Below are 288358 nucleotides of genomic sequence, written 5' to 3'. Positions count from 1 at the left end.
AAGACAGAATTCATGTCCAAGAATATGTAAAAAAAAAAAAAAAAAATCCAGACTATTTGAGAAGATATGGTGGAACTTGGTTATAATTACTTTTTATTAGGGTGGGAAAATGCACTTACATCCTCTTCCTATTCAGTGGGACATTTTCTTTCAGTTTGTCACCTTTGGTCAGAATGAGTCCTCACTTCTTTTATGATCTCACCTCAATTCAAGTATGACAGACACATCTGGCATGCTTTAAATCAGATCAAATCTGTCTACTCAGTGCTTGTCTTTCAATAATTAGATTTTATCACATCTTTACTCAAAAGTAATCTGCTTTTCTGTTTCACATTGTTGCATCACAGAGATTTTGTTTATTTATCCTTTTTCTTCACAAAGCGATTCGCCTGAGACTGAGTTCTATTTTACAAGTGAGCTCCGTCTATGAATAAATCACTAAAAACAAGTACAAAGACACAAAAGCAAAGATTGTCCAAACAACAAAGAGAGAACAAACACACCATGCAGATGCAGTAAAGGTAGGGGGGCACAACAAAGAAGCAACTGAGGAGGAGGAATAATAGACAGCTGTAAAGGATATAAAAGATAGATGTATATTCTCACTTTCATCATATCATGTAATACTACACAACACTATAGTATAGTGTTGTGTAATACTACACAACACTATACTATACTGTTATACCATATCATGTAATACTACACAACACTATACTATACTATACTATACTATACTATACTGTTATACCATATCATGTAATACTACACAACACTATACTATACTATACTATACTATACTATACTATACTGTTATACCATATCATGTAATACTACACAACACCATACTATACTATACTATACTATACTATACTATACTATACTATACTGTTATACCATATCATGTAATACTACACAACACCATACTATACTATACTATACTATACTATACTGTTATACCATATCATGTAATACTACACAACACTATACTATACTATACTGTTATACCATATCATGTAATACTACATAACATTATACTATACTATACTATACTATACTATACTGTTAAACCATATCATGTAATATTACACAACACTATACTATACTATACTATACTATACTATTATACCATATCATGTAATACTACACAACACCATACTATACTATACTATACTATACTATACTGTTATACCATATCATGTAATACTACACAACATTATACTATACTATACTATACTATACTGTTATACCATATCATGTAATATTACACAACACTATATTATACTATACTATACTATACTGTTATACCATATCATGTAATATTACACAACACTATACTATACTATACTATACTGTTATACCATATTTTGTAATACTACATAACACTATACTATACTATACTGTTATACCATATCATGTAATACTACACAACACTATACTATACTGTTATACCATATCATGTAATACTACACAACACTATACTATACTATACTATACTATACTATACTATACTATACTGTTATACCATATCATGTAATACTACACAACACTATACTATACTATACTATACTATACTATACTATACTATACTGTTATACCATATCATGTAATACTACACAACACCATACTATACTATACTATACTATACTATACTATACTGTTATACCATATCATGTAATACTACACAACACCATACTATACTATACTATACTATACTATACTATACTGTTATACCATATCATGTAATACTACACAACACTATACTATACTATACTGTTATACCATATCATGTAATACTACATAACATTATACTATACTATACTATACTATACTGTTAAACCATATCATGTAATATTACACAACACTATACTATACTATACTATACTATTATACCATATCATGTAATACTACACAACACCATACTATACTATACTATACTGTTATACCATATCATGTAATACTACACAACATTATACTATACTATACTATACTATACTGTTATACCATATCATGTAATATTACACAACACTATATTATACTATACTATACTATACTGTTATACCATATCATGTAATATTACACAACACTATACTATACTATACTATACTATGCTATGCTATACTGTTATACCATATTTTGTAATACTACATAACACTATACTGTTATACCATATCATGTAATACTACACAACACTATACTATACTATACTATACTATACTGTTATACCATATCATGTAATACTACACAACACTTTACTATACTATACTATACTATACTATACTATACTATGTTATACTATACTTTACTATACTATACTATACTGTTATACCATATCATTATGAAGCCCTGAATTTTCCTAGCTTAAGTGAAGACTGATGACGGTGTTGTTTTGTCTTTAGCTCGTTTACAGTACTTTATGAGAAAAGCTATTACAATTTTTTTTTTTTTTTCATTTTGACTTCCACTTTGATTTTACCTGTGTTTCCTCATATGTGCTGTTTATGGGACACATTACCTCACTAATAACCACCCTCAGAAATTTACAGTGATTATCCAATTAGCTTCAGTGTGGAGTCTAGCTCCGCTCTTGAAGTCGCCATTAAGCAGTCCTTTGATTCACATTGACTCATAGAGAGAAAAAGATCATCCCTGCTCTGTGCTCATGCTCTCCTGTGGCTTTGTAGAATCTCATTTTGGGCAGGAAATTGAAAACTCAAATTGTGTTGGACCTGCAACCTGCAGGCAGCTCAGCAGGACACCTCCATCATTTTAAATTCAGCCTATATGAAGGGCAAGTAGGGGTTTTTAGAACAGCTTTGTTGACAGTTTTATTTTTTTCCCCACATTTTGAAAAAAATGTTTCTCTGTGTAGCCTACTGTTTACATCATCCCTCTTCTGCTGCTTTAAAAGAATCTCTCCTTCCTCCTGCTTTTCAGTGAAAGCCCTTTTTTTCTTTTCTGTGTGCCATATCCCCCAGAGCTCTCAGCTGTGTGCCCTATTTTTAGAGGAGCACTCGGGCAATTTAGCTGAACAATGTGCTGGAGTCGCATCTTCGCTTCCATGTGATCTGGTGGGATGTTGATTACGGGCATCACATTTGCATTGTATATGTGTGTGTAGCCTATATTTTCAGACCTCTCTCAGGTATTGATACATACACTGACATATTATTCAGTATAGAGAAAGGTGGGATCTGTAACATAATTCTGAAAAGCCACACAGAATAATGTGTGACGGCAACATGGGTTTACTGGATGAAAAAACAATTACAGAAAGGAATTACCGTGTAATGTAAGAGCAATGTTTTTCCCCACAATACTCTGCAGAGTTTAAGACTGAATAAGCCTCAAATAGGAGCACAAACAGATCCCCTAGTGTCCCGTCTAAGGTTCATCATTATTGAGCTGCATTACTACATTAGCAGCCAGGCTGGGGTAATTAAATGGAAACCCTGTCGTGTCCTATAATTCAATGGAAGCAAGCTCAATTAACCGCCTAATTAGAAGCAGAGCTTGCATGAAACGTGAATTCCCCTTGTGTCTAATTCAATTTATTGATCAATGTCCTCTGATAGAATTAAGAGTCACACAAAATGCAATAAGCCAGCAGAGACACAAAGAGAAGGATAAGCATTAATCAGAACATGATTAACAAATAATGTTGTTCCTGCTTATCTCAGCTAATTCTATTTTTATTTTCCTCATAGGTACTTTTGTTGATGAGAACCAGTATCTTAAGGGTAGTGTGCTCAGCGGTCCTTGACATCCTGAAATGATTGTGAAATTCGTGAATGAATACACACAACAGGGTCTCTTTCAGAGGACAACTTGAGTGAAGGCTGTAGGTGGATGCTATACTCCATGCAGTCTTATGTGGGAGGAAGAGAGTCTGATGAATAGGACAAGAGCCATTAAAGTGACATTGACAAAAAGGCAGGAAGTCAGATTATCATCTGTAGAGAAGGAAGTGTACTAGAGGTGATTGCCTTGGCCTGCGGCAGGTGAAATGCAGAGATCTGGAGGAGTTTATAGCAGGCTGGGTCTTTCATCATTGGGCCGAGTTCAGAGCCAATAGGACTGGAGAGGAGTCAAGAACAGGGATGGGAATCGAGAACTGGTTCCTGTTAAGAACTGGTTCAAACTGGTCCAATTCATCGACATCATTAGCCTTTATGCTTAACGATTCCCTTATCGATTCTTTTCATTACGCCAAATCTATGCTCGTCAGTCAGCAGCCCGTTCAACAACAAAGAAGACGTAATGGCAGAGAGACAGAAGCGGTCAAAGCCATAGCTTCACTTCATGCTGTTGTTAGCCTCCCTGGAGCTGCTAGCCCACTTTGGAGCTTCGGCGCATCCCCGCTCCAGGTAGACGGCGGGCGGGGCGCTGTTGTTGTTAGCCTCCCTGGAGCTGCTAGCTCACTGTGGAGCTTCGGCGCATCCCCGCTCCAGGTGGACGGCGGGCGGGGTGCTGTTGTTGTTAGCCTCCCTGGAGCTGCTAGCCCAGTTTGGAGCTTCGGCGCATCCCCGCTCCAGGTGGACGGCGGGCGGGGCGCTGTTGTTGTTAGCCTCCCTAGAGCTGCTAGCCGACTGTGGAGCTTTGGCGCATCCCCGCTCCTGTTGTTGGATTTCATGGGAACACCAAGGATGGTAAGATGAGGGCAGTTGAGTTGATTTGCACGCTATTTGTTGTTATAATATGCTGGGCTAGCTGCGTTAGCTGCCTCACTTGAGTTAGCTGCACTAGTTGCGTGGTGTTGACACACTCAGGCTGGGGATGCTTTTTTTCAAATCTTTCTCATCATTTTTCTAAACTAGACCATGGCTTTAAGGTTCATTATAAAACGTTCTGAAAGCAGATGTATTGGGTTACAAACAACAGGAGGTGATATCATTAATTCACAGAAGGAATCGATAAGGGAATCGATAAAGAACCGGATCGATAAGCAGAATCGATAATGGCATTGATATCGATAAAATCCTATCAATTCCCTAGTCATCCCTAGTCAAGAACATCTTATGTTTTTGCCTACCCTTCCTGCAGCTACATAAATGCATGCAGTATCCCTGTGTAGTGTCGTGTAGTGATGTTTTATTTATTGTCAACAAAACCCAGGAAAAGTGCAAAATCAACACGTGAATTTACAAAAAATGGATTGCTGATAGCATTATCAATTGGATCACTTGCAACTGCTAACTGCCCTGTCTCAAGATCTGATTCACAAAAGATGTGATTCTGATGCTGAAGACACCCTTTAGCATCTTTATGAGATGCACTGGGCTTTCAATCAAATGCAGTAAAGAGCAAGACAGTCCACACAGGGTGGAAGATAGGCATGGTGGATGGGTCAAACAAACACAGGACTTAAACCCAGGAGACTGCTGTTTATGTCCCTCGTGAAACCAAAAGTCAACATTATTTTAACGGAATGTTACAGAACTTACGTACTGGCAACACGTAGTCACATTTTTATGTCACACTACATTATGTTGAACCATGACCCCACGACAAACGTACTTATTTTAACCAAAAACATGATTTTTTTACAATCTCAACTAAGTAGTTTAGTTGCCTAAAGCTAACCGTGACCATTTCATAACATTAACCTAGTGTTACAATGTGTTTTACCACTGTGCATCACATACACATGCTAAAAGGTGCCCTGTGTGTTGGAATGAGATGCTGAAGGGTTGTGACAAAACATTGGTATATGAAGACAAGAAAGAAGAAAGAAAATGGGTTGGTTTAGCAGGTGCATAAGTTGTACAATCCTTTTGTGGATTCACCCTTGAATGTATCTTACTAACAAGTATTGTGTATGTACATTCAAAGCCTGATATATCTCCTTCATCTGGGTCCAGCTATTTTAGGAAATGATTTTAATTTCTTCCCCCAAAAGAACAAATTTTTTTGTGACCATTGTTGTTGTTGTTGTTATTAGCTTTTATTGCATGAACTGAGAGGTTTGAGATGATCAAACATTTAGATTGGTAAGAGCTTTTCAAACTTGATAACATAAACATACTAAATGGGTCCCTATCAGTATTGGGCAGTAACGCATTACAGTAATAATATTACTTTTTCCAGTAACGAGTAGTGTAACATATCACTATCACATCACTACTGACTTGAAATACAACAATTAACATCTGCGGACTCATTTCAGCAATTATGGCGCTGCGCATGCACGTCATAAAGCAGCAAGGCTTACCTTAGCAGCTGGGGGTCCATGTCATTGGTTCGACATCCCATTAATCCGACTGTCCGCGGTGCTGAATGGCTCGCGGCGGGCGTATGGTGCACCGCGACCGGCTTGAGGCGGAGCAGGCTCACGGCTAATGTGTTTGTCACTTTCTTTTTCATTTTAACCCACACCATGATCTTTTCCTGACCCTAACCAAGTGGTTTTTGTGCCTAAACCTAACCAGACCTTAACCACAAGGCATCATGATGATTTCGGAACGGACTTAGGAACAATGAGTTTAATATGGTCGGAACAATGGGCTGTTGAACCAATGCGCAGTTCCCGCAGCTGGAAATGTTCCCATTACTTTGATTTTGTCAGAAGAAAGATGACAAAAACACTGTTACTGCAGGTAGTCGTACTACAACTCTTTCCACTGCGAAAAACATGTCCTCAAACCTCCAGGTTGAAGCCTCAGGAAAATACGGGTACAGGCAACAGAAAACTCCCAGGTAAAACAAGCTATTTAGCCTTAGCCACACTTAATGGTGATTACCCTGACATTCACAGAGAGGCACACATCTGAATTTTGGGGAGTAACGCAATTATCAGTTTTACAGAGTGTGATGGAAAAGTAATATAACGCGTAGTGTAACGAATTACTGTTGGCAGGGAGTAATAAGTAAAGTAATATCATAACTTTTGAAAAGAGTAAGTACCATAAACACCGTGAGTAATATAACAATTTTAGAGTAACAAGCCCAACACTGGTCCCTGTGTATTTCCTGTTGTAATATTTGTTAACTGAGAAGCTGCAATGAACCAAGAAACAAAGGAAGAGTCAGTCAGTGACAGCATTAGAATATTTAATTGGTGCCAGACTTTGGTTCCTGTTCTATTGAATTAATGGGGCAGGCATAGTAAGTCCCACTATAACTCATCACATTTGTGCTCTTTCACAGTTTTGTTTCATTTGAATGTGTGCATTAGTTTTCAGTTTTAGGTCTCCAAACAGATCACGGCTCTGTCCGTCAGCTGCATACTCAACTCAAGCCCATTTTGTCCAATACATCCCAATACATGACCAAAGGGGGCAGCTACGACCTATTATTACTGACCATACTGCTACAAGCGTCCCAGCTTGCCTCAATGATTTACATTCGTGCTAGTCCATCCATCCCTCTTCTAACCGTTTCATCCTCTTGAGGGTCGCGGGGGGGCTGGAGCCTATCCCAGCTGACACTGGGCGAGAGGCGGGGTACACCCTGGACAGGTCGCCAGACTATCGCAGGGCTGACAGACATAGAGATGGACAACCATTCATGCTCACATTCACACCACACGGACAGTTTAGAGTTATTAACCTAATCCCCAACCTGCATGTCTTTGGACTGTGGGAGGAAGCCGGAGTGCCCGGAGAGAACCCACGCTGACACGGGGAGAACATGCAAACTCTGCACAGAAGGGCTCCCACACCCGGGATCGAACCGGGAACCCTCTTGCTGTAAGGTGACAGTGCTAACCACCACACCACCGTGCCACCCATTCGTGCTAGTCATCTAGCCTATATTAGCTAGCACACACATAATTAAGTCATAACAGCGATTAAGCTAGAGAGGCTGTAATATTTGCTTTTACTCATCAACATTTTAGCTTCCTTTCTGTTTCTTTTACATCTTTACGTGGATTATTTCTTACGGACGTTAATGGTTTTATCTCCAAGTTAATGTAGGAAGTCTCAACAGAGATATTGCCTGCTAACGTTAGCTAAACAAAGTGCAAAAGCTAACTTAGGCCAATGATCAAGAAAGTAACACGTATCATGGAGTCATAAAGGTCCAGATTTAAAATACCTTTGCGATTAGTGCCACCTCCTGACAATAATAGGGGACATTATGGAGAGCTGGCTAAAGTTAGCCCTCCTGAACATTACTAAATATTGTTAATAGTTTGGTTGTTTTTTAATTGATGATAAAATGCATACCTGCTGTATGTACAAGCTACACAATGATGACTGTGATCTGGTTAATTGAGGTCTGGTTAGTGATAATAAGTCAGACCTGTCCTGTTTGGTCACGTATTATGATGTATCGGACCAAACGGGCTTGGGTGAGCTAATGTTATATGCAGCCGCTGGACAGAGCCATGATCTGTTTGGAGACCGATAGCGGGAAAACTGGAGAACTAACACGCACATTTATTTAAAAAACATCAGTCAGCATGACGTAATGTGTGTTTTTTTTATTTGGTGGAAGCATTTTATAGTCAAAGGCGAAACAGCACAGATATGATGGGTTGTATTGGGACTTGGCATGCCTGCCCCATTAACTTCAATAGAAGTGGCACCAAAGTCTGGCACCAACAAAAAATTTGAATGCTCTCACTGATGTAATGACTTTTTCTTCCTTTCCAGTTTCCTTGGAAGCTGACAGGAACTAAACAGGGACTAAAGCTGTTGCCGTAGCAACAGAGTAGTAATAAAACTGTCTATTAATTTATGACTACTTTCCATAAATGACACTAAGGTAGATGGTTTAAACATTACAAGTGCAGCTGTTTATATTTATCATTGCCACCCTCCAAAAAAAAGAAATCCTAAATACTTTTTTCATGTATTAAGCAGAGTGACAGAGGGAAGGCTTTGGTTTGAAATGTTTCCAAGTGTCACATCACCTTAGCAGCAGAGAGGAGAGTGTGTGTTTGTGTGTGCATGTGTGTGTGATGTCCTGCCACGTCAGATCCAGGGACATCTGTCAGAAAAGATATAGTGCTTTTCTGATTCATCCCAGTTTAAGCCCAAAAGCATGAAATGTAATTCAACCTCTGAGCGCAGACACAAAAATATAAATAACTGTCACAACTTCCCTTTCGTAAAACTTCTTCTGTCTGTATTCATATTCCTTTCTGTCAGACTGGCACATCTGCCATGCACACTGCGACTTCTGTCAGAGAATCAGGACAAAGCAGTCAGCTGTTCCCCTGTAGGCATATACACGCTTAGCTATCTTTGAGTTTTTATATCAGTGCTGTGCACAAAGCTGTATGTGTCATTGTGAGTGTGAGAAACAGGGATAGTTTTTGCCTTAAGAGCATCTTTGATTCCCCTTGTGCTGCTGTCACAGTCCGTCCTGTGGATAGTGGACATTTCAAAATAAAAAGCTAACAGTTGTTTAAGGGATGAAGAAGGAGGAAATCGACCTGTAAAATAATAATAGAAACCCTGTAGGAATATGGGCAAAACCTCCATCACCACCTCTCTGGGGCTAAGGAGTTTAGAGCTGGGCGCTTCCAGGTGCTTCTCTTTCAGACTAATGCCAAAATCATACGTCTGGTCTTACAGTCCAGTCCCCAGAATAAAGGGTGGCACTGAATGTTTCTCTAAACCACAGATACTGTATTGTACATTTGTACATTTCATACCTATTATATCAACATTTCTAAAGTGAGGTAGTTTAGTTCAGATGTATATGAGCTGAGTTTCTCATCACGAGGAGGAGGGTTGGTGGATGGGATGACACTTTGGCGAGACGGCTAGCAAGCAGTAAACATCAGTAGATTTCAAGTCATGTTTGTTTCAACAAAATAGGCTATTTGCATACACTGTTTGTACGTATACCAACAAAAAGTAATGCACCATAAGTTTTACACTGAACAAAAATATAAACGCAACACTTTTGTTTTTGCTCCCATTTTTCGTGAGCTGGACTCAAAGATCTAAAACTTTTTCTACATACACAAAAGACCATTTCCCTCAAATATTGTTCACAAATCTGTTTAAATCTGTGTTAGTGAGCACTTCTCCTTTGCCGAGATAATCCATCCCACCTCACAGGTGTGGCATATCAAGATGCTGATTAGACAGCATGAATATTGCACAGGTGTGCCTTAGGCTGGCCACAATAAAAGGCCACTCTGAAATGTTCAGTTTTGCTTTATTGGGGGGGTCTGGGGGGGTCAGAAAACCAGTCAGTATCTGGTGTGACCACCATTGCCATTGCCTCACGCAGTGCAACACATCTCTTTCGCATAGAGTTGATCAGGTTGTTGATTGTGGCCTGTGGAATGTTGGTCCACTCCTCTTCAATGGCTGTGCGAAGTTGCTGGATATTGGCAGGAACTGGAACACGCTGTTGTATACGCCAATCCAGAGCATCCCAAACATGCTCAATGGGTGACATGTCTGGTGAGTGTGCTGGCCATGCAAGAACTGTTTTCAGCTTCCAGGAATTGTGTACAGATCCTTGCAACATGGGGCCGTGCATTATCATGCTGCAGCATGAGGTGATGGTCGTGGATGAATGGCACAACAATGGGCCTCAGGATCTCGTCACGGTATCTCTGTGCATTCAAAATGCCATCAATAAAATGCACCTGTGTTCGCTGTCCATAACATACGCCTGCCCATACCATAACCCTGAAGAAGGCTTTTGTGCCGAAACGCGTGGTCTGTAACCCACTTTCATCATGTTTTAACCTTTTCTATATGAAACAGCCATTTTTTAAATAAAGGCTTTCTATACATTTAAAGAAGAGTGCCTTGGATTTCCCTTTTTTGATATAATATATTACTTCTTGTTGGAACGTAATGTATATTACATATATAAAAGTATGCATGTGAATATGATGTATATATTCATATATTGGCCTTGCAGCAAAAATGAACATCGTGTCATCATGGTGAAGTGTTAAACTTCATTTAACTAAACCATCTCGAGCAGTTGACTGCAGGCAAATCAGATTTGTTTTTCAAATCTTACTGTCTAGTGTTATTTGCAAGTGATCAAATCAAATTCGTCTGTCGAGACATCACCAACCTATCTGCATGGGTTGCAATGGTAACAACGTGGGCATCAGAAACTATATAGCTACACTGGTGAGGCAGTATGAGGTCCATCATTTCACTTTCCAAACAATCACACTGTCAAGTTGCGATGCAGAACTCCTCTGTCGCACCAGACAAACTCCTCAGTAGGGCTCTGATGGTAGCAGCATGGATTCTGGTCAGCACTTCAGTCTCTCTGGATTTGACGTTGTTGTGTGTTGCATAGTGAGTGATGCAAAACACATTTCCAATCCAATTTGAGTGTCCTTAGCATTCAGACTGAGACATATCTGCAGAAATCCAATTGGAATTGCATTTGAAATGTGGTTTGGATCTGATTTACAAAAATCACGTCAGTTTTGCTATTCAGACATTCTGATATCAATCTAGACACAATCTGAATATGGTGAAAAACAGATTTGAACTGGCTGTCTGAACAAAGCCTAAGTGGCCCACACAGGACACCCTATTGGTAGATCCAGGCTCAGCCTACAGTGTGGACCTACCGATGAGTGTTCATCTTGTGGAAAACATTTTATATTTTTACATAAGAATCTGAGTTCCTGGAAATAGAATAAAATGAAAGGATAATCAAGTTGGCTGCAAAGATAAAAGGTAAAAAGCAATGTACTATTTCACAGCATCTTGCATTATAAATGTGATGCTCTCGTAGAGAGCGGAAATTGTCTTTCTAAAAATATTAGGGGGAATAAAGGTAAATGTGTTTGAATGTGAAGCTGGGAATAACTGCATGCTGCAGACAACCGCAATATAACTAGAGTTTTTCTTTAAGTGTGATAGATTGATTACAATTATATATTTTCTGTAACCCTATACAACAACAGGGTGTGATACAGAGATTAAGACAGTTATAATAACTCCTTAAAAAATCATACAAAATAAAGTAATATTAATTATTTATTTATGTGATACAGAATGCATTTTGTGTGTTTTACAAGTTTGGTTAAGCGATAGCAAGTGTAGGGTGCCATGCTGGGCTGCAGAAGTCACACTGTGTCTGAAACAGAGCCATCACACTCAAACTCACACCTCTCACTGTGAATTAACACTCATTCATTGTACGATTCATTCACAGAGACATCAAAAGCTGAGTAAATTATTTCACAGGTGAAATGATGATATTATGTGGCTTTGGAGTCTGTAGCTCTGATCTGGTTGATATAACAGAAGTGGACATTGTCTATACAGAAGTGGTCAGAAACAGTCTGATCTGCTTTATTTTTTGTATCATATTATTTTCTATTCCATTTTTTACTCCTACTCCTACATACCTCTATGTTTAGCTGCCAACAAAAGGACAAAATATGAAAATGAAAAGACTATTGTCATAATAGCTCACAGGGTCCTCTTGCATATGTTTTTAAAGAGAGGAGATTGTGCACACAATAAGAGGAAGTCCAGATCAAAGCAATAATGGCTATAAAAAAAGACAGCTATTGACAACTACTTCAAACCCTTGGCTCAGTAGCATGCACTTTTCAGACGGCCCCTAACTTCAGCTCTTCCACTCTTTTAGAAAATCTTGCACAGTGCCAGGCTTCAATATCTGATCATGAGGTACAAATATGGCCTGTGGAACATCAGTTAAATTTCATTCCGCGCCACACAGCTGAATATTAGTGCAAAAATTCTGATGTTTTTCATATTGATCAGAGCGTATTATCTGTGTATATCTAAATATTCAGGTCGACCCCAAATCAGAATCTTTAGAGTTAAAGCTGTATTGAATGATTTATGGACAGTAGGGGGCAGAAAAACCCAAAACAAACTGGCAGCAGGACTTTCAGTGTGACAGCAGCATTTACGTTGACTATTTCTTAGTTGTTTGTACATTGTCTAACATGTAATCTTATATTGATTTTGTTCATTTTATTTGCTGTCTTGTTTCATCTTGATTTTTTCCCTCTTTCCTCCTCTTTCTTCTCCTCCTGCTTTCCTTCCCCCCCTTTTTTTGTTTTTGTTTTTTTTGTTTTGTTTGTTTTGCTTATTTCTTATCCTTATTGTATGATTTAATTGAGGGGAGGTTCTTTGATAAGCCTCAAGTGGCTTCCAACCTCTCTGGCACGTTTCCTTTTTAATCTTGTAAATTTTATACTGTCTGTGTTTAAAATTATGTGCAAATGAAACTAACTAACGAAATGTAATGAAGTAAACAAGCTAATGGTGCTAACAATGGATTGGAAATGTGCAACATTTTTGCCGACACTAGATATCAAACAGACCAAAACATCTCCTGAAGCACAGTGGACAAATAAAAAAAAAATGACAGAGGGGTTTCTGACTGATTATTCGAATTTCTGACATTCAAGGGGCATGCCTACAAAATTTGCTAGGTTCCAACTGGCATACAGGACCTATGAGCTAGCTAACAGTTATGGAGCAGTGGCAGTCATACATCAGTTAATGCTGAAAATGTGGTCCTGATGGAGTTATTAGTCGTCAAGAAAGTGTTTTATGGCCATTTACACTACACCCACTTACCAGCCAGAAAGCCATTGGAATATATAGGAGAGTATACCCACTTCTTCCTCTGTAACCAACCAATGTACAGTACCTAGCAGTACACCGACCTAATCAACTACCACCACACCACTGCTTTTTATATTTTAAAAAAGTAATTTTTTTGTCAATGGTGTATTACAGTATGAAGGTTATTTGTGCACTGTTTTTTGACAGTGTCATTTGTCAGACAAGGCCTCTATTTATGCCTCATAATGTGAGATTAGGCTTCATTAGCAGCTCTCCTAATGTGTCCAGGAACATGCTAACATTAATAGCAGAAATAAGTAAATAAATAAATGTATGAATTCCAAATTGTATTTTGAGTGACAGCTATTCTCACAAGAGTTCCTCATTGTCAAACATAACTCATCAAACCACAACACAGGCAGCTCTCCTTCATGCTGCGATGTTGTTTTGTTCCCTCCACAAATGACTGCAGCCAAGTGTGGTGTTTCCTTTGTAATTAAGAAGCCAGTCCTAGCCGCTGTATTCTCTACATGAATCGCAGTGCTCATTAACACAGAGTGAAGCTATCTGTGGACCAGTCTGCATATTTATGCACAGTAACTGCTGCTCCACGTCTCCCCACAGACCCTGTGTGTTTACTCATTGAGGTTGTTTGACATGCTGCATAACCTCTCAGGATATAGCCGTGCATCATGTTTTTATCCCTCCTCAAACAAATGTGTTTGAGAAGGGATAAAAACATTTTGTAGTGGGGGTCTGATCCACAAGATGTGACAGCACGATAAAAAAAGATCAAGGCTCCCAGGCTTTACCCAGATACAGATGAAGAAACACACAGTCACTGAAATATCACCCAGTCACAGCTTCCATGCTCTCCATCAGAGACCCTGACCCTGTGGAGGGTAGCGGGAGGAGGAGGGGAGGGCTTGCCAAGTCTTGTCTTTAATGAGGGGAGCACCTTGTTATCCAGGACTCCTGCTGTTCATCCTTTACCCTGGGGCACTTGTCTTGGGTAAGCAGGATGAGGATGGGAGGTGGCAAAAAGTGTCAAGGCTCTATGTGTGCTTAGATTTGCATGGCTTAATCTCTGAGTCAAGCATATGTGATAAATCTTGATCAGTAATAATAATAAATGAGAAGGTATTTTAGCAGTTATGTTGAAACCTGGTGCAGTGCTTTTTTGAGCTAAAGAACATTCTCAGGTATCAGATCTGTATGCACTTTCTAAACATTCAGCCTCAAGAGATAAAACCACAGAGAGTTTAGGAATTTGACCCCAGTGTTACTTTCTTAGCCTCCTCCAATGATACACAAGCTGCTTTTGTGTTAGTTTGTGCATCACAGACTCTACTGGGGGTTAGTTGGGTTAAAACTTACATCTTTACTCAAGCTGGTTAGCCTGATGTTAGGTGCTTTAGTAAAAAGTCCAAATCGAGAAAAGCCAGGAAACTTCTTAGGAAAAGCGGCAGGACACAGAAAGTCATTTCTCTGAGCGTAAATGGTAAGACAAACCATGGTTGGATTTTCAGTGTTTTATTGCCCCTGTGGTCCAGTCTTCAGATACAGCATGTGGAAACAACAGTCCTTCTGTACGGCTACAGAGAACACTACAGAGAATCTATATGCTCGCTCGTAACTGAATAAGGTCATGAAACCCCTGGGCTCAATTAGTCTTCATTAGTGATGCACGGGTCAGCTGTGACATCACCCAGATCTTCCTGCCTACACAGCTCAGCCACCCGTGTGTGCCCGATATAATTAAGCTCAGAGACCTTCATCTGCATAATGATAGTTAATTAATAATGCACCACAAGGTGATCTCAGCAAACATGTAATTGAACTATAACAAAAGAAATCTGTGCGTCAATGTACAGCGTATGAGTATGAGTGTGTGTGTGTCCTTCGCATATCTGGAGAACCTTTTCATCTTACCTACCTCACACTTGGTGGGCGTATGGAGACACCCGACACTTTCTTTATTAATAAATAAGCGACCAGCACTCCCTTGTGCCACAGTGGAGGCGGGGCTTCAGGGTTGTGCAGTGTCGAGCACGTTTTCCACAGCAGGCCAGCCGCAGCTCATGGACAGCAGTTCAAATATTAACTACCATTACAATTGAATTCTTCTTCATTTCCCTGCGGTCAACATTTCTACGGAGTCATTCGAGCATGTCATTAAAGCGAGCCGGACGCTGCTCATTGACTACAGTTCACTTTTGCTGCTGAATGCTGGATATCCTAACCTTACAACTAAATTCTTCTTCACTCCCTTAGAGACAGTGTTTCCGACAGAGGGTAGCCACAACTTGGGTGCTCTTCTTTCCCATACTAACTTATAAAACTAATTAAGTTACCACGGTCAAAATACCACAGCTTACTAAATCCCTATTCTACTTTATAACTGCAGTGGTTATGTCAGAGCAAGCAACTAATGGGCCTATTTGGAAATCAGTACCCTAAATGTATTTCACCAGTGTTTCTGTCAGCAAGCAGTCATGACAGTTGTGTTTCAGGGGAAAATTTAGTGACTTGGGGCACACCAGGTGAAAACCATCTTGCTTTACTTTCCAATCTTTACTTTTCGATAATGGGTCTTGCATATATCAGTACGTGTAGGCTTAAATCGAAATCATGCAAATTACCAAATGTTTCACATTTGGGAAGGCTGTGTGTCGTTATAAAGGTGGTTACGCCAATGGAGGCTATCATTAGCTCCCGAAGTTTTGTGGCAGGATTAGCTTTTTTTCTGTGAATGATGTGAGCTAACTGTTAAATAACTTTATGTGCAGCTTTCTTCTGTCAAGAGTTTAGCCTAGGCATGGGTCTGTGTTTGTCCTAAGATGTTTACTATGACACAGATGTTGGTTATTTGTCATCCAAAAGATGAAAAATAAATATTTAGAGGTTAAACATCGTGCAGAGACTTTAATGGCTGTGTGAATTCATCTTATTTTAAGTGAACTTTATGTACTATGACCATAACATTTGTAACAGTTTTTCTGTCTTTTGTAGATGCATCAGTCGATGGAAACTATACTACAGCCCCCTTTGTCCTAAATACAAACCCAAGCTACCATCCAAACATCAGCTGCAAGTCAGCATAAAAAAGCCATTTAAAATGATACATAAAGGTAATTGTTGCTGCTGTAGATATGAATGCACATTAGTATAAAATGACCGCTTCCTATATACAAGTTTCCCACAAGAGCTGGAAACTCAACAGACTGCTACAACCTGCAAGATGAGACCAGCTAATTTTCGATAGCCTTGTTTTTTCAGGCTGTTCTCACAAACTTAATGCACCCACCATGTTTCTTTTCCTAAGCCTAGCTAACCTTACAGTAATTTACAGCTTCACAGTAATTATGTAACTGTACATTAAGGACATAACATTATTCGTGAAGTGCTAATTCATGGGATATCATACAAAACGTTACCCATGCATTTTTTGTAGGATATCATATCAACCATTCTATGAGAATATGTTCGTTTCTACTTTTCCTGTTAAGGACAGTGAAACACAAATAATAAACACAATAATAAACACAAACACGACTGTTTCTAAAATGATCTTTCAGCCATTATAAATGTTCCTCTCTTGTCAGTTTGTTAGGTCAGATTTTGTCTTCTTTAGGTCAGTTTAGTCTTTTAAATTTATGCCAAGTTAGCATAGCCTGAGTTAAATTCTGTTTAGTTGACCTATGAAATTAAGTGCTGATTTGGTCAATTGTTTGTTTAATTTTTCGTTAAAATAAAACCTTATTTTCTGAAAACTCACCTGTGACACCTTATGCCTGGCAGTGTGTCCCTCACACAAGCTTACTAATGTCCAAAATACGACATTATTACCATTAGGAATATTCATGCAAACATTAGATAGTTATTTACTGCGTTACCTTGACCTTGTGAAGAAAACTTTGTTTTTCTCGCATGCAGACATGGTTAACGAAGAATCCAAAAATGAACATTCTTCATGAATTCATTTGGGACCACAGCAAAACTATTTCAAAACACCTGTTTACAAACTCCCACATAACTCATGCAGTATAATCCAGGTCTCATATATCTGGTCTTCAGCTCAGTACTTCCCAAACACATGCATTTTCGCTAAAGCATTATGATATAAAACAAGGGGTATTCTCTCTGGGAAAGCTCTGCTGAGAAAGATCATGTGATGTGATTGAAAGCTCCAGAACACCTCTCACCTTGTGGTGAGATTGTTTTATTACCTGGCACTCCTCCTGCTCTGAGGAATGTGTCAGCAATGATATTTTAATAGAATATAAAACTCTATAGACATTGACTGCTCTGATGACGTACCTCCTTTTATTACTTTTGAAATGATTTGCATTTTTCTTATTCCTATTTTGTGCTCATCTGGCGCGCCAGTACTGATCTATGCATGATGCATCATTCGTTATTTACACAAACAGAGCTCAGGGACGTGAAATGTGCGGTGTTCATAGACATCCCCTCAATGAAATATCTATCAACCCATATCTTGTGGCTCTTTATCAATCATAAGACAGCTCTGATCAGTGTTGACAATGACAGTATGATTTATGAATCCTGGAATGTGGTCAGGACCGAGCCGCCATGTCAGTGGACTTAGTCAGACCCTCAAATGACCTAACCCATGTGATGAAGTATCAGGCCCAGGAGCCATTGGAGCTTCCCATGTCGCTGTGTGTTAGCATCAGAAACACAACATGGTCTCAGTAAGTCCTGTGTGGGCTGTATCCATGCTGGGTTTACTTACACAAAGGAGCAGACACCAGCGGTATGACATGTTCCACATCCTTTTGAGCATTCACTGAAAATCATGGTGTAATTTGCACAAATCAGCTCATATACAGCCTGAACTAGAGACATCAATGCACTCTTTTATGGAGGAAATAAGAAGAGGTGAGAGAGAGCTTTCAAGGTGAAGCTGAGATCAAAACAGGAATGTGAAAGTCGTAATTGCCTCTCATGCGTATTTGTCATTTAAACCTTTTTGGAGTTGGCTATTAAAAACTGCGTCATTTTTTAAGAGATCAGCCCATTGGTCCCCTCATAAAACATATGATCAGAGGACTGGCAACAAAATTACCTCTGTGTCTCCAGTGGCTCTCAAGACTTCAAAATACAGCATGCTTTCATGAGATAATGAGCATCTGTAGCATATATGTGTATCTTTAACTGGCTGTCTTCTTTAACCTAATGAGACATGTGAAGCTGCCAGGCTTGTTTACTTGTCTACATAGCTAACGATGTCTTCATCATTAGTGAACTAAATTATGAAAGATGTTTTGTTTTCAGGCTATAGAATAAAATCCAACATAACCATCAACAGATTTGTCACCTATTGGGTAAGGTGACCAAATTCCTAAAAGGTTATTAGAGTTTTTTAAAGGGACGGATCACCGCAGTACACCTGCCAACAGTATCACCACACAGAAGGAAGAGTGCATTTACTCAGTGACAAGAGACTCTTGCTTGTGACAGCACAAGCAACACATTCTCACTCCAACCTCGTCAAATATTGACATTTGGTCATGGAATTTCCATGTCCACATACATCATGCAAGGTACCCCGCGGTGCGTTGATTGTTGAGGTTCATGGACACCATGTCATGTTCTGCCTGTTACATGCATTGTCTTCTTTCAAAAAACAGTTTTCACAGGAAATTTAACGTTTACACACAGTCTCTTTCAAAATAAATGCACTATGTCGGTACAACACTGCAAATTGACATTTTTTTCCTTCAACAAACACACATGGTTGGGTTTAGGCAACAAAAACATGGTTAGGTTCAAGAAAAAAGAACAGGGTTTGGCTTTGGAATCTTACAGGATGCAAACAGTCACCCCAGTCAGACTTTCGCCGCCTTAACTTTCGTCCTTGTCCCGCCGCATTTCCCCCTGACGCCGCCGGGCACCGTTAAACTATAACGGCAACCGGCCGTGTATCATGTCGACTTTAAAGGACATCTTTTTTCGTTGGGTTGTGACTCTGCAAGTGACTGCCCAAGTGCTGGATTTCAATAACTTCGGAGTGAGACCGGGCTCACAAAGTGTAAACATTAATGACGTCCCCCTTGGCTGTAACATGAGCTAGCTTAGTGAAATTCTCTTTCCTTCCGTTGGGTGGACTTACCATTTGGCAGGTGTAGTTCAGTAGAAAGAAAATAGTTCCTCCATGACACTGCTCACAACAAGGTCTGTGGTTTATCTTGAGTAGTCGGATCATGATTTCTGGAAAGAGACATTGCTGTTGAGTTTTTCAAATGTAGTTTTTGGGACTTTGAGCACCACAAGCTGAGTGCCATCTAGTTCCATTATGCTGAAGAGAAGGCAGACATCTCTACGTCCAATATCTCCAACACTCTGCAACTCACACCAAATCAATCTAGACTGAAACATCACTATGGGTAAGAGAAAAACTATGTTTTTGATTCTGCGGTGAACTGTCCCTTTAACAATAAATATCTTGTGTATATCAAACTAGCACAGAGGTGTGTTTGTTTGGCATTTTTATGCCTTATGCTGTAGAGCCAAATCAACTAACTCACCCAGATAGCTATAAACCTCACTGGAACATGGAAGCATCATTCACTCCACTTTCCCTCTGGAAAAACAAAACAAAACAAAAAAAAAAAAACATTAATCAGACAGACAAGGAAGATAATTGCAGTCCGTACTCCCATTGAATTTTGAATAGCAGCTCCTTTGGCGCGGATGCTTTATGCACACTGAATAGCTGCAAGTCCTTCTTTGTATGCCCAACAGCAGCCCACCACTACTATAAGTAGATAATCAGATGTGTGAATAGAAAGGTGATAGGTGACCTACGTACTCCCTCAGGCTTCTGTTTATTTGTTGATATTTATCACACACAGGCCTTGTGTAAGACTGTTGACACCAAATATCCCTGAAATATTATATTATGTGTATACTGCACTAAATCATATTCATATATGGGTACAAAGCATGTACAAGAGCACACATCCACTGCAGTGATGAGTCACTGTACATCATGTATAACGTGCCTACAGTACTACATCACACCAGCATACAGCAGTCATGTGTCATGCACTATTTTTATCTGTACTTTTTTTCACATGGAACATAGCACATAGGGCTCTAGTTTCGCAGACCAGGCAAGGCGGGGGCGCAGCGCACCTGCGCTTCGCCAACTGGGTGTGGCCAGGCGGATTTTGCAAGTTTGGCACACCGTGCGCGCTGGCGCAGCTACTCCTCTTTCCCACCTCCGTCCCTCCTACCTGCGCAAGTCGGAAAGAGGGAGGAGAGAAGGCGTGGAGTGGGTTTTACACACATCACACCAATCAAATGAGCCCCTCTCCTCGCCCTTAAATGCGCCGCGCGAAGGTGTAATGAGAGTTTACTCAATTCGCCATGGCAGAAGAGAGCAGCAGCGTCAGACGGACAAACTTCTCCCAGGAGGAAACTGATGTTTTGGTCTGGGAGGTCTGCTCGCAGTGTCCGAATATACGGAACTGCAAGCAGACCTCCACGGGCTGATGATGTAAAGGTAGCCTGGGAGGAGGTCACCATAATTGTAAATCAATGTTGCGTTTCTCTTGTGCGCGCGTGCTCTCTCTTTCTCTCTCGCAGTCTCACTCTATTTCTTTTCTTTTGACTTTTCTAAGATGACAGATGCTGAATATATACTCCCTATCTGATGCTGTGGCTGTTTGTGGTTGGCTGAGAGGGATGTGAAGTCTTTAGTTTGCAGCTGTGTTAATCAAATCAGGTTGGGTTTCCATTATGCGTGCCAAACGTGCCAAACAGTGCCAATCCCCTTTGATCTGACATCACATGTGACGGGACAGTCGATACAGAGATACATTTATGTGCTGATTGCAGATAGTTGCATTGAATAGTGGTTTTTGGGTATTTATTGCATTGTTAATGTGCCTGATATTCTGGAAACCTGCCTGTGAGGTTTTGGTGACGTGTGCGCACTGTCCGCCGGTCAGCCAAACTTCGGCTTACACCAGCTGCGCTCTGCCTGCGCTGACAGTAGACCTGGTTTCAGCTGGCGAGCTTTTAGCGCACCTTCGGCGAAGCCTTTTGGCACGAAACTGTCACTGCGCCAAGCTGGATCTGTCGACACCTCCCCCTGCTGCGCCGCCATACCCATCTCAGCACACCTCGGTCTGCCAAACTACCAAACTGAGTGCGCCTCAGGTTGTGCTGATCAAAACTAGCTCTGCGCGGGGTTCGCCATCCTGCACCACCCTGCGCTGCGCCAGGAAACTAGAGCCCATAGAGTCCTGAAAACTTAAAAGAAATTAAGCGGTGAAGCCACCGACCAAGTCATGTTTCAGTCACATTGTTAAAACCTATAAGAGACTCAGTCCATATCTTTGGGCTCAGACATGAGCAATACAAATCCACACAAAAAACACCAAAGCTGAGTTTTACTGCTGGAACAGTCTCAGTGATGTGTAATTATTGTGCTGTGGACTATTTGGTGACACTTTTAGTGTAATGGGAGCTATCATGTGTCAACGACAAATGTCCATTCATGTTTAATCATGTGTGTGTTTTTTATGTGACTGCCTCACACTGAAATGGTTAGACTGTGAGATCTATCAAACAGAATCAGCACAACACGACCCAAACATTATTATCATCAGGATTATAATTAAATGTTGCATAAATGCACATCATTACACAGCAATGCCAAAGAGGAAAATACTGTGAATTGATTACGGGGAAATATTTTGCCATCACTCATACACTGGCCAAAATTAAGCTGTAATAGTTGAGTATTAATATTGATAATTGTGGTTTACTAAGTCCTGATGATTCAGCTTTTAAAAGCTTTTTCATAAGAGCTCCAGCTTGTCTCAACTTTGCTTCACACTACATCCTTGTTGGAAAGAAAAAAAGCATCGTGTGAGTGGTTGGAGAACTACATTAATTTAACTCGCACCTAAGTGGCAACCTCCAGTGCTAAAAAATGAAGCCAAATCAGAGGTGCCAGAAACTGGCCACTTGAAAGGCCACTTGAGGCTGGCGCCTGTCAATCCATGAATACACCCATGTTAATACACCCATCTTTACAGCAGAAATAAACATGTTTACAGCCTGGTACAAAAACACTTTTGGCCTCTGTAGCTAATTTCCCCCTTCGTGATATCTCTATACAGAGTGAATTTTGTTGTAACTCAACGGTTTACATAAGGCTGAAAGTTACTCATACTTAAGAGCGGGGCATTTTCATTACAAGCCCCTTTTGCACTGCCTGTTGAATGCAAAAATTTCCCATAACCGCTCTGTATAAAAGGTACAATGCTGCAATGGGGGTGACAGAGTTGTCTCGCCTCTGAGCCAGGAACAGAGGTAGTAACGGCATCAAAATGATGTCTTTATAAATGGGACAGCTGGTAGGACAGGATCATGGGTGGCATGGGTGTGACGTTTTGACAGCATGTAATGTGTGCGACCCACCGCGGGAGATTTAAAAAGCAGCTGCTAGCAGTAAGCAGCTAACTCAAAAAGAGGAACAACAAAAGAAAATGTCCGCAAATTGGGAATACAATGAGGTCCAGGAGCTCCTTACCCTCCAAGCAGAGGACGAGATCAGTCACCATGTTACGGACTAGTAAATGATTGTTATTGACATTGTAATGCAATTGTTATAATTTATAAAGCGCTGCCGACACATGTCATACGTCACACTTGAGGCCCATGCTGTTGTGCTACACATCACGCCTGTCATGCCATTTTTGATTCTGTGACGCTGACCTGCCATCAAAAATCACACACCTGAGTCATTTGGTTCTGTATAAAAGTGCAAAGGCGGCGTGAAGACAGGACTTTGTAGAGGCCCTATATTGCAATCTCTGTGTAAAAAGGACTACAGTCTATGACTCAGATCCACCCCTTAACCCTCCACGGCTCCACCCTCTTATCCAAATTGGTTATTCTGGATCAAAAAACCACATCACAGTGGCTACGTCCATGATTTTTATACAGTCTGTGGTTGCACCCCACCAACAGTTCTTATGTAGAGATTAGTTAAACTTATAACCTCCGGGTGCAGCTGTTAGCTAACTGAATTAACTGACTAATATTGTTTTTTTATATATGACTTGTTGATAGTGAAGGTAAAAGAAGTGTGACCTAGAGACCATCTTGTGATGGCATCACTCCAGCTGCAATACAGTGATCCACAATTTAAAATGAATGTGGGCAGGGGTGTAAAGTGGCAGGGGAGGGGGGCAATGGCCCCTTTCCTAACTCCTAACTCCTACCCCCTATGCTTTCCCCCATCTACTTCCAGTGTCCTTGCTCAGACCAAAGGTGACTTTAAACTCAGCCTTCATTTTGATCTCAACCACACACCTGCTAAGTGTCGTGACTGCAGCTTTGGACCACATTCTGCCATGATGACACACACACACACACACACACACACACTGACTCACAAGGTGAAAACGATACCAACACTGCCATGGATGGTAAATATGGTCAACACATCTGAGCTGACTCTCGATAAAATGCTGTTTAATAACAGTGTAAAATGGATTTGGCAGATTTTAACAATATTTCACAAAATAATTAAAACCTACTTCAAATGACAGTGTTACCCTAATAACATTAGAATAAATGACCTAATAATGTCAGCTGGTTTAGCTGAAATGGTTCATTTTATTCTCAACCACTTGAATACAGATGACTCTGAAACATTTCTTTATGTATGAATATATGAATTAAAAGAAAGTCAAACCCAGACACACAAAAGATTGGCTGTTAAGTTTTGTCTATCTCCTGCCCTACAAAAGTCTCTGTACTTAAAGCGTATGTCAAAGTGGAATTTGTAGAAGTGTGAGCTGTTCTGACAGAAAGACTTTAAATTACTATTAGACTGTCACAGAGCTGTAAGGCAGGAATAGATGATGGCCATGAGAGAAAGCCTTTGTGGAAGGAGTGCACTAAGGCAAGGACATCCCAGAGAATGGATTAGCTATGACCTTGTGTGGTGATGGAAGACAGTAGTGATTTTTTTTCTTTTCAAATATGATGGAAAGCAAATGACAGGTGTTGCACTCCATGTAAATGGAATGTGGATGTCATGAGTACATCTCATTGAGACAGACATCATGCTTACATGAGCAAGAGGTGATGAGATCCAGCAGGAAAACTTTGTCTATAATATGGTGAACAATTAAATGAAAGGAAACTTTCATTCCAAAATGCCACTTTGGTTTAGCTAAACTTCCAAGCGCACAGTGTCTTGCAAAATGGCGTCAATATTGAACTTCACAACCTCGGCTGAGTGATTCAAAAATAATTTTCCCACACACAATCTTCAGCCGTCCTTGTGTCCTTCAGTTTTTGTACATCCAGTCCTCAGCTGCTATTTCAACAGCCAAGGACAGAATTCATGCTCTGCCAGTATGCTATTGTATGAAAGACTAATAAGCGAGGAGCAAGGCGAGGTAAGGCAGGCAGCCTGTGAGTCGCTTTGAGAGAATGTTAATTTGAAGATACTGGCAAGATGATGCTACTTCTGAAAGAAAAGCAAATTATAATTCATATTTCATCACTGTGGTTTACCTTATAAGTACTTGGGGTGTTTTTTCTTTCCTTTTTGCAACTCCTTTATATATGTTCCCATACAGTAAGGGTTTATATAGTATAAAAAAGGCATAGATAATATGCCCAGCCATTCTCCTGCCTAATCTCTTCTCTGGAATTGACCCAGCAGGTGGGGGCCCCGGCATTACCCGCAGTCAGCCAATATGAGACCTTGTACAAGATGCTCATGTAATAGAGAGAGAAAAAACAGCAGATTATATGCAAGTGAGGGATGCTGGCATGTTGTGTGACACAAAATGAGGGAGGAGGCCTGCTGGGAGCATGATGCGGCAGCAGCAGCAACATTATGTCATCTGAGGGGCTGATCCTCTGATGACATGCCCTGGCAGAAAGAATGTGATGTTTGCCACAACCCCATAATCTAGTGGCATGTGTTCCTCTCACATGTTGATGGATATGGAGCAAATGAGATTGGAGATGGTAGAGAAGGATGGAATCAGAGGATGAGCACTGGCTGTACTGAAGTCTGAAATCCAACATGTCTCTACATTTCTACTGGTGATGCTTTATCCACCTGCAGTATGCTGGTAATGGTAAGCACTTGTCATGCCTCCCTTCCTTCAGTAGATCTTAACCATTAGGCAAGGATGTCAAGCCTGTCCGTCAGCCAAACACTGCCTAAAAATGACAAAACACCACAAAAGGTTGTCCTCCACTCCATGTCTCTCCTTACTTAACATGTAACCTGACATTATCAGTGTTTAGGAATGACTGCCATCATTCTGTGATTCATTGTGAAAATAAACTTGATAGCCTGGTAATAAGAGACTTTTGTAATTTTAGATGATCATATTCTGAATAAATTGGGAGTAATTAGAGAAGCATATGAAAAAGGGCATCTAGAGATATAATCAAATCGTGTCACAGAGGCAAATAATGATTAGTTCTGTCTCCTGGCAACAGTTAAAAAAAAGTTAAATAACCTTGGCTACAAAAAAAGTTTCATACTAGCAATCACTTGAGGCAATAAACCAAATGTAATTTAACTGATGTGCAGCTTCACTTCAAACCAGATGGAGCCAGGCTCTCTGTTTTAAAGGATTACTTCACCTGCTAAATGACCATCTGCATATCAATTACTCACCCAGTGTTACCTTGAATTCATAACAAATAGCTTTGGTTTTCTTGCATGCCTCTAACGTGAATGGAGAATCCAAAATAGACAAATATGGTTCATAAAATGAAGTAAATGGGGGCCACGTTTAACAACAGTAAAACTATATCAAAATATCCATTAACAAACTGGGCACATGCACAGGCACACTCAGGGCGCACTTGTTGTTGGTGGAAGTGTACCTTGGCACAGTAGGGCTACACAGATTGGTGCTTGAATATGGTTCATGTGTATTCCGGTATGGTATGCATCAGGTGTGAACACAAACTGTACCAAGTCAGGGCTCTAGTGAAAACAGAGAGCTCTGCGCCCGACAGCAGAGGCTCCTCCTCTGGCCAAACGCAGAGTAAGCCAGGATGATATAGATGCGGATGCTTCCGGTCTCCTCTCTGTCAGCTCCACTAAATTTGTGCTTGTGTATATTTTGCAAGTCTTGGTGGTGCTTTTTGTGGTTAAGTTTGGACAGCCTTGGCGTGTGGCTGGGAGTCACTCTTCAGGATGAGGAAATCAACCCACCAGTCTGTAAAATCTTCTCCCAACTTCTGCTAGCTAGCTGCTAGTTATCCAAACATCAGTAAACATTGAGTAGAGATGGAAAAGAATGGGCACCACCTGAACTAGCATCCTGCTAACCATCGTGCAGATGTTTGGCAATTTACTGGTCGACGGGATATCAGGAACTGTAATATCCTTTGATTCACCAAAATGTGGTGAAATCCTGGACAGCTCCATTTAACCAGGTGACTCTTCTTGGCGTTAAAAGCAGAGGAGGCACAACCTCTACGATGAATAAGGACCGGTGTGTCTATGGGATTGTGAGCTGCTGTCCTGGTCTAGCTGTGGATCACTGCTGCCCATGTTAGGGAAAGCAACTATACAGCCATCTTGCTGGGATCAGGATGTGTGGACAGTTAAATCATTCACTACCAGAATCCATAGATTACTAGAGCCATCTGGAAACATTGACAGTTATAAAGCAGCTGCCAACAATGTATGAAGGCGCAGAAAAGGACTAAACTGTAGTGCACTTTGCACTGCTCTGTCCCCACAAAGCTGAGTCCGTCTGCGGCATCCTTTTTTACACTGTAGCACAACAAAAATGTCACGTAGATGTTGGAGCAAGTGTACTCAGGTACTGAACAACATTACTGATGTGAAAGCTTAGGGAGTGGCAGGGTAGTGGAGAGAGGGGGGCATGGTATAAGTCAGTTGTCTAGTACCTAATATGAAAATGCCCTTAGTATTTTAACAGACTAAGATCTAGGCTTCCCAGTCCACATCAAGGCAAATACTAAATCAGCATTTCATCACCTCAAACAAACAGTAGGAGTGAGAAGTCTCATGTCCAAACAGGGTTTAAAGAAACTCATTCACGGCTTCATCTTCGGTAAACTGGGTTGTTGTATCGGTCTCCCAAAAAGATCATTAGACAACTTCAGCTTAATCAGAATGTATGGAGCTACAACAGTGGCATCAAGAAAAAAAAAAGCATCAAAAACAAGACTATGAAGTAGAAAAGAAAACATAGAAAAGGGCATTGAAACCCTTGCACTGGGAAAAATTGTACTGGCAATGAAAAAAGTTCCTCTGAAAGGCATTAAAAATTCTTTTATATATTTTGACGTGGCAGGGAGAGGTTTGAGGGTCAAAACGATGACAGAAGGTTGAAACTGAAAACCACTTTCAGTGACATAAACCTGACGCTGAAAGAACAGTGAGATGAAGGAAAAATTAGATGATGGTCATACAAAAACTACACACGGCTGGAGGCAACTTCCTGATGATCTTCAATGCACCACAATCTTGCCAAATTCAAGTCTAAATTAAAAATTCTTCTCTTCTCCTCGGTCTTTGAATGATTTAATATCTCTACTGTACTTTTATTTCCCTCGTTGAATTTGGAGCAATTTATTAGTACGCTGTTAGCAAGCCTTACTGCTCTATTTCTTTAATCATTTCCTATTTAATTTTCTTTTATTTACTTCATTTTTTTCTATTAAATCTGTTTTTTTTTCCTTTTTGTATATTAATTGAGATGAAGGGTATTTATGGGTTACTGTTGAATGCTTTATTCTTGTCGTCCTGTGTGACTCAGTCGTCAGTGTCACTCTGTGAGCTGTAATGAAGTCAGATATAACTCAGAAGTGTTGATTGGCCATGTCAGTCAGATGGATACCAAGTGCCACTGCTGTGAAACACATTGACTTCAGGCGATGGCACTACTTTTTCTTCACTACAGTAATCTGAGGTTTCTCCACAGGTTCCTAACTCATCATCATAGTCATCATCATTATCATCATCATCTGTATACGTTTGCTATGTTTTTCCATGTCGGGGTGTTAATTTGTCTTTTGCCACTAATCATCTTTAATTGTCATCATTAAATCTGACTGAAAAAGACCATTAAAATTTCGTTGTGTGAGAAGTTTCACAGAGGATCTGTGATTTCAAATTGTGATGACTGTGACTGTGACGACTTCTTCCTGGTGAATTACTTAAAAGACTGACTGATTATCAAATTGGTTGACATATAATCTTCTGTCACGTTTTAGGGGAGGGTAAGTATGTGATCAGCACTATACAATATAATGTAATGTGGCCCTGAGAGCTCAACAGATAAAAAAAAAACAAAACAAAACATCACAGCATTTAGAAAACATCTTCACCAATTACTAACATTAGCCTTTTGCTTATGATTAGCCTGTAATATCAGATGATCTGACGAAAAACAGTCAATTAATAAAACAGGTTAACCTTGTGTTAGCTGGCTAACGCTAATGCTAGCTTAGCAGCAAATATCTGCAATAATATCTGAATCCTGATTACAATGTTATAATAAACAAAAAAGATGAAAGCCATGGCAGCAACCCAACCCGAGTGTTTCACCTAATCCTGCCCTATTGTGCTGCGACTGGCTAGTATTTAACATGTTGATGCTTTGAGGTCAGATATGGTCAGGGTTAGGGCAGCACAGTAGGGTGGTAGTAGGCAGAACACTCTTGGGGAAAGGATATATATTGCATTAGTTCATCCGTGTGCATCACTTTGTCCGTTGTGAGCTTTCTCCAGTGCTTTTTCTAATGCTGCGCATGTGTCATCAAAAAGTGCTCTTGTGCGCTGTCAAATTGGTGAAGCTGTTTCTTTATTTGCTTGTGATATGTCTATTTGCATGTGTTTTCTTAATTTGCAGTGCGTTAAGACCTCAGGGCTGCCATAATAATGGACTGATGTAGTTTATCTAGGCAACGACAATAGCCCTTTTTACACAAAGAACTCGATATAGGGCCGCTATGAAGTCCCTTCATTATGCTGCCTTTGCTTTTCTTAAGCCTCCCACAGACTGTGAGGTTTTAAGTTTAGTGCAAGCTACACTGTGTGACATGGATCTAATAAACTTGGGTACAACATTGGGCCCTATTTAGATGGTCTAAAATGCGAAGCGGTAGGCATGCGGCGCATGGGGGTGTCCCAGTCACTTGCTAGTTAGACAGCGCATTTTCAGACTGTGTGCCGTGGCAGAGAGTCTAAAAGGGTTGGACTTACTCTGTGAATTAGTCATGGGTGTGTTTTGGGCGTATCATTTAATAAGCCAATCAGAGTGTCACCTCTTATTCCCTTTAAAATAGGCGCGATTGGAGCGCATGGCGGAGAGCTAGTTAGATGGTGGACCTACCAACTGGAAAGAGTGAGTGTTTTACAGCTGAGGAGGCGGATCTCCTCGTGCGGGAGGTGAAGGCCCGTCAGAACCAGATCTATGGGGACAGCAGACAGGCACCCAAGCTCCCCGAGGTAAAGCAGGCGTGGGATCACTAATACAAGAAAGATCTTACTAAATATCTGTGGAATATTATTCAAACCTGTTTTCATCATATAACAGAGCACAGCTGTCAGGACTGCCGCGGTGCTCCCCGAGGTGCTGATCCTGCAGCTAGGACCTGTTCAACGTTTTCTCCCCCACCCGCGTTTGTTAATTGTTTTCACATGTTTCCTAGAGCTCTGTTCTGCCTCTTATTTGCATGTGTGTCCTCTCTAAACTCAGATAACAATATAATAATATAATATAGCCTAGTATATAATGTAGCCTAGTATAACATGTTAAAATAAACGCAATGTGTGGGCTTTGGTTTTCAATCAAAAAAAAGTCATTGATTGGTCAGATAATTTCACAATTTCATTTGTCATTATTACAAATTATGATGATCATTATTACTGAGATTAGATCATTCTGATTAATGACTGACCATTAAGATGTGTTTCTGATAAATATTTTAATCTGCACAATAATAACCTTTCACATTGTAATCATATTTTTATTTGTTGTCTTTTGCATATGTGTGGCTGCTCCCTGTGTGTCTGAGCAGAGTGCACGCGCGTTGTGCACCCGCCTAGAGACGCATATAACTAACTTGTTTAACAGCGAAATACTGCGCCGTTGACTTTAGACCAGGTTTTTGTTGGTCACTGGCTCATTTGCTTTTTATGTCATCTAACTAGCAACGCGCCATGACTGCGCCTGACCACTCCTCATTTTTAGACCAACACACCCAGAGAAGCGCAAGTTTGTTTGCTAGTTAGACGACGAGGGCGCAGGGCATGAAAATGACAACTGCGCCTGCATCTAAATAGCAATGACACTTGCGACATTGATTATGCGCCCTCCACCATCCGCTTTAGACCATCTAAATAGGGCCCATCAAGTCTGATGTATGCAGACTGTACAGTGACAGTGTCTACTGAATTGCAGGCTACAATGGAGGGTGCAATAACTTCCCATACTGAGTGCACAAGCTGCTCCTGTTATTACTACTCCAACTTTGAGGGTCACATTATTAAACAACCTAAAGCTGCTTTGTGGGCACTATATACTATAACATGTCTGTGTGTGTGCAACTGCAACAACTGTGTGCACCATTTCCTTCCATGTTTTGTTCCTCTTTACGTGATCATGGTAAGAGGTGGAGGACACATCATACAGGCGAGGCCTCTGCTGCCACAACTCCACAAGGTTTTCTTCTTTGCTGTAATCCCACACATTTATTTTAGCGTGTTTTGCTTCCACGGTCAGCTGCTATCCATCTGTTTGTTTGGATTTGGTCTTTGGCCTCGTCATTTCATGCTGCATTTCTGTTGGTTGGTTAGTGGATGAAGGTCATAACAGCAGTCACACAGTGAGCTGGCCATCCCAAATTTCTGACACTGTCAGAATTTATTCCCAGGCTGTCTTTGACCGCAAGACATTGGCCACCCTTGAACCTCTCTCACCACCGTTTTTGAGCCACAACCGAACCATACTGCCACATTTCTATCATGTTGGTCATATTTGTGTATACTGGGCTTTACACAGAACCAAACAGCGGGGGCATCATGCCGCCCCACTGTGTGATTTTAGACAGCATGCCGGCATCCGAGAAGAAAAAGAGGCATGACAGGTGTGACATGTAACACAACAGCGTCAGCCTCTGTGTCATATAACACAGATGTCAGCAGTGCTTTATAAACAACAGCAATGGCATAATATAGCAATAACAATCATTTACCATCTTTGCTGTATGGTGGCTTATTTCGCCCTATGCTCGAAGAGTAAGGAGCTCCTCACCTCACCAATTTGCAGACATTTTCGGCCGCTGTTCTTCTTTGAGTTAGCTGCTAACTGCTGCTAGCTGCTTTTTAAATCTGCTGGCAGTGGCTGGTACAAATAACATGTCATAAATATGTCAAACTCATCCTGTCCATGTTCCCGACCTGCCCTCATTCCTTGTTGGCGCGGTTACAACCTCTACTGGCAGCTTAAAGGTGAGACAACTCTGTCCCCCAATTTTGCAATGGCACTTTTTTAAAGAACCATGAGTTGAAATTACAGCGCAACATTCCCACCCTGAACAGGCAGTGTTAAGGAGCTATGAGACTTCTCCATGCGTCTCCTAGTGTTACAGTATATTTATCAAGTAAATGACCATTGTTGTAGCTCAGAATGGAAATCAGTAATTATGGTTTGAGATAAAAAGTGGCCTGTACCATTCAGGGATTTTTATTTTCAGGAGAGCAGTGGCCTCAGAAATGCTTTCATTGTTGAGAACACTATTGAGAGTAGGTTTCGAAGGATGCATTCAAAACTGTGGCCTTGGAATCTAAAAAGGTGAGCGGGGGAAAAAGATGAATATAACTGGATGCAACACAGAATCGTCTGCACTAATCTTGAGGTTTAGCACATTTAAGTGTAAAATAAGCTTTGTCCCTTATAACAATCTGTTTTAAAGGAAAAGAGCATTTTCAGAACATGAAAGGCGAGGGCATTGTCATGTTGAAGTTTACCTTGGTCTTTGTTTTGCTTTTTTTTTTTTTTTTTGTGAAGTGATGCTGGTGTGAGTGACTCACTGAGTGTCTGAATGGCGGGCTGGGTTTATAAACCTCTGCCAGCCCTCAACACATGAGTTTGAAGGCCACTTGTCTCTTCGGTCTGTCACATATGCACATGCGGCAAGGTTCAACAGCCTCAGCATTCTTACTTTTCACCCTGGAGGGCACCGCAGCCCAGAGACAGCTCTTCGTCATGAGGTCCTTCTTTCTACTACTCTTCTTCCTGTTGCTGGTGTCCCACGGATCCTCAGCAGTCATCACAGGGGTAAGTGGGAGCAAACAGTTTGATACCTCACGGGGCTTTGGGAGGCTCTCTGTGTGGACAATGTTGCTGATGTGAACTGCTTAACATTTTTTGGGGTCTAAAAGGCAAAATAAAAAAAGAAAACTTACCATCAATTATTACCATGAAGAATGGAGACATTTTTAACACTTCAAATGGAAGATACTTAAACTCTTTAACGCAAAAGAAATTACAACATTCTAGTAAACAATTGCATTTCATTAATAAATAAATGAAGTGACACTGCAGGACTAAGAGAATGCTTTGTATGTGTGCTTGTATCATGCTTATTTATGCTTATACTTTTTATGCTTTATTGTAACATCTGTCCTTTGATGAAAATATTGGCAAATAATTATTTAAGTATTTGAGTCTTGCTGTGTTTTTTAAGGTTAACTCAGCGTTCGGGGTTTTAAAAATATCTCGTGCTAAAAATGAGACATTTTACAACATTATGTAAAAAAAAAAAATCTTTTTTGAGGAGACTAAAAATGATTTTTAAAAAAGTGAAATAAATAAGTTTCAGAGATGCCACACATACAGTCTGTGATCAGCTTTTTTGATATTATAAAAGCGTGAAGGGCTGTTGATGATAAGTGCAGTATGTCTATCAGTTTATCTAAAAATATATATGTGTCAGTTCCTAACAACCCACTCGTGAAGTTGCAGAGTTATTCTTTGAATTATTTCCTCTTTCCAAATCAGGATTTCCATAATTCCATCAGCATAAATCATGGCCATAACCTGTTAATAAAACAGCCATCCCTGCCACAACAGCCCTCTGGTCGCTGATGTGAAACGAGCGAGGAGCGTGCAGCTGTAAAACTGAAAGTGATTTCATCCATGTCTGTCACATGAAATCACTTCTGTTACTCTTCATTGTGTTCCCCTCGTCTCCTCCAAAGTGAGAACTGTCACTCAGCTTCTCATCCGCACACTCACAACAATAAATCACTGCCAATCCCGAGGTGTTTTTGTTGAGGTATGATATGACTAATGGTGTAGTAACACTATGTCATTAGCATAATATACTGTTAAGGTAACAGCAGTTTGCAGTTTGATCACACTTCAGCTGCAAATACATTTCTCACCTATCTAAAAGCTCACAACCACATCCTGCATTTTCCTGTTAAGATAATAATTAGCATATAATTGTGTTTAATTACATCACATAACATTACACACACCGGTATGTATTATATCTTTACATACATAATTACCAGTTACACCTTCCCTTTGATTAGACATAGCACCAGTTACACCAGTGACAGCTGCTCATTAAGTGTAGGACCACATTTTATTTCTAAATTTTCATACCTGAAACTGCAAAGATCTCATAACATAAAGCTGATGTTAACAGATAGTGACAGTCATTAAATTGATACATGTAATGAGGAAAGATTATTAAGGAATTATGCTAACTAGTGCACATTAATTATTAGCTGGTAATTATTATTACAGATTTAAATGTAGGTCGAAAGTGACTTAATGTAATGCACAAGTCTTAAATCACAGCATCTAAACTCTGTGTGTGTGTGTGTGTGTGTGTGTCTGTGTGTGGGTGGGTGTGTGCGTGCGTGCGCGCGTGGGTGTGTGTGTGCGTGTGTGCACCTGATCGCAGGCCTGTGAGAGGGATTCTCAGTGCGGAGGAGGGATGTGCTGTGCGGTGAGTTTGTGGATCCGCAGCCTGCGTATGTGCACGCCCATGGGACAAGAAGGAGACGACTGTCACCCCATGAGCCACAAGGTGAGACAGATGTATTGTCACCTCGTCTGTGAGGTGTCACATGTCATTGATTTGTCCCCGCGCAGTGGTATCATGGCAGCGATGCTTTTGTGTGATCACTCTCAAAGCACCTCGACCCACACTTTCCCACACAGGACAGGAGGCCGGGAAAACAACATCGAAGAAGCAGTTAATAAGAACTACACTTCCTAAGTCTTGTGTCTCTGACATTTCACCACCTTCCACTGTTCATCCATTATGCCCGATGAAATTGAAATGAATCTCACACCAAAGATGTCTCCCTTTCTGCTTCCAGGTTCCTTTCAATGGGAAAAGACTGCACCATACTTGCCCCTGCCTGCCCAACCTGTCGTGTATCACTATAGATGAAGGGAGATCCAAATGTCTCTCACCATACAAGTATCCAGATTACTACCTCTGAGGACCAGCTTACACTTTCTGCTACATACACTGCACTTTTTTGTTTTTAATTTATTTTGAATAAAGAGATATGTTTAGTAATGTGTCTTCTTTGTGGTTCAGGTTAAGATTAAACTAGGGCTGGGCAAGATATCAATATTATATCGTTATTTTGAAATGAGACATAGATATCGTCTCAGATTTTGGAGTCATAATATCAAAAGTGTTTCCTGGTTTTAAAGGCTGCATTACAGTAAAGAGATATAATTTTATGGACTCACCAGACTGTCCTAGCCGCTCTATTATTTGCCTTATATCCATATAACTGGTGATTGTTAGTGCAAATCACATTATGTATTTTGCATATTCTCCACATTGCCCAGCCCTAAATTAAACTGTATATTTAAAGGAAAATGCTCCCTTGGATTTTTAGAAGCAATAAAATATTTAACATAATGGCGGGCTGCTGCTGTTGCTCCCTGCTGTCACTGATGAGAGTTGTTTTGCGAATATTACAAGACTGCTTCATATTCTGTAGTTTCTAACTAAACACTTTGCTATTTTGAATGTTTGTTTTTTTACCTCTGTACGTCAAATGTTTATTTACATATTCTATATTTGTTAGTACATTTTAAAATACATAGATATTTTCCATTGTGTGAAATGCAGACTCTTACTAGTGATAATCCAAATTGCACAAAAACATATATATATATATATATATATATATATATATATATATATATATATATATACATAAAACAAGAAGCACAAGATTATTCATTCATGACTACATGATTGATCCTCCTCCAAATCCAGTTCAGTTTGAGTTTAAAGTGGTTCCCGTCAGGATCCAGTTTGAGTTCTGCAGGTAAAGAATTCCACGTCGATTCCCCCAAACAGAAAAAGCTGTTGGTTCTAATGAGGATTTATGTTGGGGGACTTTACAGCTCCACATGTTACTGAGCCCGAAACTCTAAGTGGAACCTCAAGGTCACTGAGCTGCTGAGAAGCCTGATTATGTAGGCATTGATTGATGAGTTTAAGATAAGGAAATTTAATAAAGTAGTCAAAACTTTCACATGGGATACACATGGAAACAAGCCCTCTTGTATAATCTTGATTTCAAATGACATGCTCTATGTTACACTGTGGTTATACTGCATGTCTCACAGTGCTCTGCAGTAGTTTTGGGTGAGCTTTCAGCTGCCCTCTAGGGAAACATGAAGAGAAACACATGTTAATTCTCTGGTATAAAATGACATGCTGAGTGACATGCAGGATAGGTGACAGTTTCATTATCCACTCATAACTAAAATGCACATGCCACACTATTGTTTCTTGCTTAATTGCTTTCCAACAGCAAAGTACAAAGAGAGAAATGGTGACAACATCTTAGCTGTGGTTGAGAGATGAAGGAGACGGGCGTTTTTTCTCACATTCACCTTGGCAGCGGGGCTTTGTAATGACAGGAAACAGTAAGACAGCTATGGAATTAATCACTGTCGGGCTGTGATTCACAGCATTTGTTTGAAGCTCATAGCTATAATTAGATTTGTCCAATGTGTAACACAATGACTCACATCAGTCTTATACTTTTGAAATGGATGTTGGTCTTCTGTGTCTCTGGACATGAGAGCACTCGAACAGCCTCACATCCTCATTGGAGTGATGTGCGATGAGGCAATGTCCCAGATAATGAGAACACGAGGGTGCATCAAGGAATACAAAGCCACCGGAAACAGATACTGGTGACATCTCGGGAACTTCAGACACCATTTGTTCTAATTTACTGTGGCAGTGACACAACATGCAAAAAATGAAATATGACTGTAGGAATGAAACAAGAACTCTCTAGAGCCTTAAGTAGTAAAGTATATTACCCAATAAGGGCTGAAACTGTAAGTCTATTAATGATAAATTAATTATTTAGCTACTCTGGTCATCACTTAAGTCATGTTTAAGCATAAATGTCAAACTTTACGTTGATACAACTTCTTAAATGTAAGCATTAGCTCTTTTCCTTTGTTTTATGTGGTAGTAAACTGGACATGTACAATTCCATAGCAACTGAGCAAACTGAATCTGTTGATGAGCCATGTGTGATCCATTTGAAACCTCCAGAACATGTGAGTATGTGGGCCTGTGATGGCCATTTTTCACAACTTTTTGACATCTCATAGAACAATCATTTAACTGAGAAAATATTCAGCACTTAAATCAATAATTAAAATGGAACCCCATGGGACGGCTAGCAGAGTGTGAGTCCACATATTTATGTGTTTCCTGTGAAAGCAGGAAGCTAGGGAGGGTTTTGGTATCCAATAGAAATGTAGCAGCAAATCTGACCTTGCAAATGAACATAAAGGTAGCTGAGCCAAAATAGGGGCGCTAATGGTGCATACATGGCAACAGTGCTGACAGAGTTAATAATGTGAACTGGGTCAGCTCAGACTCACTGGGGCGACCTTGGGAGTGGGGGGGTTTTGTTACACTTCCATGATGACGCTGTCCTAACAAAGTAGGTCAGGACAACGCTATCAGTGATGCTTACAGCACTAACAGTGCTAACAATGGCAACAGTAATGACAGACCTAATAATGGTGTGCTGTTGCTGGTCAGCAGTAACCCTGGGAGTAAGTTCAACTTAACATACAGTAATGACCTATAACTGCAAGCTAGCTCAAAGGTTTCGTATGCTCGTCTGTAACTGGAAGAATTTACAGTCATGGGGGAGGGACATAAGAACTTGAGAAAGTGTTGACACAAAATTGGTTTACACCCCTAAGTGCAGAATGAATGATCAGCGTTTTCTATTGTTTTCAGGAAGTGACAAACTCTAAAATAAGAATACCCAAATTTTTGTCACCGTTGGGCCAGATTTTGGCAAATAGGCGACTGAATCAGTGCAAGACATATACTGTATGATAACAAACGTAAACATCTATTTTAAATTCACAACGTCTTTAAAGGGAACTCATCCAATTTTACACATGAAAGTCAGTTTAAAGGTGTTGAAGAGTACTACTGCATATGTGAAAAAGTTGTATACAGTCTTTTGGGGCTCCAGAGGGAGCAATGTGAGGTCTGAGACATTGTGATGTCACTTGAATCAGCCTCAGTTGGAGCTGAAGCAGAGCTGGTTCGACGCATAATTAATGTGAAGAGGAACCCCAAACCAAATCCACTAAGGGCCCCCAAATGTCTATGGCTGGCCCTGGGCTGAAGACTACAAGTTTGAACGTGAAACAAATGGGGCGTGTGTGGAGTGGGAAAAAGTGAGCAAACTAGATCTCTGCAGCATGCTCTACTTGAGGCTACATTTACCGCTACTAGCATAACACACTCAAATCTTTACCAAACTGTTGGCAGTTAAAGTTGCATTGTGGGTAATGTAGGTGCCAAGTTTTGACAAGAGGAAGAATTCTTGGAATACAAACGATGATATCTCCATCAATTTTGATCCTTGGAGTGTAATGTTAAATGGATGACATTTCTGATAAATTCTTAGACAGTAAAGTTAGTTAGTTAAAGAAACTTTGGATACCCGACCCAGCCTCATAAAAAACGCTACATTTCCAACTGTCCAAATATTATTTTAGGAAAACCCTGTGAGGAGAACAGAGGTCAGCAAGGCTGCTTAGTGGTTAGAAAGACTGAAAAGGTCAATAAAAGAGCCAGCAGTACAAGCTGAGCAAAAATAGTCACATTTCCCCAGCATCACAACAGAGCCTGCGTGCCCCGAAGACAACATGATGTACCAAAAATACCCGACCTGCATTTGCATTGCACGAGAGCACGTGCAGGTGAGGGGCTTCCTGCAGCTGAGGAGCCACAGCAATTATACCATGAAACCTCAGCACGCTGGTAACAGAGCCCAGCCAGCTGTCAGGAACAAGCAGGCATGTTGTGATGCTAATGGTCATGGATGCACTGAGGGCAGACAGTGTGTGGAGGAGCTTGGTGTTGAACTGCAGATCAGAGAGCTCACCAACACCTCACTAAATCATAGTGATTAAAGTGTGTACTGAGAGAAGTGCTCAGCCTTTCAAAGCTGCGGTTTGGTGTAATCGAAGCCGATGTCAATGAATGCAACCGCAATTAGCTGAATCAATAGCCTGCTACTGGCTTAAGGAGGGAGGAGGAGATTGGGATTTGAGGGAGTTTGATAAGGAACCAGGTGATACACAAACAGCCCATTGAAACAAATCAAATTAAGTGTTTAATAACCGCTTTGTTGAGAAGGAAAAGTCAAACCTCTGACCTTTTAACTTAGCATCTACAAGCAGTTTACATCGTATTTCTGGTCGCATTTTGTTGTTTGGTGCTTGCCACACATTGATGATTTGACATGACACTCTTTTCCCACCAGCTATTATTAGTTTGACAGCAGAAGATTTTTCACTGGTAGTAAACATTGGTGGTAAATGTCAAGTTGAGGTTTGGTGTCAAAATCAAAGAGCAAAGGTATCCTTTTAGATTCTCCGTTTCAAACTGATGTTAAACACTCATACACTGAATCTTAGGAAGGCTGTAGCCATGGATTTTAGATATATTGAGGTCATTATTCCACCTGAGACCCCATAATGCACCCCGAGTCTCAGTCTCTTTTTAATATTTGTTATGCAGTTAACTGTTCATTTATATTTTGTTTTCCAGCATGACAGTGTAAATGCTTAAAGCCTTTATCATGCTGACAGGAATTTAAATATATTGAGTCTAAAAATACTGTAATCAGCCTAAAATATCCCGACCACATGCACATTTTTATTCACTGCTGAATCTACCATGTCTCTGGTTATTAAAGGGGCACTCTGCTAAATTTACACATGAAATTTAGTTTACTTGTCACAAGTAGCCCTGATCAGTCTTTGAAAACAGGTGTATAATGTCTTTTGTGAGTTTGGATGAGCTTTTTGTAAGACTAAAAAATAACCCTTGAGACTTTGTAAATTTCAAACACAACAGTCCAGTCGCCAGAGGAAACTGTCCTTTTTATGTTCTCTGCAAACGTCACATTGGATGTTTTATACGTATCATATTCGTGACCACTTGTTTTTCAGGTTAACGGGGGGCTGGAGCTTACCTCAGCTGACATTGGGCGAGAGGCAGGGTACCCCCTGGACAGGTCGCCAGACTATCACAGGGCTGACACATAGAGACAGACAGCCATGCTCACATTCACACCTACAGGCAATTTAGAGTCACCAGTTAACTTCACCTGTATATTTTTGGACTGTGGGAGGAACCCAGAACTCTCTTGCTGTGAGGCAATATTGCTAACCACTGTACCACTGTGCCCCCTACGTATATCAACGTTTATAAAGTGACATATCATATGAGCTGACCATGTCATCAGGAAGTAGAGGGGATGGTGGTTGGTGTGACACCTAAGCAAGATGACCACTGCAGACACTGTTCAAAACCAACAACAACAACACCAGTTGTTTTGCATTGATCCATCACCGCTTTTCCTGCAGATTTTGTGATGCCAAATGTAGGTGTTTTTAGCAACCCATCTTGACTTTTCCAGTAGCTTTTGTGTCACCGAATACAGCTGTTTTAAGTGACCGTCACTGCAATTTCCAGCAGATTTAGTGAAGCCAAACATAAATGTTTTTTATTGACCTATTCCTACTTGTCTTTTTTTTTAAAGATATTTTTTGGGGCATTATTGCCTTTAATTGATAGGACAGTCAAGCGTGAAAGGGGGGGAGAAAGAGAGGGAGTGACATGCAGCAAAGGGCCACAGGCTGGAGTCGGACCCGGGGCGCTACAGCAACAGCCTTGTACATGGGGCACCTGCTCTATCCACTAAGCCACCGACACCCCACCATTCCTACTTTTCTAGAAGCTTTTGTACCACCAAACATGGCGACCTGTCACTGCTTTTTCAGCAGCTTTTGTGACACCAAATATAGTTTTATTTTAGCAATCCATCACTGCTCTCCCAGTAACTTTTGTGCTGCCAAACAAAGATGTTTTTAGAGACAAGTCACTGCTTTTCTGGTGGCTTTTGTACTGCCGAACAGGGGCTTTTTAGCAACCCATTTGGCTTTTCCAGTAGCTTTAATGCAACCAAATTTAACTGTTTTTAGTGACCGTCACTGCTTTTCCAGCAGATTTTGTGACACCAAAAGTAAGTGTTTTTTATTGACTCATCACTATTTTTCTAGTGGCTTTTGTTCCTCCAAACATGGATGTTTTTCTAAAGACCTATCACTGCTTTTCCAACAGCTTTTGTGACACCAAATATAGGTGTTTCTTAGCTATCCATCACTGCTTTCCCAGCGACTTTTGTGCTGTCAAACATGGGTGTTTTTTAGCGACCTGTCAACGTTTTACCAGCAGCTTTTGTGACACCAAATATGTTTTTTATTGACTCATCACTACTTTTCTAGCGGCTTTTGTGCCACCAAACATGGGACATTTCTTAGAGACCTGTCACTGCTTTTCCAGCAGCTTATGTGCTGCCAAACAAAGGTGTTTTTAGCGACCTGTCACTGCTTTTCCAGGGGCTTTTGTGCATGCAAAACATGACCTTCTCCTAACCATAACCAAGTAGTTTTAGTGCCTAAACATAAACGCATTAATCACAGCATTGCTAAGTTTCAGTGTATCTGCTGAATATGTACTTACAAATGTACCATATCTGTGGTTTGAAGAAACGCAAATGCAAACATTTTTTGACACAGAGCGAACATTACCAAGTGGCGCTGTGGGGTTTGAAATAATTGGGAATTTAGATGCTATTCAGCTGCTTTATAGGCAATGTAGGATTTGAAACTTGACACATTCTAAATATCAAGTTATTTCCGTTTCCACTGCTACAATTCTGATCATTCTTCTCTTAACCTGTTTCTTGTGAGTCCCCTGCTTGATAGAAGTGCAAATCTTAATTGTTTGAGCACCTTTTTAAAATATGTAAAGCCACAGAATAAATACTAAGGGCTCAGTTATCTTAAAGGTGCTACGGTCCTGATAAGGAGAAATCCACAATAGAAACACTAAGATAACAAAGTCTGTATTGATTCAGCAGCCATTTTGTTATAATATGGGCTGCAACTCTCACTTTTACCTCAAGTGGAAAATCTATCACCCTCTCCATTTAAAACCCAACGCAACAATCTCACACCTGTTCTCAGGGAGCTGTCAGGACACATAAGAAAACACTGACCACAGTACACAAGACAGGATAAGTGTTGGTGAGCATGCTATCAAGAGCAGGACCAGATCAAGTAAAGACATCTTCTTCAAAATAGATCATAGAACCCAAGCAATTTATCATCCATGTCTTATTTATTTGCTAAGAAATACAAACAATGCAAACATCCTTCTCAAAGCACCAAATTGTTAACATTTTCATGTTCATGTCCGTAGAAAAAGAATGATAACTGTATACTCAGAAGAGAATTAACCCATTTCTCAACACAACTGATCCATGAAGAAGAATAAGAATTTGCAAAATACCTTTAAAGTGAGTTTCAACACCTTTTCAACACAAAGAATCCCAATGGGTTATGAAATATACAACATATCTGGTTAAAAAAAGCAGAAGGAACGAGGGAAAGGAGCTTTACAGTATTTACAAATGTGACGTTGTCCTCATTAAAAATATACTGAGATCTTTGTCTCATTTGTGGTATCCAAACGACTAGAAACCGAGTGTGTCACAGATGCCAGAGAAACTGACTCTAATCCGCTGATAAAAGTAGTTCTGTTTCAGTCGTCAGTTCAGCAAAAGGCAAATAACCTCAAATAGGTGTGCTGGGACATAATTTCAAAATATACAAACAAATAGTCAAAGTGACATTCATGTACAATATCGTAGCAGACCAAAAGGGCTGATATTGAAGAGGGCATAAAAAATGTCTCCAGGACATAACATGACACATAGGGGAGAGCGGGGTCAGATGGGACAGTGCCTTTTTGGCAAGTTTAAAAGCCTATGCCATTCACCATGCTCATACTTAGACAAACCCTGATCCTGACCCTTTTAACCACAAAGTGGAGACCTTCTGACTATTCCTTCCGACCCTACCCACTGTCCGGGGTGGCAGAATGTTGGGAAAATGCATGCTTGTACATTTTAAAAATTGTCTTTCATGTTTGAGGTTTGAAAATTGTAAAAATTGGAAATTGTTAGCAGACACCTGCAGCCTAACTGTCTAGGGCTCTAATTATTTCCATTGCTATTCAAGTTGTCTGTGAGTAATGGAAGGTTATTTCATGTTGATACAAAAATGCCCCAACTGACCCCGCTCTCCCCTATTGTCATAAAGGCTATACCATATATTTGGATTTAATGTCAGCTACAGTAAATTAAAAGGTGGCTTAAACATGATGCTCAGTTGGTGAAGCAGACAAAAACCTCACATTATGCTTCCATCTCATAATCTGCCTCATGTAGCTTTAAATATTCTGATTCTGATGAGTAAAATATAGAATTAATTTACATCATATTCAAGTTTTTGTCAGATTAAAACAGTGGGTAAAATCTTTTTCCACAAATAAAAATGGAGATAAATTGAACTGAAGTGGGCTCACACTCCTCAACATCCCTGTGTGCGTGTGCAAACACATTTTGGGGAGCAGTCTGCGTACATTCTGAAACAAGATGTAATGTGTCTTTGGCAGTATTTTGGGGCCTTGTAAGGTTCAGATGACACAGTATGGCTCCATGGGTGTCTGTGTTCCCAGGCAGCAGGGGAAAGAGGCTCTGAGGCGCATCCGGAGCTCCTTGTTGAACATGAAGCTGATGATGGGGTTCGCTCCCGCCTGGGCGAAGCTCATCCAAACCGCAGCGCTCAGGTAGAGCTGCGGGACCGGGGCTCCCCGCACAAATATTCTCAGGTAGCAGGCGCTTATATAGGGAGCCCACATGATGAGGAAGGTCAGTGTGATCATGTAGTACATTTTCCCGATTCGTTTCTCCATCTTAAACTCGTCCAACACCAGCAGCCTCCTGTTGCCAGGGTGCGATGCTTGCCTGATGCCCACCAGCGTCGGCGGGGTGGGTCCACGTCCGAACCCGGCGATCCAGTTGGCGGCGGCCTGCCCGGTGGCTCCGGGGCCGTGGAAGGTCCAGTTCTGGCTGATGGCAGGGACCAGCTGAGCCGGCTTCATCTTGCGGTGATCGTAGACGAAGCACAGCATCTTAATGTAAACCACATGCGTCGTCCCCACGATGACGGCCAGCATCAGCATGAAGCCCAGGGTGTCGTTCGCCTTCACGTAGCGGTGCTCGAAGATGCACTGCTCCTCCTCACGGATGAATTTGTAGGTGCCCACGTCGAAGACCGGAGGGAAAGCCATAGCCACTGAGAGAGTCCACACCATGCAGATGACCGCCACGCACGTACACAGATTCATCCGCTTGTAGTAAAACCTGTGGTGGGCGATCGCCATGTACCGGGTGACGCTGACGCAGAAGAGCAGGAAGGCGACGTGGAAGCAGAAGAGCACCGACATGAAGGCGACGATCTTGCAGCTGAGCGCGCTGTACGGCCAGGCGGAGCCGCCGCTGATCGATGCCATCACGAAGGGGAAACAGACTGCGGAGCGGACCACGTCTGCCAGGCACAGGTCCAGCAGGAAATAGTAGGGAGCCTTGTGCAGCGAGCCGTCCTTCAGCAGCAGCAGCGACAGCGACGCGTTGCCCAGTAGGCTGATGCCCATGATCAGACCCAGGGAGGCCAGCTTGACCGCAGAGGCCGCGAACGCATAGTTCTGTAAGGACGGGCTGCCCTCCCCAAACTCACTTGTGTTTGCCATCTATGCAGCCGAGGTAGCGCGTATTCCCACATCAATTCATCGACGAGCGGTAGTATCCTGCCAAACCTGAATGGAAAACAAAAACCAACACGATCCGCCGCCCCTTTAACAGAGAAACCGCTGAGGAATAAATTCCACTCACAGCATCCGTTTAACATCGGCTCGCATCCATCCCGATGTGCTATGATCCCCACCACAGAAACAAATAAAAAGCATCTAGTAATATTTCTTCTTTTTCTTCTTGTCCTTCATCTCACAAGTGTCCGGTACAAAAAGCATCCCTGTCTGTTGCTCCAGTCTCTGCTGAATAGAGGCAGCCCGGTTTAGCTTCATTCACCATCTCGGAAGGCATCCGTTCAGCAGACGAGCGGCTCAGAAAACGCATCTCCGTTTCCACCGATGGCGGAGGTCTCCCGTTCGTCTTGAGGAATAGAAAAGCAGACAGTGTTGTGCGCAATTACGCATCCACAGCCTCATCAGCTGCAGCTAAAACACGAGTTATATATAGCTAGCCTGGCAAAGCAAACATGTTGGTAAAAGCCGAGTGGAGATGGGAGGCTCGCAGAGGTGGGAGCGCCTGTATGGGTCTATAGGCGGATCTCACACAGCAGCGTCTAGCCTATGCGACGCACGTCCGCTTGCATGTAGTGAGCAGGCCTGGGATCAGTCAGGAGTCTCATCTGCCGGTCCTTGTCTATTGCAATCTATAGGGAGTGTGTCATCCAGACAAATATCTGATGTGCAGGTTATAAAAAATAACTTGAACTTTTAGTAAAAAAAACAACAACACAAATATAAGATTATTATATATCATATTACAATTATAGGGATATTTAAGGAGTCAAGCGCATTTAATTGTCTATTAATGTAAATTTCTAGTCTTAATTATTGCTAGAAAAACTTTTTGAAACACACAGGCTCACAAATATCTCATAATATTTCTTTGTGAACATCATCCATCTAATAAAATGAGTTTATTAAAAGACAAAAATAAAAGAAAAAGAGGCAGAATTCTTGGCCATAGGTCATTTTGTAACTGTCTTATGGCTTCTTACTTGAGGTCATAGAAGAATAAGATTACATACTTAAAGGGTAATGTTGGTATTTTTCAATCTGGACTCTGTTTCCCTTGTTTTTGTGTCTAAGTGGAGACAACAATATTTAAAACTGGTCCAGTACTGAGCGAGACCACGGCAGCCGGCAGCAGCAAACTGACTGCAATGTAACATTAAAGGGCAATTGTGCACCATCAGTTTAAGCCCATTAAAAGTGCTTGTTTTTGCCACTGACAGGCTCAGATTGTTATTACAAGTGTCTGACAACTTTCTGGAAATTATCCCTACACAGACAGACCTTTTTGTTGAGGAGTACAATCTTTTTTTGTTTAACCAGAAACAGCCCCAGAATCATTATCGCCGAACCTACAAGACTCCATTTGAATAAACAGCCATTTATTATCTTAGAACACGCTTATTCAAAGTTGACAGGAAGAAAAAAGTGTCCGCAAGTCAACTTGGTTGTCTTTCATCTGTGTCAACAATCACCAACTCTGGTTTGGTTGACATAAACCCTGAATTAACCTTTAATTATATGTGGAAATATGCTGGCTTTATACACACTAAAATAAAGATTTATTAAAATGGAGTCACAGGGATTTGGTGATGACAATATTGGGGTTGTTTTTGGTAAACCATAAATGACAAAACAAAAAAAATACTCTAACAAAATGGTTTATCTGTGGAGTCTTTTTGAAATGTTGTCAGACACTCATAATAACAATCTGAGCCTGTCAGTGACAAAAACAAACACTTTTAATGGACATAAATTGACAGTGCACAAATGGCCCAAACAGCTGTAGGCTGCAGCGCTCACGCTCAGTGATGGGCCACTTTCAAAAACTGTTGTCTCCATTAGTCACTTAGACACAAAAACGTGGAAAAATAGGGCCCGGGTTGAAAAATACTAAAGTAACCGTGTCTAGGATTTTGCTGCATCTAACAGTGAGGATTACAGATTGCATCCAGCTAAAATTCTTCCATTAGAAATTCTTTAGTGTTCACTATTCAGGATTTTTTTTTTTTACTTGGAACCAAATTATCTGTAGAGGTTTCTTCCTCTCCAAAACAAACAGATCAGATGATTAAACGGGTAGAAACACTGAACAAAGCAGTTTCACATTTCAAATCAGTGTTTTTCTGAGGCTGTTTGGCTTGTCACAGACGGGGCTGCTAGCCAAGCACTGATGTGTGATCACCTTTTTCTAATCCAAGCATTCAGGAGGATTTTACCAGGAACCTCCTCCTCTCCAAAACACAGGGACTCTGCCATTTAAACCATTAAAAACACTGAATGAAGTATTACCCATTGACAGCAATGATTCATGACGGCACGAGTGGTGTGGTTTAGTTTTTATATAAGCCAACCAAAAAGGCAAAATTAAATGTTTTAGTAGTGACTGATACACCACTTGGGCTATTCCAAAGTCAACACACATAGCTCCAATTGAGAATGAAAGCTATCACACAGCTGATGTGAGAGACCGATGACACAGTTAGAGCTAACAGTGTGGGTTCAAATAAGGTAAACAGTTACATAATCCAGTAGGGGTATCTCAGAAGATAAACCTGCAGAGGGAAAGTGGCTCTGACAACGAGTGTTATATTTGGTGCCTTTGAGAGAAAAGGATTTGACCTGCAGCTTGAAAACACCTGAAGAGACCATTTGCATTCTGAAAAAAGGTTATCTGTTTTCTTGAAAAGCACTGTGAAACTGCAACATGACTTTTCTGAATAAACACAACCTGGTATCAAGTAATCTAGAATATGTTATGTTAATTTGTAAAAGGTCTCTCTGTAAAAAAAACCTTGCTCTCAGAGGAACTTGTGTACTCTGAACTACAGATGCCATCATGTGACATGGCTGCATCTGCTGCTGCAGTGATTCACCAGCACCCCCTGCAGCCAGCTCCAAGGAGCATCACCAGTACAGAGGAGATCAGACATATTAACACTCAGTGCTGTTATATGGATGAATATTGGCCTTGTCCACAAGTGACCAGAACCCACATTGGCCATGCCGTGTTCAGCCCAAGTCCAATGCTTTGTAACACTTTATATTCCAAGCTTGGCCAGGTTTTCAAATGCCATCCTGTGACCACTTAATAAGTGTTAAGGCAGATTAGATACTACAGTAAATCCCAGTAACACCAGTGGATCAATCAAATGTTTCAGACAATCAAATGGGCAGGTGTGGGTTCATGTTGGCAAGGTTTGAATGAATGATGGCTTTGTATGTTTCTGCAAACCACAGGTATGTTACTTTTGTATACTTTGTATGTTATTGTGTTGCAAATATGTTGAAACTTTATGTTTCAACATTGCTGTGGATAATGTGTGGTTAGGTTTATGTACAAACATCACGTGGTTATGGTTAGGCGAAGATTGTGTTTTGGCTTAAAATACCCATTTTGGTGGCACAATCCTAGCAAGAAATGCAGAAATAGGCTACCTTGATTTTAAAAAATCACTTTTCGTGGAAAAAAAGTGACAGGTCGCTAAAAAAACACCCATGTGTGTTGGTGGCTAAAAAGCAGTTTCAGGCACAGCAAGAACTCTTAAAAAAAAGCAGTTTTGTTGTTTTTTGGTCTCAAACAGAGATCTTCGCAGCTTCGCATTAGTTTCGCATGTGTCACACACTGTCACGTCCAGCTTGAGAAATATAACATAGAATGCAAGGTATCCATGGTTTACAGAAACCTACAATATCCAAATTGTCTTCTGGTGATTAGGCTGGTTTAACAGTAGGCTTTAGTGCAGTTAAGTCCGTAATAAGGATCCAGCCATATGATTAACAGCTGAGATGTAGATTATGAAGCTTTGACTCTTCACATCTTCTTTGCTTTGGCGCTTAAATGCCAAAAGAACAACTGTCTTGTTGGAGCTTGCCAGGTACTTTCACCATAGTGGCCTACAACAGGAGTTGAGCTGGAGACTGAAGATAGTGTAATAAGATGATGCCTTACTCGCATATTAAAAAAAAAGAGGCTCGGGACCTTGACGGGCCAAGTTCTTTCCTGGTAGGGCAACGAACAAACAAACAAACGAAAAATAAACAATAAATGTACAGTAAATTTCAAATATATGCATTCCGAATTTAAACATCTTGTCTTGCCATCTCCTCCCTGGTGTCTAATGTACTGCTTCACATGTTCAGTAGCAGTAGAGCCTCCTATGAATCTTAGGAGAGACTCGCAGCTATGAGAAAGGAAGTAGTGACAATAAATTCCACAAATATATGGAAACAGTGCCAAAGATCAACTTTTCTTTCAGGAGCAGAAAGAGATGTTTTGGTTGATAGTGGGCCATAGTAACGTGTTGCAGCCTTGCTAGAATGCTGTATGATTACTGTCATTTAGAAAATATATATTTATATATATATTTAGGGCCGGATGTAATAATGAATCCTAAACATGTAGAGGACCTTATGATATTGTCCTGAGAGCTGGAGCTGGCTGTAGAAGCAGTACACCCCTGGTTAAGACACACATGACTGTAAAAGCCATTTGTAAAAGCAGTGGTGGAAGAAGTATTCAGATATTTTACTAGTAAAAGTAGCAGTTAGGGCTGGCAGGGTATCAGATTATCACCACATGATTATTGTGGCCAAAAGAATTAGCAGTAACAATATTATCACAATATCTAGGCTTATGGAAATTTAAAGAAAAAAAAGAATAATCATGCTGTCAGTCACATTCAGCTTTAACTCTGTTTGTATGCATTTTGTCTCTTTATTTGGAAATGAATTACTTTCATAATACGACTGCAGGGAGATGGAGAGAGAGTCTGTAACCATAACTGTGCAAAGTCACAAAAGAGAGCATTAAACTAAATGGGCACCCAGTGGCTCACTTAGTAGAGCTTGAGCCCCGTGTACAAAGGCTATGTCTTTGCCGCAGCAGCTGTAGGTTCAATTCAAACCTGTGGCTCTTTCGTACAACAAAAAAAAACATCAATGGGAAGTGAAAAGGAAACCAGGAGAGAGACATAACAAGAATGGACAGAAAGAGAAAAGAGTTAAGAGGTGCTGGATTATTTACATGATGTTACGTCCTGCATTCAAAGTCTTACTATAGTAAAAGTAGAGAAGTAACAGCATCAAAATATTCTCAGAGTAACAAATGTAAAAGCAGTTATTATGCAGAGTGACCCATTCCAGAAATATATATATTATATTACTGGCCTTAAAATATTGATGCATTCATGTGTTTATCACTTTAATGTTGCAGCTGGAAAAGATGGGGCTAATTTTAATCAGTTAATTCACTATGCAGCTATTAATTATTACTTTTACACTACAAACAGCTGGGTAGCTTAACCTGTAATAATAATTTATTGGTTGATTTATAATTTTGTATTGATAATCTACATCTGTAAAGTAATGAGTGAAGTGAGTGGAGTAAAAAAGCACAATATTTGCCTCCAAATTGTAGTTGAGTAGAAGTATAAAGCAGCATGAAATGGAGATACTCGAGTACAAGTACTTTCAAATTGTACCTAAGTAGGCTACATGTAAATGTGGGCCTACTTTGTTACATTCCACCACTGTGTAATGGGAAAGTTGGTTGCAGACAATGATAAAACAGCGTACCCCCTATATGACCACCTCTTTATGCTGATCTTCTCTAGAATGGAAGTTTAGTATATGAAGCCATGTTTTATAGGGCCAGTAATCCAGTGTAGTTTGATGATGAAGCCTGGTGGGACATTGTGATTTAGGTCAGCTACCCGAGAATCAGACAGAGTGAGGCCTCTCTCTGTTTTCCTGCTCTCTGGGATGGACTAAATGCTACGTTAGTGCTCAGTGACGCAGTTACGTCATCAGTCGGTAGGCGGAAAAGCGGTAGTGTGCTTCAGTATCAGAAGATAAAGCCACACCGGGTGCTTTTATTAAGGAGATTGATACAGGAGATATCAAAAGGTTAGCTTCGTGCCTGCTGAAATGGCGGTCCCTGCGGGTCACACAGATGTACAGATGGACAGAGGCGCCCTGAGCGGACAGACTGTTTCCTCTGAAAACAACATTGACATCGACGAGAAAGAGTTGGAAAATATCACAAAGAAACAGAGAGAAGACGAGACGACAGCACTGCCTTTGCACTCACCTTGGACGTTTTGGCTGGACAGGTAATGTTTGACGGCTGCTCCGCGGTGTGTGTGAGTTTTATAGCCCGGGACGAGGAGTAATGATGGAGGAAAAATAAGAGGCAAGGCCAGAGCTCTGAGCAGCAGGCCTCCAGGAGCAAATGTAGCGGGAGAGTGTTCAACATGAGCCTGTGCTGTCCACAACATCGTTAAAAAGTTAGCATGTGTACGGCTATGTTGTTATCAGAAGCAATGCCTCCTATATAACATGGTGGACATGTTTAGCTTCATATTTTTTTGGTATTCAGACATGGAGTTGTTAACTATAGCTGTGTTCCCCAGGAGCCTGACTCTGAGAGCGTCTGAGAAGTAGCACAGTTACAGCTTCACCTTCTCCAGCAGTCAAATAAAATGTGAAAACACGTCACATACACGGTCACACATCATAAACTACTGCTGTGATGGACTACGTTGTTATCCCCATGAGATTAGTTGTCTTTCATCTGTTTTATGAGACCATGGGAATGTTACGTTGTCGATTGTTTCACCTTCCGCCATGGAGCAGAGCAAAGGTTCCTACAGTGTGATGACACAGGTTTGATCAGCGTTAGTCACAGTTTATGTGTTTGCTCAGCGTGTTGAATTTAAACCAGTGACACATTAATTAAACCTGAGACCTTTCAAAGGACCCACATCTCATTAAGACTAAATCATAGTCAATCAACTTATTAGTTAAAAGTAATAAGCAACAATTTCTTTTTCTTTTTATTTCAGAAGAGTGCACAGTAATCAGCAAACATACAAATACGACAGTACACCAATATCATCATGTCAACAAAACAAAACAAATAAACAAAAAATGCAACAGTATAAGTGTGTGTGTGTGTGTGTGTGTGTGTGTGTGTGTTAGGGATGCACAATATTGGACCTTTTGCCGATATTTGATATGCCAATATGTAACAATTCATTTGACCATTAACTGATATCGATATATCCACTTTTTTCCCCACCTTATTTTAGTGATCATTAAGTCTCTCCTGTAGTGGAATTAACATCATATGATGAAACATGAGCATGAAATACAATACTTTCTTTTCAATAATATCCATTCATTGTGTAAAATAAGAAATCACATGTTAGCTGTGTCTGATGCTTCATTTAAAAGCCAATATTGCCCGATTGCAATGATGTACCGATATTATCAGTATGCTGGATGATTCCAGTATTAAATTTTAAAGCTGATATCATCCAATACCAATGAAAACCGATAACGTGCTGATATATATATATATACACATACATATATATGGGTGTGTGTGTGTGTGTGTGTGTGTGTGTGCATATATACATAGACACACATATACATATATTAACAAAAACAGCTACAAAATTGGAAGTAATAATACTGTAATATGACCTTATTTCATGGTACACCTGTATCCATAAAGGTTCATGGGCAGAAATTGTTTAAGTACATTATTGATCACAGTCATGTTTTGATATTTGGTTCTAATAACAGCTCAAGGGTTAGAGGAGACAATTTTCCAAAGTATGCATTTCTCTGCAATATGTTATAGTGAGGGTGGCACGGTGGTGTGGTGGTTAGCACTCTCGCCTCACAGCAAGAGGGTTGCCGGTTCGATCCCGGGCGTGGGAGCCCTTCTGTGCGGAGTTTGCATGTTCTCCCCCGTGTCAGCGTGGGTTCTCTCCGGGCACTCCGGCTTCCTCCCACAGTCCAAAGACATGCAGATTGGGGACTAGGTTAATTGATAACTCTAAATTGTCCGTAGGTGTGAATGTGAGCGTGAATGGTTGTTTGTCTCTATGTGTCAGCCCTGCGATAGTCTGGCGACCTGTCCAGGGTGTACCCTGCCTCTCGCCCAATGTCAGCTGGGATAGGCTCCAGCCCCCCCGCGACCCTTAAGAGGATGAAGCGGTTAGAAGATGAATGAATGAATGAATGTTATAGTGATTAATACTCTACAATTTTTCACCAAATTGTAAATCAGGCATATCATTTGATAAGTAGAGACAGGGGGTTAAGTCAGATTGAATGAATCAAATTCCATAAACTTGTCAGTAGATGGACTTACTGTTAAATATTCCTGTTGAATATGGCATTGATTTCAAGATTCTGCTTCTCACCTTTAAGGCCCTTCATAGTCAGGCCCCATCCTACCTCTCTGAACTCCTTCATATCTACACACTCTCTACTCTTAGATCCTCCTCTGCACTCCATCTCACATCGCCATCTGCTTGCTTGTCTACGATGGGTTCTAGAGCCTTCAGCCGTTCTGCCCCCGCCCCTGGGACTCTCTCCCCCATGACATTCACAATATTGACTTCCTGTCCACCTTCAAATCCTATTTGAAAACACACCTTTTTAAGTTGGCATACTCAGTCTGATTTCATGGTGACACACATATTGACAGTTGCACACATGATGATTTTATACCTAATATTTATAATTATGATATATGTTCAGTCATTTTGTTAACTTTTATTGTATGTTACTAAATTGTTTGATTTTATGATCTATGAACACATTAATGCTTTTTTTTACTGTCTTGTAAGGTGTCCCAATTTCTATTATTTTCCAAATCATTACAGTTCTAGTTTTATTAGGTCTAGTGCGTAGGATTTAGTGATAACTACCAGTGAGGTTGCAGATTGCAACCAAATAGAACTTCTCTTGAGTGCCAAGTGTGTAGGAGAACAGCTATGGCTGACACGAAAACAAGAATGGCCTTATATGTATTTTTCGGTTCTGGGCTATTGTAGAAACAACATGGTTGATCCATGAAAGAGGACCCACTCTGTATGTTGATAAAAAAAATGAAACAATTCTTAATTTCAGGCGATTATACAGTAACAAAAACATATTTATTAATATAATATTCCATTTCTGCCAATGTATCCCCCTAAATCCTACACACTGAATCTTTTAATTAAATATATTTGGGTTTTAACTGACAAAATTATTAAAGAGGTGTCACATGGGGCTCTCAGAATTTGCAGTGGGAATTTTTCTCTATTTCAGCGATTAAGCAGTTGACAGTAACATAATGGACAGTCTAATCAATAATGAAACGTATTGTTAGTTGCAGTCCTAATGAAGACGGCTTGGTGTCAAAGGGCTATTTTTATCAAAAACTAGATTAGAAATGGTATAATGACCTCATACAAATTATTTTTGGTTTCATTATCATTGTACACACCACATAATCTATGTAGGCATTGATTTTTACCAAACCTCTCTTTAAATAAAATACAAACCTAGCAAAACTCTGTTCTAAGGCTGGTCAACACTCTTGTTCCATCAGTGTATCATTACTGAGGCCTCAAACAGTTTTCCCTTGTTCTTCCAGGTCATTACCAGGCACTACGGCTGCAGAATGTGAATCCAATCTGAAGAAGATCTACACTGTGCAAAGTGTTCAGGTGAGTTTTGGTGTCAGCTTAAACAGCTTCGTCATCTTAAGAGCAAAGAGATCAAGTGCATGACTTGGCTAGGAGACAAATTTGCTTGAGAAGAGCTTCCCTGATTCAGGGCATAAGCCGCTGATTTGCACTTAAAGCTACAGTCGACACAAGGTGGTGGGAAAAAATGAGACCATTTTATCCTGAAATATGAACATGTAGCGCACGCTTTATTGACACCATATTACATCAGCTTCTTCTCCTGAAATTCAAACTGTTTCAAACTATTGTTACTGCGAATGTTCAAAGTTCCTGTTGATTAACATCTTGTTGTTTTGCAAGTGTAAGAGTAGCTTCTGATGTGTGTTTCTGCTATACATTGCATGTTGCAATGCGTACATTACTGCCCTTTGATGTGATGCTCTGATGGCTTGTTGTCAAGGGGAAGTCAGTGTATTGACTTTTAGCATTTAAACTGTAATAAACTAAACATAAGGTAACATTTAAATATAAAGATGGACATTATGCAACAGATCTAAGTTAGTATTATTTTTGTGGAGGTGTTTGAGGTTTGTTTACACCGCTAATTGTTGTAAACATAGAAGTGAAACTGGCTTGTAGTTTCAGTTTGAATAAGCGGAGACACACAAAATACAGTAAGTCAATCTCTTATCTCATATATGTGAATATGCTCGTTTTACTGATTGGGACATTAAAGCTGAAATCCAAAGCCTTTCATACGGTGTTACCTGAGAGCAATGATAGTGGAGTGTGTAGTGTGTGTAGACAAAACCTGTAAAATACAAAACAAGCAAAGTGTGACACAACCGCTGATATTGGATTTAATAAACTTTGACAAACTGGACGAAGGGGGCAAAATTTTGCTTTTGTGTCACAGAACATTAGCTCTGTCTTGGAGTTTTAAGAAACTTAACGGCAAGTCTTTTCAACATGTTTCCCTTTGTGCAGATGTTCTGGAGTGTATACAACAACATCCCTCCAGCCACAGCCCTGCCTTTGAGATGTAGCTATCACTTAATGCGAGGAGAACGGAGGCCCCTGTGGTGAGTCTGTTATTATTGCAAATATTATTATTGTATTCCTGAACACCGGCATGAACAGAGGGCAGATTCTGACTGGAGCTCATGTCGTAACTGTCATGTGATAACTTGTTAAAATGTAATGCAGAATTTCTTCCATTGGACATACAAGAAACTGATAATAGTATAAGTGCAATACGATGACCACTCAACTTAAAAGGGACGCAGAATATATTTAAGTATGTCATAAAAGCTTGAATTATTACGTTGCTATCACTATTATAAGACCATCAGTTAGACATGTCAGATGATATCTGGTAGTGCATATATATTAAAGTGTCACTGTTTATATAGATTACAGATTTTACAGTGCACTCTAATGGACATGTTTGCACTGTGATAACTTTTAACGTTATCCAAGATTTGTCTTCATGTCTTTTGAATTAATTTTAAGCATGTATTCAATGTAAACTGGTCACTTGTATAGGGTTGCGTAGTACAGTAAGTATTAATTAAAAAAAAATCTTCTACACCTACAGGGAAGAAGAAAGCAACGCAAAAGGAGGAGTATGGAAGATGAAAATACCAAAAGAAAGCACTGTAGGTGGTGTTAAGCTTCTTTTCACATAATCACATAATAATAAATACCTGACTCATGAAATCGCTCCTGTGTGTTCTTCATGCTTCAGTCTGCAGTTTGGAAAGAATTGTTACTTGCTACTATTGGAGAGCAGTTTGCAGATTACTGTGCCTCAGGTGAGCTACTTTAAGTCTATATTTGATATTTTCTGTTTTTCAGAATGAAAAGAAATATCAGGGATGCACAATATTGTTTTTTTTGCCAATAACTGTTCTGATAACTGCCAATTATTGTACATCCTTAAGAAATATGCTTTTTCTCAATGTGGCTGTTGAGTTGATAAGTATCTATTGTCTGTTTTGCCTCCCTTTATTTCCCAGACGATGAGGTAGTTGGTGTCAGTGTTAGCGTTCGGGATCGGGAAGATGTCGTACAAGTCTGGAATAGCGATGCATCTCTCGCTAACGAAGCAAATATCTTGGGAAAAGTCTATGAGCTCCTCCCCTACATATCTTTTAAAGCTGTTTTTTATAAGCGTAAGTATGCTCATTGTTTCCACGTACATGTACAGGAGATTTTGGATTCAAAAATGGAAATGAGCTGTAAGCTTGCAAAGGCAGAAATGTGGAAAGGCAAAAACAAAAAGGCAGACTCTGAAAGTACAACCTCCTCCTGTAGCTCTCTTGTCGCTGTCCTAAGCCCCTCCCACCAGACAACAACAGGCGTATGCAGGCATTTTATACAGTAACCCAGTGTTTCCCATACATTGACTTATTATTCTCATTTCATTAAGGGGGTTGCAGAAAGCGCATTCACTCAGCCCCTCCTTTTCACACTTTTCTCCTTCACCTGCCACTGTGAACTGCTTCCCCAGAAGAAAAGCAGGCAGCAGCTCGGGAGACGGACCTTAGCTTGGCCGCTGTAGCGACTTGAATTTGGCCAGTGCAAACCTCTCATATGTCTGAAATGCTTTACCAATACTGACACGTTTTTACGTCATATATTTTCGGAATCACATTTTGACTCTCTTTTTGACAAGTCCATTTTCCTTTTTTGGGTTGCTTTGCAGTGTAGGCAGTTGTCGCTAATGCTGGAATAGCAACTTTCATTTCAGAATTCTCTGCCTTTGAATCAGGCTTTCACCGAAGGGATGTGTGTGCACATCTGTTTTTGTAGAACAGCCAATAGGGACGCCATCTCTCAAAAATGACCTATGATTGGCCAAAGTTTCCCATCATGGCCTAGATTTTCTGAGGCCTCACAACAGAAGCAAAAGGAGGTACACATGTGTAGTGTTCTTAAAAACAACTTGAAACCACTTTAATTACAACATGCTCAGAGGTTAATATGGGTTAAACTGCCTACCCCATATTAAGTCATGTCAGACTGTAGTCAAAAGAATGTAGCTGTACTGCAGATTGAACTATGCACATTATAAGGGCATATTGGTTGTTCTAAGCAGAGCATGCAAGCATGCCAGAGGATTATTTAAGGAGTGTACATAGCTAATCGGGGCTTTATGTTGCAGACAAATACCCCCATATGCTGTCGTACCTGTTCCACATATTCACATAGGCTAGTCTTGCCACAACATGTTAAACACTTGTACCAAAAGTGTAATGAGCTACAGTGTAATTAGGTTAAACTGGAACATAAGCAGAATAAGTTTTGGCTGAATCATTACCAGTTTTTAAATGAAACTTTTCATGTTGAAACAAACAAAAGTCATTCTGTAGTAAAGGGCTGGTTTATACTCACCATGAATCACTTTGACTCTTTCAGCTCACATGGATCATCATGCCTTTGAAGGAGGACGCTCAAGACATTAAATGATTGTAACGCACTTTTTTTTTATTTTAACCTGAACTCTGTACCTGCCTTCACGTCGAGGCGCTGTCCACAACCTAATCGAGGATATTATTTTGCATTCAACAAAAATTGTTATCAATATATTTTTATAACTTTTAATGACTGATGCCTTTTTTTTTGATTGTGGGTCCTAGAGCTCTGAACTCTTCAGAGAATGTATATCCAGCATTAATCTCATCCCGAGTTCATTAGTTCATGTTGGTTTTGACCTGCTATACTGAACTGCACTGTCTTGGTCCTGTTGTCTGCACGGCCAATGGACCTCACAATTTATTCCTGGTATAGAGGTAGCAGCTACATAATTAGTGTGTTTTAACTGTTTGATATGTAAGATATCTCAATTCATATCACATTTTAATTAAGTCAGCTTAGTCAGTGCCAAAGCACTTTTCTGCCATTTGTATCCTTTTGGTGTTTTATTCAGCTGGAGCTTTTCCACTTCTGAGGATGGAGTGAATGTCCCATTTGGTTTCTTGAAACTTCATCAGCTGTACATCAAATTTAAATCAGGGTAACACTTGGAAATATTGCACATGACTACCTATTCCAATCACAGTGTCCCTCAGTTGTAAAGCCATCACAGGGGATCAGAACACATCCCAGCGCAGACATGGCCCTAAGATACTCAGCTTAAGTTAAAAGAGCAAAACCCATCCTGAAAGGTGCCTCTTTGAATCTCCTCAGCCACACTGCATTTGACATTCCTCTCAATACACGTGTTGAAAGTCGACCCTCTGCTGTCCTGAATGGGGTCACGCATCGTTTAGTGTATTACTCTGAAAAGATACTGCACATTTTTGTGCTCAGCTAGTGGTGCTCTGTAGTACTTGTCTGTACTTGTTTTTCCTACTGTATCTAGTTTACTTACTGAACTGTGTCCTTATAACAATAACACACACAGGAAACTGCAGCTTTCAAGCAAGTAACGTGAGGTCATGCTATTCCCATAGTTAGCATATGTAGATACAATATGTCAAATGTTAAGTAAAACATGACAGATGTGGTGAGTGTCAGTAGTCGTTGAGTCAATGTTAACTGCTGCTTCAAAGAAAAGTACACTTTAAATCAGATGTTATACTGACCTTGCCTGTTTGATCATACTGAGAAATAGCATCATTATTAATAGAGAAAATAGAAGCATATTTTTCTATCAGCTCCCTTTACAAATCTGGGACATTTTTGTGAGACTTCATCACCCAGATCGAGTTACCCTCACTAACACACTTATATTATCGCAGTGTAGGCTACAGTAAACAATGCTTCTGGTATTATTGTATGTCACACCACTTTTTATAGTTCAACTTTGGACTGGTTGATACGTTACTAATAAGGGGACAATATTTCATTTGTAAACATGACTTTTGCAGTGACTTGGAGAAAGTAAATAAATTGGAAAAGAAATGCAATTATTATCATGTGTGTTTCTTCTCTCACAGTACAGTCAACAACAAATTTCCCCCAACCTAGTCACCAGAAAAAATGTTGGCTTCCATTTCTGACAAACCACAGAAAGGTTACATTTGTACTTTCTTATGCAGTAGATAACTTGAACCTTCATGTTTCATTATGTTTTAACAATGCTGTGGTCGGCTTGTGGTTAGGTTCAGGCACGTAAAGCACTTACAGTTAGGAAAAGATTGTGTTTTGGCATTAAATACCCACTTTTGAGGGCACCCACTGGAAAAGCAGTGGTATCACTATTCGGGGCACTATCCCCAGTGGATACACAGCGATGACCTGCTAAAACACAGCCAGTTTTGTTGTTGGTATTAAACAGTGGTCTGCAGCTTGGCAGGCATCTTGCCCAGGTGTCACGCCGTCCACCAACCCCTTCACCTCCCAATGATTAAGACAGCTCATTGACTATGTCACTTTATAAATGTTCATATGATACATATGAAGCCTGCAGACGTAATGTATTCATGGTTTGAAGAAACGTACAATGCCAACATTTTCTTCTGGTGATTGGGCTGTTTCCCCCCATCCTGACACAGGGGGAGTGTGTTAATATCTCAGCGTTTCAGCATATTTCACTTTGCCAAGCTGTTAAGTACTGATTTATTACATTTAATAATACCCTTTGCACATTGTACTCCTACTGGAAAGCAGTGTGTAACAACGGCTCAGACTAAGTAAGACCATTCTTTGAGTGACACTTTCAATAGTCAGTATTACCAGTTGATAATGTTGTGCTTTCATGTATTAAACCACTTTTTAGTTTTTCTCCTTGATTTGCCTCAGTGTGTTCACAGGCCTTTACACTTTTAGCAGATATTTTAGCTTATGCCAGTATTAATGGCTCCATTCTGTTAAAGTGTCCCAGTAAGCCAGACACTGACAGTGAGCCAGCATGTACAACACCACAACTGTAAAACTGGAACAGCCAGATTCAAATTTAGTCACAATGAATTTTATCTTTTACACCTGTGTCATTGTCATGTTAAATGTTTTTAGTGTTAAAGGCCCATTAAAGCTGCATTATTAAAACTTGGCCACATGGTGGCAGCACATCAAGCTGTGAACACAACATTGACATTATCACCAGAAAGTTAATATCTCAAACAGTTGCCTATTTATCGCAAACATTTGCCACCAAAAGAATAAGTCCAATATTTACTCTTCTTTTAGCAACCCAATTGCCAGAAAAAATGTTGCCGTTTTAAGTATCTGCACCACAGAGACGTTACATTTGTATGTTATTATGCAGAAAATACACTGAAACTTTACTTTTCAACAACACTGTAGATAACGTGTCATTAAGTTTAGGCACAAAAAGCACTAGGTTATAGAACTTTCATAAAACTGTCCAAGCTGGAAATGCAGCAATGTCATGCTAAAAAACAACCCATTTTCATGGCACCATCCCGGCAGGAAACACAATGATGTCTTGGTAAAAACAACCGTTATTCTTGGTGAAAAGACAGCCACAGGTTGCTACCCAACTTTGGTAGCTAAAAAGCTGTTGGGAAAACTGCGATGACTCGCTGAAAAACAACTGGTTTTGTTGTTGTTGTTGGTCTCAGTGATTTGCAGCTTGGCAGGCACTCGCCGAGGTGTCACACCATCCACCATCCACTCCACCTCCTGATGACAAAGTCAGCTCATATACCAAACCAATACCAGCATTGATATGGTATGTACGAAATGTATAAAAGTAACATATTTGTGGTTTGCAAACGTACAAAGCCAACATTTAATACAGGTGACTGGGCTGCTTTTAGCTCTGTTTTGGTCTCTACCAGATGATGAGAAAAATATCTGGTGCTGTAGCAGCTTAGCAGCTAGCAGCTAACTTTGTTGTCTGGTGACTGGTGCTGTGTGCATCATGTACAGTGGGTTTTTTAAATGAGTAGTTAGTTAATTTGTCAGCGTAAAACACTCTGTAGAGCAGCAAACCGCACAATTACGTGCTCTGTGGTTTTGGCAAAGGCAACATTTTTCATATTACACATCATAATTTGATCTTTTGTTGCAGTTTCAAAGACATAGATGTGATCATTTGCGAAAATACACAATCTAGGGTTAGGGAATTAATGAATGGTGTGGCATATTTGTGTATTTAAGCACTGGGATTAAATGACCCCATGGAGCTCACTTTTAATCATCAATATGACAGTATGACATCCATAAGTATCTAGATTTAAACATGAGGAAATAAAAAGTATTATGTACATTGTTCAAGAGTCTCACCCTTGACTTGTCTGTGCTCAGGTTCAGACAGGGTTGATCTTGGTCTGCATCCTCTGTGGTGATAACATGCGTTCAGAAAGCTTGACAGTCATTAAGAAAACCAGTGCAGAGTACATCTACCTCCACTCTGTGCTGATCATGCCTATACTGAGCTGCACTCTCAAATGGCTACTGTGGGCCAGCACACTTAGCATCTCACAAACACGTCTGTATCCACGGTGAAACATTAGAGGGACTCACACGCCAGTGGCTTGTGGTTCAGAAACATTTCTTTAATGATTAGGGGAAAGAGGAGCAGCTGACCCTGCCAGCAGCAGCTACAAAGAAAAGCCTCTTGATCTTTAGGGAAATGCTCCTGTTCTTCCATGATTTGCACTGACACACACCCTTTGGGCTACATTTCAAAAAACAACTCCCTCAGTTAGATAAACCCTTGCATGAAAACTTGTTGAATGTTTTTAATACCTTTTTTAAAGACCATTGAAACCTAATTTTCAGCGATGCTGTTGAAACATAATATTTGTTTCTGCAACAGTCTAGTCGTAATTCATCCTCCGTGTAAGACACTAATGAATCCCAAAAGAAAGAATGTTTATCACCTGTATTGTTATAAAATGAGGTAAGTGTTATGCTTTTACACTGCGCAAACACTAAAATGAGCATGCTGATCACAGCTTGATGTTATTAGCACTTATCGTGGTAACAGTGACATCAGACCCAGAATAAAAAAAATGTGAGAGCTTACTGTTCTCTGCTCATGTTGTGTCATGTCTTTAAAGAGGCACTTCAGCCCCAAATCAAAAATACATATTTTTCCTCTGACCTGTAGTGCTATTTATTCATCCAGATTGTTTTCGTGGAAGTTGCTTAGTGTTGGAGATATTGGCCTTAGAGATGTCTGCCCTATCATGAATATAATGGAACTAGATGGCACTCAGCTTGTGGTGCTCAAAGCACCAAATAAAAATAAATTTGAAAAACTCAGCATCAATGTATTTTCCCAGAAATCATGACCTGGTTACTCAAGATAATTCACAGACCTTGTTGTGAGCAGTTTCATACAGGAACTATTTTCTGTCTACCGAATTACACTTGCCAACCGTATCACTGTGCAGAAGGAAGTGTCATGGATGAGACGCTTGTGTTGGTGAGGGGTGAGCTGTAATGTTAGCTAGCTCAGTGGTGCTAGGTGAGCTAGGGTTAGTGATACAGTTGGTGGGTCTAGTTTAGCAGAAAGAAAATAGTTTCTACATGAAACTGCTCCCAACAAGGTCTGTGGGTTATCTTGAGTAATAGCACTACAGGTAAGAAGAAAAATATGTCTTTTGGATTTTGGGGTGAACTTTCCCTTTGATGAAGAACCTGTAATAGGAGGTCAACATGGATCTTCATACTTTGAAGATGTGACAGAATGTATGAGAATACTAAGAGAAGGGTTACAAAGTGAAAACATCAACATGCAGTTAATATCAGCGACACATACCTCAATATATATATATATATATATATATATATATATATATATATATATATATATATATATATATTGTTTTTCATGTTGTCTCTGGACTTTCCATCCCCTTAAATTGTAGTGGAAAAAAATACATAACCACATGTGTAAGAATAATTAGGCATGCAAACCAAAAATGCAATTGAACAGTTGTGTAAAAAGTCTCACATGACAAGACAAGAGAAAGATACAGACTATGGAATACCTACAACTGATGGATATTGAAAAACCTACACATACAAAATACTGTAATTTACGGTATATTCAAAATATTCAGAAGCCAGTTTTCAAGATACATTATTGCAACACCTGTCCCTTGAGTCTTTCTGGATTTAGATTCAGATCACATTAAATTTATTTTTTATTCATACAGAAACACACCCAACACATCAGGGACATTCCAAACAAAGCAAGTAGATATAAATATTTTTTAAGGAAATAAGAGGAAAAATGTAATAGAGACATAAGTGTAGTTTTTGTTGCAGCTTTTCTTTACTCATTTTTTTTCTATAAATATAACCACTTAATGAAAATAATGCATTAAAAGTCCAGTGTGTAGGATTTAGGAGCATCCATTCACAGAAATGGAATATTCATAACTTTTTGATTAGTTTATAATCACCTGAAAATAATAATCATTGTCTATTTGTTACCTTAGAATGAGCCATTTATATCTACATACGGGGCGGGTCCTCTTCCATGGAGTTCACCATGTTGTTTCTACCATAGCCCAGGACAGAGAAGTTTAAAACACTGACTCTAGACAGGGCCATTCATGTTTTCCTGTTTTTCATCTTGGCCATCATAGTTCTCCTGCAGGCTTGGCACTGGAAGAAGTTTCAGTTTGCAACCTCACCACTAGATGTCACTAAATCCACCCTAAAGAGACTGGACCTATTTTCTCATTAATCTGCTGAGTAATGTTTATTTGCTTCACTATCACTTGCATCATGCGTTATTATCAGAACCATGCACAGGTCAGTGGCATTACACTGACTGAACTGTGGTTAAAGTGCAGGGTGTCCACTCAGCCTGGTCTTATAGAACAGGTTGTTCTCATGCATTGTTCATACGTTTTCCTTTGTAAAGTAATGCCCCAAAATTCATACAGATCCCACATAGTCACGAGCCAGTAATTTGTGCATTACACATGTAATCTGGAAGGCTGTGATTATGTAACCTGTGTCCACATGGCAATAAAGAATAAAAAAGGGAGGCAGTCTCATAAGGAGGTAGGTTGGGCTGGTGGCTGGGTCACAAAACATAGGACTTTCCTCAGGAGACCAGTGCTCGGAACTGGACTTTGAGTAAACTTTGAGTCATTTAAGGTACGCCATCACCATATTGCTTTTCTTAAGTTTGAGCGCAGTAACTTTACTCGCCTAAACCTAACCTCCGTAACTTTACGTTAAGTGCTTAACTTTGGGTTAAGAACATAACGTCATTCGTCGTGCGCTAATTTGTAGGATATCATACAAACTATTATATGAGGGCACGTTATATAAAAATATGTGAAATGGACACCTAACTCTTAACAACACATTGTGTGGTGGTCGGCATGAAAGGTGTCAAAATTTCGTGCTGGCAACATGAAAACAATGCCGATACAAAGTCAATGAGGCTATTTGTTATAGTGGACACATGCATTAAGTGTAGAGAGCAAGAAAGTCCACAGAGGGTGGGTTCGTCAAACAAACATAGTTTCAACCAAGAAACTGCTGTTGGTGTCCCATGTGGAACCAAAAGTTAAAGGGAAATTTCGGTTTATTTCAACCTGTCTCCTATCGTCCTAAATTTGTTTCAAGTGACTAGTGACATAAAAATAATAGTTAGCATGTTAGCCGTTAGCTTAGATACAGCTGGGGCGCATAGTAGCGTCAGACCTGTTAAAACGTAAGTAAACGGGCATACTTCAAGTGCAAAGTTAGTCCACTAAACAAGCTTTTTTTCCACAAAGACTGCCTCATATCGTTAGGATAAATGTCAGAGAACATATAGAAAACGACATGTAAACGTGTTGTCTTACCTTACCGGTGTGCTGCCATGTTAGCTCTGCTTTCCAAAGCGCAGCCAAAATATATCTCGCGATCTCTAGATAAAGCCCAGCTGGATACTAACCAGGGGCGATTCTAGGATCAGAGGTTTAGGGGTGCTGAGCACCCAGAGAGCTGCCCGGCCAGGCAAGATAAATTTCACTGTTTTGTACATTTTAACTCAATTTCATTCCCACATTTGTGAAAGTAAAGCACAACACTTTTTAGTAAAGTCTGTGACTAAACCATCAAATCTGATAAAGGTTATTTAAATGCTGAGCCACAGCAAAAGAGGAATGGATTGGAATCATAAAAGAAACATATCATAACCCTAATTTCTGGGGAAAGACAACTCATTTTGATACAGCAGCTCCTCAACATACATATAAACAGTATGTATGTTTCTGGAGTAAACCAGCCCCCTATAGTGAGTACCAAAAATACCAAAAATGGACCTTGGGCTTATTTTTTGGACTTTTATTTGAAATGTAATGCACAACATGTAACATTAACACATTAACAGTAATTGACTTTTTCAATGTTTGTCTCTGCCTTTTTCCTTCATGTCTGTATTATATAATACAAATACATAAATAAAAATACACTTCAAAAAAGAAAAGCGCTTGAAATCTACAAAATAATAATAATGATAATAATAAATACACACAATAGGAGTTATAATGTTAATGGGCATCCAGTCAGTTAGCTAGTCAGTAGCACCTTGGCTTTAATATTAACACATGACACAACAGCTAGTTTCTCTCATTCCAATTCAAACAGAGGACAGTGGTACTGACCGCCTGTAACATTTCCTAGCTAGAAAAAACATCAGCTAACTCCTACCTAACAACATAAACAGTGACCTACGATTAAATGCAGCAAAAATGAGGACTGGTAATGATAATAATGTGTTGGTATTGAGTGGTAGAAGTTAGGAAATGTGCCACATATCCTGGTTTAAGCCAGGTACTTACACCACTACTGCATATCACCCACTCTAGAAGGCAGCGCATTGCTCTGTGCAGATAGAGCGCTCAGAGCCCGGGTTGGGGAAAGGTGGGAGGGATGGGGTGGATCAAACCATTTTTGAGCTAAGGGGGGTGCTGCTGTATTTTTGTTGTTAAAATATTATGTTTCAACCAAGTACTGTATGGTTTTGACACTTTTCTAGCTTGTTAAAAAAAGGACATACAGTAAAAAAAAAAAATAAAAAAAATCTCTCAAATTTTAGGGGTGCTTCAGCACCCCCAAAAATGGGCTAGAAACGCCTATGATAACGTTACTCCAGGTGGAGGTGTCTTGTCCGCGGTCACATCCAGACCTTGAAAATAAGGCTGCAACCGGTCCCATTCCTTGCAACAGAGGCATTCCTCTTCTGTGGGCATTGGGGCACAGCATTCACAGGTACACCACCAATCGCCAGAGCTACGCAGCCTTGCAGCAGCCATTCCTCCTCTCTCGTCCTCTACCTGTTGCGCCTCTCTCTCTCTCCTCCTCCATTCTTCAATTTCACGAAGCTCTTCTGTTTACCATTTAGCTCTGCTTTCCAAAGCAAGGCTGAAATATCGCGAGAACAAGCAGCGATCTCATACCGTGCCTGAAATCTCGTGAGAACAAACAGCAACAGCTGGAAGGCAGAACCGGACAGTAGCCTGAAAAGTTCATTCATTTATTTTATGAAAGATTTATAGAATAATGGCTGACTTTTTGCCAGACCTCAACTTTGTGGAGGAGGAATTTGATTTTGTAGAGTTTGATGGCCGCCCTTATTTATTTGAGCCAGAAAACACTGACGAAGAGCTTCGTGAAATTGAAGAATGGAGGAGGAGAGAGAGAGAGAGAGGCGCAACAGGTAGAGGACGAGAGAGGAGGAATGGCTGCTGCAAGGCTGCGTAGCTCTGGCGATTGGTGGTGTACCTGTGAATGCTGTGCCCCAGTGCCCACAGATGAGGAATACCTCTGTTGCAAGAAATGGGACCGGTTGCAGCCTTATTTTCAAGGTCTGGATGTGACCGAGGATGAGACACCTCCACCTGGAGTAACGTTAGTATCCAGCTGGGCTTTATCTAGAGCTCGCGAGATATATTTCGGCCGCGCTTTGGAAAGCAGAGCTAAATGGTAAACAGCACACCGGTAAGGTAAGTCAACACGTTTACATGTCATTTTCTATATGTTCTCTGACATTTATCCTAACGATATGAGGCGGTCTTTGTGGAAAAAAAGCTTGTTTAGTGGACTAACTTTGCACTTGAAGTATGCCCGTTCACTTACGTTTTAACAGGTCTGACGATACTATGCGCCCCGGCTGTATCTAGGCTAACGGCTAACATGCTAACTATTATTTTTATGTCACTAGTCACTTGAAACAAATTTAGGACGATAGGAGACAGGTTGAAATAAACTGAAATTTCCCTTTAAGGTAGTTACGTGACTTAACAGACTTTACTTAACCACACGAAATACTTTATGTAAGTACCTCACATAACTATGCAAAGTACGTAAGTGTACGTCACAGACATTAAATCAAAAGTCAGTGTTGTTTAATGACATTACAGACTTTACGTAACTACGCAAAATACTAAAGTTTACGTCACAGATGTGTGAAGCCGAAAGTCTACGTAACGACGTTACAAAGGCTAACTATGCAAAGTACTTTACATAAGTACATGAAGCACATAAATTTACGTCACTTATTTCCCATATGCAGTTATAAGTATTGTAGAACTTAGCAAGTATTTTCCTTTTCCTAAACCTAACCAAACTGCGGCCATTTCACAATCAAACTGCAATTGTTCTTAATATCATACTTTGTTTTTGTGTTGCCAGCATGTAATTTTGACCCATTTCTTGTCCTCCACCATGTAATGCATTGTTTAGAGTCCATTTCATGTATTCCTTTGAGAGTGTGTTGGTCCACTACAATGGACACATGCAAGTTTGTGACAGATTGACAATGAAAAATGAAAACATTTAGGAATAATTTCTTGTCAAGTAAGAAGCCTAAAAAATGTATTTGTAATTTTATGATACATGCTTAAAAGGGTCACAATAAACAATGAAAAACATGTTCACACCATTATAACATTTTCATGTTTGGCCTATATATTTTGAATTAAAATAATGGTAGAACCTTTAATCTCACGCTTTATAAACAGAAAGACCTTTATTAGTTATTTTTTTAATGTTCAATGACCGGAAAAGAAAAAAATACCACACCCCATCAATGGCCTAAGTATATCTACAACTGCAGAATGGTGCACAAGGTATCATGTGCTCTAGTCTCTTCTCTCACTCATTTGATAGTTTTTTACTGGTCATTATCCGCACAGCTTCTCCCTTTCATTACGGGCTGAATGCTACAGCCCCCAGCAGCAAGTGAAAAACACCGTATGAAAGCCATCCTTCCCCCTTTGGAAATCAAGAGGAGCTCCTATTCATTTGCTAAATTACCTAATTAACAGAAAGCTAATTACTTTGTTGTGTGCACGCGTATGTATGGAGAGGCCGTTACGTAACTGATAGTGATCCTCAATTAATTTGTAACTACACTCCATCCAGTCAGGGCCTTAATCCACACAACACATCACCAGCGCGACACCGACAAAACACGATAATAAATTCAGGCCCAGACACACAGGGCTGCTGGGCTCCGCTGAGCTCATAGATCCAGTATTGACATGCAGATCAAGCCACTGAAGAATTAGACAGATCATGTGTTAGATCGTCATCATAAAACTGTACATACATTAGAATTTTTCTCATTAATTACACCAGACAATTGTGTTTACAACCTTATGAAGAAAAAAAAATGCAGTAATCCTATGAAAGACTGGCTCAGTATACAAATCATAGCAGAACTGCAAATCCTGTTAGGAATATAATGGGAATAATGTTATGCCATAAGAGATAGCATTTCATGAAGAAGAAGAATGGCATTATAAATTCACAGCTGAGTAGAACAGACACATTCAGAAGCCAGATAAGAATATTTTAAAGGTCATTTTCTCTAAAGGTGTCAAAAGGCAAAATCTTTCATGTCAAGAAATTTGTGTCTTGCTTTTGTGTTTTCATACACTCATACTAAAATCACAGCTTTTAATTATAAAGTTTCTCCAGGTCTGGCTATGGCTGTATGTGAATGTGTGTTGCTCCAATTCATGTTTGAATTCAACCCTGCAGCTTATCAGTTGAACGGCTCAGAGGACATCTGTGTGTTGCTGTGGCTTCATGTGCCCTGAGGCCATTAAACACAACACTGTGGTTGTGTTGGAGGCCATGCAGTGACTGATGCATGTCTGTGTGACTGCTATGAAATATATTGAGTCTTCACAGTGGGAGTAACAGTTTTTTTAGCTTGCCAACTTTGAGCTGTGGGACTGAGGACATGCTTTTGTAGTAAACTATAGAAATATATTTTAAAAGCTCTAGTAATATATGCATATATGTTTCATGCATATAGGCTAATGTAATTATTTATTACTATAAATATAAACTGTGTTCATACAATATAAATTAAACCTTAAATGCATTTAAAGACCTATCATATTACACCCTGTCTCAGTAGGTGACAGCGCAGGTAACAGGAAATAGGTAATGTAGTGTTTTCCTGTTTGGCCTCAGTTTTGCGTCATTGTCACTATGAATTAAAATTTGCTTATATTGTGTTTGGTGCCTGGGCAGTAACAGTAACTCCTGTAACACAGTGCAATGTGTCTAAAACATAAGATATAATAAGCTACATTCATAATTTGAAAATTATATTTTTGTTTTAAATTTAATTTATTGTTTTGTTGGGACAGTGCACAAATAAAAGTAATTGCACCAGTGTTAGCTAGTAGCTACCCCACCCCATCTCCACCCTTCTGCTCCCAGAAAAGAAATCAAAATTTAAAGTAGGCTATGTAGTGGTGTAGTGGTAGCTGATGCCATGGATGTAGTGCTAGGCAGACGGGTAGGTTACCAAGGAAGAAGTGGGTATGCTGTTTTATATATTCCAATGGCTTTTTTGCTGATAGGTGGCAGTGGTGGAATGTAGTTACCAGGGGCCCCAGTGTAAGCTATTGTGACAGGCCCTGATGCACGCTAGTAACTGGTTATAAGGCGCGCACACACACACACACACACCCTTGCCAACTGTTTATAAAGAAGCCAAAGGAATCTAATTTAGGGAGTTTGTGTCTCTCTTGTCTTTTCTTACTGCTGCTTTTATGTTTAAAAGGCATGACTGCTCAGACGTGCACAGCTTGTCAGTCATGACAGATTTTTGTGCCCAAAATAGCACTAGGATCATAGAGTTTTGACATGAGAAAATATAAACATACTTGTTATCCAACAATTATCATTGTATACCTGTATATGACGTAAAAACATCAAAAACTGACATTATTTATTTATGTAAAACAAGAATATAATTTTGTTATAGATTACTACTTACTATTTTAACCAAAAAAGAAAAGAAAAGAAAATCATGACGGAGATGGATTGGCATTTTGGGGTTCATGTAGCCGTGCCATTTTTAATTTAATGTGAGTTCTTCTTTGAACACAGGTGCAGTTCCAAGGCGATAATCTGATTCATTCACAAGGGTCCCCTCATCCCACAGGCCCCAGTGCAACCACAACCTGCCTGTACTGTCTATATTTACACCCCTGATAGGTGGGTATACTACAAACTTTATGAAAAAGAGGTCGGTGTACCTTGTATTACTGTGTATACCCTCCACTACACCACTGCAAGTACAGCCGCACAGTATACTATATAATTATGCAATAAATGAAAGCTACTACTGTCTACACAAATAACATATGTAGTGCAACATAAATGAGTGACACTTTACTCAGACTTGTTGTGGCTATCAGACAAATGTAATGTATGAAGACATTTCTGTGAGCTGAGTATGCCTGTGAGTCATGTTGTGCTGGACTACGGCAACACCACTTGGACAAGAACTGCAGTACACTGTAATACAAGAACTGGTAGTAATAATCGGTTAATGGCTATTTGTTAAGTTAATATATGATTATGACTACATTTGCTAATGAATATTTTGGACAGCAGCTGCCTGTCATAGGATAGTGCTTTTTAAAAAATATTTTAAATCAATATACTGGGGAGAGGAAAGGGGGGTGTACCCCCAGTGTGTAGCCTCATAATTGCTGCCTTGGTTTAAGCACCCTATTTTTTGGATTTGGGAGACTGTTCATGTTTACAATGTGTTGGGACTGTTTTAGACCATAGTAATTACATATATACATTTTGAAAATGGGTGTACTTCCCCTTTATGAACATTACAGTAAAATGTTGGAAAGAAATGGTATAATGATACAACAGAGGATTAAGAATATATAGTTAAATCCTTAAAATACTACAGAAGAAGTGGTTATTCTGTGGAAATATTAGTCATGTTTCCTGTGATGGTGTATGGTCAGAGGGTGGCGCTCTCTACTAAGAAACAGACTTCTCTGAGAGTGTTCATCAGCAGCTTTCTTCCCAGATGCAGCCATGATAAATGTAATGTCGTTTATAGCTAAATGAGCTGTGCCTCTCAGACCTTGATCAAGGACAAAAAAACGACTTAAAATATTTTCTCTTGAGGTTGAATTAATGTTGCTTTACAATGAGTGTTAACTGGACTGTTGAACTGGCCCGTGATGATTCTCGTCTTCAGGGGCCAAGTGACAGAGATTTTAATTACTGTCATAATGTTTTTGCTCCTCTTGTGACAGTCATGTTGAAGGAAAGGCTGTTTAGGAGTGAGCCAAACTTTTCAACCACAAAAAGAAAAAATATGCCAGGCAGAGATTCTTAATAACTTTGTTGAAATTTAGATGCAGTCATGTCCCCTTTCAAAATATTATGAAGAGCTGGCCCACATGCCAGGGAATATAACCACAGCAAAGTGAGAAAACCTGCACTCTGGTTATCTACACTGTCATTTTTAAAACCATAATACCACCCCCTTGAACAGTTAAAACTCCTCACAGTTGAGATTAAAACATCTTTGATGATTATGTCAAAGCATTTCATTTCTCTGCAGTGGAACAGTTATGATGGACCACAGATCAAAAAGAGAAAGAAAGAAAAAAAACGACAGGAGAATTTTCTGAAATAATAATAAGTTCATTCTGGCTCGCTTGTAATTAGTCAGCTTAGACATTTTAGCTTTTCTGACAGCCCCCTCTCTCCTGTCACACTTTGAGCTAAAACTAATGCATATCATTACATTTCCCCGTAGAAAGGACCTACTAAGTGCTACTGAATTGTACTTGTGACTATGATGTTTCTATGAAGGATCTGCGATGCAATGAACGTTGTTTACCAAAGCAGGTGGATATGACGTCACGGACTTGGGACATCAAAACAACAACATCCAAATCCGCGATTCTTCCTTTTTTTCCTCCTTCTTTGCTCGCCGTGTTAAAATCTAATAACAACATTAAGAGAGGAGCTCGTGCCTTTCTCCGCGAGGCAGACCGGCAGGCAGCGAGTGTGAAACTCCACATTTTGCTCCTTTCTCGACGCCCTCGGTAAGATGATCTCTTTCTCCCTGTAGTGAAGTTACTTAGTTAGTCCCCCCACCTCGCCACCAACAATCAAGGCGGGCGGAGTAAAAAATTTTGTTGGTGTTTACGGTGTGATTTGTTGTCGCAGGCGTTCTCGGTACACAAGCTCTCGCGTGCACGGGGTCGTTATCGCATACTAGCAAATCGGTACCCTCCGCGTGCGCCTGTTAGCTGCTGTAAAGCGTTTTCCATTCTGGTAAGTTTCACTATTATCATGATGTTAACATTAGCTTTGTATCTTGTCTAGATACCTGCTGATGCTGCACTCACACACACACTCACACACACACACGGAGTTTGCCTTCGCTTTTTTGCTACCGTTTTCTACAGTTGTTACAATTAGCGAAATAAAGGAATAAACAAACACCTGTGTTATTAGCATGTGGGCTGGTCGGTAGCGCAGTTTAACGTCTCTGTAACAGGAGTGAGGTTTGTAACTACGACTGTTGTATCCTCTACTTTTTTTTTTGGAAAGTTGGGCTACTAACTTAGTTGAGGCTACTCACGAGACCCCGGGGGGAAGTGCACCTTTGTAGCCACAGTTGGTTGAAAAGTGCTGCTTAGCGATAGCCGTTAACAGTTCATTACACCGCTACCTGTGACGGATACATCCGTAAAAGTTGTTAAGTTTACACGGTGAAAGGGAAGTTTGAGTGCCGTGATTTCTTTGGAGTAAGACCAGGGAGGGAGCCTTTCCCCACGTGTTAGCTGTCCTCCAAAACTCCGAAAGACCGGAGGAAGGCTTTACAACTGCACTAAACTATAGTTATTATAGCTATAATACAGCTTTAGCTAACAGGCAGCGCGACTTTTATTTAGCTGTCCGTCACTGGAGCTGTTAAAGGCTGTTGTTTCTGTGTGGCTGCACACAATACATTTAAAGCGGATATTCACCTCATAGTTCACTTCTGACACACAAAGGGTTTAGAGAATTGTTCTTTAATTATAGCTGTGGCAACTTAAACTTACACCTCGACATTAAAAGTTTTAAAGGCGTTTTATTTACCTGTATGAGGCTCAAAGTTTGAACTAAGTGGTTTTATAAGTCAGACGTGGTGCAGCTTACAGTTGGACATTTATCGTAACTGTAAATAGGCTGAAATTGAATATCACTGTATTATCACTTGTAAAAATAGAGTTTACATTTTGTTAAATTAACAGTAACCTGTTATAACTACAGTATGTACGTGTAAATTAAATGTTATCCTAATGCACTGTCCAAAGGAATGTACTGCAGCAAAAATATTTTGCCCTGCAGAAATACATTCAAAGCAAAGCAATACATATTTAAGATCTATTTCTGTTGAAATGTATATTTTACAACAGGTGTATTACACACTGGTAACCAGTATGCTCATGCATTTTACTGCATGCAGCTTTTAAATATATATATGTACACATTAAAAACATGTCTTGTGTAGTTAATCCATGTTGATTTATTTGCAATTTGGCAAGTCAAAGAGAATTAGTATTCTTGTTGAAAATGATAGCTTTATAAATATAAAAAACAGATTATGTATGACTAGTGAGAGTGAACTGCATACACACTAGAGTGAAATATTACCCTAATATTTTTTACAGTAAGTCTGCAGCTGGCAACAGCAGGACTAAAACCATCTGAAAATTTACAAAAGGGAAACTGCAGCTTTAACAACTATTGCTGGCAGTGCTCCCTCCTTCTTGGTCTTTGGATTAGTCATTGTCTGAGGGGAAAAAAACACTTTTTTGTAGGAGAAGTAAAGTAAACAGCCTCCAACAAGCGAACCTTGACAACCCAGATTAAGGAAAACATTGGAGATCAAACAGTGCTGCTGCTGGGCTGTTGTCATGAGCTGCCTGAGAGAGAGCTGCAGACTATTTGAACAGGCACTGGGGTTTGTGTGCTCACTTATGCAGAAATGGACCTTCGCAAATGCTGACCCAGGTTTTAAAACACAGGATGAACTTTCTTTGCAACTTCTTCTAGGCCTGCCGTTTGACACGGCTGTTACATACAGTCAGCCTGCTGCTGTTTCGGATGGGAACAACCTAACGCCGTCCCCCGCGTCTGCTTCTAGAAACCAGACTGACTGTACTTTCTCTGCTCCATACTAGTACTGAATAAATTGAGTTGGCAGGGGGAAAGTAAAAACGCTTGAAATTTGAGGAAGAGCAGCTGCATGCATTGTAATGACGCAAGATCCTTAACGCACCGATCTGTGATTTTGTATTATTTGGAAAGCCCTTGTTTCTAGTTTGGCCTCTTCAGGCTGGGGCTCAGGCTCTTCTTTGTAGAGAGTTGAGGTTCAACTGGTAAGAAAGTAATCAGTCACTCGTGCATTCAGCGTGAGGACTCCCATCCCTGAGTGGAGCGGCCCTCTCTTTCATCTGACGGCTCAGTATTTGTGAACACACATTGAAATACCCTGTGTTGGGTACGGAGGGGCTGTAAACTGACTGTGCACCCTTGCTTGCAGCTGAATGATAAGGAGAGTTATTTTCGGTCCAGTGTGGGAATAAGGTTCTGCATTTGCTGTATTGTTTCTTTCTGATTTATTTGCTGGCTTCACCCCTCATTTGATTTCAGATACAAGACGCCCTCAAACCAGTTGCTTGAAACACTTTCGCACAAAGCGAGACAAGTGACAGATGCATAAAGGGACTTTTCTGGTAAATGAATTTGTCATGTGATTTTTGCATGTTTGATTCACACAACACAAAAGGGGGAAGAGTACTGGCAATATGAATACGAGTGGTGCAGCGCCCTCATTAGTGCTGTATTACATGAATGGAAGTGATAACAAAGGAAAGCAGAACAATATTTCCAGGGTAAAGGTTAGTGTGTCCCGGCCCCTGTGGCGTGCCCAGGCAGACGGTTCTCAATGCCAGGGAAGGCCATTGGTCAGAGAGTGGACAGCTTCAGGTGTGCTCTGTGCAGCTCCTCAGTCTCTATGGAGACTGCAAAATGCTCTGGACGGCCATTAACTCATGCAGCCATTAATTACTGTCTTCTACTGTCATCTGTCCTTAATAAAGGGAGGGATGCTGACAAAAATGTAAATCGTCTGCATGCAACTACAATCAATTACATTGTATTACAAAATGAATTTACTGCTGGTGTTGTGTCTCAGGAATACGGGGATACAGACTGTGTCCTGTGTGAGAAAATATCTATATTGTCTTCTGTAAAGTTGGTGTATTGAATTAGTTGTTGGTGTGTTGGTTCCAGATAAAAGTAGCTGTGTTTTTTAAATAAATAATGAAGTAAAGTATTGTATATGCACTGAAGTTCGTATTAGGCTAGATGGGTTGCATATCATTTGGCATCTGCTACATCAATAAGTTATATTGCAGTAGTACCTGTAAAAAATTATTTTGCTCAGTCCCTTTCCCCATACAGTGACTTTTCACAATTATGGTATAATTTTTTAGTTTTTGCAAATACTCACTTGAGAATACTGAAGGTAAAAGCTGAGCGTGTTGTCGGTTGACACATCTCGATCAAGATAAAGAAACACTTGGGACAAATAGATGAAAAATCCAATGGAGTTGGCTTTGCACTGCGGTGTGGTTTGCATTGACATTTGACACCATGCATATCATGTTTTTATATCTTTCGCACTCAGACATAGGTGTTCATACGTTAGCCTATTTGAATAAACAAAATAAATCCAACTCGGTCAATTTAGAAAATTATTTAAGTTCAAGCGTTATTTTTTGTTTCTTCTCTAATTTTCTGTTTTTTTTTTGGTTTTTTTTTTAAAAACACTTTATATAGTACCAGATGTTTTAGTTTGGGTACGCAGCAATTCCCTGTTCTCATTTTGAGTGAGTGCAAGAGGCTCTTAGCATGTAACAACTTAAATTCTGAGTTTCTTTAATAACAGAGCACTTGTCTGTTTTGGGAATGATGCAGGTAAGCTACAAACATTTTCATCCAGACATGAGGGGCTCAGCCATATGCTACAAGCTGTGCTCAGCTGCCAGGCGAAACCTCAGCACCTGTTTCTATCAGCTGTCCAGTCTGTGTGTCAGTCTGCGTGTGCTTATGATGTGGCTTCGATGGCCTGGTGGATGACATCATTTCATTTTTAGGGAATTTTCTACCAAGTATGTGTTGACGAAGGTTTCCACTGAGAGGGTGTAGTTATTCTAACATAACCTCATGTGTTGTTTGGTTTATCATGCCAGGGAGACAAACTATAAGTGATTCCTTTCTCTGGCTGAAGCTCCACAGTATTTTCATAAGTTTATGTTTGAACAGCAGCGTATGATTTGCAGCCCGCAGCTCCAAAAGATGCCTCTTGCTTCCATTTGCTGTTCTTACTAAAACTTTACACAGCATAAAGTCATCTAGAGCCTAACAACATTTGATTTTATCTGTCATTACAGTTTTCAATAAGCAGTTTTGCTTTCCTCGCAATTTTGGAGAAGTCAGAAAAAGAGAAAAATAATGTGACTGTTGGTTTTCTGGTGCAGATGATATTGAAATTAAGCTTTCCTAAACTTACATGGTGGTATTCATGTTTGAAAGGTGGCCTCACTGATGTGGAATGTGATATTTACCTAAAATGCGAGTGAGACTTGTGATAGTTTAAGAAACAACATCACTGTAAATTTGCAATTTATAAAGGTTAAACCAATTTTTTTTTCACACAAATGAAGTTATGTGGATTGATATTTTTGTGCTGTCGTTGCCAGAAATCACTTTTCAGGCAAACACTGCGGTTAGATCTGTGATACATTTTGTCTGTTTATGACGGTTAAGGTTCTAGTGGTGGCACGCTGCTCTTTTTCTGTTCAGTTGTGGTGGCTGCTTGTGTTATCTCACAGGTTCCTCTGTTTATGCCAAACTGCTGCTGGAAATATCAAAGTTTTCACATGCACCAAAGTGTTGAGATCTCAAAGGGGAATTACGCCTGTTCAAAATTCATACGTGTTATTCCTATGGTCTAAGACACTGGTTCCCAACCTGAGGGTCCCAACCCCCATTAGGGTCTGCCAAAGCTTCAGAAGGGGTCATGATGCTTTCTTGATTTTAAAAGTTGTAAGAAAACTTTTAAAAATATATATACACTAGGCTTTTATCTCAGCATTTCATTCATTTCTGTTAACAAAACCAAATCAAATAGTTATTTTTAAACTTCAGATTATTATTCAAGATACAGATATTAAAAAAAAAAGTGAACATCTGAACACAAGTTATATTTATAGAACCTTCACTCTTTGCTAAACAGCCTCGTCCTGCGTCAGAAAAGTACACAGCTACAACAACCAAAAAGCTAATAAAAAAAAATAGTAAAGCATCAGGGAGAAGAAAGCACTGAATTTGTCAAAATACCTATTATGTATGTATGATTATTAAAAACAAACGAACAAAAACAGAAATACATAATGCAGACAGAGAATCATAAGATAAGTTGCTACAAATAACAGGAAAACTCCTCTCTGATGCGACATTCACAGGAAATAATTTTCACAAAATTCATCCAAACCTCTCGTTTTACACAAACTTCCTGCAGTTATTGCATTCACTGTTTGGGTTAACTGTGCAGTTTATCAGTTGTTCTGTACTGTTATAAATACGCATTAAGTATTGTGAAATATCCATCAGTTATGTCACTTACTCAGGGGTCACCAGTTCAATGATAGGAATGATGACCCTTAAGGAAAAAGGTTGGGAACCACTGGTTTAATAAAGTAAAAAAATGTTTGTGATGTCTTGAAGTATAAAGTCTGGAACTGCTCCATAGACGGATGGATTTGTAAAGACAGATGACACCAAGAGCACTAGGGCTGTCAAAATTGCTCAAAAATGACGTTCAAATATTCCTTCTAAAAATAACTCAAAGGTTCGAACCATTCGAATTTTTTTTTTTTCGCTCTATGTCCACGAGAGGGCAAACTAATACAAGGAAACATACTTGTATATGTATTAATACAAGGAAACATAACTACTTGTAGGTATTTTTATTTCAACATAAACGTCTTTGAAAACATTTACATACCTACACATTAAAACACATAAAACAGTTATCTATAACATTACGTTATAAACGACTGTGGACCTCTTGCTCGCCCCCCCTCTCTGACCCGTGGCCACACCGCCCGCAGAAGCCCTGCGAATAGCCTCGAAGCGCCGGACCTTGACCAGCTCGTGCCCTGCAGCGATCGTTTCGGTGTCTGGTCAATTTTCTACACGAGCTGCGAGCGAATGTGTTAAGCCGGGTGACGGAGACAACAGCTGGGAGCAGAACCGCTTGTTGACCAGCGTGGAGAAATGCACGTCTGATGCCAGCGCCCACTCGCAAAGAGGACAGCTGCGGTGGTGTTTTTTTTTCTCCACAATCGAATATCAATTTTCACATTCGAAGGTCCATTTTTTTTTTCAAATTTGAATTTAAATTCGAATTTAGAATATTCATTGACAGCCCTAAAGAGCACCCAGGGGAATATTCTCAGTGTAGACCGAATCACCGTGACACTTGCGCTTAAATCAGTTACTTCCTGATTAACAGCTGGAGATTCATTTAAACTGCGGAGAAATTGGCAAACTTGTTTATTTTGTTTGCATTTTCAGCTATAATTGTAACGTTTAAAGATAAATAGTCAGACAATGTGGTTGATCATTTGACGTCTCTGCTGTGCTTATTTTATGTCCTGTGTTGCGCCGCTAGCATCTTTGATAAACCAAATCTACCTGTACGGAAGTTAAACAATGCACTGCTGTGGATGGGGCCGCAGCAAAACATATTTTAGCTACCCAAAAAGAATCAATATCAGTGTAAGTGTACGCTACACTTGAATATTTGCTCTGCTTTAGTTTACACACTAATCAATAGATACCACGGCAGACCGGCAATTCAGTGTTCAGCAAGGTACAATTACTGTTTTTGTCAGCAGAGTCTGGTGGCTTTCATATAACGGCTTCAATTTGCCGTCAGAAAAGGCTGTCTGACGGCGAGGTAATGTTGTGAAAATATTCTAATATAGTGTACACTTAAACTGATATTGATGGTGAGCCTGTTTTAGGTGGCTAACATCTAACTTATTTAGACAATGTTTTCGCTGTGCCATGATTCGAGGATTTTCTACCCAGAAGTTATTGTAAAAAAAACATTGTGATTCGGTCTATATGTATGTATGTTTTCTGTTACTGAGAACATTACAACAGAATAATGCTCATCTGGGTATAAAAATAAAATAATAATTCTGTGGGCCCACAAAATCAGTCTCCCACTTATTGTCTATAAGGCAGCTCTGGATTTATGACATCACAAGATTGTGACTTACTTCCCTGGTTTCTGGCCTTGAGAGAGAATAGCTCATGTTCACAAATACTGATTGAATTTTCCGGTGCCATGGAAATAACATATTAGAATTCTTAATTCAGGTGGTGTTCCCCTTAAAGACCTGTCCAAAACAGGATGTGTGGGGCTGCAAATTAAAAGCTTTCCTAATCGGGCTAAATCATTATGTTAGATCAGTGTGAGAATGAGAGTAGCAGAGCCCAAATTGACTCATATGAAAATGTCACAGACTATCACTTTAACCCTGTTAACTCTAGTAGGCAGCGTAATGTAGAATAAGGTTACAGGAGCACATCTTTAAGGGCCTCATGCTTGACTTCTTGGCTGTGTTTTCCGTTGGCAGTCCCAGCCTAATAAGAAACATAACATGGCAGGGCCTGCTCTTCCATCATCATTGCCGGGTGGAAAGTTGGTGTGCTTTGATCATGTCTTTTGGGCGCATCACTCCGGCTTAGCCTGCTGCTCGCTATGTGATAAGCCATCAGAGTACTCAGATCTAAGCCGGCAGCTCCGTGGGCTTGAGGAGAGACAGGAGAGAGTAATGGAGATGAGGAGAGAGCAGCAATGCAAATTTTGTTGACAGACTGTTGCTGCAGCTGTTCTCTTTGCCTTTGAATTCAACAATGTTACTGTCCCTCTCCACTCGTCTGTGAAGAAAAGGCCATGTTTCATTTTTAAGTCCTTTTTTAGTGGAACCACACTGTTCCTGTAGTGTATGTTGCCCTCTTGGCAATTAAAACACCTTTAATTAGATGCTTGTATTAATTGCCTCAAAAACACATGTGATTCAATTATTTTACAAAGTGTTACGTTCAGATGTAACCGCGCTTGACTGATACAAGTTCACTTTGAAGTTGAATGCTCTGTTTTTACGCTGCTTTCTTCAGTCTGTACATAAAACATCATTTTTGGACCCCCCATTATGAAAGGGTGCTCCTAATTGACGGGTTGTTGCTTGTTTATTTGATATATATTTACCAGCTGGGTGGTAATTGGGAAGCAGTAATTACCCAAGATGCAGTGCAGCGCTTCAGCAGAGGTGCTACCACACTGATGAGTCTGGATCACAGATGAAAGTATGCAGGTTACTATTATCATCCTTGCAGACTGTTTAAATACTTGACAGTGGAGAGCAGAGATGGCTAATTGGGCCCCGTGTCCCTTATACAGTCTCATTGTTTACTGTTATGATGTACAGTGTGAGATCAGAAGCACTGTACTTTTATCTTTGTGCCTTTTTTTCTCATGTACAATTGTTACCAGTATACCTGAGTGGTTAATAGCACAATAAAAGGCCAGTGTATGTAAGGGCCTCGTGGATTTGGAGTCCCCCCTGATGATGTAGTTCCTTCACTGATAATGGCCTTGTTAACTGAGATTCATTACCTCTTCATTCAGAGTCCCCTGGATATTGAGGGAGAGTGTTCTCAAACTACTTGCTTTGCCACGGTGAAGTCATACTGATGTGGTTTTGCGAGCTATTCATGGAAGGTGGTGACGGTATCTTCCCCGACTCCTGATGATTCAGTTGACCTGAGTCTGGGGTGGTGGGGGTGGTATTTGACTTTGTTTGCTACTCAATTCCACTTTCACACCAACTCTCGCTTTCTCTCACAGACACTCTCTCTCTCTCTCGCTCTCCAATTCCCTCAAACATACAAAGATGCACACCTTGTTTGTGCGCAGGCTGCTGCTGTTTGATAGCCCGCTCTCCCAGTAGATCTTCAGACATTGTTGTTGTTTGCCTGTATTGGTTGGAGTGTGTGACTTGCATTTGCCCGGGCTCCTTGGAGGGAGTTTGTTTTTGTTCTCAGTGTTGTAAACAGGGTGGGGCTCCATTCCCAAACCACTCAGTTGGAGATGGTTATTTTCACAGGAGTTATTTTTTTGTTTATCATCTCGGTCAATAGATTAGCCTGAGATGGATAGTGCAGATAGTGTGGCTAACCATTTGCTGCATGTGCTGACTTGATAAACACTTTGTCATTGTTGTTTTTGTGATTAAAAGAAGCTCTTAAGTTGATAGATCTAACTCTGTTAGGGTTGGGTGATAGTTCAGTAGTATCATTCATATCTTTCCATATGATTATACTAAATGCCAAAATTCTAATTTTACTGCAGACTGGACGGAGAATCTTCCCCTTATTTTAGTTATTTTCAAAAGGAAAACTTTTTACTCATACTCCTATTAACAAAATGGTTTTAAGTTTAAAATTTATAGTAGTAAGATGTTTGTTCAACCAAAAATAACCCTTCTATTTTCATTCCTTTGAGGGTCATTCTTATACAATAATATAAATTGAGTATTACTGTAATTCCATGAAACTGCGATATTTTCTGAGACCGTAATTGTAATGTGAAAGTCTCATACAGTTGCAACCCTAAGATATATATATATATATATATATATATATATATATATATGTATATGTATGTAATAGAGATTATTATCACCATCAATGGTAACCATTGGTTCTTTCAAGTTTAAAGGCAGATTTTTTCTCCTTAGTGACAGTTGAAGAAACCACAGGGTTAATTGTGGTTAGAACTTTTTTGTTGTTGCCAGGCTGTGACAAATACTTGCCAAACAGTGAAACACCTCACAAATCTGAGGTAGATTCAAAACAATTGTAATCAGAATGATTATTAATAAATTAAACAACAAATAGACAAATAACACTCAACTTAATTCTGGTCAGTAGTATGTGAAAGTGTTTTAGCTGTCAACGTAAACAAAATAAAGAGAAAAAAAAATATTGCACAGTATGCAGTTTGTGCCTTTTTGCAATCAAAACAAAAATAAAAGACTGAATTTGATGGCATCATGAAATTTCATTCATGGTTGATGATGATGTTTATCTGACATGACTCAGGCAGAAATCATGTTAACAAACAAGGAAATATATTTAAGTTTCATTAATGTTACGTTTAGTCACATTTGTTGATGCTATGTCATATTATTCTAATAAAAAAGCCTCAAGTCAGTGACGTTAACTTGCTAACTTACAGTTAGCATTAGACAAGTAGCTAAACAGCTACTCTAGCTAACGTTATGTGGAGAATTCAATCTTGGTGCAGCCCAGTGCTGTTTTCAGTGGTCAAAACAAACATACTAAAGAAAACTTCATGAGTGTGTTGATTGTTGCAACCTCATGATGTTAGCTACTGTACAAATTAGCGCAGAGCAGAGACAGGCTTTGAGGCCAATTTTACATAGTGGCTAAACTGTGGAATTACAACTTCTGGTACCTTCACATGATGCTATTGGACCCAGAAAGTCTTTTTCCATAGACTTACATTGAGAAAGAGATGTCTGTACATTTTTATGAGCCTCACAGCACCTGTGCAATGACTGGTTTCACTATCAGAATTTGATCCATTCGGTATGATAACACTTTGAAAGTCTAGAAGAGCTGCAAGATTAAATCATTTTATCCCCATTCAAGTTAGCGCAGCGTAAAACTGTAAGTTAGCCGCTTCGCAGGCAAAGTTTTTAGTGTGCTTGCTCTGTGGGCCCAACAATGTGGAAGGTCCGGATGATTTTATACCCAGGAAGTCGACCCTTTTTGGCTCCATGCACCACCTAGCAACTTAGATAGAAATGAATGGAGCCCAGCCTCCAACACTGTGGTGCTCCAGTTCTCTTTATACATCCATGACTGGCTTTGTGACTGGTGTCGTCTTATTCTTCTACTACTTCCTTTTCTTCTTTAACTTCTTCTTCTGTTTAATAGTGGGTACTAATTTAAGGTACATTAGCGCCCCCCTCTACAGGCGTGTGGTTAGTTTGATTATATCAAACATTTATCAAATATTTGGTACGTTTCTAACAAGGAAAACTGTATAGAGAAAATTATCATTATCATTTTATTTATATGCCCAATGTAAGGGTTCTCATTTTTAAACAAATAACAAGTAATGTGTCATCCTGCAAAGATACATTTTTCAATTACAGAATGTTGTTTCTAATAAAACTCTTCCGCAGTCACAACGTTAACTTTTTTGTTGTTTGAGATTTTAGATTTAGATTTTTTTAATACTTCTTCAAATATTGTAACATATAAAAAATAAAGTAGTGATGATCACAATATTTATTTTGTCCATTATCAACACCCCAGTGTTTATACAATACAATACAACAATACAATGTAATTTTTTAACTTTGCTTTTAGGTGGGGCATCGGTGGCTTAGTGGTAGAGCAGGTGCCCCATGTACAAGGCTGTTGACACAGCGGCCCAGGTTCAACTCCAGTTTGTGGCCCTTTGCTGCATGTCATTCCCTCTCTCTCTCCCCCTTTCATGCTCGTCCTGTCCTATCAAATAAAAAGGCTAAAAATGCCCCAAAAAATAACTTTAAAAAAAAACAACAACAACTTTGCTTTTAGACATTGTGAGATGATAGTGCCCCTTGCTCCCATGTATAACTCTAATCACAGTAAAAACATTTGGTACTCTCAGTAAACTCACTCAGCTCATAGCATTATTTTCTGACTTTGTTAAAAAGTGTTTTTGCCAGATGAAAAGAATGAGGTTGTCCTCAGATGTGGAAATATCAGAAGCAAATTCAATATTGAGATTTCAGTTAAAGGCCAAAAGGTCATAATGAATTAGAGTCCCAACCCAGTTTCCAAAACAACATTTTTGTTTATTATAGCCAGTTGGCTGAACACACCCCTGGCTAGGAATGACTATGGCTAGGGATTGTCCTTTTCTAGCCCACTAGTTCTGGCCAATATCTGGATTTATGCAGACGTGCAGCATGTTCAGTATTTGAGGCTCCTGTTTATCAAGTGAGTGTAAAGGTGAGATCCACACAGAGATCCTTGTCATGTGATACATCTGTGGCTTTCACTGAGCGGCTCTGCATTAGATGCTGCGGCTGTGTGTAAAGTACCTTTTAGATGATGGAAGGCTGCAGTGGCTGATCTTGCAAAGGTCTCACCAAAATCACGCAGCAGCAAGCACAGCAGTCCGTTGTGTGACGTGCAGCAGGCGGCAAGTTTGAAATGGACAGCGGCTGGAATTTGGAAAATCTGTTCTTTGTGAGTGGGAAACTCATCCTGCTGTGCTGCTGCTGCAAAGACTGTCAGGGTCTCATTGCACTAAATGCAGAGGCGAGACGCAGCTGTATAAGGTTCATACAACCATTTAAATCCAGTTCTCACTCCTTATATGAGTTCTAAATATGCTTATGTCTTTCTGTACATTACAAGACTGTCACTACAACATGCAGTTGTCAATCTCAGACAAGAGCAGTATGGGTGATGCAGTTTACTCAACCATATATTTTATAGGGGAAAAAACACCAAACTTCAGTGAAATGAAAGGTTATGAATCCATCATAACTGCACCATTTATCAAATCAAAATCATGTCGTCGATTAATCTCAAATGCAGTTTGAATGATTATAGGAGATGCTTCAGCAGCAGTTTGTGTAATAGCCTGGTGCTGGTAGTATTCCCCTGTTTCCTAAGACAAATGTGCTTTACCTCTGTACAGTAGCATGCACACGCACACTGGTAGCCAAGTGACACAACAGGGCACGTACGTAGCTCTCGTGTAAAGACGTTATCTGTGAAAAACAAACTGAGTGTTCTCAGTGTTGAGAAAAACTGTAGACAACAGCAAAAAGTTGGTGTTGTACAGGATGGACCTTTTGGAGTTCAGAGTTTTGTATAAGAGCACAAACACATAACAGGGTGTCTGCAGGTCCTTAAAAAGTCTTAAAATGTCTCAAATTCAACTGTATAAATATTAGGCCTTAAGAATTTGTGTTGTCTTAATTGCCACAAATATTTGAGCTAATGTCATTTAACCATTTTTTAAATTTCTTTTTGCCGAATGAGTCAAGCTCTCCTGTACAAAAAGTACACATTTCTGATGTTACAAATTTTTAAACTCACCACTGAACCTAATACTTAACCTTATTTTTGCACTTACCTGTTGGCTAACTCACTGTAATTACCATAGTCCTACATAAAACCTACCTCTGCATGAAACAACATACTACTTACCTTTATACTTATCTGCAATGTTTGGATAAGAAAAAGGTTGTTTGTCCAAAAAGTCTTAATATTGGTTAAAAATTATTTTAAAAAGCAGTAAATGTAAGTGTCTGATACCTGCAGACACCCTAACATAAGCTCCTGAATAACTATTTCATAAACCAGCGTTTGCAGAGGACCTGAATGGGTCAATGCCAACTTAGCCCCATGACCCTGACGTTCGAGTGAATGCACATTTATATTAGGAATGCAATTTTTGTTAAATGTTTTCGTGGCTTGCAAGACATTTATCTAAGTGACTACCTGTCTAGTCTGAGAAGAGACAAAGAGAAAGACTGAGAGAGAACCAGAGAAAGAGTGTATGAGTGGGTGAGTGAGAGAGAGAATCTGAACTGGAACTGAAACTTTATTTGTTACTTAATTTGTTCCAGGCACTATAGTGAAAAGCATGAGAAAAGATCTAATCCTGTACATTAGCAGTGATGTGAATAGACCTTCAGTTGCAGATCTGAGTCTTGTAAACGGTGATGACGAACGGTTGTACCAGAGATTCATTTGTGACAGGAGTAGTTTACGAATTGGTCAAACGTGTTAAACCACATCAGATATGTTGGGTTGTGTACAAAAGGGACATAGATTTGTTTCACATTATTGTTTTATTTATATTTAGTATGTATTTCCGTTTTCAATGAGTGAAACTGACAAGTGACATCAAAGTGCCTTCATGCAGTCGTGCTTCAGAGTTACTTTCCTCTCAGCTCGCTGCTGTTAACCATTTACTATTTACTGTTTACAGCCTTTTGCTGGGAATGCACTGCACCTGTTGTAAACACTGTGAATATGGTGCGGCTTAAGCAATCAGCTGTTCCCAGGTATTGGCTATTTTTCTAAAAGCCTTTTTATGTTGTGTATGTGGAGTGCATGATGTACGAGCTTTTAATGTGTTGACCAATCAATTCCCCGTGCTGAAAACAACTCACAGTTGTGAAATGAGTAAATCAATCTTTTCATATCCTGCTACAGAGAGGATTTGGGCCAGGATTTTGAGTGCATTTCTGTGTACTTCATACACAATTGTATGCAGTGATTGAAGGGCTAATTCAAAGAATTTTAATCACTCCGACCAACCCTCTTGCAGTGTCATCTTTTTTGCAAATTCCCCATAAAATGAATAGATGAGCAGTCTCTTTATAGAGCATAATGGCTACATTAGAATATGAGATGGATAGCAGATGAAAACTCTGTATCCTTCATGTACTCTTTCTCTTTCACTCAGTCACTCTGATCTCTTCTATCAATAGCGGCCCTGTGTAAAAGACCTTGCAGGCCACAGTGAAGTGTTCAGTTGAACCTCACATAGACAGAGGGATGGAAAAAGCAGAGGTGAGAACAATTTGAGCAGTAAATTGTAGAGTAACTGGCGCGGGATCGACTGTTTCAGAACCGGGCTTAGCTAATGTATGATTTCATGCCGTGGAACCAATAATAGATTTGTTTTGTCTCCACCTTCATTGATTGCAATGCCACACCCTCCTACCAGATTCACAGTGACAGCTCTTTTTCCACCAAGTGAGATCATGCCATTGGAGGCTGTGTGTTGTTTTCATCAGGGCCAACCACATAGTGCCAGTCAATATGTAAACAATGGTGGAGACAGTTTCTCATTGCCTAACTGACATTTCTCATTGCTTGGCTGATGATTCATCTGAGAGATGTCATCTCGTGAAGTGTTTTCAGGGTGCACTGTACTTACGGTGGTTTCAGTAATTCACTCTGTGATCTTTGTCCACCACATCCACTGCTGTATACTGTATATGCTAATACTGGAAGCCTTTCGGGGCCACTCACTTCATGTTTGGACTCTGATCCATAAATAAGCAACGATTTTCCAGATCATGTGACCAGACTTGGAAAAACAAGTTCTTGCAGACAGTACTGTTGCCCCGTGTGTTGTCATCAGCACAAAGGTCTACAAGTTAGTATGTATGGAGGTGATTACTGTAAATCATAGAGGATAATAATGCATGTTATATGTTGATTTACTTTGTGCATTGCATGCAAATCCTTGAATTCACTGAGTTTGTTGAACATTAGAAGTAGCTTTGTTCATGTCCAAAATAACTTTGCATCAATAGATAAAACAGCTTTTTGTCATGTGCTCAGGTGCTTTGAAAGGACTGAGCCTGGTCATATAAAATGCCTTTCCTTTTTTTATTGAAGGCAGAATGTGCAATGTATTAGTGCTGACTGATATGGGGTTTTTGAGACTGATACATATTTTAGAGGCGGGGAAAAAAATCACTGATAACCGATAAAGTGATTTTCTTTTTAGGTGGAATGAAAATAGACCTTTTCTGTGTGGATTGGTTATCGATTTTGCATTGATTTGACTAAACAAAGGTACTCGGGAGGCTTCTTAAATTTTTTTTTTGATAATATTTAACATTATTACACACTGTCAACCAATTCTATAAACTCAACACCCAAGATTAAAGAATACTTTATTTGTCCCACAGCACTTTGTCTTGGACATTAAGGCTGCCATATAAAGATACATATTGCAGAAACAGATGTTGATTGTATTTGCTAGATCCCTGCTGAATTGGATCAAACTGTGTAATGGCACCAATTCTAAAACACTCCAAGCACAGTTTCCTGTATTATGTGTTCTGTAAGGTAAAGTTTACATCTTTAAGTTTTTATATTAGCATGTATCAGAAAAAATATACAGTGATACCGATGTCTGCATTAGCCCATATCGGCCATAGAATCGACTGACATATAAAACGGTCGAGCTCTACTATGCATGCTTCAAATTTGAGATGAAATTGTATATATACATAGTCTTTGCATACAGTTTATGATAAAATTGAGATAATATTGCTGACTAATATTTCCACAGCACTAGGGCTGGGTGATATAGCAAAAAAAAAAAAGTAGTAGTAAAAGAAAAAGGAGTACTCCACTGAAAAGCTGTCATTTTAACACAAGGACAGAGGATGGTTAGATTTTCTCACTATGTTTGTGTGTATTTTTTCAAAAAGGCAATTTATAAGACAACACACTGTAATATAACACAAATAACATATTTCATCTCCTTAAAATGTAAGCCAAACTAGTCTTTTGAAAGTCAACAGGTTGAAAATACACAATGTCCATCCGGTTTTCTGCGGACCATTTAAAACTCTTAAAGCATTTAATTCATTAATTTAAAAATAAGGCCTTAATTGATTGTTGTTTAAATGTCTGAAATCAATCTTTCAGAAGTCTTAAAAATGCTAAAACATGGGAAGTAGGATAGTATGAGTTGTTTTTTTCTGACGTTGCATTGTATAATCTCACCATATTTGTTAACAATTATTTATTTATTTATTTTTTAAATTCTGTGCCTTTCACATCATGTGATGCATTACTGCTAGCTAGCTGTCACTGTACTCTGGACGATATGGGGAAGTGCAAATAAAAAAAAATAAAAAAAAGCTGTTTAAGTATGATTTCACAGCATGGCGTATTTTATGCAAAAAGTTTTTTCAACTTGGCACGATGGAATTAAAAAAAAAACCTGGAATCCCACGTGCAGAGCGAGAAATACAAAATCGCCAAAAACTAGCCATCAAACTGCTAGTATTTCCCAGTTCTGTTCTACCCTCGCCTTCGCCACGAGACAAAAAGGTCATGTTGTATGTTAGGCAAAATTTTCCTAAACCCTAAGTAACTGATGTCGGGTTTTTTCTTCCGTTTTGAAAAGGTTTGTTAAGTTTTTATAAATTCAATTCCGCGTGGCATTAAAAAAGTCTTAAATCTAACTTGCTTTAGGCTGTTGGAACCTTGATCCATACCAAACAGTGAAGTTGGATCAACTGTTTATATAGACAACCAACTATAGGGGCATTGTGTTTTAACATTCTGCATAAGTCTGCTGTTTACTGACGTTATAATAGGATTAAACTGTGTTATCCACATTCTGCATGTTTTTTGTCCTGTAATTTAATGGTCTCCACTGTAGAAAATAAGAGAGAACTGCCATATAATAGTAATGACAAACTCAAGTGAAATATTTCTCTCCCTCTGACTCCTGGTAAATAATAGCTGTAGGTGCCTTTTTTGTTTTACGCCTCTTCAGATGCTGTGAGATTTGGTCAGTGACACCTGACTGACAGTGGAACAGACGTGAACTCCTCCTTGTATAAAGTCACCTGGCAGTGAGGTTATAGGAGGCAAAGATTTTCCTCGCTTTCATGTTCTGGGAGTGAAACCATAGATATTTCTCTCCACTCGTGCTAATGTAAATGATTTGCATGGAGTTTGTCCCTGCTGATTAAGGCTGTTTGGGCTGTTCTTCTTTGGAACCGTGCCAATTGAATTTTCTGCCTTCTAACACGCTCGGAGAGTGGGGAATATGGTTCTCATTGGGGCCTGAGGCTTGATCTCCTCCTTGCCTCCCCCAATCCTTTCACATCACTCTGACAATTAGTGAGCTCGACCATCCCCAGATGACACACGTAATTAAAGAGTTGGCATTATAATTACAATGTGTTTATTGTCTGTTTATGGGTTTTGTGCGGTGCAAAACGCACTGGGAGATTTCTTTGGTGTAAACGGATTGAGGGCTGTTAATATACTTGGTGGTAAATGCGATTTCATGTGGTTAACATCTCGATATCTCCTTTATCAGCCCTTTGACAGTTGCTCTGTTTGTAACGCAATTTGGCTGACAGCAGAAACTGGCACCCGAAAAAAACAAATTATTTAGTCATGGGCTTTTAACGGGCACAACGGTAAATGCATGTTAAGTAAATGATGCAATTTATTCCCTTCTCCTCATTGCCAGGCTGGCTGCCACGGGACTTCTGCCAGCTTTAAATAAGTGGTACCCAGATGGTATTCGCATGATGCCCACTTGGTTACAAAATGGTCCTGGGGAATAAAGCTGACTGCCACAACATCCAGTGGGTCAGCCGGTGAGCCTGTTGCTTTTGCACTCTGCGTGTGCAAATGGGTTAATGTTGTGTCACTTTGCTGAATTCTTGGGGAAGGTTGTATCTCAGGGGGTCCTAAATGAATTGGAAAAGAGCCCCGTTAATGAGGAGGGCGGGATAGAGTGATAGGGGAGAGAGATTCTCTGCAGGAGTTCGTCTTTTTTTTCCTCTACTAATGTCGAGCTTCTTGATTCCTCAGAAAAGAGCGAGGGAGGCAAGTGATGAGCTTTGTCTCTGGAGTAATATAAGTCTGTCAACAATGTGATTTCTTTACCGTCTTATCTTAAAAATGTCAAAGTCTCGTCTCTGCATGCATTTTGCAGTCTTCCTCCTGCTATGCAGCTGTGCCGGTCTCTGTGCTGGCTGCCTCCTGGAGAAGTGGTGAACTGTGTCATCTCTAGCCACTAACAACCAACAGCTGCAGCACCAGCCACCGCTGCAGATCGAGGGACAATGTGAAACTGATTTCCTAACGCAGAGAAATAAATAAACAAAGCCCCTGGAAAAAAAAGAAACAACACCACAAACAACACACAGCTTATGCAAATGCTGTGGAAATGTGTTCGCGGATCGATAAGCCCTATTTGTGTACGAAGAGACTCTAGGACAAGAGTGACCATTTTACACAGAGATACACATTGCTAAGTTTGCTTTTTTATCTGCAGTAGCTACCCCTGAACATCTGTTTAGTTTTTATCTTCGACAGTACATGTTAAACCCACACATTATGATGAAACACAAACTATTTGTTGTTGAGTTGTGACATGAAACGACTCAGAACCGGGCAGGGTGCTCGCTGCTGTCTGCGCATAAAGACACCAGATGTTCGAGGCAAAGTTTTTAGTCATTGTGGTGGGAGAGGGGTCAAACTGTCAGTGGGTTAAAGGTCGAACGGCATAAAAAACTGCAGCACCCACACAGTTAATTAGAGATGAGAGATTTATTGCGGAATGGTATATTTATGTTAAGTTCCACTTTTGCTGCTGTTGTTTTGAACCTGATTGTAAAATATGAGTGTTCTGTCAAAGTCTGTTGCAAGACACAACAATTTCTTATGTGAGATATCAGTTTTTTCCATGAATGAAAAATGAAATCTTAACAGCTCGTCCCATTGTTTAGCTTTTTCTCTCAGTCACCTTGTAATTGTTTCTGTGTCATAAGCAGCTATTAGTATTGCTAGAAAATGGTAATGCTTTGAGAGACTCATCTCTTTGAGAGAATGGCTCTCTATCACACTCTCACATTCTTTTAAAAGGGAAAAGGAAGATGAATTTTGCCCATAAAGGCTGTATCACAAGGGCTTTTTATCCTAAATGGCTCTGGGGATTGTTATCTGTGGGAAGTGTGTCCTGCCTCCGTCGTGTTCAATCAAGTGTCCACTTAGCTGTGACTGGGAGTAATTGTTCCCAAGTGGGCCACACACTGACCTGTTAATGTCTGCGTTGACCCTCTAACCTTGTCAGCACGTCTTGGGGAGGAGTTTAAATCATGTGGATCTCCTCCGTGTCTTTACGCTACCGGGTCAAGTGGGCGTCGGCTCTGAAAGACCACTCTCTTGTAATTGTCCCCAGCAGCATGGGTCAGCCATGGGTGTTCCCAAAGACTGGTTCTTATTAGATGAGGTACTGGGAGTGGTGTAACTTAATGGGTCAAGCCATTGATCCGATACAGCACCAATGTCCCCCAGTGCAGTCACAGTCTCTGCACTACCTGATCACTAACTTGAGTCTGGTCGAGGGACTCTAAGTTATGCCGCAGTTCTGCTGCATGGTACTGCATGGCTCTATTCAGCTTGACTCGTTTTTTTTTTGTTTTTTTTTTTGTTTTTCCACGAGCAAAAGTTGCGGCTAATACCTGGTGCTTATTTTTGGTACTACAGAAAACTGATTGGACAGAGAGAACCATTACTAGCGTGACACAGATGGAACAAACCCACTATTTCTAAGTAGCCAAACTAACGGCAGTAGCAACCAAATTTTTTCTTTTCATTCAACTTAGATTTTAAAAAATGGCAGCCTACAAAACTTTGCTGTACACTATACCATACAGTTGACAAGGTGCAGACATTCCTGTTTAGTTGCCAATTAAAGGCACAAATTATATATATAATAAAAGATAAAATTTTATTAAATGTTTTCATGTTTTAATCCTCTGACGCTGACTTTGTATCGGCTCTTTCTTCTACACCACATGGAATATGAGAGCCGCCTCAGTCAGCTGCATTACTAAAAGACAGGCAAGCTGTGGAGATGTGCTACTAAAAAGTATTGATTTAAATTTCATTTCCTGAAATGAAAAATATATTTGAAAATATGTTATCTTACTTTTACATGTATGAAATGGACTAAAATGATCACTTGCAATGTGCTACCCAACCAAATTATTCAAACAGGGCATGGTTATGAAAGGATTTGCGGTCAGGCCACTGACCTTGTCTTGACGGGTTGTTTTGCAGATCTAATTGGTCATATGTGCAGGTGACGGGGCGGGTGTGGTGTTGCATGTCATAGTTCCGGGGCATGTCTTCAAAGTCATACCTGTGATTCAGTGAGTATTGCATTGAACTATGGCTGGGCGATATGTAGAAAACTAAATATCAAAATATTTTGAACAAATGCCTTGATATCGATTTTGTTGTGATATTTTAGGGATGCCTATTGGTGCTTTCACAAAGTATGTACATAATGGCGGTAATGTGGATGTAACGACTGAGTGGGTAAAGGCAAATAATAGAACAGCTAGAACAGTCTGGGAAGTTACTGTACTGCAGCCTTTAAAACCAGAAAAAGAGAATAATTACGATACTATGACATTCAAAATCTATATTGCCCAGCCGTGTGGTGAAGATGATGACCCGGCAGTGACTTGTGCTATAGCTATGGCGATCAGCTGAGAATCCCGCCTACACTATTGGCAGTCGAAATTGAGATAGAGAAAAGGACCTGGTACCAAAAGTGAGCTGAGACGAGTCAAGCCGTACCATGCTGAGTATCTATCTCACTGACTGTATGGATGCCGAATGCATTATTTTTAAATATCATCTCTCATGTCTGGCTTATTGTGCCCTTCTCCTTTTTCCTTCTCAGATATGCTACTTTTGCCCAATTTGAATAGACAAAGTTCCCCATTGTAATTCATGGTGTAATATGAGAACAGCAACAAATATTTTCGTATGTGGTGTTTTTTTTAGACCTGCAGCTAGTGGGCTGTACTGATTTTAACAGCAAAAATTTGGTTCACCTTTTGGATGCTAGTTTCTGACCCTTCTCATAGCCCTCAACAAGGTTGGACAGCTTCAAATGCCTGTCTAGTTTGCCTGGAAACTCAGAAATGAGTGGCAATTAACACACATGCTGCAAAGTGTCTGTATGCAGAGTTTCCTCAGAAACTGACAAAGTTTGTAATTTGAGTGAAAAGAGGGGATTACAACCACATGTTTCAGGAGTAGGAAAGAGTGGAGTGTTGAGCAGCTGGCATGCAAAAGGCCACAAAGTGAGAATGCTTTGCATTCGGAGGTTGAAATATTAACTTTATGTCGGCGTCTTAGCCCGTAGTATATCTCAAAGTGTTTGGTTGTTTAGTCTTTTTTATGGACACATTGCTCAATAAAACGTAACCACTTTTTAAAATCCAGTGCTTGTTAATTTGCAATAAAGACTCAGAATCAGAGCAGCGTCTTTAGTGTACATGCGCTCCCATGCTATTTTAACTTCGCTTTGGTGAGAATCCACATAAATCCCATCTCTTCTGAGCATCAGTTAAAGCTTGAGTAAGCTGTATGTGGGATATATGGCGGTTAGCTCAGCTGAAGTCACAGAGTGCCCTCCGTTGTTGTTCTCAAGTGAAGGGATATTGAGGGACATTGAAATTCAATAGCTCAGCCATAAATCCATAGGTGTCTGGTGTTGTCTCTGTTGTTGTTGGGATCACCATACATTTTGGTATGTAATGACAGGGATGCAACAGAGTAATCAGAGGGGTCTTATCTGGAGCCAATGGCAGGCTCAGGAATGTGGACAGGCTGTAGAAACAACGGCTGCACTAATGGGGTTAGTTGAATTCCACACTGGTGAATTATGAGGAGTTGGGACGTCGGGGCTGCGGTTTGTTGTGTCTGGTTGGAGAGCCACACTGCTACACACAGAAACAGAGTTATAGATTTAGTTTTTGACACGCTTTCTCATACAGCGGGCCAATTAACTGGGAGCTGAATTGCTTTGCTGTGCTTCTAGAGACAGCCACATTAAACAGCAAAGTGGTACACACATATATCACAGGGCAACAAGCCACACATGCAGCCATGACTCCTGTGACAGGGACAAAACCAGAAGCCATCCATTCTGCTGCCTCATTTGCATGATCTGAGCCGTATCTGGAAGTCATTAGCATCTTTCCACTTGTTTATCTGGCTACAGATGAATGCTTTTGAGCCTAACACCAGGTTTTTGAATAAACAAAATGTTGTTTCAGATGTTTTTTTGTAGCGGTACAAGTCATGCATCATATATATATATATATATATATATATATATATATATATATATATATGTATGTTGGGTTTTTTTTTTTTGTTTTTTTTTTACAAAGTTGGAGACCACTGCAGGGTTTTTAGGTAACTGTATTACTGAGAAGAGTCTCCAGAGCATATATGTAGATTTGTTTTGTTGTGTGTTGCAGTGGTGAAAGGGGACCTTTATGCTTTTCTGTATTTTGTGTCTTATATTTAGTGTTACAATAAAGGATATTCACATTTAACGTGAACAAAGTGTCAGATAATTAGGGAAACATACAGTACAGGCCAAAAGTTTGGACACACCTTCTCATTCAATGCGTTTTCTTTATTTTCATGACTATTTACATTGTAGATTCTCACTGAAGGCATCAAAACTATGAATGAACACATGTGGAGTTATGTACTTCACAAAAAAAGGTGAAATAACTGAAAACATGTTTTATATTCTAGTTTCTTCAAAATAGCCACCCTTTGCTCTGATTACTGCTTTGCACACTCTTGGCATTCTCTCCATGAGCTTCAAGAGGTAGTCACCTGAAATAGTTTTCCAACAGTCTTGAAGGAGTTCCCAGAGGTGTTTAGCACTTGTTGGCCCCTTTGCCTTCACTTTGCGGTCCAGCTCACCCCAAACCATCTCGATTGGGTTCAGGTCCGGTGACTGTGGAGGCCAGGTCATCTGCCGCAGCACTCCATCACTCTCCTTCTTGGTCAAATAGCCCTTACACAGCCTGGAGGTGTGTTTGGGGTCATTGTCCTGTTGAAAGATAAATGATCGTCCAACTAAACGCAAACCCGATGGGATGGCATGTTGCTGCAGGATGCTGTGGTAGCCATGCTGGTTCAGTGTGCCTTCAATTTTGAATAAATCCCCAACAGTGTCACCAGCAAAACACCCCCACACCATCACACCTCCTCCTCCATGCTTCACAGTGGGAACCAGGCATGTGGAATCCATCCGTTCACCTTTTCTGCGTCTCACAAAGACACGGCGGTTGGAACCAAAGATCTCAAATTTGGACTCATCAGACCAAAGCACAGATTTCCACTGGTCTAATGTCCATTCCTTGTGTTTCTTGGCCCAAACAAATCTCTTCTGCTTGTTGCCTCTCCTTAGCAGTGGTTTCCTAGCAGCTATTTGACCATGAAGGCCTGATTGGCGCAGTCTCCTCTTAACAGTTGTTCTAGAGATGGGTCTGCTGCTAGAACTCTGTGTGGCATTCATCTGGTCTCTGATCTGAGCTGCTGTTAACTTGCCATTTCTGAGGCTGGTGACTCGGATGAACTTATCCTCAGAAGCAGAGGTGACTCTTGGTCTTCCTTTCCTGGGTCGGTCCTCATGTGTGCCAGTTTCGTTGTAGCGCTTGATGGTTTTTGCGACTCCACTTGGGGACACATTTCAAGTTTTTGCAATTTTCCGGACTGACTGACCTTCATTTCTTAAAGTAATGATGGCCACTCGTTTTTCTTTAGTTAGCTGATTGGTTCTTGCCATAATATGAATTTTAACAGTTGTCCAATAGGGCTGTCGGCTGTGTATTAACCTGACTTCTGCACAACACAACTGATGGTCCCAACCCCATTGATAAAGCAAGAAATTCCACTAATTAACCCTGATAAGGCACACCTGTGAAGTGGAAACCATTTCAGGTGACTACCTCTTGAAGCTCATGGAGAGAATGCCAAGAGTGTGCAAAGCAGTAATCAGAGCAAAGGGTGGCTATTTTGAAGAAACTAGAATATAAAACATGTTTTCAGTTATTTCACCTTTTTTTGTGAAGTACATAACTCCACATGTGTTCATTCATAGTTTTGATGCCTTCAGTGAGAATCTACAATGTAAATAGTCATGAAAATAAAGAAAACGCATTGAATGAGAAGGTGTGTCCAAACTTTTGGCCTGTACTGTATATAGAAGTAATCCCTGTGAGCAGAAACCTTCCGATTTCCTACTGTTCTGAACACTCCACTTACTGTTTTTTCATATTCTGTGGGACGTTTTTATATGGTCATCTGCTCCAGTTACTATGGCACTATATAGGCAAGAAATAATCATGTTTATTCTAAATACAAGCAGTGATAATGACATCTTACTTCGAAAGACAATTCTCACCTTTACTTAAGAAGACAAAAATATACATTGTATTGTTGCTTTAGTAAAATGTAGCTTGTTTCATAATGAAAACACCCCTCTTTTGAAAATGGTTTGATTCTTTTTATCTTTTTGGACGCAGCTGTTGTAAGAAAAAAAGAATGCACAAAATTTGAGAAAACTAAATAAGGAGAGCGAACATGCACATGTGTTGGAATGACTAAAGCAGATTTGAGGAGGGCCCATTCACCATACCTTTTCAGTGGCCCAGCCATTTCTGTGGGTGGGCCTGCGTCAGGGAAACGTAATTTTGGTTGCTGATATTGTTAATATCTCCCCAATGTCGGATAATATTCCTGCTGGAACATGTCTGATTAAGGTTTAGAAGCTTTTATTGGTGATTTTTCATGGTAGAAAGTGCTGCTATTTTCCTTTAGTGCTACATGTTTGGGCTGAGTTGGTGCATAAGGGGTCAGAGACAGAAGACCCACAAAAGTTGTCCAGTCAGAGCAGACTGGGCTTTTTTGGGAGCAGTGCTTAAAGCTGGGCATTTCAGACAGATGATGAATACGAGTGTTCCAGCAGAGACAGTATGAGGAAAATAAAGTGTCTGACTATTAGGGCATGTAAACATGTTCTGGTTGAAACCTTAAATACAAGTAGGAACCTGAACAAGAGCATAATGACCTGTTTGTTGTAACTTGTTTATGTTATTAACTTGTAATGTAATTTTTGTAATGTTGAATCGGTAATGTTTAAGATGTCATTGCTTTTTTTCCTCACATAATTCATTTTTACTTATTTGGAAACCTTAAACAGAAGATAGAGTATGTATTGTTGTGGTATCTGCCACAGTTGACATCACATACAGCTACATGAAATACATGCAGCACGTGTTGTATGTGGGCATATCAAAGTACTCTAAGACATTAACAAAGGTCAACCATGTGACATGTTTACTGTTTTAAGGTGAGAAATCAACCACAGAAACTATGATACACACACGCTTGCTTGTATTTTACATCATGTGTCCGTCACAGCCGCTTATCAGCATGTCAAGATATGAAAGATGACTTGATATGCATATAGGCCAGGAGATGACAACAGGAATCAGTGTGTCATAACATATCAAATACTTGTGGCTGACGATGATCACTTTTACTTTTGCCTGCTCTTATGTCATTTCTGTACATGTGGGCTCATTAGACCATGGTAGGGGCTTTCCCCACCTTTTCACTTCCTGTTTGTAATAGTTGTCTCTTTCCCCTTCCTTCCTTCTCTCTCTTTCTCTCTCTCTCTGTGTTTGTGTCCTCTGTGAAACCCCAGTGGTCCTGCCCTCAAGACTGTGAGCTGAATTCTGATTGGGGGGAATGGAGTGCCAATCTGTCCTGCACCAGTGATCAGGGTATGTGGCAATCCTCCCACTAACTCGTCTCTTATTTCATACAGTAATGTGTGTGCCGTTTGTCTGTGAAGTGACTCCAAAGCACTGTTAGGTCTGACTATTAGGCTTATTTGTATCAGGCCATAATAAGCTGGAAGCAGATCCTAACAGATGTATTCTGAGCTTTTCATCACTTTTATTGCTCAGCTGTTAGGCCAGTGAGCATGGATATGAATGATAAACACATATAGTACAGAATAGGGCTGAATATTTCCAGGAAAATATCTTATTATGATTTTACTGACCCCCAATATTGCAATTATTTTGTATAAATTAAACTGCAGGACTGTATTTGTGGAGACTGGTTCCAGGGCTCTGAATTGCTGCTCACGAATCTGATTTTCCAGCAATTTAAAAAGTTCTGGGACTTCACTAAGTTCAGGATCAGCAAAGCCAATGATGGCTACTTCACAACTCCTAATCGAGGAGGTCCCGATTCCCGAGATGAATATGCTTAAAACATTGACATGATATTCTTATATGTAACTATAAGATCCTAACAGGGATTCACTATCTGTCCACTTGCGTCATTTTAGCCACCTAGCTAGCTGCACATTACCTCTCTGAAAATGATGTAAAGATCATTTAGTGTATTTGGAGATCACTCTTATGGGAATACTTTACCCATAGAATGATCATTTGTATATCCATTGCTCACCCTGTCTTACGTTGAATTCATGAAGAAAACTTTTTTTTTCACTGAAGTAAAGGTGGGCCATGTTTAACAAAAGCATAACTATACTAAACATCAGTTAACAAACTATCACAGAACTGGTGCAGTATAATCCAAGTCTCATTTATCCAGTTGTTTGCTCAGTACTTCCCAAACACATGCAATTTCACTAAGCCCTTGCTACTTAAAACGAAGCAAACATGGCACAAATTCACTGGTCCAGCTTCTCAAATGTCAGTTTTGCTGTTTGTCTTCTGTGAGAGTAAACTAAATGTTCTTAGGTTTGTGCTGTTGGTTGGACATGTTAAGACATCACCTTGGCTCTGGGAACTTGATGGACCTTTTTTGCTGTTTTACTCTTTGTAGACCAAACAATTAGAAGATAAACTGGAAGTGACTGAATTAATTGATAATGAAAATAACCTTTAAAAGGAGCTAGGGGTGGTGAAAAAATCCTTTCATGCAATAATCTCATTTCTTTTCTTCTATGATTCTGAATCAATTCACAACTTCCAAAATACATTTTTAAAGACGTTACTTTGCCTCCATCTGGCAGTTTTGAATTGCCATGCACCCTTTGCAGCTTCCACAGTAGATTATGTAGTCGTAGTTTAAGCCGGAAATGCAGCCTTTGCAGCAAGCAGGATGGCTACTGGCTAGTCACTCGCTGCTAACGTTAGCTCTTGGAGTCGGTAGCCTGTCTGTGTGTATGTGTTGGTAAACACAACTGTTGATTATATCGGAGAGTGTGTGTTCTGTTGCAAGTGTCTGTTATATGTGGGGCACATGCCAATGTGAAACTGTACTTGGGCAAATTAAATGGGGCAAGCCACCACAGTTAAATACATTAATGGTAAACCCTGTGTTTGTCATGTCAGTTTCATACACTCATACACTCTCTCCTGTCATACAAACACTGAAAATCCAGATGCAGTGCCTCCAACCTCCTCACCCTCTCATCCAGTCCAAGTGTCATATCTGGGGGGACAGGGTCTTCTCTATTTTGCACCCCCCTTCTAGAACTCTCTCCCCAACACCTCAGACATTCTCCCTCACTCTCCTCTTTCAAAACCCATCTATTTAAATCTGCTTTTAATCTGTGATCTATTATTCTCCCCACCTGGCTTCCTTTTTTATTGTTTTACTTGTTTTTATGCCATTATTGCTTTTTACTGTTTCTGTTACTGTTTTTATTATCACGTAAAGTGCCTTTGAGTACCTTTTAAAGCGCTATATGAATAAAATGTATTATTAATAATATTGAAAAAGCCATCCATAATTGGCTAAGTATTCAGGTGAATGACATAATAACTCCATCATCTTACACAAACTTTACTCTGTTGTTATGACATTATTTGCCAACTGCCTTTCATAGTGCACTGCGGACTGGAGTAGAACCTGAAATTAACACCCCCATGTATGGAATTGAGAATCGATTTTTGAATTAGGAACTGAGAAATTGAGAATCCATTCTAAATCAAATCGTAATCCCAAGAATTGACGTCAAATTTGATTGTGAGAAAGATTAGTGATTACCGAAAATATTACTTACTACCGAAAGATTCACCGTCCTATTAGGCTGTAATTACAATAATGGGCTCAAGTTTCGCAGACCGGGTGAGGCGGGGGCGCAGCGCACCTGCGCTTCGCCAACTGGGTGTGGCCAGGCGGATTTTGCAAGTTTGGCGCACCGTGCGCCTGGCGCAGCTACTCCTCTTTCCCACTTCCGTCCCTCCTACCTGCGCAAGTCAGAAAGAGGGAGGAGAGAAGGCATGGAGTGGGTTTTACACACATCACACCAATCAAATGAGCCCCTCTCCTCGCCCTTAAATGCGCCGCGCGAAGGTGTAATGAGAGTTTACTCAATTCGCCATGGCAGAAGAGAGCAGCAGCGTCAGACGGCCAAACTTCTCCCAGGAGGAAACTGATGTTTTGGTCCGGGAGGTCTGCTCGCAGTGTCCGAATATACGGAACTGCGAGCAGACCTCCACGGGGTGATGATGCAAAGGTAGCCTGGGAGGAGGTCACCACAATTGTAAATCAATGTTGTGTTTCTCTCGTGCGTGTGCTCTCTCTTTCTCTCTCGCTGTCTCACTCTGTTTCTTTTCTTTTGACTTTTCTAAGATGACAGATGCTGAATATATACTCCCTATCTGATGCTGTGGATGTTTGTGGTTGCCTGAGAGAGATGTGAACTCATTAGTTTGCAGCTGTGTTACGCGTGCCAAACGGTGCCAATCCCCTTTGATCTGACATCAGATGTGACGGGACAGTTGATATAGAGATACATTTATGTGCTGATTGCAGATAGTTGCATTGAATAGTGTTTTTTTGGTATTTATTGCATCGTTAATGTGCCTGATATTCTGGAAACCTGCCTGTGAGATTTTGGTGACGTGTGCGCACTGTCCGCCAGTCAGCCGAATTTCGGCTTACACCGGCTGCGCTCTGCCTGCGCTGACAGTAGACGTGGTTTCAGTTGGCGAGCTTTTAGCGCACCTTCGGCGAAGCCTTTTGGCACGAACCTGTCACTGCGCCAAGCTGGATCTATTGACACCTCCCCCTGCTGCGCCGCCATACCCATCTCAGCACACCTCGGTCTGCCAAACTACCAAACTGAGCGTGCCTCGGGTTGCGCTGCTCGAAACTAGCTCTGCGCGGGGTTCGCCACCCTGCGCCGCCCTGCGCCGCGCCGGGAAACTAGAGCCCAATGTTTTAATATAATCATAATTGTCAAGAATTCTCAAAGATCTTCATCCTCAGAGTGCATGATAAGCTCAGATGTTTAAATCAAAATTCATAGCAATTTTTCCCTTTAGTGTGATTGTAGTAAAAACACAGATTTTTTTATTATCTTTTTTTTTTTTTGCTTGAGGGTACTTGTTTATCTATGCATCTTTTTAGTTAAGTATAAATACAGTATGGTAAGTAAGGTTATAAATTAATTTTTTTTTAATATTATATATAAGATCTTGTCATTATAGTGTTTTTTTGTAAATATATTAATATGAAAACCTGTGCTCCTATATTTGCCAACCTCTGCTAATTGAAAATCTATGATAATAATAGTAAGAATAATGGTAATAACAATACTGTTAATTGCACATGTAAAATCAATCAAATTAAAACAGCATATTGCCCTCTACCTGAATGTTGCACCGTCAGCTGCTTTGTGTTCATGACTCTCCTTTGTTTTGCAATATCTTTGGCGTACTCTAGTCTTTCTGTCCCTCTGCTCACCTCTGTCTGCCCCAGGAGCCCTGATTGGCTGAACACTTTCTGCACTATAGTCTGGCTGCTTGCCAGCCATGCTGCCAGTGGCTGCCGTGCCCCCTGATCAGAAGAGAATGTGACATTTGTGCAGAGGTAATGGAATCTGCGTGCAATTAAATCTCTGACTGTGAAGAGGAGTCTATCTCCTCCCCGCTCTCCCCCCGTCTCCTGCCATTGCCAGCAGCAGGGGGGGTCAGGCACAATGATGAAACCTTCCCAGCAGGCCCCTCGCCGCCCTCTCTTTCCCAATCTCCATGTCAGGTTGTGTTTTTTAACTTTGCTGCACTAGCCCTGCCTCTATCTGGCAATTAATTACAGAAAACGTCCATTAGGAATCTCTCCAAATATTGCGTAAGAATTAATATTCAATTATAAAAATTACATTACAGGGCTGCGACGTTACCAATGCTTTAATGAATTCTGCTGCAGGTGACAGTTGTTATTTTGCGGCGACTGTTGTTGGGCAGTTAAGCGTGTTTTGATATATATTTTTTTCGTAGGGGGAGTGGTAGAGCGCAAGATGGAGAGAAAGGGAAGGAGGCAGAGGGCAGATTCATGCATGGGCGAGCAGAGGGTCATATCTCTCTGCTCCTCTTTCTCCGCTGCCCTGCCACTACACTTAACGCCTCATTTGTGGGCTTTGTGGCCAATGGCTTGAGTCTGTGATCTGCTGCCATAAAAGGCAGCTTTTTCCTCTCTGCTGATGGGGCACTTGCTTGTGGGTTAATACCAGACCCTCTCTATAGGCGGACTCATATCTAATGGATATGTGTATCCCCATCAGGAGGATAGCTCATAAACATAAAACTCGCTGCTGCCATTGTGCTTGGTGGGGCTGGTTGGGAAGGACAGAGCCACGCCATGCAAGCATTTCCCTTGAACTTGTGTAGGAGTAGTTCCTATCTGTGTTTCTTGTCCACACTGGGTGGACAGAGATGCAGGATATCCAGGTCAAGGTTTGGCTCCCTGTGTCGCTCACACCCTGTGTGGGTCTGTCTAAATGGCACAAGCTTCTCTTCACTGGACACACTATTCAACAGCATGTTCCAGCTCATTTAAACAATGAAATATTACATTTCATTTTTCCAGTGCTGTTGCCGTGTCTGAACCCAGCTTTAATGTGACTGTTTATCCGTCACGTTCAACTCTTTTTTTCACATCCAGCTTCCCTGGTAATGTGTTTTGTCATGATGAATTATTAATGTCAGCATTGGTTGAAGGGAGTGTTGTCTCAGAAAATAAGAAGGTCACTCTGTTTCTTCTTCTCTCTTCACCCAAGGGTTAATTTGAACCAACAATCAAACGAACCTCCCCATTTCCTTGCTGCTCCGTGGGTCGTGATGAAAACTGCCGGGTCTCAACTTTATTCACCAACATCCTGCTAAACAAACACAACACTATTCCTCTCAGCTCTCTCTGTTTTCCTCTGCTGCAGATGGCTTTGCTGCGTTGTGTGATACAGAGGAAAAGGCTTCGCTCGGGGAAGGAGAGAGAAAGAGGCTTACTCCATTAGTGTCATTCGAATGGTGAATTAGATCAGTCTGACAGATAGATGCGGAAAATTGTTTTAATTGTATAATTATCTGCGGCTAGCCACTTGTGCGGAAAAGTGCTGTGATGTGGGTGAAGGCCGGGGAAGAGCACATTTTGGCCTTTATGTGCTTATTTTGTCTTTGTACAGGAAATGAACAACAATCGGGGGTCCTGAGGATAAAACATAAACACACCAAAACTCGCAGACACTCACACTCCCCCCTGGGCAGGTTGTGACATGCTCAGTGAGATGCTGCTCTTTGCAGTAATGTGTCTGGCCAGTGAGCCTTCTCCTCAGGCAACGAGGAGGCCGCCTGTAACCGCCTGATCAAGATGGCACAACTTAACACAAATGTTACAGCGATGCAGAATGGCTCGCTTAACACTGCTGGAGCTCTGAAATGAGAGAACTCGCTTAATCACATTCGGCTCATTTCTGATAAGATGTAAATGCAAGGCTACGGACAGATGGCACTAAATCTTTGGCTTTATTATCACTCACTCTTTTTCTACCGTTTCTTTCCCCCTCCTGCAAAACATTCCCATGAATGAGTTTGCATGAAGTGCCTATCTTAACTGCCAATTTGGTTGGAAAATAATAATAGTTATCATCTCTTCTTGCTTCAAACGCTGAGGCTGAGGCTATTTTAGTGAAACAACTCATGTTTTGTTGTATACAGAATGTTTAACTGTGAGACTAATTTAGCTTAGTCTTCCTTCCTTCAAATATTTTCCCTCACATCGTTGTTTTAATGGTTTTGAACAAAAGTAGTCTCACATTGCGTCTTTTGCAAGTAGAGTGTCATCACTGTTAAAGCAGTGAACTGTACAGAATGAAATATTGCTGCTGTTTTAACAAAGGCTTTGTGTATTTTGCTAAATCAGGATGCACCGATTTATTGGCTGAACGTTGATATCGGCCAATATTCGCCTTGTTGACTTTAGCCTAACAAATACAATGCCATTCACCAATGGCAGTGGCAGGTGTTTTTCTGTTGTCTCACATCCATTTTGCCCAGGCTAAAAAGCAGGACTCAAGACCAATGGCGTCTTTTCATCTCGGATACAATAGAAAACATGACTGGGAGCAACAGAGATCTTCAGGGCGAAAAGATGTAATAAACTTGCTATTGATAAATCGGGAACGCACTTGATTTTTTTCTGATGATGCTTCATCATGTTAACAACAGATCTGTGTTGAATTCAGCAGGAGTAGAGCTAGCTAACGTTAGCTGTTAGCAGCCGGTGGCTGGAACTAACAGCTAACAGAGGTTGCGCTGAGTTACATTATGATGCATTTAAGCTCTGTTTGGAAAAATGAGTATTAAGTTAAGGTAAATTATAACGTAATAATATGCAGTCTTGTCAATTGTAGTTTTTGGTGAGAAACTTGGATTAATTCAGTTTAATGAAGAAATTTGTTGATATTTTCACAGGAATATAAAATAGATATCAGAGAAGGAATTATGATATATAGTAAAAAGGCTTTTAAAGTAGTTACTGTTTTTTTAAAAGATGTTTTCCATGTAAAGTTAAGTACAGTTGTACAGTTAAATGTTTTTTTTATAATGAAGATTTCTTTGTTTCCTTGGAAAAAAAGGGGGAATAAATAATAGACAAAACAAAATAAACAACAACAGAACAAGAAAACATTGGTGTCTGCTTTTGGTCAAATTGTTATTTTAAACATTGGTATCCGTATTTGGGCATCCCTACAGTGAAAGAAGTTGTTAATCTAATTGGCAATTTATTTCATGACATAGGTGTTGCCCCATATAAATTTTGCAAATGCTTATATGTGACAGTTTTGATTCCAGAAACCATGGCATTTTTATCTGACGTACAAGCACCCATACAGAAAGCATGTAGATGTGGCTCACAGTCTTGACAGATCACTTACTGAACGGTTTTTCAAGCCTGGTGGGCAAAGCTAAGCCCAGGCCAAACACTGATGCGCTGCAGTCGGCAGCTGCATGCAATTTTCAGCTCAACTCATTCAAGTGTAATAAAACAATGCAAGAAGTGCTGGAGGACTGTGGGCCTGGATGCTCTCACTCTCCAAGGAAAAGTTGAAATAGTACACAGGACAGCAGCATAAACATGAAGTGGAGCTGATACCATGTAAATCCCCTTCATTGAGTCGCTGCCTCTGTTCCTGGGTTTGCCTTTAATCCCAAACATTTTGTCATCACAACAAGCAGGCCTTTGATACTTAATCAAATGATAGATATTCACACACTGAGCCAGTCTGGTGAGAGTCTTGCAACACAAAGCAATTCACAGACTGAGAGCTTGTCATGTCTCCGTTGTTGCCTTCGTCATGCTCCGTTGCTCTGTTGCATCTCCTGTGATAATGCACAGGGGATTAGCAGGTAACAAGGCAGCAGCGCTCCTCTGAGGATGTCGCGCGTGGCTTTGAATGTCTCGTACAGTACTACATAAACGGAGGGGGGAGTACCACCAAATGGTGATTTCCCGGCTACACGGGGAGCCTCCTCCTGGATAATGTAGTAATGAAAGGTGACAGGAAGGACTCAGGGTCTGGAACGAAGCCGGGGCAGCTGGTCAGAGCAGGAGAATAGGAAGCAGCGTGCACCCGGGCTAAAGTGCAGTGAGAAGCAAATTAAAGCTCATATCTGCCATCTCCCTCGCCTCCCTGCACTTTCCTGTTTGGACTTGAAGGTGATTGGGAGCCAAGGCGGTGACAGTTGACGGAAGCTGCGTGGAGGAGAGAGTATTTATTTACAGTGAGATGCAGCGATGCTTGTTCAGGATGCGGTTTCACGCAGGATGTGCCGTCCCCCCCTCCACCCCCACACACACACACCTCCTCCCATCTTTCTCATCTCCACCCTCACACTACAATCCCCAGGTCTGATCAAGAATGGGAAGTGGGTTATTGGAGGAGGGGTTGGCCTGCTGCAGGGCCAGGCAGGCTGCATTGTGTAAGAGGCAGGGTCTGGATACAGCCAGCAGAGAGCTCACTCAGCATGCCTTCCTGCCTGGCCCAGGAGGTGGTACCAAAGTCAACACAGGTCACTGAGAAAAAGGAGTGTGAAGCATTAAGACTGCATTGTGTGACAGAGATTGTCTTTAGCAGAAGGGAAACCTGTTTGAAGTAGAGAAAATGAACAAAATTGAGCATATGAGAAAAGTGTAAGTGTTTAAGAGAGGGTGTGTTTAAAGACAGTCCAAAGGAGAGTGTGTGTCTGTGTACTCTGCCAGGAATTCCACCTTGTAAAGCCGGGTTGGGGGGGGAGTTGAAGGTGTGTAAATCCCAGTAATTACACTGTACACTGTGGTTGCAGTACAATTACCTTTGTCGTCACCCTACGATATTCACATTACGGTAAACCGCTCATTTTTAAAGACGTGTGCAACATTACTTCATACCACCCAAGAGTAGATATACAGGATATTGTGCTTAATTAGTTAGATAGAATTGAACATGTAGCAGGTTTGTATCTGTTGGGATGTCAAGCAGGAAGCGTGCCAGTGTGCTGAAAAGGTGAGCTGCACAGATCCCGGCCCACTAGCTGTCATGTCGGCATTAATCCTCCCAAAGTTTCAAAGGCAGGTTTTATGACCTGCCTTACGGCCTCATCTATGTGGACAGCGGCATCTAAACTCTGGAGAACCTGCCACATAAAACGCACATCTGTTAAAGCCTAAATTGTAAAACAGCCCCCACGTGTCCAGGCAGCTTTGAGTTAATAATACACTCAAAGTACAGCTTTTAACGCTCCCTGCAGCAACAACAGCAGTGATTGTCTTCTATTCACTTCTTTTGATCAGCTCTTGTGTATTCTTTTCTGCCCTTTGCTGTTTTATGTCTTTTTGAAAGTTTTTGACCTTTTTTAAGAGCATGTTGGTGTCTGTGTAGTCAAATGATTGTGTCTTCATTAGATTTTGTTCAGGTATAGTGGGGGGAAAGGAACATTTTTTGCCATCTTTGGTTTAATTTTACAGTCATGGTGAAGCAGGTACTGGCATCCAATCTCAAATGCACCTTTGACAGTAATTAAAAAGAAGCGTGAACACCTGCTTAAAATCTTGTTTTGCAAAGTTTCAGACTGAATTCCTGACAGGAAGTCTCTCTCTTTGTGGACACACTCAATCGAGTCAACTATTAGTAACACTAGCTAACCTTGCTTGCATCACTTCCAGAGTTTTTTTTTTTCCAGTAAAGGTCGTCCACTCCCTTTACATTAAACAGAAAGAGCTTGAGTGACAGGATGACCCACAAATAGTGATAAATACTACAGTAAAAGAGGTTTGCTGTAGCTCTAAAAAGTAAGGAGTAGCAGGTTCATAGCATTGCCAAATTATGCTCAGTCTTGAGGTTTAACACCACAGCCCAAATACTATTAAAAGATCTGTGAGTGATGCAACTTAAGCAGCAGTTGTCATTACAGGGACACAGTTATTACGCACTTTTTAAAGTTTGGCCTCTTAAAGAGGAAGTGTGGATTCTCCCCCTAAGGTACTCAGTCATTGCTCTAATCGATATGCTCTATGTTAATCTGTGCCCCCCCGCACTGCTCCCTCTATGTTCCTGTGGGTTAGCTGTGTGCCAGTGAGCTCTTTCAGGGAACAGACACTTAGCTTTGGGCCTGACAGAAACAACCCAACATAAACAACATAAATCTCAGGGCTGATTTGAGGGTTGTTCAAAGGCAAATAACCTGAAGGAGAACTGCACTGTTTCTGTGTGGAATAGCCATGGCATGCAGGCATTGTTGGTGGATGGGGGTGCAGGGTAGCAACAGAACTAATAATAATAACAGTTTTTTTTAACCTGTTGCAGTTACAGTATATTTTGTAAATGTTATATAGCGATATGACAGATCTTTAGCTGGGACTTTCCTTGGGTTTTTTGTGATACAGTCAAAATGCTCGTGAAATGCAAGGTTTCCACCAGAAAAGTCATTGGGCCTAGTGGCACATATCCTTCAAGAGGGGCTGGTTGGACATATATATGACAGTGATGGTTCTCTCAGACCATTCGGTGGTCTACATTGTTTTAACTCCACTGTCTAGTACTGGCTCAGCTTGCTTGGAACTTGAACCAATGTGGTACCATAAAAAGTACCAGGTAATACCTACAACTTTTGCAAATGGAAAACCAAATGCAAATGTTTAAATCGGGTTGAGCCGTGCCATACCATGCAATGGAAATGAAGCTTTTGCGTACAATACACACATATTGATTTGATTAAAAACATTTTTCAGCCTGGCATAAAATGCTTACTCTCTGTATACAAGGACTGGCATCAGTGGACAGCCAATATGAACTCTGTTTGCATTCTGAGCTGGTAAAAGTTTTGAGTGAATCTGTAATATTTGTATTTATTGGAGTAAATAAGCCAAAACTAAAGCTGTTCAAAAACAAGAGAATTTATCCAACACTGAGAAGGTCGAATCAGTTCCAGATTGTATTGTTAAATGTTTTTTTACCAGGTCAGAGGGTCCAGCGGCAACACCTGTTACTTCTAAAGGCAGAGGGAACAGTCTTAGAGAATTTACAATGTTTTTATCCATTCTTTTCTGATTTGTGATGCAGTCTGTAATTGATAATGACAACACGGTCACATCTCGCATGAATCAGAATGGAATTGCTATTTACTCTGATAGCAAAGGCTCTGTTTGAGTGTAAGAAGGCTCCTAGCCTAATTGATGTTTGGAAGATGAGCTAAATTGGATGAGTTAGAAGGTTTCATTAAATGCCCCAAACCCAAAAGAAAAAAAATCTGTTGTGGAATATTTCCCTTCTGGGATAACAGGAGGCTGGATTGGTAAAAGGCAAATAATATATGTGTGAGATTGATCAGTGAGTAGCGACCCCATTATCTCCTGAGATGTTAATTACACTGTGCTCAGCTTGCATGTCAAAAGGCAGATAATTGAAGAAGGTAAAAGATGTACCACACTTTATTTATGCTGTCACTTGGAGCTGGTCTCTCTCTTATGCTCTTTTTATTCCTCTTCTTTCTTCTCTCCATTTTTTTTTGGTCCATGATGTATTTATTGTTGAGTAATATTACATTGTCAGAGCTGATCATTGTGCGAGGATATTATTCACAATCATTGCCCTGCCCTGTGTGTGTGTACATGGACACACACAAGAATCTTATGCCATGTGACTGTTTTCATTATCACAGCTAGGGTTTGGCCAGTGAAACAATTTTCACACTGGTTTGATATAAGCCAAACGCCGGACCAGACTGCTATACCAAATTTTACCACTACTCAGCAGCTGCTCCAGAGTGGAAGATGGTGCGACTTGCGTAACATCAGAGCGCTGTCCACACTAAATCCATTAAATATCCACTGTAGTTACGTCATTTTAATAAACCACATAGTGATCAGCTGTGTGCTTGAGATTAGTTTGAAAACGTACATAACCACGTAAAAGTGAGTAGCCTCCTAGCTATCTTCCTACCTTTGTACTGTTTACAAAGAAAACGGTTGTTTCATGTTGTGATACTGACTGGAAATTACATACATTTGAGCCAAAAGCAAGTACGCTGTTATTAGCGACAGTCTTTTAGCTCACCAGAAAACTTTCAGCCCCCTGTGATCTCATTCCAGCCAACTGCCACTTAGGTTTTCATAGTGAAAAAAGTAGGTTTCATAAAGGCAGTTCCTCATGTCAGCTTCACGAAATTGCCATTCCTTGTCCATTGCAGTGCTTTCAAAGTGAGCAACAAAAATAAATAGCAACAGGACTAACAAAAGCCATGGCCCATGACCAGTTCACAAACCTCTTTGCTGGCAAATGACCCAACTCTAGTCACAGTTTAAATGATTAAGACAAAATTATCTGTCCTTAAAATTTGTTGTTCTCAGATGTTCTGGTGCACAAATACCTTTTCAGATGACTTAAAGATCTATCTGTTGCATTTGTCTGGCTTGAGTTTACTTTAAAAGCTTTTTTTAATCAGTCACACTGATATTCGGCCGCTGTTGCTGAAAACTTCAGGTCTGAAAATGGACAGGGCTGCAGTCAGGCTCCATTTAGACCCATAACTGACAGAAGCCGTAACTCCTCAAATTTCATTTTATTTTAAGAAAAGAACTCTCATTCACTATATTAACATAGAGCTGGTGTAAGCACAATCTTGCCTGGTCATTGTTAATCAATAATGTGTTACAGTGACTACAGCTGCTGGAAGATGACAGCGAGGGTGGTAAAGCATAGCACAAATAAAAAAAAAAAAAAAAAGAGAGGAACAAAGTGGTTGGAGTCATTTTTGGGAGAGTCTTAGTACGTTGCAGTATCTGCCAGAGTGGTCCTCTGAAATACACACTGAGGTGAGAGGGTGCAAAAAGCACCAGAACCCTCTTAAAAGCTCTGACGCTGTTGTTTCTGTTTTGAGTGCAGTTCCCCCACCTGAGCAGCTTGGTGTCTGTAAACTTCCTATTGACAGTGTATAAGCCATAGGGGACACGCCGTACTTTAAGAAAAAAGAAAAAAAATCTTGTTTGTTATTTCGTGTGCTTGTAGAGATAGCGTCAAAACTCTGTTTCCTGTGGTTTCCTGTGGAGAACTGTGGTGTCTCTGTGTGCTGCAATATACATATGCACGTGAACACTGTCTGCACTCCCAAAAGCGAACGTGCACATACGCAAACACACACACACACACACACACACACACACACTCTCTCTGAGTCCTCTTCTCCTTTCTGTGTTGTCATCATAACTCGGGGCGGAGCCTTGCGGGAGTGGCCAGACTGTGGTCATCACACCTCAGGGGCTGGTGGACAGTTGCTGCACAGATGATTTAGTGCATCACCTGGTGGACACTGCTAAGAATGAGCACAGCATGGTGGAAAACCACATTCACACAACACAGGGGTTATACAGTCTGATGGCTTCAGACAGCGTCTTTTTATTTCCAGTTCTGTAGTTTACTTTTATGTCCTTGCTCTTTTTGTTTCTGTCAAAAAGCCTCAGAATCAGCAAGTGTTTATAATGACATCATCAGATTATGATAATGATCTGGGCACAAATAATAAATAAATGGAAAATTTCAACTCTTATGTAACAGTGGAAGAGGCGAAGATGAAGGTCCACATGGTTTTTGTTAGAAGTGTTGAAAGAAGAAACTGGTTAAAGCCCTCCTCTTCCTAACAGGAAACTCAGTACAGAGACAGAGGTTAGGGCCGTAGCTCACCTTTGCTTTAACATCAGGAGTGGTGAACCCCCCCCTCCTGCCCAATCTTTATTTTCTCTGTTTTACTGACCAGTATCTAAAAGCCATTAGCATCTTTCCACTTGTTTATCTGTCTTGCCAGCAGACCAGAAGGCTCCATAAGGCAGACAATGAACTTCATTGGATTTAAAGTCTTTATGGTATTAAGTTTGCAGTGTTTTTCTCATTTTGGCCACTTTTTTGTTTGCCAGAGAAAGACCTCTGCTCTCTCAGATGCCAGCGAGCAGTATTTCGCTGTGGCAGTGCAGCCTTATCTGCGCTTGAGGTCTGTACTTTAATGGGCTTTATTGATCTAAACAACATCAGGGGTTGCGGTGATGTTATTAAGGCAGAGATAACTTATGTGTAATTCCACTCCAACAATATATTAGCCTTTTATTGGTCTAAATAACTTTGCCTTTTAGACAGTAATGCACCAGTAAGTCACAGCAGCTCTTCATGTCGGCAGGATCTTAATAAAGCATTTCCTCTGGACATCCTGCTGCGGAGAGAGTGAAAAACGACAGGTTAAAAGGCATGCTGGGAAGTTTCCATGCCTTCACTGTAAATTATCTCTTTTGAATACATAAATAACGCTAGAAGAGAGCTGTGAACAGGAAGGGGGGGGGGGGGGTGATCAGTGGAAGTCTGTACAAACGTGTTCCAGCGCTTTCTCTGTTTCACACATGGAGGTCCTGTGAGGCTGCAGGTTCTGAAAGATAAATGTGTGCAACATCATGTAGACAGTACCAGACCAGTACTGTTACCACTTACTGCTCGCATATTTAGATGTTAATCAAGATTAATCAAGTTTTATAAATAATAATTTGTATTATTGGTCATGTCAAGATACCACTATGGGATCTTATCATTTGTGAAGGGCATTAACTGTCCATTATTTGTGGCACTTTATAGCATAAACAATCCAGAAACACAGTAAAACACAAAGATAAAAAAAGACAAAAAGGGAAGTGAAAGCATGTATAGCATATTTGTAATGTGTGTTTGCATGAGCTTGTATAGTAACCACCAGTAGACATGTCAGTGGACATAGTGACAGCATTGATAGATATTATACATAGCTAATAATTTAATACAGAAGCAAATTCCTATGACTGTAACCTAAATAATATCACATTATGATGCCAGTATAAGTCAATCGTTCAGTTTTAGAAGTTCTTCAAAGGTTTGTATGACAAACAAAATACCATAAATGATGCAGCCACAATTGTAAGATTAGGACTGTTACGGTAATGACGTTAATCGACTCATCATACAATATATGGACATGGCCTTGATTTGTTTGCTGACCTTGATATTGCCCGTTGCGTTTACATGCGTGTTTGTCTACAGAAGAATTTTACCACCAGTTTGCACGAGTCCAACGAAAAATAAAACAATACTTAAAAGACGACACAGTGTAGCTTACCGGTAGCCTGCAGCTGCACTTTTGAAGTGGGAAAGGCACAGTCCTGATATTGTTAGCTTGCCAAGCCCTGGCAATGAGCAAAAAAGTCTGTCATTTGGAGTTTTATCCTCCAACAGCTTTATCCTCCACTCCGTAAATCCACCAGCAAACTGCCAGAATCTTAGGATGTCCATTTTTGGGAGCCGACTGCAGCATACCGGCTGGATTACTGAGGAAACTGGAGATTGTTCTCCTCCAAAATATGACTACATTTGGCGTTCTTGCAAGCAGAAATTACAAACTATATTTGCATTATTTTAACAACAAAACATAGTATGTTGATATATGTCAAAATTTCATGTGATGCACATTAACTTAGTAACAAAAAATGTATTTAAAGCCAAACCATGATGTTTTTTCTAACTTAGCCAAGGAGTTCTATTGCCTAAACCTCGCAGTTTCCTGACGTTACCCACGTGCTTAAAACTGCAGCTGCTAATGGTCATACAAGCTATTCTGTCACCCAGTGGTAGATGCGCAAATTTAAAAGGCTCCTCTGGGTTGTAATCAGAGGTATGAACATACAACTTGTGTAGTCGCATGGGTTGGAGGAAGTGTTGTTTTGTTTTTGTTGGCCAAACTTTGTATTTAGTCTCAAACTGAGTAATTTTGGGCTACTCCCATGTAGATACCATAATTGGATATACTTCCTTGTATATGTTATCAGGTGTTTATTACTTTTTTAACAATATATTCCAATGCCACTGTCTGCATATTCTTAAGAATTATAAGTTCATTGCTCTTCAAAAGGGTGTACTTCAGTATTGTGATATAATATTATCCTTATATCAGTGGCATAAAATGGTCTCAAAATGACAATGATATTCTGTATCGCAATTATTTCTGGGACAATATATCGTCCAACAAAACTAGTTATCCTGACAGCCCTATTTATGAGTTATAAGTAGAATAATGTAATGATATAGAGTCAAATTAATTATAGTTTAAGTTGTTTATTATTAGATTTTCCTTCTGTATTGATTCAGTGTACGTGGTGCTTTGTGTGGCTGCAAACTTCATAATGGACAGTTGCAATATTTCTTCCCTTTCAAGGGCAGCATATATCTAATATTTATATGAAATAACGAACCCATTTATCTGGAAGTGTATTTTCAAGGGGAGGGGGGTAGGGCTTCATAATTTGCAGCTATTTAAAGCCTTGGTTTTGGTAATGAATTATTTTGTCATCTCGACTGTGATGAGTTTCATCTTTAATAACTGTAACAATTATTTTATTAAAAAGAGAAGCCATGCATTATGGCTATCTCGCCAAGGTCTCAAGCTGGAAGGAATTCTCATTAAGAGCATTATATTACCCCGGTGCGCTTTCAGTTGGATGTCCCGCTGAAATTACATTAGGTGTCAACAATGTTTGTGTTAGAAGTAAGCAGTCATATTTACAGAGGCTAGCATTTTCATTTGCCGGCTGACACTGGGAGATGTATTAAAAAAGATACTAATGCTCTGTATCTGATTAAGTCACTTAGAGAGAAACTCCTCTAAAGTGTTGACTTTTAATATAAGGCAAGCAATGCTCTGTCATCACAAAGACATAAATCTTTATTTGGAGATGAGGAACTTTTGATTGCTTGAGATTATTCTGTGATTTATGTAGTTGGCACAAAGGACGGTTATCACCCCCTCCCATTCCCAATATTTAGATCCTTCCCAAACTGTACGCATCAGGTTGTTTGTGTCATGATTGATTTATCAGTGTCTTTTCATCTACATCCTGTGTTTCTTCTGATGGTTAGCGTGGTGTGCAACATTGTGTTTTGTTAATGGTTTCAGGCCCAGGGTTGCTGCTAATGACATGGTTGTAATTGTTTGTCAGTGTGATAATGTGTGATTTCCTATTTCCATGTGAAGTTGGACATTTGATGAAGGAGGGATCTTGTCAGGAAGACAAAGTGCTGTCATTTGTCACCGGCTAAATGAGCTTCTCTCCAGACATCCTCTTGGTTTTCAAAGGCAATATTATATTCACAGATCCTTTTTGTTGGACTACTGCCATGATTCCCACATCATGTAGTGCATTGTATAAAAGAGCAAGAAACCTAAGATGTCTGATGTTGTGTTTTTTTGCTCTTAGGTTTTCTCGAGGTAAAAGTTTCCCTCAGGTTGTGTTGTGTGCTGACATATAGAAATCTGTTAACTGTATTTCACAGAAAGACAGAAGTGAAATTACTGAGTGTGGTAATCTTTTATTCTTAGTGTGTGCTAGGAGTAATCACTTCCCTAAACTTAACATTTTTAAACCGAGAAACTATTTCATCATCTTCAGAGGGAAGACTTTGCTTCACTGTATACACGGACTTTCTGATTTTTATCTTACAGTCAAACTGCTTTTACATTTTGTCCTTTTGGTCTCTGCAGTAGCATCGCAAAGTTATGAGGCACATAATTGCAGCAATTGAAGGACAGGATTGTGGGACTGCCTTCGTACTTTCCAGAGTCTTTGATGTAGTCGCCCCCTGAACAGACAGCTTCTGTTTCTGATTAGACTGATTCCATATTGTGAGGTTGGGGGCAGATCCTTCCTAGTTAACAATCTAATGAGCTAAACAAGCCAAACAAAGGAGAGGTATAGTGAATAGGTCTCCTGAGGGAGCTACTTATTGTCACAATTGCCCCTCTGTCTTCTCTTTCCACTCCATATCGATTCATGTCTTCATTGGTTATGCTCCGTCCTCTGTAGCACACGCGGGTGGTGTAATCAGCTAAATGTAGCCTCTGCTTTCCTATTATTACCTGGGTGCTTAACACTGATATTTTTTTTTTCCTTCAAGGACAAATGGTGTAGGAGAAGGCAGATCCCGTGTGAAGTCCCCGAGCTCTCGCCGAGCGGCAGATCCCTTTTCAGTGCCAGCTGTTCTCTCAGATACACCAGGCCGCGCTGAAATTCTCTTAATATAATTCTGGGGGGCTCAGGAGAATAGTGCAAAACAAGCGTGCCAGCCAGGAGAACGTTGAATTTTTCATCAGTGGGCCTCAACTCGCTGAGTTAGTGGGCAGCGCTCTCATTCATGAGCAGATGTTCAGCGCAGTTACACTCTGCAGTTAATGTGAACTTACTGGCCTCTCTGCCATTGGCTGCAAGGACGTTGGCAGCGACCTGGCATCTGAGAATTACTCCCAGTAAAAGGCGCAGGCCTGGAAAGCGTAGCCCCGGCCTTTTTTAGCCACTTCCCGGCCCAGGAGCTGGATCCTGGACAGGGGAAGGCACTGACAGCCCATCCGTCTTGAGTCGGACAGTGATGAAACACTTGCCACTGTTTGCTCAGGGAATAGCAGTGAAATTCCTGAAGATAATTTCTGCAAGTTTTATGTTAGTTTCTAATGGCCTGCTAAACATGAACCACTCAGCAGGTTAAATATGCTGTATGAAATGTAAGTAGCTGAAGGTAGCAGCGGCTGCTGTTATTATGAGATAGTTTTACATGCAGAAGAATTATTCCAGTACCCTTGAAAGAGGAAATTCATAGAAACAAGGCACCTGTGAGGGGGTAACGGTTTGGCCCTGGTAGGTCTATAGATGAAACCAGCTGTTGCTGTGGTCAGCCTGGTGGGCTGTATCCTTTCCCCAGCCTGGTGCTTCAGACATCTGCATGCCCAAGCTGCTCAGCCCGGGTTTGATGTGGCCATACAGATCTGTAATGGTTTCCTTCTAACTAAGCAAAATGCTTTTTGATGTAAAGTGCCATTAACTGGTCAGAGTGTGTACGTGACATCAGCTTCCGTAGGCGGCATGCCAATCATCCAGCATGTGTGTGTGAAAGTCATCACAGTAAAGTTGTGCATATGGGACTTAAACAGTGAAAATGACAAGCTCTTGTTTCCTCTGCACGTCTCATTTTCACTTTCTAATTGGTCGTTTTCAGGTTGGCTTTATGAGAGCAAAACTAATTAGTGTTTCTAAATTCAGCAGAAAAAAAGTCAGTCGGCTTGATTGTTCTGGTTTCCTCTCCTGTGTCAGGCGCTCAACAATAAAATAAGACTCTAATCATTTTCAAATTGCTCGTATTTTTAAACCCCAGAGCTGAATGTCACTCCCGGTCTCTTGGCATTTTGTTTGGCAAGATCAGGGAACAGTGGTTGCCCTCTTGCCTGTGTGCTCTCTTTGTAATTGTGGGAAGTTTGGACTTGGGGCCGGTTGGAAAGAAAAAAAAGTGTTGTGTTTGAGGTGGGGTTGTTTCTGCTTTGATTGGGAATGTCCTGCTGACAGGAGCAGCCTCACAAGTTTACAGTAGCTGTGACATTGCTGTTACCTTTATTCAAAATGCTCCAGCTGCAGCGAGCCCTCAGGAAGCCCAGCGCAGGCCCACATGGGCGGCTGGCGGCCCACAGAGAGGAGAATGAGCCCTGTTTGAGTTGGCAGACACTCCCCTCTCGGGGAACTTTTGCTGCCTCTGCAGAAAGGCCAGTGGCAGCGGCTCTGGCGGGGCGGCGGTGATTCTCGGGGCAGGATGGGCTTTTTCCACCTCTCCTCCCTTTCAGGAAACACATTTTGCTGTTTCTTCCCTCTGTGTTTGCAAACGGAGGGAAGGAGTTAAGGTGAAGGGGCATGGGGCAGTGGGCCTGAATGACAGAGCTCAACTGTGAGAGGCTGAGTGCTAATGTGTGGTGATTTGAAAAGGGGCGGTTTAATACCCTGAACAAGCTATCTCAGAAAGCTTGGGTGTTCTCTTCATTTATATAGAATAAAAACACACAGTGTGCCGTAAAACCCGCACTGTTTTTATTTTTCCATCAACACTGCAGGGATTCAGCCTTCAGAAGCCAGTAATTAAAAAGTGCTTGGTCTAAGGTCAGGGAGGAGCAGTGTTTAAATGCAAATTAGTGCAATGCTTAAATTAATTTTTCAGGTTTTGGAATGTGTCATTATTTGTTTAATCAAGGGAGTTCTCGCCGAGGATGCTAAATATGTATCCACATATATTTAAAGAGGGGGGCACTGTAAAACCTGTTTAATTCTGCTGTAATGAGTATTCATTTCAAAGTGACCTGTTTTGTGTCCCTCCACCATTGCTCTCATACTCAGAGGTGTGTGTGTGTATCTGTGTGTACACTCACACATGGAATCAACTAAAGAGCATCTGAATTGACTTCACTGTTCATATTTGATAAGGTGGTTGTGGAAAGAACATGTTTGCTTTTTGTTAGTCACCTTCATGTTTCAAATAATTTCCACTGTTTCTCCCCCTCTTTCTCCCACCCCCACCTTCCTACCTTCTCTTCACTCCTTCTTTCCTCCCCTCCTATCTGCTGCTTGTCGGTCCAGCCAGGAGACTCCAGTGGTGACATCCTGTGGAGCCAGAGATCAAAGTAAGTGCTTCTCATGCACGTCTGCAGACAGTGGGTTAACTCGGAAACACCACTTGTCTATCAGCTTTGCATCATTATTTTCTAACTTTTGGACGAACTGGTGTTTAGTGTCTTTTCAAAGAAGCGCATCATATGGAAATTGTTGTGAATTTGAGTGCAACTAAATGATAAGACAGGTTTTGCATAGTAACTGATTTCCTCATTTCCTGATGCAGTTAAATATTTACATCGCTTTGAATGATGCTGAACACGATGACGAGGCCCCAGATAGCGTCAGAGTCCTCTCAGTGTTGAAAGTTTACTGGGAGCCTGAAAAGTAAAGAAAATTGCTGATAGTGTGCTGGATCATGTCTGCATCCCCCCTGACTATCCTAGAAGTCATTACTCCTTGTGTGGTGTATAAACACGTCAAAAACAAACAATGACCCTGGGCAGATTCCACACTGCAAAACAATTTCAAAGCCCGCAGTGTAGTGTAAACACAAAACATGGCCAACCTTCACGGAGGGAAGACTTCACCTTAAACCCGGTGTTTGTTTTATAGTCCCTGTCGACCTTGGTCAGATACAGTTTACGTCTCTTTGGTTCTTTTCAGGTCGATGTAGCTCAGGTTCTGCGCTGACATTTAGGCTGAGGCTTTCAGTGGACCTCTGTAAAAGGTTATAATGTCGTGTTTTGATTGAGGCTTGGAATTTTTATTATTTCAATATATGTCATATTACTTATTAAAGTACAAAATGTCATATAGGTTTTTTTATGAACATATTCTCTGGCCTTTCCATCCCATATTTTACCATAACTATTAGAAGTATTTTACTTAATTATCATGCTCTCTGAACTGGAGTTTTGGGGTTAGCCCTGTGAACTGTAAAAATGATGGACGTAGCTGCTGTGATGTCACCCTTTAGTTTGTGGACTCCAATTTTGAAGCCTCGAGTCAGCATTTCAGCCGTCACTATCTTTGTTTTTTGGAGCCAGAAGTGACCATATTTGGGTGTAGAGGAACAAGGGGTGGATCTGACTGAGAAGCCAAGGACACTATAGGCACACAGCCTGTCACTCAAAGCTGTCACTCAAGCCTTGAGGTTGGACAAAAAAAACTTGATACTTTCCCCCGCAGAACAAAGATTAAAAAGTATGCAATGGTGGGCGATGTCATATATGGCTCTATTTACTATTTAACATCATTTCCATTTTCATTATGCAACAAGACAGGACATAAAATCATTCAGATTCATTCGGTCGTGGTGCTGGTTAATAGTGATATATGCTATGAAAGTGTAATCTCAGCACTGCTGATTTTAAAAGGCACTTATTTTTAAAAAATGTAATTTATTATTACTCTGATATTAAAAAATGGCATTACATTTGGTGAAGAGCACATTATGACTTGTTTAGGACTTGTCAGATATGACTCAGGACTTGACTTGGGACCAGAGTGCAAAGACTCAAGACTTGGTCCCACCGGTGGTTATTAGCCTGCTTTCAATTTTTAAAAACATACCTCTGAAAAAATGGTCTAGTTCCCATTAAATTAATTTTGTGGGAAAGGGTTGCATTTCTTTTGGCAACTACACTGTCACATGACAGAGATCATAGGGCATTGCTTTGTGTCAGGTTTCGTCACGCCTTTTTTTTTTTTTTTTTAACTTTAATAAATATAGGCTTCTTTTTAGCCAAAGAGGGCAACTAGGCCGGGCCTTGAGCACCTTAAGCACGTGCCTGTCCAAAATAGCATTTGGACCATAATGGGACATTTAAACTCTCTGTGGAAGCCATACTAATATATGAAGTAGACTTCTTACTGGACTTGTTTCTCAGGACAGCTTTTCAAGTGAAAATGTTGGGAAAAAAATGCATTGGCATTCTTCATATCAGAGGTGGATGACACTGAGAAGATGTTCAAATGTTGTTCTAAACTGAGTGTAAACACTTTGCTTTGGCGCAGACTTCCCGTCCAGGGACCTTATGTATCAGGTAATGAATATGCATATTCTTGTTTCATAGACTCTTCTGCCTCTGTGAGCTCTTTCACACTGAGCCGGGGGTGACTGTAGGGCGATGTGAACCCGTATTTTTAATAAAGCCCAGCTGCTGAATGATCAAATAGTGTCTCTAATTAAGGCCTGAGTGTACACCCATGTAAAATTCTCTCTGGAATGCTAACAACCTGTGATATTTCCAGAGGAATTTGCCGTGCAGGTCTCAGAGAAAGGAGGGGGAGTTGAGCGTTTGGGGGTTTGGCGGGAGGAGGGGCACTGTTCATGTGGCAAGCCAACATGTTGTTCACATCCGTGTCAGATTGAGGCTAATGAAGGCCAGACTGATCCTTGGATGCAAGCCTTAAGTAAATGATCCCTCTTTGAATATATTAGAGCCACATAGCAGCGTCGTGCCTCCCTGCCGTGTCAGCGCCTCTACGTGTTGTCTTTTGGTCTGACGAAGCTGGTCAAAATGGCAGTCACGGTGTTCGATCACGTTGTATTCCACCCAACCCCATTTCAACAGTATTGTTACATCGACTTGGTGGCAAGGAACTACACACACGCACTGATCGTTTCCAGGTTAGCGTTTCTGCAAAACAGCTTGATAGTAAATGGAAAGTATGAGTGTTGTGTCATTTGACAATGTAAATGAGCCGTCTCAAATTTTTCCCCACCCTCTTAAGAGGGATTGAATTTACATAACAGGCTGGGGTTTGGTACTCATGCAAATTGTTCATGTAGACAAACTGTAGTTTTCTCATTTTGCTTTTATTTTTGAGTTTTATTTAGAATGAAATAAGTATGTTTATCAAAATATAAAAAAAATAATACAAATTAAAATAGATAAAAAATATCAGAGTAAGAAAAAAGCTTAAAAAATGTCACTGACAGAACTTTTTCACTGCAATTTATGTCCACACTAGCACTTTGCATGTAAATGAATCCTAAACGTGTAATTACGAGGCACTTTTGAATATTGATTGGAAAGACAAGGACATAGAAATGAAGCACTTGTGAATGCGCCCCTCCTAAGCTACTGTAACATCCCATTAATAAATACCTTTCTGGCTCTTTAGTGCTGGGCTTGCCTTACACTGAGTGAAACAATGTCATTTGATTTTCGCTGATATAGCATGTGTACTTCATAGATGGATGGATGGGATGGATCCAATTAGCCATGGTCATTGCTCATGTGTTTAAGCTGACAGCGGGAGTCTTGCATAGTATATTCTTGATTTTGGTAGTTGTGTGAAATGCTCTCGCGAGGTGCTTTAAAAGCCCATAAAGAGCACATTGTGAGGAATGCACCCTAGATGGAGATTTGATTTACAGCTGTAGCAAACTTTCTCAATTAGACATGGGAGGGAAATAATTGATTTTCAGTAGACAGTGTACAATGATGGGGGACTACTTAAAAGATAATAAAATGGCCAAGATCCATACCTTTTTCTTTTTCCTATTATACACAATCAACACTGCAGATCCGTCTGATTTTCACTTAAGATTTCAGGCAGGTTTCATTAGCAGATAATGCATCTTTTAATACAGAGCACTCTCATTCTTCAGCCTGCACACTGCGCATTTGCAGTGGGATTGATGGCTTGTGACACCAGCCGCACAGGTGCACGTAGTGTCTCGTATGGCTTCCTGACCTTCCACATGATGTGTACCATGCTGGCCTGTTTGTAAGCGCGAGCCCTGTTTGTAAACACAGACAGAAGGACGAGGAGCATACTTGCCCCGGTCGCGCTCAGCTCACAGACAGGCGCAACACAACGTGACAAGCAACAGATGTGTCACACAGGCTGAAATCAAAACAGCCGTCCAGCATGGAGTTGTGCGCACCATCAGAAGCGGTCGCTGTGATGAGGCGGCGAGGCAGCGAGCGCTGCTGGCAGATGAGACAAGGCAGCGCCTCTGCTGCTCCCAGCTTCCTCTGTGGAAGAGGACAGGCCTGTTTGTAGGCTGCTTTGACACTCCTAGTCACTTTGTCATCTGGGTGCTCGCTGCCGCTCTGATCACATGTACACACTGCATTCAAAGAGTGTCATATCAGGCGTGTGACAGGTAGGCTCTCAATGAGACAACAGCCAAAGGGGATGTCCTTTTCAATACACTGCGTGAGTACAAATGCACAGCGCGCCAAGACAAAATAACATCATGTGGCATCATTCTGAATGCTCTTATGTTGTCTTTTTTCAGTTTGGAAAGAAGTTTGTAATACTGTGTCGTTTACAGAGCTGCCCTGCATCAGAACAGAGAGGCCTGTACACAGAGACAGGAACTAAAGTCACACCCCATAATGTCCACTTCATGCAGACTGATTGTTGTGTTTGACAGCAGCAGTAAAAGTGCAGCAGGCGTTAGCTTTACGCAGGGAACATGTTAATGATATTCTCAGCAGCTTAATCTGCCTATTGCCACTGCCCCGTAAGCAAATAGTGTGGCCGCATGTTGAGCTGTGGGGGGAGAAATTGGAATCCATCATCAGAACAAGTGAATGAATGAAGGTGCAGCAACAGCTGCTTGACTGATCATGTACTACAGACTGTCACCCCACATCTGTTTACCACTCCGACAGCCACATGAGTGTTTATATCCATGGCTGTAATTGAGCTATTTTCCCGAGGGCAGCTGTGACCCACACTAAGTTATATCCCAACTTTCCATTAAAGCGTGGGGGGAAGTTTTACTGATAGTAATCACGCCCAGCAACACTGCTATGTAAATATGGCTTATCAGCTTTGCCAATTTGGTTAAGTGACATGTACGTGGGTGATTCACACACTCAGCTTTGTGGCTCTGACACAGGCCACATGCAGTAGTCATTTATTAAACATAGGTAACTTGCATTGTTAACAAGTATGTATGAAGCAAAAACATGATCATGAAAATGATGGCCTGTCAAACCAATATTGTGTAAAAAACATGCAAATATGCTCACAGAGTCTTCAACTTGGCAAGTGGGCAAACTTAACTGTCAGCATTCAGCATGCACAGTATATGGAAATTGAAATGGGAGTATCTAGATCTAAAACGCACCATTTAAATATTCAAATGTTAACACCAAACAATATAATGCGTTATGGCTTTCAGTATTTGCGTACAACTCTGTTTGCTGCTGTGAGCTGGGGATGATACAAGGAAGAGAGAGAACACACTGAACACTGAGTGGAGGATGTGGAGCGCACAAACAAAGCCTTTGTCTGCCAGTTATAGGAAGGTAACATCTGATAACTGTACCAACTTTTTATATTAGTTCTTAAAAGAACAAACCTGCCATGTTACTTTGTCATTATTGTTCATAATACATCAGTGTTAGCTTCATCTGATTTACATGCCTCTGTGGTGGCGACAGCCATTGCCAGAGGCAGTATGTTTTTGGGACGTCTGGCCATCCATGCATAAGTTTGTGCATACGTACGTCCCATTTTCTTGATCACTATCTCAAGATCCTCTTAAGGGAATTTCTTTAAATTTGGCACAAATGTCCACTTAGACTCAAGAAAGAATTGATTAGGTTTTGGTGGTCAAAGGTCAAAGGGCAAGGCAACTGTGACCTTGTGTCTGTCTCATTCTCTTGAATGCAATATTTCTGGCATGCCTTGAAGGAACTTCCCCAAATTTGGCACAAACATCCACTTGGACACAACGATGAACTCATTAGATTTTGGTGGACAAAGGTCACTGTGATCTCACAAAATATGTTTTTGGCGGGGCGTCGGTGGCTTAGTGGTAGAGCAGGCGCCCCATGTACAAGGCTGTTGCCGCAGCGGCCCGGGTTCGACTCCAGTCTGTGGCCCTTTGCTGCATGTCTCTCCCTCTCTCTCTCTCCCCCTTTCACACTTCACTATCCTATCAATTAAAGGCAAAAAATGTCCATAAAAATATCTTAAATATATATATGTATGTTTTTGGCCATAACTCATGAATCCATCCAGTTTGACAAAATTTCCCATAGATGTCTCATAAAATAAGATGATGAAATGATGACATTTTATATCCAACTGGTCAAAGGTCAACTTCACTATGCCATCATAATATTCTGTAAAGACACCTTGGGTGTCTACCCTGAAACTGTAGTGATTGTATAGATGTGTGTGAAGCATCTATGTTTGAGAATATGCAACTTCTTAGCAGCAACATTTGAAGCATTGTCAGCTGTCATGGCTACATATGAGTGTGGACAGACAGACATGGATGTAAACTGTAACTGCAACTTGACTGGTACGCAGAGGCACACAACCGCGAGGCTGTAATTCTAGCTATTTACATAAATTAATAAAACAGCTACCTTTCCACTGATTAAAAAAAGAGAAAGTAGGAGTGGGAAATATTAACATTATTTTGTATATCCTTGTTTCATTGCAGTTACAGGGGGAAAACAACAGAACAAAATTACTGAGATAGCCGACTTGCAGAGATAATGAGCCACCTGACAGAGCTTCTGCTTATGGTGCGCACACAGCTGAATCTTTACCAATTTGTAGACACTTGTTCTTGGCAAAGTACACCCAAAGCACTCATTTTACTTTAAACTACCAGTGTTTTTGACATTGACAACACAATCATTTTCATTCATTTTCATCCCCAATTTTCTTTTACTTAAGGCAAGAATTTCAAATGTTCATGGGTGTTTTTACATGCTTTTTTTCTCCTAGGTACAGACAACTATTTTACACAACAACCAAAGTGAAGGTTACATTAGGTAATCAGAATGTGGTCCCTTTTGAAAAGATACTGCACCTTGAGATTTTCTGGAGGAGAGCTTCCAAAAATCAGACAGCACTGAGTAAGAAGAAAGAGAGAAAGAGGGACACTGTGTGACAGGGTTAAACATAGTAAAGGAGTGCCAGTCCAAGCTGTGACATCTGTAGCCACCATCAGCACGCACTGTAATTAGGAGGAATCTGCAGTTTTAATTCTATATGCTATACAATAACAGCCCCCAGCAATGAATAATTTAAGGAATAAGGGAGGTTGTAACTTGACGCCTTTTCACTTGGTGTTTAAATTTAGCCGGTGTCATTGTCCAGCGATGTGATTAATAGTTTATCAGTCTCGACTATACATCTCCATGAAATATCTCTTTCCATCTGTCATTAAACTGCAGATGGAAATTGGTTGGATTTTCAATCAGGCATAGCTAAGTCCAAAAAAAAAAAAAAGGAAAATTACAAAAGGAAATAGCCATCAAGATGTACTCACATGCAGGTAAGGCTGTGACCCAATATAGGACATCATTTATGGAAGAAGTCTTCCTAGAGCGATGCATCTGCACACTTCTCTATTGAAAAATTACACTTTTTTGTATGAAAATTGGTTTGAGACCTCATACAAGGCACTGTATGCATCCTAAATGTGGTTTTAAATAAGCCAGAGATGTGTAGCAGTGAGAGTGAGGTTGTGAGAGAGGGGCCTACCGCAAGGGGTTGACCAGTGAGACAGAGATTGGCTTCCCTGTCAAATAAAGATTAGGCCTTTATTTCACCATCTAATCCCTGTAAATCTCTTATGGAGGAACTTATGGAGGCAGTTCAGGGCTTTTAATGGCGCAGAGGCTTCACAGTCTACATGTCTGTCTTATCTCTGAATGTACATGAGTAGATACAGCAACCTGTGGCCCCTAGTTAGTCAGCACATTTAAATCTGGATTAGACGCCAGTTATTTAAAGGCACACTTCACCCCAAAATCAAAAATAGATTTTGCTACTGCTAGCTCACCATGTACCACTGAGCTAACTTATGTTACAGCTCAGCTGAGGAGGACATTGATGTTTATATCTAGCAGCCCAGTCGCCACAATAAAATGTTGGCGCATTATATATGTTGCAATTTCAAGTTTCATATGTATAATATCAGCGGTCCTGAAACGACATAGTATATTCGCAGACTCTGGAGGTGGAGGGACTTGTGGATGAAATGACACAGCGAGATGCCTGTAAAGCTGCAGACCACTGTTAGAGACCAACAAACAACAAAAACGGTTGTGATTTAGGGAGTCATAGCTGTGTTTTCAATGTGTCAATGTGTTTTCAGCAGCTTTATAGCCACTAAAGCAGTTGTCTTTCACAGAGACATTGCTGCCTTGCCTGCCTGGATTGTGCCCCCCCCAAACCGTGTATTTTAAGCCAGTCTAGACTGATAAATAGCACTCGGGTAATTTAGAGAGTGTCCAGAGTGAGTGATTGGTTTGTCCATTCTGGGCTACTGTAGAAACAACCTGGCGGACTCTGTAAAAGAGGACCATAGATACATATGGCTCATCCTAAAGTTACAAAAACACAACATTTCTCAGTTTCAGGTGATTATAAACTAATAGTTATGAATATTATATACCATTTCTGCGAGTGGATGCCCCTAGATCTTACACACTTAAAGGTGGAACAAGAAGGTTGCTTGTGTTTGTTAGCTTTCCTTGCTAACAAGCTGCTTTCCAGGTGAAATTGTTCACAGAGCTCTGACAGATGTAGCTGTTGTTGTTTTTAGCTAACTTGGTGCTGAAATGTGACTTTGGCTTCATTTTCTCACATTCAGTTATTGAATGTCTCCAGTTTCCCCCTCAAATATGCTGAACATTCTTTTTATTGAATAATTAATGTGTGTATTGAATTATTGAAGGAAGATAATTTCTGATCGGATTAATATTAACTCCCCATGAAATATTAATGACTAATGTTAAAAACGATGAACTTACGGAACTATTAATATAATCATAAACAGACGCAGTAGAAAAGTGGCATGGAGTCAAATGTGCTAGAACTGCTCCAATCCCTTTTAATGCAGTTTCCCTTGAGGTCGGTGAATATGAAATATTACACTAGTCGACTTTGTACTCAGACGCTCGGCTAATGTCATTGGCCAGTCCTGCCCTGGGGCTGACGGCGGTGTCATGGGGGGAAGTTCACCAGAATTTGTCTGCAGGTTACCTTCGTCACCTTGTCCACAGTTGACCTGAACTATGGCCAGGGGAAAAGTTACAAAGATGTTTTGGTGTTAATATTGGGGCTGGTCGCTCTATCACCCCTGCTGATTGGCAGAGCTCCACTGTCAGCTCTAGTATTCAGCTCCTCCTCCCTCCTCTCGCTCTGAGGGCTGCTGGTTGAACTCAAATGAGACTGGTGTCAGCTTTTTTTTTTCTTTTTTTTTTCACTAAAGGTGGCACAAAGTAAATCGAGCAAGCCTGGAATAAATCCAGCCTTTTGTCAGTTTTGATTAAAACTCTCTTTAGATTAATGATATTCAGCAAAGATTTTATATATCGTTTGCCATTCTTTGGTTTGTTATCACGAACTTCTGATTGTATTCATAAAATATGGAAATCAGAAAAAAATAAACCATTATAGTAACATAATGGCAAGCACCTAGAAAATATGGTTACATTGATTATGTTTTAAATGCTAATGCCAGTGAAGAACATAATAACGACGACATGAAAGACTCTCTATTCAAAATCTGATAGCCAGGGAGAAGCAAATTATTTCAAATATTTGATATTTAAATTATTTTCAAATGAACAGAGACATGAGTAGAGCAGAGGCGAGTAGTTTCCCCTGGTGATCCTCCAGGCTTCTTTGTTTCCTCGGTGTGTCTCCAGCTCATTAATGTTCCAAGCATGTGAGAGAACCAGACCATACTCCATAACCCATAGCTGGGTGACACCTCGGGCCCCGACACACGCATATACAGTACACACAGAAAAATCCCTCAGCCGTTTAAAGTCCACTGGCTCTTTCAGGAAGTGATGGCCGCCGAGCTGTCCTGATTAAAATGACAATAGTCTAATTAACTCGACCTCAGTCTCAGTGCACTAAAACGGCTGATGGCTCGCCAGTTCCTGTTAGAAAGCCCTTTGTCTCCTCACCGTCCAAAAAATATGACTCTCTCCCCCCCGCACCCTCCCACAGCAAAACGCCTCAACCCCATTTGACGAGATTCGCTAATGGCAATTATTTCTCATAAGCTAATTAAATCTAGGCAAAGTTTTCCAGTCTTTTTTTTTTCTCCTGTAAAAATCCTTACGTGCAATCCTCCAGAGATTTATCATTGGGGTTCGGTATCACAAGCACCTTCAAGCAATGTTAGTCATTTAGATTATATACAAAGTGGTGTTGCGGTGTTTTATTTCAAGCATTTTCAATTATATTCATTTAGCACTTCAGTCATCTGTATGTCCGCTGGTTGTGTTGCCCTCTCCTCTTAGTGGCCATCCGTCAGGTCAAACAGGCAGATAGAGAAAGGGCATAGATGGCACACTCAAGCAAACGAGTCTGTTTTATGGATGAAATCTGTGTTTAACAGGCAATATTTGAAAGTGAGACTCTGCTTGTGCCCCCACGATTCTTTTGCATCATTTGATGGACTCATCTAAAGTGCAGAGGAGAGAAAAAAGAACAACAACATTAAAAAAAACCTTTAATGACCGAAGAAGAAACTGCTTTTTGTTCTGTTATCCTTCTGTTGGTGATTAAGGTCTATAGGGAGATAATTACGCTTTAGTGTGGAGTTAATGAAACGAAAACTTCTCTTTTCTTGTGAAAAGGAAGGGCAGATCTTTTGTACTGCTATCTGCAGACATCTCCCACCCTTGACAAGTCACAGAGAGAATTGGTTTTGTTTTAAGGGGTTGCAGCCCCCTCCGCTGCCTGTCAGTCTGCGACTGATATGAGGGATCTGTGAATGAAGCCAGAGTCAATGAGGTCTGTCTTCCACTGCACTGTTGCATCTGCCTTGTCTGTGAACGTTAGGCACGCTGGAAAACATCAAATGAAAACATCACAACAGGTCATCTGGGATATGTGCTGATCTGAATAAAAGAAAAATCCGGGGGCCAAAAAAAAAAAAAAAGGAAAAATCTTCGTACTTCCTACTTCACGCTGTTGTGTTGTTACTCCACTTAACGGCAACAAGCATGTGTTCGCCATCAGATGACCTCGCTTTGTCGGACATAAAAGGAATGCGCAGATTTGAGTTTGTCACACGGCAACACGGGAGCCATGTGTATCATCTGACTTCACACAGCCCCTTCTGAACAAACAGAGGTGTTGACCAAGCCATTGTCTGGTATGTCCAAGCCGTGCGGCACAAGTGGTGGCCAGAGAGCACATATTAAACTGCCCTTGTGGAAGTTCACATCTGGTGTGTGGAGCTGTGTGTGTGACCCGCACACACACACACACACACACACACACACACACACACACAACAACCCCTCCAACAGCACTCTCACATTTCATCATCTGTTCTCCAGCGCCAGGGTGCTCCGGCACAAGTTGGCCGCTCTGGATCCATCTGTTGTTATTATTTTCCACTGATAATTGGCTTGAACAATGGAATGCCTGTGTCCCCCTTGCCTTTGAAACCCAACACCCTGTTTATTTTCCAGAGGTCTCATTTCTGCTCTCCCTTCTCTCTCTCTCTCTGACTCCCTCTCACCCCTCAATTTCTCCCTTTACAGCCTCCCTTCACCTAGTGTCACCTCACCCCACAGCTCCCCGCTCCTCTCCCCCTGATCCATTTGAGCAGGTTTCACATGAAAATGACATTTTTGACTGGCCACATCAGTATGTGTCACTCAGCATCTGATGCTCTAGATTTTGTGGAGAGGCTCAGCTCCCATTCTCCTCTTTTTTTTCTTTTTTTTTTACTCTGATGGCAGGCTGGCACTTTTCTCTCGGAGTTTCCTCCAACACCACACGCTTCTGCATTCCTGTCCTAAATGAGGAAAAACAGGGAGGAACAGATAGATGAGGAGAATAAGAGGGAGGGAGGAAAGTGGGGACGTATTCAAGACACTTTAAAAAGGAAGAAATGGACAATGGACCTTGGTATAAATCAAATTTTCTGCGTACTATTTTTATTTCTGTTTCCACAGGAGGTGTGTGGAGGAGAAGCATATGTAAAGACAAATTAAAGGAGCACAAGGTGCATTCTTTTTAATCCAGGACACTCTTTTAATGAAAACCCTCACCAAAAAATGACCTACTTAAATTAATTAAATTTGATATTTTAAAATTTAATTAGTGTTTTAGGTTGTAATTAAGCAGTTTCATGTTGAAGTCTTCATGCTCTGGTCACATTCTTGTGTTTTTTTTTTACATTAGACAATTAGAGTTTTATCACCAGCCTGACAAAGTGGTATTGGCAAAGTAATTAGCAAAGTTTGTTTAAATGTAGAACTCATGTTCAAGGTGCAAACAAGACATCATACCAGAAAAAAAAATCAAATATCTTCTTTGTGATTTTTTTTACGGCTTCTCTATAAACTTCTGTTCTTCTCATTAAGGACATTTTTGAGGATTGAGGGAGCATTTCCTTTTTTTTCCTCTCCCTTTTGTTCTGCCTTGTGTGACCGTGTTGATGTTCATTTGTTCTGCCTGCTCTTGTCTAATTAAAAGAGGCCAGGACAGGTAGGGCTCTCAGCAGGCGTCTGCTCTGTGCCAGTTCTTCATTTGCTGAGTGTTTGTGTTTATGCAAAGGGGGCCTCTTCCTGCATATTTAATCTAGAGCAAGGCACCAGCTTTTGTTGTGTTTAGACCACATACCTCCAGTCCCTCTCAACGCTGCAGCCTGGGCTCGCTCTCCTTTCTCTCTCATGCACACACACACACACACATTCACATACACACACACACACACACTAAACTGCCACACACACCACTCCAACTACTTCATACCTGCTTCTTTCACTGGCAGCTTTTTCCTCTCCTTCAGAAGTGGATTTCAAAACACTGAGTGCTTGGAGGGAATCTGCATCAATATACAGTTTCATGAACATGATGAAAGTCTGTTTAACTGTTCATGGGTAAGTCTGTAAAGATTTCATTATCTTTCCCTGCTTTTTCTTTTTTTTTCTCCTCCTCCTCTTTCGTCTTTTATGGGACGCTGGTGGATGTATGCGTGTGCATGTCCAGTGTGTTTGTAGGTGTGTTCTCTAAGTGATTGACAGAGCTGGTATTTCGGGTGTAGATAGCAACGGGTTTGACTGTAGTTCCAGAGTCAGAGTTACTACTACATGCCCAGTATTTAGAGTAAATACAATATAGTGTAGTATTGCAAATTGGTGAAGGACGTCAATTAAGTATCTAATCAAGATATATGTTGAGTTAAAATTATTAATCCACTCATAATTTGACTGATGTTTTGATCAAAAAAGCTAAATATTTGCATCGTAAAATCAAAGAGTTTGTATTTCTGCCTTTCATGGAAAACTTGGAAAAGTCATTTCTTTTTCCAAACCTGGAAAATGGAATTTTGTTGTGTGTGATGAAAAGATAGCCTTCCACGCCCACTACCAAGGCTTACAAAGTGTATGCCTACATTCTTATGTGATATTATTTTTCATATTTGCATCCAGATATAAGTTTATAATGAAATGCATTAAGAATACAATGATAGTATAATCAGTTCTGTTTTCCCTGATGCTTGAAAGGCAGATTCAAACTCATATACAGTAAGTGCTTGTATGACTACCCATAGTTTGATGTATTTGGATATGACCATAATCAACTGTTAGAGATTGAAACAGGTCGCTGACTCATGTTCATACAATATTTAACAGGGAGTGACAGCGAGTAAGGTATACTAAACAGTTCTGTTCATTTTATAGATTGAGATTGGTCTAACAAATTTTTATTGATCCAAGAAAAGTAATGGAAAAGTTTTGAAATTTTGTGCTTGCAAATATGTGGGAACCCCGTAATAAACTAAATACATTTAGGTGTTGGACTTCTGGTTGAAAAAACCCCCAAGCCATTTGAAGACATTGTCTTGGGTTTGTGGAAATGATGTATATCTTTTCACAATTTTCTGACAATCTTTGGACTAATGTTATCAAATACATCGATTTATCGAAACATATCAATTCTGATTATTTGAAAAGTGTCAGTATTCATTTTCTGTCGCTGCGCTTTCTTGCTGTCTTTTACTGTTAATGTATATTACAGTGATTCTGCTGTTCTCTGCTGCTAGCCAAGAAAAGGAAAGTCGTTGTTTGGTAAATAATGTAATTAAATTACAGATAACAATCAAAATGTTGCTGATTACAAAGGGATTACATCTGAATATTCTTTTTGGTAAAAAGTTTAGATGTAGAATATAACATTCATTCTGTTGCTTTGCAGCTTTTCTCTGTGTAGGAATGTTGTCTTTTGGCATAGCCCATGGGGACCTCAACATTATTCTGGCCTAGGAACCCTCAGCTGAAAGAGAAATGAAGCAGGGACCCCCTGCTGCATGTTAAACTGGGCCTACGTTAACATGTAGGGTGGTCTAAAGTGCCATATTACATATTTTCATCAGAGAGAGAAACAAAACTTAAAAAAACCCTCAAAAAGTGCTTTGGCGGCCCCTCTGCAATAACTGAGGAGCCCCGGGGGTCATGGACCTCCTGTTGAAAACCCATGGCGTAGCCTATTGCAGGACATTTTTCAGCTCTATTGCCAAGTTTAAAAGATTTCTTAGAAAAGTAATCAAACAGTAATCTAATGTAAAAAGTTGCATTACTTTTTTATCAGGGTAACTCGTAATCTGTAACCTATTACATTTCAGAAGTAACCCTCCACACATCGGTCATCTTTTAATAAAATAAATAAGTTGTATGCCCTCAATGTTGACTTTACTCTGCGGTATTGAAAATTGTATCGAATATTGATATTATAACAGGTATTGTATCAAACTTAGGATTCCCAGGTTTATAACAACACTATTTTGCACAAGACAATTAATTAATTATTTGAGAAAATATTCAGATTAATTGATAATGAAAATAAGTGTTTGTTGCTACCCTGGTTGTGTGTGCAGGGCTGTAATTTCAAATCTAAAGTGCCTGAATTCTAAAATTAACTCATATATGAACTACAAAATTCTTAATCAAAACTCCTGCCAGCAGTATCTCTGTTTCATTAAACTATATATTTTAATAGATATGAATTGTGATGAGAATGAAGATGGAGATGAGACCAAAAACAAAGTGTTGTATAGTTTGACCTGATCAATGGAGGAATGTGTTGTGTGAGTTATAAATTCACAAATGATTGGAAAATATCACCCAGCAGTTGGCCTGTATTTGCATTACCCTGCTGTGGGTGTGCATGTGGTAGCCTACTGTATGTGTGAAGCAGTGTGAGCAAAGCGTTGCCTTTTTCTCAGTGCAGCAGGGTTGGAGGTGATAGTGAGTGGTAACCCCACGGTGATGCGTGAGGGTATTAGTTCCTCCCTTCACTCATCACCTCTTGTTCTCCCTTTGTCTTTGTCTGGGGAAATGGAATCTGCAGCTTATTGATATTAATAGCGCACAGGATCCGTGGTCGGAGAGGAGCAGGGACCTGGGCGAGAGTGGAAACCTGATATGGCTGGGTAGAATTGACAGTCCTCCTACTTGACAGTGTGGAAAGGGATTGGTTATAAAAATAGGATTGCATAATGTTCACTGTGTGTTAGCCCTTTGTGTTCTGTCCTGTAAACGTGCGTGATCAGGGTTGAACTTTTTGACTGATCTAATTTCATGTGCAAAGTTTGAGACTTATTTTTTCATATGTGTAGATCTCAAACTGCCTTATAACCTCTCAGCAGACAAAATAATTTACACAGTGCAGTTTTTCGCTGGTTTTTCTCACGGATCAATAGATTAGAACTCCCGAAGGCACAGAGTAGTACGCACTGGATATTCACTTGATAGGACTTTTTGCAACAAGCTCATTTAAATAGTGTAAAGAAATGTGTGGCCTTGTTTGTTTTGGGTTAGGAGTGAAATTCCACTTCCTTGGTACTAAGGCAGCAAAGCTCTCTGTTTGCACTCTGTGTACTTTGTTCTTAGCTCAGCAAAACGTGAGGGCAGGTCCAAAGAATCGGGGGGATCAGACAGGCCTGACATTCACCAGACTGCACTGTTGCCTTTTAAGCTGAGGAGAAAAAAAAGAATGTGAAAAAAAGGACCCAGAATAAGGGCTGGCGGGATTGAAGTTGGGTTTAATTGGTGGGTTTTGAGTCTGTTTGCGTGTCAGAAAGTGCTGTTGTTTACAGTCTATGTGGGTGTTACAATATAATGCCAGGATCCTGCCAATCACATCAAAAAGAAAAAAAACCAACAATGCTTGTTTTTTTCCCACTTTTTCAAATGCGGACTTTTTTTTTCTGTCTTTACGAGACTCGGCCATGTTTTTAATTTAATCAGTCCTTCTTAATAAAAGCGTAGAAGAAAAGAGGGAGAAAATAGTGTGCAGTCAGCCCTTTTAGCAGATCGGATCATACAGTAAGCAGCTGCGTTTGTTGAGAAGTGAGTCATGCTTTTCATTTTCCTGTGTTACAGAGCACAGACAGTGACTTGGAAAATCTCTTGCACACACCCTAAAAACAAACACCAATGACCCTGTATATACAGTAGATATCGCTGGCTCTACACAACTCTCCTACGCCCTCCTCTTTACACAATGCTCTCTTGATACAGATTCACCAGCCCTGAGGAGTGTTAACCAGTGTTTCTGCATTTTTTTTGTTTTATTCAGACACCCCGGCATGATAAATAGATACTGTCGATTTATTCAGGTGCTGATACTAAGTGATCGAAACATCCCGGACGGGGCTGTAAAGAACCGAGAGACAACTCTGGCAGCCTCCTATTGACAACCACTGAGTTGAGCATTAATTAATATGGTAATGATGTGTGAAGGTTCATTAACGAGCCGCCACAGAAGTAGCCACAGATACAGTATTAAGCGTGCTTAGAGTAATTAATGGAATAACTTTACTTAGTGGTAAATATTCATGGGGCCCTCAGCTTTTTGTCTGCACGGTGTGAAGAGAGAGGAGAGCCTGTCCATTAGAGGAGTTGAAGAGCTGTCCACAGTGAATGCGGGCCTTTTGTTGGGATTGGGTGCGTTTCAGTGGAGGGGTATTAATTCATATTTTGAACATGCAATCTTACAACAAAGCCAAAGGCACTGATAACATACCTGGGACTAGAGAGCACATTGTGAAGCCGCGACCCCCCCCCACTAATAGGGAAGTCCACTTCACAGGTTTGTGGACAGAATAAAATGAGTCTTTGTTCGTGCTCACATGTAACCACAGTAGTTCATTACCATAGCAAAAAACCCTTCTGATTGTCCATTTCCTCTGAAAACAGGGTGTTTGCATGTTTTTTCTCCCCCCACAATTACAATGGAGCCTGTGGTATTTGCATAGAGAACGGAAACATTTATTTGGATCATCTGATCCTCTAAAGGTATCAGGCTCATGCTATCTACTGCACACAAGAGTCTTGTTGCAAACAGTGAGATTTTTCTTTGTCAAAACTCTTTGTTGTGCTATTTTCCACTTTGTTTAACACAGAGCACCTACAACATCCTCCCAAGACTTTGCAAGAGAACCTTGCAAAATGCTCCTTAGTTCCCTTTGTGTTTTGAAATTGTTGCATTTTGATTCATATTCTTAGCTGAAGCCTCTTACTGAGCATGCACATAACCCACCTAGGTGGGTAATTATCTCAACCAGGAGTTGTTCTATTCCCTAAAATCTCAATGTGGGAGTGTGTGATGGGCTCGGTTTTCCCAACCGGGTGAAGCAGCGTGTGCTTGTTTATCCTCACCCTACGTTCTCCGCACCCCCACTGTTCTAAATGGCAATATTACAGCTTTGTGCTGTTTGAAATGGAGACAATTATCTGTTTAGGCATTACAAGATGGGCATTATGTTACAAGGAGAAAAAGGCGTACAGCTGCTATCAGGATCCCGTTGTTGCCTTTTCTCTCCAATACAAATTTTCCGTCATTAAAATGATGGAACATTTATCTAAATGGATGTTATGCGTTGGGTAAACTCATTTAGCTCCCGGGGCTCTTTCAGGTGATGGGAATTAATGATGTTTAGTAGTTTGAAACTGAAAATATCTGTCATTTGTCACCACTCGCCATTGATTTACGATTCCATTGATGATATGTTAATTGAAGTGTAATGAATCACAATAATAGGGTAGTTTGTGTGGGAATGGTCCATTTTCGATGATTGTTCAACCCTCGGTAGAGTTCAGAGCGAGCCGCGTGTTGACTCGCGTTTTCAACAAGGGCATTTAACACGTAATTAATGCTGAAACTGGACGAGTTGGACCGGTGTGTTTTTTATCTTTGCTCAGTCTGCTTTAGATAAACACTTGCACAAATGCCCGGCCACAGTTTTGACTGCCAAATGTAAACGGCAAAAAAGAACAGTGGGAGAGGGAGTGGGAGCTTTTTTTTTTCTCCTTTCATATTTGGATATGCTTTAATGCTTTTATTCAAATGCACCTGAGATATTGCCCCACAGTCACTTCTCAGTTTACCATAAAAATAAGATTTTGTTTCCTCCTTCTTTTTCATCTTTCCTTGCCTGGGTTGAGTGCTCAGTTAGGAAAGCTGTGTGCATGCAGATCAGGGGCCGCCCAGGGGGAGTTGAGTCAGGGCAGAGCAGGTACAGGTACACTGTGTTCACCACTGGGGGGCAAGACGGCCTCTACTGTCAGCATCGTGAACAAGTTTTTGTCTTGCAAATAAACCACTCACTCACATCAGACAGCCTCCATTGTTCATGTGTTATCATCAGTGGGTGTAGTTGTAGTTAACAGACCAGGATGTGTCTGACGGTGACAACAGAAGGCTACGGGACGGTAAAGCTCCTTCTGCCCCCGAGCTGAAGTGGTGGCTGTGTGTCGGTAGCAGCACAGAGAGGTACACTCCAAACACAGGGAAGCACAGGAATGCAGAGAATTGATTTCTTTCTGATGATTTCTCAGAACCCGTATGAGACTCGTTTGTTATCAATTCTAATCAAGAGCAACTGGTGGGCAATGCTATTAGTAGCATTTAGTTCACACCCATGTGTTTCTTGCTATAAATTGGCTCTTGGGTGCTGTTGACAAGCATTATGGTCTGCAGTAGTAATCATTTCATAATTATAAATAATTCTCCATCTTGTGTCCGCAGGGCAAGGAGGCTGTTTCACCACCGCTGGAACTGAAGATTGCTTTAAATAAGCAAGCCCTTGTAGAAGGTAAACACCCCATCATTCACCAGACTCTAGTCCCTGCATGTGTGTGTGAATGCTGTATTGAATTGGCTTAATAATTAACTGAATGCAGCAGGGTTGTCTTGTTTGTGTACTGTAATTTGAGTGTGTTTGTGTGGGGTGAGAGGTGGTGGGAGGGTTCAACAGGTGCACTCTGTCAGTGGTTTGAGAAGCCGCTGATGTCAGACGAGCATGGTGAGTAATAAAGGGACAGTTACCCCTGTTAGGCAAATTAGTTAATAAGAAGTTTCATAACTATTTTTTAAAAATGCTGCACTGTTGAAGAACTTGTCTGAAATGAGGAGAGGAGGAAATGAGGTTGCTCAGTGCGGAGGTATTTGTTTGTACGTGTAAAGCTGAAATATGGTAATACCATGTTTACCAAACAAGAGGGGGGGTGGTTTACCGCTCTCTGTCTTGTTATCGTTGGCATCTCAGCCATTCTAGTGGATATCTTGTGCTTGCTCCTCACACCGTCTCCCTATCTGAGAAGGTTTGAGGCCCCCAGGATGTGAACTTTTGGCTGGAGTGCAACGGTGAGGCAGAAGAGTTGGACTGTGTGTGTGTGTGTGTGTGTGTGTGTGTCGGGGGGTATTAACACTTCAGGGACTGAGGGCTTCAGAGGAGGAGTGTGTCTGTTTTCTGTCTAATGCAGCTTCATCCTCACCATCATCTCTTTCTCTCATTCTATTTTTTGTTTTATCTTTATCACGTCTTACCCGTCTCTCGCTCTCACTCTCCCTCCGTCACATGTTGGGACTTGTAAGTAGAAAGGGAGGACATGTAATGCGCCAAATAATGACTGAACATTTGAGCATTGTGTTTTTTTGTTTGAGGCTATTACAGAACATCAAGGTTGTTCTCAGCAACAAAATATGTGAGATGTAACTCTGTATTAATCTGTGGGAGTGTAACCGGTGATTGAGCTCATTATATGATTATTAAAATATACAACAACAAGCCCTGCCCACAGTGGTGCCTGCAGAATTTTTTCATAGGGGTGGCCAGATGGGGCCACTTAATAATAGAATAGAATAGAATTTCAGGAATTTGCTCGTTGAAGTACATAGGCTAGAAGAAAACTGGGTTACACTTTACTTGAAGGTATCTACATAAGAGTTACATGACACTGTCATAACTATGACATTACACGGTCATGAACATTATGCACATGTTATAACCGTTTATGACTGCTGTCATTAAGTGTCATTTGGTTTTTGTAATGACAGCTTGACATTGTTTGGGTTGTCTTGATTATGACAACATTAATCAAAGTGACATTACCAGAAGTTGTCTTTGTCATGACAACTTGAAATTAACAAGAAATGCACCTCTTTTTGTGTTAATGACAAGCTGACATAATGATTATTATTGTTATGACAAAGACATCTTCTGGTAATGTCATCCTGGTTAATGTCAAGTTGTCATAATAAGGACACCCAAAACACATTTAATGTCAACAAAAACCGAATGACACTTAATGACAGCAGTCATAAATGTTTATGACATGTACATAATGTTTATGACAAGTTCATGACAGTGTCATGTCATAGTTATGACAGTGTCATGTCACCCTTATGTCGATTCCTTCAAGTAAAGTGTTACCGAAAACTCAATATGGAGAGTTAAGGAATCGCATCTTTATATACTTTGATTTCTTATTTTACAGCTTACTAATTTGCTGATGTGTATAGAATAATAGACCGAATCATAATGTGTGTTTACAATAACTTCTTAGTAGAAAACCCCCATGTCATATACATGAGCAAATGCTGCATCTGTTGGTTAGTTTTTAGTTACATTTAAAAAGACCCAACAAATGTTTTTACCACTTTACCTTTCTGTCAGACAGCCTTTACTAATGGGGGGCTGAAGCCCTTTTCTCAAAGCCACTAAACTGCACTGGCAATAACTCGTAATTTTACTTTGCAGAACACAGGAGTTGCTGGTCTACCGCTACCTCTATTGGTTAGTGGGTAAGATAAAATGGAGAAAATATTACAAATGTGTGCACTTACACTGATGTTGATTTTATATTAATATGGTCATTTTAAGGTGGCTAAAACAAGTTTAGCTGTGGCCCCCATCAGCACCCAGTCTGCCTACAGCAATACATTCAGTACGTTTACATGCACAGCTTAATCGAGCTATGCTCAAAATTCGATTTTGGCGTCTAATCGCTGTCCTTGTCCCAGTTTACATGCAACTGAGAAAATCGAATTGCTGACGGGAACGCGTACTCCTCCTCAACACTAGGTGGCGGTATGCGTCGTTTCAGCGGGTTAATACGGCCCCCTTTCCGGTTGACCTATTACGTCACTTAATAATAAACAACTGGAGTCAGGCGGTAGACCAGCATTTTCGAACAACAGCAAGATGGATAATCGTACAGCTTTGTTCATCTCGTACTTAATGTACGTGTTACTGATTGTGCAGATAAGGTGCACGCTATCCCTCGTGGTCATGGTGATTTCGAGAGGCAGACAAGAACGCTGTATGCTGTTGGAGGGCTACAACAATAGCATGTCTTGTCTGTTCCAGGATCATACGCCAGCGCGGGGGGTGTGGAGCATGCGCACATGCATTGTCTAGTTTAACTACGATTAAGGCATATACATGCTGGAGAAAATCGAATTCCAATCGCATTATCTGGGTGTCTTAATCGGAGTTGGAGAACTCCAATATTAGTCGGAGTAACACGTTTACATGCACTTCAGTTGTCCAGTTATAGTCAGATTAAGGCAATAATTCATTTTTTTTTCAAGTGTCATGTAAACGTACTGAGTGTTTAGCTTTTGGTTTATCAAATCAATTGCCAGTTGTTTACCGGAAAGTGATTGTTGTTGTTAGTGCGACATCACATTGATTTGGTCTGTACTGGTGCAGTTAACATTTTGAGTTCTACAACAATGTTTTATGCGCTATGTATGTAGGCTATACATGTTACGTGATACATTGTTATTCAAATAGGCTGGTTGCCCTTTCCCTTAAAAAGACAAATATACAGCTTTAATTTGAAGGAGTACATTGATTGTAAGGAGCAAAACATTTACAAGGAATAAGTTTAGGGGAGATTTGTGGGTATCTTGAGGTGAGAGTTCAAGGGACCCCTTTGAAAGTTGTTCCCTTGCCAAAATTAAACCTAAATTTGGAACTTTATTTAGCCCCTATCTTGACTACCTACGCCAACATGGTTGGTACTGGTAGATGCCTTAGAATGTCTAGTTTCACAAGATTCCACGATCTTCCAGCTAGCTTTAAAAAAGCATGAGCATGCCTCAGCCTCCTAAAGACAGTAATTTAGGCCTCTGATTATTTTTACAAGGGGTGCCACTGGGGAGGCCAGCAATTGTATCAGGGGGGCCACGACCCCCCTGGCCCCCCTTGGGAGTGCCACTGCCTGCTAATGGAGAGATATACTAACATAGAACAGGATAACACAGCTTATTCTCCTTGTTTTTCTCGTGGGAAATAATAGTATTTTCATAGGAACATTTTCAAATCCTTTTTTTCATAAACTCCTGCTAATAGCTGATATTTAGTTTGCATAAGTTTAAACAAAATGCTAAATTTAAACATTTCCATGCCAGACAAAAAGTAAGAATGTACAAATGGTAAATTGTTCCACCTAGAATATATTTCTTCCAACAGCATTTAGTTAAAGCATTGAGCAGCACTACAGTAAAAATGTAATAAATACAATTACGTCCTAGATAGACGAGATGATGACACTTCAAGGCCACTGTCAGATTTTCAACGAAGCCATCACTGATTAGTTATTCTCATCTTAGATATTATCTGCTGCAGTACCTCCATAGAATCTGGAAAAAGCAAAAGCAGCTGTAACTGTCATCATTACAGTTAGCAATGGCTGCAGGATTTCAGCCAGACTAGTTTTGTCTTCATTGTAAGAGGAGGCCCTCATCACCACAATACGTCGCACAGCCTCTGCTCCTCTTTTATTTGGTTCAGACAATTACCCCCACATTTGGAAAACAGACTTGGAGCAAATTGAAGTGGAGGATTCCTGCTGCTGCTGCTGTTTATCTGGACTGCATTCTCCGCATAGTCAGGTCTGCTCCAGCAGGCCCCTCAGCTGCCTGCTCCAGATGTAAGATCAGCCTCGAAATCCTCCAAATGGTTGTGTAATTAATGTTAATGTGGCAAAAATCAGCCTAATGATTGACACAACTTTCCAATGTGATTTTGATTGCATCGCTAATGCAGAAATCCCTGCAGCAGCTTATGGGATTACTACGTCTTGGTGTTTAAAGCTCTTTAATACAGTGTATGTGTTTGTGAACGAGAGCATGGTGTTCATTTTTGTCTACATTTGAAGCAACTATGCTTTGTGGAATATTTATCATTAATTGAAACATTAGAACAGTCGTAAAGCAGCCTGACAAAAGTTTAGATTTGGAATACTTCTCATCTTATGGACACATCTGAGCGATAGAGGGCTGCTTCTGATGTGTGCTGTGTGTACGCCTGCTTTCTTTTTTTTGGCCAATTTATTCAGACCTGATGACATCCAACTTCCCAGAAAAGTGCCTCTGCTTAGAAGAATCCTCAGATGCCCAAAACATGTTTTCTCTGTTTTGAGGGCTTCAAAATGTTATCGTCTCATGCCGGACTTCATTTGAATTTCATGAATCCATGTAAGGGAGAGAAGAACACATCATGCAAACACTCTTGTAATTCGTCCTGTGCTGTAAATGCTTTGGTTTATATTGCCTTAGTTTTAGCCGTTGAGGTTGCTTTATTTAATCCACTTTTTTTATGGAAGTGTTAAGAATAAACAAGTGGATTCATGAGTTAGACCCGCAGAAAGGTCGTGTGCAGATTTATGCTGGGATGAAAATAGGGCCTCTGTAATAGTTCCCTTGACTGCATTTATTGCTTACTTTAAAAAAGTAATTTCTTTATATCAGCATCAAGCTGAAAATTGCCATGTATTAGTATTAGGCTTGGTAAGCTTCTAATTCTGTGGCATTTACAGCTGGCTGTGTTTCCATGCATTTATAACACTTTGATTCTTAAGAGCTCCTTTAATCGCTTATGCCTAGCTCGGAACATAATAAACAACTCGCTGTAGCAAAAGTGCCACATGGGGGAGATTTCTAGCAAGAAAGTTAAACGCTTCTGTCACTGGCAGTTTTGTTGCTGTGTTTTTCATGCACCGCAAGTACCGTAATCTACTCTCTGAGCTTGGCTGCTGTAGTTAAAAACAGTGACAGGCAGAATAGATGCAAGGCAGCGTGAAAATGAAAAATTACAATCCCTACAAAGACGTCACAATGGAGAGCGAGGCGGGGACGGCGTGCTTCTGCCTTTTCCTGTTGATCGAGATCACAGGACGTGTCAAAGCCTTCTAAACACCCTCACCTGACCGCCGTCTGCTTTCCCTATCTGATGCTCTGCTCCCATGGCTGCATCAGCTGCTATCAGAACACACACACACGCTGGCAGATCGCCCACCTCTGTATTGTCTGGCTAAACAGGTTACGCAGTTAAATGCATGCCTCATGCCCAACACAATATGTCACACAATGGAGCAACATTCTTATTTTCTCTTGCATCTCCTGCAACTTTTATGTGAATTATCTTCTGCTGTGAGGTAGAAAGAACTGCACTGATAATGTTATCACAGATGTGTTATCTCGAAGCTACTTAAAATATCTTTTTGGGGAAAAACGCGTTGGCAAGTTTCAATCTATTTTTCTATCAGCATCAAACAGACGTGTCTTCTTTTGGTCTGAAACACACTGTATAAACTCTGGTCTGCTAGGTGGAGTGAGAAGCTTTGATAAATGTCTCCCTGCTACCAGGTGCAGACAGCTAACGTGACGCAGTCTTTGTGCGAGATTGAGTGAGGCGACAGCAGTAAGCAAATTCCGTCAGCAGATGAGTTGTCTTACAGCAAGATGAAAAGAAAATCACAAAAGTGAGGAACGGTGTCAAAGCCCTCTTTTGTTTTTTAGCTTTGGCCTTGTGCCTCTGCTTCAGAAAAGATGAAATAGAACTAATAACTTGGATTGATTTGTTGTCTTCTGAGCAAAATGACTATACAGTTTTTTTTTTCTGCGGTAACCTGGGCCGGCATCTGTCAGACTGCCTTTACTGCAAAACAATATACTGTAGCAGAACTGGAGGGATATCAAATATAACTCAATATATGTACATACTGTCCCTGCTCCCCAAAACAATAGTATACAGTTATATATTATGACACATTAGAAAGGACACTTGTTTATGGTTTCCAGTCTGTCCGGAGAAGGTCTCTGACTATGTAAGGGAATTCAAAAAAGTTCCTACAAGGCGCAGTCATTCTTATTTGGATAGTTTTGACTTTGTTGCAATCACTTCATGTCATGGTAAATATCACTTTGGCAGTCCTTTGCTTTCTCCGTTTATTTTAGAAAACAAATCCCTTTTAGGGATAAAGCACCTGGTGGGGCTACTTAATGGAATGGCTTCAGCCCTACGCAAATAAACAGCTTGCATTTTTGGTGTGAGATTAGGAATGAGGCTGAGAGAGAGAGAGAGTCAGAGAGAGAGAGAGAGAGAGAGAGAGAGAGAGAGAGAGAGAGAGAGAGAGAGCTGGAGTGAGGTGGGTAAAAACCAAACAAAGAAAGTCAACATGTGGAGAGGACAGAAGTGGAGAAGTTGCACGTCTCTTTCCACCTAAAGTTGACTGTATGTACTGTATGGCTGTAGAAATGCATGTGAACATTTGCACGTTGTGAGCTTTGAACCTGGACAAGATTAGCTTTTTTTCAGCATCATGCTGAGGTAAATCAATTTTTTTTGAATAGTTGACCAGTGAGTCAGCAGGAGGATATTATTCAGAAAGGCTGGGAAATATCTCAGTCTTTGTTTTCCACACTACAAAAACATGCATTTATGCCTTTTTTTTAACCTGGGAAAGATAATGTGGTAAGCAGAGCCAAAGAAAAGGGAATGAATAAGTAGAAGAACAACCAGTGACCAGTGTAACATAACATTTTTCTTAAATAGCTCAACATGCTGTAGAAATTAGTGAGAAATGGAGCCTTGAAACGAGTCATATCTATCAAATAACAATAATATCAAACAGTTTATCATGTTGTAGAGTGCTGCGGGGATGACGTGTTTGTAGGCCTACCTGGAAGTTAACATCGCTATGGTTACCTTGACAAAAAGCCAATAGGACTATTCCATTGGATTTTGTATTATTGCCAAAAAAAATGTCTGTGGCAACCAAATGTTTATGATACTTGTACGTTTTGTTCAGCAAGATAATCTTCACAAATGAACAACACATTTATCATTGTGGACGCGTAAATGCAAACACCAGAAGTAAAAAGCTAACATTAGGCTATAAACAAACTACACAAGGGTCGCATGTTTTCACCATTTCCACCACAACGAGGCTGTGAAGCCCTGTTCATCGTGATGACATTCTGTAGTCTCATTTAGCCACTTTAAGACACATAAAAGCTTCAGAATTATCTTTGTGGGGTAGAACAAAACGTGAAAGTCTCTTAAGCTTGTGTTAACCGCAGACCTTAATTCAGGCATCTAACCAAGCACCCATTCGAAAAAACCCACTGACTTTTAGATGAGGGAACTGTGAGTGCTACATTGCTAACTCTTTTGGGGCGGTTTAGGACTCATTCCTGCACCATTCTGTGTCATTCAATCAGTTTTTGGAGGGACCAATTATAGGGTAACAACAGCTGGTAAACTTCACACACACTAGCCAGCCAGGCTAGCGCTTGTCAGTCACAATAGTTCTCTGAATTTCTTTCTATATTTTCTCTGTACCAGGGCCTTTTACTCTACTCTGCCATTCTGTTCTGTGATTATGCATCATTTTATTCAATAAAGAGCCACTGATGGAGGATAAAAGCTCTCCAAGCTAACTAGCTTACTAACTGTCTGTTAGCAAGCTAGTTAGAACTGTTGCTAACGGTAGAATAAAAGTGAATAGTGCAACAAAATTAACAAACGAAGATAGCTTAGGCTCTCTGGCTCAATGTCAAAACAGTTGTCAAAATTCTGATGCTGATTTACTTTGCCCATTTGTAATGAGTTGGTTTTGCAGAGAAAGTTTGTGGTTTTTAAAATGCATTTGTGAGTGCACCATAAGTCATAACGTGTGTTTTGGCCGTTTTTGTATTTCAAGCGTTAGTACTTTGAAAGTATTTCTCATGTCACGAAACCGCTGACAGTGAATCTCGTAAATGTTATTATTATACTGTTGGTGATCTGTTGGTGTTTTGTTAGGGTGACTTGCGTGGATCTGACTCCTACCTGACTGCCTGCTCTCATCTCCAGCTCTCTAAACTCTGTCAGCATAACAGAGGTCCCCAGGGACACCAGTAGTCAGTAACCTTATATTTTTAGGTTCGTAAATTGTACCAAAATTCACTAATACGTAGAACATTACTACAGATTGTCCTATGAGCTTTCGCTGCGTTACTACCAGCTGGTCTGACTAGCTCGTAGCCAGCTGTCACATCTCTGGTGGTTGACCATCTTGGTCAGGTACCCTTCTAGTATCTGTAGTGTTGCCATGTTGATATAAAGACATCATTATTAGCTAGAAAAGTGTCTGAATATTGAAAAAAATACGAAAAACATCTGCACTATTACAAACCGGGCCAAATTTTTGGCAACCCCTCCAAGTAAATATTTTTCCCAACATAATCAATCCTAAAACCGCCCCAAGTGGGTAGAAAATTGCTCAGTATGGCATTTTATTGGCTGTAAAAAGTTTCCCACCCAGATTCAGTTATTGTCAGTGTGTGGTGTTAGCCAATCAGGAGCCACCGGGAAAATCCAAACATATTTAACCACACCGCTGTCGGATAGAGAGAAGTACGCCCTTCGGCACACAGACTGTAGGCAGTGCTTTGTTAGTCATTACATGTATCTGTAATAATGTGAGAGTAACAAGTAAAATTTATATACACACACAACACAACAATAACGACAACCATTTGTCATTAAAATATGTATTTAACAATAGGAATTGCAGGTGGGGTGGCACCACATCGCCCTTAATGGACCGCACGCCACTGAGTTTCAATTCTGTTTCACTCGGGTAAAGTTCCTGTTCAGGTACTTCACATTTAGGAGCACATTGAGTCTTTGGCACACTTTATCAGTTGAAAAACTAGGAATTTGTATAAAAACAAGTTTAAATTCCTCAAAGTAAGGTATTGGGGAAAGAAGTGCAGTTTAGAGGCATCATATCAGGGCTGGCATCGACAAATGAAATGATGCTGAGTTTGATATTCTGCACTCTCTTACTTCCATGATCACTTGCACTGTCTTTCAGTGTAGCCAAAAACAATATTTACATACTTTTCTAGTATAAAATAGTGATTTTATTAATGCAAGACCATTGTTTTTACAGTTGTCTATGAGAGGGTTGCTAAACAGTACAGTGAGTCAAAGATGGTGAGCTAGTGTGGAAGTATGGACAAACTGTAGAGGAAAATATGCGTTTTCAAATGTAGCTGTCTTAGTGTGGACACAGCCTGAGGGGGACACGGAATGCGAGCGGCTATTTCTACCCAAATGTGGGTTTATTTATGTAATCAAATGAAAAAAGGTGGAGGCATTTTTTAAACTGATATTTATTTACAGTTTTTCTCTTTTGCTCTGGTTTTAGCCTTGGCTCCTGCGTTGTTTTCATAAACAAAGTCTCTCTGGCTGGCTAGAAAAAACACAGGGCCGCTCAGTGCACTGAAAACAGGAATGACAAACACCATTAGCTGAAAAATTTCCATCTCATTGCAACTATGTTATTGTTTACTTTACCATACACGTCCTAATATGGTTACCTCCCTGTCAAAGCGGTCCAGAGCAGAGCCGAGGGGCCCTCGCAGGGAGACGCTTTCAGCTGCCACTTAGACAATAAGAAACAAATGTCACAGCTCGGCAAAATAGCCTGGCTTTCACGGCCTTACAGTACTTGGCCTTCCACGCTGCTGCTTGGCGCAGGCTCCCGTGTGATATTTATCTACTCTCCACTGTTAGATGCCCTCACAATGTACCCCCACCCCTCTCCTTCTCTGTCCCCTCTCCTCTGGTCTTTCTTCCCTTCCTTCTGTCTTTCTTTGTCTGTATCTCTCCATCGATCTCTGTCCCTGTCCTGGTGTTAGCTATGTGTAGGTTGACTGATGGGCCTCTGTTTGCTGTGTTAAGTTATTTATCAGGGGGTGGGGTGATGTGTTTGGAGTGGCTGCCGCCCTCCTCCCTGTGGCCGAGCAGAGGCCAGTTCAGCTGCAGGTCACGCCCCGGCCCGAAGCCGACGCTGTGTTTGAACTGGAGACATCTTGGCGATGCTCGGGACCCTTTATGATACTTGGATGAAATAGCAACCACACAAGCTCAGAAAAGCTTGGGTTACTGCAGAGGAAGTGTAACTTTCTGGAGACAGTGGCTGTTTTATTTGAATTGTTCAGAAGTTTGCTGAATTATCATTTGTAGCAGTAAATATGTGCCAGTGTGTTATTTCTCATTGCAGATTGAATAAAGTAGTGATCTAGTAATCAGCAGTGCTATCAGTTCAGTATCCAGATAAAATGTCATTATGATAATAAACCTGGACGTTACTCAGATTGCCAATCGTCTGGGAGTATTCTCTGTGGATTGTCAGTGTACAGGCCATTAGGCATTAGGGTCAGGCAACCTCACCACAGGTTAGTCTGGCAGGAGGTGGAAATGGGGCTCTTTCAGATGCATGGGCTTTCTTTTCCCCAGTTGGTGGAGGATGATGGCAGCCTCACCTCAATCCTAAAATCCTCACGTTTATGATATTTGCCCAGTATTATCTGTGCCTGCAGATGAATGGGAGGACGGAGCATGAGGAATGTAGAAGGTCAGACTGCGTGATTTACACAGTACAGAGCCAGAGAATCCTTGGGAAAATACTTGGGCCAGGATCAAACACAACGTCATGTGATATGTTCTTAACACTGACCTTTAAATTCATGCGTTTCACTGTTACCCTTTGGCAAATGATGCACCGAATGTAAATAAATTTGTATTTCAACATTTTAAAAATAACTGCAAGTTCAAGAAAAGCATTGTTGTGTGTTCATTTGTGTAGTTTGAAGTGGTGTTGGGCATGTATCTGCAAAATGATGCAGTCATGTGAGATAGAGCTTGGTGTGGGCTGATGATATTTTTTGTAAATCTTTTATAAAATGCTGAAATGCATATCTGAAATGCCAGTATTTTGAATATGCGTAGACATTCATAGTAAAACCAGCCACTTGATCTAAATTCCTGGAAAAGATTTGTGTGGTAACTGTGAGTCACAGTGACTTTGATATTTGCGAAGCGTACACTCAGAGCGAGCTCGAAGGAAGTGGTTAAATGATTAGTTATAAGCTGACATTTTTAACTACTGATGATTACAGTGATAGAATTCAGTTATGTCATATGTTTATTCATAGTTCAAGTGACTAGGACACCTTGTTCTGGGCAAAAAAACCCCACAAAAAACAGTGCAGTCTAAATTTCAACACAGTATATTTGCACTTTTAAAAGAAAACATTTGTAAAATGATAATTTTTCATAAATTCCCCTATGCAGCTCAAGGGTATTTGAAGGGGGCAAAAAATGTTTCTTACTGGCTTGCAGTTGAATAAACATTCACTCAGTGAATTCACAGTAGATATTTTATAAGGAAAAGCCTTTGTCTTTTTTTCCCACCTACTTGTTTGTTGATTTGTAAAAAGTTATGAACAGTACCGTCCCAAACACCCCCGAGTTATTGTCCCAACTGTTCCAGGGAGAGCAGACGCTTTGGACTCTTGTGCTAGCTACCGACAAAAATTCAGACAGCTAACACTAGCATCAACTGAAATTTTTTGTATGTGGAATAACTAAAAACAGTATGTTAGGAGAAAAAATATCAAAAGAGCCAACAATTTACTTACACACTTACGTAAATCAGCTGCACGGATTTCAAAACTGAATTAAAAGTGAGATATAGTCTGAAGGTCTCCACTTTGAGATTGAAGGTAGAGGGTGTGGCTGAGTATGAGCATGGTGAGTGGTATACACATAGTTGCTTTTTAACTTGCTAAAAAGATACTATCCCAACTGTACCACTGTCCCAACCGACCCCACTCTCCCCTATTTGTTCAGGCCTAACTGTAATTTCCACTTCACTGCAGTTATATTTTGTTGATAAGCTAATGGCGCTGACCTTTTTTTTTCTGAGGGAAAAAACTATACCCTCTTTGACGGTAATGAACTTTGTGAAAGCGTTGTTTACCGGCTTCAAGGTCAGTTTCTGAGAAGGGCAGCAGATTTCCTTGTAAACATATTTACAGCCAAAGATGTGTAAACACTGTAAATGTATACAGGTGGAGCAGGGGCCACACTGGCACATTTTCCTGTTTCTCTTTGTTTTTTCCTGACCTTTCCCCTGTGACACATGCATATAGGTTGCTGTAATATGCACACCAACAAAAAGCAAAAAAAAGAAAAGAAAAAGAAAAAGACTTTTGGAAAGTGTAATGATGTGCCTACACACAGTATAAAGCTGAGAGGGGAGAGAAGGAGAGGAGAGGCAGATAGCAAGGCAAATGCAGGACTAGTGGGGGTATTAAATATGAATTAATGGAATGTTGCTCAGGCACATCTCTGGGTGTAGTGTAGTGTTGAAAAATAAAATTTATGTTGCCAGCTACTAGCCGTGAAGGTGCATTTGGACTTAGTATCCTTTAATTAGAAGTGAGATATTAGCATTTCATAGGGCTTTATGCTGGGTGAGGGGATCGGCCGGCCACCGCGCCTTCATTAGCCAGCTTCTCTGTGTAATGAGTGCCATCATTAGCTGATGGAGTGGATTTGCCCTAGCTCTACCTTGAAAGGCACATCTCTTACATACTTGCAAGGAATAAGGCCTTTTAATGGATTTCTTAATGAATAAAATAACATACCACTTGTTTAAAATTTGACGAGTGCATTTCTGATGATGTACAGTGCTGCTGCCTTTTACGTTTTTGTTAAATTAATAGCAAAATACTGGGAGTGATAATAGTGGAAAGCAGAAAACAAAGGTATCCTTTGCACTTGGTGGTAGTATAGCTGGAAAAAAAAGTTGTGCGATCCATCATAAATTCTGAATTTTACCAATAATATGTGCACAATAAAAGTGCTACATCAAAAGGGTCGGCTTTCATTCATATGCACATGAACTAAGGTGTGTGTGATTTCTGTCAGAGGTCTGAGGAAGTACTCTCTGAGCTACGGCGCTTAAAACTCACCATGTTTATCAGGGGGAAAAAAGGCAGGACAGCTATTGGATAAACCTGCCTGCAAATTTATATATGTCTCTGTGCAGGATGTGTGTGCACATTCAACAACAGTCAAGACAGTCAGAGCTGAGGTGTGTTTTTTTTTCTTTTTGGTGATATGGAAGTCTCCGTAAGCCTTCGGCTGCGGCTCCATTCTCAGAATCAGCCGTGAAGTGATTAGTATTTTATTGATGAGCTCCTGAAGTGGCAAGTGTGGGAAATTGGATCTTTGATCTCCTGGAGTTTGGGAAATATATCCTGAGAGTGTGGAGCTCTCCAGGTAAAACACCCCCCCCATCCTACCAACGCACACACACACACAGACACACACGCACACACAGACACAGACAGACATGCCATTTGGGAGGGATATTCCTCCCCTTCTCCAAAACACATATTTGTTTTGGATGTTTTCACTGAGAGTCTACACGGTGATTACAGATGTTCATTAACAAAATTGCGTATTTGTTTTAAACTTTAACCAATCACTTTGATATGCTAATTACAGTGTAATTTAATTTGAGCCCTGTAATGATGATGCTGTTATTATGGACATAAATGATGCAGTTAAGCTGAGAGTAATCTCATTTGCATACTGTACATGCCAGTAAATTAAGCCCTTTCCTGCGTTGCTTCAGCTTTAATTTTCCACCCCTTTTCACACAGCATCCCTCAGCCCCTGTGCCTAATAGCAGGCCGGCTTGTTTGATGTGGAGAGCCGCTTCCTCACACTAAATCTCGTCACAATATGTAATACATAAAGGCTCTCATTATAACTCTAAGTGCTCTTTTAAGAACTTGGTATTAATAAGCAGGCGAGCTTCTTCATGCCTTGTATTGATACACAAAAACAGTTTTGTCCCTCGCCATAATCATCTTCAGCATTCCCTAATCTGCATGTAAGAAATAAATATCATCATGGCTGTGATAACGATGTGCCCGGGAATAGTTAAAGAGCCCCTAATCATATTGTATATATCCTCTTCTATGTGTTGATCAGAGATATCTTCAAAGAGGTGATTGTATTTTGATATTCCGCCTTTGAAAAAAAGATGAAGGGCATTTGGATGGTGTTTTTTTAACTAACACGTTTTCCCCCTCACAAAAAAACTAATTGAAAAATATTGCCTTATTGTATGTTTAGAGCAAATAATTTGGCTTCTTTTCTTTGTACAAATGCCTTTTTGATGTCTGTATAAAAGAGGCATATTTTCTGAAAGAGGGACACGGCTGGCCTTGATAAAAAGCTCCCGTGTCTTCATTAGAGAAGCAGCACCTCATGGTGTCTGATTGTCTGATGTTTGCAGTGAGAAGGTAAACATGTTTGTCATACAGGGGTGTATTTATGCTGATCAAACACATGGGATAGGCCGTGGTGAATGTTAAGGACTTTGGCTCACCACAGGGCTCAGCAGACAGCCTTACAAAGGTCCAAACCTACCCTACATCCCCTGCTTGCAAGCAGAGTCCGACTCCCCTTTTGAAGGTGGGTTAAGAGGGTGGTTTATGGACTTTAACACAGACAATACAATTGCCCTTCACTGAGAATGCTCCTCCATTTTGGACCATAAAGAATATTATTTTTCTGCCAGCCAATTTTCTCTGTTAGTCTCTAATTGGCTACATAAATCTTGGCCGTTGAGGGTGAGAAATGTTGCAGTGTCACACAGTGTAATCTTCACCCTTATTTACCAATTCATTAAGATTCATTGATGCAGGATCGGTGAGAGGAAATGACAACATAAATCAGGCCTCCAACATAATGACCCTAATCAGTTGGGAATTGCAGAAAATGTCATGATGAACTATGTCCTTGTATTAGTGCCACTGTACATTGTCATTGTGCTGCTTTATGAGTGGGACGCATCCTCCTGACATGGGCTGTATTTAACCAGAAAAAAAAAAGAAAGAGTTGTTAAAACCTGATTCCATTAAAACGCTGAAATTCATGTAAGGTCTTTTGGTATTTAGCCCTTCGCCCTTTATCTTAAGTTTAACTGCTTAATGGAAGGCACAAACTCCCTTCCTTTTTAACCCTCTCTGTCCTCTGTCTGCCAAGCTGGGCTTTTAAAATAATAACATGCTTCTGAGGCTGAAAAGACCCCACCGTACCACATCGAGGAAGAAATGCTCCTTCAGGAGGAAGCAGCAGGAGGGGTCAATGGACGAGACCACTCCCATACCAATGACGGGGAAGCAGATGACTAATAGCAAACTGGCTAATGTGTAAAAGCTCACACACACCAAACCAACATTAAAAAACTAGTGGAGACGTAGGCTGACTGTGCGTTGCCTCACATCGCCTATGTCTGGACCAAAAAGGTGCACATGAACACACCACAGAGATCACAACCAATGGCTTACTTGCACCTACGTTCTGTGCTTGCGTAAGAGGAAATAACTCCATACGAGCAGGTGGCAGTAATCTGTATTCGTCATTCAAAAAGGGAAACTGTAAGACCATGAAGAAGCACATAAACAACACAATCCATTGTCAAAAGAACAAATGATATTTACCATATGCAAGCAAACAATAACACTATCAGTCATGAACTGTCTTCTAAAAAAGCAGTGTCACTGTCACAGACATATTTCCAATGATGGAATCAAATCACAAGAGTTTTACTTGAGTTGGTGTGTGTGATCTTGATCGTTTGATGCAAGGTGGTCACATAATTCAGTCCAGGCTGTCTAAAATCAGTCGCCTTCTCGTCTTCATGTTCCAACAGCACCAAACAGGAAGCAATAAACAGGGTAGACAGTAAACATGGGGGAGACTCGGGGGAGGCGATAGAACATGAACAAATCTCGGTGCTCTTGCATTATGGAAAAGGAGGAGTAACTGGTGGAGTGAACAAGAGTCACTGTTAAATCCTTTGTGTATCCGAGCCACCAACCAGCAATTAACTATTATAACAACTATTACTACTGAGAAATCTTTATTTTCGAGGCATTGAGACATTTTTTGCCTCTCATTCAACAGCACAGCTAACTAACGGAGGCTGGTGGCGAATCAAGGTGACAAAATCCAAAATATTAAGTTGGTACGCAAATACAGTTTATCTTTATAGGTTATATTGATACAGATTTAACAACAATACTGTTGTTGTATGACACCTTCTATCTTGTGCTTGTAGAGTTTCTTAAAGGGACCTATGTGTAAAATTTTCCACCAGGAGCAGGATGGGAAATTATCTCAAAAAGAATTTAGTTGTAGTCCTGTGAACAGTGATCCTGCAAGATCCCCAGTCCTTGCAAAATGTTATAGTGTGTGACTCAAAACTCACTTTGTTTTAAGAAGGGTGTCAGACTTCAAAAAAAAAAAAAAATTCTCAAAGTCTTCTAGTGTATGATAGGCATACGTTTGAAGCTGCATACTGACAGTTATAGGTGATACTACTAAAATGAAATGCCCACTGCACCTCCATGCCATTATTTGTGTGTAGGTTAATGATTGCATCTGGAAAATCAATTGCTTGACTTAATCTCTGTGATCTCAGGTCGTGACACAAACACGTCACAGGTGGATGTGGGAAACCTCCATCTGTGATGTGTTTGTGTGTGCATAGAATCATTTAAGTGGCAGGGTTTGATCAGACCCCAGCGTTTCATCCAGTTATCATGCATAGTACTGTGAGAGGAATCATAATAAATGCATCTAGCACACTTGATGACTTACTCAACAGTAATTAGCGGCTTACTTTGTGTGTAGAGTGGTGGTTTACCACAAGTCTGTCTTGATGATTTAACAGAAGTGCAAATCTTTTCCCCCAAAATGATTAGGCTACATGTTGCCAGCTCACAGAGGAAGTGTGCACTCCAGTGAGTTGACAGCAGCTCTAATAATATTGTCCCTTCTTTGCGTAGGTGCGCAGTATTAATTAGACAAGTTCGTTAAGGCTAACCTTGGTTTTCCCAGGAAAAAGCATCTGACATATTTCCCCTCCGCAAGTTCGCATCCCCATACCCCCGGGAACAGCCCTTACATGAATTCCAGTAAAAATGATTAAAAATATATGACACACTTTAAGTAATGTTAAAACAATAAGTGCTTTTGCAGATCCCACAGGATGCCGATAGATTGGAGTTGTGTTTTTCTTTGGGTATGCATGTTTGACAGGTCTAATTGGTAAGATGAGCTTGAGGGAAGCAATGCCTGCTTCTTCCCGCGCATTGAGCCCGTGGTCAGAATAAAAGAGGCCCCACGTCTCCTGGTGTCTGTCCTCTTGCTGCAGTGTTAATGGGCATGAGCCACATGTGAGCGAGATTATCAAAGTCGAATGAAGGAGAGACGCTGAGAAAATGTGTGGCGAACCACTCCTAAAAGAGGCTCCACATCCCAGAATTACTATTCCATTCATGTACAACCAGATTTAAACTCATTAGACTTCTCTATTTACTTAGTCTCTATCGGCCCTAGTTGTACTAAAAATACCATGGCCTGCCTTACTTTGGCACATTCCGTCATTGTCTGTGCACAGCAGGCCTTTACACCGAGGTGTTCCTCGCTTGGCTCTGTGCAAAAGAGACAAACTGGTTTGTGTATTTTCTGAAATTATGGATCTACTCAGCTTCACCACCGGAGTTTCTACTACCCCTCTTACTGTTAATTTGTCTGAGCTTGTAGCGTGATAACAGGTTGATATTCACATTGGATGTCGAGCCTCTTTTTGCTGCTTGGAGTGCAGTAATAGGTTTGGATCTAGATTTCATGCTTGAGAATCCTATCACAGTCGTCCCAATGTGTTATAAATATGTGTTTCGCACCCTTGCTCATATTTTATGCCTCCCTCATGTGCAGTGGCGGATCATCCTTTAAGTGACATAGGCAGCCACCAAGGGTGCCACCCAGAAGGGGGGGTGCCAAAACTGACAAAAAATGTGACACTCAAAAAATCAAACATAAAGGAAATTAAGTGGAATGTATGTGAAGAGCATTAGAGTAAGAGAAAATGAAAAGGCAAAATCTATGCGGGGCGCAATACAAAAAAAAAAGAAGAAGAAATTTGTAAATTTGCACACTGTACGTTCTGTTTGTTAGCTAAGTTGTTTGTGTTGATTTCTTATTAGTCTGACTCACCAAATTTAGACGGCATCATTCTCGCTTCCCTCCGCTATCTGTCATTGTTTTCAAATCCCCTTTGCTATGGGGAACAACATCAACAACGTCTGAGGTAACAATGTGCAGGCTGAAAAGGCACGTCTGTTTTGTTCTTGTGGTGAATTGTTGTAAAGATCTACAACGGAGAAAACAACTTGTGAACGCACCTTGGTAAAACCTTGACTCTGCCCCGCAGGCCTCTCAAACCCGATGTTGATCCATTTTCTGGCACAGCCAGTTGGAGTTGGTTTTCCACTTTTATTTTAACTCTGACAGGGGCATGCACCAGTGACAGTGACTTCACTATAATGCACCAATCTTTCCCATTTTACACAAGCTTCTTTAATATGGGCGTAGTAATGGTCTGCTGCTCTCAGACACTGATTATCAAATTATGTTTGTCTTTTTTTATCACTAAAAGTCAAATCACTCAGTGACATACGACTGTTAATGTTTTTTGAAGGCTTTTTGATAACAGTGCTCGCCTTCCTACGTGCAAATGTTCCACCAACAAAAATTCACCTCCAGCACTGTTTTGCTAGAACACTGTCGCTGCATCCTGCATCCTGGGCTAATTGCCGCACAAGACAGTTGTATTGGGTGAAAAAATAAAATATCAATAAATACAGTAATAATATGGTGTTGGTGGTGGTGGGGGATGCCTAAGGCACTGGATGCGCTATGTCCGGCACTGTGTACATGTTTTTTTTTGGGGGGGGGACTAAATAAAATCAGTAGGGGAAGTGGAGACAGAAAACTTGGGATTCTTGGTAAGGAAGCCTCATTGGATGTCTTCAGCTCAGCAGATGGCAAGTTGTTGTATTCATGAAAAATTCATGGTCAAGGTGACGTGCAGCTCGAAAGTCCCTACACCTTCCTTGGCTTTTGTAATTGCTACTTATTTTTGGACAACAATGTGTTTGACTTAGCACATGGATTAACTCATGATCTGTTGAAGTCACACATTAATTAAGTAATCAAAGCCATGCAATATGATATTTATGATACATCACGTCTTTGTCCATTTAATTTCACCCAATCCCCTTTTGTTGTTGTTTTTCCACTCTGTACCCTGATGTTGTGAGTGCCAGCTCTCACAGCCCTCAGACATCCTTTGTTATTTCCACAAACCCAGTTACTGAATAATTGAACAAGGTAAATGTTTAACATGTTTTTACAAGTTCCTCACTGCGCTGTTGTGAGGAGCCACTGTTTGTTGGGTCTGGGAGAAACACTTGGTTGCTTCACTCGACAATGTCCTGTTTCCATAGGAGACCACCTCGCCGGGCTGCCCACCCCATCTTGTTCTCATTCACGGTGGCTCACCAGCAGCTGCGACGCACCAGCTTAATGCGTCTTCAAATGTCAGAAGAATGACTTTTTGTTTATCTTGACTTCTGCCTCGCTGTTTATTCTAGCCCAAGCCGCCTTTTGCATCGACCTTGATTCCCTAAAGCCTGGCCCCCTCTCCTCCCCTCCCACAACCTGTTTACACTACGCCTGCCCCGAGTGTCACCTAGGAAATCGGCTGATCATTCCACCTGGTTAATATTAAATGGCTCCTGCAAGGAGATGTGTTTGTTCATAAACACAAACCCCCCGCTCCTCCTGTTTACTGTAGCCATGGCAGCAATCACTTATTAAACAAACAGCTGCTTTGTTTGCCAGCATGAGTGGTCTGCTTATACCCCACACAAGGTCTGGGAAGAAGTTGGAAAAACGCTTCTGTGACTCGTGCGGTGCAAGGATGTGGGGTTTATAATGGAGGTATTACTAACAGGGGGTGGGGTGTGTGTTCGTACTATATTGTCACAGTAGTCTGGAGATATGCTTTGCTTATCTGTGACTTGGTTGAAGTGGCTGACAAGATTACACGGTTGTTTGGTCTGACTGTGAAGTCTCCTTTGGCAGAATGTCATCCCTGCCGCTTGCTCCTCTCAGCAGAGAGCGGACTGACAATTGCAGTCAGAGCGGTGAGTGAGTCCAGATTGAGTCTTTGTGATCGAGATGGTTCTGGTTTGTAGAAGGCCCCGGTTTGCAGGTAAAGTGTGGAAGAATGTGGGACTCCAGTTTGGAAAGGTTATTGGGATTTAGCCCAATTTCTATATCTGTTAGAGTAGGTTGTTGTCAGTGATGATGGATTATTTAACGTACAGCTCGTGTTGTTCTTTTCAAGAGCCAAAATACAACACAAGCCTCTTAAGAAACCTTGAAAAGCATTCTGTTGGCATACCTTTGGTACACGCCGATGTGTTGTCTAGTCTAGCAACCAGGCCGAACCTAAACAGCTCTAAATTGCACCTCTCCCCATTGTCTCCTCCTCGGTGCATCTTTATCTCCCACCCAAGAAATGTTGTGCTTTTGTTGTGTGCTTGTGTAAACAGGGGCCGTGTGAGAACTATGAGAATCGAAGCAGGTGGCCACCGAGGCTTTACTGTCATGAGCATTAAAGAAAAACAGAACATGGCGAAGGGTCAGAGCACAGCTGCGCGGGCCGACCCTACCTTGAATCGACTGCTGACTTGTTTGAGCTGTTGAATTCCAGGCAAGCATGACAGGGGGACAGGCATTAGATTTTCAGCGAGGAGGGGAGGGGGGGTGGGGGGTGGGAGGAGAGGCAGGGCTGATGAGCTCTGGCCGCCGGCTGTTCTTAACCTTCAACCTGTCTGGTCAGGTGGGAGACACATGTGACTCTTGTTTGTACTGTACTCCCCATATTTGAGGCAGGGAAAACAAAACAGACTGTAAACAAACAGAAACTCTGACCTTTTTTATTATCCAGTGTTTGTTCCAAACACTTGTTTTGTTTTGCAAGCAACTACTCCTCCCGAAGAACAGACAGACATCTAATAATCAACAGCACAGCCAGTTCTCTTTGTACGAACTGTTGTTGACTTGTTTTCGTCTCCTGGAATTTCCATTATTTCAGTTCTTTTTCTAAACTATTTTTACAAGATGGAAAAAAACCCTGACGTGCTCCATTAATAATAAGACTGCTTTTTTCTTGTGTCTCCACTTGTGTATTGTTTTGTGTTGAAATGTTTGTGTTTGGAGCATGAATGCATACGGCTTTAACCCCAGTAACTACGCCCCTTTTAGCAGGACACTTGACCCATAATTACAGCTGAATGTGTATGTGTTGTATAAATGGAACGGATGGAAAAACTTGGAGCTTTTTGAGTCATCACAGACGAGGCTATCCCCTGAGCAAAGTGAAAATAAATAGATAGATAAACATACGCGGGGCCAAGTCACATGGCCGAGTTGCCCGGGCCCCAGCTGATGATGGTGTCCCTGCCTCAGTGCTTCACAGATTAACATTGTTATCAGCACAACTCTCTAATAAGGCTCTTTCCTATCTTCTTGATATTTATGATGGATAATGCCCATTTTCCATTTTCTTTTTTCCCTCCAATTTTTTTTTTCTCGCTCATGATATTGCAGCTTTGAATTATTCTGTGGTGAAATTAATGAGAAAGTAGATTTATGGGTTTCATTTGTTTGTCAATTCGAAAATTAATTGGGTGTTAATTTTAGCCATCCCCTCATCAGTGCCGGTTCCAAGCATGCGCGCATTACTTTGCATTCATTGTAGCCTTTCTCTCCTTTATTGTGGGTCACTAGTTTTGCATACATTAAAATAGCCCCGCGGCTCATTCTCTTGATTACTTTTGGAGATGCCATGCATTTGGAAATTTACGCCTTTCCGTTATAATTATGAAAATTTTGCATGGAATGACAGTGCATGTATAATAGCCATTACTTTCCCCCCTTTTATTTAGCTTTGGAAAAAAAAAAAAAAAAAGAAAGCAGCCCTTCTTTTTTTTTTTTTTCCCGCATGTGGAAAAATGTCTTTTATTTGAAAAATAAGTGGGGGTGAATAACGTCAGCCCATGGTTTATTTCAAATGGCATTTAATTTCGCCCGAGAATGTGTGTTTCTAATTGGTGTCTCAGAAGGGGAGTTGGTGCGAGCAAGGGCCTGTAGATGGAGTTGTGGCTGGCTGCGTCCCATCCCACAGTATTCCTCTTGCTCACTCCTTGTTTAGAAAATCCCATTATGGAGGGAGGCCGTGCCAGACTGGAGGGGTGAGCCGGGTCAACATCTGTCTGGAGGGAGAGGGGGGCCGGCTCTAGCCCCGGCCCAGAGAACAGGGCCTGTAGGCTGGGCCCAAGCTGCTCAGACAGGCCCCTGAGTGTGGGGGCGTTGTGACACACAACTGAACCGGCACAGGCCACAGTGTCAGATGACTCACTCGGATATGCTTCTTGCATGGAGGGCTTCTACAGCGGAGGAGATGTAAACCATAGTGAACTTTGGGTTTGATTTTTGTTCTGGTACTGTTTTAGCTCAGCGGAGCCCAAAACTGCTACTGATGATCCTGAGCTGGGAGACTGTTCCAGAATTTGAAAGAGCAGTGCTGCTTAGAGAGCTGTTTATTTTTTAATAATCCCATGTCTAGATTATTATCTCACCTATGCTCTGTAAATATTCCTGTGTGACAAGTTGTCAACCTCAATTTCCTATCTGTCAGCATGAGTGTGTGTCCCCACGGTGTCTGGGTGTGTGTCTGCATCTTGTTTAGATCTGGACCTCTAGAGACACTGTGCCGTGTAGTTGAGCACATATTAACTGGCATCGGCCCCCCTATTACACGCCTTAAATGCAACACCATAAATCTGCATTTAGTCCCATTTTCACCTTCTTTCATGATGAGGCCCAGTGTTTTAAAGGCATTTATTCTGCTTCATATAAATAATTAATCAGCCAAGTTAATTTGCTTCTGCCTGACTTGGTCAGCTTCATTAACCGCCCTGGAATTGGGGGGCTAGACGCGTTGTGCCACTGAGGCCCGCGACCAGCGCACAATAGCTGTAAATCATTCCACTGATTTGAGGAATATGGGCACAGAAATGCACCAGCGTCACTGGCACTCATCCCCAGGGAGATGGAGGGGGGTGGTGGGGGGGGCATCATGTCTGTCTGGCTTTTGTGTATCCAAAAGCAGAACAGAGGTTGTAAAATGTAAGTAAATAGCTGTGTGTTCACACATATTACTGCTGTCATATTTGAACATCAAGCAAAAAAGCATGCAGCAACACATAAAACTACACTGCGTTTGTTTGAGTTAAATGAAGTTGTGAAAGACAACATTTTTCCGTGCTGGTTTATTTATATTCAGACCTGTATTTTGGTGTTAATTGAGCACCCCTGAAGGATTTGACTGTTTTTGCTCAGCCTCAGATTGGATGTTTCTCATGGAGATCCTTTGGCAGGCCTCACACAGTTGCCCTGTTTCCCATTAAAAAGCTATTCTGCCGTGGTTCTTCTGGGAGCCATGCAAGTAAATATATCCATTTCCATAGAAAGTGTTTTGTTTTGGAGGCTCAGTGTTTTCTTGGGCTCCTCTGTTCTCGCTCAACTCAGGTTGGGTTCCTCTCCGATGCGTGCTGGACCCCAACCCCTCCACCGCACCCCTGCATATACCCCATAATGGAGAACACAAACAAAAACCTGAGTCCCACTCCCTTTTCTCCAGCCCAGTATGGACTTGTCATCTGCAAAGGATCTGCTCCGGAAAAGACAAAACAAAGGAGCAGTTCATTATACTGCGGAGAAGCGGTCTGTGGGAGCGCGTGCGTGTGTGTTTGCCTCATTGCATATGCTACAAGCAAACAAACAAGACACAGGGAAGCACAAACCAACAGGGAAACCTGCAATAAAAGTGAAATTGTGTGGGAAGGATATGACAGATGTTTATAGTTTGGCCCAGAGTTGAAATGCGACCTCATTGCTGTGTGTTTTAACAGCTGTTCCTCTCCGTCTCTGTCCCTGTTTTCCGTCTTTCTGTGTCTTCTCTCAGGTTTTTAAGTCATGATGCAAGAATCTGGGACGGAAGCGACGAGCAACGGACCAGCCAATCAGAATGGAGGAGCAAGCGTGGAGGGCGGGCCCAGGGAGGGACGACCCAAGAGCGCCACGCCGTCCGTGGAGGTGACTGCAGCTGACCTCCTGCATCTCCAGCAGCACCAGGTAGCCCAGTCCTCCTTTCGCACCTGTCTTCACTTCATTAAGCCATGTCAACAGCAGGCCCGATCCCCTCTTAAAGTGCCACTTAATATTTAATTCCTCCTCAAAGTACATCTAGTACATAAACACATTATTATTATTATTTATGTATATTGAGGCCCTTTTTGAATATTTAAAGAAGGGGAAGTGCTCTCTCTGTGTGATTGTGTTTGGTTGTGAACGTGTTTATCGTAGCATGCAGCATCTGCATTTTGGTGAAATATTTATTGCGATGTTCTGACGTATTTTAAGTATGTAGGTGCCGCAGGATTTTGTAGACAGTAAAGAAACTGTGATGTCCAATAGGATGACAGCATTTTCCCCTGGCTCATTGTAAACACACCTCACACTCACAGCTAATGCCACACTCTGCCACGTTAACCAATGAGATGCGCAGAGGCACGCTGGTGTTACCGTCGATGAAGCCCAAAACATTTTGGCCATCTCACACTTGAGGCAAACAGACAAGCTCTTTCTGTTGGTGTCAGCGTTATGCGTGGCACACAACAGCGTGTTTAAGGAAACAACATTGAAAAGATCAGTGTGTCTTCTGCTATCTTGGTCTATCCGACAGGACGACTAGGGTTGTTGTCAGGAGCTGTTTGGTGATGATGCACAGGCTCTGTGCCGCTGTCTGTTGTCACAGCACATCCATCAGTATTTGCACTGGGAGGGCAACAATGCTGCAGTGTGGAGCATGGGAGACATGGCGCTGTAACATATAGAGCTGAGCAATAATTCACTATTATCATTTATCATCTTTCAGCAGAATCATCCTGACATCAGGATGATATGATATTATGACACTGTGATACACAGTTCTGTTGTCAGAACTGATGATAACCAGTAAATTCATTCATATCTCATTTTGACAACACAAAGTATGAAACATTTTTCATAAATAGCACAGCAGTTTGACATCTCACTTGATGTACTGTGCAGGTCAATGCAGTGATAATCAGTTGTACACATACATTTTATCAAGGTAAGAAAAATTATTGATTTCAAGTGTATTGCTCAGCCCTACTTATGAATCACTTGAATACTAAGTCATATGACCTCATAAGTGATTATTTTACATTGCTATTAGTCATATTTATGTCCCCCTCTTACCTATGCTTTATTTAACTGTAGAGTTGAGAGATGTATTAGAGCTGGATGGTATGGCCTCTTAATGATATCACAATATTTTTAATCTCTGTCACAATACACAATATATATCTTTATATTTTGAAACCTCCTCTAAATTACTGTAGACTACCAAATAACTAAACTACTAAATAAACTACTGTTAAAATAATAAATAAAGTACTGTTATATTGAAGTTAAATGAAGTGCTGTTTTAATCATGGTTCCTGAAACGGTTTAGAAACCAGAAAAACTGATTTCTAGGCCTGGAATTGGTTTTGGAAAAGTTTTGAACATACCTTGTTTGGCACAAAAATATGTTAATAAATATACCAAAACATGTATGATGTTCAAAATACTTTCCCTATATTACTGATTTAAAATCAAGTAATGGGTTAAACAACTGAAGGGACATGATGGAGATCCACCTGAATTTATTCAGTTATTATGTGTGATCAGGTTCAGGCAGGGTTGCAAAACAATCAGTAGATATGTCCATAAAACAAATGTTGGCTTAACAAGGAAAAATGCATTCAAACATGTCAGAGTTCTAATCTCACCACGAATCAAATAACAATGACATGTACAGGATGTCCTATTTTCTATCCCCTATAAAAGGGGCGTGGCTTTGACATTTTTGTTTCTGGTCTATTGGCATATGCAACAAGTTGTCTAACAAGCAAGTACAGTTACCATGAGCTCTATCAGTTTGCTTGTCTGGAAATGCCTGGGAAGTGCCTGTTTACTAACTTATGGCTGTATTGCTACATAGCCCTATCTATTTTAAACTACTTAAATAAAGTAATGAAAAAAGGCAACAAAAAAAAATTGAAAAGTTTTGAAATTTAAATGGTTAAAATGTGTGGGAAACCTGTAATATAAATATAAATAATGTTGAATAAAATACTGTTATAATAAAGATGAATGAAGTACTGCTATAATAAAGCATCCAACTTATCCCGTGTACTTGATGTTGCTGTGACGTTAAAGCTACTGGTCAACAGTTAGATATTAGCAGTTAGCGGAAAGTTGAACTGTTTCAGCAGCTGCTTTAAATGTAAGGATTTATTCACTATGAGCATTTAACAAACTGTCAGATCTCCAGTTCATATATTAGTAATATTGCAGGTCACACTGGTGCTCCATGGTCGCAAAATGCAACTAAATTGTTGCATTCCAGTGCCCTGCAGATACAAAAACACAGGCTTAGCCATTATCGCCCAGAATAGAGTTGTCTGAATGGGCAGGCGAGTTTGCATGAGGTATCATATTTTGAGTCTTTTTTTTTTTCTCTTTTTGTGTCAGTGAGAGAGAGAGAGACAAAACGCCGAAGCGTGTGCCTGTGACTTAAAAAAATGACGTGACAAATTACACTCGATGTTTGCTATGTAGTCATTTTAAACATCCCACGTGGGACAAGCCGCGATACATCAAGTATAATCAATACATCACCCACCTCTAAAAGAATAATTAGAGGGCCAAACATACAATACAGACCAAATGTTTCAGATGCTGTCATCTTAAAAGTACATGGTGTGTGCCTTGGAACAGGAATCCTGTGTTGATCACATTTTCAGGGTGGGACAATGTTGGAATAAATGCCAGAGACGAAGGCGATCAGTAAGTAGAAAGAGTGTGTCAGTGTGCGTCCTGCTCTTCAGTCTCAGTGTTTAGTTCTTCAGGCCTTACCAGATCTGCTCTTCATCCCCACTCCCCCAGTCTCCAGACCCCAGTCACCAGACCCCACCTCCCACCCGTCTTTTTTTCCAGCTTAAAACGAGCATGTCGTCAGTGAGAAAATCACGGCCATACTGAATTCATTACTGCAGTAGTCACACAAAACCATGGATAAAATTTCAATAACTGCAGGCCACAGTTGAGTAAACAGTTGCACTGAAACTTAATTCCTGTTGACTTTTCCTTCATTCTTTGCCAGGGGCACATTCTGATTCGCTCTGCAAAGACAACAGCGTTACAACTTTGATGAATTGACACAGGGGAGAGAGTGGGTGAGAGAGGGGAGAGGAAAGTGTCATGGATGTGCACTTGACACCAAAAAGGGATGGAAATAAAGCCTGCCCTGTTAGAATAGAGCCAGTCGTCCAAGCATGGTCCCTGTTCTCTAGTCATCCAGAAAGAACTATTACTCTCCAGGATCTGCCCTGGCATTTAAAGGAGGGAAAAACGAGCAGACTCTCTCCTTCCCAATTCAATGTATTACAGTCGCATTTTCTGCCCTCTGCTTTCTACTGTGGTAAATAGCAAGCGCTTTTTGCTTCATGCCTTTTGAACAAATCCAGTGGTTAATTTCTGTGGCCTGCGGTTGGAGTTGAAACAGAGGGAGGCGTATTAATTGTTGTGTGTGATAAATGGCGCATGGATGGGGATGGAGTACGAGATGTCTCACTCTCAGCTCCTGACACTGGGCTTTGATAGGCTACTTACCAGGGTAGTGTTACTGGGAAGGCAGGCAGGCAGGCTTTTCTTTTTATTCTCCCATTAGACTAACCCAGGATTTTCACTCATGCACCATGAACCATGTTAATTGTCCCCAGGGCATTACGATCTTCGCTCAATTACTTGATAACTTTTTACTTTTGTGGCATTTCACAGTCTTTCTTTTAAGTTTTATTTGCAGCTCCCGCTAATACGCCCCTGACACACTGAAGGTTTTTTTTGTATTCTTTGTTCTCCACAACATCCAAGATGCTATTACCCCTTTAGGTGATGCAAAAATCAATCTCTGACTCAAAGTGCAAATGTCTGAGAGTCCCCTGAGTGAGCGGGAACAACAAACCTGGCAGTGGCATATCATTTATTCTTATTAGGGAACATAACTATGAAAGACAGTCCTCATTAATAAAGATGGGGGATGAAATAATTGTAATCTGTTTGATCATCTTGATTCTGACAGGGGAATTCATCTTGTGGACTAGTCAGATTTGGGGGAAGTGGACCATAAGCTTGATTTAAGCATCTCTATTAGTAAGTCAAATACTGTTTGTGAAGGAGTGAGGATGAAAAGAAGGCACTGTCTCTTTTCTTTTTTCTTCACTAAGATGCTGTGGAAATGTCGCCGATTTCACTTTTTGAGGAACTCAGAGTGATATCAGTTGTGTTGTAACGGTTAGACGTTTGGGTGTGCCTGTAAATGTTTGTTGTGCTGGTGTATAATACATGAGTACCTCCTTTGTTTCAGAACATGAATATAACATCTTTTTCATAAGTTGCCTCAGAACCCGAGCATGTTTATTTTTTCTGTGGTTTTGTTTGTGTTGCAGAAGTTGTGGTTTTAACGTTATCCTCATGAGGAAGTGAAGATACTGTAGGAGAGTGAAAACAAAAACAATAGTATGAAAGAGGAGTGTTTGTGCAATAACCTGTTTTGTGATTTAAATGATTTGTGCAACAGGAAGTTGTGTAGCCGTAGCAGTCAAATCATCACACGGTGACAATAACGACGTTAGGGACTTTGTATTTGCTTTGAAGCTGCTGTCTTCAGGACATTCAACTCCCTACACATATTTCCTTGTGATATATGGTCAAATTCAGCAAAGCCTTTATAACATCCCACATGTTTAACCATGCAATAGATTCCTTCACTTGAAATTTAGTTTAACTGATACAACCATGGAGCATTAAATATTAATATCCTGTCTTTTAGAAGAGCCCTTTTAATCAAGTCAGAGAGATTTCTAAACTATCAGTCTGTCTCTTCCTCTCAGTGATACTGTACAAATCCCCAACAATATCTCAAAAGAAAAAAAATAAAACAGGGATGAATAATTGCTTTCCTTTTATTGCACGCACATCCATCCAGTCTGCTTTGTCAAACAAGTGCCTTTAAAGCTTTGTTACATATCGCAAGATAAGGCCAGCCAATTATGTTTTTTTTTCCTTCTTCCTCTCTCCCTGCGTGGTTGAGGTGTCCAGCACGTTGCGTGTGCAGAGAGACGAGAGTGACACGCATAACGGTGGCCACAGAAAGAGCTGAGCGGGCACAGGTCTCCTGTTTGCATAATGCAGGGCTTACATGGTCCCTCGCGGAGGCTCAAGAAGGTGGAAATGCGCGTCTTTGCCACTGCCATCGAGCTCTGCTTCAGGGGGGAGGCTCTAGATGATAAGCCTCGCTATCACAGGCACTCACACATATATACAATACACATGTAAACACATACATGCTAGGACAGAATAGAGGCCCAAAGGCCAGGCCTGCCAGTGCAGGTCCTGCTGGTTTCTGTCCAGTACCACATTATGGGCTAATGGTCAGACTGAGAAAGTTAACAGCGGCGGGTCAGAGAGGAGGCCAGAGAGCATTTGCTGCCTCAGATCTCTGCTAATCGCGTGTACTCTGCCGCAGAGCTGAGGGCAGGGGGGAGAGAGCGCTATGCTTGGATTGAAATATGGTGTTTCACAAGAAGAACGCAGCCTTATCACTGCACTTTTGAATTGAATTCCTGCCAGTATCTCTGTATTTGCTCTACTGCAGAATTACATATCTGTGCAGTGCAGTGCTGAGTATTTGACATGTGTAATAAAGGCTTCTTTGCTCTGGGTGCTTTCTGACCAATAGCTGCGGCGCATTATCCCATTGAACGTGTGCTTCCTTCCTGAGCCGTGCCATCTAACTCGTGTACAAGTTGGTGCAAGCGTGCACCCTCAGAGCGGATCACACTGGAAGCATCCGAGTCCCCACGGTCCTGCCGTGCATCCTCCTCCATCTCTCGGAGCTCTCAGGTATCTTCATGTATACTGTTCATATTATTACAGGAGGCCAAGCAGAGGCTCCAACTTATTGGAAAATCTGGCAGAGAGGATAACATCAGTGTTATGACACTGTATATTGCCCTAAATTGCTTTATTGGTAAAATGATAGTGCTCGTCCAATTTGAATAATTTTATGGAATCCCTCACTGAACAGTTTAATTATGTTATCACACAACTGGCAACATCTGTCTTTATACCACAGCACATGACAGTTTTATTACAGGCTGAATTTCTTTGCTGGTTCTGGCAATTGATGTGTGATCTGATTAATAATCACACAGATGGAGGTGAAAATTGAACAGTGATGCGCTGCTATGTCGAAAAAAGGAGGAAATAATTATTAAAGGAAAAAAAAACACAGCTTGTGTCAATGAAAATATCACAACTGTTTTTACTCTTTTAGCTACTCTTGAATCATATTGCTTTTTTAAACACAGCTCTGCATTTTTTTCTAATCAGAAAAAAAATCTGTTTAGTCTAGGAACAACTTTTCAAATCCTTTGTCACCCAGGTTTTGTTAGTGAGGTTTTGGGAGGTAAACCACCCAGCACCTCTCCTTTGTCTTATGGATGCCTTCCAAGACAGCCAGCCCATGAACTCATCCATTTTGTTGAGTCTACCTCCAGCCGCCACTCTCCGACTGGGAGGAGATGAAGCACAGGTTGCATGTGTGCCGAAGCCATAGTTTAACATAGTTGACTGTTTCCCGGGCCGACATCCTGTTTACACACCCTGCTTATGTGGGCAGCAGGAGGGGGATCACAGGAGTTGTTTGACATTGCGGTAATCAGAATGGACGCACACACACACACACACCCGCACACACCCACACACACACACACACACACACACACACACACACAGGTCTTACTTTTCATTTCATCCCAGCACAAACGAAATGAAACAGAAAGTCTGTCAACATATATTTTAAAAATGTGATTATTATACTTTCCACAGTAACGTGATCGTCTCTACCTGGTATTAAAGAGCTCCTATTAGGGATTCAGCGTCTCCCTTATCATTTGATGAAGACATTGCGGGTTCGATTCCGGCCTGTAGCCCTTTGCTGCGTGTCACCCCCCACTCTCTCTCTTTCTCTCTCTCTCTCTCTCTCTCTCTCCCTCTCTCTCTCTCTCTCTCTCTCTCTCCCCCCGTTTCACACACTGTCCTGTCCATTAAAGGCAAAAAGCCCGTAAAAATAATCTTAAAAAAACAAACAAACAAAAAAAAAAACTACTGTCTCTACTGTTGATGCACGGAGCAGCCATATTGGATTTTTAGGTCAGAGTGTTTCCAATGGAATGCCCCATAAGTCCCTATAGCTTCACTATAGCTACATCATGGCAAATACATCTGAAAAAGCCAAAAATGTGTTGGTAGCATTGTATAGGTTGCTCATGAAGCTCTCCATTTAGTCTGAAAAACCAAAATGTTAAGAATCTAATCTTTGTTTTTGGTTGGACAGCCTGGTTGATCACCAGAGTTTAGCTGGTTAAACTTCACACTGGGCTTCAGTGCAGCCAAACACATGGTTCCCTTAATTTCAGTGCCAAAGTTTTCTGTTCTTGTTGTCAGTACAACTGTACAAATATTTAATCATGATCCACAAATGCAACCTTTTAACCAAGGCTAACAGTACTTCATGTGCTGCTGAACTGAGGTCATTTATTGAGCCACATCTAATATAGTAGGTAAATGAGCGAGATCATTTCATCGACTACATTGTCTTTCAGAATCAGCCAGAGGACACTTTTTTTTTTATTCTCACTGCAAAAGTATCTGGCTGTTTGAGTTATTTCACTGTTACAGAAAACTTTTCCTTCATCGACCATGAACAAACAAACAAAACAAAATAAGCAATTTAGATTCAACCACTCTGAAGAATGTTTGTGAAAAGCTCTGATACTGTGTAAAAAAAAAAGGCCAACATAGAGACAGAATGACGTCTTTTCAGATTTAGTAGGCAAGAGATTTATTCCTAATCATTGATTGTTAATCAGGTTTTAGTACGCATATTTGCATGACAATGATGGACAGTTAGGACAGCTAAGCAATAGGCAAAAATGTGTAAAAAGATCACACATAGGCACACAATGAGGAAAGAACTGCTCACAGTCTACAGTCCACTCACTGCACCATCAACCCCAATGCTCCAGCTAAACAAACAAAGCTCTTACTGTAATGCACTGGCATCACATAACGAAGCAGAGTCCTTTCATAACAATGTAGCTAAAAAAAACATTGGAAATGTCTCAGTGCTGGTTCAGAAACATGGTTGGTGGAAGGGGACAAATCTAAACACTGACCAGCTGTGTGTGAACTGGGGTTTAGAATAATCAGACGGTTGTAAATGTATGTAAATGCATCATCTGATACTTGGATGATTTCTTAATATTAATCTGGTTTCTTGCATGTGTAAACATAGTCAGAGAAAAACAGATTCTGCCTCCTCCATCTTTAAGGCTTGATTTACTGTGTCCCTGTGGAGAACGTGTGGATGAGGAAAGCTCTCAAGGACGTGTGCACCTACAGACGCCTCCCATGTAAATGATGCAAGTGTATGCTGGTATCATTAGGAAGAGTGAAGTGGCTCTCATTGTGTGGCGCCCGGATGGTCTTTGATGGCCACGGTCTGTGTTTGTGCTGAAGTGCGCAACTCTAAACTTTGAGCAGGTGTCTGAAGCAGCTGGCTGGAGGCAGACAGGGAAACACGTCTGCGTCAGTTCAGTATTAAATGGCTTAGAGAGAGAGGCCTCGCCTAGCCAGAGGACTAATGCATCCTCAATGTTTTATTTAAAGTAGTGCCAACAACTGCTTCTGAATGCGCCACATCAAGACACACACACAAGTCCTCACACACGCACACACAGGCACACAGAGTAATTTTGCGCTGTTTAGCTGAACAACTTGTGTGTTTAGTGTTGTAAATAAGTAACCGTTTTAACAGGGCCTCAGGAGACTGTGGTTGGGAAAGTACACGCTCAGACATGACTGGCTTTAATAGCCATTGTCAAAACACTGTTTCAACAAAAGCCTTTCTTCACGCGATTGGAATGTTTACATTTAGCTGAATAATAATGCCATTTTAAGGAGAAGCTATTCTTTAAGGATAGCCAATCTGACCTAATTTATTAGGGATAGACTTAAGGATGCACAATTCCTCTTGGGAAAACATTCAAGCGCATGGCCTATTCATTTTTAATGAGAGCACTACTTTAAAAACTTCATAGAATTAATATGTATCAGTGAAGTCTTTCCTGTGCAGAAAACTTCAGGGTAATTAATATTCATAGGCTGTGCTTGTTAACACCCCCAATGCTAGTGCAATGTAGATCCAATTAACATAGAATGGACCCCAAGGATTTGGGCAGATAAGGGTTAAATGAGCTATTGAAAATGAAACCGGGACTGTCTCCTCTTAAAACACTTATTTGTTTCAATAAGCCCTAATCCTTGTTGCAGATTAAGGCATCTTTTGGGTGCACGTGTGAATGGCTACAAAGGTAGAGTTGCCTGAGAGACTTCACAGAGACTCTGCATGCAAAATGTTAATGTTTGTGTACGTGCACATGCGTACATGTTTAGGTAAATGTGTGTGCATGTGCATGAGACATGCAAGCATGTGCACTTGCTTGTATACATGTATGCATAGAGGGCATCACCTACACAGCCAGGCTAATGTGAAAACCCTGTAGTGAGCTCAGCTTTTATATCTTATTCATAATCTCTTGACACAATGTGGGTAATAGACATCAGAGTTTGTTCTTGGCGTCAGCCTGCAAGCCATGGCCAGGCTGGGTGACAGAGGGGGAAGTGCTGGGATTCTAAAGGGAGCTAGGTGATGATAGCAAAATGCCTGTTTCCCACCTGCTGCCGTTTGTTAGCTCGCACACACACACTGTATATATTTCTCTCCAGAGCATCTTGAGACAACTGTGCTCCCCCTATCTCAGCTCCAAGAGTTAAAGAATGGATTTTAACCAAATGGCAACCTCAGAGGCTGAACAATTAAGCCAACGCACAAGTGCCAGAAACAGCAGTTCCTCAAATGGCCACTTGAGGCTGGCTCCAAAAGTGAGTCAATCCCCATAGACCCTCATGTGAAAATGTCAGCCTTAGAAATAAACATGTGAAGAGCATGGTACAAAAATGTGGGTGCCGTCTGTTGACAAGATGCTACTACAGACACAACACTGGCCATTTCACACAGTTTCACAGAGTACAGGCATAGCTGTAACCATAGCTGTTTCAGTATGTTTTCAGGTAATGAAAGCTAATTGTAACCCTTTGGTCACCTAAAAGTCTTGTTCAGTGTTTGGTTGTACTAAAGGCCCTCTAAGGAGTCAGGAGTTCAGTTTTTCCACTAAGTGCATTTTCTTTTAGTGGTTTTAAATCAATTTTTGCTAGCAAAAGTTAGCATTAGCATTATCAGTAAATATAATATTAGCATTAGGATTATCTCCACCCTCTCTTCCAAGTATGGTCACTTATGGCTCCAAAAATCCAATATGGCGATGCCCAAAATGCCAAGCTCGAGGCTTCAAAATGGGAGTCCACAAACCAATAGCTAGTCTATTATTTTATGATTTAAACAGGCAGCCTGACTGAGGAGACAGGGTCAAGGTGGCTTACCTTACCTTTAAATTTGTAGTCACATAGGATAGTTCAGCAAACTAAAATCAAATCAGGAAAAATGACTAGTTTACGCTGAGAAAAATAAACTATAATTAGGCTGGGACTAAATGAAACTGAACTTTGACATTTGGAATATAAATGAATTTAATGAACTGTCAGATGGGACAGGTTTCCAGCTTGGTAGGCAATAGAGTCAAAAGAAATCTGAATTAAAGTGATCTACATCTTTTTAAGAAAGTGGGAGAAATTGCACAACATTTACCATTATAAACTTATGATGATGTATATAGTGTCTAGCATGCATAATAGATATAGATAGATTTAGATATTTGTAGCCTCAGACTGATAATTTGATTAATGAATTAATAATTTGATAAGTTCAACATGTAGAATTTATCATGTGGCTAACATAGTACAAACATATTTTTTATGTCTGTAAATGATTTACAGTGTGTTTGTATGCCACATATTATAGAACCCCCTGCATCATGATACTATCCATCACCACCATTTGAAGATATACACAGACGTAATGTATTCATACTTTGCTTGTTTCCTTTGGCCCTTTTGAAGTGTATTGGAAAGCCTCACCTATTGCAAACTATGGGATATGTAGCTCTGCAGTGAAGTAACTGGTCAGGGCAATGTCGCTATAGGACTACAGTTGACTATAACATACTAATAACATGGTTATTTAATATAGAATTCAATCTTATTGAAGTGTGTGATTTATTTATCATTACAGCACTAGTACACAGTGCATATCCCTTTTTTCTGTAATGCAGAGAAACACTGACAGCTCTGTTTTTGGCTGGCAGGGTGGAATATGATAAATGAGTGATGCTGATGATCAAATGAGCCTTCATTGAAGTAAATATGCATGGACAGCCACACCATGTATAGGTCTCTTAGAGTAAATTTGATTGTTTGACATGTATTCACCCATCAAAGTATGTATCAGTGATTAATAACAACCCCCCTGCGCGTTCAGCAGTGACATGGCCTCTATTTGAGAGAAAAATGGCACAGGTCGGTATTCACTGGTGAATAGCTGTATACCATTTAGAGAATGATATGCCGTGATGGGATGTCTCGTCATAAATAATAGTGATGGCACCTCCGCATCCTGTGAATGGCATGTGCCATAAATACTTAGCCAGGCCAGAGACAATGGTTCATATAAATCCTAGCGCAACCTTTTTCTCTGTACAAAAAAGGATATATATTATTTAAATGGACAGTAAAAACAAATGTTTTTTCCTCCTCAGTTGGCGGCAGAGAGACCTCCAGAGCAGGACAGTGTGTGCTGCTCCCTCACTGTGGTCTCTGATGCACTGTTGTTATTTGCTTGTTTACAATCTTTGACATGATGTAATGGGATGGCTGTGAAAGTACTAGCCAGTAAATGGCACAGAAAATAAGACGGTCCTTTATGTCTCCCCCCTCCTCTTCTCCCCCTCTTTTTTTTCTTGTTTTTTCCCTGCAAACGGGGAATATGTTCTGCATTTGACTGAAGGAACATGAGCCTTGAATATAAGTAACTGTTTTTTGCATTAGGTACTCCCCGGAGGTAGGGGGAAAATATCATGTCGCTGCGTGAAATGTGAATGTGAAATCTAGCAGAAAGAAATATTTATGACCATTTCTTGCTTGATTAGAGCTGGATGACATGCCTTAGGAGACAGTGAGTGGACAAAAGGCAGCGTTGCTGCTCCTGGGCAGATGTTAAAGAAAGAGTTGTTTAGGGAGGAGGGCATTCTGTCCGGGGGCTCTGCATGCATGTCTTTGTGTGTGTGTGTGTGTGTGTGTGTGTGTGTGTGTGTGTGTGTGTGTGTGGGCATGTGTGTGTATGTAGGCGTGTGTGTGTGTGGGATAAGGTGGGCTGGGGGGTCGGGTTTGAAGCATGGTAGAGGAAATTGAGTAAGTCCTATGGAAGTGTACTGGGAGGCAGACGGAGAGCACACAAGATCCATCACTGGTCTTGTTCTCAGGCACACAAAACACAAGTAATGTCCCTCACATGCTATATTTAATGTCTAGAATGCTAATATAACTGTGATACTGGTAACAATTTATCAGCCAGTTTAGGGGAACTGGGATTTGGCAGAACTGTTTAACCCTGATGTTACTGCTAATGTACAAAGTCAAAAACACAGACTGTGTTGTTTGTGGTGCAGGATACAAACTTATTACATACATTACACTAACCGCTACTCAGTAATCAGTCGGTAATCAGTGCATGCTGTACACTGAAGTATTGATTCTGCACACTGCCTATAACAGGTAAAGTGTATTCATTTAGTGTTTCAGATGGCTTGCCGGTGCTTTAAAATGAACACAGATGAAAGTTAAGTTCACTTTTATCTAATGATGCTGAATGTTGTCAATCATCTACAGTTCAATAGGCCTTAGTTAATTTGTCCAGATTCGCTTACATCATGCAACAGTGTTAGCACTTGATATGTTTGACAAGGCATTGCTATCTGTATTTTTCCTAATTTGCAAAATTCAGACTTAATTATCCCTGCCCCTGTCAAAACAAATCATCTGTCATTTATGAAGATGCGTTAAATCTATGTTGCTTTTTGCAAGGACCAATCCTCACATATATGAAGGTTACAGCTGCAATTATGCATTGCCTTTTTGACTTTTGTCTTGTCAGTAAATAATGATTATGACTGATAGCTAAAAACAACTACCAGAGGACCGGCCGACTGAAGTGGCCGAATTGTAAGGAGAGCCTTGTTATCTCTTGTTTTGGAAAGGTCTCTGGCAGGGGTAGGCAAACTACGGCTCTTGAGCTCTTGAGCCAGCTTGAGCCTGCTCTCACCGAAAAATGACCACATTGGTCAATTTTGCAAGCAGGTTATCACGGCCCATACTTGTGTTTATTGTAAGTGGGCACTCTCTAGTGGCTGTAGTAATTATTACAAGAGCAAAGGAGGAAATGACACTACGTGGCATAAAATGTGACTAAGATTGTGTAATGTTGTACAATTATCAAAGGAGCCCTTGTAGAGCTGGAGGGAGGAGTGGTCAATGGATCAAACAAGCACAGGACTTTCACCCGGGAGAGCAGTTGTTGTGTCCTGAAGTCAGCTTGACTTCTTTTAATAACAATATAGTCTAGTATGCTAGTATGTGTAGCATGCAACTCTAGTGATATTTGTGACATGTTGTATGTGACGTATGTCATGTGACATGTGCCTAAACCTAAGCAAGTAGTTTTGGAGATTATATTATTTTACATTTTAATTTTCATTTATCATTGCAGGAGGCCTATAGTGCTTCCTACATTCTCCTGGCGCCTCTTCCTCTAAATTTTTCCAAGCCTCAGTAGTGTTGGCGAGTCTTGAGTCTAGCAAGGTTAGCTATGGATTCCAAATCCAAAACAGTCTTGGGAGATAAGAGAGAGTTTTGCAGCATGTGGACAGATTAGTTTGCTTTCATGGCTAATTCTGCAAAGTTAAAATACCAAATAATCATAAATAGGCCACTGCAGAGGAGCCATCTTGTGGTAAAACATATTCATGATTGCTCGTTTTGACCTGTTACTGATGTTGATAGGCTAATTTAGACTTATTGTTACCTTCACTTTAAGGCTCAAATCAGGCTATTGTCATGCATGTTCATATGTTTTCCTACAAAAAGTAATGCACGAAATTTTATACACGTCCCATATTATGATGAGCCAGTGTTTACCTTTTGTTTGGCAGGCTGCGATCAAATGACTAATGCGCTGACAGGAGTAAAGAACAAAGCAGTCCCTGTAATGATGCAGGTTTGTGTGGTGTATGGGTCACAAAACATAGGACTTTTCACCACCACTTTTCACTCTCTCTCCCTCTTTCACGCTTGTCTGTCCTGTCCATTAAAAGCTAAAAATGCCCCCAAAAATATCTTTAAAAAAAAAAAATGTAACGTCATTTGTGGGGCGCTAGTTCGTAGGATATCATAAAAACTGTTGTATGAGGATTTGTAGTACAAATATGTTTTGCGGCTCCAATTTTTTTTTTGTGGACCACAAATGCCTCTTTTGCAAGTAAAGGTTGCTGACTCCTGGTCACTGGGAAAACAGTCTGTCACTCTGCTGTTTGAGGCAATCAGTGGCAGTGTTTTTGTATATCAGAATAATTAACAAAAGTTACAGTTTTTGTACTTATATTGTAAATATGTTGATATGTACATGCTCTAGAGCACAATGATCACCGGATAAAACGCCTTTAGTGAAAGTAGATGATGTGAAATTTACACAGCAGTATTTAAGCAGTGCTGACATTTTAGTTATCATTCTGCATAATACCTTATTATATACGTGCCTTTCAAAAGCTAAAATTGCCACTTACAGACTTGACAGCGTGTGGAGCAAATCCCTCTGTCAACTATAACTTAATGCTGTTTTGTCTGCACATTAGCATATTTTATACATTATATCAGCATAGATTGCATACAGTAATGGCGAGGGCCAAAACAAGGATTATTGAAAACCTACAGGGGCCCACGCATGGATAATTGAGTTGTATGGATGGAAAACTTCACCTGGTCCAAGCAATTTTGTATTTGCAACCACTGTCAGTGAATATGCATGCTATTATGGCACTATATGCAATCTAGGGAGCGTGTTAGCGTGCGAATGTATCGTCTAACAGTATGTGCTCAAGGCCAGTAGAGAGATATTTCCCTACTGTCTGCACCTATTGACACAGCGTCCTGTCAGACAAATCCCTACTGTGCTGCTTGGTATAAAACTTTGGATAATTAAACACTCACTGTTCCTGTGTCAGGCCTGGGAGAAGCATCTCTGTAATCATCACTGCTTGCAACAGGCTTATCACTGTTGTGGTGCATCAGGACAAGTGCCAACATATAAATAATCAGTTAATTACTATATTGATGCAGTTGTCTTTGTTTCACAAGCAAGCCGTCTCTGGCAGTGGGTTGATTGTGTTTAGATGGAGCCTGTGACAGGGGGGGAAGCCACAGCTCTTAGAGCCATTTCCAATGGATCAGAGAAGTACAAAATTGAGAGTATGATTAATTTTTCAATTTCTCTCTGCGGATATCTAATAATTGTGCCCATAGATAGCCAAGGGCTCTTATTAAACATTAACATGCAAAAGAAAAGTTAGAATCAGAAAGATGGTATTTTGGATTGAATAATGTAAAATATCTTTAGGGCAACAGGGAAAGAAGCAAACTAGTCCAGGTTTATTCTTCAAATGTTTTCCACCACCGCAATGCCTACTCCTAATTACTTAGCTCTTATCTGCACACTCAACACTATATTTATTTTTCACTCATTGCTAAATGCAAATTTCTCTTAACCTTTTAATAACATATACATGTCAGTAATTTTTAAAAAGGAATCATTAGAAATGTCAGTTGGACTCTGCCAGGATTGTGTTTTTAATTGGTATGTAACTCCACTGGACAGACAAGTTTTTATTTTTTAATTCAAGTTTTTGATAATTAATGTGAGACTGTCTCCAGAATATAAATGCTCAGCTCTTTGATCTGGTAAAGGGAGTGTTGCGAGGCACATGGTTCTTATTAAAATATACCAGCGTGTTATCTCCTCGCTTTCCAGTGGAGAGGGACTTTGCCTTTAAGAAGCTGCGCCTTAGAGGAGGTTCCACCTTCAGGTCTCACTCTGTCTCCCTTTTCTCCCTCTTTCTGTCGTTCTCCGCTCCCCCCCGCGCTGTCTCCATCACTTTGCTCACTTCCACATAATATCATCTTCATCTCAGATAGCTGTGGCACAGGGGAACTGCATTTGTTGATCAGATTTGGCTTGGCTGACGCCTCCTCCCTAGAAGTACGAGGATGTGCGTGTAATGCTTGCCTGAGCCTCAGCCATCGCCGGCTGATTGAGTGGTCCTGCCTGTCACAGGACAAGATAACCACATCAGTGAATACTCTCCTCTCCTCAGCCCCTCACCACCACACTGTCACTACCAGGGGCTGCTTTCTGCACACACTGATGCATCTTGTGATTTTCAGGTTTTTATTTTTTCATGAATGTCTAAATTGTGATACATATTTAGTCCATTCTCTTATAATCACATTTCTATCACAGCCATGGAAGATGCAAATCAAAGCACATCCCATATTTAATACATAGCCATATTGTACCAGCTCTCTGCCTCTCCAAAGGGAATTCTGACTCAAGTTACAGTTAGCTTTTCTTCTCAATTTGATGAGGTCTCTAGCCGGCATTGCGCCACCAGACTCCGGTTTCACACTGCGATCTTTTGATATCCCCCTCTCTTCAAAACATCACCGGCATCGAAGACGGATTGAATTAGCGATTTGTGGTGTATTTATCTCGATCTGAGAGTAATTTTGCGCTCTCTGTCTTAGCACTCAAGCTCAATGAAAACAATAAAATGGTGTCCTTATCTTCTGGAGTGAAATCAAGATAGGCGCAGGAGGCTGCAAGTTATTTGTGGTTGATTTGGGGAGGGGAGAGGAGGGACAGGAAATGGACACCCCTCTCACATTACCTCTCTCGCCATACAGCAGGAGAAAAGAGAGAGAAGCAGAGGGAAGGTTTTTAATCAGCAGAAAGCTGTGCTTCTAATGTAAAAGTGTCAAAGATGTGCCTTAGCCCTGCAATGAGTGAAATCTGGTCAAGTCCTGTGTTAAATTGAAAACGGGGCCCGCTGGGATTTGGAGGTGAGGGGACGGGGACTCAGTGGTAGCAGCATCTTGGTCAATTATCACAGTCGTCACCTGTGCTCTGTTCTACTCTTGAGGCCTCTCCTTGTACGTCTGGCTCACTGCACAACCAAGAACACAAGGAAATGCAGCAAAACAAGATCTGTAGATTTTAAATTTGAGAAAATGTTTGAGTTAAGTGACGATTCTTCCCAAAATCTACCATTTTGCCCAAAGTCATGTTTGCGTTGGATGAGGTCGGCAGGCGATTCCAAGTCTTTGCTTGCTTTATAACTCATGAATGAAAAAGTGCCGCATGTGCTTGTGTACCTCCACATGCCCTGCCTGTAGGCTCAATGCTTACGCCACAGCTGCATGTCCCGACATATCCCAGCACCCCCTCTGGCTGGAGAGAAAAGGATCACTTCCTGGCAGGTGCGATGTGGGGAGCCACAGCTCCTGCCTTTTCGCTGACTCGCCACCAAGTGAAAAAAATAAATTCTAAACTAGAAGGGGGGAAAAAATGAAAGTTACCCACCACTCTATTAATACGTGTATGTGAGCAGTCTATTTTAACCACCTGAGCGGGAGCCAGGAAGCCAGCACTTGCCCCATATTTTAACCAGATGTTTAGGAGGAGAAGAAAAGCCTTACAAGAGTCCTGCAATCAAAATAATTATCTTTACGGGTGGATGTTTACAAAGTGTTAATTTGATATTCTCCAGGTGGACTAACTGAGTCTCCTTTTATGTGTTAAACATGAAAAACGATGTGTCTTCTGTTAAAAGACCGACACCTATTACTTTACACAGGAGCAATGCAGTTAAAAATGTCTTTACAGCTTTGTCCAAAGAAAAAAGGAACATCATATAGTGATGTCAACAATATTTACTTATTCATACATATCGACTATGAGTATGTAAAAAGGTTTCAATACTAATTTTCCACAGTATCGTATGAGGTTCTTATCCATGGTCAGTATATTGAATAGTAAATGTCAGCAGGCACACCCCCAGTTTCATGTGGAATATTGTCACTGCTTTACCTTGCTGTCAGACAGCGATTTCCAACTGGGAACTGAAGCTGTTACATTGTACTCTTCAAAGCCAGACTTCATCGAGAAGAACAATGATTTAACATCACTGGACACAGAAGCTGCTGGTCTACTGTTACCTCAATCAGTTATTTTGTATGTGTTACAGTGTGACTTTGGCATTTTAAAAGGGTTAGTTCGGATTCACCAAAGTCACACAATAACACAAACAAACCAATTGATCAAGGCAGTAATAGACTAGCAGCTCCTGTGTTCAACAAGCCAAAATTACTGTTTTGGTCAATGGAGTCTGTTTTTTGGCAAGAGCATAGATTAAGAATTGAAGCCGTTCATGGCAGGCTGACTGATGGAAAGGTCATAAAAACACTCTCAATATACATTGATTTTCCATAACCGCTTACCCCTTAAGGGTCACGAGAGGACTGGAGCCTATCCCAGCTGACATTGGGCGAGAGGCAGGTGAAAACCCTGGACAGGTCGCCAGACTATCGCAGGGTTGGCACATAGAGACAAACAACCATTCACGCTCGAATTCACACCTGCATGTCTCTGGACTCTGGGAGGAAGCCGGACAACCCAGAGACAGACCAAGCTGACACAGAGAACATGCAGACTCCACACAGAACGGCCCCAGCCAACCGGTTGGTTCGAGCCTGGAACCCTCTTGCTGTGAGGCGACAGTGCTTACCACTGCACCATTGTGCCACCCTACTCTCAGTATGGCATACACTTAAACTGTTTAGATTTTTTTCTGGTGGCTAAAATATGTTTTGCTGCCGCTCCACAGCAGTACATTGCTTAGCGTCGATGTTGGCATTCCTGCTTACTTCTACAAACTGGGGACATGCCGACTGACATCTACTGTTTGTAATACAGTGACAATGGATAAATACCCCATTCCCAAAAATCTGAACTATTCCTGTAATGTTTACGATAGTCATTCTGCTCTTCTCTCTTCTTCTCTGCTATTATCCAAGAAAAGTGTCAAGTTATACCCTTGTTATATTTACCAAGTGATAAAAATTTCAACTTGTATTCCATCAGTATGACATTTTCCCCGTGGTATTGAATATGGCATTGAATATCAATATTTTTCAAGGTATTGTATCAAAGTTAGAAATCCCAGTATTGCAACACTAATCCATAGTCAGACATGATCCTACTCTTCTCTTTCTACCCATCATGAGCCAGCAGACAGGAGTGGATGCGGCCTCTTTGATAGACAGTCAAAGAAGCACCAGCAGTGATATGTAGCCACAGGGCAACAGTACTGCTGTAACCTGTCCTCTTGCCAAGAATTCATATCAGATGGAAGCACAGGTACAGGCGGTTCAGCAAATTTTCATCATAGCTCGTATTCCATTAGATCAAATTATGATTTCTGTTTTGATTCTGTATTTATTTATTCATCTATTTAATACCTGATTTGAAGAGCCAAAAACAAATTTACAGTATGTAGGCTGACATCTAATAGAATTCCCTCATTTTGCTTCGGGGGAGTTTGTTTTTTGGAGCACATTAGCTTCAGCGCATTGTAGTCTGTCGACGTTCTCTCTCAGGAATCGATGTTTAATTTGAATAATCACAAAAAAGTGTGTTCTTTTTGGTTTGCGGGGACATCGGTGTCCCAGATGAATAAAGAAGTAAATGAGGGGAAGAAAAACAGGTAATTATGCTGAACCAGTAAATGAATGACCCACTGACCCTCGTTCCTAATTGATTCTGTAGAGGCAAATCGTTTTTATCACCCATTTTGATGTGTTTTTGTTAACTGTCTTTTAGCTGTTTTTTTTTTTTTCTCGATGTAATTAATTGGTTGTGTGAAGGAAGAATCAAATACTAGAAACAGGGTTGGAGGACATCTGTGTCTCTTCCATTTACCAGCAGGGCAATTATGGTTGGCAGCTTGTGCACTGTGGAATGATGTCACATCCTGGAAGAAGAGCAAAGACTTTACCTCCCACCAGAGTCATTATGCCCACACTGTTATTATTTAGCTTTATTTACTGTCTAGAAACCATACATGCATGACGTTACCATCCAGTTGGCCGTTTGGTGGAATAGTTACGCTTGTATGTACACAAATTATGCAAATGAAAAAGAAAAGTCTGCCGCAGCTGTCTGTAATTCAGAAATAGCATTGTTCAGAGCAGCTGCCCTGGGTCAGACCGTCAACCTCACAAACCGCCGCAAATATGTGGCGGTCAGTGAGCGCATGCCAAGTTACAATGCAACGCTACATGTGCAAGCACACTGTCTGGGTGATGACATGTGCTACTTTGCATGTAAATTCTTTAGCGATTCACCTCCGAGTGAACCCACTGAGAGCGATTCTGGTGCTGGCTTAAAGACAGAGGTGTGTTTTTATGACTAGGTGAGGCACGTCCTCTCCAAGGCCCTCAAGCACTGTGTCCCTCTACCCTCCCCTTTAATCACTGTATCAACCGCTCTCATAAACTCCATGAGGTGTGTATTAGTGTGTGTATTAGTGTGTGTGTGTGTGTGTGTGTGTGTGTGTGTGTGAGAAAGCCATGCACATGCGTCCGTGAGCATGTGCCCTTCCTTGTTTCCCCATTTTTAAACTTAATCAGCAAAAATAAAAGCCGTTGTACGCTAGCTCATATTAAAGAGGTGATTATTGGTAATAAATACTTTTTATACATACTTATTACAGAGGCAGTTTTCTTCTTGCGCTTAATGAGAGTAATTTGATTTGCTTGAGAGATTACAGTTTCCTAGAATTAATGCGGCAATCCCCATTCCAAGATAGAGTGAGATCTAAGATTCTTCACAGGTCGTGTGCTGCTAGATGCACCCCTCTCACATAGCAGCTAATGGAGTTGAACAGCAGTCTGTCATCCCCCCGCCCACCACCCTAGCAGCTCTATAGCCCACATGCCCTTGGTTCCTGCAGTGCTTGTTGTTTGGGCTACTTCTGCCACCTGCATTTTACTTTTACCTCTTATTCACACCAACCGCTACTAAGTGCCTCTCTCTAAAAAACAGGGGGAGGGGGGTGATTTATTGTATATATGCGATGTTCAGTCATCAATGAAAATTCAACATCTGGACAAATTATTCACCCAGTTGCACTAATTCAAATGGTTTTCAAGTTGCATCAGGACAATTTTTTTTTTTTTTGCCACAGTTTTTCTCCCCCGTCTATTCCCTCAGTTTGTCGTTGTTTAATATTTCCATCACATGTTTATGTAAGCCCTTCAAGCTTAGTGCATAGCTTAATTTGAGTTGTGATCATCTTCTCCTGCGACATTTATTGAAGCCTGCAGCCTGCAGGTCTCAGCGCCTAAAGCTGAAGGTGGCTCAGGCAGATTGAGGGCGGCCAATTCTGTCACCGCACTGCACTCCGCATGTTAATTAAGCTTGAGGTGGTTTGTAAAAGTGCTTACACTCATAGGACTTTTTTTCATGACTTGTTAGTCCATAAACACTCAGAACTGTGAGCTGTAAATGCGGTTGGCCAATCTAATCTCAAGTCCCAGACGACTATAAGTACTCTTGATGGCTTCTGATTTTGTCTTTAGTGGGAGATAGATTGTGGTTAGAAAACTGGAGATCAGTTGTTGCCTTAAAGCTACAGAAAACTCAAGACCATTAATTTGTCCTTAAATGGATGCTAATTGTGTTGGTGGCCTTCCCATCAGTTCTAAAAACCAGGGCTGTGGTCACCCTAAGAAGATCTTGATTGACTGAAATTCTTCCTACTCTTCAACCAATTGATTCTTAGATGGGGAAAACTGTCTGGCAGACATGTGTCCACCAAAGTGTTGAACAAGAAAAAACAACCTCACTTCTTGAACAAGCAGCTGATGCTGAAAAATGAAACCAATGTGGAAGTGCAGTTCCTTGAATGGCCACTTGAGGCTGGCTCCGAACAGGAGTTTTTCTCCATAGACCTCCATATAAAACTGCCCCTACAGCAGGAATAAACATGTTCACAGCCTGGTAGAGATGGTTTTGGTCTCTCTAGTTAATTTCCCCATTCATGACAACTTTATCGGGGGTGAATTTTTCTTTTACTTGCACATTTAAGATTTATTAAGGCTTAAATTATGCGTAATTAAAGGCGTGGCCACTCCGAGTGACAGGCTGTCTGGAAGGCATCACCAGAGACCGTATAACCCTTACGCCTCCAAGGTTTTACCCTCCCATTCAGATATTGTCAACTCGTGTCACTTCTGGCTCAAAAAATCCAAGATGGCGACCCCAAATGCCAAACTTGAGGCTTTAAAATCCACAAAACAACTGTGGCTACTTTCATTATTTTTATACAGTCTATCTTTCCAAACTACTGAAAAAGTGAGGCCCACCATGTGTCACATCATCTGCCTGCGAGACTGTAATACATTACTGTCCAGTGTGACGGGTGATGTGTCTGACCCTGCTGGAGATTACTCCTCTTTATAGCCGGAGCAATCACATTTTTTCCCCTCCTTTTCTCTTCCCTTTCTTTATTCCTGGCGGCATAGGATCATATTACCCATCTTGGAATGACTTCAACAGAGACACTGCTATTCCCAGGGAGCTGTCTCTCCCCGCTGCAACTCAATCCATAGCCAATTGGACTGGCCTGTGATTTATAGAAAATCCTCTCCTTCGGAGGAACTCTGGCTACACACAAACACACACACACACACACACACACACACACACACACACACACACACACTGGGAATTCTCCCTCAGCAGCTCATGATGTGTTAGGTCTCAGGTCAGGACAGTTCAAGGCAGTGGGAAAAGATGTACAGTGGAAAACCACAGAAAGCCTTACCATAAAAGCTATGGTGCATTTGTGTAATGCAAGGTACATAAAGCAAAAACTTTTCTGCTTTATGGAGAGAGATTTTAATTTTATTGTCATAAAATCAACAAGATACTTCAAGAGGATACTCGTCTGTTCTTTGGGCAGATGTCATCTCTAATCCATCTTCAAGGGAACAGTCAAACTAAGCTTTGGGCAGTGTCACGCTTGTTGTCTGTTGTACTGATTAGTGGGATTATTCATCTAGATGAGTTACTTTTGCATCCACACTGAGTTAATCAACACGCCCTGTGGTGCAGAGGCTGGAGAGTGGTCAGCTGACAATGCAGGCCATCAGTCCAGGCCCTCAAGCACTGTGACACTCCATGACTTTGGCATCTGTCTGATTGCTCTTCCCCTCCTCAAGCACTATTCTATAGTTGTGTGTCGACTACATTCATCTATATTCACCACAACTAAATTGGAAGATTTAGGGGTTTTACTGGTCGTATCCCGGAAGTCTCGAGTGTATCAATGATGTTGAGTCCTCCGTCTATGAGACCTGGGCAGATAGAGCTTCCCATTCTAAACAATATCATTCACGCATGATAAAATCTGCTCACAGTATTCTAGGTCTCACGCTGGGTTTTTGGAAGCGCCCATTTTCCCAAGCACAACACTCCCCGCTACAAAGTGATGCAACACTTCCAACAAAGAGGCAATCGGGAGGAGCGCGTGTTTTCTAACAGTCCATCTAAGTACCCCAGCACAGTTGGCACGCCTCTGCTCTTTTCCTCCCACTTTATCAACTTGACGGATATTATCGCTGTATTCAGTGGTGGGCATCCTGAGGCATCATATGCTCAGAACAAAAAGCTAAGGTCAGGGGGAGAGGGGCTGCTGAGATCTGCCCGCTGCATTGTTCCCAGATCGTTTGTGCTTTTTTTTATTATTCTTTTTAGCTCATTTTATCCTCCTCTCACTCTCATACTTCTTTTTTTTCTCTTTCTCTCCATCTGCCTCTAAATGACACCTAAGCACTCAGTGCTCCTCCGACTGATTTGCCTGTGTGTGACCTCCCTCCTTTAGTGGAGCCATTCACAGGCAATGCTAAAGCAGAATGCCTGGCTCTTGGCGGGTAGACAGTGACACGCGGCTGTGCGCTGATAGACTTTCCACTGGAGTGGATTAAATCAGCATCAGGCTAGTGGAGCTGATTACCCCAATATGAAAATGCAGTATCTTAATGGTACATATTTTCATGAGGCAGCCCAGTTGCCTTTCATTTTGCGGCTAATATGTCTATTCTTATGAGTCATTTACTTCTTTAATTACCTTTAGCAGCAGATGCACAATGGTGTATTAATGTGAATGATTTTTACTGCCACTTTATCATACTGAGCCTGTGAAGTTGAAAGGCGTAATTGAGGTGGAAGAGCGACTCATGAGAGAAACAATATTTAGTTGACAGCTCCTCTTGTACTCTGGGAGGGTGTTTATGAGTTTACACCGCACTAAAGCTGTAATAAACACAGTATTCGTTTAATAATGGCGGGGGACGGAAATGCTTTCACTCAGATCCGCTCAGTTATTTAATCGTCCCCGGGAAGTTGTTTGGTATAATCAGACAACACGTCACATGTGTGTGCTCACTTGCATGTTGTTGCGTGTGTCTCGTCGCTGTGTGTTCTGCATGCGTTTTTGCAGGCAAATGAAATAACTGTTTGCGGCAAGCAAAACCTTATTTGCGGTTCTCCCTTTTGCAGCATGTGCAACTCTGACAATCTATGTCATTTGCATGTGTGTGTGCCTGTGTGTGTGTTTTGTCTGCAGCTTGTGTACTTTCCTTGGTGTGATTCTCTGATCCAGACCACTCTGAATAGAGGCCTTCTTTAGCCATCTGTTGTTAAGCTGCTGGCTAAGCAAGGCTGGGGAATCCAAACAAATGCCGAGCACACAGCAAACGGAAGCTGTCAGGCCTGCATAGCTGAGCTGACCTCGCCGGGTTGGTTGGGGGGTGGGGGGTGGGGGGTGGGGGGGGGGGTGACCCCTCTGTACCAGGCTCCGAGCGCCCGAACCGCCTGGTCGGGGCACTGTTTACCCTCCCCTCTGCACCTCCTGCAACCTCCGCCTCCCCTCTCTGCTACAGTCTCCTCTTTTCTCCTCTCTTTCCATCTCCCTTTTACCTCTCTCTTCTCAGTTTCACACTCTTATTCTCTTCCTCCATCTGTCTGTGCACTTCCCCCCTCCCTCTTTTCACTCCACTCCCTCCATCATCAGTCGTGCTTTGCTTCACAGCCCCCTCTCTTCTATCTCCACTCACAGTTAATAACTTTGCTTTCGTCTTGTTTTTCTTACAGTCATTTTTTTCTCCAAAAACATTTGTCAGGGCGCTGCATTACCTGTTATGGGGGGGGGGGGGGGGGGGGGGTTAGACAGGGAGGTGTGTTGGACAAACAAAATGGGGTTTTTATTGAAGTCAGATTCTACCTTATGTAAGTGCACGCACTGCCTTATTGTTTAAACGTGGACATTTGAAATGTTTAGTGTTGTCATAAATATTAATAGATTAGTTGAAAAGTGCAGTGAAGGAAGGGAATCTAATGGTTTGAAGTGGGTATAAAACGTTGATTTATTTATGTATTCTACATGAATTAGTTTGGAAATCTAAACACAGACTGGAGAGTGTTGTTGCGAGGGCCCCGTAATGCGCAAGGTTTGAGCATCAGGGCCTGTTTTCCATGTGGAGTGGCTTTTTGGAAATGGCATTAATTATATACTTACTGGGAAACCAGACTTTCCCTGCTTTGCATTGCAGATAAACTGTCTGTATTACTGAGGAAAAGAGAAAGGAAAAAAATGCAATTAATAGAAACAGACATGATCCTCACTGCTTATCCGCTTACATGTTTAAAAATCACCCCCTGCTAAAATAAAAAAAAAAAAAAAATTATATGCATTTCAATGAAAGAGACAAGTATTCCAAGTGAATTCCATTTCTATATGTTTGCATAGTCAACACCACTGTAACACCGTATCTGCTGTCTGTCATATTGTGAATGTAGAAGCAGCTTTTCTGATTTCTTGCAACTGGCTACAACAGCCCATACAGTTTATCAAATGATTGGATAACTTTGCTTTCTTGGGCAGCCAGTGGAAGGATGTTACATTAGTTTAAAGGGGACCTGTTATGCTTTTCGGTATTTTGAGTCATATATATATAGTGTTACAAATAAGGATGCCCATATTAAATGTTGCAAAAGTTTCCAATTATGAGGTAAATGTATGTAGAAGTAACCCCTGTGAGCAAAACCCACTCTATGTCCAAGTTGTTTGTACTCTGGCTACAATGATGTCATAGTGTGCTGGATTTCTTTATATGGTCATGAGCTTCAGACATGCTACTACAAGGGTTTACATTATGTAGCCTACACTTCTCAGTGAAGCTAGTCTCTATATGCAAACTCTACATTCAGTGAATGTAGAGTCTGTAGGCAAACCCTGGAAATCTTGCCTCCGGAAGAAGAGCGGAAGAGCCCTGGTTTCCGGTTGTAGGCTGTTTGTAGTCCGTGTGATATTGACCAATCACGTCTGAGCCGGCTGCAGTTGTTGCCAGGTTAAACGATCCGTGCGGTGAATATACGAGGCGGAACATAATTGGCGTCACTGCAAACTCTGAATCCATCGCAATGGTTCAGCATATTTACTTATATATAAACGGAAGCGGAAACGGAAATTCACTTCCTCCGCCCAAATCAAACTGGAATGCCAAAAAATCGGGGGTCTGCCCCCAGAGGCTGTATTGCCGTCTGCCGGAAGTCAGATGCCAAATACAGCCGATGGGTTCCAAGAATGCAGTGAAGCTAACATCAGGTAAATGTGATAACTTGGTTGCTGATGTTGTTAATTTGTCCGCGATTCCATATTCATGCTGGAATATGTCCAGTTGTCTTTAGAGGCTTTTACTGGTGATTTTTCACTTTAGAAAGTGCCGCTGTTCCCTGTTACAGTCGTAGTGACAATGCAGAGATGCCGAAATAAAAAAGACCTGAAAACACTGACCAATCAGAGCAGAGTGGGCATTTCTGAAAGCAGGGCTTAAGCCTCATTTCCACCAAGCAGTCCGATTCAGTTTAGTTCGTTACACATTAGAACGGTTATTTTCCCATTTCCATTGTGAAAAGTTGTGGACCGTTCCAATAGAATGTAACCTTGATGACCCCATTTTTCATCACCCTTGTGTTGGCGTAACCAGCACTCTGATCCGATACTAAACGGTGGAGCTAGAAACACTACAATCAGTTATTAGTCACTAGAGAACCGTCACTCTTGTTCAGAGCTGAGTTGTAGCTATTGAAGCTTTGTAACCACTGTTCATACCGTGGCAAATTTTCCATACATCAGTAAATTCCAACTATGCAATAAAAGGATGTTTTGCTGCCTCTAGCAGCAGCTGTAGACTGAGAACAAATTATTTATTTCACCATGATATTCAAAGGCTACTGCCTGCAGCTACCAGCAACTTTTAAGTTGACCACTCTGTTTGTTTTTATTGTCTCTCTTGAATGACTTACACTTTTAGCATAAGTGGATCTTCAAGCGTTTAAAAGATGTTTAAAAATTTCTATTTCCTCACTTGGAGAAAAAACATGGTGGAGTGTTGTTCTGGTGCGCTCCGGCAGCACTAAACCCCTGCTCTCACCTGACAAGGACTCATTGCACACACCCACTATTTTAAAGATCTCATCAAGAGAGACTTGATGAGAGTCCTTTTTTGGGAGGGGGTTCTGAAACCCTGTTTTATCAACCCCGCCTACATTTAAGAGTACTGTCTGTGGTGGAAACACTTAACGGATCTAGCGTATAGGTTCATGTTCGTAGGGGTTAGTTTTGGTTATAAAGGTACTATACCGAAAGTTTTCGATGGAAAAGTGGCTTTAAAGAGACAGGCGCTAGACAGAGCATTTTAGGGAGGGGGTGAAAACAGTTGTTCCGGCAGAGACCTTATGAGGAAAATAAGGTGTTTTTTTAACTTTAAAGTACATAAACATCTTCTAGTAGAAACCTTAAATCCAAGTATGAACCTTAAAATGAGCATAATAGGTCCTCTTTAACATGTTAGCAACTTATGTGGAGGAGCTGCTGAGAGAAGAGCCCGGCCTCTTGGCCTGGTTACCACTGAGGAGCAGAGAGCCTTGTCTTTGAAAAGAAAACAGCAGAAGTGATAAATGTCAGGTGAGTTGAGACGTGTGATCAGTTGGAAAGTCAAGCAGATAACCTTGACATTTAGGCCGCTGGCGTGGAAGCTCCTCAGAGGCTGCAGGGTTAGACCGGAGGGCCCGGTGTCTTCTGAGCCGGACTACATTAAGAGCTAACCTATTAGTCGTGTTGTTTCTGGCTGTCTCTGAGCCACACTCTCCTGACTAATAAAGCCTGGCAAAACGTGGCCGCTGAGTAAATACACTGAAGCACACACACGCGCACGCGCACGCGCACACACACACACACAGCAGTGCAGAAACACACAAACAGATGCACATCTCGTTCCGTCTCCCTTTATCTGAGTGGCCGCAGGGATCCGGTTACACCTGCTTGCACATCTTCTAGCAATTAGGAGCAATCTGCTTGAAACCATTTCACGTTCAAGGTCTTCCCCAGCTGTGGCAAGAGGAGCCGGACGTTTATAGAACTAAAGAGTTCTCTCTGTTGATGGGCCTGAACAAACAATGCTGGCCCGTTTCTCACTGTCTGACTCCCATTGGAGACACCCCGAATGACCCCCCACCCCCAAAGCATTTCCCCCTCCACACCACATCATCTCTATTTCTCTAGACCTCTTATCACATTCCCTTTCTACTTGTCATTTATAAGATGCAATGTGAGTGCCGTGTGTCTGTCACTCTTTAGGCAAATTTTCTTGGATCCCTCTCCTTTATGCACAGTTGGATTTGGTGCTGTTCTTGATTGTAACTGTGGGTCAGTAAAGTTGCATAAAATGAGATTAAGGAGAGACATGTCTGAAATATGTCTGTTTCATGTCGTAGTGGGAGAAGGTGCAGTGAGGGATTCGGCAGAGAGCAGACTTGACTGTGTGGCAATGCTCTGAGCTGGGATTTGTAAGACACCCAGAGCTGGCTTTAGCAGCAGGAAACCCCAAAGCCTGTAAATAATCCACATGTGCAGACTGCACATAAAGACATCCAGTACTTAGCAGTTCCCTTATCACAGCGTGATAGCCCAGGGACATAAGAGACGCCTCCTGCCTCTATTCACTAATATGGTGTGAAAGTAGATGCAGATAAAACGCCTGTTGTTTATTGAGGAAGTTGCGTTAACACGGGGAAGAGGGTGTGAACTTTGAACACATTTGAAATGGGGAATATAAAAGAGGACTGCAAATGACAAGGATACCAAATTGCACCGGCTTTGTTGCTGATAAAACCTTTGTCATGTGCTGGAGGGTGTTTTCTAATCAAAAGCACCTGGAGGGTTCACTCCCTCCATGGTGCGTGCGTGTGTGTGTGTGTGTGTGTGTGTGTGTGTGTGGAGACCCACAAAACAGTGAATATGGTGTCTGGATAAAGGCGTCTATCTCTGCTGTTGTGTTCTTATTCCAGTAACAAGCTCGCCTCCCAAACAACCTCAGTTTGTGATTATAATAGGGCTGCTGTAGTCTTTCTGTTTACACACAAGATGATGTGTCCTACACAAAGCCAGTGCATGTATCAGCACACAGCACATCACAAATCCCACTTTTTTAATTGTTAGTTTCAAGTAAATCGCTTACTCTTTATACATCAAAAAGTATACAATAAAATGCATATATTAGGACAAATTTCTTTGTAATTTATAATAGTAAATGAAGAGGTATTTGGGGTTTGGACTGGTGGTTGAACAAAAGAAGCAACTTGAAGATGCCATTGTGGCGTGCGGGAACTTAGTCTTATAGACTAAGCGATCAATCAATTCATTTAAAAAATATTTGGCAGATTAAATTAAATTAAATTAACAGTTTCAGCCCTAGATGCATTGTTATTTTCTCTTAAAGAATATGTCTCGATGCAGAAATGTCAATAACTGGTCATTTAAAACCCAATTCTCGACATTATGATCGCCTGTAACAGTTTTTTTTAAAGATATGTTTTTGGGCATTTTTGCCTTTAATGGATAGGACAGCTAAGTGTGAAAGCGGGAGAGAGAGGGATGACATGCAGCAAAGGGCCACAGGCTGGACTCGAACCCGGGCCGCTGCGGCAACAGCCTTGTATATGGGGTGCCTGCTCTACCACTAAGCCACCGACGCCCCGCCTATAACAGTTTTGTAAGATCAGGCTATACATCCCTTTCAGCCAAACCTAGTGGATGGTGAAATGTTAGTAGACGTGAACATGTGAGTTGTGGTTGCATTCTACCACTATTGTATTAATAAAAGATAATGGCAGTATAGTCATCAGTTTGTTTTAATTATGAAGTCACACCATGAGAAAAAATAAATTATTTCTAAATCATAGAAATCTCATTTGGTGGCTGAAGTACATATTTGATGGCCCATTGTAAACTTATGTAAAAATAACAGAAAATGTGATTTAAAGCAAGTCAACACAGCCTTCCTTATCTGTGACGCTTCAATATGAAAAGACATCGATAGAATGAGAATATCTCTGTAAACATATTGTTTATATTCTCTTGCAAGATAAAGGTTTGATTTTAAAATCTGTAAAAATGATTTTAACTCCAAACCCAAGTACTTTTAATGCTACCTCCAAACTGTATGTAGCTGAAGTACTTCAGTAAAGTTAGCATACATTTATCAACTGCAAACTTGTGTTGTCACATTAAACTACAGTTCACTGATTAATGCTTTCTATTCCTCTGAACAGAAACTCGGTAAGTTCTGTTAGCGGTTAGATTTAAGTAGCTCAGTTGGCTCTGTTAGCTGTTAGCTCTAACTAGCTTAGTTAGCTCCGTTAGCTGTCAGTTCAGTTAGTGAAACACACAACAGAACTCTGCTGCCCACCTGCTAACAGCTAACTAGCTCCTCTCTCAGTGATAACATAAAGCATAAAGATGCGTTTGTTGCAGTGGCTTCATTTATTTGCTTAGCGTTAGTTATACATACACAAGAAAAGATCTCTGTTCATTCTAGACACATTTTCTGTCATCCTTGGGATAATGGGATACCACAAGTACTGTTCAAGAACTGTAACGCTGTGTTGCAAAGTCTCACAGAATGAGGATTTAAAATGCTGTATTTAATCTTTATTCAGACAGGTTATCTCATTTAGACATGCAGTGCCATTCTTGAGAGACTTGATAAAACTTAGTAGCCACAAGGGGCCACCTCCAGGGATATTTGGTGGCCACAGAGTAACTTTTTGTGCCTGTGGGCCATGGATAATGTCCAACCCTTAATTCCCTAATGTAGGCCTATATACAGTATAAAAGAATTATTCTGTCCAGTTGGCCATTTTCAATACAGTAGCCTATAGTTCTTGGGGTAGCCTACCAGAGTTTTCATTATCTACTTTGGCCTAAATATTTTTTACTTATCGGTTTTACCTCATCTGTCATTTGGTCTGGAATATTATAGCACCTAGGCAACATGCTCTCTCCCTCCTTCCTCTGTGCATCAGATGCCTGGTGCTTGTCATCAGTTTCCTGTGAATCATATTTGTCTGGAGCAGCTCTTACCCTTGCATGTCTATCAAGCGTCCAGTACCTTTGAATGGAAGATCAAAAGAAGATAAATTCCAGAGGAGGAGAAGGAGGAGGGGGGCAAGCTCTGAAATAGAGGAGTGGGTGCTGTGTAAACATGGCAGTGACAGTTCACAATAGGTTATTTTAGCCCAGCATTAGGCCTCTCAAAGGCATGCCAGCTCCAGTGGCCTTTTGAAAATACAAACATGACAGCAACATTCCTAAACGTGGAGCCCACCTCACAACACAACACAGGTCCTCAGCCCCGCTTGTCTTTTTGTCTCATTGCTCCACTTGTATCTTTGGCTTTGTTGTTAAGTTATTAAGACAGCATATTTAGGCATGCGCTGGCAGGCAGCAGTGTGATTTCAGTTAATTTGCCTTTGTCAAGAAGATCATTGAATATATATTTAAGTGCATGATCACATAATTATTGCCCTTACTTTGATTGGAAGGGTAATTTAATGAAGCTGTTGACATGATGGTGGGAGGCTATGTGTCATCTTATGTTGCAAAATGCCATCATTATTTAAATTGTTACTCCTCCACTTAAAGTTGAGACTTTACCATAATGTAGTCATAGTTACCCCATGTTCATATACGTTTCTTGTTGTTACCAAGGAATGTATACAACAAGTCACACTCAGGTGCTACATGTGTTTTATTGCATGATTGAGTAACATTTTAGAACATTATATTTATATCACAACATAGTCTTAAAAGCATCAATATGAGAATAATAATGTTCTTGCTGACAGCCCATTGTTTTAACAATGCACATTTTTGCGGTCACAGTTTCTTTATCTAACTGATCATTGAGCAAGTTCACTCTTTTTTTCTTCTTTGCTTTAAATGGAGATGACAGTGAAGGAAGACTTCCCAGAAATGTATCTCTTCATCCATTACTGTCTGAATTTCCTATCATATCCTGTTGACTCAACTCTCTTTGTTCCAACACCCTCGGTTGTAAACGCAGACACACACACACACACACACACACACACACACACACACACACACACACACACACTCGCATAGACGCTGCACACACATTTCACTGCATGTGTCATCAGTTACAGGGGAAAAGAAAACAGACAACTTTGTTTACTCTTCAGCGTGCCCGTAATACCACGCCTTGGGCGTCGAGAATGCTTTTTTTTTTTTTTTTTGAATTTCCTCATGAATTATCAGTGTCTCACTGTCTTAGTCATCTAAGTTAACTCTTAAGTTTAGGTTGCTGTGGTGGCTCACACCTAAAAGATCAGCACGTTATAGGTCATTGTAGATTATCTGAGCTGCTAATGTACATATTCACATTATCCCCCACCAAGTTATATTAATATTATGAATATTGTTTTAAAGGTTGGTGACTTTGCTAACTTTGCGTGTGATTTGATAATAGAATACCCTCTTTTTAGTTGTTGTTTCTTTTTACTTTAAGTGGAAATCAAGCTGAATTTTTTGTCCAATAAAATGTTAGAATTTGAAAATATCTAATATCCTTTTATTAACTGAGAAACAAAATGGCTTTGTTAAGGACAAAATGGAATGTTAAGGACTTTCAAAAACAATTTGTATCACTTTAGAATATCTGTCTGATTTTGATGATTAAACAGTTTCATAATGTGATGAAAAAATATCAGCATGCTCTGCATGACTGCAAGAGACAATGCATTAGCAGTTTTCCGATCCACTCCCTATGTCAGTCCGTGTGTTTTTTTCCGATTTTACGACCAGATTGTAGGTTGCTCCGGAGGACAAGCTAAAGGCCTAAAATGTAAGATGTAAATATTGCCTTCATGTGTGGGAGTGAATCTTGCTCACATCTTTCTTAGTTTCAGTTTATACAATTTGTGCACTTTCTTTATGAGTATACTCTCTTGCGGGGGGCTTCCCCCTCCACAAATTTCAAAGCAGAGGACAATTAGGCATGCAGAATGAGATATGTTGCTCTGGTGTCGTTTATCTTTACATGAGAGCACAGAGAAAGACAGAGACAGACAGAGAGAGGGATAATTTATGCACTTTAAAGTTAAGCATGGTGAAATGCCAGGAGCGTGGCCTCTTTGTAGCCTGTGGTCATATTTATGCCTCATGATGTCATCGGACAGCCATGTGTTAGGGAGGGTCAACACATACACCCACACACAGACCATCATACAGCTGTTCACTCCAACCCCGGACTGTCTCTCGCCTTTCTGTCTTAAAGTATTGTCAGACTTTACTGGCACTAAGACCAATTCTCAAAGTGATCTCGATCTTTTCATCCATCCACACTGAGCTTTTTATTTGCCCTTTCCCTGTAGATATCATACTTTCACACAGTCTTTCACAGGTTTCACTCACTTGTTCACACGTCGCTCTAACTTTTTCCTTCTTTGTGCTCTCTCTCTCTTACTATCTTCTTGTAAAACATTCCGTCATTTACTTTTAACATTTCTGAACTCCTCAAACAATTGACTGGAGAACTTTAAGATTGTCTGTCTGCGAGATGAGCTCGGATGTGCCCCGACTGTTTGTTTAATTGTGGGAGCAATCGTCTGAGGAACATGGAAAGAATGAGGCCAGTTATTTACCCAGATGGTTTACTGGTGGAGGTGTGAGGCTGGCCAGCTCACTGTGGGAACACAACGCTTGCTTTTCTTGGTATCGCCGAGCGTTTTCAAGACCACTGTGTTTTTCCCCCCCCCAGCTCTCTCCAGCTTTGTTTGCTCTGGATGGCATGTTTGATTATTTATCGTAAGGGAAAAGGGAGTAGCTGGAGCAATAAACATGTGACTGCACTGTATTTTGTTTTCCACTGAGAAGGCCGTGTCCTTTAACAGATATTTGAAGCAGCCATAAAGCCTTTTTATTTGGGGAGTTTGACTGAGCTAAAGGAGGATCAAAAGTACTGATAGTGTCTTTGACCATTTGTGTTTGCTGTAAGTGCAACTTATCAACAGATAAATATTTCTTCTGGAAGGCTGCGGTTAATTTTTTTTTTTTTTTGTCTTCTTTCCGTCTGCGAATTTGTTTTGACATCTGATCATTGTTCCTGGTGTGTTTTTGTGGAGGGATTGTTTATGCCAGCCTCAGATTTATGACTCTGAATGTGAGAGTATGAAAGGATGGTCTGTAATATTTGTTTGTTATCTATCAGAAGGCCAAGGGAATATTGTTGTAAGGGGATACATCTGCTCTGATAACAGGCATCAAAGTGTCCCCAAGGGACTTTTAGCATATCTGCTTCTAGCAATCATATTGGATTGTTTAAAAAAAATCATTTTTATGTATTTCTCTTTATTAGGCTCTCCAAGTGGCTCGACAGATACTCCTCCAGCAGCAGCAGCAGCAGCAGCAGCAGCAGCAGCAACAGCAGCAGCAGCAGCATCCCCCATCACAGCAACTGCAGTCTCAACCAAACACTGGCCGCAAATCCCCCAAAGCCAACGACAAGCAGCACAGCCTACAGGTACTGTAAATGTGTTGTCACTGTCAGACACTCCTATTTATTTGCTCATTGTTATCAGATGGCTCGTTTATTTGACTTTGTGGTTGATCAAATATAAAAAAAAAAAAAGAAAGAAAGAAGTGAACTTATGCAACTCTCTGTAGAACACAGTGTGCAAGAAAAGCACAGCACTAGGCTAAGTTCACAAACAGGAAATTAATATTGGCAGTGCAACATTTGCAGTTATGTGTGCTCACGCATCATGTGTGATTTAGTAGCACACACACTCTCACACACACGCATGCACACACACACATAATCAGCCATGTGTCATCTAAATCTTGACACTGAACATTAGAAGCAGCGGTATGTAGAAACGGGTGCTGTTGTGAAATATATAGGCCAGAATGTTAGAGAAAGCATCTGTGTGGCCACTTTAGGTGACATGAGCTCATCCAGGGTCATTCCAGTACAGTAACACACATCAGCATGTGTTGCTAATTCTGACTTCTGCAGTCAAAAGACCTTTCCTTTTCTGACTGAGCCAAGTCTAGGAGGTGTGCAGCTCGGGTTAAAGCAGGAGAAAGTGTGGAAATGAGTGAGAAGTGGAGGAAGACATGAGAGAGGAGTTTCATTCCTCCCACTGAGAAGTGAGTCCGGTCAAACAGAGGAAACTCCATGCTTTCTGTGTTTGCCTTTCATCACTGCCCAGCACACACACACATGGCAGAAATAAAAGAGGAGGTAGGTCCCTACCACCAGCAGCAGGAGGTGCTACAGAGCAGCCCAGGAGTGGGGTGGGTAATCCAGGTGGAGGGCTTGGAGGTGAAGTGGAGAGAGGAAAGCAAGGGATGGGAGAGTGTGAGGCCGGTGAGAGGTACAGAGGCAGTAGGACAGTTATTTGGAATGCCTTTGTGATGCAAAGAAAAAACTGCAAGGAAAAAGAAAATATTTTTCATCTTGTTCTGCTTGTAATATAGATGGCGCTGCATATCTGATGCAATATTTACGTTAATTTTCAGATCAGCTGCCTCAGAGATGTATATCTTTGTTTCAACAAGGAGCGGTTGTTTGTGTCAGTGTGAAATTGCAAACGACTTCAGGGCATATTTGGTAATTAATACGGAGGCCCTGTTCTCTGTGTGTATATATATAATATTTAATACCCTTACTATCCCATTGGGGGCCCTTTTAATGAGCTATTGTAGCAGCTAGGTCTAATGTCAGGTTGTGAAAAAGCCTCTTTGTTGTGCAGATGTCTTCGGAATAGCTCCAGAGGATGAAATATGACTGTGATGACCTTTCAGTTGTGTGCATATTTGTCAGGATTCAAATAAGTTGAAAGGATCAAACTAAACTGTTTCCCCAGCCTGGCAGGGAATTGTGCTGCAGAGGTCAACAGAGGGGACCGCAACGGCAGATTCCAGCGTACAGCCAGTTGTTGGTACATAGTGAAGTACTAGACCATCTCCTGCAGACAAAGACAAAATTAAAATTCTAATTTATTAATGTATACAGAGAGCTTGGCCAAGCTGTCACTCAGCTATTGAAAAGAGAGTCGGGCCCTTTCCCCCGCTTCCTCTCCCCTCCCCTCTCCTGCCCGGTTCTTGTGAAGAGAGCCCAGGCTCGCTGTAGTATCTAACACTGTAAATTGCCTGCTCTCTAATGTTATATGTTACATTTTTTTCCCTGGGTTGAAACTGCCATTATGAAAAAGCCACAGGTCCAGACAAGTGTTTGTTTATCTCTGAATTACATATTCTGCTAATTAAACAAACCCCAGCCACGTACACACACACAGTTTAAAGCCAAGCATTCATACATAAACATCAGCGTGAGGATGTATTACATTTGTTTTTGTTGGGGGTTTTTTCTTCGCTCATGATTTTCTGGTGGTGAGATTTCTCTTGTTTTCTCCATTTCCTTGCACCGTCTCTCTCTCACACACACAAACACATTTCGTGAAACACCGGAGGTTAACGGTTAGAGTCTCATCTCACTTCCTCTTTCAAGAACAAACCCGTGCCTGGAGGAGCCCCCTTCACACAGAACATTCACTATCTCCATCACACAGCCTGGATAATGATTCTCTGTTGAGCTGGACTGGGTCATCAAAAGACATGATCCAACAATTATGAGGCTGTGTAGTAAGCTGACACCCCATAAAAGCACCTGATCTGCGGACGAGGCTCCATTCATCTCAGCAGTCTTCCCATTAGGCACGAGGAGATGTGCAGAGAGACTTTTACTCATTTGGAGATGTGACTCACTTTCCAATTCATTCTTATTCAAGTCAAAAATAATGAAGCACGGTATATACAGAACATCTGAAAAAAAAAAAGACCTGCATAGAGTAGGAAAGGGGGGAAAAATATGAGTCAAACAAGCCTCAGAATCCTTGATCAGCATTAAATGGCTCTTTGGTTTTATATCTCCAACAGGGGTGCCCCCCCACACCCCCTCACCCCTACACCGCCCTCCCCTGCCTCTGGATGAAGATGCCTCCGCTGTATACTCAGCAGCCTAGAGGCGCTTTAATCAGGCTCGATATACAAACAGCTGCTACGCAGGCTGGAAAGCAGCTAAACATACTTGACTGGTCAAAAAGCCAGTAAATTACATTGACTGAATGACACGTGTGATTAAAAGAATCCATGCCGCTTTTACCTTTTGCGCTTCACACCTACAGTGGCACGACGACGAGAGCCGGCAACTCCCACCCCGCTAATTACCATTATCAGTGAAATGGTAGGGTTTGACTCATTAGTTCCATGTGCATTTAATTAGAGGCAGGCTGAAATTGGATTTAACTTATTACTTTTTCATGGATCACTTTCTTGTCATCACTTCAAATTGGATTGCAGCCCCAGGTAACTAATTATGCCAGCCGCAGGATCAGGAGTGGAGAAATAGGTAATTAGGAACAACACTGTCGGACCCTCGCTGATAGTCCACCAGCGCCGAGGTGGGAGGAGGGGGGAAATTGAGGCACGTTTGTGGTGTTGCACGCAAGCCTGGCTGGTTAACTACACCTCATTGCAAGAGATCCTAGGTAGGCATCCACCTCCTACAGGGGATTATGTGGCATTCAGCTGGGCTGAAGATGTTGTGTCAACATGGCGTCTTTGCTATCAGTGTAATGCCTAGATTATGCTTGTTTCCCATCCAGGATGGTGCCTGAGATTGGCCTTCATTATTCATGTCACTGGTGCAGTGTGAGGTATGGCCAGCAGCCAGCTGAAGTTCCCTGTGTGAACGCTGCTTAAATGACATTGACTGGTTGCTGTCTGCGGTATGTCTGCACTGATTGTAATGAGACTACATGAATGACTAGATTCAGAGCAGATAGTCTGCTTATTGAGAAGGGTTTCGGAAAAAGATAACGTCACTTTACTTACTATTGAGAGCTCCCATGGTTCATCTTAAAGTGATTCTCTGTAAAGAATGTGAAGCTGAAGGAACATCTCTGTCCTTTGGGTTTCATTGTTTTTAATATTTATTATAATTATGTGACTCCCTTTTGTTTTTCAATGAGAAACACTATTCACTATCCTCTGATAAATGTTGCATTGAACATTTTCAGGATGTCAAATGTACATCACTTGTTATTCTTTAGACACAGAGAAACTACTGATAATGTTTCAAAAAACCATGCCAGCAGACAATTTTCTTATCTGTACTATAACCAGTTAAAGCCACAATCCACACTTCTTTCTTCTCCTTTCTCTCTCTGTGTTTTCACACCATAGTGTACAGCCTCACAGAGGGCATCTCCAGGTCAAAAGATAATGTCTTTTCAGTTTACGGGATGAAAGCCTTTTAAGTTGTAGTGCGCCCCTCCAATGCCCCTCCTCCCTACGTTTGCTCTTCACATCCTTCATTTGTGGTCTGTTGGGGGGAAGCGTGATGTGACACAATCCAGGGGCCAAGCCTCTGTCTGACAGGACAGGGAGAAGCCGCTGGCTCTCTTTCTCTCCCTCTCCTACTGTTTTTGCAGTAAGCCCATGGCATTGTCCTGACACATGTATACCACAGCGCTCCAATCTGTAAGTCATTAGAGCAGTAGGCCGAAGCCTGTCAGCTGGAGCTCAGCCAGTGCTGCAGGGCAATCTGAGGCAGCATTTCGAGGTGTTCCCGCAGCCCAGTCGGCCAGTGGCCCAAAGTGGCACGGCAGTGGTGGCCCATTGGCGAGGTGACAGTGAACACAAGACTGGATTAATGTTCTGGGATGAGATAAAAATTCCCTTTAAACAGGGGACACCTGGCCAAGACAAAGGGAGTGTTTTAATATTCGGTTAATATACATTTTGAGGGGGAAAAAAGTTCAGTACAAAAAAGTGCTAAGAGACAGAAGAAGTATGGCACTCTCTCAAAACACAAATCAAAGCATTGCCAATTTCTAATTAATTCACCTAACGACTGCTTTAAGCTTGCCAAGATTAACCAACTTATTAAAGTTCAAATTTCTGCAGGTTGTTTTTCAGACAGAACAAGAGATAATTTACAGATTAATTGGTTGTTGTTGTACCTTCTTTCAAAGTGTTCGGGCTTAAATGTATCCATTCAGGAACAGTGTGCAAGATTTAGGGGGGTTTAGCAACATCTAGTGTTGTGGATTGTAGATTGCATCCAGCTAAAACTTTTCCCAGTTAGAATTCCTTGAGTGCTCATTGTTCAGGAGGTTTTTACAGGGAGCCAGATTATCCGCAGAGGTCTCTTCTTCTCCACAAGAAATGGATCAGGTGATTTAAAAACGAAGAATGAAGCAGCTTCACCTTACAAATCAGTGTTTTTCCAACACGCTCTGCAACATGGCAATCTCCATGGATGAGGACCAGCTCCTCAGCCCCCTCCATCTTAGCGGATGGGGCGGGGTTCTTATCACGCTGCTGTGTGTAGTTTGGTATTGTTATTTGTTGCTATAAAAAGTGACATCATGATTGACAGTTGTGTGTGCCAACCGGTGTGCTAGTGATCAGTGGCGTTCCTGGTCGGACAGGTGTATGGGCAGAAACTTGATACCGTGGAGATCGTTACTGCGCAGACTCAGGAGCCAAATGACATCACCAGTGCAAGGTGGCAGCGGACATATCCAGTATGTTTTGTCTCATTTTTTCACAATTTGAGTAAGGGGAGACTTCTATCTTCCTCATCATGTCCATGGTACAGAGTGGTATCAGTCTTCGCATCTAACATATAAGGAACACAAATGTCAAACTATTCCTCTAAGAGCTTTGTTACTCTTTGCTGAAATTGCCTTTGCTTCTTTACCTTGAGAATGTGCCACTGCCATCAGTATTTTAGGCTCTGTCGTTCAGAATCGCTCCCCTTTCCATCTGCAAAGTGTCTCCAACGGTAAAATCCCACAATTCATCAGTTGTATGCGTGATCCTCGGAAGGAGTTCATCTCTTTGTGTTTGTAAAAAGTCTCAAGGTGATGCTGTAATGAAATCTCATTTTGACGCACGCATTGCTCTGAGGTGATATAATCTGTCAGGAATGATCAGCACAACACGGCGGCCGGTGCTTGCGTGGAACCCCAGGATCAGGCCGTCTCCTTTACTGCTTGTTTTCCTTGTCATATTGTAAAAATGTATTATGTGTACTGTATAGATTAGAACCAGGTTTGGGATAATCCTGTCAGAATGAAGTCATCTGTCCCAATTCCACGCAGCCAAGCAGAAACTGTCAGAGGGGGGGCTGCTGTGTTGGGAGCTCTCTCCCAGCCAAGACGATGACTGTCGAATTGACTCCAGTCACAGCGCTGGGAGCCACTTACCATTTTCAGGACCCTCTTTTCATTTGAGGCCTGATGTTTCCCTTCAAGCAGTGAACCCTCTCACCCCTCCACCCCACTCAGTCATCCGCCCAGATACACACACACACACACACACACAAACACACTTCCCCTTAAAATTTGTTGTATCTTTGTGTCATCCTCTGGCACTTTGTCTTGATGTCAAGCGTGTGTTGTTTGGAGTGATTCACACGCCCTTTGCGGAGGGGTGGAAGGATGGATGGATGCACAGTCAACCATAGCATTAATAAACACTAACAGCCATGCAAGGTGCAGTCAAGTCAGCATCGACTCACAATGCAGTTTCTCTTTGGGTGTCATCGCACACTTTTGACAGCTTTGCGATTCTCTGATTCCATTTTCAGTTTTTGTTAGGAGTGGGAAAGAGAAACAGAGTCTCGCACAGACAGCAGAGACAGAAGGGCCCTTTAGCTACATGAGGACATCATTGGAGTTGTGTTTTATGTTTGTGTTGGACATTGTACAGTAAAACATCTCAGTGCACAGCCCAGGCATCCATGTAGTTACACCCAATGTGCAGAAAGCACAAACTAACATTATAATTTTGCTTATTGGTTAAAAGAAATTCATATGTAGAGTGCTCATCTGTTACCTCCAGGAATGTTCCGGAGTAATTTTATTGGTTGGTGTTGGAAACAGGACAGGCTAACAAATACTGTTTAATAACACCACAGAGAAGGTTAGCTAAACAGTAAATCATGGTGGTTAGCGGTGCTGTAAGTGTAGCCTGCGTCCTACATTAAGAGTGTTCCTTAAAAAGTGATGACAAGAACCACCCACGTGGCAAAGTTGCTCGTACTCTGCTTAAACCAGTGTAATTATTGTAGTAAATCTCATATATTTGTGATTGCAGAACAAAGGCTATACATTACACTTCACTATAATTACAATAACTGCTGCTTTCTTATTTGTTACCTCAGATTTAGTGATCATATTATTTTTATATTGCCACAGCCCCCACAGAGCCATTGTTATTGAGTTCTAATTTTCTGTGTATTAATATAGTTTCTGATTTAAATCAAAGATGAATCAATCGCCAAACAAGACGAGGCAGAAATTCCCCCACCTCCTTAAATTGATGTTGCTCAAACCCCAAAAAGTGTTCTTGTTTTGACTAGGTGAAAAACCGCACGCTACACGCTGAAACACAAGCTCCGTTATACACCGGCTGGCATATCACCTCAGGAAATATTTTTGCAAATACAGAGTTCACATGTGCTGACTAAACAATGTGTTCCTGAATGCTGAAATTAAAAGTAAATAACCAAGCCCATATATAATAGACCAGAGGGAACTAAGTGACTCAGGCGTGACTTACTGTAACTCCAGTCTGCTTCGGGTGATAACCTCATTCACTTTAAATATGACTTATTCCAAGTATCAGAGGGAGGATCGGTGGGTTGCAGATGTTGAAAGGTGAGTTCACTGTCATGTCGCAACAATGGAAATACACTTTATTTTAACAAAATGAGAAAAAGAATCAACAGTATTAAAAAAATTAAACTTGAGTCAGGAACAAGCGAATGGAAAAATAAACTAAATATAAAATAAATGCAGTTTGAATAACATTAAATTCAAGTCAAGTGAAACAAAAGCCAGCGTGTTAAAAAAAAATGAGCCCCGAATGGAAAAGACCAGATCACTTTTAGTTTTGTTATGACTTTAGAGTAGACAGATTCCACCTCTTCAAAAAGTTCTTTGTGCTGTTGTTTTGCTGTAGCAGAAATGACATAGCAGTCTCCTGTATGATGTCAGTGCGAGCGAGTAGGTCACCGAAAACAAATGTAGGTTCTTTGTGAACTGTGCCAAGTCAAAGTTTTACTGTAGCTCGGAAGAAAAGGGTTGATTGAATGCTTTGTGTCTCTTTTGACATTAATGGGGGGCAAAGATGAAATAATATAAAGATAAAGAAATAAAAGAACACATTATAGCACTGTACTAAAAGGTATTTTTGTTGCCTTGGCGATATTATATAGAGCAGCTGTTATTTATATAGGTCCCACACCTGCCCTGCTGACTCCCACTATCAGTAAACAATGATTTACTTTACACACACACAGGGAAACAGGCTGTGTTTGTTTTCTCATGACAATGGTCCAGGTCACCAGAGCCTCTCAAGGAAAAGGAATGACTCTAGTTTTGTATTTTCCTCCACTTCCTCTCCACTTCTTTCCTTCTCTTTGTGTAGTAGCAGTAAGACATGGGTTGGCATGCCGGTGCGGCTTTATTCACTGGCTGTGTTAGTGTTTTGGGAAGGCTTTGTAATTGGAGGCGAGTCGTTATCTTTAGCCAGAGCCGAGCGGAGTAGAGCTCAGGCCAGACCCAGACATTAACTCATACTTTCACTCTAACTCGAGCAGGAAATATAATGTCATCCACTCTGTCATGAGCACAATCGCTCAGCACTCTCTGTAAACTATCACGGGGGAACGCCGGTTCAAGGCTCAAGGATATTGATGTTTCTCTGTGCGCGGAAAGAAAAAAAAATCTATATAGCGTGTGTATCACATCGACACATATGTGTAATTATTTTACATGGCGCAGGCACAGAGGCAATGGATTAGAAAGACAGTGTGTGAGAGGAGAAGCTTGAACTGTGTGTCTGCTAAATTTATCATGAGGCCTTTGGGAGCATTGAAATGAGAACAGTGGCCTATTACTGCTAAGAAGGTGTTTTATTGAGAATACGCCGACATGCCACCCCAGGGAGAGTGCCGGGGGAGAAGAGTGTGGCTGTAGCCTAAACCACTTTGTGCATGTGTGTGTGTGTGTGTGTGTGTGTGTGTGTGTGTGTGTGTATGCGTGCGCCGAGTACGTGCGTGCAGTTGTAAGCACATGCCTGCATGTCACTGTCTTTTTTGCGCGGGCCGTCTTGAGGGTGTCAGATAGAAAATAAAAGCGCCTTTTCTTCCACTTAATTATTCACTATGATATGTATTGGAATTGTCACTTTTGACACTTGAGGTGTCCCAGTCAATAATTTATATAGGTCAGGCCAGCTTAGCAGAGCTCATTGTTAGTTATTAGCAGATGAGAGCAGTGGCTTGTTATGCAGCCGCTCTGTTTATTTTACCAGTGTGTTTGCGGACTGGAATGCATCCCATGAACATTCCTTCATCCTTGGCCAAGGGTTTATAGCTGTTGATATGAGCTGTGTTTTAGAGCTCTGTTATTCAGCTCTGTGTTTATTGTCATGATAATTAACAAAGTGAGGTGTTAATCTTGCCTCATGCCTTTCCTCTAATTCTTTGTTAAGTGGGTTGCACAAGTTAGTGATTTTATTGTCATTACAATAAGTAGGTCTTATTCCATGCCTTTAAGTTTTTATGTACTATAGAGTGAAATGTACTCACAGTTAAATTGAGATAAAGGTAGAGTTGGTTCAGTGAGACGGTTAACATACAGTGTATATGTTGACAGGAGCCAGGCTGCTGTCTCTCCTGGTGAGTTCAGTAGGATCTCCAGTAGGTGGCAGGGTCCTGTTTCCCTCTCCCGTCTTTTCCCCTCACTGAGTGCACATGGGTGTTAAAGAGTGTGATGATATTATGACAGCTAATTGCTCTCATTGGGATGGAGTTGGATGGATTGCCTGGTTCCGTAGCCGGTGTAATGTTAGCTATTAATGTAAGTGGTTTGAGCTCGTCTGAGGCCAAATTGTAGGATAAGTGTTTAAAAACTGTGAAAAAAAGTTTGTGCTGCTGTGGTTGATTTTATGACCAAAATACACACTAACTTGTCTCAGTGTATTGCAACTAGTTGCGTGCTACAATGCGAGTGTACACATTAACATTAGAGCAGGAAGGCAAAACAAACTGTTCTCATAAATACATTATTTTGCTCTCAAATATAATACATGTGTTATTGTCTCAGCTTGGAGAAAATGTAAAAGGAAGAAAAAGTCCAAATAAGTACAAAGCGTCTGGATTGTTTGTGCGTTTGTTGTTTTCAGCATGTGAAATGAGTTGTGTCTTTGTTCCGGCACTGTAAACAATTCCATTTAGCAGAACAATAAAGGGGCTGATAGCGGGGCCAGTTTTCTTTCTTTCCGCTGGATAGCTGTGTTTACTTATCTGTTGTTTAATTAAAGGGCCTCTTTTCTTTAGGCTCCCATTGTTTCAATAGCACGGCCGGAGTCCCGGCAGAGGTCAAAGGGTTAACAGCCGTCAACTGTGTCTTTTTTTTTTTTTTTTTTTTTGAAAGGGGCCCCCACACAAAGGCACGAGTTCACCTGCAGCCCAGCCCGCGGCTCCCTATTGTGTGGCCCCATTTGAATTGATTATGTTTAGAGGGCTGGTTGTGATTGGTGGAGAAGGGCGTGGTTGATTGGATAGTTTTGTATCTTGTCAGCCAGGGAGCAACCTTGCGCGTGCAATCTGTCTGTATCCCGAGGAAGGTTGGAGACTCCACAGCACAGCAGCGCTTGTTCTCAGCCTCCCTGCCTGCCAGCCCTGTGTGCCTCTACCTCGCTCTCTCTCTCACTCACTCACTCTCTCTCTTACTGTCTCTCTCTCTCTCTCTCTCCTTCCCTCGCCGCTCTGCTCTCCGCTCTGCTTCACTCCACACCGCGTGGCCCAGCACTCTGTTTACCCTGCCAGCTAAATGGAGTTTGTCAGGTTTGTCAATATGATTGATTTCTATGATTTTGCCTGCTTTCTTGTGTAAAAAACTTGACAATTTAATTTGACCGGGGAAAAAGAGAGAAGGAGGCTTTATTGTCTGTCTGTCGTTGAGGTTGTGTCATTGTAATTGGTTAATTTTGTCATGCAGTTTGTGTGAGAGGAGCAGTTATCCAGGGTTTACTTTGCTGTTGAGGCAGTGACAGTTTACAGGTTGGTGCTGGTAGGAGAAGCACAGAAAGCAGGTGTCATGTACATTAGATTAACTGTACCAGAATGTATTGCATTTCAAAACAACCCTGTATGGATTAGCTGCTTGTGTTTATCTGTGTGCTGCTGGGATGTTGATGGATTTGAGCATTTCACTTTAAGTCTTAGCAACAGTTTGTTCAGCTTTGCTTGTTTGTCAGTTGCAGTATTAGAAACCCAACCATTTACAGCAAGTTTCTGTCTGCCATTTTATGCTGTTTGTTTAGTATTGTTTACTTAACTGATAGTGAGCTAACCAGTTAAGCAGGATCCGGTACTGTACTCTGTGCTGTTTGAATTATGGAAAGTTGTAGGAAAAACATAAGACAGGTTTGCCTCCTCTTTTGCATTGTTGTTTTCCTCATATTTTCTCATAACACTGCTTTATTGTTTAGAATATTTCCAGGGTAAGGCATGACACATAGGAAAGAAGTCTTCCACTTTTTGTTTCATGTTGAGTTTTTCTGGTTGTGTGTTTTGCGATGATTTGCTTTTATGAGTTAATGAGTGCTGGTCAGACTTTGTGTGCTCTCAGGCTATGGCCTGGACTAATCCTCACTCTCCTCATGGTGTCACAGTGAATTAAGACAGGCTGGCACAGCTCTATATTTGACACCGTCACCACAAAACCACGTTGGAGACACGCTGTCACTCCAAATGTCATCGCTTATATCTTCCTGAAAAGTGTGTAAATGTTTGTACGTGCCTGTGTTTGTGTTTGTGGCAAAGGGATTGCGGTGTGCATTTAGGAGGGAAAGTTGTGGTCGTTTTCTTTCTTCTTCTTTTTTCTGCTGTCAAGTTTAAGTCCGATTTGACAGCTTTGAGGTTTTACACAGAGGACAGTTATTGATTTTATGTTGTTTAATGACCTCAAGTATTTTTACTACAACAATTGTAAGTAATACACTCGTGCACATATAGTAAGGACTTACATGTCATTCACTTTTCTGAGTGCTGTTTTTGGTTTTGTTTGCACTCACCACTGAGCTGAAACTTTTTAGGGTGCAATGTTTCAGCACCTTGCATCAGTGCAAAAAAAAAAAGTGGGTGCCTGAAAGAAAAGAGAGATGGAGAAGAATAGTGGAGGAGAATATCAGATGGTGGTGGAGGAGGAGAGCGAAGCCTAAACAGGGCAGTGTGCACCGTAATGCCGTGCAGCTGTGCCGAGACTCGCAGTTTGGGAGAGCTGGAGTGCGAGCTGATTGGGTTGACAGTTTGTAATCAAAGTTGATTTATTGTTCATTAGTAGTGCATTAGCCCTTTCAGGCAGGGGCGTTATTTGTGCAGTGGCCTGTCAAGGCGAGGGGCTGCGAGCACCTGTCATTTCTAAACCATGACATAGGCAACCAGATATTAGCTGTGTACCCGGAGAGGGGGGCACAGGGGGTAGCCACCAGAGCCTCACGGCTTGCTGGGATATCCTTTACAGGGACGGTGTCTGCTTTGTACTGGAGCAGGCAGGCAAGACAGAGAGGAGAGACGGGGGAATAGTTTAGCAGTGATATAGTGAGCCACCAGCTGCTCTCTGCTGTTATTCCCCGGCTTTCCCGACTAAAACATGTTTTTACTTGAAAAAGGCTTTCATTCATTTTTTTAAAGGGTCATTTGTGCGTCTCTGTTTCAGATAGGAAGATTAACTCTACACTTGAGATGCCATGTGTTTCAAAGGGTTGAGATGGCAGGATAATAATGAGATTACATGGTGTGGAGTGTTTTATGGCAGAAGGTCTTTTCCACCACTCATCTCTGTCATGACCTATATATTTTTAAAACAATAAGGTATGTGATGGTATTGACATGTTGCACCCAGAAAATCAGGGTGGATTATTTGAGTTGTGTGTGGACATAAACAAGTTGGACATAGCTTGTATTTTGCTATGAAGCTGCTGCTGACCCTGAGCATCTTTTTCTATATAATTTTATTAATAGGCTGTACACTCTAAATGAGTCACATAACACAACAACATTTAGAGTGTCAGGAGGCAACAGAATTTGTGGCCCTCTCGTCTGCCGTCATGGAAACAAGGATTAGCTTTGCATTGCTGGCGTGCAGAGAATAGAAACAATCTGTACGAGGATGTGTCAGCCATTGTCTTTTAACTACAGTTTCATTTAAAAGGGATTTTAGAGGGTGTGATCTTAATTAAATCTCAACCGAGTCAAATAGTGCATCTGAAGACGTGCACCGTTGCGTAACCGTGCAGAGCTGATGAACCATAGATCACGGGCTACGCACTCCACCCCAACACTGATCGTAAGACGTTTCCGAGAAAGGTGAGAACAGAGAAAGGTGGTGTGTGTGAGATATTAGCAGTCACCCCTTGTAAGGCAGGTTTCAGAACTCAGAGGTCTTGTGGATACGCACTTGGAGGTGTGGCTTGAAAGGTCAAAAAGAGTGACAGGACATTGAGTCACACTCTGAAATCTAACGAAGCACTCGGGATTTTTTTTTTTTCTTTTTTTAAATTTTGTGACCAAATTTCTTTTTTTTTTGTAATGTTTGTAAATGCAGCTTCATAAATGTTACTTTGATATTACCTCTATTATTTTTACAAAAAAATACTTGGTCATTGATTTTTTATTGTTGAATAAAATACATTTTTTCTGAAATACAAATAGCATGAAACATGATGCAAAGGATGGTCCCTCTTGTAGTGTGTGTGCGTGTGTATGTGTGTATTTGTGTGTGTCAGGATGGGGTGGGGGGTTGGGGGGTGGGGGTGCCCTCTGTGCTCTCCCCTCAGCAGTGGTCACCTGCAGTGGTGGCTGCCTCCAGTGTGGGAAACAGCGTTCAGCTCGCAGCTCAGCTGTTATTGTTGGGTGTGAGAGCTCGCTTCACTTCGCCGTGCAGTTTGTTTGTTTAAACCCGACGTTGGGACCGGCTCTGGCGGAAAAAAAAAAAAAAAAAAAACCTGTTTGTTTGTAGTCAAAAAGTTAATTAAAATGCAATCTTAACTTTTGTTTTTACAGTTGCTCAAATAATTTGAGCCCTCGCCCCCTCACACCCTACACCCAGTTCAGAAAATGTATATTGTGTGGTAAACTGAGACAAAATGTGATTATCCTGTTTATGTGAGGTGTAAACATTTTTGAAACAGCTTGATTGTGGATGAGGAAGAGGGAGTAATGGAGGTCTCAACACACGTAATGATGGGTAGGTCTGTCCTGCTTTTTTAAATTCATCAGGCGTACTTTAAATGTAGGATCCAAAATATGTTTTGTGTACACAAATTATGTTCAGTAACAATTTATATACAAGCTATCATTATTATTAGTAATAGTATCATTATTATTATTTATTTATTTTTTATTATTATTGTTATTAGGGGAAAAGTTTATTGGTGTGAATATACTACGTCTCTCTCTCTTTTTTTTTCTTAAGAGGGAAATAAATGCTCTCCACCTCAGAGATTTCAATCAACTTGAATGGTTAATATGGAATTAGTCTTTCCAGTCTTGTCGACGACTAATTATGTTCACACATCACTTAAGTACAATAGCTCCCGTGAAATCCTCATTTCGGCTACATTTTCATGCAGGAGATCACAGTCAGGATGGGAAGTCGTTTCCTTGCGCCACTGCAGGCCAAGGTAAAACAACAGCATCAAACGGACTCGACTCAGTGATTTCTCCAGGGCCTGTTATTTCTTTTTTACTTCTCCATTCCATTTGATGCCCCTCCAAAACAAGATGACCCCAGGGAGCACAAATGAAAATTTGATAATTCTTTTTTTTTTTTTTTTTTTTTAACCTTTTTTTTTTTTTTCTTCTTCTTCTTTTTTTTTTCTTTCGGGGAAGCTGCACCTTTGCGGCCAGTGAAAACGTCTGTGCTGGTCTCACTGACATTCACCTCCTTGTCCCTCATTTCTGTTCCTCTTAATTGCCTCGGTGTTGGGGAAAGGGGCTATCTCACAGTCTTGTTCACCCCTTCTCCTTCTCACCGGGCTTTGACCTCTGACTTGTGATAGGAGGGGGTGCTCGGGGAGCGTCTTCATTAACTCTGAATCAGTGACTCTCTAACGTTTTCAGATGTGCGGTTTGTGTTGCCTCATTAGATTATCATATTTTCCTCTTGAAGTTGGCTAACTGTAGGTGTCCTTCAATGCCAAATGCTTTCTATACTGACTGTGTGTGTGTGTGTGTGTGTGTATGCATGGTTAGTGGTGGTGTAGAGAATTATGACATGAAGGAAATGAATGATCTATAGCTTTGACAAAAGGATTTTAATATAGTTTTTTTTAAAACATTTTAAATGCTTTATATTAATAATTTTATTTTCTGTTTCCATTATTCCATAAACACATTTATACTGAATATACAGTGCAAATACTGTCTCACTCTATATGGAAAATGTGCTCCTTATATAGAGTATGTTATGGGCTGCACATGTGCTTGTATGTGCTTGTGACAGTTAACATGCCACAGTTTAGATTTGTGTGTGTGTGTGTGTGTGTGTGTGTGTGTGTGTTTGGCCGGCAGCAGGCCTGTGCTGGTACAGTATATCGCCTCCAGTCACTCTGCAGCTGTGTGAGAATGTTCCAGGTTTGAATGTTTATGCATGGGAGGCACCTGGAGAGCGCCACACCTTTCGTGAAATTCATAAACGTCAGCTATTTCTGGCATCCTCAGAATGTCCTCTTTTTCACACCCTCATATCGGTAGAGTAGATTAGAGCTGGGCTCAGTGGATCCCTCCAGTTATTAGCCCAGTACAAGTCCCCCTTTTAGACTATCTTTAGATGGTGATATATTTTTGTGGATCATCTGGAGTCATGATGTTATCCAAGAGATAAGGGAGTGCACCATATGGGAGTGCTCTAAATGGCGACTGGCGTCCCGTGTTTGCGTTAAATGGGCATGATACCGCGGCCAGGGCAATATTTTTCAGTTAAAGTGCTCCCTCCCGCCCTCCCTCTCAATAGGATCCAGTCTTAGGCAGATTTTCACTCCTTCAGCACAGGATTAAATGGTAGTAGTTACATTGATCAATAGGTTAAGAAGCATACAATCCCTCTTGCTGCTAATGACCTCAGTAGTAATGGGTAATAAAATGGGGGTCTGTAATAGCCTCTTGCTGGGGCTGTGCACAGAGGAAGCTGCTCCAGCTGTAGTTACTGTGAGCCAGACGCTCCTGACAAGACGAAGTGTGAAACCATGATGAGATATACACCCAAGGTGTAAAGAATTAAGACAGTTAAATTGAAGGGAACCTCAGTGTAATTTGTAATGAAATTGGCAGCTATTGAGAGCTGGAGTGTGTAAAAATCTCTGTGTTAACGTGGAGTTTGCTCTCCCTTTTTTTCCTCCACATCACACTCTATATAATATGGCATGACAAAATGATTATACATTTGAAAATAAGACTAAATTTACAGCTTTAACATGGTTGTAAAAATAGAGCATGACAAGTATGGAGTAGATTTTTAATGCGTGCAGTTAAAGAAAAGCTTCAGAAAAAAAGGGGGCATTATTATTTATCCTCGGTGTGCGTGGGGGGTAAATGTCATTAGATGGGAACTATATATCACATCATGTATGGCGCTTGCATGTCAGCAAGACAGGGCTGCTTGGTTGACCTTCAAAATAGTTCATCAAAATTAGCGATGCCCAGAAAAAAGGACTTCAGTGGATAATGACTGTGAAATTAGGAAATGGGAGGCCGGGGCTATGCAAATGACAGGACAAGTCATGTGCAAAAGTCAAGATGAACTGCATATTAAGACATAATACAGGGGGGAATTAATATTGCATTTTCCTCCTCGCGCTCCCTACGCCTGGTGCTGGAGATGAGAAATGTGAAGTGTGTGTTAGTCCTGGGTGGGGCTGAGCCTCCTTCGCTCTCCTGGGGGCTGGAGGAACACAGCACAGTGTAGTCTGGCACCGCTCTATAAAGTTAACGGAGAGCATCAAAGCTGCTCTGTCCTATTTGACATCACTGCCCTTTCCTCTGCATTTGCAGTACAAGCTGTTCATTATGGCAGTGCTTTGTTTTTGTTTTATGCTACAGTGGGGAGAATGAATAAGGTGATATGCATGCAGGGTGTGTGTCAAGAAAAGCCCCTTCGTTACCGGAGATTTTAAACAGCGACATTACATTCAGAAATGCATGAAAAATTCAAAGGGGTGTCATTAGCTATAAGGCGGCCACACAATTTGGGTAACCTTGGTGAAGACAGACTGTCACTGACAGACTCTCCGCTCTATCAGCTGCTGACATCAGCCTGAGAGAGAGACAAAGCACATTTTATATGCACATATGTATACGTGCACATACACAAAAGAACGCTCGCCACAACATATTAACAAGTGCAAAGACGCAGCACTATCAAGCACATCTTAGTCGCTGTTTGTCATCCGAATGTCAAGGAAAGGAGCTTTTAATGGTATTGCACATCATAGCAGTGAGTGGCAGCATCCAGACACACTGCGAGTCCCCTACGCCGCCGGAGCAATTAAGGCACCCTGACAACTGTGGGGGCTCTTTGAGTGTCACAACAAATCACTTGTTTTGAGGAGTCATGCACTCACACCTTTTCTGCTGGGAGTTAGTTAGAGGCCTGCGTGTTCCTCACCGTGGCTCCTCCTCCAGGCACTCTGTATCGTCACAATAATAGATCGCTGTTGACAGCGTCTCTAATGAAATGTTCTCACATGACATGTCGCGCGCATGCGACGAGCCAACCGCAGCATTTTTGAGGCAATCTTTCACGTCCTCAGGTATGGCATATTTGCCATGTTGTATAAACGGCGAGCTCTGAGAAGACACTGATCAAAATCCGATGGCACTGAAGGGCTGTGTGTGTGTGTGTGTGTGTGTGTGTGTGTGTGTGTGTGTGACGGGAAGGTCGGTTGGAGGATGGAGGTTGGGGTGGATGCACTGGCCCTTTACTCCACAGGCATGATCCACGCCTGGCTGTCTTGTGTCCTTTCGCCTGCCTCAGTCTTGTGTGGTGTCATAACAGTTAGAGGGGTTGAAATGTGTGTTTTTGTTGGAGGGTATCCGCAGCTTGTAACACATTGAGATGGCACTTGAGATAAATTCTTAGAATCAAGTCAAAAGCAAGGGGCTAGTTTATACATATTAAATATTGTATATATTGTTTGTTGAGCATCATTTATCCCTGGAAAGTCATTTTCCATATCTAATCAGTATGTCAGTGATCTCTAGCCTCTCACATTTTGCATGCTGGGTTTAGAGGATGGTTTGCTTTTTGTTTCCTGCATTAATTCTCGCTATATTACTGGACACATGATTTACATTTGTCTGCTTGTTTGGTGTGTGTGTGCAGGTTCCAGTTTCAGTGGCTATGATGACACCTCAAGTGATAACTCCACAGCAGATGCAGCAAATCCTTCAGCAGCAAGTCCTGAGCCCTCAGCAGCTCCAGGTTCTCCTCCAGCAGCAACAGGCCCTCATGTTACAGCAGGTAATGTGCATCTGACATTCACGTCAGGAATCATTTTGTCTGAAAATTTTCTCATGTATAGACAGCGTTTTCACAAAGATAAATTCACTTTGAGCTGCTATTCTGTTCTCGTTTTTTTTTTTTTTTTTCCCGGGAGCCTCAAAGACAACATTCCTCAAAGTATTGAAAATTCTCACAAAAACCCACTGCTGACTTTATACGACTGTCAGACTTTCACTCACGTGTCGCCTTCCCATCTTTTTTGCAGCAGCAACTCCAAGAGTTCTACAAAAAGCAGCAGGAACAGCTCCACCTCCAGCTTTTACAGCAGCAGCAGCAGCAGCAGCAGCATGCAGGCAGCAAGCAGAGTAAAGAGGTAGGCTGACATCACTCCAACCGCCTGCCATTACCAAACCCGTTGGCCAGACAGAGCATGGAAGGCATGTGTGCTCCCTCCCTCAACCCCATCTGCTTCCAGACTGTGGTTAAAGTAGAGAGGAGAGGGGGAGAATCAAGTGCACTCATGCTTCTGATTAGCATGTCAGACTTGCCGGATAAATGGTAACAACTGACTGATGCTGCGCTAAGAATACAGTGTCCCTTTTTCTGGAAAAGTCTTCACATTAAATGTAAAATATTTTATAGAGCCTGAGCCTCGGCCCATTGTTCTAGATTTTTTTTCAAGTAAACAAGTGTCCTGTGCAACAAAGAGATGACCGTTTCTGTGAGCCTCATGTAGGACATAATGAAAGGCAGAAGGGAGAAAGGCAGGAACAGGGAGCATATAAATCTGAGAGGCTTTTCTCGGTAATTAACATGGAAATGGCAGAGGAAGAGAAGGCATGTAATTGTGAGATATCAGTGCAGAGAGCGCTCCCAGCTTTGTTGCCTGTGTTGAGTTTTTTTTTTCTCCTCTCCATCTTCCTCGCTCTCTCCTTCGCTCCCTCCAGTACGGCAGGGCTCGCTCATAGGCAGCAGCTTAATGCGTGTTAATGACTGGAGGATACAGGCATCGCTGTGGACAAAGCAAATTATTATTGTGCGGTCAGAAGAAGTTCAAAGACAATCTGGGGATTTTTTTTTTCTCGCTCTTGTCCCCATTGAGTTCCATGTTTGGAGAGTAGAGGAAGCACTGAAAATTAAGGCCGATGTTAAAAGCGAGATGCACACACACATCTGCACTCGCTCGCGCACGTCCGCGTCCTGTCGAAGCTCCCAACTTCAAAGTCGTAGCTCCCTAATTAATGAACTGCGGGCTTCAGTTTGGACAAGTTGTGGCGTGATGCTCCCATAAATCAACATGACAGCGGAGCTCCTCGGCCTCAGATAGGGCCTGTCACCAAGTCGCATCTGATGTAAACACTAGAGGAGCAAGGGAGAAAAGAGGGGGGGTGAGGATGGAGAGGTGGAGGGGGGGTGCAAGGAGGTGCAATTGATCAGTTGAATGGAGCATGAGAATAAAAGAAAAAACAACTTTTGAAGCATATTATGTATGATCACAGGAAATGGATGCAGCCTCGAGAGGCTCTCCCCCTCCGCCGATGTTTTCTTTCTCTCCCCATCGCTCTCGCCTTTTTTCAGTCGCGTTTCTCGCAGCCATCAAAAGACAGAATAAGAATTATGCAGTGACTCCCCTGTGGCTGCCAGACAATAACCCCCTGTTGTTGCTTTGTGCCTCTTTTATTTTAAAGACATCAAAATTTAGTTTTTCAAAGATCTTTAACTTTATATTTGAAGCTTGACAATAAAGGCCTGCCAGTGTCACTCTTTATCATTTGTCAGGGACTGTATTTTTCTCTCCCTCGTGCCACTTCTTGTTAACCTCTTATTTGGTCTATTGGGTCTGGGCTTTTTAATGTGTCTGCATGCTGGGAGCGCACAGGAGCTCCTGTCAGCTGATGGGACCAGAAGAAAAAAAAATGTGAAGGGGAGAGAGTTAAATTCATTTGCAATACTCGATTTTTCTTTCTTCCCCTTTTTTTTTTCCTTCAGAAAAGCCACCCTCTATTTATTTAGCGTTTTGATGAAAGACATTGTTCCTTGTGAACTCCCACCCCCGTAGCACTATTATCTTTGTCTCTGGCTGTCAGGGAGGAGCTGGAGAACAGAAAACCACTGAAGACATGAGAAACTTTTCTCACACTGATGGAAGGGAAAAGAGAATCAACCACCTTGTCATAAATAGGAGAGATCAGAGAGGATCACAGACCACCTGTATCCCGAATTTCACTGAACTCTCTCTCTCTATCTCTTCTCTTTTGGGTTTGATTGCACGTGAATGAATGTGGTTACTCCTCAATTATGACCCTGCTCCGCCACTGTAAATTCGCCTTCCTCCCCTGATTGATCCAATGAGACGACCCTGCTCACTGTAACAGACCAGCGCTGCCCAGAGCTTTATTTTTAGTGAGCCAGTGCAGGAGCGGCAGGCAGGGTGTGGGGCAGCAGGGAGGGAGGGAGAGGAAGGGAAAGGAAGGCCGCTAGACCCCTTTTGACAAGCCGAACGGCGGTGGGCGGAGGGGACGCGTTTTATCTGGCTGTTTCAGTGGTTTCAGAGCCGCCAGCAAGTGACCTGACAGCCGCGTTGCACCGAGACCTTTTTTGTACGCACTCAATTGTGAGAAGTAAACAAAGTGGTGTATCCTGTGTTTGGTAACAGGGTGCGGTGCACAGCTTGGCAGCCCCTGCACTGCTTTTAGTGCCCCCTCCTCTCCTCCCACCCGCATGACAACTGGCCTTGTATACTCATAAACAAGCCTGGTATCCTGTTGAGTCTCAGCCATGCTTATTTTATCCCTATCTGTTAGAAAATACAAAAAGTGTCCTGATAGATGTTGTTGTTCAATTTGTATTAATTATAATATGAATAGTTAACTGGAGATTTGTGTGAGAGCAGGGATTGGTGAAAGGGTTAAACGTCATCTCTCTCCTCTGTGCCCCTGTTATCTAAATAACTTCTCTCATTTGTTTTGACTCATAGGAGATTGGGGATATTAGATAATTTCCTTCTATTTATTATTCTGACTTTCTTTTGATTTTCTTTTCCACTTTTTCTTCCTATCAGAGTTCACACATTTCACTTAACCACAGCCAGCACCCCCCCCCCCCCTCCCCCCCCCCCAACCCTTAAAATCAGTAAAGACACACCAGCATTTCATTAAAAATTCCTTGATGAAACAGCACAGTTAGATCAACAAAACAGCCATGTCTCAGTCAGTCCGCAGTATGTGACTGAACACAGCTTGCTGTGCTGGCTGGGGGAACGAGTGTGTATCCCTGAGCTCAGCGCCATGCCTGGGAGAGTTGTGAGAGTTGCTCGGGTGGTTATTAAGCACTTTGATTTAGTCACACGTTGTTTGCTGAATTATGAATGGCTGTAATTAAATTCCTGTGGCTCTTATTATGAATGATTAACTATGTTGTTTCATTGTTTGTCATTTGCCTCCCGACTCCTCGTTAATTAAGAGAGAGAGAGATGTATACTCTACCTGTCTTAAGTGGGCCCAGACAAACCCCCACTAACGGCAAAATTTATGAAAATTACGGTGCGCCATTGTGTGTTAGATTCACACATGCAAAATCCATTAACTTTGTTTTTTATGAATGAACGTGTTGTTCTAAAGTGTTACAGTTTACAACCTATGAACTCCATGGCCTGGAACTTTAAATGTTTTTCTTCAACAGCATACGTGATTCCAGTCATGTACAAACCTGAAATTCAGCTTTACATGTTTGCACTGGCTGTTGTGCCTCTATGAAGATGCAGTATATGTGTTTGCTGACAGTGTGCCCCTCTGTCTTTGTGTGTGTGTGTGTCTGTGTGTTTGTGTGTGCCACCAGCAGCAGGTGTCAGCACAGCAGTTGGCCTTCCAGCAGCAGCTCCTGCAGGTCCAGCAGGTCCAGCAGCAGCATCTGCTCAACCTCCAGAGGCAGGGGCTGCTCACAATCCAGCCTGGACAGACCGGCCTGCCACTGCACTCCCTCACTCAGGGTCAGTACCTAATATCGCAGCAATGCACTCAACTGTTAGCCCACTGAACTTTGTCAAATCCTCTGTCTATCAGTCCTCAACTGCTCGACAGGAGCACAAGTGGTAACAAACACAGCAGAATACCTGTATTTACCCTCAGTATTGTTGGAAGTGCTGAAATGTTTTTGCCGGTATAAACTAAAGGTTTGGTTTGGGTTATAAGACAAAAACGATGGAGATTAGGGTCATGCTAAAACGTCTGTTTATTGATACACTGGATGACCCTTGTCTACTCGAAATTCCCATTTCATCAGTTTTTTTTTTGGGAGTTGTCAGAGGCGGGACAAAGTCCTTGTTTTCTACGTTTTTGCACTTGAGTCCTAAGTCAAGACTGACAAATGCTAAACTTAGAGCTTCAGTCCTAAACAAGTCATAATACTCCCTTCACTAAATCTAGCCATTTTACAGCAGAGTAATCATGTAATTTTTGAACCACGTTTTGCATATTGCAATTTGTTTTTTGTTGACCCCGCATTGTTTTTGTACTTGAATGACATTATCTTTAGTATCTGTATCTGTATCTAGTATCTGTTTAGTATCTGTTGTTTCCAACTGGTGCTCAATATCGTAACGTTAGCTCTTCATGGTTCTCTCCTGCAACTTGATTGGTTGTTTCAGGTGGGTTCAAACAAAGTGGATCGTGGGAATTGAGTGTTGACCTGCGTGGAATGAATAGCATTAGCTGATTCAGGAAATGAACTGATTCGTGGCACACTTTTTAGAGAACACTTGGTGTTTGGCTTTGTTCAGAGGTACCAAGTATTTTCAAGTCAGAAGGTTCAAGTCTATGTTAAGTCACGAGTCACAGGTGTTCAAGTCCAAGGAAAGAGGAGTCTTTTGATTTTGTCAAGTCAAGTCAGAAGTCATCAAATGTTTGACTCATGTGTGACTTGAGTCCACACCTCTGGGAGTTGTTCCCTGAACACAACTCATGACTGTGTTTTTATAAAAAGAAAATCCCACTGTCAAATGTGTTAAAATATGTAACCAGAGAATGTATTTATTTGTATTGGAGGAGGATTTTAATCAGCTGTCTGTACACATCACAGCATTGTCATGCTGAGCAATTGGAGCTGACAGAAATCTGGGGACAACAATCTGCAGCATTTTAACATGGCAGCTCATGTAGGTGTATATCTCTATATAATCAGAGCTGTTTCATCTGCTACTGTTATTACTCTGCTTTGATACCTGTACAAATATGCTTACTCAAAGGGAACAAAGCACTATTAAAGTATGTAACCACATAGTATATGTGGTTTCACAGACTCAGGACACACCTACTGCAATGCTTCACTCAATGCCAACTTACTAAATGGCATCTTATGCCTCTTGTCTGGGTTCACTGTTTACTGCAGTTTGATTATGCTGTGCCACACCTTTTTTTATGATCATCTTAGACTTTAAAAGTGAAGTATCCCACTGTTCAGAGTAAGATGTCCATGCTTTGTCCTTGAACTCTGTGTCCTGTGCCAGTGATTGGCAGCCTGGTGGCAGTCTCCTTCAGCCTGAAGGAAGACTGGATCTATTGTTCGCAAACTGCCAGTGAACTTGTCATTGTGTAACCGCCTGTTACTCGATAGGGAGTCAATACTTGTTGTTTGGCCAGGAAGTTTATTTCTTTATTTATTCTTTAATATTTTGTTAAGGAGTGGTCCCCTTGTGACAAAGACGCCGTCATACGGGTTTTAGAACATGACATTGACTATTCATTCCCAGCTAAGACAAACAGTTTTGAAATAACAAGATAAGGGCGATAAAAATGGGGGGGGTGCTTAGGTAATAGGCAAACACAAACACGGTTTGTACAGTGGTGTTATTGTTTGGGCTGGGTATGGAATCACTCATCCACTCGCAGTCGATCGCCATGGGCACAGGCGTAGAGCGCTGTTGTGTTGTGAGTGTGCTTTGCTGAATTGCTCTGTGTCAGATGTCTGGCAAACACACACACACCCCTTGAGTAAAGCATTATGTGGTGATATGGAGAGGCGCTGCACTGTTGATGGATTTCACAACAGTCCCAGAACATCCTGTTTATACTGTGTCATCATCAAATAACTCCGAGGCATCTCACCTTATCAAGAGTAGGTGTATTAAAGTTATATCACTTTTACCTTTTCAGTTTTTAGTTAAGCTTTTAGGCTTTGTCTGGACTGCACAGTTACTTATCTTAAAAACAGTGATTTAGATCATTGTTTACATTAATAGCATCAGACTACATGCTACATTTTCCTGTAATGTCTACCACACACTAGAGGGCTGATAGATCGAAAGTCTGACACCCTCTCATATCTAAAGACGATTTGAGTTTTGAGTCACACACTTTAAGATTTTGCAGAGGGTGAAGGTTACTCTTTGCAAGACTGCAAGTAGATTCCTTTGGCGATTATCTCCCGTCCCCCATCTGGTGGAAAATATTACGCCAAACCCTCTTTAACAATTATGACATATTATTAAATCCTTATCTGTCTGCATAAACCCATAACTCTAGTAACACAGGATAAAAGGCGTCACATGTTGACAGTATTCTTGTCAATTCGGCATCAGTAATATCCATAAAGATAAACTGTATTTGTGTACAAACTTTACATTTTGGATTTTGTTGCCTCAACTTGCCACCAGCCTCCACTGGTTAGCACTATTTTAGCAGGACGAGACCGTGGGAATGAGAGGTGAACCTTTTAAAAAATTAAGATTTCTCACTAAAATAAGTGCTGGTTGGTGGATCAGATACACACCAAATTCAACATAGACTCTTACTCGCTTTACAACTCCAACAGTTTCTCCTTTTCCACAGTACATGGGAACAGAGACTTGTTCACCTGAGTTCACTCCATGTTTGCTGCCCTGTTTACTGCTCCCTGTTTAGTGCTGCAGAGAGCACAGCTTTTGGTTGGTGACAATGTTAATGTCATTGAACTTCACCATTTGCGTGAGCCAAAACTAAAAACTTAAGATTATATTATCCATGTTTGATTTTGTCGGAATGTCAAGAAGTGCAAAAGGCTGACTTAAGACAGCTCAGAGTTTTTATAACCACTGTACACCTAATGATTGAGCTCATGGGAGCACGCACAAACTGAGGTAAAACTGTTATGATTTTATTCTGACATAGGGAATTTGTCTGCAACAGTGAAGTTGCTTGAAAAGTAATTTATGTAAAGCCAGCACAAGTTGTATGAACACACGACAAAGGATAAATAATTGAAGCCTCCCACCGTGCATCACCACACGATACCATAAGGTGTCACAGACATAATGAAATTACAGAGGAAATATCTTCAGTCGAAGAATCATGAGAGACAATCTTACGTCTAACTCTAGGACTTTAACTTATAAGGGATTTTCCACATGAATGTACTCAAAACTGAGAGGGTTATTTCTTGAAGGTGTGGAAGATGAGGAACTGAATCTCCTCCAATATAAAATTAGTGTTTTGCTGCCTTGTGTCACAACCAGTCGAACCTGGTTAGTTTGTCCCCGCAATCCGCCAATGGTAAACTCTGTGCCTCCGACAGCTGTTCCAACACTTAGGCTAGTGCTTCAGGCCCCTGGTTTGTCTTCCTGTTCTACACATTTTCTGCTTGACTGTTTGAAGTTATTGATGACCTTTCTGTTTTCCACATCACTAAACTCTTTCATGCATCAGCGGGCCAGGCCCATGGTGCTCAGATCTAATCTGCAACACTCAGCTAGCAGTTAGCACTGTGTCGGAAGTGATGAGTTGATCTGCTCTGTTTGGGGTCCCAGTGATTATGGATTTAAACTTGGGGGTGGGGGGGCCTATCAGTAGATAACAATAGAATTATTTAAGAAAAAATAAAAATAAAAAAAACTTTCACATGCAATCCACTGTATTCCTTTTTTGTGTTGAGACAATGAAAGGAACAAAAGGTTTATAATAATAGGTCACGGTAACAGAGTAATTAAAGAAAAGCAGGTGTGCAGCTATGATGCTGTTTGTGGCTCATTTTTGCATCAGTCTCCTGCTTAGTTACATCGTTGGCTGAGACAGATTAGAGTCATTTTTTTGCTGCCAAAACGATGGACTGAAGGAATGCATTTGAATTAGCCTTTCAAACATTTGATAGCACTAATTAAGTATGAACTTGTAGATAGCAGTTTTGAGTGAAAAACAATTGCTCACATCATCCAGAGGATAATTTGTTTCTGTTGTCGTAAATTCTTTTGACATTAATGTTCAAAGTCTTGGAAGCGGCCAGACGGTATCTGTTATAAATTACAACAGTGTGTTTGGGGAGGATATAACTCTCATAAATATAAATTTGATCCACCTCCCCCCCTCCCCTCTTCACAAAAAGCCTGTCCTCTTGACCTGATAAGTGAGTCAGTGGTTGCTCAGACTCATGTTGCTCAGGTGTTGCCTGTGTGTGCGTGTGTGTGTGTGTGTGTGTGTGTGTGTGTGTTTATGCTCACCCTCGGAGGTGGCCCTGCAAGAGAGTGAGTTCTTGTAGCTGCACAACATCATTTAAGCTGTCTGGGAGAGGCCAGTGGGACAGTGACAAGACAAATTTGCCGGTAATATGAAAGCAAAGAATGTGGCGAGCCATGAAGTGCTCACAGAACAGCAGCACATCAGGGACAGCGGCGGGTAATGCGGCTGACCTGTCAGTGATTGATACGTCCAGCAGCGGGCTACTGGTAATAGTTCCTGCAGCATTAGGACAGGACATATTTCAGGCCTAAGGGGTGCATATCAGCAGGCCAGTGATTACGGCAACATAAACAGGGGTGCAGTAAAGGTCCCAGCCCTGACGGAACAATAAACTAATAGCGATGTCACTGTCCCCCCACGGCACCGGCACTGTGTGTGAGAAGTAACAGCTCGGTTTAAAGAGCCCGGAGCACTGGGGGCCATTTTTTATTTGGGGGATGATGGCCTGCAACTGATGTCATTATGAACCTTAAATCAACTTTCTGCTTGCTTGAACATGGTCACCTGGGTACAGGGGGACAAGGACAGGAAAAGGTTGAAGAGCTCGGCCTGTCTCGATGCCAGAGCTACCTGCGGAGGTAAAATTGAGTTGGGAGGCCGGTGATCAATCAAGTGTCCCAACAACATACATTTTTTAAAGTGCTTGTCCGTATTTCCCAGTCGTAATGAGCGGAATAGTTGTGTTGAAAAATGGAAAGAAGAAAGATAAACCAATCCGGCATTTAAAGGATGGACAAACCGGGGGACCCAAGAAAGAGGATTTACAGATCAATGTCATTATGTGTCCCTCAGTAATCAGATGGAGAGCAACCCAATGCGTTTTATCCAAACAGAAAATATAATCCCCCCTGAGACATTTGTGTAATGATATTTTATTGTCATTTATGTGGAATCATGAGCCATAGCTGTTGTTGGGATTGAAGAGGTTAGGGTTAGATAGGAACACCGAGAGGGGGAGAGCAATAAAACTGGGGACTAGATCCAGAAAGAGACAGCTTGGTCCCACTCCGTTACCTCTCTCATCAGACTGGTCTATCCGCTGCGGTTTCATCTGAGTAAACAGTGGTGTCGGGGTCACCAGGACTGCTGGGTAATTGAGCCAGTGTGGGCCGCCCTGTCAAGCACATCGGCTAAAAATACATCGCCCACTGTCACCGGGCACCAAGTGGGGGGAAAATGATTGTTCCCGCTGTCGGAGCGCAGGACACTCGCATCACCAGTGACCTTCTGCTTCCAAACCAGCCATCACGGAAAAAAAAGAGAAACTTTTTGCTCCTCATAGCATCAAAACAACAATGGATCCTTTGAAAAATGCAACTGGAAATGAGCAAGCTGTGAATTAGCATGCTATAACACAGACTGCAATATTAAGCATGTTTAGCCTGTCACGGACGTGCACTTCGATTAGGGCACATCAAGGCATTGAAGAGAATAAGGGAGAATACAGGCAGGCAGAATAGAGCGAGCGTGTTGAAATATTCGAATGAGGAAAGACGCTCCTTGGAACGTGGAAAGGTTATTGATTTGTCCTGTAATCATTTCCTGCTCTTTGATATGCAAATGATCTAGTGTGAATTTACAGCAATCCTATCAGACTCATTTCACAGTTCTTAGCCCCTGCGTCTCTCTGGAGTCCTCCGCCTCATTAGGCCAATGTTCTCCATTACCAGCATAATTAAAATCTTTAGTAGCTTATCAAATTAAAAATATTTTTGCTGATCGTATTGAGATCTTCACCTCACAGTTATTTTCCACAACAGGAATAAATTAAGACTAAGCATTTTGCACACAATGTATTACAATCTGGTGCTTGAAAGGAGCACTTCTGGTATCTATAGAGCCGGTGATGAGAAACGGGGAGGAGGGGGGGATCCGGAGAATATAAACCCAAGAAGATAAGCATTTGCAAATCATCTTTCATTTGCCAGTGCTCATTTTGAGAATGGATTTAATTAATTGTAATGTTAAACGAGCGGTCTTGCCCATTTGCTCTGTGGTTAAATTCACCACATATCCATGGGCTCTTTCAGCATGCTTAAAACATGTGGCTTACTTAAGCACAGATTTGAATACTCCATTACAAATCCACACATATTCCCCTGTTAGATCTTTCAGTATGCTATTAAAATTACCCAGATGCAGTGTGTTTTGAATGAAAACACAAATAGCCACAGATTCTGCACCCATGAGGCTTAATCTTATTTTACATATCAGCTTTATCCTCATTTGTGTCAAATGAAAGCAGACTTCTCCGGCACAGTAACAGACACAGCAAGAATGGACACATATATATTGTGCACCCAACAAAGGCTCTCTTCTGTCAGACATGGAAAGTGGGGTGCACAAACACAGCATTATCCTTCTTCATCCCGACTCTGGCCCTGGGTGTCGGGATCGCTGTCACTCACAGGCAGAAAAAACACTCTGTAGATGTGTTTCCAGCACACAGAAAAATGTCTTGTGTCTTCAAGGGATTTTTTTTTCAAAGGGCTGTGTGAGCTGCAGTGTGCTTGACTTGTTAAATGAGGTTTAAGTCTTCTGTGTCAATTGGAGGCGGTGCAGAGCTTTAAGTATTTTGCACATTAATGCGCTTTTGAGAATATTACCCCAGGGTCCTGTTTCTCAAGGAGGCAGGGGTGGGATGTTTTCTAGTGTTGCTATTGTAAACTTTTTGTTGTGTATGTTGTGCACATCTCTGTTGTTGAGAGAAAATGATGGTGATTATTCAGATTTCATGCCTTGTCTGGATGTTAATTATTTACTCTGGGCATGAAATCTGCGTGAATGCCAGGGATTTGTGTATACAAACACGCTTCAGATCACAGGAAAAATGGGAGGGAGAGAAGGAGGTAGCAGAGAGAGAGAGGGGGGAGGCAAGAGCTCTCAGTGCATTACCCTGTAGTGGAATATTTTCTAATTAATACTCGGCTTTGTTTACAGACACTTTGATTTAATTAAGTGATGAAGAAGAGAGTTGGATTAGCCGTTAATTGATTTAATTATCCAATTTGTTTGTCTCAGGCATGATTCCAGCCGAGCTGCAGCAACTGTGGAAGGAGGTGACAAATGCTCACGTGAAGGAGGAGCACAACAACAGCAGCAGCAACAACGGCCACCGGGGCCTTGACCTGTCCTCCCCGGCACCGCCAAAGAACCCACTCCTCAACCAGCATGCCTCCACCAACGGGCAGTACATGAGTCACAAGAGAGAAGGGTGAGTCCCAAGGTCTTTTATATAGTTCTTGTTTTCTTTTCTTTTTCCTCTGCATGTGTCTTACATCTTATGCATGCTCTCACAATGAGAACATGGGTCAGCGAGGACACACAAGCTTCAAATCATCACTTTTATACAACAATAGTCTCTTAAAGCATTCTTCCTCACCTTGTGTCTATCGTACACTAGAGCACTTTGAAAAGAATTGAAAAAGATTGAAGTCCGACAGCCTCTCACATCTCAAGACAATATGAGTTTTGAGTCACAACACTAAAAGATTTTGAAAAGACTGGGGATCTTGCAGGGTCACTATTTGCAAGACTCCAAGTAGATTCCTTTTGAGATTATTTCCCATCCTGCTCCTGGTGGACAATATTACAATATTATATTGCCAAACTACCTTTGAGAAATATAACATATTAACATTTCCTTACGTGTCCGCAAAAAAACGTAACTCTAGAAACACATGTAAAAGGCATCATATGACAGTAATACTCTTGTCGATTCAGCGGCCTCAGCTTGCTGCCAGCCTCCATTGATCAGCTGCAGAGGTGATCCTAGGGCTTCAGGCAACACAGCCTACTGAGGCCCCCTGCATTTCACAAATTCTCCACCATCATCTTGTCAGTCAAGTCTTCTTCGTGCTAATAAAATTGGACTTCTGCTACTCTGTACGCAGCAGAGACTTTCAGTTTATAATTGTAGCGACCGTCATCAAACTAAATATTGATTAAAAAAGTAAAACAACAGTGGGGGCAGTGGGCAAGTAATGTAATCGGCGTGTGCCCGAACGCCTTGTAACACTCGTAACACAATCAACCGCAGCAAGCCTGGTGTATCGTCATTGCAAAATGTGCCACTGGGGGCCCCTTTTCCCAGTTTTTTTGGAGGGGCCCCAAACATTTGTCTGGTTTGCGCTCATGATGCGCCCTTGGTTATCTGTGCTGTTCTGGTAGGAGGAGACTGTGGGAATGAGTGGTGAACCATTTCAAAAACTTCTCACTAATATAAGTGCTGGTGAGTGGATCAGATGCACACCGAATTACACACAGACTCTTGTACACTCTAAAACTTCACCAGAAACTTGCTCGCTTTATATCGGCTCCCTAGAGACCCCTCCATGTTTACTGTGTACCGGGTTTGCTGCTTCCTCTGCAGCTATTGGTTGGTGACAGTGTTCATATAATTGAACTTGAGTGTTTGCATCAGGTTTAAAACTTTTGATAATAATAAACATGTTTGATTTTGTTGAAACATCAAGACAAGATAAAGACTGACTTAAGATGGCTCGGATCGAGTTTTATGACCACCTTACATCAAATGATTTAGATCACGGGAGCATGCACCAACTGAGGAAAAACTCTTTTCCAACATCAGAAATTTGTCCACGACAGTGAAATCACTTGGAAAGGCCAGCAGTATTTGTACCCTACAACAACAAACAAACATAGGTGGTAAACAAAGTTGTGAAACAGTCTTGACTGTCATCTTTGTATGAAGCAAGCACAAGGCCCATGTGCCATATATTCCCATTTAAGATAGGAATTTCTCACAGGGCCTCAGTTGATAGACATGCCCCCATAGGGTTTGCATAGAGATTACTCTTAATTTATAGTGTGTAAGTATTATTTCTATTAAGGCCAGTACAGTCACTTTCCTGTGTGCCTGGATGCAGCTGGGGATTTCACAGAACACCTGGAAGGAAGACAGGGATTTGGAGAAATGTGCATGCAGTCGAAATGGGATCACCATGCTATTAATGAGGGGGGGTCAGGGTATTGACCCCCTCCTGTTATTGTTTCAGTTGCACATTGGGAAGTGCAGCTGCGACTTCAGCTGCATTACCTCGAAAACATTTCGATTAGCAGTGTCTTTTTCAGAAAGGGAACCAGTTCCTTGTGTACTGGGAACTTGTTGACATGTACAATCAAACTTGTCACATCAGGAATAACTAAAGCATTACAAGAACAACAAGCTATACTAGAAAAAACAAACCCTGGGTGTATCATATTTTCTAAACCCGGATGAATCATCTGTGAAAGGCGTTTGCTCTCCGAGCTGTGTGTCTGCGTCTTTAAGGAAGGAATTAATTTGGCATCTTACACATTTGCTTGTTTTCTTGCACCAAAGTCTGATCTTTGAACTGCTAGTGAGGAGCCTCCAGGCACCGTGAGCTCACTGCATAACATCTGACTTGTGTTTCAGTGATCAAAACCCTACGTGTCGTTATGAAAGCAATGCCGATGAAAACATGTTTAGCACAGTAAACCAGCAGGCCTTTGGAGGTGAAGAGGGGCTGCCGGCGGGGGGGGGGACACGGGGGGTTGTAGAGAGGATCTGAGTGACTTCGAGAGGAGGTGCTATGATTCACTGATGGAGAGATAGAAACGGAAAGCAGCTATTTCTTTTCAAGCAGTGGTATCGGTTTTAAACAGATTCATAATACCTGTACAGACTTATCCTCTTTACTGTTTCAAAGTGATCTTCCAGCACAGACACAAAATAAAATTTAAAAAAAGGCTGGCGTTAGTTGCTCCCACAGTTGACAGTATCCACAGGCTCCCAGTCCTTCATCCAGAGACTGGCTGAATGTCTGGTTTCTGTGTAGTTAAAGACAAATCGCAGGGGGAGGATATTGATTCGCTCACTCCATCACACATTGTCGCGAGCGAGCAAACAAGGTGAGCATCGGTGGCAGGAAAAAGGCAAGAACCAGCCTCAGCTGAGGGCTCCATGAAACATCGGAGAAGACATAACGCAAGAGCTGGCAGCCCCTCTGCCTCGCGCTGACTGTCAGAGATTAAAGAAGATGTCAACAGCAGTTTAACACAAGCTTAAGTGAAGACGGCAGTCTCAGTCTGAATATTCTAGCAGTATCTTAGATCTGTCAGAAAACCGAGCAGGTGATTCTCATCCAGCCCATCTGCTTGAGGAAGTCGTGGATTACCTACGCAGACTTTCAAATGTGCAATTACAAAGAATAGGCGACTGATACAAAGTGAACACAAAACACTGCTTATTAAATGCTGAGTTTAGATTCACACGAGCAATAATCCCTTTTTGCGTTAATTTTGGAACACTTAAATCACACAACTATCAAGAGCATTGTTCCTCTCGTTTCCTTTTGATGATGCAGACTCAATTCTAATCAGACTCCATGGGAAGAAAAAAATGAAATATTATTAAGTATGGTTATTCTAAGCAAGGCTCTGAGAAAACGTCTGTGTTATAATCCAGGGATTTGAATAATCAGGTTGAAGATAATGGGCTGGGCCGGCCCGGGCGTAAATAGAGAGCATCCACTCATCCTCCCAGCGCTGAACTTAATGAACTTTTAATTGATGCGGTTTTGCGAGTCCTTTTGTCATGCAACAGAAACAAGCCTCTCTGCTGATGGGCCTGTTTTCCCGACTGGCTTCAGATTGGTTTACAGCAGGCCCTAAGTACCATGTAGTTAGTTTCATGTGTCATATAAAATCTGCCCAGGCACAACGACGCCTGCAACTAAAACCTTAAGTGCATCCACAGGAATCACTCACCGGCTTTGCACTTCCGTCTTAAGGAAGGAGGAGAAATTCAATCACTGCCGGGCTTGACACACCGAAGACGAGGCACGTGTTCCTGCTTTTACTTGTCTCAGAGAACACTCCAGCAAAGGCAGGCTGGGATTTCTGTTTGTCTGAACAACATCCCCGATACGACCAGGGCCTGAGTCACTCAATCTGTCAGCCCTGTGTTGTTCCCCAGCCCACGAACTGTGATGCATAGATAGAGATATACCCCTGTGAGCCAGGTCATCTTTATTCAATGATTTGCTTATTTAAATGAAATGTGGCTGATCTGTATCTGACACAAATTCCCCATACAGTGCTGCATCAGCTTTGTAAAGGGGGAGCGTCCTCACAAAGCGCTTGGCCCACTTTACTTCCCAACAACCATCAGTAACCACAGCTCGGGGACTGTAACACAGCAATCTGTTAAGGAGATAAATAATCAGATTTGGCACAGCACTCCCATCTCTCTTGCCTTTCATTTGTCTTACACCAGAAAAAAAAACTGATAATTAAATCATTTAGGGTGAACCATGCAGTTGCACGGAGAAGACGGAAGGAAAGGATCGAGTATAGGGAGTTAAAAAGGGGGAGGGTGGAGGATTGAGGGGGAGGACGCGAGGGAATAGGCTAACATTAGTACCAACAGCGAGGGAGAGTGTTGTGACTGGCTTCACACACATTGTGGCCAGACTCTGACCTAGCAAGGTGGACATCAATCTTCTCTTTTTCTGCTGATAGATTGAGTCCATCAGCGCACAATGCCATAGATCATGACTTGTTTATGGCCCAGAGCATCTCATCAAAAGAAGCGAACTAGAAAACAACTGGCCAGCAGCTGTCGGAGTCGCCTCTGCATCTGTCTACATATAAACACAGTGCAACACCTTTCTGTCTGCGTCTATAGGCGCTTTAATGTTCCTTCTCCTCTAAAGGAAGCTGATGACACGGTTTCCCCTCATCGCTGTTACAAGATCATTAGAGTGTTCTTTCCCCCGGGCTGCCTGACAATAATAACATCCTGACAGACCTGTCGTGGGTGCGAGTCAAATTTAACGCAACGCAGGGAACTACAGAGCGTCTTCTTTTTCTCTCTCTCTCTCTCTCTCTCTCTCTCCTTCAACACATTCTCAAATGGGAGAAAACCCCACGAATCCCACACTCTTCTCCTATTACACTAATGTAGCTCATTTGGTGTAAATTCTGTCATTTACTACTGTTTAGCCATCCACCGTTTAAAAGGGCTCTTCTGCCGCCAGCCCCTCGCAGCGCTTTGTGCTCACTGATTCCCAGCGCACTCCACATTTCAATTTCTTATTAATACAGAATTAACCAACAAGCCTGCTCGCAAAGAATTAAAAAAGGATCTCTTTAAATTAAAAACCGGCGTTACCTTCGCCAGTCCACACATTTCCTTGTTAAAAACTCATTATAATAGGTCTTCCGCCGTCTATTTATTAGCTGTATCAAAACAGAGGTCTTAATGTGAATGCATAATTCATAATTGAATTAAAAAAAAATCTGACTTTTGAAAAGAGGGAGAGAAAAAAAAGCTGCTAACCACATTCATGAATGCTTGACTGCTTCCTAATTGCAATGCAATTATCACATGTTATGAACAATGTGAACTCTTAAGCAAGTAATTATAACACAAGGAAACCTGTGACGACCTTTAAAATTTCCTACTTGAGGTACATCTATACTAACATTGATACAAATGAGATTTTAATCTGAACATCGGCTTGTTTAATCCTGCAAATTTGGCACACTGCGGTTACATTACTTTCTTTTTTACTAATTCATTTTTACATCAATTTTTAAATCATAGCAGATGGATGATTGGTGAAGCGACACAAGATGTTCCTCTCAGTATTTATTTTCCATCTCTCTCCTTAAAGACATCCCCTGAAGTAGTAATATTAGACATTATCTCTTATTGAATATATGTATATGAATGAGATTTTAGTGGTTGGAGTTGTTCCCACATGGCGATACAAGCGTTTGTGGTGTAATGAATCTCCCTGTTTGGCCCGTTGTCTCAGAGAGCAGGGCTCAGACTGGAGGAGAGGCAGCAGCGTTGTGCTCACGAGCCACCAGAAGCACAGGTGGTAGCGATATAGGCCAGTCCCCCAGGCTCTTGTAGCTGAAAGTTGTGTGTCTTGTATAGTGCCTGTGTCCATATGGCTGCCTGTCTCGCTCTCTTAGCAGACACTGCCTCCGCACAGGCCGCTCTCTCTCAGCGCCGATTGCGGTTAGCTGTGGTTCCACGCCTCTCGCCATATGGAAGATGTTGTAAAGTTTGTTTTTCCAGGGACGTTCCCCGCTATTTAGACTGATTGTACGAAGCCATACGCTCCCCCGTAGATGCTTGTCAGCCCCCTGGTGACATGGATTGGTCAGTAGATAAATTGATACCAGGCGGTGGGGATGTTTACAGTTTGTGCACGGTGCAAAAGTGCCTGATGCTTTCAGGGGTTTCATGTTGTGGTGCAGGCTCCTCCAGGTGGGCTCTGGGACATGATGCAGCAGGCAGCACAGGCTGAGGGAGCCCCCTAGCAGTCCTGATCAAAGTGAACTGCAACATGGCTCAGTGATACTAAATAATTACATATTGATTCAGTTGCACTTTCACAACAAGAGTCCCCTCTTTTAAGAGAAGAGCAAGCAGAGATCACACAGGTACACTGATTCCACACAGACCCAGGTTCACAGATCAAGCTGAAGTCAAGGTTTTCATGTGGAAACCATATACAGTACACACGGTGGGGTGCTAACCAGGCATCAGCTGAACACGAGAACCCTTCCTCTGTGACCCCTCGTCATGTTATGTGACCACGGGCCTGTAACTGTGTTTGTACTCTAGAAAACTTTAAAAAACTGTTTTATTGATAACTGTCGCTTTCTGTGAATTTCTCTTAGATCTACGCTAGAAGAGCATTCCCCCCACAGTCACCCTCTGTACGGTCACGGTGTTTGCAAGTGGCCTGGATGTGAGGCGGTCTTCGATGATTTCCATTCATTCCTCAAGTAAGTAAAAGTCATGGTCGGGGGTGCGTTTCCATCACAGTTTGTTTGTCCTCGTGTTGGGTCGATTACACGTTTTGTGACCCCCGGTGACTCAGAGGCACTACAGGTGCAGCTGGTTGTTATTCCTGAGTGCGGGCGCCTGGGTTGGCCCTCTCTCGACAAGGGTACTGTGGCGGGGTCTCCTTCTGAGAACGGCATGGGCCTCTAATTCCTGTGATAAGTGCAGTTCCCATGGTGACGGGGGCCGTTTTTCCCAAACAAACAACGGTAGGATGTTTATCTGTGGCAGCCCACACTTAGGGCGCTCTGCATGTTTGCCCTTGTCACTGGACAGGGGGATTGGTGTGTGTGTGTGTGTGTGTGTGTCTTTGCCTTGCTCAGCTCTTTTTGTCTTCTTCTCAGTTGTTTATTTGTCTTTCCTTCTACTTTCTCAGGCTTTACTTGTTGATGTGTGCTTTGGTTTGCAGTGTTGTTTATTTCATCGAAGGCCCACACCTCAGCACTATGTTTAAAACAACCATATATACTGTACTTAAAAGTTCAGTGTTAAAGATACAGGGAGATGTATTGGCAGAAATAAAATAATAGTAATTATTATGTTTTCTGTGGTGTATAATCACCTTAAAGTAAGAACGGTTGTGTTTTCATTACGTTAGAATGAGCTGTTTAAATCTACATACAGAGTGGATCCTCTTCCTCAGACTTTGCCTAGCTGTTTCTACAGTAGCCCAGAACAGACAAACCAAACACTAGCTCAAGGTAGGGCCATTCATGTTTCGGTGAAGGCCACATGGGAGAAGTTTCAATCGGTTATAATCTGCAACCTCACCGCTAGATGCAACTAAATCCTGCCCACTAGACCTTTAAAGAGTTCCAGCTAAGTCGGCATCAGCTCCTTTGTAATGTCTTTGTATACATCTGTTTACATCCAGTGTAAACAGTGTGACAGGTTTGACTAGGGCTGGGTGGTGTGACAGTATGTAATGTGTGACAGTAGAAGTGTGTCCACCGGTAGATATCCGGCAATACCATATCTAACATGGGAACTATTCAGGGTAGGCTATGTAGCAAATTTGGGCTTGATTCTCACGTGATCTCCTAATGCTGACGTTATTATCTTGCAAACTCATGTAATGTCATAATTCTCGTAATGTTTTCTTGTTATCTCACAATCTTGTGAATCCAGCTGCCCCACAGGGTTTTATGATTTGGGGCAGACATTTGGGGCAAAGAGTGAAGTTGTAAATACAGAAATCTGTAACACTTAAAATGATCAGGAACCTTAAAGCGTCAATTTTACAGATAATATTAGTCTACTTTTTTTTTTTTTTTTTGAAGGTATACTATGCAACTTCAGATTCATTCTCATCTGGTGTTTCACCTCACTGTATTTGCATTTTTGGCACTGTGTCTCTTGGATGCATGCTGCTTACTGACTGGCACCTGGTCGCTACCTTCTTATAAAACCCCAACCCCACCTGAGCGCTGTGGGGGTACAGACTTGTAAACATCCCAAACACAGAAAATAAGAATGAAAGAAGAAAATACAGGCAGAAGGCATTACTTCTGTTTGACTCTATAGATTGTTTTTTAGGAAAATCTTGCATAGTCTACCTTAAAATCAAGCGTTGTCTGGTGTGAGGCAGTCGTTTTTTGTGTGTGTCGAAGTTGCAAATAAATGGTATGGTTACTATATTAAAACCTTTTCGTAACTGACCTTACAGAAGAGTTACTGTATCATAATATATACCGTTACCATGATATAAATTTACGGACATCAGATAAAAGATTTGGCCATATCACCCACCCCTACATCTGACCCTGTGTAGCCTGACATAGGCCCTTGTTTTGCACCATGTTCCCCCGTCTGAGTCAGACCGCTGTTTTACTAATCAACCCTGTGTGCAGCGCGCTTTAGGTAATCCAACACATAACAGCGCCATGGTTACGGAGAGGATGAAAACATCTGCATTGTGGCAGCAGATCAATGGCTCACTGTCACCCCGGATTAGTCGCACTTTAAACAAGATATGACACAATTCCATTATCCTAAAACAAGCACTCAGCGAACACACAGTTTCCTCACAGACGGAGAGAAAGGTGCTGCACAGGGACGCCTCACAGTCAACATTTTGAATCCTCTTTTCGTTTTCTGAACATTTACTTAAATCCACTTTGAGCGCAGTTTGCTTTGGAAAAGCTTATCACGCCAGATTTTATGGTAGTACAGTTAAGTTTTGTACAAGATGAAAAAAAAGAGGCAGTAATGTATTTTGATTTTAATTTAATAAACACCCTGTGACACATGCATGCATTACACACATGGACACATCTTTCAGCTTTGGGAGTGCCCTCTTAAATCCATCACTATTTATTGTATTCTGACATTGCCTCACCCTTTGTTTATAGAAGAGAGGGGAATTAAATTCAGTGAGCCCGGTAGAGCTGTGCCTTAAAAAGTCTCTAAGTGCACTCTGCTATGTTTTTACAAGTGTTTTTATCATGGCAACATCTTGTTTACTTTAGTTGCCTGCTCAAACTGCTTGGAACATGTTAAGAAAACATTTGGGGAGAGTCTCCACAAAGCCGCCTTTGTTTAACAGCAGGCGAGAGTGCGAGCAGCTCACCAAGGTGTTAACTCTCAAACCCTTAAGCACTTCCACATGAAACCCAGCAACTGATACTGCAGGCCTCCAAAAACAAAACAATCAAAAATAAAAAACAGGCTTTATAATGCTCCTTACTTAAGCCTCCAAAGGTTGGGAGAAATGTTGAAAATATATGTGAGGATAGGTGTGTGTGTTCGTGTGTATGTGGGTGTGTGTGTGTGTGGGTGTGGGTGTGAGTGTGTAGTCAGCAGAACACAGTGTACTGTGTACCAGAGAGAAAGAAAGGTGAGGAGGACTCTAACGTCAACCAGATTTCAGCTCCACATGCCAACAGCAACAACTAACACAGGACTGAAATGTTGTTTTAAACTGCGTGTGTATTTATTCTATCTTTTAAAGAAAACATTACATACCTACACGCACTATCTCGATAAATACAAAAGCACCAAATCCCTGTTCCTGTTTTTCGGGGTTCAGCACACAGGAGGGCGGGGTCGGGTTCGCAGCAGAGCCGAGTGTTTTTATGAGGGTCAAGACCCGTCTCTTCAGTGTCCAGTCAGAGGTCAGAGCCAGTGAAACACTGCAGTGCCCTCTAGTGCTGCACTGTCTGTCTGCTGAAGGCACAAACACTCATCTCTCACACCTCAACACAATGAAGAAATGATTGTGTAAGTTATGCAGCCTTGTACCACTGCAAACACAAATAAGCCAAATATAAAATCATGAAAAAAAGTTTAATAATCTTAAATCCTGTAGTGTCAACATAAATTAATGATTATCTTAATTAGAAATAATTTGTAATGCATTTTAAATATAATAATCCTGTAAAGATTTATGCATTTAATTTAAAATTCCAGCCAACAGTAAAAAGATAACCCTTCCTCAGAGACAGCCTTAAGCTCTGGGTCCAGTCTATATAATTAGAAATTGTAAAGAAAGAAAGAAAAAAATAGGCAAACTAACTGATATGTAAAAAGCCCACTGCTACAGGAATGTCTATTTAACTTGTTTTATTGTGGCAATTTACATTAGGGACTGTCATCCTGCCAGAGAGCTTTTAAAAGTGGCTTCATTTGAAGTCCAGAAAGTGACACATGCCAACGTTCATAGCCTCTCCCGACGTCAATTCCCCCGTATCCCCTGCTCCCATGTCCAGACACTCCTCTCAAGGCTGCATTAGGGCCATTTGAATATTTCATTTCCTATTAATTATGCACTGTGACTCTCCATGTCATTAGAAGAAATAAAGTGGAATGTAACAAAGGATGAAAAGAAGCAGGGCACATGTCTCCTATGAGCAGAGAAATTCCAAAGCTGCTCACGTAGGCCACCCTTCATTGAAAATTCAGTCTGTGCCAGTTAAATTGAAGCTGAAACATCTTTACCTATTATTTTCTTCTTTGAAATTTAGTAAGATGTCCTGAAATGTTTACCAGTTTCATTTTCCGACCTACTTAATTAAATGGGCATTTATTTGACTCAAACAAATGGAAAGCCCAGAAGAAGTCTGAATTGATTTCAGCAGAGGGGGTTATTACCCATGCTTGCTTTAAATATGCCTTTTTAATTTTCTTTTTTTGCCACAATAATTAACTTCAAGTGCTGAATGTATATCACAGTCATTTTGAAAAATGTATGATCAAAACACAATAGGAGGACCTGAAGGGGGGAAAGAGACCACATTTCCCATAAAGATTTAAATCATTCACTTCAAGGTTGAAAATACCGCAGCTGAACAGAAACCTTCACATTTCAAGCAGAGCACTATCAATTCTCCTTTCCCCCTCACATGTGTCTGTTTTCTGAGTGTCTGCACGGTGTTTAATGCACAAATGTGTTGTCTGTACATAAAGCAATGGCCTCAAATTTATTGGGCCATCATAACGCCGGCGCTGCCACTGCTGCCTTCACAGGTTGACTCTGGCTATTTTTGATTTGCAGTAAATGACAGGAAAAAAGTGCATTTTGAAAAGGCGGGGCGCATCACACACCTCTTCTCTCCCATTTGCTGGCGCCACCGCACACACACAGACATGCCTGGTGACAGTGACCTACATGGTCACCGAAGATGTGATATAATTTATGATATATATAATATATTGGATCCATTAGCGAGCATAATGAAGTAGTGAAATGAAAGGGTATTTGTGAAATCAGTTCAAACATCCTGCTCGGATTATGATTAAATGATTAATGAAATGCCCCTGCATAAGCATTTTCAAACAGTAATTCATGCGGCGGCTGATAAAATTCCTCCAATCATATTTCCTTCACTCGTGAACCTTATCTCCACCATTTTATATAAATCACAGGAAAAAAAACCCTGTCTGCTACCCAGCGAGCTACTTATTTAGATTAGTTATAAACGTGCAGGAAAAGAGAACATCTTCCCTGTATAAAATAATCACGCATAATTATATCCATAATTCAAGTTTGTGACAGATCCCATCTCCTCGTCCTGTTGTCCTCTGCATTCGGTCCAGCTTTATTTGAATTTTCTTAATTACAAAGACACAATTAACAGAAAACACACCAAATAAGGGCGACAAGGAAAGCTGGAGAGAGGAAGAAATGGCGTCAGGGAGCTGGTGCATAATGAAGCTATGGAGTCCAACCTGAAATTCTTCAATCATTCCTCTTATCTGTGAGCTGTAGTTGGAGCAGACATGACTGTCATGAAATATTCAGTGTAATTCTTGTATGTTAAAACAGTATTTCTTCTGGTTCTGCAGATATGTTGAAGCTCTGTGTAATTTACCTACAACATTTTCTCTGTGCATTGTACTTTCAATGACCACACGTGTTTTGTTTCCTACATCTAACAGTCTGCAGAAAAGTCAAACTGACATCATTTTTTTTTTCTGTTTTTTGTTTTGCAGGCATCTTAACAATGAGCACGCCCTGGATGACAGGAGCACGGCCCAGTGTCGGGTGCAAATGCAGGTCGTACAACAGCTGGAGCTGCAGGTATTGTCTCTCGGTTTGTTTTGGCCCAAATATTTATGTGTCTTCTTCTCCTGACACTTCCTCAGTGTCTGCCGAAACCCCTCCGCGTCCGTCTGATATCAGCCACGGGGTCACTGTGTGGAAGGGAGGCAGCAGAGTGAAATAATTTTTGTACATTTTGCAAGTAACCAGTCATTAAAAATGTGTTATGTATGCATGACAGCCAGCAAAAGATATATGAAGGGCCCGGGGCTAAGTAGAGAAGATAATTACATTTTGAATTTTACTGGGTTTTAAAGTTATTTATGACTTTTAACTGTTTGGCACCAACAATAAAACACTCGGTGAAGTGACTGGGCAGCAGAGTGTGGATAGGCACTCAGTGTTGAGTGACTTAAAGGGGCAGAAAGGTTATTGTAACCCACCGCAGACATTTGATAATCAGTGTTTTAATACAGTTTCCAGTGTGTCAGATCTTCTGTTGTCTTTTTCTGCATGTGCACATGAAGAATGACTTGGTTCACGGTCATTCTGTTTAGGGAGGGCCAATGTGTCATATGTAATGGTGGGTTATGTGGTACATATGATCACCATGCTCATGTAAGCTTGCACTTATTTATATGTATTACAGGGAAAATAAAACCAAGCATCCCATTAAAGTGTATTTTTTATTAATTAGCAGATGCTACAAAGCAAATCCAGATCCACTTTAATGTATTCCAGACTTTATGCTGTGCTCACTTGTGGTTCACATCTTAACCACATAACACCCCCCTGAAAACTGTCTGATAATGAGTATAAAGCAGTTGTGGTGTGCTGGATGTTAACCCTAAACAATGAGAGTTGAGTCGTTCCAACATTACACCACACCAACGTCCTGTTATTTCCGCTCCAGTGGTGTATTATCCAGAGGGATGGAGCGAAGGTTTATCAGACACAGACTTCCTCTGCATGCAGCCTATCACCATAATTTAAGCTGGCAGCTAAGACAGCGCTGAGTTTCAGACAGGTAGAAAGGGCCCGGGCCTGTTATTGGCAATGAGACGTAGTATATTTTAACCTTGAATTGGAGACAGTAGTTAGATTGTCTGAAGTGCAGGGTTGTTGACAGCTTCCAAAAGCATTTTGAAAACAAATAATTAGACAATCCCGAGAGAGAGAGAGAGAGAGAAAAAAAAAGGATCAATTTGTTCAAACGAAAAGATGTTTTCACTGCAAAGGGATGTATGGAATTAATAAAAGTAGAGTTTTTTTCTCTTCCTTTTGTTCATAAAAAATTTAATGTGTTCTCTTTCCTCATCACAGCTAGCAAAAGACAAAGAGCGTCTGCAAGCTATGATGACGCACCTTCATGTCAAGTCCACGGAGCCCAAAGCCACCCCACAGCCGGTGAGCAGCAACCCTGTCATACGCTTCTCTCTCTGTCTCTCCCTCTTTCTCTTTCTCTTGTCCCTCCCCCCATCCTTTTGTTTGTCTTAATTGGCACACATGTATTCATTAATCCCTTCCTCCATCTTCTTATTTATCTGCTAAATAAAAACAGCTGTTCTCTTGAGGGAGGCAGTAAATATTGTTTGGACCACATCTGCTGACATCCGAGATTCAATTTGGTGTCTGGTGATGAACTGGATGCACACACTGTAACAGCCCCCATCTCAGCCTCAGAGAAGCAGTGCATGTTTGGGCAGACAGGAAAGATGAGAAAGCACAGGAAAATAGAAATAAAGTGATAATACCAGACACCATATTTATTAAAAAAAATATAAAATAAAACATTTATTTTTAGCGCTTTCCAGCCAGATAACATAAAATATAAGAATGAAAATAGCAACAACAAATGCATGTAGAAAAATGGAAAAAGAGGGAAACAGATAGTTAAAAACTCCACTGCATAGTCATAGCAATACATTAACATGGCAATATATCAGTTAGGGGCTGATAATAAGATATTATTAATTGATTGATGTGTAGGTTTAAGTTATGGCTTACTGATCCTGAAAGAAATATTTGAGGCTCGCTAGCTGGCGTCACGGAGTGTCACTCCCAAATACAGCAGCACCTGCTGATTTTGATTTTAATATTGATTTTCTGTGAGAACAGATGCTTACCTGAGGACATTTGAATCCTCACTCAGGGTTAAAAATTTCAGGAATTACCCTCATCCATCTTTAAAAGTAATTAGCAAAATTAGACCAAGGCTATTCTTGGGCCAACTTTATTTTAGTCTAACATTCAGAAAAAAAAAACTTAATGCAGGAGGTTTTTTGCATATTCATCTCTACAGCATTTTTCACAGTGGATAAAGTTATAGTTTTATATTAAGTGTTGTTGAAGTTGTGTTTGGCATCAAAGTCAACACAAGAATGCAGAGTGAACAAAGTGTAAAAAATTTAAATCTTGCTGAATGAGGGAAGAAAACAAAAATGTCTCATGTTCTGCATGTCTGAAATTTTGAATAAATGTACAGGCAGATCAATTTATTATCTTCTTGACACATTCCAGACATCATGCTTATCACTCTTAATATATGCCATGCCATAAAGCCTACTGCTTAATCCCTATCCTATAGGGGCAAGGGCTTAACATATGGCATTTAAGTGTCTGCACTATTTTGTCATGTTTAAGAAGGGGCCTCACAGCACCATATTTCAGTCTGTATGACAGTTCATTCAGAGATCATTTTACTGCAGGGCGTGAATCTGAAATCACACACACACATACACACACACACACACACACATGCACAGTATATACATACAGGAGTCTTGTCTTTCAGCAGCTTGAAACATTTATTTACAGTCATGGAGGTGGCTGCTATTGACGTACCAGCATAAACCGCCTGGAGATGTCAGGTGACAAAAGGCTGTCTGTTAAAGCTGTGTGTGTCACACACACTGATCGTGTAGATTGGAGTGCAAAACGAGGGCTCTGACACAGGGACATTTGTATATGAAAAGTGGTAGAAGCGGCAGATAGCATCTTGAGTTCACTACCTCTTCTCTCTCCCCGGGGCCTGTGAGAATGGCTGTGTCAGAGCTCAGCGTTAACACTCAAGGGGGCAAGCTGGGATTTTTATTCAAATAAATAGACTCCCATTCACCAGCGCCACTTTGCCTGCTGCGAGCTGCTGCGAAATGCTATGATAAATACGTCTGGCTTTGGTTGGGTGAGTGGTGGACTTACACAGGTCAGGGCCTGTGGCCTCACTGAGGCTTTAGTGAGATTGCAGCATCAGAGGTGGCCACCAAAAAAAAGAACAAAAAAACCTCCTTTGAGCAGATGCAGAATCAAAGTATTCTCAGAGCTGACACCGTGAGGAAACAGTTGTGTTCTTCCAGTAATTGCCAGTTCTGCTTTTCTGCTGTTCTGTGCTGTTGTATTTAATAAAGGCGTGTATAAGTAGCCAACTGTCATAGCAAAGTAGCTGGTTTACATTTAGTTATAATTAAAGACAAACAAACTGATACTGTGCATGCAAGACGTCAAATGAATAGGATTCATTTTATTCTTCTGAGGTGGATGGGAGCGGGGGAAGATCAAAACAAAATGTGCCACATTAGCGATGCGTGTTTCTGTGTGTGTATGCCTGTGTATGCGTGTGTTTGTATTTGCCTTCGTGTGTGTGTGTGTGTGTGTGGGTGGGTGGGTGTCTGCACTCGGTGTCACTAAGCATTCTTGTCAGAAATCTGACCTTTTACGCCATACATAATTAAGGAGGGACTTTTTGTTTATTTTCTTTAGCAGCTTGCCGAGTCAAAGCCAGTATAATTAGATCACCAATTACCATTTAATTAATTTCAGTCTGAAGTCTCATTTTGTCTAGGCACTGGAGTGAGCCCAAATGGTGAGGCAAACAAAGGCAAGGCTATTACCAGCCTGTCTGGCCTATTGTTGAAGCCTCTCTGTGTTTATGGCCAGGGAATATGGATGAAACATGAAACAAAGCCTGCTAATCCACAGGAAGAGAAGTCAACACCGCAGCCCCGTTCTATTGATAGCATTGTGTCAGAAACACGCGAACCAGAGTGTGATTTATTTTGTTCATGATTTAGAATAACACGTCTTGTGCTACTGTTGGTGAGGATGCAGTCTACATTTGTGCATCCCAGCAGTAATCCAAATTATTTGGGCAGACTCTGCCAGAAAGCCATAGTTCAGCCTCCAAAACATAAATAGACATTGTGAGGACTTGGACACATGTCTGTTAAAGTGGAAGAAAACACAAATGTCACTCAGTTTAGTGAGAGCAGTTTGCAACTTTATAATTTAATAAGGTCTTTTTTTTAAAAAAAAAAAAAAAAAAAAAAGATAAATAAAAAAATAAATAATAATAATAAGTTTATTTGTATGGCATATTTCATGCAAATATGCAACTTAAAGTGCTTAGCAAAACAAGATCAGGTGACAATAAAAGAAGAAAAAAAAAGCTATAGCAATAAGTGAGAGAAAAACAAACTGTCACCATACAACATTAACAAGATAGGTATTTAATATATTGTTAAAAATTCCAAGGGACTTTGCAGTTGTAAGTTGTAAGGTAAGGGAGTATTCCAGTTCAGTGCAATAAAAACAGAAAGCAGCCTCACCTGATTTCATGTGTGATACTTCATGAGCTTATAAAAGAACGGCAGTAGAAGATCAGAGATTTCTTGTTGGGACATAAAATGAAAGGCAGTCACAAATACATGTAGGTGCTAGATTATGGAAGGCTTTGCAGATAAGTAAAAGGCCTTTAGAATCAATTCTGCAAGATATGGAAGTGCAATGATGTGAGCAGAGGTGTTGTGTGATCTCTCTTTTTGCACTGGTCAAAATTCTGGCTGCAGCATTTTGACATAACTGTAATTTCCTTGGGAGATCAGTAAAAATAAAGTGGAAGTTATCTCAGCAGCTTGTAACAAAAACATTTATCAGCATCTCAGCACCACTCTGAGTTAAAATGGTTTAATTTTGGCATATTTCTCAGATGAAATAATGATATTTATGCAACCTCATTAAACAGCCGATAAAATTAAAATCAGAGTCTAAAATCACTCCCAGATCTGTAATGTGCTGTAATTTGTTTGGACAGGCTAGCAAGCTCTGACTAAAGTCTCTGCCTCATTTGTTTTAAAAACACCTTTACTCATCCAAATGCTGACATCTGGTGAAACAAGGGAAAGAGCTTTTAAAGAATTGGGGTTTGAAAACAGATATATATAGTTGTGTATCATCAGCATAAGATATATTTTACATTATGGTGACTAATTATGTTAGAATTTATAATAAATTAAAAATACTGTTATGACATTGACAGTGTCGTGTCAACACTGAGATCTGGGGATACCAGTCGTAGATTTCTGATGTCTTTATTATATCTATTTGTAATGAGTGTTAATAGAACGTAAAATAATCAGTGGCTTATCAGGATCTGTGTTGCTATGAACAGACAGACGAATGTTCACTCTCACCTGTCTGCTGTCAGTCCCTCCATCACCTCCACGAGGCGTCAGCAGAAATCAGACTTCTCATCCCTCGCAATCAACAAATGATGTCACAGATGAGATGTGTCCTACCAACACTGTCTCCAATTCTCCAGCTCTCCATTCTCTCTCACACTCGGCTTTCTTTTTCTCACAGTCTGAAGTCATGTTTAATTTGGATACCGGCCTCCTTCGGCAAATTAGCAATTAGAACAATTTTGTGGGAATATGTATATGTGTCATTAGTTTTCCTGCCAATTAATAGCTGGAGCAGGGGGTCAGGCTAGAATTTTCCACTTGACTGCTGCTGCAGTACGGAGGCTTGGCGCTTGGCTTGGAGCCGCCGCAGCTGCTGGAAGCCATGCTATACCTTTGGAGCACTTGCCATAATTAGTTTACCTTGTAGCCATTATTACTTAAATCCCTCCTACTCCTCAGCCCGCCCAACCCATCCACACTCACAGTGGTAAAACCAAATATTCTCTGCATAAGGCTGTGCATGCAAATACTGCGAGGCCGTTTTTACCATGGCCATCGTGGCCCTGATGATGGAGGTCAGTCAGATACAGTAGTTAATCATCAGATCACCTCCATAAGCAGCTCCTAATTAGAGTCCTCACAATACAATTTCAGCTTGTAATTAGCCCAGATTGGCTTCTTCCTCTGGCTGCCTTATTAGCAGGGCTGCTCAGCGGTAGGTGAGAATCACACTGTCATTTTTCAGAGCTGCTCAGGCCGCCCATCTTCCTTTCTCTACTCACCCTCACTGGTTACCATGCTGCGGACCCACGGTGGGTGAATGAGGTGGAGGGGGAGTGTTGTCCAAACAGGACAAGAGGGACAAAAGATTAAACAAAGGCGGTGAAACAGAAAGCTGGGAACAGGCCTGACACGGCAGCAAGAGCGAGGGAGGGAGGAGAGAGTGGAGCGTGAAGAATAGAGGAGGTGGGGAGCAGAGGAGTGGGGCTCCGGGGTTGTTTTCCAAACATTTAGCGAACGTTCATGGATCATCTCAGGGCCCGCCTGCAATTAGAGAGGGAGATATGCATAGTCAATGAGGCGTCTAAGACACTGGGGTAATTAGAGGACTAACCATGCTCCTGTCTGTCTTTCTGTCTGTCTGTGTTTTTCTGTTTGGTCTTGATCTGGTTTCCAGCTCAACTTGGTGTCCAACGTCACGTTGTCCAAATCGGCCCCTGAGGCATCTCCTCCTTTGAGCCTTCCCCAAACCCCCACCACGCCCACAGCACCCCTCACACCCCTGTCCCAGACCCACTCCGTCATCACAGCCAACAGCCTCCACAGCGTGGGCCCCATGCGACGGCGCTACTCAGAAAAATACAACATGCCCATCTCTCCAGGTACTGCAGGACGAACACTCACACTCAAGTGTATCAGAAAATACATAGAATCTGGCCTGTTTAACAACTTACCCTATATAGTGTATCTGTACTATACTGAGCCGGGCAATGTGGAGATAGTGGGTAAAGGCAAATAATAGAGCAACAGTCTGGTAATGTAATGCAGCCTTTAAAACCATGAAGAGACAACACCAAGGATATCACAATATCCAAAATCTAAGACAATATCTAGTCTCATATCACAATAACAATATGATATTGATATATTGCCGTGCCCAACTCTGTATACTTTATACACAGCTATGTAATCATGCTAATATTTGTGTTATTAGCCACTAATAGCACATCACTGTTGACACCTGATCATTTTATTCTATGTTGACACGGTTTGTGTTTGTTCCCTGTGTGCAGATCTCAGTCAGAACAAAGAGTTTTACATGAATGCAGATGTTAGACCGCCATTCACGTACGCCTCACTAATAAGACAGGTAAGGACTCCACTTGTGCCTTTTAATCTGTCAAATTTTAAACATCCTCCACCCTGTCTAGTCACAGCAAGACACACAGCAGATGAGCTATTTAGAAAGCCACAAGCTCCATTTGTTCAACTTATTCCTCTGTTTCCCTCCTTGTTAAATTTTGAATGCAATTTAGAGAGAGGGGCAGATTAACCATCTTCAAATGAGTGCAAGAATGCGTACGGGATTCAAAAAACAGCCACATATGACAATTGCATTTGATTAAGCATTTCAGTGGCTGTGATTATTACCAAATTCATTTCACACAACAGTAGGGATGAACCTGTTTTAAGATGGCCAGTCAATTATCGCCGGGCCGCAGTAATCTGGGATCTCAGGAATTAATCTGCGCCGGCCATAATTGCCGCCCTGTAATCTGCCTAAGAAATGTTTTCGCTTGCCCTTCATTTACACACACAAAAGAAAATATATTCAAATCTGCCCGTTTTTGTATGAGAAGTGCAGAAGACTTCTAAAAAACAGAGTAAGCTGTACACTTTACATAGTCACTCTCTGTGCTGTTTGTGTGTTTTCCCTCCAGAGAACACACACAAACTTGCACGCCTCTTGTGAATTATTGATCACTTTGTGAAGGGAGCAAAATTGTAAATGTTTGTTTCTGTCACTGTTCCTCATCCAGGCAATCCTCGAATCTCCAGAAAAGCAGCTAACACTAAACGAAATCTACAACTGGTTCACACGAATGTTTGCATATTTTAGGCGCAACGCAGCGACGTGGAAGGTAATTCTGCTGTTCTGCCTTTATACCAGCATCAGAGGAAAAGGAGACGTTGTGTTGATGTTGGGGAGAATCAAATGATAGCCAGGCATAAATGAACCTTTACCCAAACACATAACAATACTCCACTTATTCTGTCCAAATGAACCACCCTTTAAACAAACAATAGGAACCACATAGAAAAACCAAGGAGAGGGATATGTGCATGCTTGTAAAACAAAAAGAGAAAGAGAGAAGAAAAATGAAAGAAACGATTTCTCTGTAATATGCGGGGATGTTCTGGTGGTGGGCGGCATTAGTTTAACATAGTGGTGCTCTGCCAGTGACTCCTGGCTGAGCCCCTCACACACACTTCAGAAGGGAACACTCTGTTTTCCAGCAGGCCACAAACACAACAAAAACACAAGTCAGACAAAGTCAGCTTTGAATGAAGAAAACAGTAATGAAGCACTGAAAGCCTCCTCTAAGCTTTAGCTGATTTGTCATACACACACATAAACACACTGCCACCACCCTGCTCCACCCCCGTCCTCCATCTCACACTTACTGACAGCCCTTCCATAGGGGCACATTGGTGTTATAACCACTGGATTCCACAACTCTCTCTGTCTCTACACACACACTTAGTATACACACGCACTCAGCAGAGCTCCTGCAATAACAAAGGGATGATATATGCAGGTCTGCTTCATGCCTAAATGATTTGGATTGGGCTGGCTTTAAGTTTTAATAGCTCTTTTTTTCCTCACATTGTAACGGGGAAATGACCTGAACCTTTTCTACTCAGTGAAAATATTCTGAATATCTCACTGATCAGAAAAAGGAAGCTTTGTGAATGATAAGGACAAAAGAGAACGTCAGTAACTCTATTGCCATGGAAACCAAGAAATATTTATATATTGTTTAGGTCATTTGAAACTTCAGGGCCATTTACTGCCAATAACACTCTGCTTTATTTATTGTTTTCATTCAGGTTTCATCCAGTGCTTGTCAAAATATTTCTTCTTTGATATGATTTTTGTTTCTTTACTCCCCATGCAGACATGTTTAACTGTACTGATAGCAACCTTTTTCTTTCTCTCTTTGTGTTTTTACACCAACTGCAGAATGCAGTCCGGCATAATCTTAGTCTTCACAAGTGTTTTGTGCGAGTAGAAAACGTAAAAGGGGCTGTGTGGACAGTCGACGAAATAGAGTTCCAAAAGAGACGGCCTCAAAAGATCAGTGGGTAGGTTTGGCCTTTTTGAGCGTCTGTCTCACTGATGGGAAGAGGCTGCTGCTGCTGCTGCTCCATCTCATTGTCTGTGTGCCATAACGTCCAAAGACCCCGCTTGCTTTGGTGTGCTCCCCTTCATGCTTTAAGAAGCCTTTTGGTGATGCCTCATAACCCACAGTGGCTTATTTTCATTTTGATCCTCACCCTGTACCCCACCTCCCTGTGTGTGTGTGTGTGTGTGTGTGTGTGTGTCTGTCTGTCTGTCTGTCTGTCTGTCTGTGTGTGCCCGGCTTCTGTCTGTCCTGTCCATCACTGCATCTGCATCTGGCTGTCCCCCCTCCCTCCCCTCTGCTGCTGGTTTGCTTTCCCAGGGTGCCATTCGCACCAACCTTTCCCTGCATAAGTGCTTTGTGAGAGTAGAGGATGAGTTTGGGTCCTTTTGGACTGTTGATGATGAGGAGTTTAAGCGCGGCCGCCACATACAGCGAGGCCGTCCTCGGAAATACGCCGCTGATGAGAACTTTGACGAGCTGCTCGTACAGTAAGCACTTCCGCCTGCCCTGCAACCTCCAGAGGCCCCTGGCCCCACCTGCATGCGCCCCCCGCCCTCCCTCCATCAGTGTTGTCATCATGCTTTTTGTGTTTAGCTTCATGCATCATGCTTTCACGAGCCTCCATCAACCTGTTCTTCCTTCTCAAAGTGTTGAAGATGTGGTATTGTCAAGTGATTGAACATCTTAGAACTATAGCCACATTACTACGCCTGTAAATGTATTTAGTGCTTATACAAAGTGCATTGATTTCTTTTTATGAAATAAGATACCGTAGCTGAGGATTGCACGCTAGGTGAGACATGAGTCTGTGGTTGTAATTACATTTTTCCTCTTGCAGAAGTCCAGCCTTAGTGAAGAACATTCAGACCAGCTTGGGCTATGGTCCGACCCTCTCTGCTGCCTTCCAGGTAAAAATAAAGTGACCTCATCCTTCGCTGCCTCACTTTTAAACTTCAAACTTTTAAAGGCAGTAAATAATAAAAGTTTCTCTCCATCTTGTATGCCCACTCACCTCCTCTTTGTTTTTAAGGGGTTGTACCGGTGTGAAAAGAGTGATGGGCATCTAAGAAAGTGCTGACAACTCTCTTCCGTTTCACATTTAATGCTCCGGGCTTTTCTTTTCAGGCTTCAATGGCAGAAAACAACATACCTCTATACACTACTGCTTCCATTGGAAGTCCCACCCTCAACTCCCTGGCTAACGCCATCCGCGAGGAGATGAATGGAGCGATGGACCATGGAAACAGCAACGGCAGTGACAGCAGCCCGGGACGCTCGCCCCTGCCAGCTATGTGAGTGGCACGCACGCTTTCTGTCTCCACCACAGTCTGTGTAAGGAAAGAAAAGCAACGCAGAGCATTTAAGATGCTACTGAGACACTCTAAATAGATTCAAATGATTTCAGTGCCCACCCAAAATGTTCTGTAGTGATCTAATACATGGCATTAGATGAAAGAGAAACAATGAGGACAATAAATAAAGTGAAGAGGGGTGATATTGGAGTGGTGTGTGGGGGTCATGGCCAGAGCTGTGGCTGGCCTCCCTGCCGAAAAGGAAACTCCACCTTTTTCGAAGGGAAGAAAAAGACCGGAGCCCCTCTGTTATTTCAACAGCGAGTTTATGAACTCTCCTTTATGTGTCCTGCTGTCTGTCTGAGTCTCACCATAATCAGCATTCCAATTTGTTAAAATATTTACAAAATGCCAGAACGCAGAGTGACAGAGCTGCTGGCTCGGACGCGGCGAAACGCGAGCCTGCAACACATTCAGAAAGCGCCTCTGAGCCTGCTGAAAGAAAAACAACACAAAAGCATAATTAGTCTGGAGGACATCATCCAAGATTCTCATGTAGGAAAGTTGCGGTTGGCCTGGAAACCGCAGCTCCCCGTTCACTTGTTGTATAGGAGTGTCTGCTAAGTTGTTTGAAGCCTAAAATAATACAGCACACGCTGCATCGTTTCCAGATGTGGGGGCAGACCACCGATGCGCGGCGCGGGTAGACTCGGGGATGGCCTCCTGAAATGTCTGAGCTTGGGGGAAATTCAGCCTGAAAACAAAAAAAAAAAGGTGCAGTAATGAGCTCCTGGCCAAATGGAGGAAAGTGCCATCCCTAATCACTGTGAACATAGCTCTGAGCATGGCTGTGGAACAGGAAAGGCAGAGACAGGATGGGTGTGCTGGCCTAAAGGCAGCCTGCTTCTCCCTCTGCCCCTCTGCTTCTATCTTTAGGCTGATGGAGCTCACAAACCCGCTCTCCATAATTATGTCTATAAGCTTTATGCAAGCACAAAATGAGTTAAATCTGTTTTCCTTAGCTTTTAAAGAACTTTATTCTCTTATTAACAAAACATACCTGCTGTTTCGTGCCTACAGATCGAGCGTTAAATGCAACATACAGTAGCTCCATCTCTGGAAGTCTCCTCTTGCTCATATGTTTTACCATGATGCTTTGGCTCACACCGCTCCAAATACAAGTTCATCACCAGTGTTAACTGTGTAACAACATGTGTTTCCCACATGCGCCAGTGTGCCGCTGGTCGACAGGACACAGCGAAGAAACCAGAGCACTTCTCTTCTGTTAAACAGCCAGACGAGAATCAGGTATCCAGAGAAGGCTAATTATGAGCAAAGTGTGGAATCAGCATGCAGTTCAATAGCATAATAATAACAATTTCATGTCTGCCCCGCAGCCACAGAGTCAGACCTGAGGCAACGGCACTTGTGGAGTTACTTTGATGTGAAAATGATAGAAAAGCTGACTTTACTTTTTCCCCTTTTTATAATTCACACAAAAAATATGTCAGCTCATTAGCATACGAGTGTCTCCATCACATTAGCCGCAAATCACACAAGACATCCCGGTGTGAATAAATCAAATGCGGGCTTTGGTGATGAAGAATGTGCCAGTTGTCCCTTGTTGTTGTAGTAAATGAGCCCGGTGCCTCATCCTGACACCGCTCTACCTCCACTACAGCAGCCTGGCACCGCGGGTTAGAGCAGTGAGTCCCCTGCAGCTGCTCATAATGTTTTTCTTTTTTTTTTTTTCTCCTCCTTTCTGCCACAGCCAGGCCCTCCTCTCCCCCTCTGCTTTATTCCTGCTCTGTTTCTGTAATGAGAAATTTGGCAGATCTCATCTCTTTAGTGGCTCTTTTGCCCAGGCTGTGAGCTGGGGGGGCTCATGTTTTTGCCTTGTTTACAAGTGACAGCGTTATTATTCTCATAAGGGCTCTGTTTCTTATCACAGTGTTGTGCCGAACGCGCCGCTGCTGCTCTCCGCGCGCGCCTTTCCTGCCAGCGCTTTTCTTCCCTTATTGACACTTGGTTGAAAATATGCATTAATTCTGGAGTTTAAAGCATGTACGGCGGTGTCTGGTCGCTGTGTTTGCTTGAAGTTGATTAATGATAGAAGCCGGCTCGGGGTCGTCCTCTGGAGACCCGCCTCGCAGGTTGTGCATGTTAACGAGCAGGAAGGGGAACACACAGCGCGCCGCTGATCCTCCGCCACCAGGAGGCTGACAACGGCAGCCCACTCGCTCTGCAGAGTCCATTCTCTCCTCTCCTCGTCTCACGTTGTTAATCTTCCTCATTTATCAATTCTAAGTGAATACCCTGTTGTCGGTTGCCATGAAAATAAAAAGCCTGCAGCTTTGCCGGGATTGGAATACCTCAAAAGAAAGCTGAAATTATCATCAGCACCAGTGAGGCCCCCACTCACAGTCTCATTGAAGCCAGACATTTGTTTTTGTTCCCCTGTTTCTTTCTTTATAAACAGAATCAGCTCAGGTCTGTATCGTTTTGTGCCTGCGTGTGTGAAAGGTTATTAAAAAAAGAAAGTTAGTAGAACTGGAGCCATATTTTTTCTCTCTGCTCCTCCTCCAGGCATCACATCAGCGTTAAGGAGGAACCACTGGACCCCGAAGACCACGAAGGGCCCCTCTCCCTGGTAACAACCGCCAATCACAGTCCGGATTTCGATCACCACAGAGATTATGACGACGACCAGGGCCACGACGACATGCTGTAAGGCTAGCGCCGCCCCCTCTCCCCAGCCTCAGAGGCAGAGGCAGTCTGGGTCATCTGGGAGACGGAAATGCTCCGCAGATAACTAACACTGAACTGCAGTCTCAGCCACTGATGATGACAGCTCTCAAATGTCTCCGAGTTAACTTTTTAGTGCCATTACAACACATAGCAAGAACACACACATGAGAAAAACACACACACCCCACATGAGGGATTTTTTTTCTGATTACTTTCTACTTTTGATTTAAGTAAAACTTTATTTCTACTCATGTGCGGGACGGACTTGTTTGGTACGGGGGGCGTTCGCGGTCAGAGACCCTTGCCGTGCAGCCAGGATGGACTGCACCCAGCGGACTGCAAGAGGGGTTGTGTCTCTACCCCCTCCCACCCCTCTGCTCTCTCTCTCTCCCTCCCTCTCTCTCAGACACACACATCTGACCACAAACTCAAGAGAGAGAGAGACTGAATGACGTTTAATTTACACCGCGTGAGTGAGAACGGAGCGAGTGCGGACTTCTGTTCATTGTCACTGCCTTCAACACTTCTCATTGGTTTGATTCCATCTATAGTGGGAGGGATGTTTTTATTTGGGTGTATTTTTTGTGTTGGGGGGTGAGAGGTTTAAATATCAACATAATGTGTCCTTTTCCATTCAATGCTGTTATTGATGTTGCGTCTTTTTTGTTTTTATGATTTCTTTAAACTGATCAGACCTCATGCCCATGCTGTGGAGATTCTGTGTGGTCAGCACTTGATGATGAATGTTTATGATTTCCTTTCATGTTGTTCTTTTAAGACACACACACATGAAGCCGAATGTCACATACCAAGTAGTGTTTTTCTGTCATTTATTCCACAATCTTCTAAAGAAAAAAAAAAAGTCACCACTCTGACGTGTAGCCGCCCCCTCACCCCCTCCTTCATCCCCCTCCCCCTCCTCCACCCCCTCCTCCTGCTCATGAAGTCCATTGGCAATGCACTACTCGTAATGAAGGCTCTCTCCACGCATCAATGAAGTTTAATTTAAGATGCGAATGAATGACAGAGAAATCATGCAGGTTATGATTTATCCTTATGAAATTATACTTTAAAACAGCCCCTCACGGCAGAGCATGTCGAGCCGCAACAGAATTTCTGATCACCCACAAGCTCTGGGTTTTTTTTTTTTTAAAAAAGCAAAATGAAAATGTCAGGTGTGCACCGGAGAGATAATGATTTAGACCAACTAATTGTGATTCCTGAACACAACCGTCATTGTTAATCAAACGTGTCTGCTTTTCCACGCTGTAATTTCATTCAGCGCTCCGAGATAAACGTGCATTCCCTGTAGTTTTATTTGTATCGCGCGCATGACCAGTTTTAAGTTTCAGTCGAGTGTTGAAAATTGCACGCCGGATGAAACGCTCGTTTTCTTTCATAAAGGGTATAAAAAAAAAAAAAAATCGCCAAGACTTGCAATAAGACCTGAACATTGCACATTCCAGCATTTGACAGCCATCGTAAAGGGCCCAAACATACAGTACATTTAGGGAGTGTGGATACCTCGACGTTCAATGTCACCCAAAAAGCCAATAGTTGTAGTCCACAGCATTGAACTGAGTGGAATCCACATGTGGTTTTTATGATGCAGCAACAACAAATTCCAGCGTTGGTAGGGAGTTAAATTTTACAGAGACCACGAATTTCAAGACTGCAATCAACCACTTTTAATTTTTATTTATTATTATTATTATTTTATGTTTTATTTGGCTTTTTTATGTGTTTGAATATCTTGTTCTGTGACTACCAAAGATAAACTACAAAGTCAATGTTGTGTGTTCCATGCAATAGCAGATAAGGCCAAATATCTCCCCTCCATTCTCTCCCATCGGACGATCCAAGCAGCTGCGATGGAGCCGGTGGCAGACAGAATCGAGGGAAACGCTCCTCAAACTGGTGTTTTCATTCATTTTTTTTTTTCTTTATAAAAACCAAAGGGGGTGTCTCGACCAGGACAGCTGCAGTCATGTTTGCAGTGACCAAAACTGAATGGGAGGCGCTGACAGTCTGACTACACGATGACCAAATTAGGGAAACTTTTTTTTGTCTTTGGGCCAGTGAGTGGAAAAGGGAGCTTTTTCTTTTTTCTTTCTTGGGTCAGGAGCAGATTTGTGTGCAACATAAAGGGTATGTAGATAAAGTGGAAAAAAAATATACTGGTAAATGGGAAAAGCTTTGCAGAGAACAATGTGAAACGGATTCTATACTTCAACTGGACCACACAATGATTCAATGTTTCTTTTATTCCTTATTCATTTGTATCCTTTGAAATGATTGTATGCCACTTTTTAGGGGTCTTTTTGGCAAGACTTTATGATTGTGTTTTAGTTTCTGTCAACTTATTACTTTTTATATTAAAAAAACACTCCTGTCAACTAATAAGCTGGGTACAAGGTACTTTATGGCAGTTATTGTTATTTTATTTTGTTAAGTTCACCGCTCATTAACTAAGAAAAAAAAGGAAAAGGGCAATCTGTGGTTTCCAGAAGTTGTATTTAATATCCAGGCAGCTGTGGGATGGGTCAGTTACAGCCAGGCTAGGATCGTGAGAACAGGGCCGAGCTCATCCACAAACCCCCAGTCATCTGGCTGGTTTGTTTGGTATTCGAAAAGGAGGAAAAGCGCTGGTAGATTAGAACATTCTCAGCATGTGTAGCTTGACATTACTAAAGATAACAGCATGAGAAAACCGTTTGTACGCATACCTCAGTTCAAACCTATAGGGAATGATTCAATTAAACGAGAAAGTAAATAAACATTTCACTCAGTTGCACTTAGTTGTACGTCTTGCATGTGTAGTCTGATATTGTAGAGAGAAAACTACAAAAAAAGAAAAAAGAAAATGAAATTAGAGCTTGTTTATCTTAAGGGTTTCATCCTTTTTTTTTTTTTTGCCAAACCAATCCAAACCTCAGGCCTTTTGTTCACGGAAACATCACCCAGCTGTGTGTGGCACCATTCATCCTGTCAAAGTCTGTTCTCTGATGGGTTGTTTTAAGGGCGTTCCAATATTAGGTTGTACATACATGTCGGTATAGCCTTTGTCTTTTTCCTGTCTTTTCCTCTCTCTCTCTCTCTCTCTCTTTCTCTTTTTATTTTAAGATCAAAAAATACATTTGTGTTATGATGTTTGCTTTATCGCAACTGCTTTGTATTAACTATGAAATAGCTATGAGAAAAACTGCTGTATGTATTGGAATAGCAAACTGTGCTGCAAATGTATTTTACTTAGTAATCCTTGCTTTAAAAAAAAAAAAAAAGAAAAGAAAAAAAAAATCACATCATCCACGCAGACATCTGGGTGAGCTGGGCAGGGGCAGGCTGGGGGGGATCGGGATTATCCCCGATTTTGGATTTTAAACTGTAATATAGAAAACAGACTTTTCTCTGTTATCATTGACCTAAGCATTTTGTACAGATTTTTTTTCCCTCTTTGTGTTAAGCTGTTTTTTGATACTTCCTTTTGATGGTCCAACCACTGCCTTCTGTGGCTGTATGTTAAAGATTACTGCTCTGAGAAAAGGGCAGACAGGTATATTTCCTCTACAAGACGGAGATATCTTGCATGACTAATCCCAGGGTCACAGAGATGGGGGGGATGGGGGATATGTTTTAAGTGGTCAGTAATAATATAAGGGTGTATCAATCTAATGATATTTTATATGAAATTAATAGGAAAAAGAAAAAAATATGCAGTGCCAAGATGTAAAGAATATTGTTAAATGCTGTTTTCTCTTTTTGTTTGAAAAGTTCATTTCACTCGCACATCAAAGATGTGTCCTTCTCATCCGTGTCATAAAGGTAAAATCACACACTTTGTTTTGGCATCAAGATATTTATATTTTTATCTCAAGGGTCATTGTAAATGAGTCAAACCAAGCACAGCAGGCAGGTCAAAGGTCAGACGCAGCTGGAGACTTAACGTCCTGCAAACTGCGGCCGCGTGGCATCGGATCCCCCCAACATCACACACTGGCACCCGAGCTAAAGACGCCATTGTTTCATCCATCACCAACCATCCAGCCCGCTGTCATTCCGTCCCCCTCTCTCACTCCTCTCTCGCACCACGCTTTGGTTTTCTCCAGATGGAGGGGGAAGGAGGGAGAGAGGAGGGGAAAGGAGGGAGGGGGGAGGGGGGGCAGCCCAGGAGCTGTCACGGTGCTCTCATCCTGCAGCAGCTTTTCTTTTTTTTCCCTTTCTTTTTTCTTTGAAGATGTACTCTGTAGTTTCTTTTGCCTGTTTTTTTTTTTTTATAGAGAAATATTATTGCTCATCACTTCCATCAGTCTGTAACCTCCTCATCATTCCTCGTCTGTCTGATGCAGACCACTCTGTTGTAGTCAGTGGCGATGACTGACGTGAGCATTCTAAACATGCAATAAAATGCTGGTTGTTCAGATCGTTTGCTCCAAGTCTCTCATTCTATCTGTTCTGTACAGTGTTGCAATATGGACCTGCAACTTCTAACCGTGTCACTTGCAGTTGAACTCTAGTGCAGAGTGCAGAATTAAATATTAAGTTTAAATACAGTTACTTTTTATTTTGACTCGCACATGCAACTGTACTTTTTGCATCATTAGTAAGTCCTCATAATGTAAAACACCAGCTTTGTGTTGAGCTGCAATCTACTGTGAAGTCAAGCAATGCATCAAAAGTTAAGGGAAGATAGTTTTGACTGACACAAACTCATATTATTGTGTTAACAATAACAGAGTATGAATATAACCCTTCTCAGTGCTGTTTCCTCATCATTTTGGCCTGCAGAACAGTTTCACACAGACCTGTGTTTGTCATCCGCAGCAGGACTCTCGTCGCAGCCTCAGCATTAAATTATATCGTAATTAAAAAGAGACAGTTAAACTGTCTTTTCCTAACAGCAATTTAGGTAACTGCATTTGATAAGCTATAAATTGTAACAGCATTAAAATTCCAGAAATAATAGCGATATGGATTTGGTGACGGGAGCTAATGCTGATGACCAGGACTTGGGTTTTTACGACGGAGGCACAGGTCATGTTGGCCACTAAACAGGAGACAGAGATCAAGTCTAAGCACTTTTAATCTTGTGAAACAAGCAATTACAAATAGTTGCATTGATTTGTTAAAAAGCTTTAGGTGACATAAATCGTTTCTTGCTTAGCTTATTGCTGGAAAACATAAATGTCAAGTGTATTATTAATTAAGGCCTTTGAAAGACAAGATTTAATGGAAACGATATAAAATCACAAGCAATCTTTCCGTAGGCAGTATTTCACCCGACGCTCAGGATTCATGTGTATCAGTGTTGTTGTCATGACACTGATCACAAACTGGATCAGATAACATAAAATCAGAGGGAACACAGAGTAAAAGAAACCAGTGTTTGTGTTTAAAAATCATCCAGAGCTGAAACATTCACATAAATTAATTGCGCAGTAACTTAGAGAGGGGCATTAACATATGATATTATTATAGACCATTAAGGTGGATGAAATATTATGGGAACAGTGGGTCTCTGTGGATATACGTGTACAGTGACATGATCAGCCAATACTGGCCCTCCACGCATAAATCTCAATCTCCCTGCACACAGCTGACAACACCTCAGTGGAACTTCATACATGACAAAACAAAACTTCATATTTTGGTGTTATTCCTTATCAGTCATTTTTCTACGGTGGCCCTGATAGCTCAACACACTGCAGATTAATTTTTTTTTTTTAAAAACAAGAGAAAATGCAACCAAATACAGAATCAGGCTCCAAGTAGCACCACATGACAAAAACTGTATCCAGACGACGCACACAGCCAGGACCAGCTTGTTGGATTTTGGCTTATAAAGTTATTGAAGTCGGCTACCAATCAGTGGTGTCGGAAAAATGAGCTAAAATGTAGTTTCATTTAATTTTACATCAGAATGGCATGATTCAGATATAGTGCTGTTAACCTAGCGTTGGGCTCTTGCTTATCATTAGCCTGCCGATTTAGATAATCTGACGAAAACTAGCTTAGTTAGTTGGTTATTGTTACTTTCAGAATTGTCACCAAGTAAAGGATAAAAATAAACGCAAATTGTTTAATTAATGGTTTTAGTTTATGGTTTAGATGGCATGAATAATATTATAAAATGCACGCCGACATTTTTTGTGATGAACCAACGGGCAGCAGTTACATGATTGTTGGCTAATGAACAAATTAAGCGAAGTGATGGGTTTCATTTTATCATGTAAGAAAAACCTGTTTAACCCGCTTGTCTCATATAATGGACTCTGAAATGAACTATCAATGTTAAAGCCAGTTAACGTTAGCTTGTTTCACAATTCATTGTATGTATTTTGTCAGATTGTTTGAATCAGCAGGCTAATACCAAGCAAAAGACTAACGCTATCTGGTGTTTTTTCTCTGTTTGCAGCCATGTTTTGTAAAACTGGTGACAAAGTTGTACAAATTTGATTGACTTTTTCTCTAATTTTCGCACTTTCCGTGGCAAAGAAGCTTTGAATGAAACAAACCAGTGTTTAAGTACAGTTCTCGTTTTTCTAATTTCTGCGAAGGTCAGTTGACAAAAACACTTTCTCATGTACCTGTATTTATATCCCTAAGCAGATAGTTTAGGTTCATATCCGCCCAAGTTTCAAAATGTCCACCTCAGAGATTTCTGCCTCAAGTGGTGGCGGGCGATAACACAAGATCTGGTGTTGAGCTGAAGTAATGAAAACCAAATGAAATCATAAACATGTCTTCATACCAGGTCTATACTAAAAAAAAAAAAGAGTGTCTCTGAGCTGCACATTCAAAACATGCAATCTGTTATTTTAAGATCTGAAGATAGACTTTTTTTGAGTCAGGCATTGCCTGACCAAATCACAAACATGAATTTGTGTGGAACCTCTTAGTTTCCAAGGAGCATTATCAATGGCTGTAGCCCAAAATGCCTCTGTAAGCAATTGCAGAGACCTACAACCAGTTAGAGTAACGAAACATGATGTAGTACTCAGGGGGAAAAAAAATATAAACTGACTACAGCTTGCAGAGATGAGTCATGATGGTGCAGCAGACATACTGATGTCTGTGTACTATAGCGTTTCAGCATAAAGTTCTATCAGCTGCAGCCATCTTGGTTGTTTCTTAAAATGTCTCAATAGAGTTTCTTTTTGCTAGACTAGGTTTATGCTCGCTGTTGCGTCCCCAGCACAGGAGCCAAAAAAAGATGTCATCACGTATTTTGCGTTAAATGCGAGTTGCAGTCATAATTGCAAACCAGCCCAATGTTAGATAAACGGTTGTGATTGGCCCAGCCAGGGCGAGGTGGGCTAGAAATCTGTCCGAAAGGGGAGCAGAGCAGATCCATCTGCTGGAGCAAATAAAACATGAGCTTCCAGATACATCTGGTTCCCAGACTGTAGACTTTCAGCACACTGCCCTCACTAGCTATGTAGGATATACAGTCCCTGTTCTTAACCGACCACAAAGCTGTGATTGGTTGATTTTTAATCAGTGAGCACAACAACAGATATATCTATGTCACTCAACAACTCAGGGCCCATTTTCATTAGGAATAGAAAACACAGATACATGAAAGTATTCACAGTCATTTAAAGTTTGTCTTTATTGTTAACGTGCATAACTTTTCATCTATGTTTTTTCCATTCCTGGCAGAAATGGTCTCCCATACAATCCAGGTTGTGAGTAGTATCTTGAAACCTGGGCAAATACAATCAAAGTTATTTACAAACCTAGATACCACTTGAGGAAGTAAGTGTGAACTGACCCTGTAACACTGATAATTGCCTTCATTAATCACACATATTGCTATTTAACCTATCCAAGAGATGCTCCCTTCTCTTCTTGTCCGTCATGCTCTGCAGACATCAGACAGATCACCAGTTATATTATTTAGCTCCGTTATATTTGCAAAAACAAACACGGATGGCCGCTGTTCACTTTGCTCTAATTGAAGTGTGGCACAGCCTCATCCATTCACACAAGAGCTTCAGTCAAATAGTCAGAGCTGGCAAACTCCCAACATTGCAGTGAGGCAATTAGCAGTCCTGCAGTGTTTGTTATTCATGGTTTGATGTAAAAATGTGTTTATTAAGATGGGCTGCAGGCCCTGGTGTGCAATAGACCTGCTTGTAATTAGATTCCAATTATTTGTCTGTTTCTGATATTGTAAACTGGCACTTACCACATCAGTTAAATTGACACACTGCACTGCTTGGTTTACTCGGTAATTAAAATGTGTTCTGTTAATTAGATGATGACCACTTTATTCCAGGGCTCTTGTGTTTGGGCTCCTCGGCGGCTCGCTGTTTGGATCATGAGTTGCCAGACGCTTCCCTAATCAGCCCTTGTTTTGTTTCAATTACCACCTGCTGTTCAAAAGGCATGCCTCGCTGCCCCTACCCTTACACACACACACACACACACACACACACACACACACACACGCATACACACACATACACAACAATAACATGAAGCCTGCTTTACTACCAGCTCTAGCTCCAACACAACAATCAGTAATTCACAGCTGGGCCCGCTTTCTTCTTTATTAGACGGCACAGCTAGGTTTCTAAGAGAGTCCAAGCTATTAAAAAGGGAACTAAAGCAAGATGAAAGTATAAAGGTACTTATCACATCAGTTAGCGGGCCTCGTGTGAGTAGCCAATGGTTAATTAGACTCATTGAGTAAACAGCTGAGATGCTCAGATGTCTCCTTCTCTTGGTAACAGAGGGTTAAGGGTGGGGGAGCTGTTGAATCCACTGATGAGTTTGCTAACTGAAGATGACTAACAATGTAATGCAGGTACTGTGATGGGAAACTGAATGTGGGTGTAGTGCTGGACTCGCTCATGTTGTTATAGCAACAAAAATCCCCAAATTTCTTCTCTTCCTTTCTGAGATCAGTTCAATGTTTGGCTGTCGGGACTTCACTGAAGTTTTATATGAAGCAATAAAGTTTATTCTTGACTTTGGAAATAATAGTTTGGCAAACAATCCCGACTTAGGATCCATTTCCTGGCTATTTCCAGAGTTTTTTACCATATCATACAGTCGTCATCGGCAGGTGGAGTCAGCTCAGTTAGTATGGAGTCATATCTGTGAGCTCATTAGCTGTTTCAGGACGTAAAGTCTGTGCTGAGACTAAGTGAACACTAATATCACAGGAAATACACGTCCAGACTTGTTTAGACAAGAAATGATGAAATCTGGGGACATGGGTGTATAACTGAATAGGCTTACCAGGCCCAGACTCAGGGGTCCAAGGGCTCAGGCCCATAAGCCAGAGTCGCTCTTTGCATTTTTTGTTAAAAGGCTTGGTCATCATGTCAGTACCAGAGCCCCAAATGTCCTAAAATACAGAGAAACTAGAGGAATAGCCTAAACGTTCCCCTCACTATCCCCTCTCACTGCAGCTACAGGACTTTAGATGGACTGAGTCCTCTTTGCAATTTGGGCCCCTCAATTCTACAGCATGTTGTATCTGTACAAGGTGGGTTGGGGGGCCTTTCACACATCTGGACCTAGGGGTCCATTGTATCATAATCCACCAATGTCTGGGGATGTGTCATGTTTTTCTAACTGCCAACAGATCCCCAAAGCCAAGGTAAGGTGTGGCAACAGAAGCATTATCAACAAACGGCATACTGTTAATTAAAGCTTAGTTTATAGTTATTTTTGGTGAACACACACTGGAATTATGATTATTACTATAATTATTGACTAATTATTAGTAATGTAGTGTACTTTATGTATGTTATTTCAACAGTTCTTGGTTTTACACATTATAACATTTAATATACTCTTTAAAGTATTTGTTAATGATGAATAAATGATTTGTAAACCTTTGAGAAATAGTCTGTAGTCATCTATAAACATTACATAGATCGATGAAGCAGATATTACTTTGTAAACTGTCTGTAAACATTATTTGGATGGCTGTTATAATGTTGCAATTGATAACTACAATGCTTTGTTAAATGGTTAATAAATACTGTTTAGTGAAACTATAAACATTATTTGAGCCGCCATTAAAAAGTTGCAATGCATCAATAGACTGCTAAAATAAATGGTGGTGTAGTGGTTAGCACTGTCGCCTCACAGCAAGAGGGTTCCTGGTTCCTGTGCAGCGTTTGCATGTTCTCCCCCATGTCAGTGTTTTCTCCAGATACTCCGCCCACCCCCCCACGACCCTCAAGATGATAAGCAGCTGTGGAAATGGATGGATGAATGAATAAAAAATTGTAAACATTATTAATTGTTATTTCAATGTTTTGTTGTTAACTAACGTTTATTTAATATAAATTTACTATGTTTTAATGATATTTTTTTATAAAGTGTTATTGATTTGACTAAGAAGCCTTGTGCATCAAAGATTTATCTTATTCCTAAAATGAAAAACAGATCAGTGAGCCACACTGTTGCACTGGATGACATATTCTTTGGTTACCATGAACGCACACACTGTAGTTTATTTTTAACTCAATCCCACATACACCGTCCTGCTGCCCCAAATACTCGAGCACTAAATGTGGTTTAATGCTAAAAATAGTTCCCTACAGGTGCACTTTAAACTCTTTAAGTAACCTTTGTTTTGTTTTTTTAAGACATCTTTAGTAGGAACCATGGAGCTTAGGGTTAAACGCCAAAGACAGTACTGAGAGCTGGGATATGTTGACAGTAACAAATTATAGAATATTGCCAGCTTTATCCTTTAAGGAGATTTGTTAAGTGATGTAGATGAGGGGTTCTGTGCCCTCGAGCATTCAAACAGCTGACATACTACCTGACTTCCTACAGATAACACCCCTTAGTTCTGAGCACAAGAGAACCCTCAGGTCAATACTGTTGCCTGTTGTTTATATTATAAGTGAAAAAGTAGTCAGCAAGGTGTGAGACTTAGACTGCAGCCATGTCACCATCAGTATATGATGTACTGCACCTTCACTAATAATCTAAGCATGTGGAGCAGGTGTAGAGAGCAGAGCCTCAGGTTGATCCTGGTCTGCTGTAAACAAAGTGACTCCCATGGTGAGCGGCACTCACTGTCCAACCTGCATCAGGCATTACTGTAAGAAATGTTTTGTTTGAATAATTGAAGAGATGCAAAACAACATGAATAATTACGTGCCGCTCTCGCACTTTGTGTCATAGTGAATTAACAGAAAAGTGGCTGCTGCTGGGAGTGTTTTTAAAAGAGATGATAGACTTCTGATCAGGTGAGGAGAGTGTGTTAGCAGATTCAAGAGACTGATTATGTGTCTGGTTTCACACAGCCTGAGCTGGTGTTTCAAGACTGAAACATGTTTTCAGGAAGAAAACCACTTTAAACATACCACACTGCAGTATGATATGTTTAAAGGAATGGCTTGACATTTTGGGATATATGGTAATCTGATTTGTTGCTGAGAGTTACATCCTTTTTCTTCCAAAATTAGTGTGTGATGTCATAAACACACCAGAAAACAGGTAAGTAAACAGCAGAAATGAGCCTGGAGGCCTGTGAACATTTTATATTTTTTACTCCTTTTTTATATCTGTTACTTATTCAGTCTCTCTTTCAAACTCTTGGATGAGTAATTTGGAATGATGTTTAAGCACTACTTGGACAGAGACAGACATAATTGATGACATCGTCGTCATGGAATTGCGCCTGAAAAAAAGGGGCAAAGATGAGTATGCCCACCCCGGTGTCATGTTACCATCACTAGAACTGGATTGGAACCGATTGGAGCTGGAGCTGATTAATACCTGTTACAGTATGCAGAGTCATTTGTCTCGGGAATGAATGCCAATTGTAACCTTTCCCACTAAAGACAAAAGCCAGATGTTAGTGGGTGTTGGTGGGAAATGGGCTGTAGATGAGACGATCAACACCACTCTCATGTCTGTGTGCCAAACATGAAGCTCCAGCCAGCAGTCATTTAGTTTAACTTAGCATAAAAAAGGGGGAAACAGCTAGTCTGCTGCTATACAAAGGTAACAAAATATAAAAATATTACAACAAATCAAAAAAATATTATACCATGTCTATTGCAGCTTCCAAACAAGTTCAAAAATTTCCACCAAGAGGCACCATAATGGGAGATGATAAACTCACTGTCTTTGGTTTAGATTTACTAACTGTTTGATGATCCAGGGAGCTTGGGTTGGTTTAAGAGTTGATTAATTAGCAGGATGTATGGAGAGATGCAGGATGACGCTATAAACTGATTGTCTTGACTGTCAGGTAAAAAACAAAATAAAAACAAAAATCCACAAAAACATTCTCCAAATAAACAGGCCTTTGCAAAAACAAACGTTTAAATCAATGGGGTACTAATAACTACATCAAACAATAAAAAACTAACGACATAGGCAGCGGTTAAAGACAATAATCCCATGGCATCTTCCACACTTACTTTAGCACACCTGCCTTAAACTAAAGGTTCCCAAGATGCCAGATCAGGTGGTGCCTTAAAGTGACTCAAAATAATAGGAAACTAGGACTTACTAGAAATGGCTCCAACAATGTCAGATGGTAAGCTTAAGAGGTGCTGTTCCCCCTTGTTTTCTTTGTGCTAAGCTAAGCTAACTGGTTGCTGGCTGTAGCTTTATCGATCTTCTCATTTAGCTACTTCTAAGAAAGTGAATAAGTGTATTACCCAAAGTGCAACACATTCTCACTCAGACTTTGCCACATATTGACGTTTTGGTCATGGAATTTCCACGTCCACATATGACGTGCAAAGTACCCTGGGTGTCTTGGTTGTTGATGTTCTGGGACACCACATTAAGTTCTGCCTGTTTCATGCATTGTGTTCTTTCAACATAGACTTCCATTTTCACAGGAAATTTAAAGAGCCCCCGAACACTGCTCTCTCGCATAAATGTCAGTGTTTGTTGGACCTATCCACCACCTGCCCCACTAGGACTTTCGCCACCTTAACTTTCATCCTTGTCCCACTGCGTTTCCCCGCCAGGCAGCGTTTAACTATGTCGGCAACTGGCCACGTGTCATGCTGACATTAAAGGACGCCTTTTTTTGTTGGTTTCTGACGCCACAAGTCACCGCCCAAGCGCCAGATTTCAACAACTTTGGAGTGAGACTGGGCTCCAAAGTGTCAATATGATTAATTCTACTACTATTCTACTACTATTTCATGGAACAATACAGCACTATTCACCAGAAAAAATGTTGGCATGGTACATTTCTGCGAAAAGTGCATCACATTAATATGTAGCTGAAACTTAGATTTAAACGCTGTGGTTAACGTGTTGTAGGTGCTCAGTTATTGTTGGGAAAAGATCATGTTTTGGATTAAAATAGTTGCACAATCCCTACCAAAAAAGCAGGCATGTCTTAAAAACAACAGCTTAACGTATCACTATCACAGCTGGAAATGCAGCCATGTCTCAGTAAAAAGCAACTGATGTTGTGGCGCTGTCCCTAGTGGCAAAACAGCAACATGTCACCACAAAACATCCACGTTAGGTGCCTAAAAAGCTGTTGGAAACAGCAATGACTTGTTAAATCACAATCAGTTTTGTTGTTCATTGGTCTTTAACGTGGTCTGCAGCTTTGGTGTCGCACCATTCACCATCCCCTCCACCTACCGATGACAAAGCTCATGTATTAGGTCAAAGCGGTGTCGCAGGCTGTCACTTACAACTATATATTTAAAGCATGTAATGGTCATGCATTATCTACGACGACAAAATCCATATTTTCTCAAATGAAACTGCTCACAATACACAAGCTTTCATTTTATTTTTGATTTAGAAACATCACTCATGCAGAAATTTAAATGGTAGTTTTGTGGTTCTCTGACAGATTGAGTTAAAAGGACGTGCATCATTGTAAACTGCAGATAGCCTTTACTGCCAACAGTCTGAATTTCTATTCACTTCTCTCCTGCTCTGATTCCTATATGAGCTTTCTCTCCTTCCCTTGTGAATGCCTCTCCCCCTCCTTCCTTTCAAAAAAAGCTATCATTTAAACATGTCATGGGTAGTGTTTACCTGCAGTGAACCTTGATTGAGGAAGCCTGTGACTTTACACTGATGCCCTCCTAATCTGTATGACTGGCATGCTAATTTCTCTGACGCTGCCATTCAAAACACAAACATGAAATGTTGGTTTTAGAACCGGGAGACCTGGTAGAGTGAATTTCAAGTGCTTATTCAAATATTTCATTAAAATGTAAATTTTTACAACGCCGTACGTCTAGCTGTGCACAAGGCATGACTTAAGAAGTTATGAAGTTATAACAGCATTTCTCTCTCTGATGCCAATTAACTGGTGGGGGGACTATAATGTCCTTACCTTGTTTTATCGCTGCATAACAGCGCACCAACAAATGCATCACATGCAACAGGAGTTTCAGGTATTGACAGCTAAGATTGGTGGACTGGAAGAGAAAAAGAGAGCAAGTCAAACATGAAGCCTCCTAGAGAGTGGTGGCTAATCAATTCTCTTATCTTCACAATGTGCAAATGAAGTGATTAAAATTAAGGTTATGCAAAAGAAAGGAGAGTGAGTGAGAATTGTAAATGAGTCATGGCCACACAGCAGGTTTATCTCAAACATTTGTCAGGGATAGAAAAACAACCTGCTTAAGGTGCACTTTACTCAAGGTTGATACAGAAGCAAAGACCGACTGTAATCATTTGGCTTTTTATACCTGATTGTGAATTTAACCATGGTAGATTATGTCATGTTTAACAGTTTACACTGAAAACCATATATCTGAACTAAGGCTGGGCAATGTATCGATATTATATTGATATTGTGATATTAGACTAGATGGCGTCTTAGATTTTGTGTATCATAATATCTTAGGTGCAGTCTTTTCCTGGTTTTAAAGGCTGCATTACTGTAAAGTGATGTCATTTCCTTTCCTTTACCCACTTAATCATTATATAACTGACGACTATCTATTAAAAAAATCTCATTGTGAAAATATTTTGTAAAAGCACCAATAGTCAAATCTTCAGTATTGTTGCAATGTCAATTTTGAGGTATTTGGTCAAAAATATTGTGATATTTAATTTTCTTCATATCACTCAGCCCTTATGTGAAACTTTTGTTTCAGGTTCACAAATTCAGTTATTAAAGATGTTTAATCAGTTCAATTTCAATTCGATTTTTTGTTTTTACTTGACCTGAATTATTAGATGTGGAAGTTTGAGTAACTTTTTTTTTTTTAAATTGTAGTGTTTGAAATTCATTCATTCATTCATTCATTTCCGTAACCGGTTATCCAGTAAGGGGTCGCATTGGGCTGGAGCCTATCCTAGCTGACACTGGGCAATATGCAGGGTACACCCTGGACAGGTCACCAGACTATCACAGGACTGACACATAGAGACAGACAACCATTTACTGTCACATTCGCTCCAATGGGCAATTTAGAGTCACCAGTTAACCTGCATGTTTTTGGACTGTGGGAGGAAACCGGAACACCCAGAGAAAACCCTTGCTAACATGGGGAGAACATGCAAACTCCATACAGAAGGGCTCTCCCGCCCTGGGGTTCGAACCTCCCACCCTCAAATGACCAAATTTCAAAGAGGGGAATTCAAAGATGGTTTTCAAATTCAATTATTTCAGTAGCTTAGATTTGGTTCAATGACCCAACTAGTTTTTTGTTTTTTGTTTTTTTTTCATTTCTGTACCATAACTATTTCAGCATGTCACATTTTAGGTATTCCTCCAATTCTTTGACATTTATGATTCTCATTTACCTGTGTTACTATTTTATTTATTCATTTTAGGTAGAGTATCAGCCATTGCAATCATATAAGCCTACTTTATAGCCAATAGACTTTTTTCACAGCAGACATTTTGACTTGTCAGAAGAAGAAAAAGCACGGGTGAACATGATAACATTAATGATGAGTCAGTTCCGTTTAGTGTCCCAATAAGCTGTGCCAGGGAGCCAGCACGCACAAGGTCAGCGCCGCTCCTAAGTGGAATGCAGCCATTATTGTTATAAAATACACCTGTGCTTTTCCAGTGTCTGCCATGAAAAAGGTCTTGTTGTAGGATGTACTGACATAACTAAGTAACTTTGTAGCTAAGTAAACTATTTTAGAGAGACTACTTTAATAATTTGAATAAAGGTATACCCTAAATAATCCTATTTATTTAAAAACTGACTTATTGACAGATGATATACTGGCCATAATTCTATGTGTGCACATGTATGTGCCATTATCTATATTTATCTATACCCAGTGTTGACATTGCCGATAGATATCCAACTGACATTGTCCCAGAAACTCTGGCTGCAGAGTAAGTGATGGGGTTAGACATAGAATCTGATATCTTAGATAGAGACGACAGCGACTTTTGCAGATTTTATCTGGAAAAAACACTGCTTAAGCAAATATTTGGTACATATATATATGTATATATATATATATATGTCATGTGTCTGAAGGGTATTGTATGACATATGCTACAGTTTGAAAGAACAACATTTGATAAAGTCATAAAACACATGGATATCCCTGCAAGGCTTTTTCCTTGTCAATCAGATATTCATCATCTTAAAGTGTGTGCTTTCCAGAAGATGTATCAACGAATAAACAGTGGCATGTTGACTTTTAGGGTGTCTGTCTAGCTTATATTTGCAGTTTCCCCGCCTTGATCAGACACTGAAACTTCAGCAAAAAGAACCTCCGGGTTCGTATCGCTCGAGGTTCTTTTATTTCTTTATTTATTCTCTCATTTTTAACTTGCAGGGGGAAGAAGACAAAATGGTTGCAGGTGGTGATGAAAATAAGAGCCATCCATCATTATTTATTAGGCATGAAAAAGATACACAATAATGTAATTTAATCTCTCAGCAGACAATTATTTCCACATATTGATAACGCAATGCGAAAAGTGCCATGAATCCTAATATGATGTTTGCTTTTATTGGTGTATGATACAACCATAACAAATAATGTAATTGTATCAGGGAGAAAATGCGATTATTTGCACATGCTAACATTATAATATCAATCTGCTGCAGACAATGGTATTATATTATTTTGCTGTGCTTAACTAGTTACAATTTGCATTAACTTATTATGTCTGGCTGCCAATGAAGACGGCTCTCCCCCTCTGGTCTGTGCTTTTCTTAGTTTCTCATTACAGCTCGGTGAAATTTTGGAAAGTTTAAACTCCAGCAGCTTGCATGATTTCTGACTCAAAGAGCAGAACTTTTACATGGAGTTTTAATACGATTCCCTTTTCTGCCCGTGTGCTATAGCCTTTATTCAGCCTATTCATCTGCAGCCTCTATCTGAGCATAGATGACTATATCCAGTGCTCATCCAGGCCGGTCTGAGGTTAAAGAAGCACGACACAATAGACATGATTACTATGCAAATGATAGTGCTGGAAACAAAAACACCTTTTCCATTAAAAAGTAAAATGCTTTAAATATTTGCATATAGGTGCACTGATTTGGTTATTCACAATATCAAGATGATTAACATTAATGAAGGAGCGGCTTGATGCACTGACTGTCAGGCCACATCAGGCCACCTCTGTAACCTCCTCTGTGTTTTGCATGGCGAAGCATTCACGCCGTAGTGAACTAATGACCAAGTCAGCCCGTGTAAAATTAGACCGTGCATCTACACAAGTGACATTATGAGAATGTTTTATTGATGACTCATTATTAGCAGTCCAGCAGTGAGGTGAGTTTGATCCACCCAGAAGATGTAAAGTGTAATAATAATAATGCCTGCTTAATTATTAATACCAAAACCTAATCCATCTCTGCAGAGAATATGTACATATTTTAGTGTCTCATTTGAATTTTTGCAACAAACACACACCTTAAAACCATTAGACGGCTGCGGTAATGACAGGTTTAAATGGGCTGATTTTTAAGAATTAATGTGTTATTGCCACTGTACAGGCCGTGCTGAAAGAGAGAGGTCCCCCTGTTTATTCTGTTTGATTCTGAAAGCGTGCAGCGTCCCACTGCACGTCCCCGTAGAGAGGCGAGCAGAGCACACACTGTGAGAAGGCGTCATTCTGCACCGGAGGCTAGAGGAGTGTTTGCAAGTCATTAGTGGTTTGTAAATGATATTTGTTCCCATGTGACATATCATTTGAAATGGTTTTCTAATAATAACACCCACTGATAATAAAATAAGAGGGCCCTCATGTTGTGATTATGCTTTTCATAAATTTGGTTTTGAAAAAAGAAGCAGGGAGACATTTCAATATGAATAAGTGCTCAATATGTTGATATGAATTTTCCTCTCAGATGGCGAACGCTGATGCTCCAAACAATAGCTCTGCTTTCAGCTCAGGTTCGGTTTGACCAGTGAGAGTGTCTCACGCTGAGCGGAATAAAACTTTGGATGTAACCTGATTTGGCTTTGTTGTAAAGAAAAGGCATCTTTCTTCTGAAGCTCAGTGCACTATAGCACAAGCAAAAAAGCTTGAACTGTCACCTCCTTCCTTAATGACTCCTGACAAATACCCTGTCTTCCTGCGGTGCCTTTCCTGTTCGCCACAGCACAGAGCTGAGACATCTTGGCACAGGATGCAGTGTGTCTGGTGAATGGGGAGCCATACTGCCGCTCTAACACCATTTGCCTTGTATTTTATGAAATGAACCAGCGGCTCGGAGATCAATAGGCCCCCGTGGTGAATGCGAACAACGCTGCTGGGTCCTTATCAGGAGCCTGCTGCCAATCTGTGGCAAGCGAAGCCTGCACCTTCCCTGGATACACCATTGGTCTTTGAAATTAAAGTTGACGCCTGTAATCCAGGGAAATGGTCCCTCTACTCTCGCTTAACACCGGTTTAGTTTCACCCCAGCTGATGATAAAGCATGACAGAAATACAGAGCACTATCTTCTTGCCGGGGTTGATAGGTTCTGCCAGCTTATCAGGAAACAGGCAGCTAACCTTCTTGTGCCTGGCCCATGGACAAAACTGAGGAGTCAATTTACAAAAGAAGGCATGCCGGGTGGCTTGTAAATAAAACCATTCTTTCTTTACTGAAGACAAAAAAGTATATATAAAAAAAAGGAAAATAACCAATTTTAGAATCCACCCAAAAGTGAGTAAATGTATAACACAGGAGGCTAAGCGCTAGTGATAGAGTGTATTCATGTAAATCCGCCCAAGCACAGCTGCAGGAAATTGACAGGGATCTACTGGAGCGCTTTGCCTGTAAAGGGTGGGATTTACATGCCTAACTAGGGCTTAACCACCCTCCCCCGAGTTTACCTGTTACTCTCTGGCCCCTGAGCACGCGTCTGGATGGGCTAAGGTTGCACTGCTTATTCTTAATGCCTTTTCATCCCCCCTCATATCTGTCAGTCTCAGAAATGAACTCATAAACTCCACCGGGGCTACTCACTATTGCAAAATTGGTTTGGCGTAACAGCACATCAGGAGTTTTGTTTGTTTCCTGCTCAGGAGGCCTCAGAACTTTCCACAGCAGCCATCAGATGAGCTTAAGTTACAGCGCATGTGTACGGCAGGATGTGACTGACGCTGAATGAGGCTGTGAGGTGTGAACGCTGCTGCAGGACTGTTTTATGGGTAATTGAGATCACATTAATGCATGTGTTCCTCCTGAGGAGAAAGTGCAAGTCTTTTCCTTTTGGACAGGATGTGGCTTTGGGCAGTTAGGGATGGTGGGCGTCGCTCCTGGGCTCCACAGCCCTCAGCTGAATTGCAGCCCCTGCAGGCTGATTCTGTAGACCGCTTGTGGCAGTTTAGACTAAGCAGAAAACTGTGTTTGGCTTTTTTTTTTTCTTCGTGAAACTCACACACACGTAGAGCACGCAGCAGTGAGCTCATGCCAAAGCAGTCTCAACAAAAACATCCAAATGTTTCCTCATTTGTTTTTTTCCTCTGAACCTACTGTAAGATCCCTCCAGATGATTAAAACACACAAATAGCTAGCACCAGTTCTATTAGGGCTGCCGTCCTATCACACAGGAACCAAGTGCTGATGCATAGCGTTCCTTTTTGCCCTGTGTGTTTTGTATTTTTCCCCCTCTAAACAATGATTTTCAGAACTGGAGCCACCGCCAATAAAATTAATGGGAGACTTGCTGAGTCCATACAGGAAGTGGGCTTTTTAAATAAACACATTGTTTCCAAACTAATCCACACCCCTATTGTTTACAGACGGGGAACTGGGCTGGGTGCAGACCAGGCCAGTCCACCCCGATTAAACACCCCCCCACCCTCCTCCCGTCAAGGCTACTCCATTTCTAAACAAGAGGATAAAGATAAAACTGTCAAGCAGGACTACACTTTGATGTTGTTTCAGGTCGGCATTAGATCAGTCAGTGATGTACAGTGGCTTTTGATTTTAAGTCCAACTGAAAATTTAATTCTCCTCACTTTTTGTGTAAGAAAACACACAATAATTGTGCATAGTTCTGAATTTTTCATGACAGGATAAACCAACTTCTGAACATGTGGAAACAGCATCTAAGCCTCGAGCCTCCACTTCTGTAAAACGCCAAACTTTATGGCCTTTGAACATTCATACATGGTGTTTTTCTCACCTTCATGTCCACATGGTGTTAGCTACGAATAAGTAGAGACTAAGGCTGTCTCTCTCTTTACATCATTCAACATTTGTGATGACCAGTCATGATGTATTTTAGTGGAAAGTGGAAGCTAGTTAGCCTACCTCGCTATCATTAGCATTGACTCTGACGAGACAACATCTTCTTTTCGTGCATGTTATTGCAACACCCCCTGACATCGGCAGCTCCTGTACAGTCTATGCTGTTTGTCTCACATTATAGGAAGGAGAGGAGCTAGCTAGCTTTAGCTGTCTTCCTTTCATGGGTCAGGGCAGAGCTGCCAAGCGTCACGCTTTGAGTGTGACAGTCATGCAATTTGACCCATTCTCACACCACACGCAACACTTGACATTTCTCATGCTTATATTTCCCCATTCAATACTCTATATTTATTTTTTTCATGATAATAAACTTTGGTCCTTGCGGCTTGCCGTAGTTCGAGTGACTCTGATTGACTGACCGAGATAACCAATCCCAGACCAATCCATCAGTCCTTTGTGCCTAAATCTAACCAACCACGGAAGGCACCACGCAATATAAACCAATCAGAAGCAACGTAAGGCGGGTCTTGGCGTCTCTAACTATCTTTCACACACAACAGCGCCGACATTTAAAACCCACTCGACGTTCTCCTGCTTGCTAGAAGACGGACGGTAGGTAACTACCCAGTTTTGTTCACTGTTGATTCGCTGTTTCTCCTTGAGTTTCCTAGTTAATATGTACTGTTTTAAGGCTGCTATAAGTCTATCATTGTCCTGTATTTGTTGCAGAGCTGTGTAACATTTATTTGCCTCTTCTCTTGGCCAGTTCACACTTGAAAAAGAGACTCTAACGTTAGTCTCAATGTGTGTGTGTGTGTGTGTGTGTGAGAGTTACAGACTTGTAAATATCAATTTAGACCCTCCTAAAGCAGTGTTTCTCAAAATTCTAAATTTCAAGGTCTGTCCTTAACTCTGACAGTGTACAAATGGAATGGAACCATTGAGGTCCATTTGGTTCCATTTGTACACTGTCAGAGTTACATACCTTTTAAGGGTCAATTTAGACCCCCCTAAAGGAACCCACAGAGTCCCTGGAATCCACTTTGAGAACCACTGTAAAACTAGCATTAGGAGGCCACAGTGCAGGGAGAGCCGCTGGAGGTGAGGACATCAGTCTTAAGGTATAAATCGACATTAAAACAGGCCAAATCGATGTTAGAAAAGGCCAAATTTTTTCCGAACGCATCATGACACTAAAGTCTCACTCTTGTCATTTTCTGAAACTTGGCAGCCCTGGGTCAGGGTGATGGCAAATGTCAGACCCCTAGTTGGTTAACTTCCTGTGTGGCCATTGGTACTTAACAAATATTGCACCAATCAAATCACAGTTTAGCCTGCTATGGTCCAGGCCAGTATGTAACATTTTTCCGACTTACTTTAGATTAAAACCAGGGGTGCCGGCAGCCGCAATCTTGTACACACTGTGCGTAAATGTTGTTAATGATTTATCGTCCTATCTTGAAAATAAAATTGTGACAAAAACAGCAGGTCATGTCTTTGGGTTCTTTTTTACTGATGATACTGTCCACTCACTATGACGCAAATACATATGGATGCAGATGATTGGCGCATGTCATGGGCCAGAGAGCAGTGTACGATAAACATTTCTGGCGCTCAATTGTGATGCTAGCAATACTGTGTATCTTGTGTGTTCGTGAGTTGTTGCTTGCTGTGGCAATTTAGCAAAGTTATAAAAAGTTATTTCTTTCCGGGATCAAAAAAGTGCCTATTACACACTACACCCCCAGTCTCCGTCGATGCAGCTGCTGCTCTGCACTGACTGGTGAGTCTTACTCTTCTCATTACTGCTGCCAGCCTAACGTTTTAAGTTTGTTTATCTGGAAACTAAATCTGTTAAAACAACAGAGGTGTGTGTATATGTTTATGTGGCTTGACTCCTGGCTACATTAGCCGTTAGCCTGGAGAAAATGGTCCCCATGAAAGTGTATCCCTGAGAGGCAGTCCCTCTCTCCCTGCAGCCTGGCTGTCTCCGCCTCGCGAGTGATTCATCAGTCACATGGACTGAATCTGCAGTTCCAGTCCCGGCCTGTACGCTCGCTGCTGAGAGCTCGACTGAACTGAGAAAGGAATGAATCAGTTCTGGAAGTGATTCAGTTCAGTACGTTCACTTAAAAGATTTGCTCTTTTGAACGACATGTTCGCGACCGACACAACATTACTTCCGGAGGCTGTTCTGCAGGAGTTTGATGCAACAGGGAGACGCAGAATGAACTTCAAATAGGTAGGAATACTACTTAATTTTCTCATCTGGCCTTTTTATTGTTATTGTAGCAGCTTGATTTGGGCTTCATATTGTCGCAGTATTTTAAGAATTACCTAGCTAACATGCTGTTTCCTAACAGTATGTTCAGGCTGTCTGGTGTTAGCCTCATTGATGGGAAATGTTAATTTTAGAAAGTCTATGAGTTAAAAGTTTGGGCCAAGCATAGAAGCTGGAGTCTATTATGTATTAGTTTATCATACAGAAAGTTATGACCCGCAGGTGAGACATTTATTCATGTTATTAAAACTTTACCATAGCTGTTAGCTACCTGTTAGGCTAGCTATATGGCTGGGAAGTCTCAGCTTATTGGAATGAAGTCAGTTGGAAGGCCTTAAGGAATGTTAACTTATTGGCATGACAATAAGTAAGTCAGGCAACTAAAGGAATGTCACCCAGTATGTTTGTCAATCATACCACTCATGAAGTACAGGTTTTCCAAAGCTTTCAATTTTTTTTTCTTTTGTAGAGGCGTGGTGGGGGTTTTAAACTAGGCTATTCACATAAAGTATGCATCTGTAATAATGTTTGGCTATTAGACATTGTTTGCTAGTCAGTTCTTTTAACCGTGTGATCATCAGTCATTTTTGAGAGGCCCAATTTTTTAAGCTCTACATGAGTGTGGTTCACCACGGAAAACACGGCCATCAAGGCCTTTGACATATGAAGGCGGGTCTAAAATAGGGTGGACAAACGACAGATACTCTAGGGCTTATGTGGTGTTCAGAAAAAACAAAAATATTCAGTAAACAACAATATTAGATCAATAATTAAAAAAGCTATTCTTGTCCAACCTGGTCACAACTCATTGAATAGCAACGGAGTTAGTCTCCAGATACCAAAACACTAGGTAGCCTTTAGAGGCAGTATGAGATGCCCTGGGCAGTGGCATTTTCTGAAAGTTCAGAAAGGTCAGGCAGGTGTGAGGTGGACTGGTCAAACAAACCCCGGACTTTTAACCGGGAGATTGCTGTTTGTGTCCTGTGTGAAACCAAAAGTCAATTAAATCATTTTAACATTTAACATGAGTGCTACTACGTGTAACATACTACACTAGTGACATATGTCATGTGACGTTCCATTACGCTTGTAACAAGCATACTTATTTGAGGCTAAACCATTTTCAAACCTTTTTTTTTTCTTTCCCTCAAACCATCACGTACTTTTGTTGCCTAATCCCAAGGAAGTAAAACAAAAAATGAGGTTTTTTACATATGTTCTAAGTTTATTTTGAAAAGAGACTATGTGCATTTAATGAGGGGGGCACTGTGCTTTCCCTGTGAAAACAGAAGCTTATTTTGAAAAAACAGAATGCATATAACAAGGGTACATTCACAAGAGGTCACTTAGCATCCGAAACTGATAGCGTCGACATGTAGGGCCACTGACCATTTAATGAATTAATGAGAATGTGTTGCCTTATTTGGACATATGGAGGGACCCACCAACATGCTGTTGAGTAATGACTTTAAGTCAAATGCAGTATTAAAAAGGTCTATGATTTTGAATGAGGTTTTCTTCTGGCTCGCTTTACAGGATACTGTTCCAGCAGGAAAAAAAAAGTTCTTTATGGGAATTAACAATTTTAGCCAATCAGAGCATGAGTCAAAACAAACACCTAGGGTATATACACTATTGATTTCTTATCAACATATTTCATTTCATTTCAACTTTAAAAATCCTACATTAGAAGAAATCCAATGATTAGAACATCTAGTTTTAAATGATCAACGAGAGTCAACATTAACTTCATAGAACATCTTCTATTAGCATGTAGGGGCCCTTATGTAATGAATATACTTTGCATGATCAAATTATCATCCCTGAATTTGAAATATCTGTGGATATTCAAAACCACTCTGTCAACCACTCTCACTTATCGCCTCCTGCATCGATTTTTGTTTCAAATACTACCAGTCACTTATACTTCGATTTACATAATGTCCGATGAGAAAATTTTGTCGGACAGATTGTAATTCATATCTCCACTCTGTGCTCGCTGGCCCTAATACTTCAGTTAGCTACCTCACATTTACATTTCAATCAGTGATTATAGCCTCTCCTCCTCTCACCCCGCTGAAAGTAAATACAGGACTCCACTATCTCGCACTAAAATGCATTTGGTGGGACCGGAGGGAAAGGCATGAATATTCTGTCTGGTACATATTTACCATGTGCTGCTAAGTGTCACATGCTGCAAGTGCATCCTTTAATAGCTCACTGCTCTGTATACAGCACAGCGTGGCACTAACACTGCCAGGAGCCTCAGACGTGCTAAAAATGTCTCATTTTGGCTTAAAGTGTCCACCAAATGGCATGTGACATGTTCTCTGAGGCGGCTGTTTAGCGTCCAGTACACTCACTCTATCTATACTGATGATTTTGTTTTGTTTGTTTGAACCTACGGCCTAACGCTCTGGCTTTATCTTGTGGTGTGTTTCTAGAATATTAGTGGGCAGAAAATGAAACTTCTAACACATGCGCTGCTTCCTGCAAGTTTTCACACAGCTGCAGACATTAAACACATCATCATGGAAAGGTCAAGCAAGTGGAAACTGTGTCTATTGTTAGTTTACCGTCGACCGCAAGTGTGAAATGAACATTTGACATGTTTGTTCGTTGGTGTTTGTGCATAGATGGCTCTGAGCATAATAAAGGAACAAAATGCTGTATGTTTTATAAAGCTGACACCCACACAGGCAGCTGCTGATGACAAATGTCGGGCTCCCTGCAGTCGGAGTGAAGCCTCACGCATGAAGCAGGTTATATCTCCACTGTGCTGGAAGCCACCGTAGGAAAGTCTGCTGCGTTTGGAAAAGCTCACTTCCATGTCCTCCACCACTGGACGCCTGCTGTCTGTTGACTTCTCTGTCGGTGGTAACCCAATATCCAACTTCATAGGGAAAAGTCTGTCAGCTGATGAGTCATCGTGAAGCTTACAATCATTACTTTTTAATTGCTCTTTGAGTGGAATGTTCTTTGTGTCGGGCCCTGGCACAGTAAGGTGAGTCAGGAACTGTAAGGCTCAGAGGGGAATTGTTTGCATGTTTTCTTGTTTGCTTGTTTTGGAATGACTTGACAACCCATCTATCATGCAGCAAAGAGGGAAAAAAGGACAAATCATAATAATCACACTTTGCCACAAACTGCTCTCCCCGGCCTTCTGTTTTCCAAGTCTGGTTACACACATGTTGGCTCCGCAGAATATTCAATAGACATTTATAGGAAATAAATTAAGAGATGAATGCAAACCATATGGCATTCGGAGGTTTATTTGTAAAGCCCCTGCATCAAAGCTTTTTCCAGATCACACCATATTAGCTATGTTTTTCCAGTCCAGCAAAATCAGAAAGGTAACCACAGACTTTCCTGATGGGAAACACATGAGCGGCGGTCCGCAGAGACAGGGAGCCTCATACATGGACAAGGCATCGTCAGGGAGCATCAGTGAAAACAATTATTCCCTGCATGTCTGGATGTCATATGTCACCCTGGGTTGACTTTAATAGGCGATGGAGCTGCGTCACCGCTCGGAGAAACCTTTTTAGCCTCGGAGTGAACCCCCCACTACATTCTCACTTCTTTGCATGTGAGGCAGCCTGGATGCCTGAGCGGGGTGTGGGCTTGAAGACAGACCGGGAAGGGAGCCAAGAGGAAACGACAGTGCCCAGGGTATACACTTCCACCCCTGCAAGAACACAAGACCCCTCTTCCCCCCCCCCCCCCCAAGCATTTCATATAGGCTAGACAAGTTTACGGTTTCGTGCATTTGAGTGTGACAGCAGCAGCCCTCCTGCGTGTGACGGGCCCAACAGCAGCGGTCTGCCGACACTCAGGGTGGTTTCTCCTTCTTCGCTGTTGATCTTGGGCTCGCGCTGCACACACGAAGAGGGCCTGCCAATGTCAGACATAGAGCGCCACACCACTGAGAGTCCACAAATTTAACCAGGAAGGTATTATTTTTGCTGTGGAGACAGACACACATTTTCTACAAGAGGCTGAGAGCAAGCCTGAGTTGTGGTTGCTTCTACAGAGCTTCAAAGTGTTGAATCTGCTGTGGAAGGGTTAGTTCTTGTGCCATTTTACAATAAAGACAACATGGTATGGGGTCATCTCTCTCGTTTCTTTTTTTCTCATAGATGCTCATAAACACACACAGATAAATGTGCTATATGCTCAGAGTGATCAGATCCTGCTGTGCGCCATCGGGCAGTTTACCTCAGGACCAACTGAAAAGCACTTCCAGGAAAAGAAAAGCCAGGGATTCCTGCTGAGGGAAAATGCATCAAAGCGCCTGACTTAAGGCTATAATTAGCCACTGTGGTGTTTGAAATGTGGAAGAATGGAGTCTTTGGAGGAACTGAATTGTTTATTTATTTACGTTTGTTGTTTTAATTTTCCCTCCAAATGAGCACATTCTTCACAAGGATTGAGTTCGCTGTGGCGCACTTAATTTGCTGTTTGTCGGTGGTATTGTGTGCAAAAAACAAGCACAAGAGGTGCCATGTTACAATAAGTGATTTTTATGTTTATCGGAAAGAAACTCTGTTCTGTGTTTCAGGTCATGTAACAGAGGGGGCGTCCTCTTGGCAGAGCCGAGCAGAGCAGCGGCTGTGGATAAATACAGTCAGTCCATTCTCTAATGATGTATGAAATCCTAAACTAATACAAATGTACGACCTGTCTCCTGTCTCGTGAACCAGCCAAACCGGTGCCCCAGCCGCTGGCGTACAGCACACCACGGATGAAAACCACTGCCTTCAGAAGAACTTCACTATTGTCTTCCCTTGAGAGAAGAGGAAAAACTCTTTTGCCATCGACACATCTGCTGACAGCTCACCAGCTTTTCTTGAGTAAAACGATTTATAGATGTTTAAAATTTACTGATGTTTTCATGCACTGTGTGTGGGGAGTTTTATATAAGGCATACTCCACAACCTGTTCGAAAAAAAAAGTCCCGGTTGTAAAATAACCTTCGGTGCCACAGATTCCATAAAAAGGAAAACATTACTAACAGCATGATCATTTTTTATGTATGAATGATATTTGCACAAGTCAAACTGTTTCACAGCTCCGGTTTAATGTGGAACTATGCTTTAACTTGAACGTTGCCGTCAGAGCACAGGGGGAACGGTTGATCAGCTCACATGGAAGCATTTCAACTCCCAGCAATCACGGCTCAGTTTACTCTGGCTACTCCACACATTGCACCTTTGCAGCACCTCATCAACACAATGAAAAACAGAGAAAGTCATTTGTGTGTGTTGGCAGCGGAGGAGCTGTCTCTCAATCAGAGTGGAAGCATGACTGTCAGAGACGGTCTGGGAAACATGCAACGTCCCTGATGAATTGGTATCTGTAGCTTTATCAAATCTTCACACCGACATGTTTCTCAGCAAAGGATCAAATAACCTTCAGCTGCAATATTTCCACCATATGAAGTCAGTCATGAAAAGCTAAAGAAAACCACCTCACCACATCAGAAAAACTAAAGATAACCATAGCTCGCATAGAGTTGATTTAAAACAGGTATGCACACGTTGTCCAACAGGAAGAAGTGTTTATAAATGGTCTCGCTCAGTAATTCCAAGTGACTGGATCCATAAGGAGTGTAAATTTGTTTCTGTCTTTTTCATCTACAAAGGCAGAAGGCAGTAGCAACTGGTTGCCTAGAGAGGCCTGCCAAGTCAAATGATATTCTTGGGTTTCCATCAACTTTCCCTAAATATGGACAACATATTCTTGGTTTAAAAAAAAACACATTCATATTGTACCACAGTGGAGGGGAAGATACGTGAAGAATGGTGACGATAAGAAGTTACATTTATTAACACTAACAATCCACAGAAAATACTCCAAATAACCACAATCCACCATTGTTGTGTCCTGACTGTATGTATCTCACCAGACTTTGAGATTTCCATAAAAATCACAACCAGTTTAACAAAAAGACACGCCAGCAATTTAGCACTCATTTATTTAGCGTTTGTAATACCTTAACAAGAGCTCCATGTCAGCTACATGACAAATTCATGAATACTGATTCAATCCCTGCGTCAGCTTTCATTAGCTGCTCAAGTGATCCTGGTCTCACTCCTGATACAGCAAAGGGACAGTGTATCATACCAAATGTTTGAAGCTTAAAGGTCTTATAGCCACCTTAAATGCAAAACCTAGATCCTGTGGTGGATGACAGTTTGTGTTGTGAGTGATTTTGTACTGCAGCATACATTTTGGTTGCAACTACAACTTACTGGCTATCATAAGCCACTTCTGAGACCGTTAGTTAAGCTGTGATGAAGTTTTTTGCTTGAAGATTTTAGGGCCTGTAGACATACCATGTTTGTTGGGCCCTTTAAACCCAGTGTTTTCATGTAGATGCATGGAAGCAGTGCTCAAAGGCAAGAGGGATGCTGTTATGGCGTGCAAGCATTCCTAAAAAAAGCATTCCTTGATGGCTGCGCCCTGAGATAAACAAAGTTCAACCTTTGGAACACAGCAATGCGCAGGGGGCCCTAGGCAAGAGGCACCTTGGAGCCCCCCCAGTGAAAGTACGATACCAGTGAAAGTATCACGGTTCTGAGTAGTATCATGATACCACAGCAAAAATGAGGCAGATGTGCCTTTTGTCATTTATAAAAAGATAAATCACTTTTCTATAATACATCAATGATATTTCAATGGAATAAATTACTTATTGACTTATTCATACTTCAAAAACAGCATCAATAAGTGATTAATATAGGGGGGATCAAAATAAAATAAAAAAATAAAATAAAAATCAACCAGCCACCCTCCTCCCCTGACAAGTAAAGAACAGTCCCTTAATAAGTAAAGAACAGTCCCTAAAGTGCGGTGAGGTTTGTGGACCTTTACTGTACCTGCCACAAAGAGAGAAATGTGAACGGCTCGTTTCTCCTCTGACACGTCACATACCTGTGTGCCGCCACGGCTCGGCTGTTCAGGTATTTCTGGGCAGTCATGAAATCAACAAAGAGGAAAATATTGGACCTGGAGCCGGTCTTCCCCGTTGCCGGTAAGCCTTATCTTGCGGCGTATTTGACAGGAATACGGCGTCTGTAACCCTGTTCAACCCACAACTGGCAGGATTCGCCTTTCGTTTCTGCTGCTGGTTGAAATCTGTACTTGCATAGCGTGCTGAATGATTTGTTTTGCTTGCACAAGAGGGTGAGTGTCCAACGGTGCATGGACACTCACCCTCTTGTGATTGGACTTTGAACTTATCCCACAGTAGTGGTACCGTGAGGTACAGTAGTACTACGGTACTCTAACAATGCTAGCGTGGGTGGCAACCAATCATGTGGGACATGGTCTCAATTTGCGTGACACGTGAAAAGAGACAGAAATGCTGTGCAGTCCCGCACAGTGCGGCGTCTGGTCACCCTACTTCCACTGCCACTCGCAAGCAGCAGCTAGCAGGGGGCCCCATTAGGGGGGATTCCAACGTGTTGTTGTTGTTGCAGTGTCTATAGGGGTTCCATTATATTGTCATTGATTATGGACCAATGTCAGCCATCTCTGGGGGCCCCCTTCCAGCTTGGGGCCCTAGGCAGTTGCCTAGTTTGCCTGATCGGTTGTGACGGCCCTGCCTGTCACATTTCATTTGGTGAAGAACAACCAATCACAGCCGTCAAATATCTTTCCTTCTGTAAATATCCATCTGTGGTAAATATGGAGGAGAAGTTGATTTTAGTAAAGGGCAACCTAGAGCTTTAGATCTGGCCCATGGATAATATTTTAATACTTTAAGCTCAGATCAGCTCAGAATTTGAGACTTCTAGTAAGTAGGCTATGATATGGTAGCCTGGTGAGATCATCCTGATGTTGCGATCTCAACATTGTGTTTCACTCTCTGTATCAGTGTGGCCCCACTGCTGCCCCAAACACTTTCTAGAAATTAAAATCCATTTGGCACTGTAGTTGACAACATAATCAGCCAATCAGGGACTGTGTTGTAGCTGATGAGGTAAAATGTGGGCTGCAGCTTGCAGAACAACTTGGTGGCTCTCAAAGCAACAAGTGCCAACTCTAAAGTTAGCTGAGTAAACACCGTAATAAGTGAAGTTATTGCAGAAATAGAGTCAGTAACAACAATTAAACAAGAAGAATAGTTTAATTTGTTGCTGTTCCTCCAACTCAATTTCGCAAAAGCTGGATTTTTTTTAACTGGCTCTGTTGGTGATAAAGAAGGTGTTCCCTTTTGTTTTGTTACACTGATTGGCTGAAGGAGTTTGTCTGTCAAGGTGAGTACTGCAGCCCACTGACAGTGTTTGGGGTGGCAGTGAGGCCAGACTGATACAGGGGGCGAAAAAAAATGCCAGGCTCACATCATCAGGATGGTCTTACCAGGCTGATGATATGGTGCTGGTTATGGTTGCTTAGCAATATAAGGCGCATTCTGCCTCTGTGTCTTTGAAAGTTGGCACAAGAGTAGGACCCAGCACCTGACCTTGTGTTTTCAAGGTGGTAAAAGATGCAGCATGTGTCCCAGCCCTTATGAATTCCAATGTGGAAAAACTGCACCGTTACTTTTAGCTATTGCAGACCTTGCCTCGTCAGTTCATTAATACTGTCTATTGTTCTTTTGGTTAACGCAATAAGAATAAACTAGCATGTCATGCTCAACAGATAAAAATGCGAACTCTCTGAGAGCTAATGTGTGGAAGAATTTTGGGTTCTACAAGCCTGATCATCCACCTGAACTAGCCATTTCTTCACAACTGTTCTGTTAGCCTATTCCTGTAACAGACGTGGGGACTTACTTCACTTTAATTTTGCTCCAACCAGCCAGCAGCAAGTTGTAACATCATTTTCAGTCAGCACAGTAGCAGTGGTGGAGGTTGCCAAGAATTAGTGAACCTTTTCCATGATGATAGGTAGCTAGCAAGCTATGTTGTAGGATGACATGCTCATTCGTAATCTGAAATTTTATTGTAATTTCTGATTTGATACATTGTTATGGTAAATTATCAATTGCAACTGAATTAAAGACACTGGCTATTTAAAAAACAACAGACGCGAATTCGCACCGGGCAGCGCGATGGACGCTAGACCGACCGACGTCACTGGCGTCATGACGTCAGTGATGTCTTGACGCCGTGACGTCCAGTTGTTGATGCCAAGATGGAGGAGAAACTCATCGTTGCGGTGTGTTATGATGTGTGTTATTACATTATTATACTTTTGATCCGTTTATTGAAATTGAATCACAGCAAAATGTGGGTTCATACCACTATAGTGTCAGATAAGCCAACATGTGACTTGCTAGATACAGTGAATATAAACTGATTTTGACACAACAATAAACTGCTACTCACCGGAGACAGATGGGCAGGCGCCCCGCAGCTGAAATGGAGCGCCTGTAGTTGGTGTCCTGCCGGGAGATCCTGGTGCCAGCCCTCGCCAACAGGTCCTCAAACTGGGCCCCAATCAGCCTGAAGTACCACCGGAACTAACCGTCGTCCAGGTGGAGCTCCTGTAGGAGACGGTGGAACTTGCCGAGCTCAGTGCGCCTCCGCAGGGTATCATGCACCCAGAACCGACGGCGGCATTTGGCCCTCAGACGAACCTGGGACCTCCAGAGCAGGTACAGCGCAGCGATCGTGGTGATCTCAGCCATGGTCGATGAGAGAAAGAAATGGCGGAAGTAATGTTGTTGTTATCTAGTGAAAATGGGCAGGCTCGTACTGGCATCTGACGCGATAACACGAATTTTACATAAATGGCCCAGCGTCCAAACTCGAGCGAGTAGCGCGATGAATTTTCATTTACTTGCACGAGTAAATCGCGTTCATCGCGTTTGGTGGGAACACATGGTAACCCTTACCAATTTCACTCCTCTTGTCTTAACCTAACCAACCCAGCCCAGAAGGCAATCACTAATAGCCCCCCGGTTAATACCATTAGCTCTGTCAGCACTGTTGGCATTGTTTAGTGCTCTTTATGGAGTTAGCGCTGTTAGCTATTAGCCACCTTGATGTTAAGAATTATTCCCTGAATTTTACATAGAGCTTCTTTACGGATTTTAGTTAGAACATCTCACGGTGTATGATAACTGCCCTTTACCTCTCTGTCCTCATGCAGTTACTGTCCAGCAAATGTTGCCACAATTTATCCACTTATCTCTTTAATTTCCCTCATTTGAATGTGCTGACGTTTGAACTGGAAATTTTTTTTTTCAGTGAATAATATGACACTGAGTGTCCCCTGAGTTTTACTTGATAATGTCTTTCCTATTTGTTCTTTCATTTGACTCCACTTGAATGTCATTTAAACGTCATAAAAACAAGCACAGAGAGAGTTGATTCTTATCCTTGCTTAAAACCCTCTCACACTAATCAGCAATTCATCAGATCCCTTGTCTTTGTGTTCACCCGCTTCAATAACTCTTACAACAGATGAGAGTCACCTCCAAATAATGTCTTCATCACACAAGTGCCAAGCACAGAAATTCCCTGTTTCTTTATCCAATGTCAACAGCCGACAGTCTTATAAAGTCAAATGCAGTGTCAGTTTCAATAATTAAAGCTGTTTGTATTTCAAATAGAATATTTCATTTACAAAAAAAGTCATATGTAGAGCAATAGCATTGGATGGACAGCTTTGCATCAATGATAGAAAAGAATACCCACACAAAGCCCACCAACCCCCCACCCGTGAAAGTGATTACATTTTATGATTAAAAGGAAAAATAATTGAATGCCCCTGAAAAACTCCAGTTAATATTGACATTTTTACCAGAGTGGATCTGGGTTGCAAACAACACAGAGGATTCTGTTATTGTTGTAATCTTTAGATCAAAAGGGGCTTTAATAAGGCCATTATAAATACATCTGAAAATTCACTCTGATATTCAGCAAACAAATCAATACAGGATGTGCACCGTTCATTGGTCTTTTATTGCGGCACTATAGGCCGTCGCTGAGGTACCACAGCATAATGAACAAAAACTGTGCAGGGCTTCAGCGCCCCTGCTGTGTTCAAAGTCAGTCATATGCAGTGCACTTCATAATTGAAACAAAGGTAATCTCTCCATTCCTTTGAGCTGCAGCTTACATTCGTCTGCTGTTGTGTACAAAAAACATACAGTGACCAGGTGGTGGCAGGAGTCCATTAAGGAATAAAGGGGAAGCTATGGTCACCACAACAGGCAAGTGAGAGGCTCATGTGTCATGCTTTGCCACTGACCCTTCAGATAAAATTGACCAAGACTCACAAAGAGCGTCTGTATTCTTCACTGACTGACAGACATCTCAGGCTTAAAGACCAACACGACACATTATCAGATGTATTTATCTTCTGTACCATTGGTAAACTTCTTTAGGATGTGCAATAAGCCATATATTTCCTCATTATTTATTAACAGCTATGGCAAAGTGTATCCCTAAATCAATATCCCTGTTACTCTTCTCGTTTGGAGCACGGTGATGGTTGATTAGGCTTCAGTACCCCTGTCCGTCTCCACTAGCCTACTTTATTCCTCTGCAAAATTGATGAGTTACAGGCCCCTCAGTGTAGGAGCGCAGCCTAAAAGCCCTCTGCTGGACCCCAGGCCTGCAGAGTGTGGAGGGAGACTCCAGTGGAGCCACCCCAAGCGCCAGAATAAATATTGGCATTCCACAGATATGTTACATTTGTACATTATTATGTACAATTATTATGTTGCGGATGCGTTCTACTTCATGCTGTGGTTAACGTGTGGCTCTGTTTAGGCACAAAAAACCACCTAGTTATGGTCAGGAAAAAATTATGTTTTGGCTTAAAATACCAGTTTGGTGGCACAATCCTGGCTGGAAATGCAACAATGACTCAGTAAAAAAACAACTGCTTTTCATGGCACTCTTCCAGCTTTGGAAACATAGCGACGGGTTGCTTATAAACACTCATGTTTGGTGGCTAAAAAGCCGGAAGCACAGCGATAACTGACTAAAAAACGGTTTTGCTGTTCGTTGATCTCGAACAGTGGTCTGCTGGGGTCAGTAGCTTGGGAGGCATAAAAAAGCCAGCTCATATACTACATCACATCAGAAACATTGATATGAAACATACAAATGTAACATATCCATGGTTTGCAGAAACGTAAAATGCCACCATTTTCCTTTGGCA

At 41.2% G+C, this 288358-nt stretch overlaps 4 protein-coding genes across 15 annotated transcripts; 3 read left to right on the top strand and 1 right to left on the bottom strand.

The window, feature by feature from the left end:
- Positions 1-32586: 32586 nt before the first annotated feature.
- On the top strand, positions 32587-35110 carry prok2 (prokineticin 2). The gene is made up of 3 exons (XM_033627825.2): positions 32587-32848; positions 34488-34613; positions 34909-35110. The coding sequence occupies exons 1-3, from the start codon at positions 32654-32656 to the stop codon at positions 35032-35034; spliced, it is 447 nt and encodes a 148-aa protein (XP_033483716.2). The 5' UTR covers positions 32587-32653; the 3' UTR covers positions 35035-35110.
- A 7182-nt stretch (positions 35111-42292) lies between these two features.
- On the bottom strand, positions 42293-45561 carry gpr27 (G protein-coupled receptor 27). The gene has a single exon (XM_033625944.2). The coding sequence runs from the start codon at positions 44784-44786 to the stop codon at positions 43671-43673; it is 1116 nt and encodes a 371-aa protein (XP_033481835.1). The 5' UTR covers positions 44787-45561; the 3' UTR covers positions 42293-43670.
- A 5089-nt stretch (positions 45562-50650) lies between these two features.
- On the top strand, positions 50651-57934 carry LOC117256320 (eukaryotic translation initiation factor 4E type 3-like). The gene is made up of 7 exons (XM_033625664.2): positions 50651-50968; positions 54295-54367; positions 55316-55410; positions 55926-55986; positions 56076-56142; positions 56347-56502; positions 57749-57934. The coding sequence occupies exons 1-7, from the start codon at positions 50784-50786 to the stop codon at positions 57793-57795; spliced, it is 684 nt and encodes a 227-aa protein (XP_033481555.1). The 5' UTR covers positions 50651-50783; the 3' UTR covers positions 57796-57934.
- Positions 57935-72317: 14383 nt separating this feature from the next.
- Positions 72318-257777, top strand: foxp1b (forkhead box P1b). 12 transcript variants are annotated; one of them, XM_078173541.1, is made up of 21 exons: positions 72318-72594; positions 72719-72826; positions 98832-98910; positions 119375-119418; positions 138359-138425; positions 162712-162881; positions 197904-198068; positions 216019-216156; positions 216404-216511; positions 219976-220126; positions 227643-227835; positions 234306-234413; positions 239902-239989; positions 241274-241357; positions 246587-246791; positions 247203-247279; positions 247950-248051; positions 249155-249276; positions 250156-250225; positions 250443-250609; positions 253196-257777. In XM_078173541.1, exons 6-21 carry the CDS (start codon positions 162723-162725, stop codon positions 253338-253340), a joined length of 2082 nt encoding a protein of 693 aa, XP_078029667.1. In that variant the 5' UTR covers positions 72318-72594; positions 72719-72826; positions 98832-98910; positions 119375-119418; positions 138359-138425; positions 162712-162722; the 3' UTR covers positions 253341-257777. The 12 variants fall into 12 exon arrangements, with proteins under 12 accessions (XP_078029667.1, XP_078029696.1, XP_078029780.1 ...); XM_078173570.1 differs by lacking the exon at positions 72719-72826; XM_033627320.2 differs by lacking the exon at positions 72318-72594 and having other exon boundaries at positions 72630-72826; positions 216407-216511; positions 219979-220126.
- The last annotated feature ends 30581 nt before the right edge of the window (positions 257778-288358 follow it).

The sequence above is a fragment of the Epinephelus lanceolatus genome, chromosome 1 (genome assembly GCF_041903045.1).
Source record: "Epinephelus lanceolatus isolate andai-2023 chromosome 1, ASM4190304v1, whole genome shotgun sequence".
NCBI lineage: Eukaryota > Metazoa > Chordata > Actinopteri > Perciformes > Serranidae > Epinephelus > Epinephelus lanceolatus.
This window is presented reverse-complemented; position numbering and strand designations above follow the sequence as displayed.

What these genes read in the sequence shown, in the direction of transcription:
- prok2 (XM_033627825.2), top strand. Translation starts at nt 32,654, where the DNA reads ATGAGTTTGAAGGCCACTTGTCTCTTCGGTCTGTCACATATGCACATG. An exon ending in CCTCAGCAGTCATCACAGGG is followed by an intron (nt 32,849 to 34,487) that starts GTAAGTGGGAGC and finishes ACCTGATCGCAG; the next exon opens with GCCTGTGAGAGGGATTCTCA. An exon ending in GTCACCCCATGAGCCACAAG is followed by an intron (nt 34,614 to 34,908) that starts GTGAGACAGATG and finishes TTCTGCTTCCAG; the next exon opens with GTTCCTTTCAATGGGAAAAG.
- gpr27 (XM_033625944.2), bottom strand. Translation starts at nt 44,786, where the DNA reads ATGGCAAACACAAGTGAGTTTGGGGAGGGCAGCCCGTCCTTACAGAAC.
- LOC117256320 (XM_033625664.2), top strand. Translation starts at nt 50,784, where the DNA reads ATGGCGGTCCCTGCGGGTCACACAGATGTACAGATGGACAGAGGCGCC. An exon ending in TGGACGTTTTGGCTGGACAG is followed by an intron (nt 50,969 to 54,294) that starts GTAATGTTTGAC and finishes TTGTTCTTCCAG; the next exon opens with GTCATTACCAGGCACTACGG. An exon ending in TGCAGATTACTGTGCCTCAG is followed by an intron (nt 56,143 to 56,346) that starts GTGAGCTACTTT and finishes TTTATTTCCCAG; the next exon opens with ACGATGAGGTAGTTGGTGTC.
- foxp1b (XM_078173654.1), top strand. Translation starts at nt 162,723, where the DNA reads ATGATGCAAGAATCTGGGACGGAAGCGACGAGCAACGGACCAGCCAAT. An exon ending in CCAAAGCCACCCCACAGCCG is followed by an intron (nt 241,358 to 246,586) that starts GTGAGCAGCAAC and finishes TCTGGTTTCCAG; the next exon opens with CTCAACTTGGTGTCCAACGT. An exon ending in GCAACGCAGCGACGTGGAAG is followed by an intron (nt 248,052 to 249,154) that starts GTAATTCTGCTG and finishes CACCAACTGCAG; the next exon opens with AATGCAGTCCGGCATAATCT.